This window comes from Haemaphysalis longicornis, unplaced genomic scaffold (assembly GCF_048455015.1).
Source record: "Haemaphysalis longicornis isolate Haplotype H1 unplaced genomic scaffold, Haemaphysalis longicornis Haplotype H1 scaffold_2, whole genome shotgun sequence".
Lineage (NCBI taxonomy): Eukaryota > Metazoa > Arthropoda > Arachnida > Ixodida > Ixodidae > Haemaphysalis > Haemaphysalis longicornis.
Genome location: NW_027526295.1, coordinates 294195136 through 294483493, shown reverse-complemented (window position 1 = coordinate 294483493; position 288358 = coordinate 294195136). Strand labels below are relative to the sequence as shown.

The following is a 288358-nucleotide window of genomic DNA, read 5'->3' as shown; positions in this document are numbered from 1 at the left end:
CCAGTACTATTTTTAATTTCTTTAACTTTGACATTCAGAGCACTGGGCAGAAATCACATTGCGTCAGCACCGACCAGAGGCGGTCGCAATACTTTGTTTTAATTAGACAGTCGGATTCCCCCTGTCCGTGCCAGTTCTGAGTCGGCTGTTTTGTGCCGGCTGAAGCAAGAACCTCCGGGCGCGAAGCCCATGGAAACAAGCACAGCTGTGGCTTTCAACAGGAAGGTCCCGACGCTGGTCCAGGCTCGGCCGCACCGCCTCTAGAGTTATGGATACGCCTGTCGTTTACCACCGCTTTTTTAATTTCTTTACGTTGACATTCAGAGCACTGGGAGAAATCATATTGTGTCAGCACCGACCTAACGTAACCTAACCTCACCTAACCTATCCCAACTTAACCTAACCTAACCTAACCTAACCTAACCTAACATAACCTAACCTAACCTAGCCTAACCTAACCTAACCTAACCTAACCTAACCCAACCCAACCTAACCTAACCTAACCTGACATAATGCACAATGTATAGAGTCATAGTTACTTCTGCCGTTTACCACATCTTTTTTTAATTTTTTAGGTTGACATTTAGAGCACTGGGCAGAAATACCATTGCGTCAGCACCGACCAGAGGCGGTCGCAATACTTTGTTTTAATTAGAGGGTCGGATTCCCCCTGTCCGTGCCAGTTCTGAGTCGGCTGTTTTGTGCCGGCTGAAGCAAGAACCTCCGGGCGAGAAGCCCATGGAAACAAGCACAGCTGTGGCTTTCCACAGGAAGGTCCCGACGCTGGTCCAGGCTCGGCCGCACCGCCTCTAGAGTTATGGTTACGCCTGTCGTTTACCACCGCTTATTTTAATTTCTTTACGTTGACATTCAGAGCACTAGGAGAAATCATATTGCGTCAGCACCGACCTAACCTAACCTAACCTATCCCAACTTAACCTAACCTAACCTAACCTAACCTAACCTAACATAACCTAACCTAACCTAACCTAACCTAACCTAACGCACTGCTTAAAGAGTCATAGTTACTTCTGCCGTTTACCACCACTTTTTTTAATTTCTTTACGTTGACATTTAGAGCACTGGGCAGAAATACATTGCGTCAGCACCGACCTAACCTCACCAATCCTAACCTAACCTAACCTAACCCAACCCAACCCAACCCAACCCAACCTAACCTAACCTAACCTAACATAACCTAACCTAACCTAACCCAACCCAACACAACCCAACCTAACCTAACCTAACCTAACATAACCTAACCTAACCTAACCCAACCCAACCCAACCTAACCTAACCTAACCTAACCTAACATATTGCACAGCATATAGAGTCATAGTTACTTCTGCCGTTTACCAGAACTTTTTTTAATTTCTTTAACTTTGACATTCAGAGCACTGGGAAGAAATCACATTGCGTCAGCACCGACCAGAGGCGGTCGCAATACTTTGTTTTAATTAGACAGTCGGAGCTGTGGCTTTCCACAGGAAGGTCCCGACGCTGGTCCAGGCTCGGCCGCACCGCCTCTAGAGTTATGGTTACGCCTGTCGTTTACCACCGCTTTTTTTAATTTCTTTACGTTGACATTTAGAGCGCTAGGAGAAATCATATTGCGTCAGCACCGACCTAACCTAACCTAACCTAACCTAACCTATCCCAACTTAACCTAACCTAACCTAACCTAACCTAACATAACCTAACCTAACCTAGCCTAACCTAACCTAACCTAACCTAACCTAACATAACCTAACCTAACCTAACCTAACCTAACGCACTGCTTATAGAGTCATAGTTACTTCTGCCGTTTACCACCCCTTTTTTTAATTTTTTACGTTGACATTTAGAGCACTGGGCAGAAATCACATTGCGTCAGCACCGACCAGAGGCGGTCGCAATACTTTGTTTTAATTAGACAGTCGGATTCCCCCTGTCCGTGCCAGTCCTGAGTCGGCTGTTTTGTGCCGGCTGAAGCTAGAACCTCCGGGCGCGAAGCCCATGGAAACAAGCACAGCTGTGGCTTTCCACAGGAAGGTCCCGAAGCTGCTCCAGGCTCGGCCGCACCGCCTCTAGAGGTATGGTTACGCCTGTCGTTTACCAACGCTTTTTTTTTCTTTACGTTGACATTCAGAGCACTGGGAGAAATCATATTGCGTCAGCACCGACCTAACCTAACCTATCCTAACCTAACCTAACCCAACTTAACGTAACCTAACCTAACCTAACCTAACCTAACATAACCTAACCTAACCTAGCCTAACCTAACCTAACCCAACCCAACCCAACCTAACCTAACCTAACCTAACATATTGCACAGCATATAGAGTCATAGTTACTTCTGCCGTTTACCAGTACTATTTTTAATTTCTTTAACTTTGACATTCAGAGCACTGGGCAGAAATCACATTGCGTCAGCACCGACCAGAGGCGGTCGCAATACTTTGTTTTAATTAGACAGTCGGATTCCCCCTGTCCGTGCCAGTTCTGAGTCGGCTGTTTTGTGCCGGCTGAAGCAAGAACCTCCGGGCGCGAAGCCCATGGAAACAAGCACAGCTGTGGCTTTCAACAGGAAGGTCCCGACGCTGGTCCAGGCTCGGCCGCACCGCCTCTAGAGTTATGGATACGCCTGTCGTTTACCACCGCTTTTTTAATTTCTTTACGTTGACATTCAGAGCACTGGGAGAAATCATATTGTGTCAGCACCGACCTAACGTAACCTAACCTCACCTAACCTATCCCAACTTAACCTAACCTAACCTAACCTAACCTAACCTAACATAACCTAACCTAACCTAGCCTAACCTAACCTAACCTAACCTAACCTAACCCAACCCAACCTAACCTAACCTAACCTGACATAATGCACAATGTATAGAGTCATAGTTACTTCTGCCGTTTACCACATCTTTTTTTAATTTTTTAGGTTGACATTTAGAGCACTGGGCAGAAATACCATTGCGTCAGCACCGACCAGAGGCGGTCGCAATACTTTGTTTTAATTAGAGGGTCGGATTCCCCCTGTCCGTGCCAGTTCTGAGTCGGCTGTTTTGTGCCGGCTGAAGCAAGAACCTCCGGGCGAGAAGCCCATGGAAACAAGCACAGCTGTGGCTTTCCACAGGAAGGTCCCGACGCTGGTCCAGGCTCGGCCGCACCGCCTCTAGAGTTATGGTTACGCCTGTCGTTTACCACCGCTTATTTTAATTTCTTTACGTTGACATTCAGAGCACTAGGAGAAATCATATTGCGTCAGCACCGACCTAACCTAACCTAACCTATCCCAACTTAACCTAACCTAACCTAACCTAACCTAACCTAACATAACCTAACCTAACCTAACCTAACCTAACCTAACGCACTGCTTAAAGAGTCATAGTTACTTCTGCCGTTTACCACCACTTTTTTTAATTTCTTTACGTTGACATTTAGAGCACTGGGCAGAAATACATTGCGTCAGCACCGACCTAACCTCACCAATCCTAACCTAACCTAACCTAACCCAACCCAACCCAACCCAACCCAACCTAACCTAACCTAACCTAACATAACCTAACCTAACCTAACCCAACCCAACACAACCCAACCTAACCTAACCTAACCTAACATAACCTAACCTAACCTAACCCAACCCAACCCAACCTAACCTAACCTAACCTAACCTAACATATTGCACAGCATATAGAGTCATAGTTACTTCTGCCGTTTACCAGAACTTTTTTAATTTCTTTAACTTTGACATTCAGAGCACTGGGAAGAAATCACATTGCGTCAGCACCGACCAGAGGCGGTCGCAATACTTTGTTTTAATTAGACAGTCGGATTCCCCCTGTCCGTGCCAGTTCTGAGACGGCTGTTTTGTGCCGGCTGAAGCAAGAACCTCCGGGCGCGAAGCCCATGGAAACAAGCACAGCTGTGGCTTTCCACAGGAAGGTCCCGACGCTGGTCCAGGCTCGGCCGCACCGCCTCTAGAGTTATGGTTACGCCTGTCGTTTACCACCGCTTTTTTTAATTTCTTTACGTTGACATTTAGAGCGCTAGGAGAAATCATATTGCGTCAGCACCGACCTAACCTAACCTAACCTAACCTAACCTATCCCAACTTAACCTAACCTAACCTAACCTAACCTAACATAACCTAACCTAACCTAACCTAACCTAACGCACTGCTTATAGAGTCATAGTTACTTCTGCCGTTTACCACCACTTTTTTTAATTTCTTTACGTTGACATTTAGAGCACTGGGCAGAAATCACATTGCGTCAGCACCGACCAGAGGCGGTCGCAATACTTTGTTTTAATTAGACAGTCGGATTCCCCCTGTCCGTGCCAGTTCTGAGTCGGCTGTTTTGTGCCGGCTGAAGCAAGAACCTCCGGGCGCGAAGCCCATGGAAACAAGCACAGCTGTGGCTTTCAACAGGAAGGTCCCGACGCTGGTCCAGGCTCGGCCGCACCGCCTCTAGAGTTATGGTTACGCCTGTCGTTTACCACCGCTTATTTTAATTTCTTTACGTTGACATTCAGAGCACTAGGAGAAATCATATTGCGTCAGCACCGACCTAACCTAACCTAACCTATCCCAACTTAACCTAACCTAACCTAACCTAACATAACCTAACCTAACCTAACCTAACCTAACGCACTGCTTAAAGAGTCATAGTTACTTCTGCCGTTTACCACCACTTTTTTTAATTTCTTTACGTTGACATTTAGAGCACTGGGCAGAAATACATTGCGTCAGCACCGACCTAACCTCACCAATCCTAACCTAACCTAACCTAACCCAACCCAACCCAACCCAACCCAACCTAACCTAACCTAACCTAACATAACCTAACCTAACCTAACCCAACCCAACACAACCCAACCTAACCTAACCTAACCTAACATAACCTAACCTAACCTAACCCAACCCAACCCAACCTAACCTAACCTAACCTAACCTAACATATTGCACAGCATATAGAGTCATAGTTACTTCTGCCGTTTACCAGAACTTTTTTTAATTTCTTTAACTTTGACATTCAGAGCACTGGGCAGAAATCACATTGCGTCAGCACCGACCAGAGGCGGTCGCAATACTTTGTTTTAATTAGACAGTCGGATTCCCCCTGTCCGTGCCAGTTCTGAGACGGCTGTTTTGTGCCGGCTGAAGCAAGAACCTCCGGGCGCGAAGCCCATGGAAACAAGCACGGCTGTGGCTTTCCACAGGAAGGTCCCGACGCTGGTCCAGGCTCGGCCGCACCGCCTCTAGAGTTATGGTTACGCCTGTCGTTTAACACCGCTTTTTTTAATTTCTTTACGTTGACATTCAGAGCACTGGGAGAAATCATATTGCGTCAGCACCGACCTAACCTAACCTAACCTAACCTAACATAACCTAACCTAACCTAGCCTAACCTAACCTAACCTAACCTAACCTAACATAACCTAACCTAACCTAACCTAACCTAACGCACTGCTTATAGAGTCATAGTTACTTCTGCCGTTTACCACCCCTTTTTTTAATTTTTTACGTTGACATTTAGAGCACTGGGCAGAAATCACATTGCGTCAGCACCGACCAGAGGCGGTCGCAATACTTTGTTTTAATTAGACAGTCGGATTCCCCCTGTCCGTGCCAGTCCTGAGTCGGCTGTTTTGTGCCGGCTGAAGCTAGAACCTCCGGGCGCGAAGCCCATGGAAACAAGCACAGCTGTGGCTTTCCACAGGAAGGTCCCGAAGCTGCTCCAGGCTCGGCCGCACCGCCTCTAGAGGTATGGTTACGCCTGTCGTTTACCATCGCTTTTTTTTTCTTTACGTTGACATTCAGAGCACTGGGAGAAATCATATTGCGTCAGCACCGACCTAACCTAATCTATCCTAACCTAACCTAACCCAACTTAACGTAACCTAACCTAACCTAACCTAACCTAACCTAACATAACCTAACCTAACCTAGCCTAACCTAACCTAACCCAACCCAACCCAACCTAACCTAACCTAACCTAACATATTGCACAGCATATAGAGTCATAGTTACTTCTGCCGTTTACCAGTACTATTTTTAATTTCTTTAACTTTGACATTCAGAGCACTGGGCAGAAATCACATTGCGTCAGCACCGACCAGAGGCGGTCGCAATACTTTGTTTTAATTAGACAGTCGGATTCCCCCTGTCCGTGCCAGTTCTGAGTCGGCTGTTTTGTGCCGGCTGAAGCAAGAACCTCCGCGCGCGAAGCCCATGGAAACAAGCACAGCCGTGGCTTTCCACAGGAAGGTCCCGACGCTGGTCCAGGCTCGGCCGCACCATCTCTAGAGTTATGGTTACGCCTGTCGTTTAAGCGGGATTCACACGACGGAGAAACCCTCTCTTTTTGGCCCGCGGGACCCGCTCACGTGACCGGTTTTAGGCTCCGCCCCTCGGTGGGGATAGCCCGCGGTGGCTCCGCGAAAGAAAATGCCTCCGCATGTTTTCGCTCGACGGCGGTGGCCCTCGGCGGGGAATGGAACCTGTTCCTCGGCCCTGTCGTCTGCTAGTCGCTCCGCTTAGCTCCGCACGTGTGGATGCGCCGCCAGGCCGGATAATCCGGTCACGTGCTGTTGACGTCACATATCCGTCCTCCTCCGTGAGAGGGTTTCTCCGTCGTGTGAATTCCGCTTTACCACCGCTTTTTTTTATTTCTTTACGTTGACATTCAGAGCCCTGGGAGAAATCATATTGCGTCAGCACCGACCTAACCTAACCTAACCTAACCTAACCTAACCCAACCCAACCCAACCCAACCTAACCTAACCTAACCTAACCTAACATATTGCACAGCATATAGAGTTATAGTTACTTCTGCCGTTTACCAGAACTTTTTTAATTTCTTTAATTTGGACATTCACAGCACTGGGCAGAAATCACATTGCGTCAGCACCGACCAGAGGCGGTCGCAATACTTTGTTTTAATTAGAGGGTCGGATTCCCCCTGTCCGTGCCAGTCCTGAGTCGGCTGTTTTGTGCCGGCTGAAGCTAGAACCTCCGGGCGCGAAGCCCATGGAAACAAGCACAGCTGTGGCTTTCCACAGGAAGGTCCCGACGCTGGTCCAGGCTCGGCCGCACCGCCTCTAGAGTTATGGTTACGCCTGTCGTTTACCACCGCTTTTTCTAATTTCTTTACGTTGACATTCAGAGCACTGGGAGAAATCATATTGCGTCAGCACCGACCTAACCTAACCTAACCTAACCTAACCTAACATAACCTAACCTAACCTAGCCTAACCTAACCTAACCTAACCTAACCTAACATAACCTAACCTAACCTAACCTAACCTAACGCACTGCTTATAGAGTCATAGTTACTTCTGCCGTTTACCACCCGTTTTTTTAATTTTTTACGTTGACATTTAGAGCACTGGGCAGAAATCACATTGCGTCAGCACCGACCAGAGGCGGTCGCAATACTTTGTTTTAATTAGACAGTCGGATTCCCCCTGTCCGTGCCAGTCCTGAGTCGGCTGTTTTGTGCCGGCTGAAGCTAGAACCTCCGGGCGCAAAGCCCATGGAAACAAGCACAGCTGTGGCTTTCCACAGGAAGGTCCCGAAGCTGCTCCAGGCTCGGCCGCACCGCCTCTAGAGGTATGGTTACGCCTGTCGTTTACCAATGCTTTTTTTTTCTTTACGTTGACATTCAGAGCACTGGGAGAAATCATATTGCGTCAGCACCGACCTAACCTAACCTAACCTAACCTAACCTAACATAACCTAACCTAACCTAGCCTAACCTAACCTAACCTAACCTAACCTAACATAACCTAACCTAACCCAACCTAACCTAACGCACTGCTTATAGAGTCATAGTTACTTCTGCCGTTTACCACCCCTTTTTTTAATTTTTTACGTTGACATTTAGAGCACTGGGCAGAAATCACATTGCGTCAGCACCGACCAGAGGCGGTCGCAATACTTTGTTTTAATTAGACAGTCGGATTCCCCCTGTCCGTGCCAGTCCTGAGTCGGCTGTTTTGTGCCGGCTGAAGCTAGAACCTCCGGGCGCGAAGCCCATGGAAACAAGCACAGCTGTGGCTTTCCACAGGAAGGTCCCGAAGCTGCTCCAGGCTCGGCCGCACCGCCTCTAGAGGTATGGTTACGCCTGTCGTTTACCAACGCTTTTTTTTTCTTTACGTTGACATTCAGAGCACTGGGAGAAATCATATTGCGTCAGCACCGACCTAACCTAACCTATCCTAACCTAACCTAACCCAACTTAACGTAACCTAACCTAACCTAACCTAACCTAACATAACCTAACCTAACCTAGCCTAACCTAACCTAACCCAACCCAACCCAACCTAACCTAACCTAACCTAACATATTGCACAGCATATAGAGTCATAGTTACTTCTGCCGTTTACCAGTACTATTTTTAATTTCTTTAACTTTGACATTCAGAGCACTGGGCAGAAATCACATTGCGTCAGCACCGACCAGAGGCGGTCGCAATACTTTGTTTTAATTAGACAGTCGGATTCCCCCTGTCCGTGCCAGTTCTGAGTCGGCTGTTTTGTGCCGGCTGAAGCAAGAACCTCCGGGCGCGAAGCCCATGGAAACAAGCACAGCTGTGGCTTTCAACAGGAAGGTCCCGACGCTGGTCCAGGCTCGGCCGCACCGCCTCTAGAGTTATGGATACGCCTGTCGTTTACCACCGCTTTTTTAATTTCTTTACGTTGACATTCAGAGCACTGGGAGAAATCATATTGTGTCAGCACCGACCTAACGTAACCTAACCTCACCTAACCTATCCCAACTTAACCTAACCTAACCTAACCTAACCTAACCTAACATAACCTAACCTAACCTAGCCTAACCTAACCTAACCTAACCTAACCCAACCCAACCTAACCTAACCTAACCTGACATAATGCACAATGTATAGAGTCATAGTTACTTCTGCCGTTTACCACATCTTTTTTTAATTTTTTAGGTTGACATTTAGAGCACTGGGCAGAAATACCATTGCGTCAGCACCGACCAGAGGCGGTCGCAATACTTTGTTTTAATTAGAGGGTCGGATTCCCCCTGTCCGTGCCAGTTCTGAGTCGGCTGTTTTGTGCCGGCTGAAGCAAGAACCTCCGGGCGAGAAGCCCATGGAAACAAGCACAGCTGTGGCTTTCCACAGGAAGGTCCCGACGCTGGTCCAGGCTCGGCCGCACCGCCTCTAGAGTTATGGTTACGCCTGTCGTTTACCACCGCTTATTTTAATTTCTTTACGTTGACATTCAGAGCACTAGGAGAAATCATATTGCGTCAGCACCGACCTAACCTAACCTAACCTATCCCAACTTAACCTAACCTAACCTAACCTAACCTAACCTAACATAACCTAACCTAACCTAACCTAACCTAACGCACTGCTTAAAGAGTCATAGTTACTTCTGCCGTTTACCACCACTTTTTTTAATTTCTTTACGTTGACATTTAGAGCACTGGGCAGAAATACATTGCGTCAGCACCGACCTAACCTCACCAATCCTAACCTAACCTAACCTAACCCAACCCAACCCAACCCAACCCAACCTAACCTAACCTAACCTAACATAACCTAACCTAACCTAACCCAACCCAACACAACCCAACCTAACCTAACCTAACCTAACATAACCTAACCTAACCTAACCCAACCCAACCCAACCTAACCTAACCTAACCTAACCTAACATATTGCACAGCATATAGAGTCATAGTTACTTCTGCCGTTTACCAGAACTTTTTTTAATTTCTTTAACTTTGACATTCAGAGCACTGGGAAGAAATCACATTGCGTCAGCACCGACCAGAGGCGGTCGCAATACTTTGTTTTAATTAGACAGTCGGATTCCCCCTGTCCGTGCCAGTTCTGAGACGGCTGTTTTGTGCCGGCTGAAGCAAGAACCTCCGGGCGCGAAGCCCATGGAAACAAGCACAGCTGTGGCTTTCCACAGGAAGGTCCCGACGCTGGTCCAGGCTCGGCCGCACCGCCTCTAGAGTTATGGTTACGCCTGTCGTTTACCACCGCTTTTTTTAATTTCTTTACGTTGACATTCAGAGCACTGGGAGAAATCATATTGCGTCAGCACCGACCTAACCTAACCTAACCTAACCTAACATAACCTAACCTAACCTAGCCTAACCTAACCTAACCTAACCTAACCTAACATAACCTAACCTAACCTAACCTAACCTAACGCACTGCTTATAGAGTCATAGTTACTTCTGCCGTTTACCACCCCTTTTTTTAATTTTTTACGTTGACATTTAGAGCACTGGGCAGAAATCACATTGCGTCAGCACCGACCAGAGGCGGTCGCAATACTTTGTTTTAATTAGACAGTCGGATTCCCCCTGTCCGTGCCAGTCCTGAGTCGGCTGTTTTGTGCCGGCTGAAGCTAGAACCTCCGGGCGCGAAGCCCATGGAAACAAGCACAGCTGTGGCTTTCCACAGGAAGGTCCCGAAGCTGCTCCAGGCTCGGCCGCACCGCCTCTAGAGGTATGGTTACGCCTGTCGTTTACCAACGCTTTTTTTTTCTTTACGTTGACATTCAGAGCACTGGGAGAAATCATATTGCGTCAGCACCGACCTAACCTAACCTATCCTAACCTAACCTAACCCAACTTAACGTAACCTAACCTAACCTAACCTAACCTAACCTAACATAACCTAACCTAGCCTAACCTAACCTAACCTAACCCAACCCAACCCAACCTAACCTAACCTAACCTAACATATTGCACAGCATATAGAGTCATAGTTACTTCTGCCGTTTACCAGTACTATTTTTAATTTCTTTAACTTTGACATTCAGAGCACTGGGCAGAAATCACATTGCGTCAGCACCGACCAGAGGCGGTCGCAATACTTTGTTTTAATTAGACAGTCGGATTCCCCCTGTCCGTGCCAGTTCTGAGTCGGCTGTTTTGTGCCGGCTGAAGCAAGAACCTCCGCGCGCGAAGCCCATGGAAACAAGCACAGCCGTGGCTTTCCACAGGAAGGTCCCGACGCTGGTCCAGGCTCGGCCGCACCATCTCTAGAGTTATGGTTACGCCTGTCGTTTAAGCGGGATTCACACGACGGAGAAACCCTCTCTTTTTGGCCCGCGGGACCCGCTCACGTGACCGGTTTTAGGCTCCGCCCCTCGGTGGGGATAGCCCGCGGTGGCTCCGCGAAAGAAAATGCCTCCGCATGTTTTCGCTCGACGGCGGTGGCCCTCGGCGGGGAATGGAACCTGTTCCTCGGCCCTGTCGTCTGCTAGTCGCTCCGCTTAGCTCCGCACGTGTGGATGCGCCGCCAGGCCGGATAATCCGGTCACGTGCTGTTGACGTCACATATCCGTCCTCCTCCGTGAGAGGGTTTCTCCGTCGTGTGAATTCCGCTTTACCACCGCTTTTTTTTATTTCTTTACGTTGACATTCAGAGCCCTGGGAGAAATCATATTGCGTCAGCACCGACCTAACCTAACCTAACCTAACCTAACCTAACCCAACCCAACCCAACCCAACCTAACCTAACCTAACCTAACCTAACATATTGCACAGCATATAGAGTTATAGTTACTTCTGCCGTTTACCAGAACTTTTTTAATTTCTTTAATTTGGACATTCACAGCACTGGGCAGAAATCACATTGCGTCAGCACCGACCAGAGGCGGTCGCAATACTTTGTTTTAATTAGAGGGTCGGATTCCCCCTGTCCGTGCCAGTCCTGAGTCGGCTGTTTTGTGCCGGCTGAAGCTAGAACCTCCGGGCGCGAAGCCCATGGAAACAAGCACAGCTGTGGCTTTCCACAGGAAGGTCCCGACGCTGGTCCAGGCTCGGCCGCACCGCCTCTAGAGTTATGGTTACGCCTGTCGTTTACCACCGCTTTTTCTAATTTCTTTACGTTGACATTCAGAGCACTGGGAGAAATCATATTGCGTCAGCACCGACCTAACCTAACCTAACCTAACCTAACCTAACATAACCTAACCTAACCTAGCCTAACCTAACCTAACCTAACCTAACCTAACATAACCTAACCTAACCTAACCTAACCTAACGCACTGCTTATAGAGTCATAGTTACTTCTGCCGTTTACCACCCGTTTTTTTAATTTTTTACGTTGACATTTAGAGCACTGGGCAGAAATCACATTGCGTCAGCACCGACCAGAGGCGGTCGCAATACTTTGTTTTAATTAGACAGTCGGATTCCCCCTGTCCGTGCCAGTCCTGAGTCGGCTGTTTTGTGCCGGCTGAAGCTAGAACCTCCGGGCGCAAAGCCCATGGAAACAAGCACAGCTGTGGCTTTCCACAGGAAGGTCCCGAAGCTGCTCCAGGCTCGGCCGCACCGCCTCTAGAGGTATGGTTACGCCTGTCGTTTACCAATGCTTTTTTTTTCTTTACGTTGACATTCAGAGCACTGGGAGAAATCATATTGCGTCAGCACCGACCTAACCTAACCTAACCTAACCTAACCTAACATAACCTAACCTAACCTAGCCTAACCTAACCTAACCTAACCTAACCTAACATAACCTAACCTAACCCAACCTAACCTAACGCACTGCTTATAGAGTCATAGTTACTTCTGCCGTTTACCACCCCTTTTTTTAATTTTTTACGTTGACATTTAGAGCACTGGGCAGAAATCACATTGCGTCAGCACCGACCAGAGGCGGTCGCAATACTTTGTTTTAATTAGACAGTCGGATTCCCCCTGTCCGTGCCAGTCCTGAGTCGGCTGTTTTGTGCCGGCTGAAGCTAGAACCTCCGGGCGCGAAGCCCATGGAAACAAGCACAGCTGTGGCTTTCCACAGGAAGGTCCCGAAGCTGCTCCAGGCTCGGCCGCACCGCCTCTAGAGGTATGGTTACGCCTGTCGTTTACCAACGCTTTTTTTTTCTTTACGTTGACATTCAGAGCACTGGGAGAAATCATATTGCGTCAGCACCGACCTAACCTAACCTATCCTAACCTAACCTAACCCAACTTAACGTAACCTAACCTAACCTAACCTAACCTAACATAACCTAACCTAACCTAGCCTAACCTAACCTAACCCAACCCAACCCAACCTAACCTAACCTAACCTAACATATTGCACAGCATATAGAGTCATAGTTACTTCTGCCGTTTACCAGTACTATTTTTAATTTCTTTAACTTTGACATTCAGAGCACTGGGCAGAAATCACATTGCGTCAGCACCGACCAGAGGCGGTCGCAATACTTTGTTTTAATTAGACAGTCGGATTCCCCCTGTCCGTGCCAGTTCTGAGTCGGCTGTTTTGTGCCGGCTGAAGCAAGAACCTCCGGGCGCGAAGCCCATGGAAACAAGCACAGCTGTGGCTTTCAACAGGAAGGTCCCGACGCTGGTCCAGGCTCGGCCGCACCGCCTCTAGAGTTATGGATACGCCTGTCGTTTACCACCGCTTTTTTAATTTCTTTACGTTGACATTCAGAGCACTGGGAGAAATCATATTGTGTCAGCACCGACCTAACGTAACCTAACCTCACCTAACCTATCCCAACTTAACCTAACCTAACCTAACCTAACCTAACCTAACATAACCTAACCTAACCTAGCCTAACCTAACCTAACCTAACCTAACCCAACCCAACCTAACCTAACCTAACCTGACATAATGCACAATGTATAGAGTCATAGTTACTTCTGCCGTTTACCACATCTTTTTTTAATTTTTTAGGTTGACATTTAGAGCACTGGGCAGAAATACCATTGCGTCAGCACCGACCAGAGGCGGTCGCAATACTTTGTTTTAATTAGAGGGTCGGATTCCCCCTGTCCGTGCCAGTTCTGAGTCGGCTGTTTTGTGCCGGCTGAAGCAAGAACCTCCGGGCGAGAAGCCCATGGAAACAAGCACAGCTGTGGCTTTCCACAGGAAGGTCCCGACGCTGGTCCAGGCTCGGCCGCACCGCCTCTAGAGTTATGGTTACGCCTGTCGTTTACCACCGCTTATTTTAATTTCTTTACGTTGACATTCAGAGCACTAGGAGAAATCATATTGCGTCAGCACCGACCTAACCTAACCTAACCTATCCCAACTTAACCTAACCTAACCTAACCTAACCTAACCTAACATAACCTAACCTAACCTAACCTAACCTAACGCACTGCTTAAAGAGTCATAGTTACTTCTGCCGTTTACCACCACTTTTTTTAATTTCTTTACGTTGACATTTAGAGCACTGGGCAGAAATACATTGCGTCAGCACCGACCTAACCTCACCAATCCTAACCTAACCTAACCTAACCCAACCCAACCCAACCCAACCCAACCTAACCTAACCTAACCTAACATAACCTAACCTAACCTAACCCAACCCAACACAACCCAACCTAACCTAACCTAACCTAACATAACCTAACCTAACCTAACCCAACCCAACCCAACCTAACCTAACCTAACCTAACCTAACATATTGCACAGCATATAGAGTCATAGTTACTTCTGCCGTTTACCAGAACTTTTTTTAATTTCTTTAACTTTGACATTCAGAGCACTGGGAAGAAATCACATTGCGTCAGCACCGACCAGAGGCGGTCGCAATACTTTGTTTTAATTAGACAGTCGGATTCCCCCTGTCCGTGCCAGTTCTGAGACGGCTGTTTTGTGCCGGCTGAAGCAAGAACCTCCGGGCGCGAAGCCCATGGAAACAAGCACAGCTGTGGCTTTCCACAGGAAGGTCCCGACGCTGGTCCAGGCTCGGCCGCACCGCCTCTAGAGTTATGGTTACGCCTGTCGTTTACCACCGCTTTTTTTAATTTCTTTACGTTGACATTCAGAGCACTGGGAGAAATCATATTGCGTCAGCACCGACCTAACCTAACCTAACCTAACCTAACATAACCTAACCTAACCTAGCCTAACCTAACCTAACCTAACCTAACCTAACATAACCTAACCTAACCTAACCTAACCTAACGCACTGCTTATAGAGTCATAGTTACTTCTGCCGTTTACCACCCCTTTTTTTAATTTTTTACGTTGACATTTAGAGCACTGGGCAGAAATCACATTGCGTCAGCACCGACCAGAGGCGGTCGCAATACTTTGTTTTAATTAGACAGTCGGATTCCCCCTGTCCGTGCCAGTCCTGAGTCGGCTGTTTTGTGCCGGCTGAAGCTAGAACCTCCGGGCGCGAAGCCCATGGAAACAAGCACAGCTGTGGCTTTCCACAGGAAGGTCCCGAAGCTGCTCCAGGCTCGGCCGCACCGCCTCTAGAGGTATGGTTACGCCTGTCGTTTACCAACGCTTTTTTTTTCTTTACGTTGACATTCAGAGCACTGGGAGAAATCATATTGCGTCAGCACCGACCTAACCTAACCTATCCTAACCTAACCTAACCCAACTTAACGTAACCTAACCTAACCTAACCTAACCTAACCTAACATAACCTAACCTAGCCTAACCTAACCTAACCTAACCCAACCCAACCCAACCTAACCTAACCTAACCTAACATATTGCACAGCATATAGAGTCATAGTTACTTCTGCCGTTTACCAGTACTATTTTTAATTTCTTTAACTTTGACATTCAGAGCACTCGGCAGAAATCACATTGCGTCAGCACCGACCAGAGGCGGTCGCAATACTTTGTTTTAATTAGACAGTCGGATTCCCCCTGTCCGTGCCAGTTCTGAGTCGGCTGTTTTGTGCCGGCTGAAGCAAGAACCTCCGCGCGCGAAGCCCATGGAAACAAGCACAGCCGTGGCTTTCCACAGGAAGGTCCCGACGCTGGTCCAGGCTCGGCCGCACCATCTCTAGAGTTATGGTTACGCCTGTCGTTTAAGCGGGATTCACACGACGGAGAAACCCTCTCTTTTTGGCCCGCGGGACCCGCTCACGTGACCGGTTTTAGGCTCCGCCCCTCGGTGGGGATAGCCCGCGGTGGCTCCGCGAAAGAAAATGCCTCCGCATGTTTTCGCTCGACGGCGGTGGCCCTCGGCGGGGAATGGAACCTGTTCCTCGGCCCTGTCGTCTGCTAGTCGCTCCGCTTAGCTCCGCACGTGTGGATGCGCCGCCAGGCCGGATAATCCGGTCACGTGCTGTTGACGTCACATATCCGTCCTCCTCCGTGAGAGGGTTTCTCCGTCGTGTGAATTCCGCTTTACCACCGCTTTTTTTTATTTCTTTACGTTGACATTCAGAGCCCTGGGAGAAATCATATTGCGTCAGCACCGACCTAACCTAACCTAACCTAACCTAACCTAACCCAACCCAACCCAACCCAACCTAACCTAACCTAACCTAACATATTGCACAGCATATAGAGTTATAGTTACTTCTGCCGTTTACCAGAACTTTTTTAATTTCTTTAATTTGGACATTCACAGCACTGGGCAGAAATCACATTGCGTCAGCACCGACCAGAGGCGGTCGCAATACTTTGTTTTAATTAGAGGGTCGGATTCCCCCTGTCCGTGCCAGTCCTGAGTCGGCTGTTTTGTGCCGGCTGAAGCTAGAACCTCCGGGCGCGAAGCCCATGGAAACAAGCACAGCTGTGGCTTTCCACAGGAAGGTCCCGACGCTGGTCCAGGCTCGGCCGCACCGCCTCTAGAGTTATGGTTACGCCTGTCGTTTACCACCGCTTTTTTTAATTTCTTTACGTTGACATTCAGAGCACTGGGAGAAATCATATTGCGTCAGCACCGACCTAACCTAACCTAACCTAACCTAACATAACTTAACCTAACCTAGCCTAACCTAACCTAACCTAACCTAACCTAACATAACCTAACCTAACCTAACCTAACCTAACGCACTGCTTATAGAGTCATAGTTACTTCTGCCGTTTACCACCCCTTTTTTTAATTTTTTACGTTGACATTTAGAGCACTGGGCAGAAATCACATTGCGTCAGCACCGACCAGAGGCGGTCGCAATACTTTGTTTTAATTAGACAGTCGGATTCCCCCTGTCCGTGCCAGTCCTGAGTCGGCTGTTTTGTGCCGGCTGAAGCTAGAACCTCCGGGCGCGAAGCCCATGGAAACAAGCACAGCTGTGGCTTTCCACAGGAAGGTCCCGAAGCTGCTCCAGGCTCGGCCGCACCGCCTCTAGAGGTATGGTTACGCCTGTCGTTTACCAACGCTTTTTTTTTCTTTATGTTGACATTCAGAGCACTGGGAGAAATCATATTGCGTCAGCACCGACCTAACCTAACCTATCCTAACCTAACCTAACCCAACTTAACGTAACCTAACCTAACCTAACCTAACCTAACCTAACATAACCTAACCTAACCTAGCCTAACCTAACCTAACCCAACCCAACCCAACCTAACCTAACCTAACCTAACATATTGCACAGCATATAGAGTCATAGTTACTTCTGCCGTTTACCAGTACTATTTTTAATTTCTTTAACTTTGACATTCAGAGCACCCGGCAGAAATCACATTGCGTCAGCACCGACCAGAGGCGGTCGCAATACTTTGTTTTAATTAGACAGTCGGATTCCCCCTGTCCGTGCCAGTTCTGAGTCGGCTGTTTTGTGCCGGCTGAAGCAAGAACCTCCGCGCGCGAAGCCCATGGAAACAAGCACAGCCGTGGCTTTCCACAGGAAGGTCCCGACGCTGGTCCAGGCTCGGCCGCACCATCTCTAGAGTTATGGTTACGCCTGTCGTTTAAGCGGGATTCACACGATGGAGAAACCCTCTCTTTTTGGCCCGCGGGACCCGCTCACGTGACCGGTTTTAGGCTCCGCCCCTCGGTGGGGATAGCCCGCGGTGGCTCCGCGAAAGAAAATGCCTCCGCATGTTTTCGCTCGACGGCGGTGGCCCTCGCCGGGGAATGGAACCTGTTCCTCGGCCCTGTCGTCTGCTAGTCGCTCCGCTTAGCTCCGCACGTGTGGATGCGCCGCCAGGCCGGATAATCCGGTCACGTGCTGTTGACGTCACATATCCGTCCTCCTCCGTGAGAGGGTTTCTCCGTCGTGTGAATTCCGCTTTACCACCGCTTTTTTTTATTTCTTTACGTTGACATTCAGAGCCCTGGGAGAAATCATATTGCGTCAGCACCGACCTAACCTAACCTAACCTAACCTAACCTAACCCAACCCAACCCAACCCAACCTAACCTAACCTAACCTAACATATTGCACAGCATATAGAGTTATAGTTACTTCTGCCGTTTACCAGAACTTTTTTAATTTCTTTAATTTGGACATTCACAGCACTGGGCAGAAATCACATTGCGTCAGCACCGACCAGAGGCGGTCGCAATACTTTGTTTTAATTAGAGGGTCGGATTCCCCCTGTCCGTGCCAGTCCTGAGTCGGCTGTTTTGTGCCGGCTGAAGCTAGAACCTCCGGGCGCGAAGCCCATGGAAACAAGCACAGCTGTGGCTTTCCACAGGAAGGTCCCGACGCTGGTCCAGGCTCGGCCGCACCGCCTCTAGAGTTATGGTTACGCCTGTCGTTTACCACCGCTTTTTTTAATTTCTTTACGTTGACATTCAGAGCACTGGGAGAAATCATATTGCGTCAGCACCGACCTAACCTAACCTAACCTAACCTAACCTAACATAACCTAACCTAACCTAGCCTAACCTAACCTAACCTAACCTAACCTAACATAACCTAACCTAACCTAACCTAACCTAACGCACTGCTTATAGAGTCATAGTTACTTCTGCCGTTTACCACCCGTTTTTTTAATTTTTTACGTTGACATTTAGAGCACTGGGCAGAAATCACATTGCGTCAGCACCGACCAGAGGCGGTCGCAATACTTTGTTTTAATTAGACAGTCGGATTCCCCCTGTCCGTGCCAGTCCTGAGTCGGCTGTTTTGTGCCGGCTGAAGCTAGAACCTCCGGGCGCAAAGCCCATGGAAACAAGCACAGCTGTGGCTTTCCACAGGAAGGTCCCGAAGCTGCTCCAGGCTCGGCCGCACCGCCTCTAGAGGTATGGTTACGCCTGTCGTTTACCAATGCTTTTTTTTTCTTTACGTTGACATTCAGAGCACTGGGAGAAATCATATTGCGTCAGCACCGACCTAACCTAACCTAACCTAACCTAACCTAACATAACCTAACCTAACCTAGCCTAACCTAACCTAACCTAACCTAACCTAACATAACCTAACCTAACCCAACCTAACCTAACGCACTGCTTATAGAGTCATAGTTACTTCTGCCGTTTACCACCCCTTTTTTTAATTTTTTACGTTGACATTTAGAGCACTGGGCAGAAATCACATTGCGTCAGCACCGACCAGAGGCGGTCGCAATACTTTGTTTTAATTAGACAGTCGGATTCCCCCTGTCCGTGCCAGTCCTGAGTCGGCTGTTTTGTGCCGGCTGAAGCTAGAACCTCCGGGCGCGAAGCCCATGGAAACAAGCACAGCTGTGGCTTTCCACAGGAAGGTCCCGAAGCTGCTCCAGGCTCGGCCGCACCGCCTCTAGAGGTATGGTTACGCCTGTCGTTTACCAACGCTTTTTTTTTCTTTACGTTGACATTCAGAGCACTGGGAGAAATCATATTGCGTCAGCACCGACCTAACCTAACCTATCCTAACCTAACCTAACCCAACTTAACGTAACCTAACATAACCTAACCTAACCTAACCCAACCCAACCCAACCTAACCTAACCTAACCTAACCTAACATATTGCACAGCATATAGAGTCATAGTTACTTCTGCCGTTTACCAGAACTTTTTTTAATTTCTTTAACTTTGACATTCAGAGCACTGGGAAGAAATCACATTGCGTCAGCACCGACCAGAGGCGGTCGCAATACTTTGTTTTAATTAGACAGTCGGATTCCCCCTGTCCGTGCCAGTTCTGAGACGGCTGTTTTGTGCCGGCTGAAGCAAGAACCTCCGGGCGCGAAGCCCATGGAAACAAGCACAGCTGTGGCTTTCCACAGGAAGGTCCCGACGCTGGTCCAGGCTCGGCCGCACCGCCTCTAGAGTTATGGTTACGCCTGTCGTTTACCACCGCTTTTTTTAATTTCTTTACGTTGACATTCAGAGCACTGGGAGAAATCATATTGCGTCAGCACCGACCTAACCTAACCTAACCTAACCTAACATAACCTAACCTAACCTAGCCTAACCTAACCTAACCTAACCTAACCTAACATAACCTAACCTAACCTAACCTAACCTAACGCACTGCTTATAGAGTCATAGTTACTTCTGCCGTTTACCACCCCTTTTTTTAATTTTTTACGTTGACATTTAGAGCACTGGGCAGAAATCACATTGCGTCAGCACCGACCAGAGGCGGTCGCAATACTTTGTTTTAATTAGACAGTCGGATTCCCCCTGTCCGTGCCAGTCCTGAGTCGGCTGTTTTGTGCCGGCTGAAGCTAGAACCTCCGGGCGCGAAGCCCATGGAAACAAGCACAGCTGTGGCTTTCCACAGGAAGGTCCCGAAGCTGCTCCAGGCTCGGCCGCACCGCCTCTAGAGGTATGGTTACGCCTGTCGTTTACCAACGCTTTTTTTTTCTTTACGTTGACATTCAGAGCACTGGGAGAAATCATATTGCGTCAGCACCGACCTAACCTAACCTATCCTAACCTAACCTAACCCAACTTAACGTAACCTAACCTAACCTAACCTAACCTAACCTAACATAACCTAACCTAACCTAGCCTAACCTAACCTAACCCAACCCAACCCAACCTAACCTAACCTAACCTAACATATTGCACAGCATATAGAGTCATAGTTACTTCTGCCGTTTACCAGTACTATTTTTAATTTCTTTAACTTTGACATTCAGAGCACTCGGCAGAAATCACATTGCGTCAGCACCGACCAGAGGCGGTCGCAATACTTTGTTTTAATTAGACAGTCGGATTCCCCCTGTCCGTGCCAGTTCTGAGTCGGCTGTTTTGTGCCGGCTGAAGCAAGAACCTCCGCGCGCGAAGCCCATGGAAACAAGCACAGCCGTGGCTTTCCACAGGAAGGTCCCGACGCTGGTCCAGGCTCGGCCGCACCATCTCTAGAGTTATGGTTACGCCTGTCGTTTAAGCGGGATTCACACGACGGAGAAACCCTCTCTTTTTGGCCCGCGGGACCCGCTCACGTGACCGGTTTTAGGCTCCGCCCCTCGGTGGGGATAGCCCGCGGTGGCTCCGCGAAAGAAAATGCCTCCGCATGTTTTCGCTCGACGGCGGTGGCCCTCGGCGGGGAATGGAACCTGTTCCTCGGCCCTGTCGTCTGCTAGTCGCTCCGCTTAGCTCCGCACGTGTGGATGCGCCGCCAGGCCGGATAATCCGGTCACGTGCTGTTGACGTCACATATCCGTCCTCCTCCGTGAGAGGGTTTCTCCGTCGTGTGAATTCCGCTTTACCACCGCTTTTTTTTATTTCTTTACGTTGACATTCAGAGCCCTGGGAGAAATCATATTGCGTCAGCACCGACCTAACCTAACCTAACCTAACCTAACCTAACCCAACCCAACCCAACCCAACCTAACCTAACCTAACCTAACCTAACATATTGCACAGCATATAGAGTCATAGTTACTTCTGCCGTTTACCAGAACTTTTTTTAATTTCTTTAACTTTGACATTCAGAGCACTGGGCAGAAATCACATTGCGTCAGCACCGACCAGAGGCGGTCGCAATACTTTGTTTTAATTAGACAGTCGGATTCCCCCTGTCCGTGCCAGTTCTGAGACGGCTGTTTTGTGCCGGCTGAAGCAAGAACCTCCGGGCGCGAAGCCCATGGAAACAAGCACAGCTGTGGCTTTCCACAGGAAGGTCCCGACGCTGGTCCAGGCTCGGCCGCACCGCCTCTAGAGTTATGGTTACGCCTGTCGTTTACCACCGCCTTTTTTAATTTCTTTACGTTGACATTTAGAGCGCTAGGAGAAATCATATTGCGTCAGCACCGACCTAACCTAACCTAACCTAACCTAACCTATCCCAACTTAACCTAACCTAACCTAACCTAACCTAACCTAACATAACCTAACCTAACCTAACCTAACCTAACGCACTGCTTATAGAGTCATAGTTACTTCTGCCGTTTACCACCACTTTTTTTAATTTCTTTACGTTGACATTTAGAGCACTGGGCAGAAATCACATTGCGTCAGCACCGACCAGAGGCGGTCGCAATACTTTGTTTTAATTAGACAGTCGGATTCCCCCTGTCCGTGCCAGTTCTGAGTCGGCTGTTTTGTGCCGGCTGAAGCAAGAACCTCCGGGCGCGAAGCCCATGGAAACAAGCACAGCTGTGGCTTTCAACAGGAAGGTCCCGACGCTGGTCCAGGCTCGGCCGCACCGCCTCTAGAGTTATGGATACGCCTGTCGTTTACCACCGATTTTTTTAATTTCTTTACGTTGACATTCAGAGCACTGGGAGAAATCATATTGCGTCAGCACCGACCTAACGTAACCTAACCTAACCTAACCTATCCCAACTTAACCTAACCTAACCTAACCTAACATAAACTAACCTAACCTAGCCTAACCTAACCTAACCTAACCTAACCCAACCCAACCTAACCTAACCTAACCTAACCTGACATAATGCACAATGTATAGAGTCATAGTTACTTCTGCCGTTTACCACATCTTTTATTAATTTTTTAGGTTGACATTTAGAGCACTGGGCAGAAATACCATTGCGTCAGCACCGACCAGAGGCGGTCGCAATACTTTGTTTTAATTAGAGGGTCGGATTCCCCTTGTCCGTGCCAGTTCTGAGTCGGCTGTTTTGTGCCAGCTGAAGCAAGAACCTCCGGGCGCGAAGCCCATGGAAACAAGCACAGCCGTGGCTTTCCACAGGAAGGTCCCGACGCTGGTCCAGGCTCGGCCGCACCATCTCTAGAGTTATGGTTACGCCTGTCGTTTACCACCGCTTTTTTTAATTTCTTTACATTGACATTCAGAGCACTGGGAGAAATCATATTGCGTCAGCACCGACCTAACCTCACCAATCCTAACCTAACCTAACCTAACCTAACCCAACCCAACCCAACCCAACCCAACCTAACCTAACCTAACATAACCTAACCTAACCTAACCCAACCCAACCCAACCTAACCTAACCTAACCTAACCTAACATATTGCACAGCATATAGAGTCATAGTTACTTCTGCCGTTTACCAGTACTTTTTTTAATTTCTTTAACTTTGACATTCAGAGCACTGGGCAGAAATCACATTGCGTCAGCACCGACCAGAGGCGGTCGCAATACTTTGTTTTAATTAGACAGTCGGATTCCCCCTGTCCGTGCCAGTTCTGAGTCGGCTGTTTTGTGCCGGCTGAAGCAAGAACCTCCGCGCGCGAAGCCCATGGAAACAAGCACAGCCGTGGCTTTCCACAGGAAGGTCCCTACGCTGGTCCAGGCTCGGCCGCACCATCTCTAGAGTTATGGTTACGCCTGTCGTTTAAGCGGGATTCACACGACGGAGAAACCCTCTCTTTTTGGCCCGCGGGACCCGCTCACGTGACCGGTTTTAGGCTCCGCCCCTCGGTGGGGATAGCCCGCGGTGGCTCCGCGAAAGAAAATGCCTCCGCATGTTTTCGCTCGACGGCGGTGGCCCTCGGCGGGGAATGGAACCTGTTCCTCGGCCCTGTCGTCTGCTAGTCGCTCCGCTTAGCTCCGCACGTGTGGATGCGCCGCCAGGCCGGATAATCCGGTCACGTGCTGTTGACGTCACATATCCGTCCACCTCCGTGAGAGGGTTTCTCCGTCGTGTGAATTCCGCTTTACCACCGCTTTTTTTAATTTCTTTACGTTGACATTCAGAGCACTGGGAGAAATCATATTGCGTCAGCACCGACCTAACCTAACCTAACCTAACCCAACCCAACCTAACCTAACCTAACCTAACCTAACATATTGCACAGCATATAGAGTTATAGTTACTTCTGCCGTTTACCAGAACTTTTTTAATTTCTTTAATTTGGACATTCACAGCACTGGGCAGAAATCACATTGCGTCAGCACCGACCAGAGGCAGTCGCAATGCTTTCTTTTAATTAGACAGTCGGATTCCCCCTGTCCGTGCCTGTTCTGAGTCGGCTGTTTTGTGCCGGCTGAAGCAAGAACCTCCGGGCGCGAAGCCCATGGAAACAAGCACAGCTGTGGCTTTCCACAGGAAGGTCCCGACGCTGGTCCAGGCTCGGCCACACCGCCTCTAGAGTTATGGTTACGCCTGTCGTTTACCACCGCTTTTTTTAATTTCTTTACGTTGACATTCAGAGCACTGGGAGAAATCATATTGCGTCAGCACCGACCTAACCTAACCTAACCTAACCTAACCTAACCTAACCTAACCTAACATAACCTAACCTAGCCTAACCTAACCTAACCTAACCCAACCCAACCCAACCTAACCTAACCTAACCTGACATAATGCACAATGTATAGAGTCATAGTTACTTCTGCCGTTTACCACCACTTTTTTTAATTTCTTTACGTTGACATTTAGAGCACTGGGCAGAAATCACATTGCGTCAGCACCGACCAGAGGCGGTCGCAATACTTTGTTTTAATTAGACAGTCGGATTCCCCCTGTCCGTGCCAGTTCTGAGTCGGCTGTTTTGTGCCAGCTGAAGCAAGAACCTCCGGGCGCGAAGCCCATGGAAACAAGCACAGCCGTGGCTTTCCACAGGAAGGTCCCGACGCTGGTCCAGGCTCGGCCGCACCATCTCTAGAGTTATGGTTACGCCTGTCGTTTACCACCGCTTTTTTTAATTTCTTTACGTTGACATTCAGAGCACTGGGAGAAATCATATTGCGTCAGCACCGACCTAACCTCACCAATCCTAACCTAACCTAACCTAACCTAACCCAACCCAACCCAACCCAACCCAACCTAACCTAACCTAACATAACCTAACCTAACCTAACCCAACCCAACCCAACCCAACCTAACCTAACCTAACCTAACCTAACATATTGCACAGCATATAGAGTCATAGTTACTTCTGCCGTTTACCAGTACTTTTTTTAATTTCTTTAACTTTGACATTCAGAGCACTGGGCAGAAATCACATTGCGTCAGCACCGACCAGAGGCGGTCGCAATACTTTGTTTTAATTAGACAGTCGGATTCCCCCTGTCCGTGCCAGTTCTGAGTCGGCTGTTTTGTGCCGGCTGAAGCAAGAACCTCCGCGCGCGAAGCCCATGGAAACAAGCACAGCCGTGGCTTTCCACAGGAAGGTCCCTACGCTGGTCCAGGCTCGGCCGCACCATCTCTAGAGTTATGGTTACGCCTGTCGTTTAAGCGGGATTCACACGACGGAGAAACCCTCTCTTTTTGGCCCGCGGGACCCGCTCACGTGACCGGTTTTAGGCTCCGCCCCTCGGTGGGGATAGCCCGCGGTGGCTCCGCGAAAGAAAATGCCTCCGCATGTTTTCGCTCGACGGCGGTGGCCCTCGGCGGGGAATGGAACCTGTTCCTCGGCCCTGTCGTCTGCTAGTCGCTCCGCTTAGCTCCGCACGTGTGGATGCGCCGCCAGGCCGGATAATCCGGTCACGTGCTGTTGACGTCACATATCCGTCCACCTCCGTGAGAGGGTTTCTCCGTCGTGTGAATTCCGCTTTACCACCGCTTTTTTTAATTTCTTTACGTTGACATTCAGAGCACTGGGAGAAATCATATTGCGTCAGCACCGACCTAACCTAACCTAACCTAACCCAACCCAACCTAACCTAACCTAACCTAACCTAACATATTGCACAGCATATAGAGTTATAGTTACTTCTGCCGTTTACCAGAACTTTTTTAAGTTCTTTAATTTGGACATTCACAGCACTGGGCAGAAATCACATTGCGTCAGCACCGACCAGAGGCAGTCGCAATGCTTTCTTTTAATTAGACAGTCGGATTCCCCCTGTCCGTGCCTGTTCTGAGTCGGCTGTTTTGTGCCGGCTGAAGCAAGAACCTCCGGGCGCGAAGCCCATGGAAACAAGCACAGCTGTGGCTTTCCACAGGAAGGTCCCGACGCTGGTCCAGGCTCGGCCACACCGCCTCTAGAGTTATGGTTACGCCTGTCGTTTACGACCGCTTTTTTTAATTTCTTTACGTTGACATTCAGAGCACTAGGAGAAATCATATTGCGTCAGCACCGACCTAACCTAACCTAACCTAACCTAACCTAACCTAACATAACCTAACCTAACCTAGCCTAACCTAACCTAACCTAACCTAACCCAACCCAACCCAACCCAACCTAACCTAACCTAACCTGACATAATGCACAATGTATAGAGTCATAGTTACTTCTGCCGTTTACCACCTCTTTTTTTAATTTTTTACGTTGACATTTAGAGCACTGGGCAGAAATCACATTGCGTCAGCACCGACCAGAGGCGGTCGCAATACTTTGTTTTAATTAGACAGTCGGATTCCCCCTGTCCGTGCCAGTCCTGAGTCGGCTGTTTTGTGCCGGCTGAAGCTAGAACCTCCGGGCGCGAAGCCCATGGAAACAAGCACAGCTGTGGCTTTCCACAGGAAGGTCCCGACGCTGGTCCAGGCTCGGCCGCATCGCCTCTAGAGGTATGGTTACGCCTGTCGTTTACCAACGCTTTTTTTCTTTACGTTGACATTCAGAGCACTGGGAGAAATCATATTGCGTCAGCACCGACCTAACCTAACCTATCCTAACCTAACCTAACCCAACTTAACCTAACCTAACCTAACCTAACATAACCTAACCTAACCTAGCCTAACCTAACCTAACCCAACCCAACCTAACCTAACCTAACCCAACCCAACCTAACCTAACCTAACCCAACCCAACCCAACCTAACCTAACCTAACCTAGCCTAACCCAACCCAACCCAACCCAACCCAACCTAACCTAACCTAACCTAACCTAACCCTAACCTAACCAAACCTAACCTAACCTAACCTAACCTAACCCAACCCAACCCAACCCAACCCAACCCTAACCTAACCTAACCCAACCCAACCCAACCCAACCTAACCTAACCTAGCATCTTCCTGTCCAGTGCTTTACTGCGCTGATTGAGCTAGTGTACACGTGTGTTCCTGCGTTGAGCATTTTTGACAGCACAATGCACAGTTGAGAGTTCAAAGGCAATTGGAGTGACAATAGCATGAGTGCAGGTGACTATTGACATCTCGATGGGGAAGGCTCGCATAAATGACTCGTCCTTCTCTCAGTGGAATGGCTGCTTCTATGGGCAACCCAAAGTGGGTCTCAGAAATAGTATTCATGGGTGTAAAACGCCATGGGAAAAGGTATTTTGGTCAGGGAAGGCTTGCCATAAAAATAAGAGTACAGCGCTATGACCACTCACAGCTGGATGAACTTCGCTTTGATCTCATTTATAAAGTTTGTGACGATGCCGAGCTGGGTGTGTTCCTGCACTAAGGAAACAGAGAGACAATAAAATTCCACGACACAACGCAAGGTACTAACCGCTAACCTAACCTAACCTAACCCAACCCAACCTAACCCAACCTAACCTAACCTAACCTAACCTAAGCTAACCTAACCTAACCTAACCTAACCCAACCTAACCTAACCTAACCTAACCTAACCTACCGACACCTAACAACACCTGATGCTGAGTGTATTAGGGTGGCAAGACCGTTTCTGGTGTTGTTTTGTGGTTGGGGATCGGGTTTAGGATCCGTTAATGATAGGGTGGTCCATGGTTCTGATGTGTTGGCTATGCTTGGCAGCTGCGAGGTATTGTGGCCAGTGGCTTCAAGTCCTCTAGGACTGCCGTGATCGTATAGCGGTTAGTACCTTGCGTTGTGTCGTGGAATTTTATTGTCTCTCTGTTTCCTTAGTGCAGGAACACACCCAGCTCGGCATCGTCACAAACTTTATAAATGAGATCAAAGCGAAGTTCATCCAGCTGTGAGTGGTCATAGCGCTGTACTCTTATTTTTATGGCAAGCCTTCCCTGACCAAAATACCTTTTCCCATGGCGTTTTACACCCATGAATACTATTTCTGAGACCCACTTTGGGTTGCCCATAGAAGCAGCCATTCCACTGAGAGAAGGACGAGTCATTTATGCGAGCCTTCCCCATCGAGATGTCAATAGTCACCTGCACTCATGCTATTGTCACTCCAATTGCCTTTGAACTCTCAACTGTGCATTGTGCTGTCAAAAATGCTCAACGCAGGAACACACGTGTACACTAGTTCAATCAGCGCAGTAAAGCACTGGACAGGAAGATGCTTTGAGTCTTCCAGCGTATTCATGGTCACTATTCAATATTTCCATCCGGTGATTGCAAAGACACAGCCTGAATGTTTCTAACCACTTTGCCAACCACATTTTCCCCTCGCCATACCAGACTCTTAGCCAAATTACTGCATTCAGGTCCTTCTGCTTTCTTAAGACTAAAAAATCTCTACCCCCAAAGTTGCCGATGCATCTGCTCCCTTCTTTGCACTGTTTCCGAGAGGGAGTTTCTCTCCAAAGACATCTAGATGGAGTGGCCCTCACACTTTTTCGATCTGGACACATGTAATACTCTGTCCACTGAAATCCACATACATGAGTCACTAAGTCATAAATTTTCATAATGTCTTTGCACATTGATAGCAGGTATAGGTTCTAAAGACTCTGGTGGTATGTTTTGGGACAACACGTTACGTAAAATGGACTCGGCAAGCCTAAAAAGGCATTTTTAGGGCAACAAAAAGCCAATATAGGCACGAATCTAAAAATAAGCCCTTATAGGCACAATCAACAGTTGATTAAATTTCAATTCCTGTAGTTTGTGCTTATTTGTTGAATAAACTTTACAGGGACTCCAGGAAAAAAAATGGGCATTGTGCCTAACGTTTCGATCTCGTTATATTTTGTATATCAGGGCATGAGCTGTGTCACAAATATTATGTGCCTGCGCATGACTGTTTTCTGTGCTGGAACTTGCTTTTTTTACTGATGTGCACATGGTTTTTCTATATACAGGATTGTACTTTAGCAGTAGTACTTTGTTGCACTTGTTCCTGTCATCCTCCTCTGCCTCGTGTCAAAATTTTGCCTGTATATTAGAGCACTGCACGGGCCTGATTTTAAGGCCCGAGCCCGCTTTGTGAAGCCCAGGACCGTAACGCCGAGCCCGGGCCCGGGCCTGGGCATTCATAAGTGAGGCTAACCCGGGCCCCGTTTCAAGCCCAGGGCCGGCCCGGGCCCGTCGTCTCAATCCCAGGCCTGGCCCCGTCATCTCAAGCCCTTGCCCAGCCCGGGCACGGTCTTTTGTGTGTGTGTGTGTGTGTGTGTGTGTGTGTGTGTGTGTGTGTGTGTGTGTGTGTGTGTGTGTGTGTGTGTGTGTGTGTGTGTGTGTGTGTGTGTGTGTGTGTGTGTGTGTGTGTGTGTGTGTGTGTGTGTGTGTGTGTGTGTGTGTGTGTGTGTGTGTGTGTGTGTGTGTGTGTGTGTGTGTGTGTGTGTGTGTGTGTGTGTGTGTGTGTGTGTGTGTGTGTGTGTGTGTGTGTGTGTGTGTGTGTGTGTGTGTGTGTGTGTGTGTGTGTGTGTGTGTGTGTGTGTGTGTGTGTGTGTGTGTGTGTGTGTGTGTGTGTGTGTGTGTGTGTGTGTGTGTGTGTGTGTGTGTGTGTGTGTGTGTGTGTGTGTGTGTGTGTGTGTGTGTGTGTGTGTGTGTGTGTGTGTGTGTGTGTGTGTGTGTGTGTGTGTGTGTGTGTGTGTGTGTGTGTGTGTGTGTGTGTGTGTGTGTGTGTGTGTGTGTGTGTGTGTGTGTGTGTGTGTGTGTGTGTGTGTGTGTGTGTGTGTGTGTGTGTGTGTGTGTGTGTGTGTGTGTGTGTGTGTGTGTGTGTGCGCGCCTAGGGAGGGCCCGCGTGTGTGTGGCCAGGCCTGGTCTTAAGACGTTGAAGAAAATTTGTTTATTATATTTGGTCGAGTGTCTGCGTAGCGGCAAATCAGACAGAGCATCTAGTCTGTACAAGCACGCCCTGAATTGTAACGCAAAAAATAAGATTTTAAAAGTACACGTAGTTTATCTCACACCGTGTGCAGTTCACGCCACATGGGCTTAATAATAGCTCGTATTCTTACACGAGAGACACCATCACCTTTGATGACCAGACTCTTGGCAACTCATGTGGTTGTTTCGGTCACAAGTTGGTATTAATGAAATTTCTTGCTCTCCATTTGAATCCACGAGTATGTGCGTGCGTTGAAATAGTTTCCCTGGAGTGGTTGTTAAGCGGTGGCGCTTCTCTAGCACGCGAGTTGGATTTCCAGCCACGGCAGCCGCATTTAGAATTGGTTCGACATCTAAAACACACGTACATAGACATAGGTGCACAGCTACAGGGTGGCTTAATTAATTCCTTCCCCGCTAGGGCATTTCTTGTAACCGTATCTTTGATATGTTATACACCAAAATATAAAATCTTGATGCAGTACATGAAATGTCATTAAAGCTAGAGTATAGTGACTATCAGCCCTAGCAAAACACGTTTTTAGAACAATGTGTACAACTAACATCAAGAAGCGCGTAAAAGTATATTCAGAATATTCAATTTTATGCTCTTTTCTACACTTCATGTCGGAACTATTAACGGCCGGGCCTATGAATTCAAGCCCGAGCCTGGCCCGTGGCGTCGAGCCCGAGCCCGGCCCGTGCAGTGCTCTACTGTATATATGCGAATGTATCTTACCAATAAATCCTAGTTGGAAATAGCACTTGTTCATGTCATCCTTCTTTGACTCTCATCCAAATTTTGCACTTTACACGTGTGAAGTCGCCCAAAAGTTCACATCGGTCAGTTACATGAGAGATCCAGAACACCACGCAATAAAAGTCTGCATGGCTTCACCTAATAATTAGGCTGTAAGCTTCAAGTGATACCAACTAGCCATCCAGAGTTAACATCCATGGAGAAAATGCACAAAAGAAATTGGAAAAGATGCGAGGCTGTTTGGGCACAACTTTTTATTGCAATCGAATATTCTGAGAAAAAAAAGAGTCAGTATTGGGTGAAACAGGGCCTCGGAACACATTGGCTTTAATGTTTGTTTCAGTGAAGTTTTTTCTGAGCCGACATCACAAGCACAGAGTTAGGTAACAGCACTGTATCTATATCAAAACTATCATGCATAGAGGTGTGGCTTCTATACTCAATAAAGTGCAAAGGATTTATTAGAAGAGAAACAAAAACTGCATGCAGTGCCCTTAAAGCAAGTAAATATCTTCATTCAGTGACTTTTGCTTCACCTAATGGGAATGCACTGTTCCCTTATAACTGGTGAAGGTGGTTCAAAAACAATTCAGCTATTATCAACACACCCACTGAAAGGAAAGTGCTGGTGATCCCTTTTACATTCCTGTGTTTGAGGTGTTTGCAGCATATTGTGGCAAATTTTAATTTTTGTTCCCAGTGCAAATTACGAAAGGCACAAATTGCGGCTCGTTGAATGTTATGTGGTGCTTTTGAATGGACTGCGTATTAAGGGTGGGCGATTGATCGACACACTTTCCGATATATGCTTTAGTTGCGATTAATTTTTTAATCGGTTGAAGTCATGTGAGCAAACCGAAACAGGAGTGCCGCATTGGAATTGTGTGCATGTTGAGGACCATATTTGTGTTCACATAACCCTCCTGACGTTACAACAGAAAACAATGCAAGTATGCTTAGAGATGATAGCGATTAAAACTATTAGGTCGGAGAAGCATTTTATTATCATTGTATGGATATCATTAAAATATTATTTTTGGACATTTTTATTTTAAAACCAATGCTACCAATTAATTGATTAATTAGGATTAAAGCTAGCCAGTTAATCGGATTAAAACTTTTAACCAAAGCCCAGCCCTACTATGTATGCAACTACCTACACCTTGGCTTTATTCAAAAGGTCAGACAGTGCACATCATTACTACAATATTGTTGTGTGAGGAACAACACTACCACCACACAGGAATTAGAATATGCATGGATAAATTCCACAAACAGGTAGCCAGAATGCAAAGGAAGCCAAGTAAACCAGGGGAGGGCATCCACTTATTAAACAGCCATCGGTTCAGTTCTTGTGCAAGATGGATGAAGCCTGCCACTTCTGTGGTATCAAAACAGCTTGTCCGAGTTGGTGCTGCTGCTTCCTTTTTTTTCTGCCATGCTATAGGCACTCGGTATGAAATGAAATCATATTTGCTACCACTAAACAAATGCGGTCTTAAGTAGGAACAAAATGCCTGAACTAAAAGCCTGCAACCCTCCTAGTTTTATTTCTTATAGGAGTTTTTGTAGAGACCAGCCACACCAGCGGTGCGAGAATATGGAATTCTGCTTTTGAATCTGTTTTATTGGAATAGCTTTTAATAGAAAAATATTTTCAAGTTAAAGTGCCCTCCTAAGCACCATTCTCTTCAAAACGCGTTTTTGGTTGAGTTGGTCTTTGATATTGACAAAATAAATAAAAAATATGAGCGCTACACGAACAGCGCATGAAAAGAACGGACGACAAATACACCAGCTGCTTGCCTTTCTCGTCGGTTGTTCTTGTAGAGCTCATATTTTTACAGCTCCTTCCTCCTGTTTGTTCAAACCTCCTCTTAAGAGGTTTGAACAATCGTAAAGCAATTTCAATCTTTGCGAAAGGCGAGAACGGCCTCAGGCATAAGCTTCGTCCAATGCCACACCATGCTCAAGAAAAGTGCAAGTTCTGGTGCAATTCGCAGCTACATCCTCTTTGGAAAGAACTTGATGGCTATGATATAATTCCCCCTTTTCAGGAATGAGTATGCGCACAAGTGGCGTAGATGAAATTCGCACCCGCCGCGGTGGCTCAGTGGCTAAGGAGTTACGCTGCTCAGCACGAGGTTGCGGATTCGATTCCCGACCGCGGGGGCCGCTTTTCTGATGGAGGCGAAAAGCAAAAACGTCCGTGGGTACGAGATTTCGGCCCACGTTACAGATCCCCAGGTGGTCAAAATAATCCGGAGCCCTCCACTACAGCGCGCCTCATCGCCTGCGTTGCGTCGGCGCGTTAAACCCTACAATCGATCAATCAGATGAAATTCGCAAGGCACCAGGTGAACTTTCAAGTTCAAGTTCAAGTTCAAGTTTATTTTTCCAACATTACAGTGTTGGGGGTCCACCAGGCGAAAAAGCGGTCAGTGACCACTTGAAGGGTGCCTGGCAGCCCGTAAACACAGCAGCTGTCTGACAAAAGTAAAAAGCATACACATGCTAATATATACGTGAAATTAACAGATATATACAGATGCATAAGTGTACATGCAATAACAATGCATAAGTGAACATACTCGTAGATAATATTAATCATGACATACATTAAGTAACAATAGAAAAAATGCATAGACACAATAAACACAATTCTGAAATATAACAGAACCAGCTATACCTTATCCAAGGCATGTGACACTTCACTGTGCGAAAGAAAAAGAAACCAGTACAAATAATAAAAGCCTATACAAGTGCACAAAGTTAGACCAATAACTATCTGGCCACAAAATATTTTCGCAGATTCATCTTCGTACACTTTCTGTAGTCGATACCATCTTTTTGAAATTTGTTAAGGATCGAGGGCAATGGATATTGCAAGGACTGTAGAAAATACCCGGTGCGCCGAAGGGGAACGAGCCACCTGTCACCGCTGCGTGTGCGAGAGTCGCTTGCTTGAGGAGTAATGCTTGAAATTGTAATGAAGTTTCTGAACTTGTCATTAGAAAAAAGATACGAATTAAGTAGACGGAAATCATAGTAATTCTTCGCGCTAACTATTTCATGTCGCGAAAACAGCGGTGCACTAGGATCTCTGAAAGGGACATTTGAAATAAATCGAAGTGCTCTCTTTTGCAGGCATAATATTAAGTCTAGGTTATGCATCGTAGTTGTTCCCCACACTAGGTGGCAGTAGTTAATGTGGGTAGCAAATAGGGCGTGGTAAATTTTTAGCTTAATGTGTTCTGGGAGAAAATGGCGACATCGCGATATCGCACCAGCGGCGGATGACAGGGATCTAGCTAGCATTTCAACGTGCGACGTCCATGTGAGATCTGCAGAAAAGATGATACCTAGTATTTTATGTTTGTCAACTATTTCAACAGGCGTTCCCCCTAATGTTAATATACTTTCCACCTTTGCTGCTTTGTTCTTAGATTTAAATAAAACCGCCTTAGTTTTACCCGCGTTAATTTTAAGTCCATTGGTGTTTGACCATTCAAAAACTTCAGTAAGTGCTTTTTGAGCTTTTAACATGATTTCCTCTATATTACTGCCCGAAACAAAAAGACTGGTGTCGTCTGCATACAACAGGAAGGTAGCATCACAAGGAATGTTAACGATGTCATTGACATATGCATCGAAAAGTAAGCATTGACATATGCATTGAAAATTGAACTTTCTAACAGTTTGCTCTGCTTTTGGGCAGTTCCGCCACCGTAGAGTGTGCATTTAACGGAAGAATTTTATGACATACGATGCATGAATGGAGGAATGTTTTGTAGGATGCAGACGCCAAACACAATCCATATACTGGCTATTTGGGTGCATTGGTTGGACACAACAGAAAAAAACTACATAGCTGCAATGACAGATATGTAAGACGTGCCCCACCCAGCACTCGCGTATGTGGTAAATTGCTTGCTCATGCCCTCTCCTTCTCGCCAATGCAGACATTCAGTTCAAGTGCTAGGCATGAATGCTAGTACAGCAATCTTCACGGAAGACAGTGATTTAAAATGAAGCACTCATAATCCCCAACCAAGTACTGAAAAGCATGAAGTCAACATTAAAACATTTTTCGTTCGTCCGCAGTGTCCACAATGTCTTTGGCACCTCACTGCACCTAGCCTGGCTAGGACTTCGTGCTGTGGAAAGAAAAGATTGGCTCGCTTCCGCACGTGCCTGTTCGTTTAGACCAATAAAAATTAAAGCACGCAGTTGCAAGCAAGCATCAGCAAAGACCAGGGCCGTAGCCATAATTTTTATTCAGAAGGGGTTATGGGCTATCGGAAGGCAGGAGTTTTGCCCAAAGGAACACGAATTCTCGCTTAAGCGCTGCCCGGAAAACTTTCGGAGGAGGTTCGAACCCACAACCCCCCCCCCCCTCTCGCAACGTTACTGGCAAAGACTGTACCCAAGGTCTGATGAATCTATCACACACGAATGCTCGAGTTGACCGCCCTGCCGCGACACTTTTTTTTGTTGTTTTGGTGCAGTACGATATCGGTCATCCAAACTTTTTATGGGCCTGGTACAGGTACTACAACGGAGTTATGGTGGAGTCAGTGACTGCCGAACAGGCAACATGAGCAACATGCTTACAGCAGATACGCGACGCGTTCATCAACCAACAGCTCGACGCAACACTTGACAATCGTGTAAGCACTGTCCACAGCGGCTACGTTGACAGAAACTCGGGCATCAAAGCACAGAACAGGGAGATCAAACAAAACGCCAAAGCGAACCCAACGCTGCAGAAGGGCGCACTTGCGCAATAGTGATAAAAAAACACCTTACCGCAGTGCATAGCTTCTCGGTGCTATGCGCAGTAACGTTGATGCGCAGTGCCTTCGTGACAAAAGTAAAAACAACAAAAAAAAAGGTCCACGGCCCAGGAAGTGACGAAAATGTCTTTATCACATGACTTTTGGCTTTGGCGTCACGACCTCGATCTGTTGATGGCCGGAGAGAGCGTCCCCGCCGGCGTCGTCCGCGATGCATCTCGGGATTGCGCCCCGGCGCACCGTCGCGGCGGTGCAACCAAAAGTCCCCCGCATTTCCCCGAGGGGGAGAATGTGAAAGTGCGAATGCACGGTTGTCGGCCCGCTTGCGGTGCTTGCGCTCGGCACCCGCAGCCCACCGCCTCGCCGCCTTCTCTTCCATCGGGTTTGTAGTATCACGTGTACACCACGCAGTTATCAAGCCGCTATAACGCCGCTGAGTCGCCAACGCAACGCCGCTGACGATGTAGTTTGAATGCGTTAAAGATATAAGGAGCGTTCCTAACTCGGAAGTCAGCGTGGCTTTCGTGGCTTAGTCGGTAGAGCGTCGCGCTGCGGCCGCAACGTCCTCGGATCGAAACCGGGCGCCGGATGCTGTTATTTTTTAAGTGCGCACTTTATAAGCGACCCCAAACCACCCACCGCCGGCGGCGGCGGCGGCGTCCGCAGTGCTCCTCTATATTTAAAGAAGAAACAGCATCCGGCGCCAGGTTTCGATCCGAGGACTTTGCGGGCCGCAGCCCGACGCTCTACCGAATAAGCCACGGACGCGACGCTGACATTGTCAGTAACGCGCCTTATATCCTTAACGCATTCAAACTACGTCGTCAGCGGCGTGCGTTGGCGACTCAGCGGCGTTATAGCGGCTTGATAACTGCGTGATGTACACGTGATACTACAAACCCGATGGAAGAGATGGAAGAGAAGGCGGCGAGGCGGTGGGCTGCGGGGGCCGAGCGCAAGCGCCGCAAGCGGGCCGACAACCGTGCATTCGCACTTTCACATTCTCCCCCTCGGGGAAATGCGGGGGAATTTTTATATAGTGTAGTGGCCTGGCTGGCGCGCCGAGAGAGGGCGTTGCGAGCTGGAGAGTAGGCGAGGGGGGAGAGGAGGCGCTACGCGAGCGCCCTCACGCGTCGGAAATCCGGCGCCGTTGCTAGGCACGCTAGCTAGCTCCGTTGCTAGGCTGCGGACGGACGGTGGACGCGTGATTCAGGGTCGCTTAAGAAGTGCATTCGCACTTAAAAATTGCCCCGCGACGGTGCGCCCCGGTTTATCGAGGACGGACGGTGCACACCGGTGCGGTTTATCGAGGATGAAAAGGCGCACCGGTGTGCCCCGGTGTGCACCGGTGCGGTTAATCGAGGATGCTATGATCAGGTACTTACAGGGAATTCCCTAGGAGGCGACGCGCGAAGCCACATCAAGCCTGCTCGCTGCAACAACAAATTCCCTAAATGTCCCTAACTTTTGTCCCCAACTGACAGTGGTTTCAGGAGCCAATAAAAACGTGGAATAATTTGCTCCTTTTAGCCGCATGCCCACGCACACACCCTTCGCGCGGCGCAACGAAGGGAGCCCCGAAGGGACGGCCGCCACCCCGCGCCGAATCCCGGGCAAACCCCCCTTTACCGCCCATGCCGGCAGTAGCCCCCGTCTACAATACCGGTACGGCGTTCAGCAGCGAAGAGTTCCTTAACGGTGAGCAGAACTATCCGTTTTGTAAATAGCCTGTATATTATATGGATATATTGTTTTTTGTGGTTGTTGTTGTTGGGCTCAGGGAAGAGCCGTGCTCCGAGATGGAGCGAGGTGGCGCGGCCACCGGGTGTCCGGTAACAGCTGGTATTGCTGTCGGCGCCAAGTTGTAAATATTTGTGAACCCGAATCATTGACAGGCCAGGAAGAGCCGAAAGTCCTGAGGAGGGAGGCGGCGCGGCCGCCGAGGCGTCCGCTAGCTGTCGGCGCCGAGCGCAAAGCAGTTCGTATTGGCCATAGAGGTATTGGCCCCGAGGACATACCGTGGCGCCACCTACGAATGACGTCACTTGTTGGACGCCGGGTCGGGTTGTCGTCTGCTACAAGCCATTTCCTCTGCATATGCGACCGCGTGTTTGTGTGTGTGTGTGTCTGTGGCCACCGTACCACCCCCCCCCGCTCCTTGTGGATTTGATGCAAATTACCCAAAAAAGTTGTCTGCAAACTGAATAATCCGGGCGAGCAATCAGCGACTCGCTTTTTCCCGGCGACACCGCCGCGCCCCACAGCTCGTACGCAGCCAGCTAACGCCAAGGACGATGCAACTGATGCCGAGAAAAGTACACGGTAAATTCATTATGAAATACTTGCGACGTGACATGTACGAGACTGTGTGTGCAAGGAAACACCTTGTAACAGCGACGGAAGCGCGTCGCTCACTTGTGATCTCACCGCGCCTACTGCTCGCCTTGCCTGGTAAATGAATGACTACGTGAGAACGGTGATCGGATTGCTTCGTCGCGCATGCTTAAAAGTACTGCTATGATGCGCAGTTTGGCAGTGCCTATTACCCCTACAATGTTTTTCATAGTTATTCCCGGATTTGATTAACGATCACTGCCGTAGCCTGCACTCTGCATGGCTGATATGTTTACTTTTCGCGACAACTTGTCCGCAATGTATAAATGGTATACGAACGCGAGTTTTCAACGCCTGCGAGCGGGTTTGAGCATGGCTATATTTAGTTTTCATTAGGACTTCGGCGTGGGAATGTATAATTGTAACGTGGGCTCTTTTATCATTACAGGAGCCTGCCTTCCTCTAGCATCAATGAAACTAACGATTGCTCACAGAAGGCGAGGCTGTGTACGAGGGGAAACACGTCGTTACTGAATTAAGGTAATTGGGAGTTTTAAAATAGGAGAACCGAGCGTTGGGCCCCCCCCAAAGTGATGGGGGAACCTAAACGCAACACGCGCGCGCGCGCGACGAAAGGGTCTTCTCGGACCGCTCGCGCCAGCTTCGGATGCACGTAATCGAATGTTGGAACTTTAGGCTTAACGTCGCGGCAGATATTTCTTCGCCGCTATCGTTACAGTTCCGAATGAGAGTCCCTAATACAACTTTTCACTTCGCTGTCACGCTCTTTCTTGTATGTGTAACTTTTAAGCGATCGATGATCAAGAACCTGCCACGGCCCCGGCCGATGCTTGCGCGCAGGCACATATCCTTCGGCCGCTCGCCGCACCGCGCGTGAACGGGCCGGCGGTGCCGGGACCGACCTTCGGGGACAGTCGGCGTAGATCGCGGCAGATATTTGAGCATCGCTTTGAAAACCACAGCTGATGACACTATCTAGCACAATTTTTCCCCATTCTAACATCCACATTCACCGCTGTCGAATTACTTGTCCACAACTAGCGTGATTTTAAAAAGCGGCGACAAGTTGTTGCTGCCGCGACCTGCGCCGGTTCGAGCTGCTCCGTCGGCCGTGCGGGCAGGCACAGCGGTGTGTGCGCGGAGCGTTTCTGCGAGCAGTAAACGCTTCATGATTTCTTGCTTTACACATTTGTTGCAAACAAGGGAAATCTAGAAACTTAGCTTGGCAATCATCGTAGTCTACATTGTTGATCGGGGAAACGAGCCGTAGCTTACGCTTCGGTCGCACACGTACGCCACCACGCTCAAGTTGTTTGTGGAGAAAGTACCACAGTTGATACGGTTATAAAATCCCTTGACGTCAAACTGCGCTTGACGCACTGAGAATTAACTTCAAACGACGGAAATTAACACGAAAATACTTTTAGAATGCGCGTCTTAAGCGAAGTGTCACGCGCTGCAAGCCAACTGTGCAGCAAGGTAGGAACGGTGATCCTACAAGTGACGTCAAAACGATCGCAGCGCCAGCCTCTCCAGTGGTGGGGCACCGGACACTGCAGTTTGCGCGCGACTCCAGCGCCGCCTCTCGCCACGCTTAGCAACTCTGGGTCGGTGGATGTCGCGATCGGCCGTTCAGCGCACGTAAAAACACACGCGCTGCGTGCGGTTCGACGTTGTGTTGCGGAAGTTTTTTAAGAAACAGTTATAATTGCAAGTTGCATAGTCCGGAAGAATCAAAAAGCTGCAGGAAAGAATTAGTGGCAGCGCCGCTACTGCTGCGCGAAGGACAGCGACAATCGCGAAAGGCGGCCTGCCATCGTTCTGTGCAGGTTTCTCGGTCGGACAGCCGTGGGAGAATAAGCGTCGCAAGAAATCATTTCAGCAGTAAGAAAAGTCAAGGAAGTAAGAAAGTGATGATGTTTTTTGTCAGTGGAAGGAGTAAACTTATGAGTACGATTACCGTTTATGCGCAGCGCAGACACGAAGGGCCGTAAAACTAAAACATTTGCTCAGTGTTCATACACATCACGCGCTGCGATGAATCGCATGCCGTCGTAGTAGTTGCATAACACAAGGTATTCCCGCTTCCGCCACTATTGTTTTATCAGCGGCAACCTTTTTTTAGCGCCGAACCTTTTAGCGCCGAACCTTAGCGCCCAACCTTTTTTAGCACCGAATGCATGGATACCAACAGGCGGCACAAGAATATGCATTCACAGCACTTCGCGGGTGAAGCAATGTCAAGACGGTCAATACGCATCCCGCTTACTGCCCTACTTTGTTCCCCGAAGTGTACATAGTTCTGCCACGCATTCCAAGCGAGAGCATGAAAAGCTATCAAAGGCAAGGTTGCATTCACTCGCGCTGACTTCTTTAATGCGTTTTGCGTACTCTGAAAGTTGAGGTTATTATTGTTTAGTAGAGGATGAGGAATTCGCGTTTTGCGTACTCTGAAAGTTGAGGTTATTATTGTTTAAGCAGAGGATGGGGAGGAGAATTCTTTAATGCGTTTTGCGTACTCTGAAAGGTGAGGTTATTATTATTTAAGCAGAGGATGAGGAGGAAGAGGAAATACTTTTTTGGAGAATTCCGAACGGCCTGAAAAACTGTATCACAATTAGCCGCTAAGACGACTCGAACATTACTAAACGGAGCCGAAACCAAACGGAATCTTCGTAAAGACAAGCGCCGCTCCGCAGTATATTTCGAACTGTGTGGAACTGCGTTTACTTTGTGAACAGCTAATAACGTTTGGAATGCGTTGTTAATTAGTGACAACACCAACCGAGCTGAAGAAGGGCAACCGAAAGAGTAACTGTAGTGTGGTTGCGCGAACAGAGGAAACAATAACACAAACACGCTTGTGTCGTGGAGCGCCGTTGTATACGCTGGCTGCTGACCTGAATTGGCGCTGTAAATAACCTTCCCTTGCTGAGAATGGGACTTCGCAACGGTGTCTGTCCCGTCAATTTATTTCACGGCGCACACGCGCGCGGGCACGTACAATCTCTGTAACTTCTCGCGCACCGGAGGCCGGCAGTAGTATTTCAGCCCCGTAATAGTCCGGAAATCGCACAGAAGCATTTGAGACACGGGGAAACAATTTGCCATAAAAGTTTTCAAGCACGAGACACCTTTTAAAACAATCGCCGAATCGCAAAAACAAACAACCGAGAGGTGTCGAATATATGAACGCGCGCCCGCCGTCTGGCTCTCACCGACCCAAAGTTAGCTCAAGCTTCGGCGGGGCGGCGCTGGGTGTACTTTTTCGTCGCGCCCTCTGAGCAGTGACCGGTGCCACTGCCTATTGCTGCAGGCGCGTTTGTTTGTTTGTTTGATTGTTTTGCTTTGTTTGTTTGCTGGTTGTTCTTTTTCTGGTAGGTCACGTTTCTGTTCAACCTAAGGGGAACTTCTGCTGATATACATCTCATCGAAGGAGGCCTCTGACCCCTTCAAGATGGTTATCCCGCGCAGTCTGCGAAGAGCGATTTTTGAGCTCTTTATGCGACTCGCGGGCGGCCGATCACGCGTGGGGCCTAAGGCTTACGTTTTAAGTTCTGCCACTCCGTGATTTGGCTTGATAACCTCGAATGTAGTGTGTGATACCGGTGGCGGCCTTCTGCCCTGAGCACACGAAATTCCGGATTATCGAACCGCTGCACCAGTGTTAGGGCTCCTTTTTTTGGCCCTAGCCTGGCCCGAGCACACTGTTTCGCTTTCCCACTCGGAAAGCAGCAGCAGGGAAGTTGGGTGTTGTTTTGCTGTTACTCCCAGTTAAATTTCGCCTCTCCATCTTCTTGGCGAACTGATGGAGACGAAATAGTGATGTTCTTTTGATGCGCGAGCCGAGAGGACGATCTCGACTCGCGCCGATGACCGACGACCGATGCTTGGAGCGGGTGAGGGATGAGGACTGCCTTCCTTGCTGGATATTAGGTTTATTTACACTATTTACATTACTCCAACTTTACATCAGGTCAGAGTGACGGTTACATTGTCACTCTGACCGCAGCAGCCTGTTCGGCCGAGACCTATACTGAACTAGATCTCCTCTCGACCGACCCCCGACAAAACCCAACACTCCGGTTTTGATAGCGAAAACCCCGCCTCCAAAAAGGGGGCGTTCAAGAAAGAGAGAAAAACCTTTCAAAACAATTATTACAAACCATTGATTGGCCACAGGAACCAGCCAATCACACACATGTCCCCACCTCCGGTCACGTGACCTAACACTCTCTTACACACTCATAGTGCGTTTCCCACGAACGCCATAGCACCCGACAAGCAAACACAGGACATCTGTGGCCTAAGTGGACACACATTACGTTCAGCGGGCGGCATCTGCACAAAAGCCAAGCCGAGGGCCCGGAGCAGTCCCCGCGCGGCTGACCTCCCTCCGCGCGGCGCCTCCCGCGACGCGACGCTGTGCGTCTGCGTGCGCGGCGGGACAATGAGGGTTGCTAATTCCCTCCCAGACTAAAGGGGCGCCGCCGCCCACCTGAACAGACCACGGGGAGAGACGCTGCCAGCTGAGGCGACCATCGTCGAGGCGAACGACCCGTCGACGAAGAGCGCCCGCCGCCGGAGTCGAAGATTTTCCAAACTTACACCGCGCGCGCTTCCAACACTAAGAGATACGATAATCTGGCCTCCCGTCAGCTTGTTATGCCGAATGACCCAGCCACCTCCGGCGCGACAGAGGTACTCAGGCTAAGCACCCCCGTCCTTTGGCACACAAAAGGACGGGCACAACACACGCTCTCCGCGGCTCCGAACTTGGCGTCCGTGCGGCTACATGAAAGAGACACAGGATCGTAGCTACCAGCGGAGGCGACGCCAATACATGGGCCACCGGTGGCCTTCATTAATTACATGCGGAGCCCGAACTTAACACCTCCGCACTAAGAATGTTGTCCGTACACTAGCTGTACGTACAACATTAACTCTCCCGCACGTTATGTCTTACTGCAGAGCCAGAACTAAAAAAAACACACTCAAACCGTTACGCAAGTACAATACAACGCGAGTACAATACAGTACAACAATAAAAAAATTACCCCGGCACACACCAACCCAACCAGCACAACGCACCGGCCAACTGCACCAAAAACAGATACTACACGACACACTTAGTGCCTTGGCCTAGCCGTTGCTGGTGCAACATCAAACGATAAAAGAAAGCACTCAACTACAGGGCCCGTGAGAACAAACTCATGGCACCCTCTACCATTAAAGGCAACCAACCCCACGGAGGGTATAAATGTTCAAACTTGACAACTGAATGAATGACACCATCCACTCTTAAACGTTACGTGCATGCAGGAGCATTCTTTCTCTCCAACGAAAGGAACAGACACCCGAACAAACCCAAACGCACAAAATGAGGCTAGTCCTGTACAAATAAAAAAAAAGGTCTAAGGAAGTTCAGCGTCTCTTCACGCACTCGCGGACGCCTGTTCTTTCAGATTGCGACACAGATTGTTCGTCCCGGTTGCAGTTCACTTGCTGTCCACATGCGACGTACTGAAAGTTCACTTTTCAGTACTTCAGACAATAGTTCGCACACAAGCACCACAAGGGGGCCCTACTTGATCATTCCATGGCCCACCATGACCACATGCCAACGAGCGCAAATAAAGAAAGGCACTCGCCATTGTACCCAAAGGTATACACTCCCTACCGTGCTGTAACCGCGGCTCTGCTTCACAAGAAGACAGCTTTAAAACCGCCAAACTGCGCTACTCGCAAATTACACGCCTTACGACAGCTGAACGCAACCAAAACATGCACACCCAAAAAGAAAACTAACTACAAGGGGGAGGACGACAGTAGAGGTAAAACTAACAATAATTCTCATCTGAGCGAACCCTACACATCTAAAAAAAACAACAAAAAAACGCAAAACGCTAACAATTAAGTGTGCGGCAAACAACACTGAACCGTCCCTGTCTCGCACTGCATACTATTCAGCGCGTACACCTCCTTCCACGGTGGCACACACCGACCGTCGCACGGAAGCTGATTCCGTTTCGTATGCCACCAGCTGATTCTACACGAACCCTGGTTTGGCTCGCGGTGTCCTCTGCTCCCGGGAGAAAAGGAACACCCTACTCGGCGGTAGCGCGTACGACGATGTCGCACCTGCGCCGCCACACCTGCCCCCGCGTTCTTGGGCCCGTCTGAATCGCCCTACGCGCAAGACGCCGCGGGCCGCCTGCACCTTCATGCTTTGCGCACGGAAGCTCAATAATTAGGCATGCCGTTCCGCTTCCCTTGCATGCCCCTTGTGCTGCCTCGGCGACAGACGGCTGTACATTGCGCGCCTCCACAAAGAGAATTTTTGGAGCTGGGACAGCTGTCTCGCGCAGTCCCGTAATCTCATCTCTCGCAGTGGTAACGCTAAGGGGTTTCTCTACAACTGGAGTGGTTTCAGCCCCCTCAACTGCATCCCCACTCTCCTCATCCTGTGGCGTTCGAAGCGCCCACGAGGGAACAAGCACCGTGAAAACATTGGTGTCCTCTTCGAGTTTACCAATCCCACGGAGCTTCGCTTTTTCGTAAGCGATCTCCGCTCTTCCTTGGGCTAATTGAGCACTGAGCTCCTCAGCCGTCCACACGGACGGCCTACCCACGCCCCTGCAACCCGCTAGCCTTGCTTTTTCCAAAGCGTGTTGGGCATTTTTGAGAGCTAATTCAGCTCTCAACTCCTCAATTTCGAGCACAATGGCACTAACCTTTCGGTCGGTGCCGCGACATCCCGTTAGCATAGTGGCCATGGTGAACCCGGAGAAAACAAATCAGGGCCCACCTGTGCTCGCTCCGGGCTCGGCCGGGTCGCAGTGTCGCTGGATCAGCTGCTCGTGGACCCGATGCGCCGCTCTCGCCGCTGGGATGGGGCCATGCTCCCTGGGCCGGAGCCCACGAGGCCTCCCGCTGAGGTGTCGCCCCGTTGAACCACGGCTTTCGCCGCCCTGGGCCAGAGCCCACGAGGCCTCCCGCTGAGGTGTCGCCCTGTTGAACCGCGGCTTACGCCGCCCTGGGCCAGAGCCCACGAGGCCTCCCGCTGAGGTGTCGCCCCGTTGAACTGCGGCTTACGCCACCCTGGGCCGGAGCCCACGAGGCTTCCCGCTGAGGTGGCGCCCCGTTGAACTGCGGCTTACGCCGCCCTGGGCCAGAGCCCACGAGGCCTCCCGCTGAGGTGTCGCCCCGTTGAACTGCGGCTTACGCCGCCCTGGGCCGGAGCCCACGAGGCCTCCCGCTGAGGTGTCGCCCCGTTGAACCGCAGCTTACGCCGCCCTGGGCCGTAGCCCACGAGGCCTCCCGCTGAGGTGTCGCCCCGTTGCCGTTGACTCGCGGCTGCTGCCGCACTGAGCCGAAGCTCACGAGGCCTCCCACTGAGGTGTCGCCCCGTCGATGCTTGGAGTCTGGCTCGTCGTTGGTCGGAGCCGAACCTTGCGTTGAAGGAGTCTCTCCGCAATGCCCCACCAGCTCCAGCCCATGGTCGTGGTCATCCTGTCGACTGCGCCAGTTAGATTTCGCCTCTCCATCTTCTTGGCGAACTGATGGAGACGAAATAGTGATGTTCTTTTGATGCGCGAGCCGAGAGGACGATCTCGACTCGCGCCGATGACCGACGACCGATGCTTGGAGCAGGTGAGGGATGAGAACTGCCTTCCTTACTGGATATTAGGTTTATTTACACTATTTACATTACTCCAACTTTACATCAGGTCAGAGTGACGGTTACATTGTCACTCTGACCGCAGCAGCCTGTTCGGCCGAGATCTATACTGAACTAGATCCCCTCTCGACCGACCCCCGACAAAACCCAACACTCCAGTTTTGATAGCGAAAACCCCGCCTCCAGAAAGGGGGCGTTCAAGAAAGAGAGAAAAACCTTTCAAAACAATTATTACAAACCATTGATTGGCCACAGGAACCAGCCAATCACACACATGTCCCCACCTGCGGTCACGTGACCTAACACTCTCTCTTACACACTCATAGTGCGTTTCCCACGAACGCCATAGCACCCGACAAGCAAACACAGGACATCTGTGGCCTAAGTGGACACACATTACGTTCAGCGGGCGGCATCTGCACAAAAGCCAAGCCGAGGGCCCGGAGCGGTCCCCGCGCGGCTGACCTCCCTCCGCGCGGCGCCTCCCGCGACGCGACGCCGTGCGTCTGCGTGCGCGGCGGGACAATGAGGGTTGCTAATTCCCTCCCAGACTGAAGGGGCGCCGCCGCCCACCTGAACAGACCACGGGGAGAGACGCTGCCAGCCGAGGCGACCATCGTCAAGGCGAACGACCCGTCGACGAAGAGCGCCCGCCGCCGGAGTCGAAGATTTTCCAAACTTACACCGCGCGCTTCCAACACTAAGAGATACGATAATCTGGCCTCCCGTCAGCTTTTATGCCGAATGACCCAGCCACCTCCGGCGCGACAGAGGTACTCAGGCTAAGCACCCCCGTCCTTTGACACACAAAAGGACGGGCACAACACACGCTCTCCGCGGCTCCGAACTTGGCGTCCGTGCGGCTACATGAAAGAGACACAGGATCGTAGCTACCAGCGGAGGCGACGCCAATACCCAGTAAACGCAAAACGTCCTGAGGACGTCCTCAAATGGTCTAAACGTCCTGGATCCTTTACTGGGCGTCCAGGGGACATCCACAGGGTTAGATATGGTAAATGATCCCTCAGTGGTCCATCCTAGAGCTTATTTTGGACCACAATGGATTGCGAACGATCCCTAAATGATCCGTTGTATTACTTCTTTTGGATCACAATCCGTATGGACGTCTGACGCTGCCGTTACCATGGAGGAAAGGCTATTACACTCGTATCCCTAGCAAAAATTCTGATAGAAACTTGTATTAGTCCTATACATTTTTGTATTGGGTGTATAAGACGTGTATTAGTCTTCTTGTATCAGTTTTATAAGTTTCGCGTATAAGATGTATTAGTCTAATACAAATTAACCTATAAGGTTGTATTAGTTTACATTGCAAATACAAATAGATCTGACAGTCCGCTCTATTAGTTTGTATGAGTCTAATATGTAGAGACGTATTGGTTTAAATAAAATTAGACCCACAAAGTGCGATTTCGTGAATTTTATTTTTGATGAAAGGTTGATGAAAGCAAATTTATTTGGTATGACATTATGATATGAAGCGTATTGTTCAGTTTTAAATCTCCGTAAATCTCTAACCAAATTATTACGTAAAATAGGTCAACATTTTTTTTTTCACTTTCGCTCCTAAAAATTGCGCTGCTAGCAGAAAGAGAGTTGATGGGAGCTAAGAGCGCTTTTGTGCTGCGCGTGTGAGGCCACAAGAAGAGCAAGAAATCTAACCCGGAAAGACTGCAACGAAGTCAATCCAAGCCATGCCATGGCCTTCGTTGGGTAGCCAATATGGCGACAAACATCAGCGTGCGGTTGGCGTGTGAACGTTCAGGAAGAAGACGGCTAGAAGCAAACAGCTTGTAGCATTATTTCACATCAGACGCGTGTGCATCGCGTCATTGAGAAGTGTTGGAAATGTGTCTAACGCTCGCATAACTTTGGCAAGTATGAACCAGGCCGCCGCGCAAGCCATCTTGGACCCGTCACCTCGCCGCTTCGAACATCTTTGCTCCTTCTGCTATGCTGTGTAACGAACGCCTGACATGGAAGAAAGCGTGCGCATCACGTCATCGAGAAGTGTTGGAGATGTGTAGCGCCCGCCTAACATTTACAAATACAATCCGGGCCGCCGCCCGACCCATCTTTCACCCATCACCTCGCCGCTGCGGACATTTTTGTTGATCCTCAAGGGAATGCCTCACGACGAAGAGATTCCATTCTAATCGCGTGTTGCGGAAGGGTGAATGCCATTTTGAAGTTGCATCACAATGGGAACGGTGTTCAATCGGCCATTAATGCGCTGGATGTGTGCCTATGACTGGACCGTGCAGGTTTGACTTGAGCTTTTTGATTGCATGCTGCAGCTATTTTGTGGATTCGCATTGCGATTTATTCTTTCGTTCTTAATCAGGTTACGAAAGTATGCATCGTTAAATTATTCAGCCAGATTTCTGTCAGCCAGAGGAATTTGCCTGTGTACAGGAGGGATTAAAAGAAATACGAACGGAGCGCACAGCCTTTGACTCATGCCACACCGTCTGGCTGCGCTGTCAGTAAACGGCGCGCATGCGTAACTCTTTCAGAGTGTTTGAGAGTGTAGCCTACTGTTAGTGGAAATGCTTGATAAAGAAGGGACGTCGGCCATTTATTTTGAGGCGTCTTCTTATGCTCTGTCGCCACTGAGCATATTGTTATATACTACATTCGGGAGCCAAGCTCGCAGCAGGCTGATTGCAGCTAGCATGATGCCCTTGAACGATCACCCTACTCAGTGGCGACGCAGCGTGAAAAGACGCCTCTCAATAAACGATCGTGGTCGCGTCTTAATCAAGCATTTCCCATAAATATAGGCTACACTCTCAAACGCTCTCAAAGAAATGCGCATGCGCGCAGTTTACTGACTTAGCAGCCAGACGGTGCAGCATGCGTCGGAAGCTGTGTGCTCCGCTGTTCGCATTTCTTTTAATCCCCCCTGTACCCTGATAATAAAATGTGTTGCCATGTTTCATTGCGTTGTTTGAACTTTCCACGGGTTCTGATAGAACTAGTACACTCTGGTAGACCTATCAGACTAATACACACTGATAGATCTAATAGACGAATACAGACTGATGGACCTAATAGACTAATACAGACTGATAGGTCTATTAGCGGCAATAAGTATGTACGTGTATTAGAATTTGTATCAGAATTTCGCCAATAAAAGAAAAACAGTTGATAAGTTTATCAGAAGTTTTTTTTTTTTTTTTTTTCAAAATTAGCCAAGTCCACTTTGGGTGGAATCGAGAAAAACATCGTTTTTTGCTCCCAAAATAACGGTGGCAACTGCTGAAATAATTTTTGCTATGGTGTAGAAGCAAAAAAGGATGAAGTTGAACAGCGCAGGGACGGGACTAAGGGCAGAGGCGACAAACACGGGCGCCTCTGCTCTTAGTCCCGTCCCTGCGCTGTTCAACTTCATGCAATGAAGCAACTAGCCCAGTTACAAACCCTCCTAAAGTAAAGGATTTTATTTGAGCACTGAAATTGAAATGTGGCTGCATTACTTCCCTCAATGGTAAGTACTTGTAAAGTTCGGATCTGGCACACATTGATGTGACATGCAGGATTTGACCCATTTTGCATGAAAAGTTAATTGCACAGGTCTTTGCGAGTGAATAACGGCTGGAAACATATCACTTAAGGGCTTTTTAAAGTAACCTGCACAAAAGTAGTAATATTACTGTCATTTTTCAGCGGCAATGCCTTGCTTCACTGGAACTGAGGTCATTGGGTGTCGAGAGCACGATTGATGCGGACAGAAGTGTCTTCTTGGCAACATCCGCACTCTTCCTGTTCAACAGCTGCCATTTCTTTGTCTTGGAATATCCTCAAAAAGTTGGAAAAGTACTTCAACTCTTCATGCAGCTGCCATGATTCTCCAAAGCATTTAGAGAAGTCCCGTGACACCTTTCACCTTCAGGGGGCTTAAGTTGTGCTCGTACAAGCCACGCCTCTCTGGGGCACCTGAAAGATTCTTCCCTTTGCCTGAAACTGAAATAAAATTTGACACCGAGAACTGGTAATGCGGTTCTGCTTGAACTTCCAGGGTTCGTCTGTTGGGGTTCAGCTAGCCTATATACTCCGCTTTAGTTTTCTTGGGTTACCCGTGCTGTCTTTTCGGATGCAGTGTTTTTGCCCCCCTGCCAGGCACGGCTTCCCCAGGTTCTACTGTAATCATTTAGGACGTGCCCGATTTCTGTAGTGAGGCCTGTTGCATTAGCTTGTGGAAAAAGACCGAGAAAAAAGAACATTAGTTTGTGTCCTGGAAGTGTACGAAAATTGTCCAGCGGCATCATTTTGACGACGTTCTGAGGATGTACGCTGGACGGACAAACGGACCCCGATTTGACTGGCTGAGGATAAAATATGGACAACCTGAGGATGCTGAAATGTCCAGAGCCGGACATCCTGAGGATTTACCCAGGTTTGTTTTGCGTTATCTGGGTACATGGGCCACCGGCGGCCTTCATTAATTACATGCGGAGCCCGAACTTAACACTCCCGACTTGTTTCTGCAGCACATCCCCCCTGGCGTTTGCCCCCGGTCTGGTCATGTCGCCCGCAGCCACACCACGCGCGACCGGTTCCAGCAGCCGCTGGTGCCTACCATCGCTGGCAGCCCAGGCCCCGTCCGTGGGTCGCAGCCCGCTTGATGCAGTTCAGCGACGATCGAAATGCGGCCTCCTGAGCAGGCGCACCTGGCGCCTCTCCGAGCCACCTGCCACGGGCGCTTCACTGGCAGCACACGAGCACCCCAAAAGCTGCTCTTCCGTGTCGACTGGCTCTTCTTGTGCCCTCACGACCATGGCGGCCGTCTCTGCGGCGGACGCTGGGGGCCTTGCCAGACGAACGACAGGCTTAAGAGGCCCCTCTTGTCTGAGGAGACGTCGGCCCGCCTGCTGCCTCGGGCTGCGGTTTACACCTGCCGCTCTCGCATGCTGTTTACTTCTGCTGCCTTGGCCTGCTATTCCTGGGCTGCCCTACCTCCGGTGACTACAAGACGCGCTGGACTGAAGGTGTGTCGTGGACTGTGCGTGTGGTGTGGTGCTGCTTCGAGATGGGAGAACTGTTACGGACTTTGCGGACCTTTGTTGACCGGGGGCGAGTGTTGTTAACTTTGGGGATGTGTTGTACTTTTGCTCGGCAGCGGTTGCCCAAGCGGTGCAGGCTCGGTCTTGAGAAGGGGGGGATTGTGGGGGGGGGGGTAAGTCTCGTGCCCCGCGCGGGGTACGAGATCTAGCCCCCTCGCGGTGGCTCCTGCCCGCAGAAGTGACGTCAAACTAAACTAGTCAGACTTCCTGTGACGTCACTTTTTTTTGCACATTCAAAGGCGTTGTTTGACGGCGTGTGTGCGCCATGTGGGATTCCGACCTTGGCTCCAACCGCAAGCCTGCGTAACGTTACGTCCTTATCGCTTTGCACAGCGGCTGCCTCGCGGCGCTTTTTTCTTGTTGGGAGAATTGTTTGCAATTATTTATTGAGTATTTTTCGTGAACTTGCTGCTGCTAGTCTTGTTAAGCCTACGCATCCTTGGCAAGCTGCTTCGCCCCGTTTTTTTCTGTGCTCCTTTTGTTGCAGTTAAATATGTTGCTAGCTTCATATTGTCTTGCAGTTTGCGTGCCATAGGCTTTATGCTCCTGCATTTGTTGTCTATTTGTTCCGATCGCTACTTGCATTCCAAGCCTTGTATTTGGTTCTGGCGTAAAACGTGCGGATCACTTTCCCAGCGCTTTGCGCCGTGGATAACGAGGTAGCTGACTTTGATGACGTGATAACGCGAGCGACGCAGTGTCAGCGGCGTCAGTGTGCACGAATCAAGTATCGTCAGGTAGCGCAGGTCATCGTCGAACGCAATCCGTCCTCGCATGTAGCCTGTTCTGCAATTTTTCTCGCGAGGCACTGCAAGAAACCTTAATACCCCGCGGAAACGATCCGCGCACGCTGCATTCAGTGAACGCAGCTCCACTTTCGTGGGTGGCCTGGTGAATGGGAGAGCCCAGCAGCCGCCCGACCATGGGCAGCATAGGTACTCAGCTATCGCTGAAACCAGCCGCTCACTGGCTGGCTTCCTGTGCAAGGAGGCTCAAGCTCCAGATGTGCAAGTTCGGGAGAAGTCAAGTCGATAAGGTCGCCGTTTGTGCCAAGCTTGACACTTGTGTTAAATAGTGCTTTCAAGTTTGGTGTGCTCAAGGTAAACAAGTGACTCTTGTTGTTCATCTATGTTTTTCGAATTTGTTGCTTCGAATAATACTATTGTACTTTCATGATATGCAAGACTTCAAATGAGCTGCGAATTCTAAGCAATCTGTAGGCAGCCATTATTGAATGCACAGGAAACAACGTTTTGTCTACCTTGAAATTTTCTACATAGGGTACGTGGAACTGCCAACTAGCAAGTTTAATGAAAGGTTGTTATCTGCTCAATTATAGTAAAGAGGTAGCAAGGGATAGACAGGATAGCTCTCCCTCCTCACCAGCTGATCGTCTGGCAGTGTCTCATAACTTTCACAATTACCGCATGGATTTTATTTCCCTAACCTTTGCCCCAGTGCCTTCTGCTTTCTTCAACCCGGTTAGCGTCTCATAACTTTCACATTTACCGCATGGATTTTATTTCCCTAACCTTTGCCCCAGTGCCTTCTGCCTTCTTCAACCCGGTTAGCCAACAAAAATTCATCCTGCATCTGTTCTGAATATGCATTTTGGTACACTAGTTTTTCGTTTACTCGTGTTTGGCTTGGAAGTCAACATAACCAACAATACTTTTGTACCCACTCAGTTGGATGGCCAGTAATGGTGAGACCTTCTCTCGAAGGCTTACAGTGGATTCACGAATTCTGATTGACTGTGACATCAATGTACCCATCCAGAGCACCCTGTGGAATTCAACTTGACGTTAATACTTGTGTTCACAGCTGGTAATTGTCTGCTCTGTGTTTGGGGGAGGGGGGTGAACAGTAAAAGTTTCTAATTGCAAGGAGATATTTCATGTTCTTTTGCTTTTTAACTCTGTGCTGTGTAAAAAACTGTTTCGGCTAACTGCTTAAGTGACTATGCTTAGTCGTAAGGGCCGTAATACAGTGTCCCATATTTTGTTTGCAACAATGAATACCCAGCAGAGCCCAACTGCTAGAAAGCACATTCTCTGGTGGTGGTAATTAGCTTGAAAAAAAAGGCACTGAAACTATTTTTTAAGCTAACAAGCCTAAAAACAGTTTATGGAGCAAATCTACGAGGGAATGGTTCTTGTACAGCTTTACATTACCCTCTCCCAATAGTACTTAATACCTTGTGCAATAACTGGAGCCAAGGACACCTATGTGGACGTGAATGTCTTTATTCGTGTTTGTGAATATTGCAGTACAGCTGAAAGCTGTATGTATCCTGGAAGGCTTCAACAATAAAATGACTCCAATGAACGTACAGTCGGGGACTTAATTTTGCAGACCACGTGAGCGCGTGGCAAAAGCCACCGATGCGCGCTCTGGAGGCCCGGCGCCTGTTGTCGAGACCGCCGCGGCGCGCATGCGCGTTCTGTTTTACTCGCAGGCACGCCGATTTTCTCGCTTCCTGCAGCGGTGCTGCAACGGTCACTCAAGCACCGCATAGCGACGCCTTTGTAGCATTCCTTTCTTCCAGATGGCACATTTGGGGCCTGACGTGACGATTGCGAGGGCTTTGGCGCAAGTGCGGCTCGCGTCCTGATAAACACTTGCGCGTGATGTTTTATTTGTTTGTTTTGTGCTTTATCGTTTATAGACGATGAGACTAGCGGCTTGCGAACGGCGTCCCCGAATGAAGCTCGTACGAAGCACAGTCTCACGGTACCGCGCTACCGACGACGAAATGCCAGCTATATGAATAGCGAACATTTATTCACCTTGTTTATTGTGTAATTTGGCCACTGAACATATATTCCAGCTCGATCTCCGCTGCCCATAAAGTAGGCGATTTGCAAGTTTGATAAAAGAAATCGTTCGGCACGTGGGCATTATTCAAAACGGCACCTCGGGTTCCCGTCGAAGAACGCCATAACCTTATTCGCTACTTTTTGCCGTAATATTAATTGCTACTTAGGGCCTTTCGAATGTTTTGTCACCAATGAACGGGTGTTTAACCACTGGAAAACAATCAGCTTGTCCTCCTGTTTTCTTGCTGACCTTGTCCTTCCGCTGCGCTGGGCGTCTGCAAGGTGGCCCTTTTCTGATGGAGGCGAAAAGCGTAAATGCTCAAGTGTGTTCGGGATTTCGGCGCATGTAACACATTCCAGGTAATCAAAGTTAATCCGGAGCTTTCAACTACGATGCGCCTTATCGGCTTTGTAGCATCGGCGCGTTAAAACCTCATAATCATGCAATCCGACCTTGAAGAATTGCTCCAGCCTTGAAGCAATGCATCCCCGTAGGAATGAATTCCTCGGCTAACAGCATCTCTTGGCCTATTAGTAAGCCGGCAAATGTCCCTTTGAAAAACAGCTTCTCAAAAGTAGCGAATAATTTTACGGCATTCAATGGGAGCCCGAGGTGCCATTTTTACAGATGCGACGGGCAGAGCGAACAGACAATTTATGTGAGTACGTATTTCTATCATTTTTAAGTAATGAAGTAGGCAGCAAAAACATCGAAATAATTTCTTTTATCAAACTTGCAAATCGCCTACTTTATGGGCAGCGAAGAGCGAGCTGGAATATATGTTCAGTGGCCAAATTACACAATAAACAAGGTGAACAAAGGTTCGCTATTCATATAGCTGGCATTTCGTCGTCGGTAGCGCGGTACCGTGAGACTGTGCTTCGTACGAGCTTCATTCATGGACGCCGTTCGCAAGCCGCTAGTCTCATCGTCTGTAAATAATAAAGCACAAAACAAACAAATAAAACATGACGCGCAAGTGTTTATCAGGACGCGAGCAGCACTTGCGCCAAAGCCCTCGCAATCGCCACGTTAGGCCCCAAATGTGCCATCGGAAAGAAAGGAATGCTACAAAGGCGTCGCTATGCGGTGCTTGAGTGACCATTGCAGCACCGCTGCAGGAAGCGAGAAAATCGGCGTGCCTGCAAGTAAAACAGGGGCCGAATTCTCTAAAAAACAGGCGTCGCTTTGAAACGACGTGGCAGCGCCATGCAAATGCATGTGTTCTGGGGTTGGGGCCGTCGCTTTGGGGCGGCGGGCTGGGGCAATCAGCGCAGAAAAGCGCCGTGGCAAGGGCGCCAAGCGACAAGTGAAGCGACGGGGGGGCAGTGGGTGTCACTTCGCGCCCTTGCCACAGCGCTTTTCTGCAGGTGATTGCCCCAGCCCGCCGCCCCAAAGCGATGGCCCCAACCCCAGAACACATGCATTTGCATGGCGCTGCCACGTCGTTTCAAAGCGACGCCCCGTCGTTTTAGAGAATTCGGCCCCAGGACGCGCATGCGCGCCGCGCCGGTCTCGACAACAGGCGCCGGGCCTCCAGAGCGCGCATCGGTGGCTTTTGCCACGCGCTCACGTGGTCTGCAAAATTAAGTCCCCGACTGTACTTCTGCTTTGGTGTCAATGGGCAGCATGTGAGCATTGATAAGTGCTTCGCTGTTGACATTTTTGTTACACAAAAACAGGCTTGATCAGGCACTGTAGCAAGTCTTCACGAAAAAACACTGGAAAGAAACTGAACAAAAAAGCTGCGAACACATGGACACTGTTCATCACAGCACCTTTCCTTGTACTTCAGTACTGTTATTGTCGCTGTATTTTTCCACAAAATATAAACCAACTCTCCCAAATTTACACCTTCAGACAGAAAGCAAGCATGGTGTTTTGCAATGACAAGTGATTCTACCAAACTTCTGTGGCTGTGAAAAAAGTCAGTGAGTAGCCCTACTTTCTCTTCACAGTCTGTGGTGTGAAGTTCCTTTTCCAAACAAAACACAAGGGTTTCTTGGCACAATACACAGAAAAAATGCCAAATAAGCAAGTGATGCCTTCTAGCACTACACTACAGTCCTGCAGGAAAGCCAAACAACCAAGTGATCTTTTTGCTTGAGTGGAAAGCTCTGCAGAGAAGCCAAGAAAGATTCCTTTTTTGTTGACACCAAACCTCTGCTGGAAAGCCAAAACGTGTGGCTTCTGTCACTACTGATTTGCTGTAAGACGGGCATGTGAATGTATTGCAGTAAGGCATTTGTTGTGTAGATGTCCTTCATACCTAGATAAATATGAACCAGGCTGGCTGTGTAACAAAAACGTCAAGTGAGGTAACAACCAAATGTTTTTGTAAAATGTTAGAATACTGTTTGTTATAAATAGCAATTAATGTTTTAATGAGGTTTTGACAGTAGTTAAGTGGCCTGTTGGAAATCATAGGCTAAAACGAAACAAAAGCAATGTTTCATACAGCTGCAATCGTGTGAAATAGCAAAAGAATGGTTTGGGCCCTAAATTCAGCAGGCATGTTCCAGCTGGGAATGTTTTTGTAGAGCACAATAATAAAGGCATGGCAAAAAAGGGTGAGCCTAGTTGAGTCTACCAAAGTATTGGTAGACAGTTCGAATGCTAACAAAAATTTATAAATAGTTTGGATACCCTGAAACAATAGGGGGAACTTCACTTGCCCTAGTTTTCAGTTTATTAGTACTGAGCTTAATGTTCCCCACACAACACCATTGAAGAATGTTATGCCTACATGGACACAGCAGCAGCTAAGGTATAACACAGTTTTATTTGAGCAGAGGTAAATAAGAGAATATTCCATAATCAATCCATTTATACGTAAATTAGAAAAGGCAGGGTTTTTAAAGTGAAGCTCGGAAGCATGCTAAATGAAAGGGACGAATGGGGAGTTGATGTAGTTACTAATCACAAATTTCAACTCAACCATCTTGCCGGAAACAAACCCTTTCCATGGAGGGAGTGTGTGTAATCGCAAGATTTTTTAGAGAAAAGTTTGTGAATGCACTGTACACGTAGGCCAGAAGGTATTTTGACACCCCAGCCGAGGACTCGGAGTCGTCATCGTTCTTTTCTGCTGTTTTGATGATCAAGGGCTGTTTGTTCAGAAACCACCCTCTCTTCTCCCTTTGGCCACCATCTTTCTCAGTCACTGCATTCATGTGCTTGCTGTGGGAGCTAGCAAACATGAGGACCACCTATAGGCAGGGTTACCTCAGGCTCACACAATTGCTGGAGAGGCTAAACAATGTTTTCAAGATCCCCAACTGTGAGCTTGCACTTTTTTTTGCGAAAAAAACAAAGACATCTAGATAGGCCTTCGAGAGCTGTCTGAAATCACAAAAGTGAGTATTTTGTGCCCAAACTGGCCAGCTAGACCTCACTAGTCAACCCACACGTTGAATGCCTCGCATAAAAATAAAGAGACTCACTGCATTGGATTATTGCATGGCATTGTGTGGGTGGGCTTCTGGTTTCCACCTATGAAGCCTGTTGGTTGTGTTAGTGTCCAGTCCTGCTGTCAAACTTCTTTTGAGACTTGCACTGCCCTGGAGTGTACCTCCGCGGATTCCTTGGAATTTATGTTGGCCATGAAAAATCCTAGTAAATCGTTACAAGCCCCTGAAGCTGGCTGGCAAGTGGGCATTTGTTTAGCGACCACTGTTTAGGGGCACAGTAGGCAGGCTGTTACAGAGGCTACGAAGAAAAAATACAAGGTTCATTCATTAAAGGGACACTGAAGTTATTTGTAAACAATGCGGGATTACGAGCGCAAACTGTAGTCCGGAGTCCCTGGGCCCTGTTTCGACCACTCTGTGCGCGTTTACGCGAATTTATTTAGTAGAAAAATCAATTCGAAAATGCTGTCCTCCTCTCTTTACGCTCGCCCATTTTCTGTGGCGTTTTCGTGTGACGTCAGCAGGAGAGGAGCTGACAATTGGCTGCGCTACTGCACGGCTCGCCGACCTTCCGCGACCGAGTCAGTCGGCCCACCATTTAGTCCGCCGGCCGCCGACGGGTCGTCGCAATTCGTTCGATCAGTTGAAACTAAGCCACAACACGTTTGGGAATGGAAGAATGCGCCTTTCTTTACTTCGTTAGTTTGTACACTGTATCTAGCTCCAAGTGAAGGTCGCTTCACACAAGCGCTGCACAAGCGCACATGCGACGCTTCGCTGACTGGTACGCCAGTAGGAAAATGTAAGGCCTCTTGAAGGGGGAGAAGAGTGAGCGAAGTCAATATAGGTACTAAGGAAATAAAATCAACTGATATTTTTACCGTACAGCGTAAAACGAGGGTGCGGGAAGCACTTTTTTGCGCTGGGCGAACAAGCAGAGCGGTCAGGAGCACGACTACGCATCTGCGAACGCTTTCCCGTCTACGAAATGCAATTGCTAGACGTGAGCTATTGTGGAAACTCGGGGGACGCTTACTGTACGAGCGCAATACAACAAATAGTCACCTAAGCTGCTTGAAATACTAAAACTAAATAAAAGTGTAAACTGGTTATACATTATATACCTGATATTTTCCCTTATCGCCAGCGACCCTCTGTGGCCTAGGGGAACAAAAAAAACCCTCTGTGGCCTAGTCGTCTGGTGCGCGCAGATATGTCACCACAAGTGTTTTGCCAGTCACAAGTTCGAATCGCCGCGGGTACATACTTTTTTTTATGAGTTAACTTTTTCGTTTTTCGCCGATGTTGTCTATACTGAGTTCACCTTTTTTTGGGTCGCAACGTTCATTGCTCCACGAACTAGTCCACAGAAATCGCGCAGGCTGGCACTGCCGCGCTAGCGAGTTCTCGTTGGCGTGCTGTTGCCATAAGCACCGACTGCTTGCGGGCAGTGGGCACAGGCCAGAATCAACAGACCCTTGGCCTGGTGCGAACACGCTTTTTACGATACAGGCATGAGCGAGGCAAGCTCCAAATATGGGGGAAAAGCGCATGCATTTGAGCGTCTGCGGGGACGCGGAAGGCGTTCATGCACTGCGTAGGCCTCAGATAGTGAATGCTACGATTCCAAGCCGTCCTGGGAGGCTTATCTTATGCATTTTACAGTCGACAACATGGCAGAAGCGCGGTACTACGATAACTGGGATATTGAGAATGCCCATCCAACGACGCCATCGAATGTCAAACATGTTGTTTTACAGACCGAAACCGAAACTTGTTTGATTGCTAACCTTGGGCATCGTCCAATCACGGCGCCCCCTCCTCCCAACGTCACAGCTTAGTTTGTGCGGCCGCCGCAAACCACGCATGGTAGTTTTGCTTCTTTCGCGCTTTGTAAAATAATTACCGATTTGTCAACCGGATAAACGATGAAAAGTGTGCTAATTTGAGCCAGTCTACACAGTGCAAGCAAAAACGGGAGCTTGACAAATTCACTTCAGTGTCCCTTTAAAAAGACTTCTTTGCCCGAAAAACAAATGACATCAATTTTATTGTAAACTTCAAACAAATAAGATAGTACAGAAAATGTGTATAGTAGTGGAAGTTCCATACACACTTTCCAGACATTACAGGATCTTGTTTGTGCAATTGACAGCCACCGACCTAACCCACCGCAAAAAGAAGGATAACTGGGCAATTGCAGCGGGCCCTCCATTCCCTTTGATCGTATCACTTGAGTGCTAATGTACAGTTAACACACAGATAACTGCATTTGCAGTGCACGTCCATTTAACGTCACTCGTGCCCATATTACATCAATGCAGTTTGAAATTGGGATGTTTTTCACCATTTCTTTTGGTTAAACTAGCACCATTACAGCCTTGACCTTTGCCTATCAATTACATTTGCAGTGTGCTCGCTGCTTATACCCATGGACACAAACAACCCACTGAGGCTTTCACGTTTCAGGCACATCTTAAGATTCTCTTTGACGTTGACAATTGAGCCTGCGTAGAACCCATGGGTTTTCATATGCTGGAGTGCATGTATGTGTATTAGACACGATGGTCGGCCAAGTGTATACCCTTCCTGTTACCGTCTGTACAGCTTCTTCTCTGACCCTATCGGCTGGGTGTTCTGAATTGAGTCCCTTTGAATGAGGGGACTCGGTAAAATCTGGCCAACATAGCATATACAGAGAGACGTGAAGCTTATGCCAATGCAGCAGCTATGGCATGAAGCGCCTAGCTAGTGTACCTTTTGGAGGACCCAGGTCCTAATTTGTCGTAGCATCATGTGTGTGCCAATGTGAGGAGCTGAATGCATGACGGAAACTACCCAGCCACTATCTGGGCCACGGGATACGAGACTGCCAATGTTCTCACTCTTTCACATCCTTTGTATCGCAGATGTATTTCTGCCACATTTTACTGCAGTGAAATGGCTCACCACTACAGCTGCAATAATTTCTCCTGAAAAAACTTTTCAAGCGCTGAATACCAAGCATTTATGATGCAAGAAGCGCATGCTCACCAAACTTTTCCGCGCACAAAACGTATTTCGGGTAAACAATTCTAAGGCACAATTCAGTCCACTCGAAAATATATACAAAAAGCGCGACAAACTGCCGATTTTCGGGTCTTCTTTGCTAATCTCCTTAAAGGGGAAACTACTGTGCTGGGTTGTACGCGGTACATGTGTGGGGACACCAATGATTACCTTTTCCAGCTATCCGTGGTTTGCACTTGTAATGCGCACATGCGACCAGTAAAAGATCAGTGGCCGCGTCTACCCTACGTCCTGAGCACTGTACGTTCCGCGCTGCTGTCATTTTGAAAACACACCGCGATTTGGTTCATTCAAAAGATTGTCTCGTTAGAATCATACTGACACCACTTTTAACGTAAACTTCGCTCAAATAAGCTACATAATTAGGAAAAACGGGAATGGTCATGCGACCCACCAGCTCATTTCCCGCAACAGAACCTGTGATGTCACATGGGCTAAGCTCTGCGATTGGCGGAGGCTGGCAGAAGCAGACGCAAATTAGGTAGAGCTTACAAACTAGACGAACGAGCGATTTGCGCTTAAATTTAGGGCACATTCTTTACAAAGCAATAAGAATGATGGGACAAACAGTGGAAGTTACGAAAGCACATGTAAACATAGAAGTACTGATGCGTTCTGCTGTTCGTACTGCGCACAGCATGCTCTGGTTTAGCTGCACAGCACTACGGGGCTTGGGGTTGTCGCAGACGACACTGGCCGATTTACGCAAGCAACGGTGTCTTACGTGACCCCATTTGTCGAGCGAGCACTGTTTCAGGGAACGAATATTTTCTCCCAGAACAAAAACAAGCCAGGTTTAAATGCAGGCAAAAACAAACCAAACGCTTGCCACGGTATGGTGGCGCCATCTAGGTTACGGAACGTAAAGAAACGCGGGAACAAACCAACACCGCTGTACAGGGTGGAGACAATTTTTGAACGGTCCCGTGCCGCCGCAATTGGGCCAACGGGCTCAACGCGTTATTCATTTCGTTTCCCACGAGACCTAGCAACGCGAAACAGACAATATGATTCAAACTTCTTCAGTAAACCGCGTTGCGGCGATAATTTTAGCGCGGTTTTGACACAATGACTTGCTTCGGCGGCGAGCGAGCAACCGAACATGGCGGCGCCAGCGTTACGTGTCTCTACCCTGTACGGCGGATGCGTGAATGAAGGTACTCTAGGCTGCAGAGCGGTCGGTTCCATAGAGATAATATACTGAGCGGTCGGTTCCTGTGATGTCACTTGGGACCACGAAAACGCACGATTGAGCGGGAAAATCAAAATTTTAACCTAAATTGTTTAATTTCTCAGTGAATAAAGCACCGTTCGTATCCGGACAAGCACTGGGGGCACTATAAAACACGAAATCTTTCGAATAAAACCAACTTGCATTTTCTCTTCATGGCTCCTTTAAGCATTCTGAACTTGCCGTGCTGCAAACTGTTGATAGCAGATGCCGCCGCGCGGACATGCCGCAGCAGGCTCACATAATCACGCTCGGACGGTGTCTTTTCTTGCGTGGGGCGTGGGTTGTTCGAACGGGGCCACTCGGCTGCGCGATGTCGCAGGTACCATCGGCATACAGCAGGCGGTCACAGGTCAGCATTACTCGAGGGCGGATTTCGCTACAGCGTGGAAAGGCTGGCTTGGTACCCGCATACAGCAACGTTCTCGCACTTTCTGATAGTACAGTGCAACTCTGTCAACTCTGCTTTATCTACGTTGTCGGCCCAAGAAATTCAGGGCTTTCGGATCCGCCATACCGCCAGCAGTGGCAGCCCCAGCGGTTTCCGCAAGAACGAACAAAAAATTCTTTTATAAAACTTGTAGCAAATAAGTGGCTTTCGAATTTTTTATTAAAATGTAAAAAAAATGTGCTTTTTGTATTCTACTACGCGATATAATAACAATTGCTGTTAATATGACGTCACTATGACGTATGTATGACGTCACACGGGGCAGGAGCCGTTGCGAGGGGGCTCAATCTCGTGCCCCGCGCGGGGTTCCAGACGCTGCCTTGTGGGGGCCCGTGTTCCCCTACGCCTCGCCTGCACATGTTTCCGCGAGCTGGGAGCCGCCATTTTGGGTAGCCGGCGCGTCACATAAGGCCCATAAACGGTACCTCCGGCAGGGTCGTTCCGTCCCGGCCAAAATCATTCCGGCGGCCGGAACGCGGTGCCTTCCGGCCGAAAATCGCTCTCCGCCACAAGTTGGCCAACTTCAACTTTTCGCCGGACCGCGATGATGACGCGTTTCGCCAGCCATCATCCAACGCCCTGATTGGTTCCTACCGACCTCCTACTGGCCAATCAGGGCTATCAGAAGGTTTCAGGCTAAACAACATGGCGGCGTTGCTCAAGCGAAGGGATGCGGAGGAAAATAGTCGCACGGGCTTATATAACGTCGCGACTATTTTGTGACTGCTTGAATCGAGGTATAAATCCACGAAGCATTTGTTTGTGCCGGCGGAAGCATACCTGCACTGCGCTTAGTTTGAGATCCGCAGTGCCGCGATATTATGGCCGCAAGCATACCCCGATGTGTATGTTGGTGACGCCTGGCCTGTCCTTGTTTTTGGGTGTGCGTGAGTGTGCTTGAAGAAGTTGACAGCGTCATTTGTACTCGCCATCGTCCAAAATGGACCAAGGAGTGACAAACCAGCAAGCTGTCAGTTCTGTGTGCGTCCGTGGGAGTTCGCGGTGCGGCAACGACTACGGCCAGGGTCTCGCGCCGATGCTCTGTGTACGGGCGACTGTTGTGTGCCACTGCTTTCTAAAAGTTCCGACCGTGGCCCGTGGGAGTTCGCGGTGCGGCAACGACTACGGCCAGGGTCTCGCGCCGATGCGCTGTGTACGGGCGACTGTTGTGTGCCACTGGTTGTATGTGATGTGCTGCCGTGATGCTGTTCACCGCAATGACCGCGACAATTCGTGTAAGCGCGCGCACGATTTTAAATTTTATTGCAGTAAGCTAGACATCCACGAGGATTGTTGCAGACAGCAGCCGGCAGCATTTATTTACGCCGACAGCGTCATGTACACTGCGCAACAGTGCTCAACAGCACGCTCGTTGGGGTAAAGCAGATATACTGTTCTGTGTTGCTTTTGGGGTACACCCACTGTATACAATAGGCTCGTCACCTGCTGAGTATACTGGTGTTTGTGTGAAACTGACTCATTCTTTGAAATCAATCGATAACCATTCCACATGGCCGAATGTGTACTGTCGGGAGCTAAAGTCTGGATTCCACGCAAGCACCAACCAAAACACACTGCAGTGCCACCTTGGGGAAGGACGACTGCTGCCGAGATAAAGGCTGTGTCGTTTATTTTAACTGCACGCATCATAGTTTGCACCTATGCGTTGATGCAGTGTTGGTAAGCAGAGTGACTGAACAGTGTTGCTTCAGCTGCACATGTTGTGCCTCTTTTCAAAGGTGGCCCCAGTGAGTGGCTGAATTTGCAGTTGCTATATGTGTGCGCATTAATTGTCATCTGTGTTTCTGTTCTTTATTGTTACTCCGTCTTCTTCAGTCATCGTTGCACTTCCTATACAATCTGGGACTCAAGAGTAAAATAATGCATACTCTGGCCTTGTTTGAATGAAGCATGTCGTGTGCTTGAGTTCATGATAAGGAGTAAACAAGAGCGGCCCACTGGTTCAGCATATCATTCTACGCTAATTACATCGTTCATCATTGCTCAGCGAGAACACTTAGGGAAGGTGTGACACATGGGCAACCGAAGCGAAACAGCTCAGTCCTTTTTCGTAATAAAAGCGTATCAACTCAGGCGAGCCAACGAAGGTGCATGCGGTTAAAATGGGACGCACAACCAGTGTGTCGACAGCAGAAGCTCTTTCGCATGATGGCCCTGCAATACATTTTGGCCGCCACTTGTGTGGACTCCATACTTTTGCTCCCGACATTAATGAAATGGAAAAAGTTGGCTTGTTGCCATTTAGGAATCGTCATAGCACAGCTGCAACCTCGTGTAGTCTTCAGTGTTCCAGCTTTGTGTCTGCCTTGGAATTGCTGTGCTTAATTGAAGGAGTGGGCACTTTGGCTTCTTTCTGTGACTTCAAATTAAGGGAACGGCCGTTGTATACACAAAGGAGCCATGAAGACCGAATACAAGTTTGTTTTATTTGAAAGATTTCGCGTTTTATAGTGCCCCCAGCGCTTGTCCGGCATCAAATGATGCCGTATTCACTGAAAAATTGATCACTTTAGATTAAATTTTGAATCTCCATCCAAATCGTAGGTTTTCGTAATTTCAGCAATGATGTCATGAGCGCGTGTATTCAAGCAAAATTCCACTGCGACATTCGGGTTTGCGGCCTTGCTGTCCATCAGCCCTCCCAGGTGGTACTACAGCTGAACCTCGTTATAAGAGACACTGATGTAAGAGACAAATGGGTATAAGAGACACTATTCACCCACATGGTTGGCTGCCCTATCTTTCCCATTAAATCGACCTCTTTTATAACAGACATTGGATGTAGAAGATTGGTTATAAGGGACAGGTCATCCTTGAAGTTTAATCAATAATCTCGCTTGTAACAGACATTTTAACTTCAGATGCAGTGCCACCAGTCACTAATTGCAGTTGCTTCCATTGTGGAAACACAGGTGGACGACAGACAGGTGCAGTCGCTATTTATTATAACTTCAGCAAACACAAAGTGGTTCAGTCAGCTATGAAATGACAATGAAAAGCCCTGCCAACGGAAATGCAACTGACAGAAGTAGTTGAAGCTTACTGCCATTCATTGGATGGAGCGCGATCACACATGCGGGCTCTCCTACTCGCGTAGCTCCCAATCAAGAAGCACTGCAGACGTTGAGTCCTGCAAGCGTAATGAATAGCCTGAGCACACAGCGGAAGAAGCTGTGCGCTATGGCTATTCATCAGGCTTGTGAACTCAACATCTACGATTCATCTTCCACAAACAGAGAAAGGAAAAAAAGCTTGTAGAATCGGTTGTAAAAAACAGTGCAAATAGTCATGAAGCACACAAAGATTCAGAACTGTTTCACAAATTCTGGGGGCCAAACATAAATTAGAATGAATGTTCTGAAACATGCTGTAGCATTTTTTTGAGCTTATTTTAGTTATACGGTGCCCACATTGAACTAGGGTCTGATTAGTAAGTGAAAACATGGTACCCTGCTTATAAGAGACATCTCGTATAAGAGACAGAAACTGCTCCCCGGTACGTGTCTCTTATAAAGGGGTTCAACTGTACTATAGTCATCCACGAACTGTTGTCCGCCGTTGCTTTGTTTTTGAGCGTATTTGCACCTGGCTTGTTTTCGTTACTGTAATAAGTGATCGTCTCGTGAAACCTGGGGTATCCTTGACAAACAGGGTCACATAAGACAACGCCACTTACGCCAATCGGCCAGTGTCCTGTAAGACAACTTCAAAGCGGCGGAGTGCTGTGCACATAAAACAAGCATAGTGCGCCCAGTATCAACACCTGCGCATCGGTACTTCTATGCTTACGTCTGTTTTCGTAACTTCCATTGTTTACTGCACCATTCTTACTGCTGTAAAATGAATATGCATTACACTTAAGCGCAAATAGTTTGTTTGGAAAGCCTATAAGCCGTGCCTAATTTGTGTTTGCTTTTTCCGTCCTCGGCCAATCGCGCAGCCGGGCTGATATGACATCATAGGTTCTGTTGCGGGAAATGAGCTAGTGAGTCGCATGGCCATTCCGTTTTTTCCTAATTATGTAGCTTATTTAAGCGAAGTGTGCGTTAACAGTGGTGGCATTATGATTCTAATGAGGCAATCTTTCGAATGAATCGAATTTGTGTTTTGTCCTCATGACTCCTTTAACTAGGATCATGATTGCTTGGCTGCCTTCTGGCCGTCATGTCTTAACACACTCCTACTGAGAAACATTTTTCGGCAAAAGTGGTTTCCTCCTCGGTTGCCACCTGGACATTAATGAGCGTTACAAGTGTGTAAGCAGTGCCTACAACCTGATAAAAGCAGACTTGAATTTCGAGTTGTCAACTTTCCATGTGATGTGAGTGGTGGTGGCACAATGCACTTCTGACAGATGTAACAGCAGTAGCTATGCTGATGTAACAGCAATAGCTATACTGTCGCTCATGAATATAAAGCTCTGGTTTGGTTTGTGAATCAAACACTGCTGATTGCACTTGGCAGTTGCATGGTCAATTGCGATAATGCAGCTTTATGCTGTATTTATTGTTTAAACTCAGTGAGTGATATGTTGAGGATGGCCCTCACACCCACTGTTGTACCCAGCTGTTCAAGGTGAAACAACTATCGTTTTCAGCATAACTGTTAAGAGTGGAATGCTGTCTCGGCTAGTGCTTGGTGCGAAGCTGGATCATTCTTGCTTGCCCAAGACCACTTGTCAAAGCTTGCTTCAGCCACCACGATGTCATTACAGTGAAAAACTCATTTATTTACAAAGGGGTGGCGAGCCAATATGGCGGACTGGGCTACCAGCCAGCTTCATCGTCTTCCTCCTCAGTATTGTAACGTGACATCTTTCTCGCTGGTGTCAAAATTTAAGGCGGCCAATATCGCAAGGCCCTGGAGGCCATAACATTTCCCCCATCAAAGATGCAGCCATCTCTGCAAGTCAGTGAGTGTCACGGGGTTCAAAGCATTTCAAGCAAGGTACGCGAGCCACTTCAGTTCTGCGACTACGCCGTCCTCAAGCAGTAAGCTGAACATGACATAGTTCAGACAACTAAGTCAGTCAAGGTTCACAAATGGGCTGTCTTAATGTGACAGCAGTGTCTTGCACAGTCCATGCTGTCGCTGAGGTGTCCAGAGCAAAACCAGGTCTCCCCACGAGTACGAATTTCCTGATGTCAGCTGTTGTAGCGGAGTTTCGAGCGGTCTTGTGACGGCAGTATGTGGAGACTAGTGAGTTTCTGAGCTTCATCAGCAACGCAGAGGGTGCTTGATAGGCTGGCCTCGTCTTGAAAGAAGGGGAAGATGGTGTTGAGGTAGTTGGGGGAACACGTGCGTCAACTGGGTAGAATTGTCTCATGCTTGGCAGTGTGGTAAGCATGGGTAATAAACGGCAAGATGTCGTCCCAGTTGTGGTCAGAAGCAACAGGCATGGCATTCATGTTAGTGAGTGTCCGGATGGTCCGCTCAGTGAGGCCGTTTGTTTGTTTATGATATGGCACTGAATGGCGGAATTGAGAATCGGACAGATGAAGTAGCTCCTTAACGACGTCAGCAGTGAACTGGCGCCCACGGTCACTGATGAGGACACGACGTGGGCCATGTTGAAGTATACGGCAACTGAGAATGAAGTTCGTCACTTTGGCAGCGGTTGCAGATGGCAATGCAGCTGTATCACTATGGCGTGAAAGGTAGTCGATGCACACAATCATCCAATGGTTCCCATTCTTTGACCGAGGTTAAGGGACCATCAAATCTATGCCCACTTTTTAAACTGGTAAAGGGGGGGGGGGGGGGGGATTCGCAGGGTGGAGTCTTCCCGGCTGAGCAGGCGTGGCGCATTTGTTGCTAAAATGGTTGCAGCGCAAAAACGACGACGGACGAGTGAGGAACAAACGGGACGAGCGCTAAGTTTCAACTACTTTATCTGAGAAAACACACATGAAATATACACCGGTCAGGAATGAAAAACCCATAGGCAAGTAATCGCTAAAAGTGCACACACGCAAGTACACAATACACACGTGGCACTTGGTAATCATCGCCGACATGAAAAGTCACGCATGAAGGCCAATTCTTTATGCGTCAGAGCCACTGAAGGCGCACTTACACAGTGTTCCCTCAGCCTGGCTATCTCGGCGGCTTCGATAATCTCCCGAACCGTCTTGTCTTTATGCCTGGCCAAAATGCGGGTGCGTGTAAAATCGGGAAGGCAGCCACAATCATGGCAGTGGATACCGAGATGGCCACTCACAGCACGAGTCACATTGTAATCATGCTCGCGGAGCCTGTCGTTAGTGCAGCAGCCCGTCTGGCCCACATACTCCTTATCGCAGACCACAGACCCCTTATCGCGGACCAAGGGTATCGAGTAGACGACGCCCTGGTTGCATTCGACAAACCTATTCTTGTGATTAACAGAGCATGATTAGCGATTTTGATTAGAGCACTTTTAGCGATTACTTGCCTATGGGTTTTTCATTCCTGACCGGTGTATATTTCATGTGTGTTTTCTCAGATAAAGTAGTTGAAAGTTAGCGCTCGTCCCGTTTGTTCCTTACTCGTCCGTCGTCGTTTTTGCGCTGCAACCATTTTAACTATGTACCAACAAGCCCAACTGGTTCTCAATGCATTTGTTGCGTTGACACTGGGGGCAACTCACCACGTACAGCTCGGTCGACTGTCACATTTTCAGGCAAAAATTAATGCTGTTGTGTGCGGTGAAGAGTGCATGCACAGTACCGATGCCCAGCTGTGGCGTAGTCGTGCATAGCATAAATTACAGAAGAACAATTTTTCTCCCATTACTAGGAGGTGCCAGGATCCCGTCGGCGAGTAGCTCTTCTTGAGTTGCAGACCATTGTGAACACAGGAGGATTAGGTCTGACCGTACAGCAGTAAACAGTGCTTTCACTGAACCCGAACTGGAACTAAACCAAAAAAAGAGAATAGCATTTACTGGCTCACGACAAAGGAGTTAGAACATTTGTTGTTGGTAATCCGCAGTCAATGTCATTTGGTGCCGTCAATATGGTAATCACCAATGCACTTTTCCCCCGCAGACCAATCACAACACTACAAGCCCGCTATCTATGGTCGCTAATTGTCACATTTGTGGTCTTAATTCTTGTGTGTCACTTAAACATGAAGGCGAATGAAGTCTTGAATAGCCATACATACATTTGCTTCTCCTAAACAAGTGCAGTATATTTTTTCCCCATTGCTTAAATTTTTGTTGTTGATCTGTGGTAAAGAATGTAACAGGTTATCTGCTGTTCCTTTTATTCATTTTGTTCCTTTTGCTGTTATCTGCTGTTACTTTTTTAGCTTGCCTGGATCAGTCCTGAGAATTGGTTACATCTTGTGAGAAAAATAAGGCATGCAAAGAAGGTAGCACTAGCAGGAAAATATCCCCGGTTTGCCTGCAGTGTGTACTGCACGTCCCATTCCGACTTTCCTGTTGGCAAAACATCATGTAGAAAGCTTCTACTGTTGACATCACTGTGCGACAGATATAAACACGAAGCTGCCTCCCCATATTGAATTCAGATGTCATTTAAATAGCTTCAACTTCCACAACTGAACTAATTATCAAGTGTTTTCATCATAAGAGATTCTGTCAGAGAAGTACCTATTTGAAAAGAGCTACAGTTATGTCCAGTAATAAGCTAAAACAGTTTCTGCATTGAAATTATTTGCCACAAAAGTGATAAAACATAGGCCATCAGTTTGAATGGTTTGATTGTGAGCTGTACACCACAACATATAGGTCTGTGATTTTCCCCAAAAATAGTACCCCGGGGTAAATTTGTATGTGCACATAGCACTGTTACTAGTAGTGATGCCACAGGTTACCTACACTTTGCCCTGTAAGTGTATGTCAGTGAACAAAAATTTTGTTTCGCTTAAATGTGTTAAAGTGTGCACACCTATATGTTGTGTAAGTGACAGGAGAAGAAGTTCGAGGACACCGAAGCATTTCTTATGGGTTTGGAATGCAAAACCACTAGTGTCCCATTGCACGCATGGTTTTCTCCACAAGCAGCTGTTGGAATTTCTTGCCGAGACTGGCCTATACACTATTCTGTAGGTCATGAAGCCGCTTGCATCCCCTCACTTTCCTTTTTTTACCCCTCTGTTACTTTGATGCCCTGTGTCAAAATTGTGCAATAAATAAATAAAAAGAATGCCACAGAGTGTTCCTTCAAGTGGGTATGTTCACATCACAGCCTATAGGAACTGGTGAATTCACCGTGAATTTTGAAAGCACCTTTCATTATCAGTCGCCAGTCCCACTCTGTCGGTATGTGAGAATTTAGTTTGTTATGAGAGTAAGGGAATTGGCCATGAGCTTCTAACAGCGGTCATTGTCATTGTCACCTTTTGAGAGAGTAAATGTTTATTGAAAGGGAGAAGAGGCCGGCCTAAGAAACTACTTGGGCCTGCTATTTCTCATTGGGGGAATGGAACTGGGGACAAAAAGAGAACGGAATGAATATGGAAGGTATGAGGAATGACAGTGAAATCGGCAAATGAACTATGTACAAGCAGTACAACCAATAAGCGCCTCATGTACAATGGGTCGCTGAATCAGATTATTACAGGGCGAGTGTCCAAGTGTAGTATTAATGCTGCCTCAAGGATCTTTCGCTCACTAGAGTACTTTGGACAAGCGCTAAGCAAATGTTCGATAGTTTCAGGACAACCACACAGAAGGCAGTCCGGGCAGTCCTCGCGTCCGATTGTGTGGAGACTTTTAGGTCAATGCTACTCCAAGACGCAGCCAGTGTAGCAATGTCTCTTCACTTCTGCGAAGCCGAGGAGCGTGAGCGAGCTAGAACTTCTGCTCTGCATCGAGCCAGTGAAGCCGGTGAGAATTATGGGTGGGTATGTGAAGTTGCAGCCAAATGCGATTTGGTGGAACAGCCAATTGGTTCTGATGGCAGCTGTAGTCGTTGCTGGCTAATCCACCTGAGTTGGTATGTCGTCATGCCAATATTCATTTTACCCTGTCATTACTACCGTAATGTCGACCCTCTTTACGTGCCAAGCAATGTCGAAATCACTGTACATTGAGCTGAATGTACCAGTTGTCCGTGTTTTCTAAGTAGAAAGCCACAACACATTCGCAAGACCCACTTTCACTTGGAACAATAAAACACTGGCGACGGGGATGCGTACTGGGATCACATTTTAGACGTGTATTATTCCCATCCAATCCCGAATTTTAATAAAAAAAATCTGAGAGCTGACACTATAGCTGATTAGCGATCGCAGCGACATATAGTTTGCCTCGGGTGATAGATAGAAGTCGATCTGGCATAAAGCATGTACAGACCTACAGATGTGCATTTAATGTTGAGTTTAAGTGCAAGGAAAATCAACCTTTGTCAGCCTGCAACCTTCAGTTGTTAAAATTTTGGGAAATATGAAAGCCTAAAATTGTTAAGTTGAATGAAAAGCAGTAGAACTTACACTGATTGTTGTCTTGAAAAGTGTTTTTGCTCCTCCTGCTAGTTTCTACCTTTAATTTTATGTGTGGTGAACAAAACTTCATGTAAAGTACATTTCAATAGCCAACACGCCCCTCCACCATGTGTATAATCATTTCCTTAGCCGGTGCAGTATTGCATTCTGGGTCAATTTTCCTGCTTGGAACTTCTGATTATGCTAGGTGGCAAGTTGAAGGTGAACTTGAATGAGTTTGTGTTGTGGCTGCCCAAGAGTTTTTGTGAGGGTGTAAAGGTGGGCAGGTGAAGGGCCGTTTTGTAGGCTTTCCATGGAAACACTGGTTCCAGAAACTTTTTTTTTTTCTTTCCAACCAATTCTGATGAAACTTCATGGGCTTGTTCAGTTTTTTTAGCTGATTTCAAATATCTAATTAGTTTTGATGTGAGGCAACTAGTTTCTGTGTTAATTAAAAGAATTCCTTGATTGTTTTTGAGAACAGTAGAAAAAAAAAACTATTCAACAAAAGATTGCCAGCAAGACATGAATAGATACCAGAAGTGGTGGAGAATGAAACGTGAAGCAGTTTTTTTGTTTTGCAATCACATACAAGTTTACACCAACTCTAACTTCTAGGTTTGAACTACTACTGCTAACCAATTAAAAATAATGCTAATTAAGCAACTACTGAAACACAAAATGCAAAATCTGCTTCCCATATCGCATGGCTTACACATTCAGCTTCACAGTGCGAAAGAAACGATCATTTCTAGCTGCACTACATGCTGGGATGTACTATTGGCGTCAAATGAAACGCGAACATCAAAATATGAACCAGAACGTGCAAAATTGAAAAGTACTGTTCGTAGAGTTCATATTATGGCTTGCTATTGTTATGTTTGGAAATCCCCTGTTTCGAACTTTGTTTTTGTAACTAAGCGACGCGTCATTTAACTTGCATGGAAAGAAATCGTGCTATTTGTGTGTTCAGGTTCATATTTTCGTGTTAGCGTTTCATTTGACGCTGATAGTACCTCTCACGAGTTTTGTATCACTGCGACACCACTCGAGGCGAAAAAGTGTGGAATTATGGGAAAATAATTATTTGTTTATTAAAATTGAACTTCTATGGCTTTTATAAGGTTGGTGGCACTGTTCCACATATGGAATTCTGGGAGGAAAAACTGCAAATCACGAGAAAAGTGATACCTGAAAAAATGCTTTTTTGGGCAATTTTTTGGTCCCAAAGATCCATGTTCCCCCTTAACATATCAAATTTTCTTAATTCAGGGGGGTTCGACTGGAGTATAAGTCATCCTGTAGGTGATGCGACTAAGCAGCAGGGCCTGTTTGAGCTTGCTTGCAAGATTCATCTTCTCTGAGTACTGCGTGTTGGTGTCTTAGACGTTGAGTGAGGCATGTAAGTTGCGAACATGCTTTAGTGAGTTGGAGTCTAAGGGCAGCACTCGGGCCATCACGATGCAAAGGAACGCCAAGATTACACAGAGCAGAAACTTGGGGGATAGGAGTGTTTTTAATCGCCAGAGTAGAATTTGATGGGGTTTCGGCAGGTCTTTCTCGCGTGCGTAAGCGAAGCATTAGTAGTGCAGACTTCTCGGATTGGCAGCGTAGCCCTTTTGGTATGAGATACATGTTGATTGTATCTATAGCTTGCTGTAGGGTGTCGTGTCGGCTCCAACTGACCTTGAATTGTCCACAGTATGATGTTGTCGGCATAGAGAGTGTAATGAAGGTCTGAGATTTGGTGAAGGTCTGAGATTTGGTGAAGTCTTATGGGTGAGTGGAGTAATTAGCATTGAAAAAGAGAGGTGATATAACGGAGCCTCCAGAATTTTTTCTTCGCCTTTTTTGGCTGTAACAGCGCGTGTTGAGCCAACAGTCCGGTACAAAAGCCAAACATGGCATAAGGATACTGTCCGCTTGTTCAAGGTGCGTGGTGATTTTTGTATGTACCAAGTGTTCAAATGTTTTGCCAACAGAAGAGGTACAGGCATAGTTGGAGGTTTGTGGATCTTCGGTATGAGGGTGATATCTGCTCGTCCACTGTGCAGGCAATTCAAACAGTGCTTGTGCGGGCTGTTGAGTTAGATAACAAAGCTGTTTTTCTTTGTAATGAATTCCTTGCTCTGGCTTGTATTTTTTTTGTGTGCACTTTCATCCTTTCATGCTCTTTTATTACCTTTTTTGGCCCCAATCCTCCCCCGAAATGAAATCCTGGATACGTAACTGGTGGGTGGATGATGTTGCACCAAGAGATGTTTTTTTGCACCCCCCCGCTCACGTGTCTTTCCCTTTGTGCTCCCATGCCACTATAAACTTGTAGTCCCTGTTTCGCAAACAATGCTGCGTGCATTTGCAGAATTCCAACCTTCAAAGGTTGTCATCAGTGGTACAACTGACAGCTGAGCATTTGGGCACATGTGGACATTAAATTTGGGTTTTGTTGAATTTATTTTGAGTGTTCTATTATCCTTCTCTGTCACTGAAGTTTTCTGAAATATGCCCAATTAGCAATTAGCTCGTGATATTTTGCAGCACTAACTTCACTTCAAGTAAATCCTATGGCTAGTTTAGAAAATGTTGAACTCCGATCAATCCGGAGGAGGAGGAAATAACTTTATGCGGTCGAAAGGGGAAGGCCTATTTAGGCCTGTGGCATTCTAGACGACAGCCAAGATGCCTTAACACCTGGCGATGTCTTCCTTTGGATGGTCCACTGTTGGATTTCAGGCTTTTCGCTGTGCGGCACTGTTTCCCATTGCTCCTTACTAGTGATAATAAATGTTCCTTTTGAATTTTCGAACCCATGTCTCTGTATACTGGGGCGTTCCCATAGCATGCGAGCCAAGGTCGCAAGCTTTGGGCAGTGTTTACATCCATCGTTGTCTTATTTCCAAATGGAAGGGCCAGTACAGCCTTGGGTTTGGATAAGTGATCATCTTGAGACGTCTACACGCCACTTCTTGTTTCTTGGTGAGCGAGGGGCCAGCAGCCGGGTGGCTTCGTCTTTCCCCTTTGTAGTGAACAAGCACGTCTCGGCAAGAACAGACGCGATCTTTGGAGTTGTCTGTGGAATGTGTGCTGGGGCTCTTGGTGGGTGAGATCTCGGGCAGCCTCGTTGGCCCGTTCGTTGCCTTGTAGTGCCACATGTGCGGGGGTCTGGTGTTTTGGTTCGTCTCATGGCGGGTAAAGATCCTGCGCCTTCCACTGGAAATTCTTCCTTTTGCAGATCGCTTGATGGGAATCGCTAATCGTTTTCCGCACTTGGGTAGCTGCTATATAGGGCTAGGGCAAAGGCCAGTCCTTCGTCCTCCTTTAGTTGTTTGGGTGGAGCAGGGTTCAAGAACTTTTCTCGAGCAGTCGGTAGCGGCTGAAACCATAGCTCCAAGTGGCTGTGTCAATACAAACAACGTGCCGATTTCCTCAAGTTCCTGGACTCACAGCTCTCTCCGCAGGGGTGGAGATGTTGTCGCCGACGGTATTCTCGTATAAAATGCGCAGGCTGTCTAATAGGTGTCTGCTCGCGGCTGTCTTGGTGAGGTGCTCTAGGTGCGCCTTGTGTTGCACGGCTTGCGCCTTGATTTGTTCTTCGAAAGTGTTGCGCACACCCAACGCGTCATATTTTTCGTTTGGAGCGTACATGGGTATTCCTAGGGCTTAGTCATGCTCATTTCTTGATGAGGCTGCTTGGTTTGCAGTCATTTTAAAATATTTACGGAATTGTGGAGTTGTTAGGGGTTTGTGTGAGGGAGAGGCTGGAAGATGGGTACTTGTTGTTAAGGGGGGGATATGGCGATCCACCCGGCCCAGTTGACTGAATATTGCTTCACTACAGTTCGCAAACTGGGGTCACTTCAAATCTAAGCTGAATAAACTTGCGCAAGCGCTGTTGGGTAATGAAATTGTAGGTTTAAAACTATATTATGACCCTTGATCTAAATTCCTGCGGAGGCTAAATAAATGATGGGAAGCGGCAGCGTCCCGCGGTGTCCTACGGCAACGGGTCGAATATGACAAGCGGAAGGTCGGCGGGGGAGCGCGGGCGATGCTACGATATGAACTAGACACTTCTAGCTTCACTGTACTATCAGATCCGTTCGCCCCTAACGAGATCCGCGGCTTGTTTGGTTTTAATAATCAGTATCCTGGAGTAGCTGCCTAGCGATGATAAATAAGGGTATCTAAACAAATGGCGTAAACATGCGCAGCAAACCGCGATATGTACGTGCGTTGCTTAAAATCAGCTGCCGACAGTTTTTACCTACGATTGCCTTTGTGCAGTCGCGCGGGCGCCGGCTGGCAGCTTGTTATGTAGCTTTGTGCTTTACACAAATATTGACGCCCAGGTGCAACACACAACGCGGGGCGCTGCGCGTTTCTCGCGCAAGCACTACCATTGCCCAGGTCAGGTTAGTTTTTCCAGACTGCTCTCACACTACTGAAGTTCGCGTAAATCCATATCGCGGCCTGCCAATGCCGAAAGTACACAACAAACGTCTTCGAATCGAGCACGCATTAATAAAAAAAAAAGTAAAAGCATTGCACGCACGTCATTGGACTCGCCGGCCAATAAGATGGCTCTAGCGGCGCCGGAGTGCGCGGTGTGACGGAGAGACCGTTTCAACCCCTTCCGCCATCCGCCGGGCGTTCCGGCCGCCGGAATGATTTTGGCCGGAACGGAACGACCTCGCCGGAGGTACCGTTTATAGGCCTATAAGGTCGTGTCCTCTTCACGACCCCGCGCGACGCGCCGAACCACCGGCTCGCCGCGAACGTGTGCGCGAGGGCGCGAGGGAAGGAGGACCAGTTTGTCACCTTCCTTTGCGCCACGCTCTCCCCGACCTGGGGAAGATCTCCTCTCCCCTCCGAGCTGACCTGCGGGACGAACGAGCGCTCCGCCGGGAGTGGACTGGGCGATTTGGTCGGAGTCGGTTAGCTCGGCTGTGCCTACGCCGAATGCCCTGATGACGGTGAACCCAGTTGGCTCCACGGACTCTGCCGAGAGATTCTGCCCTGATCGGTCGCCACGGGATGCCTCCCCTGCTCCCGCGGCCGTGATGACGGATATCTAGGTCTGAGCCCAGCGGCTTGAGCGAGCGACAGGAGCCACTGTCTCCCCGCGAGCGATAGTCGTGTTGTCTGGTGTATGCCCTGTACCTGCCAGGCAATAAAGCCTCACTTTGGAGCGCCGGAGCCTGTCTACCGCATGTGAGTACCCGAACCCGTGCGTGAGTCTTCGGATTCCGCAGGGCTAGTGTACGGCGCGTAGCGTTCTCTAGCAAAGCTAGCCGGGGTCCTCTGCTATCCCGTACGTTAGCCCACACACATTGAAGCTGAGAGTTTATTGACCTGCGCCACTGCCGTTACGTCTGTTCGTTACGAGGCAGCAACAAAGCAAAAACATGCAATAGCAATAACTTTTGCTTAAAAAAACCTTATGGAGACGAAGCTGATGGTGCCTCAGTATCGAGATATGCCTCCTTTAGCAGCGATCATGTTGGATTCTGGATGGAAGCGATGCGTAAAGAGCCTCCACGTAGCCTCTGTCCACCTTGACGACGTTCCATGCAGCTTCACCCACGTGCCACAGATCGTCTGCCGGTGCTCTATGCAGTCCTTTCTTCGACAGCGCTACCTTTATTCGTCCCCATACAGGCTCGATAATGCTCACGTCGGCACCTTTAGGAATCCATTCAAGTTAGAGCACACCGTGGTAAATTAACAATTTCTTGACACTTTTTGCGGTGTGCACAGGGGCCAGGTCTTGCTGGAAGAGGTAATCGCCATCAGGGAATGGGCCATCTAGGGCATATGGGATCATTACATACTCCAGGATTTCGGAATATTTCTCTGCTGGTAAGGAGCCTCCAATTCCGTGTAGTGCGCCAAGTCCATCTCTGGACATGACAGCCCACACGTTTACGGTGGTCCTTCCGCTTGAGGCCACTTGTATGTATTCCGGCTTGTAGCGAGTGTTCACAGGACGCCAGACGCAATGTTTCTGGTCCCATCTTGGGGCAAACAACACCACCTGCTTCCAGTCGTCAACGCTCCAGGTGCAGTGCTCAGATGCAAACCTGAGACGTGCTGCTTTGTTGTCGTCGGACAGAAGAGGCTTTTGCACAGTGACACGGCTCTTCAGTCCGGCTTCTGCCAACCTTCTATTCACAGTAGTCAGTGAAGCTGAAACACCTGCAAGTTGAGCATGCTGCTGCGCAGTGCCAAACGGATTAGCATAAGCTGCGGCGACCAAAAGTTCATCTTCAATGGTGCTGGTAACGTGAGGGCAACGATCATGAGGGGCGTCACAAATTCGCCCTTCATTTCTATAAGCCTGAATAATGCGGGTCACCGTGTTCATTGATCGGCCAGTCAATTCAGCGATTTCTCGCTGCGTATAAGACTTCAAGCATAATTCCACAATGCGTACACGTTCACTGTGAGGCACTCTTGACATGGTGCGGCCTGCTGTGGAAAGAACAATGCAGCCGAAAAGGGCATTGAAAGAGGTGTATAAAAACTGGCAGCAGTGCTTTGTGCTCTCCTCTCGTTTTTCAGCGTGAAAGTGACGCCGTGACCAATAGAAAGCAGTAGGCGATAACGGTTCCTTGGAAGATGGCGTCATGCATATTTTCTTTTATTCTTAGCACATTGTTTTTTACAGCACCTATAGGTTTTCATTCTGGTAGGGCAAGCATAGTGGCGGAGTGGCCATCAGTGACGTAGCTGAAGGTATAATAGTGCATTTCGTACCGTGAGGCATTGCCAGAATTAGAGGCAGAAGCAGTAAATAAAATATGCGGTCAGCCAGTGTTTCAGATTACTTTATTTGTGTGGAAGATTGAACGTTATCGATATTTCGCGATACCACCCTATTATTGCCAAACTGGAAGGCTTGCACAAATGCGCATAAGAGCATCGCAGCTAATGATAAAACTTATCGCTGGCGATGTGGTAAGCCACCCCGAAAACTTTTGAGGTAACAATTTATACCAGCCGCAAAGGAAAGAAGCCAACAATGGTGCACAACGGGGATGCCGATGGGTAACAGATCAGCTGACCCCTCTCCCTTTACTTCTCGAATGCTTCGCTGCAAGGCCCCACCGCATCCCGGGGAGCAGCTGCGGCGGCCGCTCGCCTGTTGCGAATCAAATTGGGCGTGATAGTACATCCCGACATATACGCTCGTTGCTAACAGTGCTAAAGTTTGTCCGGAAGAAAAAACACCATTGACACAAACGCAGGTGCACATGCATGAGCTAACATTTTGGATATCGTCCAATCACACCACAAGAAAGGTTTTGCACCCTTGCACTGTAGTTGTTGCGATCCCCGCAGACGTTTCTTTGCTTTGTTGATGACAAGGGTGTTTATTTGAGCCGTCCATGCAGTGCAAACAAAAATAGAAGTGTGACAAATTCACGTGTGTCGTTTTAAAAAAGCAGAAGAATAACTACTGCTCCCAGATCTTTTTATTTCTGCCAGAACAAAACAAAAAAACAGAACAGTGAATTTCCTGTGCAAATATGAGCTTTATGAAAACAGCCAATGTGCCGCTATATACCAGAGGTGACGACTGCAGCAGAATGTGGAAGGACCCACCACGGTGGTTCAGTAAATGAGGTGTTGTGCAGCTGCGCCCAAGGATCCGCGTTCAATCCTGGCCACAACGGCTGCATTTCAAGTGGAGGCAAAAAGCGAATACACCCGTGTGTAGAGATCTAAGCGCGTGTGAAATACCCCCACCCAGGTGGTCGAAATTACTCCGGAGCCCTCCCCTACGGTGTGCCCAAATAGACCGGGTGTAGCTTCAGCACGTTAGAAGTTGAAAGGGATGCAGCTGTGTTGCTAACATTCACTGCTGTCACACTGTAGTGTGTGCATTCCAGTTTCACTAAAATATGCAACAGCTAGCAGGGCGCTGCAGGCAGAGATGGCCTACAGTGGCATTTTGTGAACTCATACACTTTCGACACCCAGCCCCAGTGTCTGCTGTTGACAAGGCCAGCTGCACCCTGTTCTCTTCAAAAAGCAAACATTCGCATAAAAAAAAGTAAATGAAAAAAAAAGGGAAATATAAATTATGAACTGAGATTTAATTATGCTCCAACAAATACATAGACCAAACCCGACGTTTCGAACCCGGCTTGGCTTCGAACCTTAATCGCTCGCTTGGCACTCTCCCTTCGGTGTACACACACGGATTGCATGCTGCAGAGAAGGGCTTTGTGCGAGGCCAGAAAAAGTGAAAGACTATAAGACGCAGCTGCAGCGTGGCCCCAGTCACCCCTGAAGAAGAAGCCGAGCCGGCTTCAAAACGTCGGGTTTTATCTATGTATTGGTTGGAGCATAATTAACCCTCAGTTCAGTAACTTCCCAACCAGACAGAAGTCTGTCAAAATGTTCACCTTCGAAGTACAAATTATGCATGTCGGCAACTAACTCTTGGCATGGAAGCAACATAGAAAATGCACTAGCTACACTTGGCATAACTGAAAAACCACACTTGTGAAAACTTGCTTTCACAACAGTGAAATGAACTTTATTTTTGCTTTTTTGGTGAAATTGCCAGTTTGCCCTAAATGCCACTGCTGGACACAAGGATTTCCTGGAAAACGTTGTGGCAAGCAAGCCTGATAGCTTGATTTCCCTGAAAATTAGCATACGTCTAATGATACATGCTAACATCTGAGCTGGCCGCTGAGGCACAATTCCCTTGTCAAGCTCAGCCTGTTGCGCAGCTTCACCTCTGCCAATAAGCAACAAAGTGAGCTTTAATTTTATTAACCAGTACACTTGCAGAGCTATGCACAAAGGCAGAGAGGGTGTGCCTTGCACTGGGAGAACAAAAAAAGAACATAAAAAATTTTGAAAAAATTTTACAACTCCAACTTATATAAACACGTCACAATTACAGATAATGCAACTTCCCAAAGCAAATTAGTCAGACATAAATGTTCGAGAATGACTGTGTAGAAGATGAAAATTGTGGCAGTACAAAATGCCATGGTAATGATGCGATAACTTGCACACAAATGAAAGTGTACTATACAACTTTACAACGAACTTGCAAAGCTCTTGACCTGCTTCCCAGCAACACAATACAATGTCCCAGTCACCGAAACAAAGTCAAACGGTGTACTGCATTCAAGTCCTTCACTAGTCCTTTGAGGGACAACTTCAGCCGCAGCATGTCTTCCTCTTCCGTTATGCTTGAATCCGTGCCGTTGACAGAGCCGTCACCCTCGAGCACTGTCGCCAAATGAGAAGTTGCCCAGTCAGAAAGCACACAACTTTGGCTACAGTACCTCGTTACAAGCGACACTTGGTCACAAAAGACATCTGAATGGAAACCGTTTGGTTGGTCTGATAATGTTCACCCCGTAAGAAACATTGCATACAAGGAGCCTTGGTTACAAGGGACATGTTTCCTGGGTCCTTCGAGTGTCTCTTGTAATGAGTAAAATGCTAATGTTCCCTTCCTTGCGCGCCCTCGCATTGTTGCCATGGCAATTATAACGCCTTCAAGGCCAACATGGCGGTGGCGTTGCTAGGGCAATAACAACGCAGTAATGTTTCCCCAGGCTCACCAGGGGAGAATATGGCGCATGAGTCACAATTAGCCCGGACGCTGGGTTGAAGGCTAAGAGACCGCCTCCTGCGAGAACCACTCCCAAGGCGACCCCATCCAACCTGACCCATCGCAGTCAGCTCATCCATCGACCTTGCAATCTTCCGTGCAACCACTGTGACAGTGGTGCCGACTCACGATACGAGCTGAAGATCGAGTAACTTGCACCGACCGGGTGAGTAGACCCCGCTCTCAACTTGTGCTACGACCGCTAATCAGATTCAGTGTCAACGACATTCCTAAGCATACTTTCGCATGTTCCCTTCCTTGCCAAGGGAACTGTCACACAAGAGCATCTGAACAATTGCAGATACAAAGAACATTATCCACGCACCCACTTCTCAAAGTGCGCTGAGCCAGAGTTCTTCCCAACCATTGCAGTTGTGCGCTCAAAAAGTCTAAAATTTTTTGAAATCGTAGTCATGGTGCGCAGTGGCCCCCTCGACACCTGCCCCTTGCCTTGTGGACAGCCTTGAGCCAATTTTGCACCCGGTCAAGCAACAGGGGCTGCCAAGAAAAGACAGCTATGTGCATGTCATTCAATTCGTCCTTTGTGAAGCTACAGCTCGCATCTGATAATACCTATGCGTGGCCTTTAATCTGCACAGCCTTGTTCACAATATTAGGCTTTCATTCTATATCCATGCTCTATTTCACTAACTCCTTGCAGTGCTAGACAAGCTCCGGGGTGTGGAGAAGCACTGGCTGCATATGCAGGAGAACAAAATAGTCCTAAAAACGAGTCAAGTTGTCTACTTCCTCCTGGTAGAAGCACCCACTGTGGATGCGAAAGAACATTGTTAGACATATCTGTACAAAGAACCAAGGCGAACTTAGAATCTGGTGCTGATAATATCCCCAATTAGTCTAAAAGCTGTGCTGTCTCTGTACCACCTAGAAATATAGTTTGAAAAATTTATTGCAACTGCCATTTCTTCAAATGGAGGTAAAATGCAAACAGAAAGTTAGACCTACCCTGCTTACCTGTGTTACATGCACCCATGCTACCCCCCTTCAAGACAACTTGTCTGGCCCAAACAAAACATGCCTTCAAAAGAGGGTTTTCTTGCAGCACAACTGAGTCATGAAATAGCAGCTTCTGTTCACAAGCGAAGCTCTAACATGCCCGTAAACAACATGAATTAGTTCAACACCTGCATCATGAGCACACCCCCTATTTTCATCACAAGTGTGCAAGCAAAAGTAGTGTTAAGCCTTAACCCCATGGACGCAAAATCATGCGTCACACGAGCGTCGGTGTTCATTCGGCGGCACCGCGCAGACACACAGGAGAGGGCGGGTGAGACCGGCAAAGTTGCGCATCAGCTGCTGCATCGATGTGCATTGGTGGACACACGTTTGTATGAACTCTGCCATCCTTTTAAAGTTATTTTTGACCACTTATGAGCAGTTACTTTTCATTCCTTAAATGCAGTAATCAGGACCCCAGATTTGGCATACAAAATACGCTCGCCTTACTTTATTCATTGCTATGAATGCTTGCGGGCCAATTTTGAAATCCAGCAAAATGGAGTTCAAGTTATCACCATCAAATCTGAACAAAATAAGGGTGCCCTACTTTGATGTTATGTATAAACTGCTTTATAAGCATAAGCAAACCAAATTTGAGCCCTGCCTTGCTACTGAGGTTAGAGTCGAACGTCACATACAGACAAGGTACTCGGCACCCTTTGTTTACTTTTTTTAAAAAAGCTACTGAAACCCTCACCGAAAAAAAAAGGAGAGAAGGGAAAAAGGAAAAAAGGATCTGAACCATGGACTATCAAAACAAAAGCTCCACTACCTCTTGACCATGCCAAGAGGCATGGCGGTGGCCCAGATTTCGGTGCACTAAGCTAGGCTCTGTTGCATACGGGAAGGCGTACCCGAGCCGGGCTCCGTCGCCTCCGACATGCGTGTAGTAGCGTGGTGAAGTGAGCGGCCTGCCAACGTTGCTGCCTCGAAGAAGAATAGAAGCCGAAGGCAAACTTAACTTGTTTACTGCATGGTGAGAGATGAGCCGAAGCCAGACAAGAACAGTGCCCCAACGGGCGAGGTTACAGTACAGGACTCGAGCAGAGTGGCAGCATTGATTCACTGCTCAAACAGGAATGAACTACAGCGCTTGGGGGGGTGTTATTTATAACCAAAGCGCCAACGGTCAAAACAAGCGTTCCCTCTAGATTGTGCACCCGACACAAACGGCACAGACACACACAACACGCTTTCCAGAGTTCGTGAGCGGTCGGTAGTAGCGGCGCCTGCTGAGTCCTAGAGGGGGGAGAGAGGAGGTTTCTGCAATGGCTTCCGCGTCCTTCGGACAAGTCTCTGCATGGCTCGTCTGCCACCGCTAAAGTTTGAATCACGCAGAGAGTGATGCAACAGTGATCTGGACTTTCCCAGGCATGTAGCGGCGTGTTTGGATCCGTCGCCTGCAAGCGTGAGTCACCGACAGGGAGGCCTGCTCGAAAGGCGCACGTAGTGGAAGCTTCGCCACACAGTCAAGGAGTGCGGCACAAAGCCCGAAGCACTGCGGCGGGCTGATTCGTAACAGCTGCCAACGGATATTGTCGGGTATGTATTGTTTTGGCTGTATTTAAGAAATTTGGGCAATGATAACGCTTGTTTCTTGTGAACGAATCTCGGATGTGGGACTAGTTATGCTAAGTACTACAAGCCATGCAGCCAAAGCTTCCTTATTTGGGTCAAGAAAAGCTATCGCACATCCCCAGTCCCCCCTATGCAATCCACGGTAGCTGCTAATGGAATGGAATGTGCCGCTAGAATCCTAGCGTCGATAACGTTTGCTGATGACGCACTGATCTTGCAGAAAAGCCCCTTCATGCAAACAGGGGTGAGACAGCCCAAACAGATTTAGGAGCAGTTTTTGGAGCAGCAAAATTTCGATTTTGGAGCAGAAGAATCTTGATTTGGAGCAGTTAGGGACATTTAATATACATCGTCTTGTGAGCTTAAAAAATCATTATTTCAGAAATTTGCAGGGTCATGTGCACATTTCAATCAGTTTTGAATACACAAAATACTCAAACAGCCTTACCTGAAAGAGTTTTTAAGAGTATCGCAAAGTACTAACTGCACTACTTTTTTCCTAACTGGTGATATTGTGTTGCGCCTGCACGCAACACTGACAAAACTGCCGTTCACATTAGAGAGTTTTAGCAGTCTGTCTGTTCTGTTGGTTACTTTGTTACCGGGTTGGCGGACCGGTATGCGCCTGTGCGCGCGGAAGGGCGAGGAGGCGCGGACAAGGCGAAGGCAGGTCCGCGGGACTAATCCCCCTACGGCTACGAATGCCCAAGTGCCCAGACGAGTCCCGGTGAGCACGGTAACTACGTACACGACGGAACAGACGGACTGCTAAAACTCTTATCAAATTTAAGGGCTGCGCGATTGTGGCGTTTTTTTGCTGTTTTAATGCTAAAGTTATTATTTTTGTAATCCCAGGCTGCGTTGTATAAACGACTGTAGTAACGGCAACAGTTGAACAGCTTCGAGCTAACGGTCGCATAGCCCCACCAGCCTACCCGTTTCAGTCCCCGGGGCACAGGTTAACCCTATGGTCATTTGAGTAGCGTTATTGTTTAGCTACCTAGATTTTGGCATAAAATTTCACTTTGCATACATAAAGTGTTATAGTCGCGTGCTATGGCAACCGTGTAGTCCTGCAGCTATTGGGCGCTGCCTGAACAGGTCGCAGCGCCGCAGCAAAGCCCGCAACTTTCGTGTCGACCGTTCCATCCCCGAGGCTCGCAATCGTGCTTCGAAGCAAAGCAACACCTCAGCATTTTACAACAGCACAACCAGCCAAAAAATTCACTTCACGAACCCGATTATAGACGCACGCACCGCGTTTCACACTCAAGGACAAACCACGCCGACGTCGTAGGCCCCACATTTCAATGAACTTTTTTTCGAGCCGCCCAACTTCCCGTAATCTGGCACCAACCTCAAACCACATCCCCGCGTCAACGTTACTGTCCAGAGCCACAACAGATAGAATGAATAGACTAGAACCCAGCTGATAGCGTAAAATAAACCAGGGAAAATATCGGCGATACGCACTGAGCGCGTTGGTAGCAGCCAGATCAGGCGGCGGCCATGTTTGTTGCCGCAGCGATGCCTAATCGAGAAGGCCGTTTCCGCGAACCCGGACGGAAAGCGAATCGAGTTTTAGAAGCTATCGCTTGCTTCGTTTCAGTCTTTCTATTTGTGCCATTTCTGTGTTTGCGATTGACCGACGATAAAAGCGGTGACCGGGATGCGGGAGGCTTTCGTCCCCGCCGAAACTGACATGAGCATCAAAATCCGTGCTGTTGAGGCTCTTCTGGAGCAGTTTGGCGCAATTTTCGCCATTTCCGTGCTTTTGGAGCAGCTTGGCGCAGGAAAATGGAATTGTATCAGAAAGGCGCAATATGCGCAGCCGTCTCACCCCTGTGCAAATACTCCAAGCGCTGCAACCAGAGATCCCTTATTTAACCCTTTGAGGGTCGAATTTTTTTGAAAAACTTTTCCTGGTGGTCAAATTAGTTTATTGCGGATTTGGAATGTACAAAATGTCTAAAGAGTAGATTAAATGGTAAAAAATGATCAGGAACAGTATTTTCGGGTCAGCATCACTTAGAACTGAAAAATGTTCAATAGTATTTGAGAGTGTGGTATTCCTTGAAACACGGGTCTACGCACAGTGCCTTATCGCAGTCTGCAAGCGTAAAGCGCGTGTCCGAAAATGAGATGTCTTCTTCCAATGAAAGGCTGTCTTCTGATTCAGACTCGGTGATAGGAGCAAGCTCAGAGTCGGAAGAGTCATCGCGGTTGGTGTCACCAGAACGGGCAGTTCGTTGGGCCATATCGCCGCTTTGCCGTGCATCTGAAGAACTCGAAGGCAACTCAGTAAACAAGGAGAGTGAGAATAACTCGTGCGCGCCGGTGATAAACAAGCTAATAGCAGCGCCAATATAGATAGAAATCAACTTCCGCCGCCCCCGCAACAGAGTCTCCGAGTAGGTTACTTCAGTTCCAAGCAAGGAGGGCAAGAATACCTAGTGAGCGTGGGTAATAAACAAGATAAGAGCAGCGCCAATATAGATCGAAATCAACTTCCGCCGCCCCTTATAGCGAGCGCCGATTAAGTTTCGCGCACCTCCGATGCGATCACGTGGCGAAACTGAAACCACGAAACGCGTTGACACGTACAGACGCCGTAGCGTGCCGAAGCCAGAGAGTTCTGTTTTTCACTGCAAGAAGGTAGCACAATCAAATTTCAAACACTTCTTGTAAGTCCCAGGAGGTGGCAGCACCTCCCAGGGAGCATGCATCGTTAATATGGCGCGAAATTTCAAACGGATGCTTGAAATCGTACCCGTACGGCAAAGACATTGCAGGACGGAAAACCGCCGCAGTACATGTACGGCAAAAACCCTTAAAGGGTTAACTCACAAAAAGCTATCACAAATTCCTGATCTCCCTGATGAAAGTCCGGATGCTCCTGACCGCTTTCCGATGCTTTCTTGTGCTGCCATGGCTCCGATATCTCATGAGCATAGACATCAGTGTTGCTCGCGTGTCAGCATGTGTCGCCATGCATATTTGACGTAGACGCGTGAACATGCGGAAAGCACGCTGCATGTGGTTGGGCCTTTAACCTTTGAACAATGATCCTGCAGCATGCTTCCAATGGGCACAAATTGGTATGCACACCTTCTCCTGATATAATTACTTTTGTCTTGCTTATAATGCATCTAATGGAAGGTAATGCATGGTAAAACTCCTAATATATAAATGCTCATGTTTTCAGCATGCGTTCTTTAAGTAGCTGTAGCCATGACTTTTAAGCCAAGCACTGAGCCGCTTTTCCAACAGAGCTGACGAGCGCTGCAAAGATACTCTCCCTGGGTCTTTTTCTGGTCCTTGGCCCGATTGTGGGGCCACACTAGGAAAGCAAGCGAGCCCCGTACAGGGGAAACCAAGGACCACTTGGCGAGTGAAGACTTCTGGAAAGCAACACCCTTGGCTGCCATTATTGCCAAAAACATACATGGCCATAACGCTGCACTTTTAAACAATGACGAGGCAGGTCTGACCGAGCAAAGGTGTGGGTCAGACATGGGGCCCCCATAGATGGTTAGGGGAGGCTGCCGCACTCCCTGTACACTTGCCTATGCGTGAAAGCCTGTCGCCACAAGCAGAAAATGCCAATGCACGCTTGTGGCAGTCGATCGCAAGCCCTTAAAGGATGATACACCTGGTGCCCATCTACTCCTGACTTGGTGCTAAGAGTATATGCTGAACGTTAGTTGTGTTCAACAAGGCGCAATTTCACATATACGAGTTCGTTGGCACAACTAACTCTGTGTTTTCGAACTTTGAGATACTTGGACAATAGTATTTAAAGTTTTCACATAGTGCTAATCAATTCAAATTCAAATTGGATATTGTGTTGTTAAACTTGACACCCGAAAGTTCCGATTATCTGCATGCCCCCACGTGTGCCCCATGATAACGAAATCTCACAAGTATGGAATTCCCGCGGCAATGAAATATTTTCGGACCTACAGCAAACGTCCATAAAAGCCCATCTATTTCATATTTCTCGGAAACGAAATGCTTTGCACAGCGATCCCGCATTAACGAAATTCGCTGGAAGTTCGCTTGTTATCTGCCCATTTGAGGCTAACAGTGTCCAAAAAGTGCTTTAAATGCATTTTCTGCAGACTGAAATTGAACAAACTTCTGCCACAGCGCGGTTGCATAGTCCTCACCATATTTGTTTACTAAAAAGACCATGCAGCGACACCACCAGGAGGCGACACAATTTTGGTAAGTGTGGTGACTACCGGCCCGGATTTGGCTCGGGCTACGCTAGGCAGTGACCACTGAAATGAGCACATGCGTTTGTTGTGTGTGTGGAGATCGGCACGCTTGCTCTTGATAAGATGCCTTTGGCAGCCCAAAAGCGGAAGTTTTAATCCCTGCAAGATACGGCAGCCATCACAGTCAGTGGCCCAAGTGGAGGAAGGGAGAATAGCGCCGACGAAGGTGAAACCGCGTGCAGCTCGTGTGCGGCCATTCCAGACGTCAACAAGGTGTGCTCACTTGGTTTTGTGGAGAGAATTGGAGCAACGAGGTGCAACTGTCCGGCAAAGTTCGCCAACAGAATAAGCTGTACTTTACTGCATTCTTGGGCATGCTCGGGGCCGAGGACCAAGGATAAAAATGACGTTCAGAGAAGGCGAACCTGCGGGATGCTTTGGATGCGTTGCGTTTGACACGATTCAGTCATTCTTAGGCACGCCCGACGACTAGCAATAAACAACCACTTGTAGTCTGAAAGCTGTGCAGTGAATCTGCTCCAAGGAAGGCTGGCAAAGTAATACAGTCGAACATGGATACATCAAATTGTTGTCTATATCGAACAGTGTGAACATCCCCTTGAAAATCCCATGCAAAAGTATAGCGCTGTTGTACGCGTGTATCGAACGCCCAATCGCGGCCACGTTCGATATATACGTTGCCCCTCTAGTGCCTCTGCAAGTGCGCTTCTCCTGACCGCATAGATGTGATGATGATGATGACTTGCGGGCGCTGCCGCGTACGGTGAGGAGGAGGCGGTGTCGTGTCGCTTCAATGGTTTTCAACATCTGCTGCTCACACGCTAGCATGGAGGGCAGCCACGCGGCGTGGCAGTAAGAACACGGAGAGTGATTGGATGCAAAAGGCAATAAAGGAGGAGGCAAAGCCGACTACAGCTGAACCTCGTTATAAGAGACACTGATGTAAGAGACAAATGGGTATAAGAGACACTATTCACCCACATGGTTGGCTGCCCTATCTTTCCCATTAAATCGACCTCTTTTATAACAGACATTGGATGTAGAATATTGGTTATAAGAGACAAGTCATCCTTGAAGTTTAATCAATAATCCCACTTGTAACAGACATTTTAATTTCAGATGCAGTGCCACCAGTCACTAATTGCAGTTGCTTCCATTGTGGAAACACAGGTGGACGACAGACAGCTGCAGTCGCTATTTATTATAACTTCAGCAAACACAAAGTGGTTCAGTCAGCTATGAAATGACAATGAGAAGCCCTGCCAATGGAAATGCAACTGACAGAAGTGGTTGAAGCTTACTGCCATTCATTGGATGGAGCGCGATCACACATGCGGGCTCTCCTACTCGTGTAGCTCCCAATCAAGAAGCACTGCAGACGTCGAGTCCTACAAGCGTAATGAATAGCCTGAGCACACAGCGGAAGAAGCTGTGCGCTCTGGCTATTCATCAGGCTTGTGAACTCAACATCTACGATTCATCTTCCACAAACAAGGAAAGGAAAAAAAGCTTGTAGAATCGGTTGTAAAAAACAGTGTAAATACAGTCATGAAGCAAACAGTTTCATAAATTCTGGGACCAAACAATAATTAGAATGAATCTTTTGAAACATGCTGTGGCGTTCTTTTGAGCTTATTTTAGTCATACGGTGCCCCCATTGAACTAGGGTCTGATTAGTAAGTGAAAACATGGTACCCTGCTTATAAGAGACATCTCGTATAAGAGACAGAAACTGCTCCCCGGTACGTGTCTCTTATAAAGGGGTTCAACTGTAGAAGCGCCCGATTTCTGGCATTTTTCCGCACGTGCTTCAGCGGTTACCAGTGGTGGCTCGCACAGGGGAGCTGATACAGCATGGTGCATGCTTTTGTACGTGGCATGCATTTTGGAGCCATGGCCACGAAAAAAAATGAAAAAAATAAAAATTGAGATTTAGCGACGACATTATTTGATGGGTACAGGCCGGTAAAAAGACGTCGGCTACAGAGGTATTCGAAATTTCAGGCAGAATTTTTGAGTGTGATACCGTCCATCAACCCTGACGTAAAGGCAAAGGCAGCATGACCATGGCCCGGCCAATCTGGAGTGCATCGTGTGCAAAGTTGCTTTGTTGTGTGGCTCCAGATGAGAGGTGTTTCAATACCAAAGACGACGACGACGCTGAGGGCCTCGATAGTGAATTCAGATAGCTGACAGCACTCCCATGTGCCATTACACAACGGCACACGACGTGAATGCCGACAACTATGTGTACGCTGTGCGGACATCACTGGTGCTGAAGAAGCGGAAGCTACTAGCGGCACTGACAACATTCCAAACCACCTACTGCAGCCAAGCTTGCGTCAGTGTTCAGATTCGCCACTACCGTTGCGAAGTATACAACGGCAGATTTTCTCATTTGGACAGCGATCATGAGCTTGAAGACAATGTGGTGGATTTTATTACGCAGAAGAAGAAGCAAGCAAATTTCACAGAATCTTTTCATGTTAAATAAAGTGCGGTGGCTGTCACGCTGTTGTTCAAATTTTCCGTGCTGCGAAGAACGAATCGGTAAGCTACTACTTGTCACAATCTCGGAAAGCTCCCTGTTACGTGCAGAGTTATCAGATAATTTTCAGAAAGGCATACTTTATATTTCAAATTATCGATATATCGAACTACTTCGCGATTCCTTTGGAGTTCGATATATCCGTGTTCGACTGTATAACCGGCTTTCGGAAATAAATACTGCGATCACGAAAATTTTTCCGTCACTTACTGTGTTTCCTTCTTGCGGCAACAAAACTGTCGCAAAAGTGAAAGTTTTGGCTTTCCCCAGCGGTTTCGTTATTGCGGGGTTCGACTGCAATGGGTTATGCCAAGGACTGATGGAAGAGGGCGACACAGACCACCCCCGTTCGCTCACCTGCGAGCTGCTCCTCCATGGCATTCATGGCCTCCTCCAGTTGGTCCTCCATGCTGAGCACGTGGAGCAGCAGGTTGACCTTGCCAGCCTCCACATCTTCCGGATTCTCTGCTCCACTGGACTGCCTGGCCCCCCTGGCCTCACTGTCTCCGTCCCCTTCACCGCCAACCTCTTCCTCGCCGCCGATCTCGTCCACGGTGGGCAGGTCCCTGCTGTTCACCACCTCCTCCACTTCCTCCACACAGCCCACCTCAAGCGCCCCCACAGCCATGTCCTGCACAAGGGTGGAGGGGCCGACATTGCACTGCACCCTGCTACGCCATGGCCGCTTCGGGGGGGAAACATCAGCTTTCGTGTTTCGGACGTGGAGAAGTAAAATTTGACAGGAATGTGGTGGAAAGCTGTTCCTTGGGGTAACAAAACCCAACGATATCATACTTAATCACTAGCAACTGTCCTAACGATATCATCCTGGTCATAATCACCCTATCAAAATGTTTTTAATCGCCTCATTATATGAAGCTTCATACACGCTGCTCATGAACAACCATTTGGAGCAATTTTTGGAGCAGGAAAAAAGTTATTTTGGAGAAGTGTGGAGCTACTCATGGAAGTGTTTGAGGTTGTTGAAGTACCAAAAGAAACTTATGTCCGCACGGTAAGTGACAAGCTGACGCACGGGCACACTTGAAAATAGGGTTTATTCACTCAAGAACACGGCTTTTTGCGACTGCTCTGCAGCAAGGTCCCAGAGCGTCTCTCCGTGCATTGTCCATCGCACCGCAGAGTCGGGGGCGGCGAGGGAAAGGGCCCCCTGCGGGGGACACTAATTGGCGCGCGGTCGAGAGGCGCCGAAACAGAATGCACTTCCGTTGGGCACGAACACAACAGAAACACAGACTGCAACACTTCCCCATACTACATTCTGAGGGACACTGTTTGGATATTATTTTGGTACTTTCATCATGCGGCCTGGGAGTAAAATGTAAAAAGACAAGGGGTGCTCACCCAGCTTCAGGGCTCTTCTCAGACCTGTCTAATATTGTGAACGTACAACATGCATTTTATTTGTACGGTGTTGCAGGCCGGGGGGTGGGGGGTGCTAAAGGGAACTACCGTGGTGAACAGAAACATAACAATGTCTGGGAAGTTATATATCAGTAATAAATTACAGGAACAGACTGTCTAACAGGTAGAAAGAACAGAGAAAACTAGGGGTGTGCGAATATTCGAAAATTCGAATATTCGATTCGAATTTTTTGGTATTCGATTCGATTCATACGACACTTTTATTGTTCGAAATATTCAAACCACCTAAAACTAAAAAAAAAAAAAAAAAAATTCAGAGCGTGTCTCAGCAGCAAAGTCGCGAAGCATATACACGGCGAACGGTACATGCTTTCGCAGACTGTATCGGTGTTTATTCATAGTTACAGTGGACTCTCGATGATATGATTCTGGGGGTGCGAATTTCGGGATGATACGAATTTCCGAAAAGTCCCGGCGAAATTGCATTGTTTGCAATGGGAAAAATTTCGGCTGTTACGAACGGACCTGCGCGGCCCGGCAGATGATACGAACGAGCCGGCGAGGCACCAGACTGCCGAACGAGCAAGAGACGGCTCTCGCTACCCTGTTTGTCACTCTTTCTCCAGAAACGGCCGGACTGCAGTTTTCTGCTCGCGAAAACGCCCTGCGCACGCCCAATGCGCGCTGACACCGCCGCAAAACCATCCCCACGCTGCGCGCGGCGCGGCCGGCGGCGTCAACATGGCGTCGGCTCCAGGCCCGAAGTGGCGCGGGCGCTCGAGTGACCGCTTCTAACCGCTCTTTAAAATGCGGCTCAAGGGAGAACGAAGTTGCTTGTGCGGTAAAGAAGCTGATAATGCATGCGAAAACGGTACTATAAAACATCATCTGCGCCGCTAGAAAGTGCCCATAAAATATTTGCCGGGGTGCTAAGCCTAACCCTTTCCGGTGGAGCCAAGCCGGCTGTCTCGATCTCATCGCAAGTAGTCAGGCTCCTCCATTCTGCCGCGCGCGTCGTGAGTCATTTTCTGACCGAGGTAGGCGCTCCCGCGGGCGCGAAATTGTCGATGCGGGCGTGAAAATACAGTGCTCGCAGAGCCGAGGCGAGCGAATCGCGTGCAAAAACGCACCATGCGGTTCACGCTTGACTTTTGCGGCGTGTAGCGAGCTTGGACACAGCGAGTGAGGAGATGAGCGCGAAGCTTTACGTGCTCCAGAAAGGACTGCTTTGCGACATGGGGGTTAAAAGAAGCAGAAAAAATCACGAATTTCTTCACGCGAAAGTAAGAAAAGAAGTAAACGAAAACTTTTTATAGCGTTAAATTTTTTGGTCTGTGTTGTTGGTTCATACGAATTTCGGATGATACGAATATTTGTCGCGGTCCCGCGAGATTAGTATCATCGAGATTTTACTGTATCAGCGCGCAGCAATGCGCCCGGGCTCGAGCATGCCAGCCACTAGTGTCTCAAGTGAGCAGCTGTTTTCGGTATCTGGTGGAGTCGTGACGAGCAGGAGGTTGTCACTGCTCCCCGAACATGAGCAGTTAACCTTTCTCCATGTTCACATTTAAGTGAGAGCAGACCTTAAGCTGTTGAGTGCAATGGTATTGTGTAATTCCTAATTTTACTTTGTGTGATTTGTTGTGCAATAAAGTTGCAGTTTTTGTGTCTCTAGATGGTGAAAACTTAAATTTTACAAAAAACAATAAGTATTCGTATTCGAAAAATATTCGATTCGATTCGAACTTTGTTTTTATTATTCGAATTCGCTTCGAAATTAAAAAATTGATATTCGCACACCCCTAGAGAAAACCATTATACAGATATGGCAAATTAGAAAGCAAAGGAATGGAACAGACCAATGCCATTATACAAAACAAATATTCCAATTGAGCAGCTTTTTAAAAGACAAAGTTCTGTTCTTTAAGTAAAGGCTTCCCAACAGAGTGCAATTGAATCTATCATTTAAAATAACTAGTTTCCAACTGTGAAATACGAACCACTAAGAAGTCTCCCATGCACCACGCTGCCACATACTACGCCACATTCAGGAAAATCAAAATCCAATGCAGTCAGCACGGCCAATACAAGAATTTTCTCGGCAGGCACCCGGGAAGCTGAATACCGTATTTACTCGCGTAACGAACCCTCCCTCCACTTTTCTTCTTGAGAATTTACTTTTTTTGTCACGTTGAATAGAAAATGCAACGGAATATGTTTTTATCTCAGCTTGGTTGCTGATGCAGTAGACCACAGTAACTTGATATCACCCTTCAGTACACACAGAAATGCTAAAAATGCATTCCAACAAAAAAAAAATCTCAACAGTAGCCGCACACGTGAGCGCGAATGCCGTGGCTCACAATTTAAAAAAAGTGTGCATGCACAGCGCCACCTGCCAAACGCAAAACAAACCTAGCACCATAAAAACGTTGCGGCGTACGAACACAGCACAAAATGTACTCCGCACTCCTTCCCAGCTCTTTGCTGTTCCGGCTGGTTCCGTTGGCGCGCGAAAAAATCACTAAGCGTACTCCGCACTCTTCTGCTCTTGCTGTTCCGTGACTTCGCCAATACACTCCGTGGTTTTGTTGTTCAGCTGTGTTCCGACCTTTTTTCAAGCTCCTGGTGCTCGCCATATGATGGGCCAGTACAATGAGCTACACAGCTGGTTTTAAACTGAAGGTGGTGGAGCATGCGCTGATGCACATGGAAACCGCGCGGCTGGGCGGCACTGCAGTGTTGGCCTAGTGCATGCAGGGTACGGGCGAAAACAAGGTTTTTGGGCAGTGAACAGGGATTGCCGTGTGTTCCGTAGGCCCAAAGAAGGGTGTCGGAAAAGAAATTTCGGAGTGCCTTGACGACACGAAAAACGGTGTGCTGTGGGCCGGCAAAAACGTGAAGCCACAAGCGACTTCAGTTAGGAGGACAACTCCATGGTGAATAGGAGGCCACTAGCATGTGGGGAATAAAAAAGAAATTTCATTACATATTTACCTATGTGTTTTAATAGAAATAGTAAGAATTTGACAGTGCTTCTCTTAGCAACTTTATTGTATTAAATTTCAACTTTTAAAAATCTGTTGCAATTTTTCCCGCATAATGAACCCTCCCCGCATATTCATGCCGAATTTTCTGGAAAAAAAGTGGGGGTTCATTATACGAGTAAATACGGCAATTCGGGTAGAGCGGTGGTCGCCTCCCCTCTCTGTTTCTCATGTGCGATAATCATTGTCGCCCCTACTCCCCACCCTCCAGCACACATGATGGTATCTGCTACATGATGGTATCTGCTACATTGTAACCTACGTAGAGCCAGCCAATGTCCAACAGTACCCCGCTAGCCCCAACCAATCTGCATGTGAGCTCTCTATCACGGCATGGAGCCGAAGGTGCAACAAAATCGGAGGTAGCTGCCTTGTGTGCGCTGAGTTGACGGCATCACAAACACTTTGTGCATGTGCTTTCTGCGTCCGTGCCGCGATAATGCATGACAAAAACCATGGTCTTGCACGTACATCAAAACAAGACATTAATTCATTCTCAATGTGCGGAATAGGCTGCTTAACTCTTTTCATTACCACGCCTATTCAAATCGATCATGGGTGATCGATGCCTTCTATTGCTGATTTCGACATTTTGTAGTCATTACTCGTACACCGAATGCTCCCCAGTGGTTAGTCTAGGCACTGCCCTCTTAGAATCAGTTTAAATTTTCCCGCTCCAGCGACACTGAGATTTTTTATGGTGTTTTTTGCCAGCTTAGGTGCGCGTGTTTTCGCGAAAGGGGGCGTGGCTACTGAACTTGACAAAAAAGCATGCCACTTGTTTTTATGCAGCATTACCCTCAATATTTTTCTATCAAAGGGCTCCTAGCAAGTAAAATACCAAATTATGTTGTCAGCTTTGTAATCCGACAGTGTTGAGATGTGATAATTACCTGAAATGACACCAGCTTTTCACTAGTGATCTTTGGTTCAGAGAAAATGTAGCTTTATTGATTGATTGTGGGGTTTAACGCGCCGACACAACGCAGGCAATGAGGCGCGCCGTAGTGGAGGGCTCCGGATTAATTTTGACCACCTGGGGATCTTTAACATGCGCCGAAATCTCGTACACACGGGCATTTTTGCTTTTCGCCTCCATCAGAAAAGCGGCCGCCGCGGCCGGGAATCGAACCGGCGACCTCGTGCTCAGCAGCGCAACACCTTAGCCACTGAGCCACCGCGGCGGGTAAAATGTAGCTTTATTCTGCCACAGCTCATTTCTGAAGGTCCCTCGCGCGTCTAACAAGTGAACCTAGCATTTTCAGCCAGTTTCCAGCAGTTTTGGCTTCGTTTTTGCATTGCAAAATTCGTATTTGGCGCTACTATGCAGTTACACAACTTCAAGCTCGTTTGCCATGGTGCCTCCGTCGCCTGCTACTGTTCCTCAAAAATGCATGCTGCTCGGGATTCCACTTCCCCCACGCCTTACTTCTGCAGTAACACCTTCAGCAGAAAGTCAAAAGATAACATCAAGTCATTGGATATCAGTTCAGACGAGAAGGGCGCTTCCAATCGGCCTTGAACACTGCCAGCTGTTCACCGGCCAGTTTCATTTCCATACGAGGGTATTTCCGGGGGTCTAGTTTTGTTGCTTAGTAGAACTGCCTATTTTCACAAAGTCTCCAAGGTTGATATTGTTTCTTTCCGAAAATGTTAGGTGGCACTGCAATCAGGAGGGTCATAGTGCTGAACTCTCCTCAGAATGAAACAGCTGTTTGGTAGAAGCTTGCTGGGCACGATTCTAGCGCATCGCACCTTATTCCTGCAAGCAGGGCTACCATTGTAAGTCAGTAGATGAAATTAAACTGCAAATGAAAGTTCTGACAGATAAGTGACGATCACAACGTCAACAAGCATCTGCCACCGGGTTTCATTTTCAACTCCAAGAGGATTTTTTCACATCGCTTGCTTGCCTTGAATCTTGTGCTGGTGGTAATCATTGACAAGGAATTTTTACATCATGTGGGGACTAATTGGTGTCTTTAATAATGCCAAAACACCAGATTCTTTCCAGAAACACATCCGAAATTGCGAAATTTGAAATAGTGGTTAGGCTTCACCACAAGGCACAGGCACCACACATGCTAGCATTTTTTTTTATCTGGCAAATTGTACAGAGCAAATTAATATTTTTCTAGGATGGGTTTTTGATATGTTTACCTACAAAATGCACATTCTAAATTTTTCTTACTACTGGTGTTTGATATATAGAACTTTCGTTTGTCTATTTTCTTCGACGGCTGGACAAAAATTTTGAATTTGATCATTTTTTTCGCAATCATTATTTATGAAAACATTATTAAAACTTGTAGTTAGAAAGGACATCGAATCATCTGCGTTTCATGCCACTGCAATATGTGCCTAACCAATATGTTTAGCGCAGAAAAAACATTCAAAGTTGGCTTCGCGGGACTCTGCTCAGATTCATTCAGGGTTGGTTGTCAATTGCCGATTCTCCCCGCGGCTATGATATCCAAGTCTGGGCTCCTCCAGTTTTAGCAAGTGAGCAGAGCCGCGTCTTCGCCGTGAGCAACGGTCCTGTGCTCTGGTATACTGTCTGTATTTTACCAGGCAATGCCTTAAGTTTGCTGCCGGAGCAAGAGTCTGCCTCTTATGTGCAAGTATCCTAATGCGTGCATGAGTCTTCAGATTCCACTGGGCTAGTAGTACGGCTCGCTAGTGCTTACTCCAGCAGAGCTCGTCGTGGTCTCATTATCATATTTGGTAGTCCATGCAGATGCGTTTGCCCTGACGGCGGCTGCTGTTTTAGCACTGCCTCAAGGCAGTAGGCTTGAAATAGCGACATGCGTGTGCCAGGATGAGCTGCGTTCCATTCTGGCATAGTTGCCAGCGACACGCTGATGCTGCTGGCCACACCGCGGCCTCCCCGGCCACATCAGGGCCCATCGTATGTGTGCCTATTTCCGTGTGCTTGGCACTCATTATACGGCCCATGCTCATTAGACGCAAACTTCACTCTATGTGGTGAAATTTCGAAACGCAAGTTCTACTGCGGTGAACTTTGGAGGAAGGTGCATATAGCCTGCTCATTCCACATAGCACACTCTTTAATCTCAACAGGGTGAAATTAGTTAAGCCAAAAGCAAGCATCGGTGGACTCAGCATAGAGGGAATCAGTAGTTTTACTTCAGACTAATTGAATTTCCTTTGACTGGTTTATTGCCAAAGCGCAAAGGACAGGGATGGAAGTGGGCTTGAGCCTTTTGGAGCAGCTTTGGAGCAATAAAAGAGGAGTTTTGGAGAAGTTTCGGAGCATCAGGAGAGTTTTGGAGCAGTGCAAGTCTGTTTGGGAGCAGATTTTTAGGGTCAAACATCATTTATAGGCATTTCTTAAAATTTTGGTAAACACACACACGCACAAACAGAAATTCATATGGCTCTTGCTCAGTCTCACTGAACCGACTACATTTTCGGCAATTTAGAAATATGCCCCAATAATTAAAACATCACAGCTGATGCGAGCATCAACTAAAATAACTAAATGCTTTGGATAGCGGCACCTAGCTACGTACTTCAGATGAATAAAAAAAAAAGAAACTGACGATTACTATCCTCCCTAATGAGAAATTTGCGCACAGCACGAGTTGCAGTCTTCTTGGTCATGGCGAATATCTGCTGCGTCTCAGGGAGTGACCGCATGATCAGCGAATGCACCGCGGCGTGCGCTACTCTGCTGTTGTCGCCACCGCTGGCGAGCATGTTGTTGCGAATTGTGTTTGAACCTCCCAGGCAAATGTCAGGTGGTTTGGATTAGCCACGCACGGAGGAGCAACGTCTGGCAAAAGTGTGAGGGGGAGGCAGTGAGAGAGATGACGCCATAGCAGCACGTGCTGCCCTCCTCCGCCCACTTTCGCCAGACACTCCGACGAGCGACTCATGTGGGCTCGGAAAACTGCCCTCCCCCTTACGCTTTCGTATGCTGTTTTCTTTCTGTCTTCGCTCGCTCAAATACAATGCCGCCGCCACTAAACCACAGTAGCGGCTGCCAGAGTACTTGCACACTAAAACAAACATTCGTGTTATTGCAACACCACTGCTGACATGAGAAAGAATGAAGAGAAAACTAGAGATAAGAAAAATGTCTTTTTTTCCACCTGCATTCTACACCTAACAAGACCAAAGACAAATAAAAAAACCTATGCTCCCATCAATACAGTGTCACCAGCATGAGAAACGAAGAGAAATCTAAAGATAAATAACACATTGCATACTATGCCTGAAAATACTTCAGAAAAATTAAAAATAAATGTTCATGTTTACAGAACACAGCAAGATAAAAAATACTTTAGCGTACTACCTTGACTCGACCACGAGAAAAAAAGTCCAATAACATTCGAATTTATTGAGGTAATGAACATACCACTGTTTATCGACCCTTTTGTTTATTCGTGCATAAATAGCGGAGTGGGGGGAAGGGGTGCACAGAAAAAAAGAAAGAACTGCTGTACGGCAAGCATGATCTCCCAAGCTGAAATAGCTGCTAGGCAGTGCTAGGAGCTCCCCTCTCACTTGTTCGCAGAAGGAGCCTTTAAAGTCATCCCGTTCCAAACAGTACGGCATGGCGGCATCTCACCTTCCGAGATGAATGATGTGCGGGTTCAGCTCAACAGTAACACTATTTTACTTTTTGCTTTTGAAAATAAGTGCAAGGATTGGAGACGACCGGTGACGACTCCCTCACCACAACACAGTGTGCATTGGGGCAAAACCCGCATATTACCCATAACCAAATTTACTCCTAAGCCTCGTGGGGAGAGAGAGAGAGATTCTTTGGAATGATAGAGCGGGCCTTAGCTCACCCGAGCTTGCCACATCACAAATGACAGCTCAACAAAAGCGTATGTGCTGCCCCCTGTGCAAAATGGGTGACATTGAATTGCCTCACGTTCCAGCGCACATCGAGGCAGCGCTCGGGAGCAGTTTCGGCTCAATGATGCACTTTGGAGCAGGATGGCACAGGAAAAGCGGATTGGAGCAGCAAGGCACAAAAGAGAGCAGCACTTTTCAGCCTGGTTGAGTAATGTTTCTTCAACTAATCTGTTCGGTAGGCCTGAACGACCCACTGAACTTTGGTTCTAAGCAACATTCTTTGAGCGATCGAGGTTTTGGTACCTGCACCAGAAGGTCTCCAACGCTGCCGTCTCCCCCAGAGCTAACAATGACCTCGGGAGCGTCGTGCGTCAGCTCCTCGGCAGGGTCCTTCTCTGGTGCAAAGTAGGCGTGGTCATACGTGGACAGCTGCATGTTTCCGGCCGGCCTTGGGAAGCTACGCTCGGAGTCGCTCAATGTGCTGTCTTGCTTGCACGGAGACGACAGCAGGGCTTCTTCAGCAAGGTCCGCCGTCACCCATGGTGTGGCAAAGTACTTCAGGTCAGGGTGGGCCTTTTCACTAAAAGGTAACACAGCAGGAGACAAGTGTTTTTTAGAAATGAGTGCGTGCGCAAATTTGCCGCTCCATCCCAGCCAACACACTTCCTCTTGGATCACCTTTTGTATAGTGCAGGAATCCTGAACACTACTTCACAATGACGTAACTTTCGTTCAAAACTGTTACACCTGCTTTTCCACAGACCACGAAGAGGTTTCAGAAACCAAGTTTCTCGCAATATTTAGCCTTGTTCAATGTGCACTAAGGAGACTTGGCACAATAGAGAAAAATACAACAATGCACGCCTTTGGCTGCCATTTTCTCTTCCCTTGTTCCAAGTACCTCCATTGGGCAGCAGACTCTTCCCAACAAATTCAAACCAGCTAGCCAAGTTTTTCGTTCTTTTAAGTAGCACCACCATTTTTAAAACTTTTTAAATGCAGAGCATTTCAGTAACTCACGATGTCACCCGCGTTGACGTCCGTAGTCCGCACCGCACCCCTCCCTACTATATAAAAAAAAAAATACTATCCGGCGCCCGGTTTTGATCCCTCGACCCTGCAGGCAGAACGCAATGTACATGGTGCTCTACCCACTGCGCCACAAAGCCGACACAGAATGGGACGCTACTAACGCGCCTTATATCGTTGACTCATTCAAATTACTGCTGACGAGCGCTCTCTCGTCAGCAGTTGCCACAAGTGCAACAACATTAACGTAACGCAAACTACTTAACGTCGTGCGCCCCCGGAAATGCTCTGCATTTGATCGTGCCCTCGCGAGGGGGATGTTTCACTGCGTCTTCTCTCGGTCGCGGGACCCGTGGCACTATCTGGCGGAGGCGCGGCACAACTCGTAGCACTTTCTTTGAAAAAGCGCGTCGAAAGCGCGGCAAATGAAATAGGGATGACGCGCTTTCGAGGCAATCCGCCGACGTGGCTGCTTTGTGTACAGACTCGGCGGCGAGCGTCCCAGGATTCTGGTGTTTCTAGACCCACCTCTTGGTTTACGTCCATAGCTCACTATATGGCTGTTACGTCGGTAGTATGAACATAGCCTAAACAATCAGTGACGTGTTGCACGTATAGGGACCGGACGGACGTTGTATGGCACCACCGTCACTTCAGCGAACAGCGCCGCCAGTGGAGAACCGCTCGTCAATGGAATGCCGGTGCGGTCACCACAGCGGAGTTGTGCATGGCCTTCTGTCGTTCTGGTGCGGTGCGGCTTGCAAAGCGTAGATAATCACAAGGACGTTTTTCAGATTGGTAAATCTTGAAAGTAGAGGCGACCTTTACGAGGCATGCAATGCGTGGGATTTACACCCATACTCAGTAATTACAAATAGCAGACGACACTCAATGCTCCAAGCTGGAAGTCAAGCTGAAAGTGCAAGTCCGTTCCTTCGTGCAGATTTTTTTGTACTCCAGCCTTGGCATCAAAAACAGCCAAATCCTAGCGATGTTACGTTTGCAGACGGAACCCCGTTCCTGCCGTTCCTTCAAAAACCTAACAAGAGACCGTTACAGTTCCTCCTACCCTTATAGGAATGGAGGCGTTCCTCCGTTCCTCCAAAAAAGAACTAGTTCCAGGAACGCCGTTCCTTGGAACGCCGTTCTGTACAACACTGGAATTGGCCATGATTTGACAAAAAAAAATCTTCTGGAGAAATTCAAAGAATTATATACTAATACGTAGCATTCTTATGCCGCTTGTCTTGAGTGTGAATTTTTACAGCCAATTTTTTTCTTCGTCCTCTCCGGCAAAAGCGAGAAAATGGCGCGTGCACCCCATTTAAAAAGGAAAGCGGGGGGAGTGAGATAGAAGAACGTGCTTAAAGTCTTTATTCGCGTCCGAGATGCGCGCGTGCGCACGAAAGCTTATCTCCGGCTCTCCTAGGGCGAGCTTGCGAACGGCCAAAGCCAGGGGATTTGGGCGCTGCCTCTCTCGGGAACGGCTCAGCTGGCACGGTTAGTCCGTCCATTTGGAATTTGCTTCTCCCCGCGATTTAACAGAAGTGTAAATGAGAGAAAAAATAGTAAAACTTATCTCGGCCTCGTAGAAAACAACCCATCAGTGCTAAAAGCTGTGCCCCGCACGGCCGGGCCGAAAAGGGGAAAAGGCATTGGCTGCTCTTATCATTTGTTTTTCTCGCTGACCTGGCTTTGTTATCTCTGTGCTCGTATTTCTGCGCCGTACACAGAAGGAGAGAGAGAGAGAGAGAGAGAGAGAGAGAGAGAGAGAGAGAGAGAGAGAGAGAGAGAGAGAGAGAGAGAGAGAGAGAGAGAGAGAGAGAGAGAGAGAGAGAGAGAGAGAGAGAGAGAGAGAGAGAGAGAGAGAGAGAGAGAGATACACGGGGCGAGGCGGAGAAGGCTAGATCGTCATTAGTCGTTGCTGACACAACAGCGTATCTTCTTTTTTCAGTTTCATTTTTCAGAGCGCCTTCTGGCGGGGGCTATTGCTGCCTCATTTAAACTGCCCAAGCTTTGTTGTTCGATGCCTACTGAGCCGAAAAGAAACAAGCGATCAAGGTTTGTTCTTATCGCCTCAGTGACAACATGTACCTCTGCCCACTTTCACGATGATAGGCGAAAATATAAGAGGGGGGGGGGCTTGGGGTCGGGAAAAGAAATCAAGCGGGAGCGCAGACAAGAATGCGGATAAGTGAAGCCAGCTGTTTTTCGCCGGGCATATCGGCGCAACTGGAACACTGTCAGGTGCAACCAGCGTGAAAATCGCCTGTTTGTATTGATGTCAAACTGACATATTCCGCTCTTGACGAGGAGGTCAGTGTTTTTTTTTTTTTAAACTCATCAATTTTGGTACCTTCAGTTACAAGCACGCAGGGCCCCATGCAGAATTCAAATCTCAGTGAAGCTACTGATGAAGAACCATTTGGAGCAATTTTTGGAGCACGAAAAAGGTTACTTTGGAGCAGTGTGGAGTGCTAAAAAGTCACTTTTGGAGCAGTTTGGAGCAGCTAATGTGAGTTTTTGAGGCTGTTGAACTACCACAAGAGATGCACACCAAAAAACCTCCCCATAATAAGTCTTGCTTGGTATTTTCATCAAATGGCCCACAAGTAAACCTTGCAAAAGAAACCCAAGACTACCTTTAAAGCCGTTTTTAAACCCCTCCATAATGTGAACGTAAGGTGTTTATTTGGTTTGTATGGTACTGCAAGCCAGGAGGGGGGGGGGGGGGGAAGGGGAGGGATAACCAGGAGTGGGAGGAATGTGAACAGACACATAACATTACTTGAAAAAGTTATATATGGGTGGAAAATTATACACATTGTTTGAAAGGCAGATGCAGGAGGAAAAAGCATTATACACATATAGCAAATCAAAAAATTAAAATTTAAGCTAAGGGAACAAAACTAAAAACTGTCATACAAAATGAAACGGAGATTGAGCTGCTGCTTGGTAAAAAAAGTTTTATTAGGTTTCTCGGCAGGGTGCATTTGAATATATTTAAAATGACGGCCCTGTCTACAACGACTGTTTATAAAAAATGTTTCAGATGCCCAAAACTACCACATACTACTTGATATGCAGAAAATTCGGAATCCAATGTTGTAAGAAGAGCTAATGACCACTACCTCGGCAGACACCCGGGATGCTGAACAGTTTGGGTAGATTGTTGATCGCCTCCCCTCTCTATTTCCTATGCGCAACAAACACTGCTGCCCCTACTCCGCGCACTCTGGCACATGTTGTGGTATCTGCTGCATCACAGCCTGTGTAATGCCAGCCAACATCCAACAGTACCCTGCAAGCCCCGACCAACCTGCATGCGAGCTCTCTATCCCGGCACGGAGCCGGGTAGAGAGAGCACGGTGCATGGAAAAGCAACGTGCATGCAAAGCTGATGGCATCGCAAACACTTTGTGTGCGCACTTTCTGCGCTTGCGCTGCAAGAAGGCATGACTACAAACACGGCCTCGCAAGTACAGTTAAATCTCAAACCCTTGACGTAACGAACCACAGAATTTTTTGTAACTTCAAGTGTATGCACACCATGTATTTTCACCCTCTGTGTAACAAAGTCCCGTTTGCCAGAATTTCAATGTAACGAAGTTTCGTGGAGAACTAGACACGAAATTTAAGTTGTAGAAGGAGATTTTGGCAGGCGCAAGTGCCGAAAGGGGGTCTCAATAAAACGCGAACGGCAACACGGGCCGCCCAATGCTGCGGATGCAGCGAGCCACGGGTCTGTGAGCGAGCCCCTTGCCTACAAACTGTGTGGCGTGCATACACGGCTGGCGCACTGTTTCTGTTTCTGTCGGAGCTTAATCGTCTACGCGGGCATCAGCGTGAACCACATGGAGCGTTTTGTCCCCGCAAAAACTCAAAACGCGCCCCACAAGCCACAGGCGCGCTGACGCAGCCACGGAGACCACCCGCGCTATGTGGGTAGCTCCAGCCACCGCTTCCAACCGCTCGCTGAAACGCAATTCGAGGGGCAAATGAGACGGGCACGCGAGAAGAAAAAAAAAAAGGATAACGTTGACGAAATTTTCACAGTAGTAAAACGTCATGCGTGCTGCTTACGAAAGCGCCCATCAAACATCCTCCGCGGTGGTAAGCCTAATCGCCTCTTGCGGGGCCGCCGCCGCCGCATGCCCCCGTTTTGCCCTTCGTTCGAGTTCGCTCATGCTTGTTGGGTTTCATCGTTCCAGCAAGCATTTGTGAATCTTATGAGCCTTGTGCGCGCGTTTTTTTCACACCCGCGTCCGCGATTGCGCGCCGGCCAGGGTTGCCACTGAGTTTGGAGTCAATTTCGCCAAACGACGAGCAAAAAGTCGCCAAACTAGCCATTTTTTCTTAAGATTTCGCCAAAAATGTCGCCGCACTCGATATCTGCTGTAGCACCTAAAAATAAAAGCTTCTAATTTTGTATAATTCCTTAAAAATCAGCACTGTAGAAAACACTTACATTATATTGACGTTTTTCAACGCCAGTCGCATCGTGCGCTTCAAAATTCCTGGTTATTCGACAAGTCGCAAGGCTAGTCCAGGTGAGGGAAGCGCAAAGTAAAATGCGTTTTACGAGAAGAACTGGGCAGCCAGAGTGCACAGGTACCTGTACCCTAAAGGAGCCATGAAGAGAAAATACAACTTCGTTTAATTTGAAAGAACTAGGATTCAGTATCTCACTCAGCTCCATTACAGCCACAAAATGTTTTTTTAACGAAAAAAAAGCAAGTATTTAAAAACTTTCAAATTTTGCGCCACAGTGACGTGTTGTGAGCAAGAATGATGTCATACAGGACAGCAATAAAACACAATTTTCAGTGCTTTAACTGCACGTTAGCATTCAAGTGATGCGGTCAAATGGAACTAGAGGCCCCATTACAGACGTCCAGTCACGTGTCCTCGCGACAGGTCAGTTAGGCGGCCGCCAATCACACAAACAAGCTTCCGTGACGTCATAGAAAAGTTGCGGGAAATTGGCTAGGGGGTCGCGACTGCTTCACACGTTTTCTTTAATATCTCCGTTATTTGTTCGAAGATTGCGATGATATTGGTGTCATTGTTATTGGGACTAAGCAGTCTTTCTAATAAACCCAACTTTTATTTTGTCTTCATGACTCCTTTTAAAGTGTGGACACCCAATGGCGGAAGAGGACGCCAAAGCTGGTGACTAAATATAACTTGACCGCGACGAATAAACAATGGGGGGCAGTTAAAAAGCAAGTGAAGGAAACAAAGACGCTCATGTGAACAGAGAGGATTGAAAAGAAGGGATCACTGGGAATCCATAAAGCAAGCAAACCTTGCAAGATCCGGAAAGAGAACTTTTATGACAACAATAAAGGTAGTGCGTTGCTCTTCGAGGCGCGGGCTGGCTGCTTCAAAACTCGAACTCACATGAGCAAGTATTCGTCCCAGGATGAGACATGTGAGAGATGTGGCAGGGATAAAGAAACAATCGACAGATAGTAATAGAATGCCAAAAGATTCGGCCGGCTAGAATTGGGGGGAAAGTCCTACTTCCTGAGGCACTGGGCTTCGCAGTTGATGGGGAGCATTAACTGGTCAGCAGTAGGTATTACTACGCAGCGGCTAGAGTATTGGTGGAAAAAAGCAGGGAAGTCGATAAAGTGTCATCCCAGCCAGGGGTAGCAGCAGGGCAGAATTAAAAGAAAATCCGAGTGTAGTGTTAACTAAATGTAAATTTAAATCACCAAGATAAGCTAGATGGCGCATGCCATCACTCCAATTCAAAGGGGAGGCCTTTTAACATCATCATCATCATCAGTTATCATCAACTAAAGTTTCTTTTATTGCTTTTAGCCAAAGCCTCTCCTAATTTTTTTTATTTTGTGTCTGGGAAAGCTAGTACCGCGGGGTGTGGGGTAACGTAGCAACAGTCGCAGGAATGGCTTAATTAATAATAATTATAAACATTAAAACAACCACGCTGAAGCGCCACCTTTACCTTCAGCCATAGCATTATACGGGAGGCTATGGCTTAGCCGACGAAGGGACTTTTCCACCGACAAAGGCATGTGATCGTTATCTTGCGAACACAGACAAATACTACTGCCTACCCTTGTGCCCCGGCTAGACTAGCGCACGCCACGGGTGAAATGAGACAAACTGCCCTTCGAACGCCGCTTTTTCGGTCCGGCCCGACGCCAAAGCTTTGCACTGCCGCCGAGACAGATGGAGAAAGGGGAAGCGGATGAGTGGGAGAGTCCTCAGCTGAAATTCGCCAGAAATTCGCCATGTCGCCATTCATGATTTTAAGTCGTCACGGGCCTCTCAAAGTCGCCAATGTGGCGAAAAGTAGCCACCAATGGCAACCCTGGCGCCGGCTTCTGCGCCAGGAAGTTACTCGCGCTGCACACGGCAGTGGGAGGAGCCTGACCAGTTTCGCCAATGGGGAGGCGCGCACCCTTTGGCGGGAGCTTCGAAGCGCTTGAGCATGCCGTAAGCCGTGCGTATGACGCTTTACAGTGAAAATTTCGCCCACGTTGTCCGCTTTTTTTCTCGCATGCCCCTCTCGTTTGCCCCTCGAGTTGCGTTTCAGCGAGCAGAAGCGGTCGCTGGAGCTACTCACATCGCATGGGTTGTCTCCGCGGCTGCGTCAGCATGCCTGTGGCTTGCGGGGCGCGCTTTTGTGGGGAGAAAGCGCTCCATGCGGTTCACTCTGATGCCCGCATAGACGATTAAGATCCGACAGAAACAGAAAGAGTGCGCCAGCCATGTATGCGCGCCACGTTTTCTTTTGCAGGAAATGCTTCACGGGATGAACACTTCATTAAAACCGCGAATTTCAATGTAGCGAGATTTCAATGTAACGAACTAAATTACGAATTTTACCGACTTCGTTACATCGAGGTTTAACTGTACGTCAAAATGAAGCATTCCGTGATCTATACGTATAAAATGAAATGCCCGACTGACGGACTGATGGACTGATTGAACCTAGAGACTCACTAAGGCGGGATTGCCGGAAATTATGCCCCTAGCAGAGAAAAGGGGAGAAGACGTGTTGTAGCCTATTCATGATCATCTCACTCACCCATGCAGATATCGAAGTGCTTTTTGCATATACGTAACCTGTAAGAATCTCTAAAAAGTAGTTCTAAAAAGTTTTAAAAACCCATCGCGGCCGACAGCGTTGCCACTGCCATCTTCGGTTCCGGAATGCCCATGGAAAGGGCCCCCGGCAGCAATGTCCTCAACGGCGTCACCTATAAAATCGCCCGTGGTATGCCAGCTCAGTGGGCTCAGTGGCTGTACGTCAGCGCAGACCCCTCATCCACTGCCTCTTGCCATGCAGGTTAGTGGAACGTATCATTATTGCTGAAGAAAATCCAGCAACTATTTCCCAATACAGCTACTGAGCCCACGGTGCTGCAGTGCAATTGTTGTTGAATGTGTGACGTCATACCGTCGTTGTTGCTTCCGTCAGGTGATATCGAATCTGACCCTGGACCCGACATTGGGGACGTAATGAATGGCCGGTATTCAATGGCATGGAATGCATGCAGGCAACCATGCGAGCACGCCGCCATATCTGTGGCCAAGCGTCTGTTGCTAGGCGACGTTGTGCGCACGGCCCCCAGATCAGGCACCCCTCTTCTCCTCCATGCAACCATGTGAGTGTGCCGTCACTCGTTACGTCGGGCTCCGCGGGATGGCGGCACTTGCCCATGTCCGTGGCGCATCGGCCATGTCTGTGGCCGTTTCCAGTGTTGCCAAGCGAAGAAATTGACCGCTAGACTTTTCAACGAATACCATCTATAAGTCGGGAAAAATGGCCGCTGGCCAATCAAAACTGATTACCAAAGTGCAAGAACTTAGAGCTGCTGACGACAGAGAAAACCTTATCGGACCTAAACACTAAACGCATGACTCATTTAGAGGGACACTGTAAAGGAATTTTTTAGAGGGACACTGTAAAGGAATTTCAACCCTACGAGCCGACCAAGACACTTCAAGATCAGACACCACTGACATGGCTGGCCAGATCGTCCGCCTGGCTACCCGGATGGATGATACCGAGGACAGATATTGTCGTCGCAACCAAATATTTTATAACATCCCTGATTCTTAAAGTTATCAGGAACAAAGAGCACTGGTGTAACAAAATGAAGCAGCACAAGAATAACGCTTATTACAAAGAGCAGCACAGGATTGCGCGCAACTTATCACTTGCGCTCATGCGCAAGCGTAAAAAACAATACTATAGTAACCTCATTCTGAAAGCAAACGGCAACTCGAAAGAGATCTGGCAAATAATTAACTATATCACGAAAAAGCAACAACCTTGTATTAAATTGCCCGATTCAGACATTTTAGGCTGTGACACTTCACATCTACTTGAGATGTTTAACGAATTTTTCATCAATGTCGGGAACCAGTTTTCATCGAATAATAATGACGGAGAGCATAGCCCAATTTTGCCCGCTCCAATTCGAAATAGTTCTGCTTTCGAAGAAATTACAGCGGAGGAAATTATACAAATAACAAAACAGATGCCACGAAATAAAGCAGTCGGCCCTGATGAAATTACAGTGCATGTACTAAAAGAAAATATTGATATATTATGCCATCCTTTAAAAAGAATTTTTAACCAATCCTTTATAACAGGAACTTACCCGGAAGCACTTAAAACTGGGAGGGTAACACCAATATTTAAAGCAGATGACCCGAATAACATCACAAATTACCGTCCCATAACAATATTGTCATGCATAAACATCCTGTTTGAAAAATTAATAGCTAAGAGAATGATAAGTTATATTCAAAAATATACTATTTTGAGCCAAAATCAACACGGGTTTCGCAAAAATTATTCTACAGCAACGGCCGTGCACTCAGTCATAGAAGCAATTTACAATGCCCTCAACAACAATAAATTCGCTTTAGGCATATTTTTAGATATAAAAAAAGCCTTTGACTCTGTAAATCATGAAATTTTCCTCACTAAGTTAGAACGCTATGGGTTTCGAGGGCTAGCCATAAAATTTTTCAGAAGCTACTTAACTAATCGCCAACAATTTGTGCAGATAGCTCTAAACAAATCGTCAGTGAAACAAGTAACCAATGGAGTACCACAGGGCTCTGTTTTAGGACCAATACTCTTTTCCCTCTTCATTAATGATTACCCTAGCTCCCTGTATAAAGCGCAAGCCGTCTTATATGCAGACGACACCGCTCTCATTATTACACATCCGTCACTTACTGAAATTCAGTCACTCGGAAATAACAAACTACAGAATACACTTAATTGGTTCAATGCGAACAAGCTCTTGTTAAATATTAAAAAAACAAAATTATTTTGTTCTCCTCGAACCGTAAAAAAGGGCCGAAAGTGTGTTCCTTAAAAATTGGACGGATAAAAATCGACCAGGTTGACCAGTACAAATATTTGGGAATAACTCTAGACTCTTCACTTCATTGGGCACCACATATAGAAGAATTAAGCCGGAAACTAGCTTACGGATGTTACGCGCTAATTAATGCAAGAAAACATTTTAATAAAGAAACCTTACGTATAATCTATTTTAGTGTTTTTCATTGTCACTTAACCTATTGTATAGAGTCATGGGGATTCACCTATGCATCATATCTAGCACACATAAACATTCTTCAAAAAAAGAGCCTTAAGAATCATGGCATCAGCTTCAAGGACTTCACCCTCCGCACCAATTTTTGACGAACTTAGCATAATGCTTTTTAACCTATTTCGTGACTATAAAACGGCCCTTCTTGTTAACAGAGTTCTGACTCTGAATACACCTTACCTAGAGCCCCTAGCTTTCCGCGATTCCGCAATTCCACGAAAAATCACGGAATTAAAGTGTTTTCGCGGAATTCAAAAAAAAAAAAAAAAAACGTTAAAAGTGTGGCGCTACGTCCCCAAAACGATATATTCGGTGAAATGGGGCGGAAAAGTGGTATTTTCTATTAGCAATACCAAAATGGTTTCTATTAATTGTCTGCAACATTTTTACTGTTGAAAATTTAAATTTGCATCTGCGTATTCCTACCTTATCAAATAATAAAAGTGGCTAGGTGGCGCAGCCTCCACCCGAATCAAGGGGCTTAGCCATAGCCACAGAAAGAGAACATTGCACACGACAGGGCCCGTCAGATTGCAAACAAATGAAGGGTGCAATGAGAAAAGTGGCTAGCAAGGCGCTAGTATACTTGGAGAACTCTGACACTTGGAAGTTCTTCAAGAGTGTGAGGTGCTTGGATCCCCAGCAAGTTGGGTGTCTCTCAGAGAAGAGATCAGAGTTTGGGGCCGTTCCTGGATTTATAGCCCTAGCTGCTGAATGGCAAGTCTTGAGGTCTTGGGCAGACTTCAGGTACTGAAGTCTGCCCAAGACCTCAAGTCTAGTGACTGGGACTTGGCACAATTTCTTTCTAAACAAGAAAAGCCAGGTGAAGATTTTGATGTCCTGGCTTTCTGGGCTGGGATGGAACACCTGGCTCCAACACTTTCTTCCATTGCCCTTAAATACCTGTTGGTGCCAATCAACTCTGTTGATGCAGAAAAGTCATTCAGTCGTTATGGTGGCATCGTGCCTCACAAGCGCCATTCTCTTGGTGAAGAAAGCACAAAGCATCACCAGAGGCTCAGCCACAACAACTTCCTTCAGTTGTAAATAAAATCTAGCATGTTAGGAGTCTGAAGTGTCTAATAAATGAACTGTTACATGTACCTTATGCCGTTTCAATGTTGTCGCGGAATTTTGCAGATTCCCCTATCTAGAATCGCAGAATTTGAAATGTTCCACCGCAAAAAGTAAGGGGCCCTAACCTTACCCGTCATCAGTTTTTTTATTGCCTCTGCGGGATACGCGACATGCGTGCCATAATAACCTCAATTTACCAAAAGTGTATAATGTATATGGTCGTCGTCTAATATCTTTTATTGGGTCCAAAGTATGGAACCAGTTACCTTTGGATATTAAGTCTGTGCCAAATTTTGCACTATCATTAAAGAAATATCTTTTGTCCAAGTGTTATACTTCTCCTAACCCACAGAGTATTATTTGTTTGTAATTCTAAGATATCCTGTTTTTATTATTGTTTGTTATCTGAGCTATCCTGAAGGGATTATGTACCAACACCATTTTGTAATGGGTCCGCACTAGCCTTGTCGGCTAAGGACCCAGATGCGTCATTCAAAGTTTTGTTATGTATCTTTTCTTGGAATAAAGCATATTCTATTCTATTCTATTCTATACTAACCCGAAAGAAACATTTGCGGAATCTGAAGAAATTGTCATCCGCTATTGTTAGGAGCACTTGAAATTTGCCCTTGATCCTAACTGCACTGACCGTGCACATCGCCCTGGACGTCATATGGAAGGCCGAAATCGGCCACTCAGAGTAAAATTTAATCCATGTAAAACCAAAACATCTATCCTTTCTAATAGCCCCATTTAAGGGAAGGAATTTCAGTGTCGATGAAGATTTTTCTCAGCCTACTCGAACTGCTCGCAAACAGCGTATCACTTTTGCCAAATCAAAATCCACGTCTTATTCTCTGCACTTCAAAACCATGCATTATGGTACGAAACGGTACGTGTTTGATCATTCCTCAGATTCTGTTAAGGAAATATCATAGCAATTGCCCCGTCGTCAACATGTGCCTTCCCGCTCTCAACCCGCCTCTCAATCAAGCTTGTTGCTCTCCGCTATTTTTACTAACATACACAGCTTTATCCCAAAATGCGACATTATTTTTAATCCAGTTTCGTCATCTGGCAACAACCTTCTAATATTTAATATTAACGGAAACATGGCTTACAGCTGACGTAACAGACAACCAAGTACTAGCTCACCTACCAAATTACAATCTCAGAAAGCCCTTGGTAATGTACAGAGTTTTCAGATAAGCTTCAGGTAGGCACATTTTATATTTCAAATTATCGATACATTGAACTATTTTGCGATTCCCTTGGAGTTCAATACATCCGGGATCGACGGTATGTGAACACTGAAGCGGAACTGATGAGGAAATGTGGATACAGTAGAACCTTGCTGATATGTTCCCGGTTGTGAACACTAAATTGTGAACACTAAAAATACCCTGTGCCGTAACGGTGTTTCTTCCCCCGTCACTATGTTCCTGGATAACACGATTTCACAGTAAGTACGTTTGAAATTTTGTCCAGCTACAACTGGACCGTATGTTTTACCACAAACAAAAAAATGGCTGCGGCATAGCTTGGCCCGGTTATGCAAGTGAAAGGCTACCGGAGCACAGTTTGCCAACAAAACAATATGGCTAGCCGAACGTTCTGTACTGCGAGCACTCACTACCGTCGTTTTATCAGTTTCCAACGCCGTCATCAGAGTCGAAGGCAAGGCGTCCCTTGGCGATCCTAAAGCTCGTCACTGGCGCTTTTCTGCATCCTTCTCCCGACGCTCAGCTCGCCGAAGTTCCCGTTCTTCACTCAATTCAGCCTGCCTCTTCGTGTGCTCAAACTCCCGTTTCCGCTTTAACAGCAGCATGGTCCGACGCAGCAGGCAGTGCCGCAGCGGAAAACTGGATTTATCAGCAATGGTCGCAGATTGCACAATCAGCCCTCGGTGAACGCGCCTTCCTGCCTTGAACATTTGCCGTCACGTGACGCGTCTCTTTCCGCCTTGCGAGCCAGTCGCTCTTCCTACTTCTCCAACTTGCCAACAGGTGCTGCTAGTCGGCTGTGCCACGGCTCTGGAGAGTCACGTGGTATCCCTTCAAAATGAAGTTCTGACACACGGCGAACCTCACTGGACTAGGCCAATATCGCTTTCGACGCGTGAGCGGACGGAGAAACAAGCAGGTGCCGAGCGGCAGTCGGGCCGCCTGGGTCACCGTGGCGGCTCTTCCACAGTGCTCGGCTTGCCGGAGGCACGTGGTGACACGGCTGCCTTTGGCCAACTTCGCCTGGATAACATTGCCTGTCAGGTTACTCACTTTACCATGGGAGCAGCAGGAACGCCTAGTTCGGCCATACGGCCGCTCAACCGCAGTTTGGGGAGCGTTGACGGCCTCCCACCTCATGTCAGGTGGAAAGCAAGTCTTTGCTTCCAGAAGTGAACAGGAAAGCGACTGTTGCCATTTTCGTTGTTGTACTGCCGACATTGCTTCAGCAGTCATGGAGTTTAGGAAACGTAAGCCTTTGTCGCCGAAGAAAACGTTGGCGATCATCGAGAAGGACCCAAAAAGGAAGCAGATTGAACTAGGTCTGTCCGCATCAACAGTCAACACAATCTTGTCCAAGCACAAGGAGATAGAACCCAACACATGAGTGTTCGGCGCAAGGACAAAACAGGCCCGCGGAGCGAGGTATGGGGAACTGGAGGAAGCAATTTTGAGTGGTTTAAACAGGCAAGAGCATCTGCGATCAACTTCGATAGAAGCATCCTGGGCAAAAGGGCCATGGAGATGAATGAAATGCTCAGCACCAAGAACTTCACTGCCTCCAACGAGTGGACTGGCCGCTTCCGAGCTAGGCATGGCATATCCTACAGGCAAGTGGACAGGGAAGCGGCAAGTGTCCATCCAGCTGATATCGAGAACTGGGTCATTCTGCTTCCTGCCATTATAAATGCCTACGACCCAAAGATTATGAATGCCTACGACCCAACAGCATATCAACAGCCTACAAAAAGTGGTAGAAGACACCACGAAAAAATACGCTCTGAAACGAAAAGCACGCAAGGAGCGTGTGAAAATGCTCAGTGCTAACATCGCTGGCACAAAATAAAGCAGGCACGAGTTGCCAGAGCAGAGTGTGGGACAACGGCCTTCTCCCGGCAGGAAGGATAAGTAACCAGGGCTACACAACTTCCACACGGTCCTCAGACTCAACACAACAGCAGCACAGCGAACTGCCCGACCAAAGCCCAACAGCACAGCATCCCCCTGACCCCCAAAGTCCACTAGCATGGCAGAGCACCACCCAGGAGCCAATGTGGCTGAAAATCCTTTCAGGACCAGCTACTACAACAGCACATTCAACGGTAGCATTTCGGCTGGCGTACCCGCAACTTTTCCCGCCATTTTTTCGCGGGGCTACCATGGTTGCCAGACCAGGACTGCCCTCTGTTGATTAGCTCGCATCATCCGTAAGAGCCGCGGATCTGTCAGCCCGCTTTGGTTACAAACCCCTGATCGCTCACGCCGTGGGCTCGGGCTCGAGCCTGGTTTTTTGTTTTCGTTTCGTCCCCACAAGAGGTACTACAAACGTATGGGGCCCGTAAAGGCAGTCCGTAAAGGGGAGGGCAGTCCTGGTCTGGCAGCCATGGGGACGAAGCGAAAAAAAACCCGGGCTAGATCCCGAGCCCGCGGGGCGAGCGCGCAGGGGTTTGTATACCCAGAGCAGGCTGACAGATCCGCGGCCTTTACGGATGATGCGAGCTAATCAACAGAGGGCAGTCCTGGTCTGGCAACCATGGTAGCCCCGCGAAAAAATGGCGGGAAAATTTGCGGGTACGCCAGCCGAAATGCTACCCATTCAACTGCAACAAGCAGCCTAGCACAGAGAGACCTCCTAGTCACGGTGAATATGGCCCGGCACAGCAGCACACTGCCCTTTCCGCCTGAGCGGCCCCCTGACGTCTCGCAGTGGAACTGCTGCGCGCTACGACACAGCGCGACTGCGCTCAACGAGCTCTTCCGCCTGATGGAGCAGCCAGCTGCACTTCTGCAGGAGACCAGGGGCACTGAGCTGGGCGTGACCGGCTACAATGGGTACTTTCAGCCTACCATTGAGCACGCTAGGAATAACAGGGGGCAGCAAAACAAGGTTATCGAAGTTTTCATATGGCGCGACATCCCAAAGGCACAGGCCTACTGCAGCTCAGTGCAGGAAGTTGTGGCTGTCCGCTGCACTCTTGGCAGACGCATGGTCTCGTACTTTGGACGCCCTGAGCCCAGCTTTTCCAGGCATGGCATGCGTGGCAGAGTGAATTCTCAATGGATGGCAGACCTCTGGCAGCACTACCCAAAGGACGACATTGTCACAGCAGGCGACTTTAATGCGCAACACCAGGAGTGGGGTTACCAGAAAATAGAAGCCAGGGGCCTGCAGCTCAAGCAAGCAACTGAGACGGCACGCTTAATGACACAGCCCGACACACTGCAGCCCCCGAGCGAACCAGCGGGACACCACCCCAGACCTCACCTGGGCTGACAAGGGCCTGGTGACGGAATGGAGACGCAGGGCGGACCCAGTGGGGTCAGACCGCTACCCACTCTGGCTAGAGCCATCTGTGGGTTGCTGCACAGGACGCCCTCGCTGGTCCAAAGCAATAGATTGGGATGCGTTCCGGAAAGCAGTGGCAGAACATGACAAGGGGGTCCCGGTAGCCTGACGGCTCCTTAGATCAGCACAGGAGGCCACACGACATCTGATGGTAAACGAGTCAGCTCCTACCCAGGATAAGCACTTACTGATCCTATGGACCACACGGGAGAGCCTACACCAGGTCTACCTGACCAATGGCCAGCAATGCTGGGATCTCCTCCGAGTGCGCAACAAAACTGCTCAGGCTCGCAGGTATGCCAAGAAGCTTGCCCGTTCGAGGTGGTTCGAACACTGCGAAACCTTTGACAAGCTCACCAACACTCGCAAGTTATGGCAAACCCACCGAACCATGTCCGGCAAGCATAAGACACAAGACTCTCCATTCAACATGAAAATGGCCTTAGACCTGACGCCAGAAGAATTCGAGGTGGCCGCCGCTGACGCATTCTTCCCACAACCAGCCATCCCAGCAGACCCACACACCTACGAACCAAGAAAACCAGCCAGTGACCTGGGAGCTGAGGCACCATTCACTGTGCAAGAGCTGACCCCGGCCCTGGATGCTGCCAACGTGCGCAGTGCTCCAGGCAGGGATGGTATCACTTGACAAATGCTGCTCAACCTTGACGAACCAGAGATGCTCCTGTTGCTGGACGAGCTGAACGACATTGCAGAACTGGGAGCATTCCGGCAGAACGGAAACATTCGATTATCTACCGCATCCCAAAGCCAGGGAAAAAAAACAACAGCCTTAAGAATCTCCGACCTACAGCTTTAACATCAACGCTATGCAAGCTTCTTGAGTGCATGGTGTTGACTCGGCTCACATACCACCTCGAGGAAGAGAACCCCGGTTTTTTCAATACAGCCCAGGCTGGCTTCCGGCCAGGGCTGTGCACTCAGGACAGCCTTCTGCTACTGCGCCAGTTGGTGGGAGGGGGGCGCTAGGGTCCTCCTGGCAGTAGACTTGCAGAAAGCCTTTGACAGGGTGGCACACACAGTGATACTGACGGCTCTCGATGGGGCTGGAGTTGGAACACGGATTATGAACTCTGTGCGATCCTTCCTGGTAGCCCGAACGTTTGAGATCAAATCCGGCTCTGGCCATCCAAGGACTTTCTCAAATGTCAGGGGAGTGCCGCAGTGTTCCATCATGTCTCCAGTTCTCTTTAACATCGTGATGCGAGGACTGGCTGTAGAGCTACGAAAAATTCTGCAGCTGGGCTTGACATTCTACGCGGATGACATCACGCTGTGGGTGGACCCAAAGGGCACGAACTTGGACACCATCGATAACTACCTCCCTTCCACTGGCATGTAGCCGTCACTGAAAAAGACTAACCTCCTTCTGGTAGGTGGCTACGACTCGGAGCGAACGAAGATAAGCCTTACACTGGCCGGCAAGACCATCACTTGACCAGCGGAGCAGTGGGTGAGGATCCTTGGGGTTCCCCTCAGTGAGGCTGGTGGACCGAAGGAATGGATCCATCAGCTTAAGCCAACGTGGCACTGACACCTCCACCTCATCCGCCGCAAGCGCACCATGAGGACATTATGCCTGGCAACCCTCACTTCGAAGGGACGCTACGGAGCAGCTTGCTTCACATGGAACCAAACACACTACACACAACTGGAGGTCCTCCATCTTGAATGTCTTCGCTCAATAAATGGCCTGCCGCATCACGCGAGGACTGAAGAGCTCTAAAGGTACTCTGGCCTCCCTTCCCTCAAAGCCTTTATCGAGGCACACAATGAGGGCCATGAACTACGACAGCAAAACACAAAGCGGGCAGAGGACTCCTCACCCTCACAAAAAAGCTACCCCCCGATGCACCCAAACTGCCATGCCTGCTGGAACCTTGGCTCAATGTGCTCCTCAAGCTTCCAAAACCACTCTCCAAAAAGTGCCATCAGTAGGATCATGAAGCTGAGTGTAGAGCAGCAGCTGCCCGTACTGACAGAAGCTGAACTCTGTGTTCACGGCAGCCACCTGGGACCCCATCACACACAGAGCCAGGCTGGCTGCGATCTTCCCAATCGGCACATGCAGACAGATCCACGTGTATGAGCACCAACCCAGCCCAGGCCAGATTTCACTGTCCGCCATCCTGTGTGTAGTAGACGAGGTTTGTGGGGAGACCCGTCGAGGATTGAGGCAGACAGGGGAGAGGGTGGTGATCTACACGGACAGTAGAGAGGCCATAAAAATTCTTGGCTGCACCCCCAGGACTGGCATGCTTGCTCACGGGATTAAAATGGCAAGCACAGTGCTGTACAGGCACTATGGAGTGGAGGTGAGGGTGGACTGGGTACCAGGTCACGCCGGTGGCATTGCTGATGGAGCTGCACAGGCGTTGGCGAGCGAGCAAATGGACGACCGCTCCACCCTGGTGACCCAGACTATGCCCACAGCAGACGAGCCCGACCCAACAGCCAAAATTCTGGCAGCCAAGAAGGTGCGAAGGCGTGCCCTTCGGCGGCAAATCCCCACCAACCACTGCCCCGAGGACTGCCACGGGGCTCAGGCCCTCATCCACAAGGCCCGTGCGGGGGCCGCACTGACCGAAGACGTGCTTGCCAAATGGCAGGCCCACCACCGATGCAGGCCCGAAGCTACCGACGACAACAGTGACGACGGCGACCAGGAACAGGGCCCCATAGTGAGCTGTTCCACATGCACCACGGAAGTGTGCCCAACAGTGACCCACTTGCTGTAGGAGTGCCCTGGCCACCAGGACCTCCGTGCCCAGTACCTGCCACCGCACATCAGCACCCTGCACCAATGGACCACCCCCAACAACAACAGCCGCGACACACTGCTCTCCCTCTGGGCATTCGCTCACGAGGCAGGCATTGATCGCCGCATGCGATTGTGAATGTGCACCACATACACGCATGTGTGTATGCACTTCTTCCTTTTCTTTCTGCCTTCTCTCCTACACCACTCTTCCCCCTATTAGGCCAAACAGCCATCGTACCACAAATAAAGACATTGCATTCATTCATTCATTGCCAACAAACTTGCCCTTTTCTGTAAAGTTCAGCCAACAAGGTCAGTAAGACTGAAGGGAGAGCCTTGCCATGGCGGAAAAGTTAGCAAAGAAAGGATTATTGTTCCTCTGCTGCAACGACGACGGCAGCAACGCGATTAGATTATGGACAATTGGCAAGGCAAAGAATCCGCTGTGCTCCTGGAACATCCCCACATGCCTTGCATCTGCAAAAACAACACAAAGGCATAAACAAACTCTTTCTGCACAACCTCGATGGAAAACAGGGCTTGTTACGATTCGGCGCGCCGCTATTTTGTTCGTGTGCACTGCAAGCTTCATGCCGTGCTCCTGCACTTTGTGGCAGAGCCCATCCTCCTTGTGCGCCTGCGATGCGGGGCCTGTTGGCGGTGACTCAATCCGCCGCAGTGACAAAACACGAAGCTAATGGAGCATCTTCATGCAGAGAAGTCCTGGTGACGCTGCAGCCGCGATCTCCTCTCAGACTGCCAGCCCCTCGTGAACTCGGGAAAGAGCGCTGTGTGTCTGTGCTCTTTTCGGGCCATGTGCACAGAAGCACTGGGAAAGCCACGCAGCCATTACGGCTACTGTGTTTTATAAAGCCCGGCCTCTCGGTGGACAGTTCATTTCGTTTTGCCGCAGCGAAGTCATGCTGTCACCCTGTCGAGTTCTGCTGCAATCTTACCCGTAAGCAGTCATGGGCACGTTACCGAAGAAAGTAACAGTGTTACAGTTACAGTTATCTAACCCAAAAAAGTAACTCTGTTACAGTATGAAGTTTCCAAAAGTAACTAGTTACAGCTACAGTTACTCTAAAAAAAAGTAACGTCGTTACTTTCCGTTACTGTATGAAACTAATTAATAATAACAAGATTTAGTTTATTAAATAGGAACGAACGAATGCATGGGGGCCCAGGCAGTGGTTGCACTTGCTCTGTGTTGACAGAAATGGCTGCCAAATGTTTAGAAAGAGTAACGCGGAGGCCGAACTTATACTATACCGAGCTTGAGGATAAAGCCGACGAAACAATCATTGTCAGCTAAATTTATTTTCACCTACAGTGTTGTCACTTGACCACCTTGCATAGTGAGGGAGAAGGAGAAAAAGGGGACGGATCGCCGGAAGGCCCTTTGGAGGAAAAAGGGAAACGGATGGGAATACCTCGGTTGTCGAGGTGTTCTTGAAAGATACTAAAAAAAGCGCTGCGTTAGCATTTTATTTCGTACTTGTCGTCGGAGACGGAGGCCAATTAGAGCTATTGCCGCAGCGACCTTTGTTCGTAGGCCCTCGGAGTCGTCCTCCCGCCCCAACCCCCAGCCACCCCACCACCGGAATGAACCAAGATTATTTCCAAATGGAATAGAAACTGAACTGAACGCTTCACTGTTTTTTCCTGCACCCCCTGTCCTCACAAAGACGACTTTTGTCGCCTCGACCGGGAAACACTGTTCTCCCAATCCCTGCCTTTCACAGCAACCACGTTCCCGATCCCAGAGCCCACTCCCTTCGTTTGCTTTGAGGCATAGGCCGAATGATGCTCGCCCAAGTGTTCTTTGCGCCGAACATTCAGAAACAGATGTAGCTACAGTACAGTCTACGCTCGTTACAACGGACCCTCTGAATATGGAAAAAAACGTCCGCTGTAGCCGAAGTATACAGTATCCGACGGGAAGGGGGGGGGGAGGGGTAGCGGGAGGAATATGAGCCCTAAAATGGTATGGTGGGTACTTTGACCGATATTGCATATGCATAGTACATACACTTTGTTCTTTCTGCACGCCTGCAGTACCTCTGCACAGTGTTCACGCGAGGGCAAAGAATCGCGTAAACACCGTTCCCAAAGCTTAGCACCGGCACTTGGAAAAGGCCTAGCGCATGCGGTCAAGCATGTAAAGACGCATGGTAAGCTGAGCAAATAAAGCAAGAATATAACTAGGCGCAATTATTAACCAGCTATAAAACATCATTCATGGCCATCAGCATTAGCTAGGCTCTTTTAAATCCCCTCACGACGAGGCAGGTTTTCCCGAAACGGTTCGTCAAACAAATCGGATCGCTGCCTGACGTTCCCCCAAGGCAGCTTCCACATTTTTAGCGATTTTAGTCTGGTCATTGAAACAGCTGTAACGAAATAATCTGATGACGGACAGCTGTGAAATCGAAAGTTGGACCAGTTGGACTGTGCACGGTTACCGGCAGATTGCACGCAATGGATAAAGAACAACCCCCCTGCTTGAGGCATTTCTTACATTTTTCACAGAACGGAATGGGAACGATGCATGCGTGGCAATAATAAAAGCCGAACTTCACTGAACCCGAGTTTTTTATTCCATAAAAAACCTGACGAGGGCAGACTCGCCCCCGAGTGCACCACTTCGAGTATTCGATAGCCCTGTTTTCAATCTCACCGGAGTCACGTTTATCGGCAGTGGCCTTGTTCTTGACGGTACAGCGGACCGTCTGCTTAGACAGGCCTGTACTTCTGGCGATGTTGGCTGCTTAATTTTTCCGACAGTGAAATCAGCTACCCTGCCGCTCATGCCGCTGGTCGCACAAAAAAAAAGCCACTGGCACTGGCGTGGGTTGGCTGCGCCAACGATCCGGCTGCCAGCAATGTTGCCAGACATAACAGTTTTCTTGCAAAAATAAACAAAGAAAAAGCACATCGGGTGCCGGCCCCGCGGAAGTCCGCTATAAACATTCAGTCGAAACAATTTTCGCCTACAATTTAGTCTGTTGTAGCCGATAGTCTGCTCTAGCCGGGTCCATGAGCGGAGTGTACTCCATTTACCGTATTTACTCGCGTAATGAATGCAATTTTTTCCCCGTAAAACAGACGCAGAGGGGGGGGTGCGTTTATTATGTGGGGCAATTTTTCGGAAACTTTTCAGGGGGGTCGAAAGAAGGCCGCCATGAAACAAAATAATGCATTAGGTTACCTACCTTTCGCAGTAAATATACGCGTACACAAGCGGCAAAGACAAAGCGTATTTATTGAACTACATTCGTCGTCGTTTCTCAAGGCTTCCCTTCGTCAATTCCGGTATGTCTACCGGCAGCACGGTTCCCATGCTCAACCGCGTCCTCCACAACCTTTAACCTAATACCTGTGACACACGGCAACGCTAGATCTCCTTTAAACTAAACCCCTTTCGCCACGTCAAAAGACATTCTGTGGAAAGGAGTGGCACTCCTGACACACAGCAACCCCCGATCTCCTTTATGTAGTTGCTGTAACTGACACAAATAAAGTGGCGCTAGCAGTTCTGTGGAAAAAGCATGCACAATAACAAAAATAAAGTGCGGCTAATAGACCTTCTTTATTATTTTAGATAGGAACGGTGCGGTTTGTGGTTGTTTAGAAAGAATAAATGGGTAATTTCACATATTTGTATTACACAGCAACGATGGAGTGCTTTTTTAAGCCTATGTTTCGTGCCTAATCTGGCAACAGTGGGGAGATGTTTACAAAAATACATTACGATTGGGCTTGTCTGGTGCAATTTATTTCATTGCAGTTTTAACAATTTATGAAATTATTATGAAATCGCATTTAGTCTCATTAAGTTCTGGGAAGCTTATGATTTGCAAGCGCCTGCTTACGAGGCTGCGCCGCTAGCTGCTCCTTTTCGTGCGGGAAAGGAGATAGGCAAACACCCCTTACGGGAATTGCCCCTTTCGGTAAAGGAGATTCTCCTTTGTCGTGTGTCACCGAGGCGAACGCCGTTTCGGTAGCAGTCCTTCTCTGCAAAGGCCTTTTAGGCGCCCGTGTGTCAGGGGTATAAAACTGGCCGTGTAATTGACATTTTGGTCCATCGCCGACTGAAAAGTGGAAGACGAGCAGAAAAGCAAGCAACCGCGCTATCATGAAAAAACGTAGGGCTGAGACGCTCACCGGACTGAGCCGACTGAGCGTCGTTGGGATTGGCTGTCCCACGACGCCGCGCTGGAGTGTTTGTTCGTTTTTACTCCGAGAGATGGCTCTAGGTTGCATGCGGTGTCATCATCAGCGGAAGCGAGTGAAGCGGGAAAGCTACAGTACGGCCATTTGTGGGACTGCGCGGTTGGAAAGTTGGCGGTGCGTTTATTATGCGGGGGAAGAAAGAAACCCAATTTTGACGAGTAAAGAGGGAGGTGCGTTCATTTTGCGAGTGCGTTCATTACGCGAGTAAATATGTTAAAATGCATGGGGACCACACAAACCAACAGAAATGGTCTGTTGTAACCGAAAGTCCGTTGTTGCCGGATCCGCTGTAACGAGCGTAGACTGTATTCGTTTCTGCCCCAGCTCTGGAAATGAAGTCGCGAGGCTTTCCAAGAATATTTCCTTGTGCAGCGGCAGTGTGGTCAGGCATCTGCCGGCCAAGATGCTGGGTGGTGTTGCGACCGGGCGGGGGCACCCGATCCGAGCTCCGTGGCCTCCGACATACGAGTGGTAGCGTGTATGATGCGAGCGGCCAGCCGCTGCTGCAGCCGTGAAGAAGTCCAGAAGCCGTAGGCTAACGTAACTGTTTACTTCATAGCGAGAGGTGAGCCGAAGCCAAAGAACAATGCCTCGACGGGCGAGGTTACAATACAGGACTCGAGCAGAGCGACAGCATCGATTCACTGCTCTAACAGGAATGGTTTACAACGCTTGGGCAGCTCTATTTATACCCAAAAGCGATAACGGTCAAACGCAACAAGTGGGAACACGCACAACACTCTTTCCAGAGTTCGTAAGCCGTTCATAGCCTCGGGCACGTTGAGTCCGAGAGAGGGGAGAGAGGACTCCGTTGCGATCGACGGGGCCTTTGTGTCCTTGAAGAGCGTGGAGACGAGCCACGCCGCCAACCGCCGAAGTTTTGAAATGCGCTGAGAGCAAAGCGTCTGACGCGGCTTTGTCGCAACTTGTTGCAGACATGATTGCGCGAGTTTTCAAAGGCGCACGAGTGGCTTCGCTGCACAGCCGAGGAGTGATGCGGGGAAGTACTGCGGCGCTGGCCCATTCGTAACAGCTTCTCCGCCGGGGGTCCGAGATCCCGATGAATAAGGGTCTTTAACCGTTGTCCGGAGGGATGCTGTCGAAGTGAAGTGCTCGGCAGACGCTCGACTCCAGGCCTTGTCTGTACGACACCGTGCTGGAGCTTCACCGGGCGGGTCACTGGACGAGTAGTGGCTCCCCAAGAACGTCTCTGGCTTGGTCAGGCAAGCAACAGAACAACACAGGAAGACACAACCGCATCGCCGGCAAGTGCGAAGACAAATCAACACTGAAGATCTACCAGGCTTTTAGATGCGATAAAATACGCTAATAACTAACTACTCTAGTTATATTTTTGCCCAGCAGTACTTTAGACAAGTGACAAACCTGAAAGGTGACATTTCGCTTGATTGGAAATGTCCCACACACACAAAAAAATGTAATCGTAAAGGGCGAAACCTGCTCCAGGAAAAACAATGAAATTGAGAAAGTCAGGCGTCTACAGGCCATTTCTTGCCTTAAGGACTCCGACTTAAGCCATCAGCATTGCCATTTAGTTTCCCCTTTTTGTACCGCACTTTAGGTGCACCTGCTTCCTGAAAGCGACTGCTGCGACCGCGTGAAAGGACACCGGCCGTTGTTTTCGACAAAGGCCGAGCGCGCGGAGGAGCGAGAAGGATTTTCCATCGCTCAAACGAGAGGCGCCCACTCCTTTTTGGAGGCGGCGTTCCCTTGGCGCGATGCGAGCTCACGGCTTTGCCCCTTCGCGTGCCCGCACTGAAACGCGCGCCACAAGAACGCGCGGAAGTTTTCCCTCTATCCTTCTTGCTCGCCTTTTCGCGAACGCGTTCGGCAAGCAAACGCTGGAACGCGTTTGCGTTCTCTCCTTTAGGCTGGTCGGTTCCCGACTTCGGCTCAACCGCAGTCGACACCGCAACCTCAACTAGCTCAGCCGTAGTTGGCCTATCATCGGGAGCATCAGCTGGGAGTGACAAGGCCACGAGGAGCTCTTTAGACACCTCGTAACTTCCAACAGACCCTATCTCGTCATCCCTCGCGTTTTCGGCGACAGCCTCAGCACGCGAAGGCCGAAGTGTGTTCCCGTTCTCCTTCCTCACTGCTAGAACTACACTACAACCAGGCTGCTCTGTCTCAAAAGACGGCTCAGCCGCCCCAGACACCTGAATCTCTACGAGCTCGGCTGGCCGTTGCTCGAGGTCAGTTACCTGAGCTGGTGGCAAAACGTAATCGGCTTGCTCAGTGGCGAGATCGTCATGACTCCCAACTGAGCTGTGCAAACCGCTCGCTGCCTCGGCAGCAGGCTTTGCCACCACGTCGCTCGTTTCTGCACTACCGTACGAAAGAACCTCTGTTTCAGCGGACTCGTGCGGTCTCTCGGTAACCTCATCGGTTACGCATTCCTCCTGAGCTGGTGGCAGGACGGAATCGGCTTGCTCAGTGGCGAGATCGTCATTTCTCCCAACTGAACCGTGCAAACCGTTCGCTGCCTCGGATGCAGGCTTTGCCACCACATCACTCGTTTCTGCACTACCGTCCGAAGGAACAACCTCCGTTTCAGCGGAGTCATGTTGCCTTTCGGTAGCCTCATGGTTTACGCACTCCAGCGAAACCTCGCTATCTCGCGAAATGTTCATGTTCAGACCGGTAGCCGCTTCCAAGGCCTCCCGCGAATTGGAACCGTCCGAACACTCCGCCGAGATCTCCAAAACAAACGCCGGCACATTATCGCACTCAGTGGACATGCACTGCCCCCTGCCGCCTCTGCCGACAGTCTGAGCTAATGCGCCTTCGTTATCTCTGTCAGCCACCTCGCCGCGCTGATGGGCCGCAACCGTCGCCTCCGACTCGCGCTCCCGAGCGTCTGCTACTGACACCGCTGGCACGGTGCTTTCCTCGACAACGAGGTCTTTTTCGAGCAACAATTCCAACTCAGGCTTCGCTTCTTCCTGCTCGAGTTAAATTTTGGGCTCTAGGTTCTTGTTCTCCCGTTGGAGTCTCTCTCTCTCGAGCTCCTTTCTTCCCCTTCGGATTTGCTCGATATCGAGGTCATACTCTCTCATCTTTTCCTCGTGTTTGAGTTTCTGCTCTCGCATTCTTTCCTCGTGTTCCCGTAGGAATTTCTCATGTTCTCGCTTTTTCTCCTCGCGTTCCTCACGCTGGCGCTCAGCCTCTGCCTCGGCGGCCTGACGTTTCGCGGTCTCCCTGCCATTGATCAGCTCAATGCATTCCGACAGCTCCTCATCGTCAGCCCCGACGGCGAGTATAGCCTGTATCAGCTCTGGCTTTCTCAGCGCGTCCGCAACATCCAAGCGCAACTCTTTTGCAAGCTCCAACAACTGCGGTTTTTTCAACGCTTTCAAATTCATGGTGGGTCTAGAGTACTGCTTTCCCACTGCTCAAAAAATGTTTTGCGCGAATAATCCACGCGACAAAAACACACGCCCTACCAGCTATCCTCAGAAGCCTGGTAAAACTCAGTGAAGACAAGTCCCGCACTCACCATTGACCGCCGTGAATTCTGCGAAGTCCGAAGCCGCCTTGACGTCCGTGGTGTTGGGTCTCGCACCGCTGGCTTCAGGTGTTACGAAGTTGCCATCGACCGCTGCCAACCAGTTGTTGCGACCGTGAAGGCCGACTGCAGCCGAGAAGAGGTCCAGAGCTGTTGGCCAACGTAAACTGTTTACTTCATAGCGAGAGGTGAGCCGAAGCCAAAGAACAATGCCCCGACGGGCGAGGTTACAATACAGGACTCGAGCAGAGCGACAGCATCGATTCGCTGCTCTAACAGGAATGGTTTACAACGCTTGGGCAGCTCTATTTATACCCAAAAGCGATAACGGTCAAACGCAACAAGTGGGAACACGCACAACACTCTTTCCAGAGTTCTTAAGCCGTTCATAGCCTCGGGCACGTTGAGTCCGAGAGAGGGGACAGAGGAGGACTCCGTTGCGATCGACGGGGCCTCTGTGTCCTTGAAGAGCGTGGAGACGAGCCACGCCGCCAACCGCCGAAGTTTTGAAATGCGCTGAGAGCAAGGCGTCTGACGCGGCTTTGTCGCAACTTGTTGCCGACATGATTGCGCGTGTTTTCAAAGGCGCACGAGTGGCTTCGCTGCACAGCCGAGGAGTGATGCGGGGAAGTACTGCGGCGCTGGCCCATTCGTAACAGTGGTGTGCTGGGGTTGTCGTATGTGGGAAGGGGTGTGGAATTCCTTTTTCCTCGACCTCGTTCGGGCACTGTTGACAGCTCGACGAAGCCTCTAGACCAGGGATTTCAAACACGTGGTCCCAAACACTGCCAGGGGTCTCAAAAGCGCACAATCATCATCATCATCATCATCATCATCATCAGCCTATCTACGCCCACTGCAGGGCAAAGGCCCCTCCCATTATTCTCCAATTACCTCGGTCCTGTGCCAACTGTGACCAATTTATCCCCGCAAACTTCTTGATCTCATCTGCCCATCTAACTTTCTGCCGCCCCCTACAATGCTTGCCTTCTCTAGGGATCCACTCTGTTACCCTTAATGACCAGCGGTTATCTTGCCTTCGCATTACATGCCCTGCCCACGTCCATTTCTTTTTCTTAATCTCTACTAATATGTCCTTAACACGTGCTTGTTCCCTGACCCACTCCGCTCTCTTCTTGTCCCTTAATGTTACACCTATCATTTTCCGCTCCATTGCACGCTAAGTCGTTCTCAATTTAAGTTGAACCCTCTTAGCGAGCCTCCAGGATTCTGCCCCGTAGGTAAGTACCGGTAAGATGCAGCTGTCATACACTTTCTTCTTCAGCGACAATGGTAGGCTGCTATTCATTATCTGAGAATGTCTGCCATATGCACCCCACCCCATTCTTATCCTTCTAATTATCTCTGCCTCATGGTTGGGATCTGGGTTCACAACTTGGCCTAAGTAGATATATTCGCTTACCACTTCCGCTACCTCGCCACCTATCTCAAACCGCTGTGCTGTCCCGAGGTTATTGATCATTACTTTAGTTTTCTGCATATTAATTTTCAGGCCCACGGTTCTACTCTGTTCGTCCAGTGCGGAAAGCATGCTTTGCAATTCGTCCCCGGAGTTACTTAGCAAGGCAACGTCATCAGCAAATCTGAGGTTACTGGGGTATTCTCCATTAACCCTTACTCCCACCTGTTCCCAATCCAACGTTCTGAATACTTCTTGTAAACATGCTGTGAATAACATTGGAGAGATTGTGTCTCCTTGTCTGACACCCTTCCTTATAGGTATTTTACTGCTCTCTTTATGGAGGATGATGGTAGCTCTGGACCCATTGTAGATATCCTCTAGTATTCTTACATAATGCTCATCTACCCCCTGGTTCCGTAATGCCTGAATGACTGCTAGAGTTTCGACCGAGTCAAATGCTTTCTCATAATCTATGAAGGCTATGAAAAGCGCACAATGGTCGCAAGCAACTGCGACTTCTGAATCGAACACTCTACAGTGCCCACAGGGCTGGACGAGCGCGGGGACGCCGAAAGACTCCCCACGGCGTTTTATGACCCCACAAATGGGGCTGCACGTCACTAATGAGAAGGCGGCGCATTGACCGGAGTTTTCCAGGCTTTTGCGAAAGTGCAAAGGATTCAGTACGTTGGGCGGTGTTTGTGCTTGTTTTTTTTCTGTTCGCCATTGTGTCAAACACTTTTACTGCGCTCCAGATGCGGCGAAAATGGTGCAGCCGCGCATCGTACTCTGAGTTCTGTTGTCAACATGCATCCACGTGCGCTTAGGGATGTGTCGCAGCGTTAATTATGGTCTGGGTGAGAGCGACACCACCCTGTTGAGGGAAATACTGCAGCTCATACTTAAAAATTTTGAGCCCTTAGCTGACCGTGTGGGACACCAGGCACACGTGCACGCCTAAAAGATTTCTAGTCCAGCTGTTTTTCACCCACGCGAAGGGAGTGAGCTGGCATACATGAAGTAGGTGAAGGCTCTGCAGAAGAAAGTCCGAAAAAATGGGAAGCGCGAACTGTACATCGGCCGTTAACTAGAGTTGCTGTTGGATAATTTTTTATAGAAATGAAGTAACTGTAACGGTATTTCTTGTTACAGTTACTTCATAAAAAAGTAACTAGTTACAGTTACAAGTTACTGAAAAAAAGCAACTAGTTACCGGTAACGCGTTACTAGCAACTAGTTACCGCCCAAGACTGCCCGTAAGAGTATTACTGTTCCTGTATTGCTTTGGCTTATGCTTCATCACGGAGCAAACCAGTTAACTCTTTCACAACCGCGCCACAGGCCATCGTTCAAGGGTGAACAATGATTTTCAAACCTCCCGCAAAAACTAAAAATGGCACTTTTCGGACAACTGACACCATCTGGCATGTTTATTGGAAACCCCTTTTTCAGCTTCTTTGCCGTTTTGTTCACATTTCATGTGGGTAGACGGCGTTGTGAGTGAAATTTGAACTCAAGGTAGCAGCAAGTTTCAGGGTGGACAGCGGTTTCAGGGATTTCGGCCACTGCTCCTGCTGATGTTTCTTACATAAGCATCAGTGATGACTCCAACAACGATGTGAACTCTTCAGATTTTAGTTCTGATGAAGACACTCTTGTTCAACAGCCTCAGACTTCGGCAGGTGCTGCCAGGGAAGGCTCGTTTTTGACTTTGCATATTATCAACAAAACGTGCCTAACATCTGACGACTGCTGTATTACTTTCATGCGTAGGGTCTGGACAACGTACGGCGGGATTTTGCCAAATGACTGCGCCGCATCGCGTTATCACCTTCAGACAGCCTGGCTCTCGTGTAAAACTAGCGCTGTGGAGTGACGGGCACTGCTTCTCAAAAGTGGCAATTTTTGTATTCTTGTCTTTTACAGCTGCAGTTATCAGGATTTTGAGTGAGAACACAAACAAGCATGCTTAGGTGCATATTTTAGAAAGAGTGACTGACTCTCGCGTGGCTTTGCAGAGTGGCACAGCCGTCGGGGCTGCAGGATGGTCTTGCGTGCACCCCTCAACTGACCACTTGGGCACTCCAGCAGTAATTACTTGTCGCATGTCCCTCCCAAATCCTCCCACACGGAATCACGCGAGGCAGCCAGTGCTCCTGACAGGGCAGTTGGCTCATGGATCCTTCAAAGCGGGCCATACTAACGCCACGGAAAGGAGGACGATGGGCGCAATGACTGCCGATGGGAAACGAGCATCGTCCATTTGCGGGCAAGCTCGTGTACAGACGTCCCAACTGTGGTTATGGGAAAGAAGTGCAGCTTGGGCTGGCCATGCGATGTAAAGGGTGGGCCACCCCAGTAACAGATCGGCTACCAAGGGACCGGAGGAGAAGTAAAAAGAAGATATTTGGTGGAGAGGTGGGATAAGGAAACTCGGCGGGAAGAATGTACTCGGATGAGGCAGGATAAAAGTAGTAAGCACAGGGCAGCCCTGTATGGGGTATGGGAGAGGCATTCCTCCTGCACAAGGCACCAGTTACTGTATTTACTCGAATCTAACCAGCTCTCCATTGTATCGTGCACCCATTTCTCGCGTACAAGAAAAAACACTATGTCCTCGACTGTAATGCGCACCAAACTTTGATTATTTAATACAGAAATTCAACTTTTTCTCACTTGGAACAAGGAAGGTTTACCGCAATGGTGGCACGAAAAGAAATGTGCCCGTTATCGCCGGCAAGACAGACACCACAACGACAGTGTGGGGCAGCGCCGCTGGGCAGCACCGGCGACACGTTATCACTCGTCGTCGCTGTCGGACAACTCCTTCTCGCTCTCGACAGCCCAAAGCATGTCGCCTTCGGTGCCGTCCATAGCATTCGAAATGCCACACTTGTCAAACGCCCTGCTCACCATAGTAGGCAGGACCGTGCACCACGCACTTTTAGCCCATCCGGCAAAGTCTTGCAGGGAGCACGCTTGATTTAATTGCTAGGTGTCAGTTCATGGCCGTCACCAACAAGCCACTCGGCGTAGAGCACTCGAATCTGGTCTTTGACCTGCTCATTTAGCGAAACGTCCAGTGGCTGAGTTCTGAGGTCATGCCACCGGGAATCACAACAAGGTCAGTGTCGCAAGCCGTGAGCTTGCCCTTGATGCGCTCGTCGAGGTGACACCTGAACGCGTCCAGAACAAGTATCGCATGCAGACCCACGCTTGCACCAGGTCGCCTCCACCACACGTGGGCGATCCAATCGGCCACCAAGTTTGCCGTAATCTACCCCTTCTCGTTTGTGCGCACAATCACTCCACTGGGGAACACGATTCCTTTCGGGAGCGTCATGCGTTTAAATATGAGATATGGGGGAAGTTTGTGCCTGTCCGCAGTGCAGCAAAGCACTGCCATCACTCTCGTTTTTTCGTGGCCAGAGGACAGCACACGAACTTCCTTGGCGCCCTTCTTCTCCATCATTGTGGTAGCAGGCATATTGCAGTATAGCGGCGTTTGATCCGCATTGCTGATTCACCTGAGCACGTAGTTGTCCTTGCGGTGCAAATTCAAGACGTACCACTGAAATGTGTCTAAATTTTCTCAAACTCAGCCGGCAACTTATGGCATGTGCCTGTTCACCAACGCAGTGACAAGCCTTTTTTCATCATAAAATTTGTTATCCAGCACCTCCTGGCCCTCCACGTTACTCCTTGCTGCAATGCCAACTGCATCACTTGAATCTTCAGCAGCTTTGTCGTTACGGGTCTTTGAGCCGCTTGGTGCTGCTGCACGTACTCCACCAGTGGGTCTCCTGTTTGGAGATATTTCCCCTCTTTATTTGTTTGGTCTGCTGAACCCTTTCTGTGTTGCCTTGCTTGCAAAAATTTTCTCTTTCTGCTTGCGCCAGTCCCGAACGCAAGTCTCTGGAACACTGAACGCACGTGACGTGGCTCGATTTCCATTGCTTTCCATGCACAAGATTACTGTCTTCTTGAAGACAGCATCATGGTGAACCCGCCGTGTCTTCGCAATGGGAAATTCCATGGCGGAAAGAATAGAGGAACGCAAAAAAGTACTACGCAGAAACCAAAATGCGCCAATTATGAAGCACTGGCTACGCGTTCAGTAGTCAAGCAGCCATCTTAACACGCCAATGGCGATATGACCATACTACGCCGCAGTTTTGAGTCGTACTGGATTGTGACGCGCATGCGATTTCGGGACCTATTTTTCCGGAAAAAAAGTGCGCATTAGATTCGACTAAATACAGTACTACATGTAGAAAAATGAGAAGACTGCTCAGTGTCTAGAGGCTTTGATGCCAGGGCCGCAATCCCCCCCCCCCCCCCCCCCCCCCCCCCCCCAAGTGGATGTGTGCCCTATTTTTGTGAGACTATATCAGCACTGGTCAGCCGTCGAAGAAGGTAAAGGTGTTCAGGAGGACTAGCGAGTGCCCGACACAAACAACCTGGCTGCCTCTGCCAGCAACTGCCTATTAACACATTCTCTGCCTGCTGCGCAGCAATGCAGTCGGGGCAACATCCCACTCACCCAGCCACGTTGATCTTGTGCGTGATGCTCCGGAGCACTGCCTGGACATTGTGCATGGAGCACATGAGGTCGTGTGTGGCTTTGACAGGCTCGGGATTCGGGAGGTTGGCAGGCCTCTCCCTGAGGAAGCCGAAAGAGGCCATTTTGCCCTCCCGCAGCCACTCCTGGTCTTGCCTGAAGCGGGAGCCCCCTCGCCCGCCCACTTGGAGTTCGGGGGGGGAGAGAGAGAAGGCGCAGGTCAGCGGGAGGGGCAAGCAAGGGCTCTTCGAGCACGCCACCACTCTCTGTCACTACACAATTCCAGGCCTGGCAGTGTCAAACGTGCGCATGAGTGAAACATGCAGATACACCTACAGACCGGTTATGCCACAACAGTGGTACTGTGGTCACCACGCTTCCCTAGAATGCAGCCATCAACACCCGCAGCAGGGGAGGACAACTGCTGCCTAACTGAAACCACTTCAGTCCCCAACATTTGTTGGAAGAATTGGGGACAGCACTTTTCACATGCGGGGACAGCACTTTTCAAAGCCCAACTTGACACTGTAGGCAAATGTGGTGACCACGGCACGTCAATCAATTCCAGTCTACAATTCCAAGTGAGAAAGGCTTGTAATACCGTATTCACCCACATAATTGGTGCCCTCATGTAATTTGCGAACCCCTACGCTTCATCCAGGTTCACAGCACACAAAAATTTCGCTCGCATATTTTGCGCTCCCTGTCTCACTCAAGGGAGTGCACCAACAAGCACGCTTTGGACGGCAGTGCGGCGCCATGGCGCATGGAGCGCAGTGACACAAGATTGTGCGTGCATAGTCCCCTTGTTCTTTCCTCCTCCGCACCTAGATGTTCCTCACCGCCCCCCACCCGACAACACTGCCCCTTCTCCACCCTTCCCGACACATGCACACCCCTTCTCTCGTCCTTTCTGCGAGGAACTGCTCAAGCATGTGCTTCCCGCCTCCTTTTCTTTCTCTTCCATCGTGAGAACTCACACACAACACATACGAAGTCAAAAGCCCCAACTTCTGCATCAGCCTCGCCGCGCTGTTGGTGGTGTCGCACCAACCTCGCCTCTCCTTTCCTGCATTCACGCTGTGACGGAATCCCCCCTTTGTGCTCACGTTTCGCCATCAATTGGTCCCCTTTTGCTCCAGTAGCGATGGGCTACAATAACCGCACAGCCAAATTCAAACTCAGTGTCGTTGAGTCTGCGGATACAAAAAGAAGCCATGCCACCGCTCGAACTTTGGGAGGGCAGTGACGGCAGCCGTGGCGACGACTCCGAGCTGGACTTTTTGCCCAGCGATTCAGACAGGCCCACAATCGTATTGCGGGACTGGTCAAAAGCGTGTGCTGTGTAAATAGACAAGTATCGTTCGCTTGTGCTAGCATACTTGATTTTCTCTTAAATGTATATTCCGCGTTAGGACCATTCACACATTATTTCAAACTTTTTCGAGAAAGCCCCGTAGTTTGTGCGTCCCCTTTATGGAGCCTTAAATTTGCGAGAAAAAAAGTTTGCAAACCATTCAAGTAAATACGGTAAGTGTGTGAGCTATAAGATAACCAAGAACCCCAAAGTTCCCAAGCACCATTGCAGACAACAAATGCATCTCCTAAAGTGAATGTTTGTGTGCTCACAAGGGAGCTAAAACTTCCCCTCTCGAAGTATGCCACAAAGCACGTCTAAAAACAGTATGTGACATACACAACAAAGTTCTTTTTATATGACTGTGCTAGTACCATATTGGTATCAAGATACTGACTTCACAATAAAGGACATTACACAAGACGTTCTCTCTGAAGGCACTGCATAACAACCACACAAAGGTTGCCATTAACATGAGCAACACGTACACAGGAAAAAAAGATAATCAGGCAACAAATGCCAGCAAACGAGCATCGGCTGCAAAGTTTCTAGAGTGCCGTGGCGTTTTAAGTATTCTGCAAGCACAGGCGCCTTTAAAACAAGGAGAAACCAAAAGTCAGCAGTGCTAGAGAACAATTGATTGTGGGGTTTAACGCGCCGACGCAACGCAGGCGATGAGGCGCGCCGTAGTGGAGGGCTCCGGATTAATTTTGACCACCTGGGGATCTTTATCGTGCGCCGAAATCTCGTACACACGGGCGTTTTTGCTTTTCGCCTCCATCAGAAAAGCGGCCGCCGCGGCCGGGAATCGAACCCGCGACCTCGTGCTCAGCAGCGCAACGTGCTACGTGCTAGAGAACAAGCAGAAGAAGAAAGAGGGATGCAGTAGCAAAGGAGTTAAAGGAATTACACACCTGAGCAAGGTTCTTGGTCGCCCTCCGTCACGTCCAGCAGTTCCACTTTCTCTAAAAATGGGGAACCAACAAAGGTTTCAAGCAATTTAGGCAAGGCCACCGAAGCAGAACTACCTCAAGTCGTTGTACACTGAACAACGGCTACACGCAAAGTGATGCCAATGATCAGGGGCCACTTTTAAATGCCTCAGTTTAAAGCAGTGTGTCAAACCAAAGAAAGTACTGGTTCAGTTACGGTTCGGGTTTAGGTGAATTCATTTCATTCTTGTTCAGTTCTGGTTCAACTAAATCACGCACCAAGCCAGTTCGGAAGCTTGAACCGGTTCGTGGTCCAAGCAAATATAAGTGAAGACACAAAAATCTTCAGTAGCTTAAGACCATAAAAACAAAATACAAACAAAACTTCAAAATACTACATTTTCCCAATAACAGTGGTGTAGTTTCAAATAGAACTTCTAACATCTGGGACAGATATTAGGGAAAGCAGATGACGTAGTGACGATTCACCAGGCACTTTCTCGCCCAGTCCTTATGACCTCCTGGGGACTAGTTAGCGATGTTTTCACGAGATGGGACAGGCATGGCCAGTTGAGATTTTTAATTTGCATGAAAAATTTCTACATAGCTTCTTGTGCACAGGTAACATGATACCTAAATTACTTTGGAAAAAAAAAAACTATTTCCCTTTTCAAAAGAAGCAAAACCAAGCCTGCTTGGGTCACAAGCCATTGAACGAATGGTGCGAATTGGAAACTTTCACCTCTGCAAGACAATACATCGCAGGTATTGCCAAACATTTTATTTAATGTCCACACATATTTTCCAATGGGTTCCCGTGTTTATTTTTGTTTTGCAGAAGAATCTTTTTCTGATAAATTATTACAAACCCGACAAATTCTCAAACATTTCCAAAATGTGGGGTCCTGTTTTTCTGTATTTAAACGAGGTAGGGAATACAATTTGTGAGGACCCTTGTTTCCCTACGCCTCGCCTGCACATGTTTTCGCGAGCTGGGAGCCGCCATTTTGGGCAGCCGGCGTGTCACGCGAGTCGTGACCTCTTCGTGACCCCATGTGACGCGCCGAACTGGCTTGCCGTGAACGTTTGCACGAGGGTGCGGGGGAAGGAGGACCAGCTTGCCGCCTTCTCTTCCTTCGCGCCACCCTCTCCCCGACCAGGGGACGACCTGCGGTGGACGAATGAGCCTTCCGCCGGGAGTGAACTGGGCGATGTGGTCGGAATCGGTTGGCTCGGCAGTGCCTGCTCCGAATGCCCCGACGACGGTGAACCCAGTTGGCTCCATTCTGCCCTGATCTGTCGCAAGGGATGCCTCCCCTGCTCCCGTGGCCGTGAGGACCGATATCGAGGTCTGAGTCCCGCGGCTTGAGCGAGTGAACGGAGCCACTGTCTCTCCGCAAGCGATATTGTCTGGTATATGCCCTGTATCTACTTTGGATTGCCGGAGTCTGTTAGCGCATGTGAGTACCTGAACCCGTGTGCGAGTCTTCGGATTCAGCACAGGCTTGTGTATGGCACGTAGTCCTTTCTCTAGTGAAGCTAGCCGGGGTCCTCTGCTATCCCATACGTCAGCCCGCAAATTTTTTAATATTACATATTCATTTATCTTTTTTATTCTTCATGCCAAACTTAGTTTACACAGAAAAAGGGTTCAATTTCAAAAATGCACTGCATTGCAGGTGCATCGGGAATTTTGCTGTAATTTGAAAACTTATGTAGGAAAAGGCCATCTTGGATTTTTTTTTTTCAAACCTTTGCAAAACAAAAACAAGGTTGTTTGTTAGCACAGTTTCAAAAACATGTAGCGTTATTCGTGTAGTTTTGTGGCCACAAAGCACAAAATATATGACGTTGTAAGCTGTATGGCGGTGCACGGCCGGGCTGGAGGAGCGGCGGGCGCGCACTTTCATACGGCCTGCGCTTCGGGTATAGTTCCCACCTTTCACCGCCGCTAGTTCGTGGCGCTGCGGACCAACCCTCACTAGAGTTCCTGTATATAGCTTCCTGCGGGAGCTATATAAAGGAACTCTAACCCTCGCTAAGGCCACCTACAGCACGGGCGGGGTAGAGCGGGGGCGCGCGCGCGCATTTGCCACTGCCCTAGCCCTGCTGTGGCTACACGTGATACCTGTCCGTGTAAATTTACATGTGCGTCATTAAAATAAGCGACTCCTTCCCCCCTTCTGAATTTTCGGTCTAATAGGGTCAAACAGCTTAACATTATCACTCATAAGCGCCTAATCAAAAAATTTAAAGAAACATTTTAACTCGGGGGCACATGAAGAAAAATATGCGAGGCCTTCATATCTTATCAGCGACTGTATTATATGAAAATGGTGAGGCAGGCAATAAACGCGGCATTTTCTGTGACTGAAATATCAGTTCTTATTTTTCCTTTCGGATGATGCCTTGGTTTGCACGCGCACAGGGCACGACAGTGACGCGAATGATTTCCCGCCGAGGGAGATACGGTTATCGCTTAGCTAAACGTGTTTCTGCTGCTCACGCTCCGATCGGGCTGAGCGGACCGCTGGCAGCGAGCGCACTGTCAAAAACATACAGCTAAAACTCTTAATCATGCAACTGAAGTGTACAACGAGTCTTCTCTTCTTTTTGGTGAGATATAGCAGCGAAGGCATTCATTGGTACCGGTGATATTCAGCGGCAGATCCAAAACACGTGCGGCAAGCGTTGTCGGCTCGCTCGGCCAGAGGCGATGCGTCGACTAAGAAAAAAGAGGGTTGGGAGGGTAGAGGGTTGGTTCGAACCGCCCTCACCCTGTCAAGATTCTGCTGTATCGTTTCCTTGTTGGGTGCGCAGACCGTATGAAAGTGCGCGCTCGCCGCTCCTCCAGTCCGGCCGTGGGCGGTGACATACTAGAGTGACTTGTAACAAACTTCTGACGTCAACGTACAACGAGAAATGGCCGGTACAAACTTGTCTGCTCTACGCTTCCTGAGAAACTTACAATTATACCAGGCACCGTGGCGCCCGCTGCCCTCGCAGTGACAGGTTCGGTTATGGGATGGGTCGGCCAAACATCCAGAGAAAAATCTACCTCTTGGTTTTGTGCTTATTTGATGGCTAGAGGTACCAAAAATGAGCAGAAATTAATCGCGTATGAACTCTGGGTGAAATAACTTAATACCAAGTGATGGGCCTTCTGCCTTTGTTTTTCCGCAAACACACCCAATGAAACACAAAAGGGGCTATGGGAAATCTAAAAGTCATCTGCACAACGAGCCAATGCAAACTTCTCGGAGACACCTTAGCTGAAATGTTACTTATGCAAGCCGCCCTGAAGTGGTCTCGCAGCTGTGCTAACGACACTTATAGCCGGCTAATTAAGTGCTAGCAAGACATCTACACAACTCAACTAAACTTCTTGACACTGCTCGTACTATAAGTTTACAAGACTTCTTCATGTGGAAGTAACTGTTTCAAGATGTTCCAAGCTGTCTCAAGACATCTTCAAGACGACTTGCGTTTCATGGGACACGTGTCAAAAATATAGGCGCATTTGATGCTCTGAAGCTATGCTTGCATGAAGGCGCACTGTATATTGCAGGGCAGTGGAAAATTTTGACCACCTGGTAATCTTCACAAGTGTCGAAATATCGACAAATTGACATGTTTGTTTTCTGTATACACAACTAAAACAGCTGCATGGGGGCGGTGATCGAACATGCATCCTGCCCAGCGTCTTAACTGCATCCTGCCCAGCGATAGCACTAGTCTTTCCAGCCTTTCCAGGTATGCAACATTTTTAAATTAAGCAAAATATGAAATGCAACACGGAAACACATTCAGGGAGTGGGCCTTTGCCGTTGCGAAATCTTGCGGCCTAACTGCTCCTGTTCAGTCACAGCGACAGAGGGGAAAAGTCGGTGTTTCATATCGACTGCAGGATGCCGATAGTTTCTTATTTCTTTTGCTCAGCCTTGCACTCTGCCCACGCGACCAGTTACAACATTGCATTCCTACATTTGGGAGCATATATTTCGCCGTGTTGCGGCCACGTACAGAGCATTGATATTGTTGCACTTGCCTGCTCCCAAGGGGGGAAAGAGCATGAGAGGTTGCTCTTTCAGGAAAGAGATGTTGACTGTGCATTATCAACAATGGATGGTCAAACCATTTTGTCATGAACCGGTAACCGTTATTTTATGGGGATCAGTTCCAGTTTAACACCCTGGTTTAAAGAATAAAAGCAGTGCAAGAAGAGAAGCTGTGGTGGTTTAGGAACCAACCTTGATGACGCTACCAAAAAGAGTGCTCAGAAATTCACCTCGGGCCTCACCTTGGGCAGTTTGGTATGACATTTCGTGAGGACACCGGCCCAGACCAGCTCAGGGAGTAATGAGGCTGCCCACACAGCAGCTCGAGATCTTACTGCCTGAACAGGCCTTTCTATTACATACCCTACAGCCCCTCCATACTGCTCTCGTCTGCCGCAAATGTTAAGTAGCACCAACTGGCCCTCCCCCTTTCATTTTCTTCTCCGAGCTATGGAAGTGGGTGCGCCGCCGTGTTTTGTTACCACCGTTTTCGCCAGCGTAGGTACACGCACTGGATGGAGCTGCATTGGCACTTTGCTTCCCAAGCTCTGTCCAAGCCACACACATAGTGCTTTCGTCAATCGCATAGTCGCAAATGATCCAGGGGCTTCGTCCTTTTCCTTCTTTCCTTTGAGCTACCGACTCGGAAGTGCCGCCATGATATTTATGACGGTGAATGATCAGCCGCCACCACTTGCTAACGCAACCACATCATTGTGGCGCGCAGATGCGCGCATTGTTATTTTGCCGTGCACAAAGTCAGCTTGGACAGCCAAAGAGTGTTCAGAAAGCGCGCATGAGTGTGCACGTATTTACCAGCCGTGACTGTTCTCGCCGGCTGCCGCACGCCAGAGAAGGACGGGAACAGGTTTCCCGAATCCGGCGAAAGTGGAACTACGCAGCGGCACTCTTCAAAGATGGCGCTAGTTAAACAAGCGGCCGTGGACGTGATGGAGGGGCTTGAGTTACCCCTGACCATGGAGCGCAACCCACTCAAGATAGCCTTATTAGGTACATGGTTATCACCACGTACAGTTGAACCTCTTTATAAGAGACACGTATTGGGGAGCAGTTTCTGTCTCTTATACGAGTACATAACATGACACAAAGTTATACAGAAACATAGTCGATGGCAGGTAATAGAAACAAAAGACAACAATCAAAGCAAGTGCGACTCGAATAAAGATAATGAACTTAGTGAAACAACATCATTCGCCAGGTCATTCCAATCTACAATGGTACGTGTGAAAAAAGAATATTTAAAACAGTTATTTCGCGGAACAAGTGGTGTAATCATAAGGGAGTGTCGTTTTCTGGTAGCATAACCTGAAGAAAAGGATAAAAGATGCGACGTATCTACACGGTAGTGCCCTTTGACTAACTGAAAAAGAAATTTTAAGCGACAGATGCGATTTCTCTCGGAAACTGATTGGAACCCACTTCTGTTTAGGAGCTCAGTAATGGAGGAGCGACCATATGAGTTATATATAAATCGAACTGCTTTCTTTTGTATTCTTTCTAATTTTTCTATATTATTCCTAGTGAAAGGGTCCCAAATGACGACTGCGTACTCCATTATCGCGCGAATTATTGAATTGTAGGCAAGAAGGCGTAGATCGGGTGTGGCAGACTTTAACGAATGCCTTAAGAAAAAAAGTTTCCGAAGACATTTTGCGGTTACATCATCAATATGCTTCGTCCAAGACAGGTCATTTGAAATCCAAACACCGAGATATTTGTACTCCTGTACTTCTGAAAGTAAAACGTTGTTTGCTGTGTAAGAAAACAAAAGCGGTCACTTTTTATGTGTTATTCTCATAAATACCGTTTTTTTTCAAAGTTTATTGACATTTGCCACTTATCACACCAAGAAATTACTTTTGCAAAGTTTTCGTTTAGCCTGGCCTGATCTTCAATGGAACTAATTCTCTCATATAATACACAATCATCAGCGTATAGTTTAACTGGAACTGACAGGTCTGTGACAATGTCATTTATAAACAACAAAAATAAGAGCGGGCCTAGAACCGATCGGGCCTAGAACCGATCAGACACTTACTAATCAGACCTTAGTTTAATGTGGGCATTGTATGACTAAAACAAGCTCAAAAAAACGTTACAGCATGTTGCAAGAGATTCATTCTAATTTATGTTTGGCCCCCAGAATTTATGAAACAGTTCTGAATCTTTGTTTGCTTCATGACTGTATTTACACTGTTTTTTACAACCTATTCTACAAGCTTTTTTTCCTTTCACTGTTTGTGGAAGATGAATCGTAGATGTTGAGTTCACAAGCCTGATGAATAGCCAGAGCGCACAGCTTCTTCCGCTGTGTGCTCAGGCTATTCATTACGCTTGCAGGACTCAACATCTGCGATGCTTCTTGATTGGGAGCTACGCGAGTGGGAGAGCCCGCATGTGCAGTCGCACTCCAATGGATGGCAGTAAGCTTCAACCACTTCTGTAATTTGCATTTCCATTGGCAGGGCTTCTCATCATCATTTCATAGCTGACTGAACCAATGTGTGTGTGCTGAAGTTATAATAAATAGCAACTGCAGGCGTCTGTCATTCACCTGTGTTCCCACAAAGGAAGCAACTGCAATTAGTGACTGGTGGCACTGCATCTGAAGTTGAAATGTCTGTTACAAGTGAGATTATTGATTAAAGTTCAAGGATGACTTGTCTCTTATAACCAACTGTCTTCTACATCTGATGTCTGTTATAAAAGAGGTCAATTTAATGGGAAAGATAGGGCAGCCAACCATGTGGGTGAATAGTGTCTCTTACACCCATTTGTCTCTTACATCCATGTCTCTTATAACGAGGTTCAACTGTACTACCACCTCCTCCGCCACAAATGCCCCCCAGCCCACCCCTTACTTTCTACAATGGAAGAACGATTGTGGTGGCTCCTTCAAACTAATACCCTCTCGTGTCGCACACACCTTCATCGCATATACCCTGATCAGTACCCATCACCCATATGCCCCCTTTGCGGAGATGTCGCCGCCATCTGCCACAGAATACCCCTTACCCCCCCCCCCCCCGTTGATCAATGGAAGGCGGCGTTGGGAGGCTCTAACACTCGGGTCCAAAAAGCCCTCGTGGGACGCTCTGCCAAAGTCACCACCGGGCTGTGCCTTGTGGTCACCACCCACCCCTAAATTGCATACTGCAATAAAGTTTATTCCTCCTCCTCCAAGACCAAATGAAGACTTGTGGGGATCTATTTGACCAAAAAAAAGAAAAGGTGTGCACGCAGGGCTGTGTGCCAACAAAACAGGTCTCTCCAGTCTCCGGTGCCAACGACCGATAGAGCCTACCATGGAATAGGAGCGCACTGCACGGGGCTCGCCCGCGCAGTGTCGCATTGTTGTTGAATAGCAAAAACAGGCCTGCATTTCATCTAGTTTTCCATTGCCGGCCAAGAGTTACGCGAACTTCAGAACTGGTTTCAGTAAATGTCACGAAACGTCAAAATGACGAAAACACACACAACCGCTTTGTCAACCGGAAGCACGTGACCAACAGTGAAAGCCAATCAGACAAAGCTTCCGCCGAATGCACAGTTCATGGTAAATTTAAGGCGTCGAGAACAGGGCCCCTGCCCTTGCTCTGGCACACCTCGGAAGGTAGTGAGCACCCTCTCCCCCATTGCCCCCCTCCCTTGGGCGCAGTAAGTTGTTGCGAGTAGAACCTTGTGCAGAAGCAACCACCCTTTTCCTTCTCAAACATCTGGAGATAGCGAGCCGAGCCGCAACGCAGAACGTTTCCACTACCTTTACGTTGTGCTGATAAGCAATCGCCTGCGGAATCGTGAACGCAAGGGGCAAATGGGAAAAGAAAAAAAAAATCCACCCTGCGCTCTTATTGCGTTGTCTCGCCGCCACTTCCCTCTTTGAGGCATCCATTCTTCTAAACGCAAACGAATGCAGATCACTCAAAACTTAAAGCCTAACTTAAAGCTGCGCTCATAGTTAGTAAGACCATGCAGCAGTGGCGTCAGATGCGAGGAAAAAAGACGAAATAAGGACCGTACCTCCGTTTTTATAAAGTGGCATTCGTTTGAGTGATGATAAACGAATGATTGAAAGGTAGCTTGCGATACGGTTGGATTCTAGCATGTTTTGTTTACAGTGCGGCGCCGCTTTTAGTGTGGATCTTCGTGGCTCCTGCGACATACGTCTACACCATCTCCAGGTTGCTTGACAATGCTGTTCACTGAGAAGTAAACCTTTGCGGATTACCTCCTTTTAGCAGTTGACAGCTAATCGGAGATCCTTTTTTGCAGCTTAAATTTCATTGAAGCAGGCTTATCTGTAGTGGCATGTCTCATGTATCACACTTTTGTGCAAGCTAGTTTACTTTTGCCGAGTGAGAGCTCTTAAGCGACTAGCAAAGCGAAATGCTGGTGAATGAGCATAAAAAAAGAAAAGAAAAAGGAGAAAAACACAGGAAGAGGAATTGTGCATTACCTTGCGGGAGCACACACAAGTAACAGATGTACTTGTCCGGAACGTCTTTTTCCTCTTCAATTTTGAAGCATGCTCCATGCTGCCAGGTGAGGCACACTTCGCACTGTTTCAGAGGACAACAAAAAACCACACTCAATCTCGACATGACCACCACCTGTACTTTCACGGAGGGGAAGCGGAAAGGACATGGACACAGAAATTGTAAACACGGCTCGCAAAGGCAACATACTGAAACCGATCGCTTTCGAAACTCGTTGCCTGCACGCTGCTCTCTGGCAATGTTCAATTTATCGACAAGCTGACTCTCGCTACATACTCCATCGCATTAGCTAATTTTGGGACATAGTTACACATAAGCGTGCTAAGGAACAGAAACATTTCACTTCTCTAATTTTCTTTCACAACATGTATCAGAGCAGCAGTTTAGTTTGCCTCGTGTTCCAACGTGATGTTACCACCATTAAATTTCTAATTTAATTCTTTTAACATTGCCCTGCCATGTCTCATTCAACCTCAAAAACAAGCAGATGCCGGAACTTAGCGGTCTATATTTTCCTTATCTGCACAAGGTATTTTCTCCTTTCATAATACAATTACACCAATTACTGCCGCGCACAACATGTGTTTGCTTTCATCCAAGCATTGCGGTTACCACAGGACGGCAGGCGACTCAGCTCAGCATGTGCACTTCAACCTCTTGCCAATATCTTCCAGGAAGTCGTCATATTACTCTGCTTGGTCACGTTTCAGAGCTCCAGTTCGAAATATGGGCACACATAAGGAATAGGAAATTTAGCTGTGCATGTCAAACATTGCATTGCTGTAAGCTTTGGCTTTAGCAGAAATGGGGGCTCACTTTAAAGACATTTATTCTAAACGAAGTGGGGTGGCAATGAAGGCACAGTATGCCACTGCATGCCTCCATGTTTGAAAGCCTTGCTTCTTCCGCCCAAACCTTCCCAGGCATCACCTACGAAGCTGGGGCCTCTCGCCCAAAGCTCCCAGGAGAGGAAGTGCACAGAACGCCCGCTCATCACCTGCATCATGAGGCCGCTCTCCTCTTCGCAGTTGCAGACACACTGCACCACTTCGTCGCTCTTCCCTTCCAGGGACACGTCAGCCTCGCTCACGGCCGCGCTGTCCGGCCCCGGCCCTGGTGGGTCCTTGGCTGCACAGGCAAGCACCACCACTCGCTCGGACACTCTTTCCAATCAGCACCACGTTTGGCACGTTCAAAATCCCCCCGTTTCCCAGGTCTTCCCAGAGCGCTTTTGCTAAACTCGGCTTCAGGCCATGTCGCTGGACGCTGCCACTCTCTCGTAAGCATGCCACAAAATAAAACACAATACGCTTTGAATAGTAAGGAGTAATAAAAAGAAGAATGTACATCTTTCAAACAATGGTAAAACCCTTCTCAAATTGAGTGAAACATTTTCAAATACAAATAACAAACAGAAGGTGCATACATACCATTGCAAATATTTTTAGATGCGAGATACTGATAGAAACGTCCCTGTTTTGTGGAGCCCTAACTCGTTGGTTTCGGGCCCAAACTGGGGACCCTGTTGCTGGCATAGAGCGCAGAGCGATAACGGCCCAAGCTCTGGCATCGGCGGAAAGGCCAGTTCGAGAAGAACTAGTTCAGTGTGCCCAACTGGTGAAAATAAAAAGCCGGGAAAGTGACAACCCAAAACTGGAGTCAGCAGGACTCGTTCGACCTCAGTTAAATGGGCAGATTTCGATCCAAAGGGACACTAAAAGGTGGAAACAAGTCGGCCTGTACCGCTAGACTACGGTGCTGATAATCTAATTACGAGGATGTTTGGACTGTTTGATGTATGCAACAATTTGATATACCTCAAGTCAAGTCACGTCAAGTTTATTCGACATCGAAATACAGATATCACTAGGCACCATAATACAGATGTCAGGAGCGCGGACAAAAAGCCAACAGAAGCCAAAAAGCAAACAGAACATAATGATAGCGAGCCATTGCACAAACAACCACCGCACCAAGTATGCAGCATGTGTGCAGGGGGTTGTGCACAAGCTACCGTTATCGTGCAGAAAAAGCGACATTGGCCAGACCGGCCGTTGTATCAACGACCGAGTTCGGGAGCACAAGGCCTCAACAAAGAACGTTCCGTCAGGACATTGGGCCATGCACCTCCGAGATTTCCCCAAGTGTGAAGTGGACTGCCATGGCGTCATTACCATGCATAAAAACAACGATAGGCTTGCGCGCAAAATCATTGAAGCTATGGAAATTGAAGAGGGCGTCGACGATTGTGTCAGTACTGTGTCGGTTGCGCTAACTGATAAAGAAAAACTACTGCGCACTATTGCTCCTGGACCACGTGGCTAGAGGAGGGTATAAATGTACAAGGCGAGGCGTAATAAAAATTCAGTTGGTAGTGTCAGCGCTTGTGCTTCGTCTTTCGTCTTTGTCTGCATCCTCAGTTAAATTTAGGCTGACCAGTATTTAATCAATCACAAGAACGTGGAAAAAAAAATTAAGGCTGTCACTCCCCGATGATGCAGCGCTTCCAACATTCACGAAAATCCTTCATTCACAGAAGACGCTTCACCACAAGGCCGTACTGCTTCTCTTTGCACTTCAAAAGCGTTAAAGGCGCCGTCCCGCACTTGCTGCATGTTGCAGACGCGAAAAGCTTGCTGAGAACTTTTATGTCCAGGCTGATGAACTCGGCACCACAATCGCCGCCGTCGCTTGCAAGACGGATGTTGAGCAAATCACACTTTTGCAAAGCTCCTGACTTCTCAGCGAAGGAAGCTTTCATGTTACCTGCAACGGGTTCACGCGCCACCAACCCTTCTTCAGTGTAAAACAAAGTGTCAATGCAGTTTGTGCACGAACTAGGGCTAGCCCCGTGCAGCGGCGAACTCCCTTGCGTTGGCGCAGACGTTGACGCTATTGGACAGCTTGGCCCATCCGAGCCAACGGGAGATGTGCTGTGCTGACGCATTTGCCATTTTCGATGATGCAGCTTCCTTGTTCCATGTGTGTCTTCGTTTTCCACTCACTTTACGTTTGCTCTCTTTCAAGTGACGTCCTGTGCCAGTGAAACACACAAAATGTACAGCTAAAATACATGGGAGTGAGTACAAATAAAATCCTATACACAAGAGCAATGCGAAATATAAATAAGGGGAATGAGGAACACTAGAAATACGAAGGGCAGAAAAATTTCAATCCACGAGAAGAATGGTGGAGGGAGCAGACGCTGCGGGCAAGGCTATGCAGTCTTGCTGGAAGGTGGGGGAGATGGTGCGCGCCGCAGCCAGTCGGAGGGCTGCGGAACGAAGGAGCGCACGCTTTGCCTAATCACATACCTGCCGACCTCGAAAATCGGGAAACAGAAGGCTTGGAACTTATGTGATTTTTCTAGCTTACGATATCAGCCTTGATTTCAAAGCCACAACAATTCCGCAAACCAAACAAATTCAAAATTACATTTATTTACAATTGGGAGAAGCAGGGTACACTGCGACTGCCCAGCTATATAGTCCACCTGCTGATCATTTTGCAGACTTCACCTGTGGTGGACTTTGCTTTCTTGAAAAAATTGTTCGAGTACGATATCGGTGCGAACGAAGTTCTGGTGCTCAATCGTTGCCAAATGCAGTATTCCCGCTGCGCGCTCACGTCGCATGCACAAGTAGTGCAAAATCCGGAGTACCGTATTTATTCGAATATAGGTCGACCTTTTTTTTCCGAAAATGTGCTTAAAAATTGAGGGTCAACCTATAATCGTGACCGAAGAACCTCGACCTATAGTTGTGATCAAAAATGGCGAGCGCACCGAGCGATCCGTTTCTCCGTCGCATCCGGCGCTCCTCAATTTGAGGCGGCAGCGCGGAGCATCTAGAACAAAGACAGGCAAGAAAATAAGGGAAAAAATAACAAAACAATCAGCGTAAGAAAACCACCCACAGTCACTGCCGGCTATCGCGCATTACCTGCGGCCGAACTATAGTGCCTAGTATATTCTAGGCACTATAAGCGAGCTGACGTATTGGCTAGAGAGCCAGATTGGCTTGGCTTGGTGTCTTCGGAGCCGCGGTAGCGGCTAGCGCGAGGTGGGGGTAAAGGTGACTTTCGCCACCTAGCGTAGCCACCTCGTGAACGGAACGGCGTTGCCTGCTTCGCTCGCTGTCTCTACTATCTCCCGTTCTCCGTTTCATGCGCTTTCTTTGTGTTTGCTTCGTTGTGATTTCCGCACATAACGTTTTTCTCGTGCGCATTTCGCGATGTCACGTCGGACTTTAAGCGGCGGGTGATCCTGTTTGCTGAGAACTTGAACAACTGCGCCGCTCAGCGAGAGTTAGACGTTAATGAAAAGCTGATCAGGGGATGGCGGAAACAGCGGGACGAACTTTTTGCTTGTAGGGGACTGCGTCGTGCGTTTCGTGGCCCTACAATTGGAAGGCACGATGCTCTCGAGAAAAAACTCCGGCTGCCCGTGGAAGAGGAGCGTGCGATATTCAGACCAAAGCTCAACAGTTAGCGCTGCGAGGCAGGATTGGCCGTTCAGCCTTCAAAGCCAGTCGGGGGCGGGGGTGGGTAATGAACTGCGGCGCATGCGGCGCAAGTTCCGACGACGACGCAGTGTGTGGCTCCAACCAGTGAGGTGACCGCGTTGTAAATAAATGGGAGTTTTAAAAAGTTTCCTCAAGTTTTTTCTTAAAAGTATGGGTCGACCTATAATCGAATATATTATTTTTTTTTTCGGCGACTTCAATTTTTAGGGGGTCGACCTATAGTCGTGCTCGACCTATTTTCGAATAAATACGGTACTCACCTTTCGGAGACGGCACAAAACATATAAAAACTGCAAATACTTCTTTGGCTTTGACAAAGCCATGTTGTCAACGGAGCTATGTAAAACACGGCCTACAGGCCACACCATCGCCTCTTGTATTTCTTTCTATGCCAACCGCATCGCCCGCTTTACAATGGGAGTGACGGGGACGCCTGTTTCGACACGTGTTGTGTACGGTGGGGCCCCATTCTTAATCCGGATCCCCGGTCGTGTCCCCGACCGTATCCGAATGCGAGAGCGGCTTGTGCCTGGTTTCCAAGGCAACCGATGCTCAAGACCGCTGAAGTAGCGACTCTCTGGCCAGCGATAAAAAACTTGGCGCCAAGGCTGAGCACTTTTTTGCCAACGTTGCCCCTTTCCGGTCACGCGACTGTGGGAAGGCTAGCAATTAGGGCAGAGTAGCAGGATACTTGTCTTGTCTGTGGCTGATGTCTGTACTTGCCTGTAGCTGACGCAGCGTGGCACGATACTTATCACCCGCGAAAGATATGCACTGACCTCTTTCACGGCAGCTTATATCCCATCAATCCGGACTTCCTGCCCCATGGAGCAGCTGTTCGTAAAGCATGCTGCATGTGTTCTCTTGGTCACCGATGGGGGGGGAGTTGAAAAGCTGGCCAGTGATGACCGGGTCTTTCTTCTTCTTCTTTTTTTTTCATTTTCGCATTACACTGCCACTAGATTCAAATGATACTGATGACATGTTGTACCATACTCTGCAGACCTAGGAAGTGTTTTCCATATCAAGGTCATATGGGGGGGGGGGAATCCCAGGCCATCTCCACTAACGTGAAACCTGGGGAGGGGCGAAGCATGCAGCGTATAAGAGTATTCTGTGGAGAGGGACAATCGCGGAAGCCCGGTCCCCCTCACTCAGCAGCCAGGGCACATCACGGGTCTTGCGGAAACCCGGCCGTACAATGGGCGGGATGGCAGGGTGGCTGACATGACGTCAGTCGAGAGGTGACAAGAGGCGCGCAGGGAGCGAACAGGGAGACTCGACAAGGCGACCACAAGAGGAACAGGGGCCGAAGAAACCGGCTTGTCTCGGCTAGCACCGACCAACATCATTCCCCAGTAGCGCCCGAGTCAACCGACTTGGCCGCTCAAGCAGTGCGGGACCCGTCGACGACGCAGAAGACGTAAGCGCAAGGGTGGTTTGGATAATAAGCCGCCCCAGAGGATTAATGTCTGTTGCTCCGCCATTGGCCCGGCTGCCTTGTGCAGAGGATTCTCTGAGTGTTATCCATCGCATGCTTGCTGAGGCAGTGGTGCCCTCTCTTGCGTTGAACGGGATTCAAGCAATTAAATGCGACACAGATTGGCCATAAGTAGCCTTCGTGACACAAGCCGCAGCAAGCTGAGAATTATGCTTTACAGAAGAATACCTGGACTCTGAAACCAATTTAGAGATGGAATTTACTCTATTAACACAATTATATCTTGATTATTTCTGTATTTTAAAAGAGTCTAATCATGTGAGCTTATTTTGAACTGGTTCTTTCTATTATACACTTGTTTTTTGACCTCCGCTTGACAACTTGATTTACCGTAACAATAGAAGACGACGACGACAGAAGACGCCGACAGCCCAAGCCCCTAAGGTGCTTGGCCCCTAAAAGCTGTGAAATTTGTTGCTATGGTTGCTATCTGCGGCAGTTTGGGTGATGGGTTCGTATGAGGATCATCGCAACCCCATTTTCCTCAAACGATACCCGATTTAGAACCTGTTTGGTTGTATAAGGGCCGCACTTTTTTCCACGATTTTGATGGGGTGCGGCCCTTCCACGGAAGTGTGAAACTGTTCAATTTTCGATCCGCACATGGGAAAACCTATTTAACTGTGCCAGATATACGTAATGATGAGATATCTGGCACCTAGCTGCGGACAACCTCGCTAGATGTCTTCATCGGTATCGCTGGTCGGGTCATCCACACGTTCCTGTATCTAATCGTCCTCAGTGCCGTCCATGGTGTTGGAAATCCCGGTGACCTTAAAACTCTCTACAATAACGTCCGTGGACACCGCATGCCACGCGTTTAAAATCCAAGGGCAGACCAGCTGAAGTGACGCCCTCCTTAGTCGTCTGGTCGGCATTTTCTCATGGTGGCCCGCTGCCATCCATTCAGTGTACAGGCGTCTGAATTTTGCCTTAAACGGCCTATTAATAGACACATCCAGTGGTTGCAGCATGCTTGTTAAACTGCCAGGGATGACCACCAAATGCGTACGAGCCTCTGCAAGACGAGCCTTCCCGCGCTCTGCCCGGTGGCTCTTCAATGCGAGCAGTTCCCTGCATCGCAGCAGGCCGACTCCCAGCCGGTTAGTCCCCACCGTCCTCACTCAGTCCACCACTAGTTCATCGGACATCCAACTGTTTTTCTGCACTCTGACGATGATTCCATTCGGGAAGCTCTCCTTGGGTAAAGTCTTTTGCTTGAACACTACGTACGAGGAGAGATTCCTTTCGTCCGCTGTGACAGATAGCAGTACAGTGCAACGCGCACAAGGACGCTCTTCGCTCCGGTTTGGTTGAGCGCCGTGTTATCAGGAGAATTGAACCCCACAGGCATTTGGTCTGTGTTTCCTATCTGGGATAGGTGGTACCGTAAAAACCCGAATCCAAGACGACCCCGAATGCAAGACGAACCCTTAAGTGACAACAAGCAATTTTGGAAAAAAAGAAAAGAAAGCTTACATGCATTTATTCCGAATCACTATCGCTGCTGACTTCCTTGTCACTGACTTCTTGCCAGAGAAGGTCATCTTCCGACCCGTCTAGCGCATTTGAAATGCCACATTTCTGGAACGAGCGAACGACCATGGTGTCCGGAATCCCGTGCCACGCATCCAAAATCCACCCCACAAGCTGAGACAGCGACGCGCGCTTCAGACGGCCCGTTGGAGTGAGCGCGTGGTCACCTTCTTGCATCCACTCGTTGTACAGGCACCTGACCCTGTCCTTAAAAGGCTTATTAATGCAAACATCCAGAGGCTGTAACTGGGAAGTCATCCCTCCTGGGATGACCACCATGTCGCACTTGTTGTTCGCCAGCAACGCTTTGCTGGTATCGCACGTGTGGCCTCTAAAGGAGTCCACGACCAACATGGACCGCGGACTCAGGAGTGCTCCGGGACGACGAAGCCAGACGAGCCGAATCCACTCGTCAAACAGTTCGGCCGTCATCCACCCTTTGTCATTGCACCGGATAATGGCTCCACGAGGAAACACTTCCGTCTTCGGAAGAGTCTTCCTGCTGAAGATGATGTAGGGCGGCAGTCTCCTCCCATCGGCAGTGCAGGCCAGCATGACAGTAACTCGTTGCTTCTCGTTGCCCGTCGTTCTCACTTTCACTTGCTTGGCTCCAACTGCCTCTACAGTTCGGGTCAGGGGCATGTCGAAGTAGATCGGAGTTTGGTCCGCGTTCCCTATTTGACCCAGGCAATAGCCGTGGCGGCGCCGCAGTCCGATCACGTAGCCTTGAAAGCTGGTTAGCTTCTCTTCAAAGTCGACTGGTAAGCGTTGACAAATTGAAGTCCGCCGTCGAAGAGAGAGTCCAGAGCGCTTCATGAACCGCTGCACCCAATGTTTGCTGGCCTTGAACACGGCTGCGGAAAGGCCACGCTGCCGAGCGATTTCCCTCGCTTTTGTTTGCAGCATCTCGGTTGTGACGGCGATGCAGCCATTTCTTGCATTCCGAACGAATGTCAGCAACTCCTCTTCAAGTTCTGGGTGCCGTCCTTTTCTCGGCCCGCTAAATGCCTTCCGAGTGCCGGAGCAGCTTTGCAGGCGATCAGCGTCCTTCATCCACCATCGAACATTTGCCTCGGAAACGCCGTACCTCCTTGCTGTAGCGAGATTGTTCCCTGTCTCCTTCGCGACTACAATGACTTTTCGCTTGAACGACGCTGTGTAGTAGCTTCGGGATGACATCGCATCCGCTGCTTCGAAAGTGGAGTTACAACTGAAAGCGCGATGGGCGCGATGTAACACGATCAGCGAAAGCAAGACGTCAAAGGCCGATCCACACGACGGACCGAGTCCGCGGTCCAAACGGTCACGTGATGCTACGTCACGGTCCGCCGCGGTCCGATGCAGCGGCGAGAGCATCCACACGGCGGACCGCCGTAGCAGACGACAGAGCGGACCAACCAGCTAGGTACACTCTCTACCGCAGTGCTCCCAACCAGACGTACTTGCGAACCCATATGAACTGCTCGCGCCCGCGCCGCGCATGGTTTACGGTATGTATATTTTGCGCTGGGTTTCGCGGTTCACGCACGCATCGAGCCTCGACGGCCTCACGCACGCATCGAGCCTCGACGGCCTCGATGCGTGCATGCTCCCTGTCTCCCACGGAGGGACATGCGCGCGCGCTCATTCAGGCACCCAAGACCGCGCTTGTTTTTTAGACAAATCGTTGGGCGACTGATCACATTATTTTGTTCCGATGGAGAATAAATTCGTGAGTTTAGGTATACTCGCGGCGGCCGCTGCCCCCCCCCCCCCCCTCTTTTTTATTTTTAGGATTTTTGTTCGCACCCGAATCCAAGACGAACCTGCGATTTGGCGTTTCCATTTTTGGAAAAAAAGGTCGTCTTGGATTCGGGTTTTTACGGTACTCGTGCTCCGCTCGCAGCGCGTAAGCACAGCGGTGAAACTTGATCACTTTGTCATCGTACTCGTGTGGAAGTCTTTGGCAGAGTGTTGTACGGCGGCGGATGCTGAGTTGCTGTCGCTTCATAAATCTCCAAAGCCATCCCTCGTTTGCCTTGAAATCCGTAGGTGAAATGTTCATGTGGCGTGCGACTGCAAGGGCCTTGACGTGGAGCATCTCGGTTAACAACGTGTAGCCATTTTTCCTGACGTCCGTGACGTATTTCATGAGCTTCTTCTCGAGTGTTGGAAATTTGCAAGGCTTGCCACAGAATGCTTTCCTAGTCTTGTTTGTTGTGGCCAGCTCTTCCCCTTGGTTGCACCGCCGACGCACGCACTTGTCGTCAACATGGAAATTGCGGCCGCCTGCACGTTTTCCATTCTGTTCAGCGCACACGACAACTTGAAGTGTGAACGCAGCATCAAACGTGGTTAAGCGGTTTTTCTTTTCCATCGCAAGCGGTTGTGCTAGGCAGTCGCCAAAATGAATGGTGGTACAAAGGATCAGTGGCGCCGGCAAGAGAAGCGACAAGATCTCCTAGATAGTGCCGCACGCCTGAAGCTCACAGATAGCGCCGCACGATGAAGTCGCAGGACAGCTATTGCCATCCGGTGGCTCCTGCGAAATGCGCCGCGCGCCATACGCGAGATGCGACGATGCTGCCGTTTGCTGGTGAGATTTTTTTTTTTTTTTTAATTTGGACTGCCAAGTTGGGGGGAGCAACCTTTACATGAGCGCAGCCATTAGTCGAGCGTATACGGTACTTCAGCCCACAAGTACTGCCACTGAACTGGAGCCAGCTCTTTATTGGTGTTCAAACTAAGAAACCCAAAAAGGAGGAAAATGTGTGTTAACTGCAAAGGCCTGGATTCTGACTGCCACATCCTCGAAAGGGCTTGCAGCAAGTTTATGCTACCAGTGAAAAAAACGGGGGCAGAGAACCGTCCTTTCTGGCTGCTCACCTGCTGCCTCCGAGGTGGTTCTCCCCTTGCGGCCCTCGTCCCTGGGCAGGCCCTGGCTGCGCCTGCCGCTGGCAGACCCCTCGTCCGACTTGTCGCTGCGCGTGCTCGAGGTGCGCTTGCGCTTGCCGCCGCCAAAGGAGGGCCCCCCTCCCGCGGACGACGAGGGGCCCCTGCGGGCAGCGGCCGCCTCCATGTCCGCAATGAGCGCCTTCTCCGTCCGGGCGATCTTGCGCTTCTCCCGGCCGGCCACCAGGGTGGGGAAGTGGGGCACGAAGCGCAGGCGCCGCGGCTTGGGGGCTGCCACGGCAGGGGCGGCTGCTGGCGGGGGGGGCAGGGCTGCTCCCAAGCTCGGCTCCCCGGGGGCAGGGGGCGACGCCAGGGGGGCCTCGTCCAGGGACCCCTCCGGCTGCCCGGGCCCCGCGCCAGGGTGAGGAGCTGCAACACACCCGCAGAGGCGCCTTCAAGTGCCCAGGAGTCGCTAATCGTGCACTGATCAAGCGTGACACAACCAGCGACTGCGGTAGCTGCTTGCGTCACAATAAACCAGGAGCAAGCAAGGCAGAGGTTATGCGTGGCAGCATAGAAGCAACCAAATACAAAGCTACCATGTACCAAGCGGTTTGTTCAGTTTCAGTTAAATCAGCCGTGCTTTCCCAGCTCCCACGTCCTTCGCAACTTGGACCGCAAAGCAAGATGTTCCTTCGTAGGACCGTGATCCGTATTGGCGCTTTGTTGAAGAAAAACATATTGCCGCGAACCATGCATTGGGTTTGTTTGTAGATAACTGCCCGGCTGCGCCCGGCTGTGTTATCTGTGTCCCAAGCAAAGCGCGTCTTTATTTTGACACCGCATGAGTTCTTTCATTCTGATAAGGAGAGCGTTTTGCCCTAACGTCACTAGCCTATAATAATCTCAATGTAAATCAACCGTTCCAAAAACACTCGTGCCAAAAGATAAAAGCCTGCAGAGCACACGCCGCGGTATCCAATTCGCCCACACTCGCCTACGCATGTCACTTTGTTGACTGCTGCTTTGCCGCCTGTGCATCTTTTCAGTTGTTGGAGGAGCAAAAGTTTCCTCCAATGAACTTGTTTTTGCTTCAAGACAGCTGCGTCGTCTTTGGCTTTATGGCAATACCATCTTTCCGAGGCCTCGCGAATGTTGGCATCGAACCAAATGCTCATGCGTTGCTGGCATGCTTCCTCGAAAAGTGGTACCACCGCAGACACAAAAAAATTCTGCTAGTTCTATAGTTCTATATTAATGAAAGCGGGGGGAAAGAGAAAAAGTATACGTATTCTTTTCCCATTCAATTAAAAAATGATTTGCTCCATATTTTCGAAAATGTCCTTGCAATCAAGACGCAGCCAGCAGCAAATGAGTAGTAGCAGTAGGTAGTAGTAGTAGTATCTGAGACCAAGAAGCGCCAAAACTGTTAGGTGCTCCTTGAATGTGCTGGTAGCTAGAATACGTGCGAGGTGCTACTGCTTAGAAATGCTGTACATGCAGCTACAGAGGGTCCTCACAGTACTTGTAGTATACATAGCGTAGTGGTAATGGCCGATGAAGGTGATTATGGTGAAGGCGTGATGGCACCTGGAGCAACGTTACTAGGACAACTTCAGTTGCCACCCTGTCTTGCACACCGCTCCCTCCAGCTCCGCCGCAGCCTACATCCCGTGCAGGTGAACTGCCTACAGGCGTTCCAAGTACAGTTTCACGTGTGCTGGCGCTCTCTGTTGAAGAATTCGTAACATCACACATCCACATACAATGGGGTGGTACATTTACTTGTGTATTTTACTTCCAAGACTGGGTCTCCACCGCTGTTTCAGGAATCTAGTATAAAAACACACGCCCGTCTTTAAATAAAATTTGATGAAGCCTGCATCACGTTCACGTTTGTGAAGAATTTAAGCTCTCTAGAATTGATGCTTCATGCTCTGCAGACTGGTATCGCGTGCCCGTGCCAAAGAAGCAGATATGTCCCCTGCGTCCATCGTCCTGTTTCCGCACTACCAATCAGGGCTAATATACACCTGACAAGTCGCGGAAGAATTTCTCCCTTGTGTTTTTTTAAAACAGAGCTTATATGGCTAGGATTCCATGTAAGCGAACATCCCGGTGTATTTGATACATTCACGCAGTCATTACCAAAGCCGCACGCAGTTCAACGCATGATTTCGAATGCAAAGATATACGTCTCACCAATTCAATATGCACCACTTTCAAGAACATGAATTAAACCCTGAACCTGCACGTATCATTACTTTGATGTGCACATTGAGCAGACTAGTTGATAGCCACTATTTTCTGCATCAATGGTCCAAATAAAACTATGTGCGTGTATGTCTTTGTTAGAAAGTACTGCTGTCCACGCTGGGGAGGAAATTAAATTTGCTCATACCATTCCCACACACTCCGTATCAATCTCATGTCCTGTGTAAAAAAACTTTGGGGCAGTTATCAACTAGCTCGTGAGAGCACATTTATGATTCACGAAAAGAACAGCCCAACTGTTGTGAATTAAAATTAACAAGTGTATAGCCCACACACACAGCCAGACCACAAGCCCGAGCCCCACAAGTGTGCCCAGACCGGGCCAGTCTGTCGTCTCAGGCCCAGGCCAGGGCAGGTCTGGTAATTTTAAATTTAACGTAAAGTAGTGCGGTACTTTAGATTTCACCGTCTTCAGTTCACATCCCATCGGTGCAATAATAGCGTGTGTTCTTAATTGGAACCGCCGTTGCCTTGTTGACCACGCCACAATTCAATCCACGAGTACTGTAGGTGCACTGAAATGGTTGCTGCAGTGGTTGCTCACCGGTGCTGTTCCTCTAGCTCACGACTTCGATTCCCAACCGCAGCAGCCACATTTTAGTGGGTGCGACATGTAAAACGCACGTGTACGTGGACATAGGTGCAGAGCCCCAGGTCGTCTGAATTAATCCATTTGCCACTTCCGTGTTCCTTGTAATCGTATCATTGGTAAGTTATAAAATCATCATGCAGTGTGTGAAATTACATTAAAATAAGAGCACAGTCACTATCAGTCCTGGCAAAAAAAAATGCGTTTGAAAAAATACGTACAACTGACATCAAGTAGTGCGTGGGAGTACTAGACTCCGAGCATTCTTTGTGATGCTATTGTCTGCACTTCCCGTGGGAAGCGTTAACGTCCCAGATCCCGATCCCGCCTTGAAACGCTTCAGGCCCCTTGGCCCGGCCCGCAAGCTGGGGTTCGGGTCATCCCGGGCCTGTGCAGTGCTATAAATTCTGGTTGATGTGATCTGGCGTCAACCGACAGCCGCATGACCTGCCAAAGTCGCCCCGTGCATCTTGACCCTGCGGCCGCCCAGGGGGGGAAGTGCAGCTCGGGGCAACTGCAGCGCCACAAGGCGCACGGGCAGGCGGCGGTTCCACACAGTGCCACCGAGTTTTACAACTGAAGCTACAGTAGAATCTCGATGATACGAATCTCTCGGGACCTCGCACTTTTGCGTGAAGAAATCCGGGATGTTTTTCTGCTTTTTTTTTTTAGCCTCCATGTCGCCGAGCAGTCCTTTCTGGAGCGTGTGAAACTTCACCCCCGTCTCCTCACTCGCAGTGCCCAAGCTCGCGACACGCCGCAACAGTCACGGTGTGAACCGCATGGAGCGTTTTTGCACACAATTCATGCACGTCGGCATTGCGTGCGTTATATTTTCACACCCGAGTCGATGATTTCGCACCCGCAGCAGCTTCTACCTTGAACGTGCGCAGCAGTGGTATGAGCCTGACGACTTGCGCCAATGGAGAGGTGCGCGCCTCATGGCGGCAGTTCCGAAGCGCTCGGGACAGGCGGCTGGCTTGGCCGGAGATGTTTAGGGTTGCCACCCAAGGACATATTTCATGGACGCTTTCACTAGCGGCGTGGATGATATTTTACAGTACCGTTTTCACCCACATTATCAGCTCCTTTACCCCACAACCAACTTGATGTGTGCCTTAGCGGCATTTTAAAGAGCAGTTAGAAGTGCTCGCCTGAGCACCCCACACCACTTCGTGGCCGACGCCATTGCCATGTTGCCACTGCCGGCCGCGCCGCGCACAGCGTGCTTTTGCGGCGGCGTCAGAGCGCCTGTGGTGTGCACGGCACGTTTTCGCGAGCAGAAAACAACAGCCCAGCCATTCCTGGAGAAAGAGTGACAAAGGGGGAGGGGGGAGAGCCCGTGCGTCACCGCCACTTGAGTCGGGTGCCTCGCTGGCTCATTCGTACCATCCGCTGGGCCACGCACGTCTGTTCGTAACCGCCGAAATTTTGCCCACTGCAAACAATGCAATTTCACCAGTGCTTCTCAGAAATTCGTATCACTCAGAATCCCATCATCGAGATTCCACTGTATTCCAGTAACGTTGGCCTGGAGCTTCCAGAGCACGCTACGCGAGCCGGGCCACCTGAGCACACAAAGAAATCGTGAGGCTGAAAGGATCCGCGATCACGCACCGTACGAGATCGGTTTTAAAAATCCCACATCTGCAGGATAAGTTAATAAAGGACGCCTGTCTGTGAACCTGTAATTTCAGAGGAGTGCAGTTGTCTGGCTTCACCGCATGATGTGCACTCGAGTTGCATGTGGAGCGCAGGAAATTGTTCCCCACATTAGTTGCAAACTAGTGGTCGCGTACCATTCAAGAGGAATGGATGAGCTGCGGGGGTGTCGCTTATGTGAAGTCTACATACAGACATTTCCGTGAATTCCTTTTGTTTGTAATGTATCTACCTACTTGTGGCTTCACAATATGCACTTCACTTGCGTCCCAGATTTTTTTCCCACGGCTTTTGGTGTACCCCCCGCACCAGTGGCTTCATGTGTGGAATGGGGACTTGCGAGATATCTATACCACTGCAGAATGCGACCACAGCAACATTCTGGCCTGCGATTTCTTTGCTTAAAGTGCCACTGTGTCCAGGAACCCAGCACACCGGTACTGTTATTGGCACCATGGAGGAAAGAAAAGCTCAGTTACGACAGGCCCTGACGGCACGTTTTGGTGAAGCCACTCCGCCACTTTCGGAGGTCGCCTTTGTTCACTCGTACTTTGTGCACATGCGCCACCTTTGCTACCAACACGATGCCTGCGCCAGCCTAAAAGCAGAAGTTTTCATCGCTACAAGATAAGACAGCCATCATTTCCCAAGTCAGTGGCCCAAGTAGAGGAAGGGAGGATAGCGCCGACGAGTTTGGAACCGCCTGCAGCTCACTCTACCATTGTGAGAAACAAACAAAAAGGACGCCACTATTATGTATGATGCAAGTGTGCAAAACAAAACAGTGGCAGCTGTGCCCTTGACTTCAACAAAGCAGTGCTCACTTGGTTTCGTGTTCTGAGCGGCAATGGAACGAGGTGCCACTCGCTGGCAAAGTTTGTCAACAGAAGAAGCAGGACTTCGCTTACATGCTTGGACATACTCAGTGCCGAGGACCAAGGAGGGAAACGTGCAGAGAAGGCGAATCCGCGGGGCGTTTTGGATGCATCTGGCACAAATCAGTCCTTAGGCGCGCACGACGACTAGCAATGAACCACTTCTTGCAGTGCGAGAGCTGAGCTGTGAAGTTGCCGCAATAAGGATCGCAAAGTGTTATAACCGACTTTCGGAAATAAATTTTGAGTTCACGTGCGATTTTCCTGTCGTTTACGTTCATTCTCACGGGAATGAAATTCCCACAAAAACGAATTTTTCGGCTTTCCCTGGCAGTTTCGTTTTTCCAAGGTTCGACTGCAAAAAAAAGGGTTCTGAAAGCTCATGCACTCAGGACTCAAATGCTGACCCAGATGGACGGTAATCGGGAGGGATGTATAACCAGCAGACTGCCATTAATCTGCTAAAGAATGACTGCCCTGACAGCCACAGTTCCGAGGGCAGTGAGTAACTGAGGAGGTTGACACAGGACAGAATTCCGAAGAACAATCACTCCAGAGGAGTGAGAGCAGCTGTCTCGGTCGCTTCTATATATCGAGTATCCATTGAGAAAGTTGGTTTGTGTACAGTTCAAGTGCATTCCCTGTATGCATAGGATACTTGATTGGTGTTTGTGTAGGATTTTGTACACATAACCTAGGTTTTTCTTTAGGCGCCTACAGTTCCATTGCGTCATGCGTTGGACTACCATGAAGACCAATAGAAGAACTCAGGTGCGGTAGGCGAACTTTAAAGGGACACTGAAGTGATATGTAAACATTGCGGGATTACTTGCGCGAATTGTAGTCCGGAGTCCCCAGGCCATGTTTCGACCACCCTGGGCGCGTTTACGCGATTTTATTTAGTAGAAAAATTAATTCGAAAATGCTGTCCTCCTCTCTTTACGCTCGCCCATTTTCTGCGGCGTTTTCGTGTGACGTCAGGAGGGGATAAGCTGGCAATTGGCTGCGCTACTGCACGGCTCCCCGGCCTTCAGACAGAGTCAGTCGGCCCAGCATTTCGTCCGCCGGCCGCCGACGGGTCGTCGCAATTCGTTCACTCAGTTGAAACGAAGCCAGGACACGTTTGTGAATGGTAGAATTTGCCTTTCTTTACTTGGTTAGTTTGTACACTGTATCTAGCTCCAAGTCAAGGTCGCTTCACACAAGCGCTGCACAAGCGCACATGCGACGCTTCGCTGACTGGTATGCCAGTAGGAAAATATAAGGCCTCTTGAAGGCGGGAGAAGAGTCAGCGAAGTCAATATAGGTACTAAGGAAATAAAATCAACTGATATTTTTACCGTACAGCGTAAAACTAGGGTGCGGGAAGCACTTTTTTGCGCTGGGCGAACAAGCACAGCGGTCAGCAGCACGACTACGCATCTGCGAATGCTTTTCCGTCTACGAAATGCAATTGCTAGACGTGAGCTATTGTGGAAACTCGGGCGACGCTTACTGCACGAGCGCAATACAACAAATAGTCACCTAAGCTGCTTGAAATGCCAAAACTAAAGAAAAGTGTAAACTGGTTGTACAATATATACCCTATATTACCAATGCCAGCGGACCCCGCTCCGTGGCCGAGCGGTCTGGGTTGCTAGGTATGCCACCGCAAGTATTTTGCAAGTCACGAGTTCGAATCCCCGCGGGTACGTGCTTTTTTTTGTTTTTTTGTAAGTTAACTTTTTCGTTTTCCGCTGATGTTTTCTATATTGAGTTCACCGTTTTTTGGGCCGCAACGTTCATGGCTCCACGAACTAGTTCACAAAACGCGCGCAGGCTGGCACTGGTGTGCTAGCAAGTTCTCGTTGGCGTGCTGTTGCCATAAGCACCGACTGCTTGCAGGCAGTGGGCACAGGCCAGAATGAACAGACCCTTGGCCTGGTGCGAACACGCTTTTTACGACACAGGCATGAGGGAGGCAAGCTCCAAATATGGGGGAAAAGCGCATGACATTTGGGCGTCTGCGGGTACGCGGAGGGCGTTCATGCACTGCGTAGGTTTCGGCTAGTGAATGCTACGATTCCAATCCGTCCTAGGAGGCTTATCTTTATGCATTTTTACAGCTGACAACATGGCAGAAGCGCGGTACGATGATTACTGAGTTATTGAGAATGCCCATCCAACAACGCCAACGGTTGTGTTTTACAGAACCGAAACCGAAACCGAAACTTGTTTGGTTGCACACCTTGGGCATCGTCCAATCACGGTGCCCGCTCCTCCTAACGTCGCAGCTTTAGTTGGTGCGGCCGCCGCAAACCGCACATGGTAGTTTTTCTTCTTTCGCGCTTTGTAAAATAATTACTGATTTGTCAACCGAATAAACGATGAAAAGTGTGCTAATTTGAGCCAGTCTACGCAGTGCAAGCAAAAACGGGAGCTTGACAAATTCACTTCAGTGTCCCTTTAAAGGGGCCCTAAATAGGCTTCCGAAGGTCGCAATTTCTAGCGTGCAATCCTATACCACCTACACCAAATATTACACCTCTGCATAAAGCAGGGGCCGCACAAACATGCAAGAAAGATCTTCCTTTCTTTCACTGTTTACCTGTCAATCCTAGTCACCATTCTGACCCACTGCGACATAAATTCGTGACCTGGCGCTGAAGACTACAGTGCCTCTACTGGCGGGTTCCCTTAAATGCTGCAGCCAATCGGCATTCCCGGCTCGGGAGGACACACGGGTTTGGGCGGCACGGCGCATCTTCGTAGGGACGAACGTTGATGGTCGCCAGCTTGGCCGAGTTTGCAGATAGGAAGGGAGGTATTAAGAAAGAGCGGCCCCAAGCCGCAAGGGGAAGGGAGGATGCCCAGCCATGGAGGCCACACAGACAAGGGTCCAGAGCGCTGTCAACAAATACCTTGCGCGGCAAGTGGGGGCAAATCCACTGCTGGTAGGAGTGAACCCTCACCGGGCAGTGTTGGGCGCAAAGTACGGCAAGGCCCAGGCAAGACGAGACAAGGTGCGGAAGGCCTTGGGCATAGTCTGTTTTTTTTTTTTAGCTTTTATTCGCAAGCACTAGAAACGATACCCACTGGTTCTTGGAGGCCGCACCCTACAATATGTGCGAACCCAGAGATTCCTCGGAATCTTTCCTGGGCTCCTGAAGTGAAGAAACTCCGTACAAAAATCTCAAAAATCCTCGGGTATCTCGCCGGCAGTCGCTCGGGGAGTGGCTGTCGCTCTATGGTACTGCTCTGCAAAGCCTCTCTCGCCGGTCTACTGCGTCACAGCCTCCCTGCCCTCCAGAAGCCCCCGCCCACAAGCAGAAAGCAGCTAGGTGCGGCCACTGCCTCCACATCTGCCTCGGCCTCCCGAAAGGGTCGTCGTGCTTAGGTACGATCACTGAAGCTGGCTGTCTGCCTTTGGACGTGATTCGACTCCAGGAGACTGTGCGAGTACATCTGCGACATCGGCTGTGCGCCAAAAGCCATATACTAACACGCATGGTCGAAAATTCAAGTTTCGGGCAAACACTCGGGACATTAAATTTTTCTGTTCCCTCCCAGGCACCAAAAGCAATGCCATCTAATTTTTCACCCTGGACCCTTTCGCCCCTAAATATCAGACACAGCATCCCCGCAACTGACTCCAAAAAAAGCATGCCTCAAAGTAGACTCCTACAATTAACACTTCACCATATCAGCCGGCTGTACTCTGACGCAACCACAACTTCACAGGTGGCTCCTGCACACCTCAGCACAGTTCCTCAGAATATTTATTTCCTCTACTGGCCAGATGTTCTCCTACCTATGCAACATCTATGATCTATGAGCGTGCGACATCTATGATCGCCGAGCTTCACGCCATCAAAGAAAGAAGCTATACGCTACATTTTATGCCAGAAGCCAAAGCAATGGACTGTTTTCACAGACTCGAAGGCGGCTCTCCAAAGCCAGCAAGCAACGCAGCGACTGCTTCACCATTCATAAACATTCCTCTCGGGACATCACATACCCGCCCCACCTTGCCAACGATGCTGGAAACCGTATAACATTCCAGTGGCTTCCGGGTCACTGTGGTGTTTTAGGAAATGAGAAGGCGGATGAAGCTGCTCACAGGGGGCTGGAAATGCGCAGCGTGAGGAAGATTTTTTTTCACTAAGCGTGACGCCACAACTATGGTGAAGGTGCTCATTTTAATGGAACGGAACCGCCTCTGGTCCCTTCCAGATCACTACCATGCCTTCCTACGCTACATAGACCCTGAGCTCAGGTTGAGGCTGCCAGAGGTACTTCCGTGCCGATTAGAGACGTTATACGACCGACTTCGTCTCAACGTAGAGCTTACGAAGTCATACCTTTTTCGACCCTTACTGCAACAACTGCGGGTCAGAGGAAACCGTGAAGCATTTGCTGCTGGAATGCTCCGCGTACATACACGCAAGGGGCAGTCTGGTGCAGAAACTAGAGTGCCTCAGCCCAGGACCAATGACTTTGAAAGTACTTGATCCATGGCCATCTCCACCAACTCAATGCAAAGTACTGGAGGCGTTGCTCGACTATCTGGACGAGATTGGCGCCATTACAGTGATTTAGAGTTTAGAAGACAGACTTTTTAATCCCACTGCTCACAAATTGAGCGTCATTTTTTGTTGTTATTTTTCTGTCTTCTCTTTCTTCTGCCCTGTAATCTATCGGGCCTTTTCTTTCCCTCTTCCCCTGCCGAGAAGCAGGTCAGCGAAGAAATTACGGCAAACATCTCGGCTTTCTGTTCTAGTAAAGAGCCTTCTCTCTCTCTCTGGTTTAGATGTGCCATGGAATGTGCAGCAGAACACAGGGGGTCCAAGAGCAAAGGGAAGGAACTCGGTGCAGATACGGTCTGTTGAATTTCTGTGGGGTACAGAAGGGGGGTTTCCCTCAGAGGTTGCCGTCAGAGAAACTGCAGGCGATAGGGTGCTGCCTTGGCAGGAGTCGTTGCTTAGGGTCCCAAAGTGAACGCGGCATCCTTGCAACCCCGCCACATCGTTGGTGGCAATGGCAAAGCTGGAGGAGGCCCGGTTCAGAAACACCTGCACTCCGCGGGGTAAACCAGAAAACAGAAAATCACGATGGAGGGGAAAGTGCCGAGCATGTCTGCGACGCTCCCTGTCAGAACCAAAGTGGGCTGCTCTGGCAATACTCTCCCCCGGCTGACGGCGATACGACGAACATGCCTCGCTCGCCAGCCTGTGGGCACTTTTGTTACCGGCAAGCCCTACATGGCCAGGGATCCACCGTACTGCAACAGCTGTGTGGGAGACCTGGTGCAGGGAGCAGCAGTAATGTTTAATGCAGTGTGCGGCGGAGTGTCTACATGGAATGCCAATAAGGAAACATAGGGCCTCGGCACAGTCCGTGAACGCGTACACACGGTGGTAAGTGCGCTGAGTGCATGCCTGGGGGACGCAACATGCAAGGCATGGGCCTTGCTGAATAGCACGCAGCCCAAGGTTCGCGCCGTCTGGAACAGAGTCGATGATGCAGGCTCCAATGCTGTATTCACTGCTGCTGGCTGCCACAGCTGCAAGTGCCACAGCACTCGTGCGAGGTTGCCAGGAGGTATCCATGTACACACGTAATGCCTGAAAGTCGGTAACTTGCACCAGTGTGGCACGCTGCGCTGCACGAGTGGCACGAGCCTGTTTGCGGGGTGCTGGTCAGCACCCTGTAATCAGCGTGTCCTCTCAAGGGTGAACGTGCGGATGGATGAGTGGCTCGTGTGTCCAGTGGCGACGGTCGTTGGTGCCTGCCATGCGCGCACATATGTATCCGCAAGCGTGGGCGAGCCAGCATAGCAACAGAGCTCTTCCACACGAGTGTGACAGGGAAGGCCAGTAATAGCCCTCAGAGCCTCCCGATACAAGACATCTAGTTGGTAAAGTTGGTGCTTCGTGAGATCGCAACACATGGCCCCGCAGGCCGCTCTGGAAACCAGTTCTGCCTGCCCCAGGCGTTGAGAGATATCCTGCGAAGCACTGCCGAAGGTGCCAGAGATGCATTATGTTTCAGCTGTCTCAGCCACCCTTGAGCTCAGCCGTTTTCATGAAACGGTACACCCAGTATGCGAATTCAGCCGTCAGGAGCTGGCTGGAGGGCATGCCATGAATACGTTCTCAGTTAGTGGCATTGCCGCGTACAGCTAAGTAATTCGTTTTCGTTACTGACACCTCCATGCCAGTGGGAATCAGGAGGGCCGTAAATGTGTCCAACGCATGTTGCAAGCCCTGTACGGCAGTGTCAGTCGTGGGGTGATGTTGGCCTCCATCCAGATTGTCACGTCGTCAGCATAAGCTGTGACGTGAACCCCTGTGATGGCAGCAGCGCCTTTGATTAGCTTGGCCATTACGATGTTGAATAGGATTGGGGACGTTAAGGCACCCTGGGGTGCTCCACAAGTGTTCTTGAAATGCGGCCTATTCACACGTACTTCAAATGTTCGGTCTGCCAGGAAGGCTCGTACAAAGTTCCCCACTCTTTTACCTGGGTAAGCCTCACAAAGGGATTCTAGTATCGCCTGGTGGGAGACAGTGTCGAAGGCCTTGCGAAGATCTACAGCCGCCAAGATGTGGGGTCCATGATGCCGTGTGCACCAGAGTACCCGCCGCGACATTGGTTCTGTATCCAGTCTCTTCTTCCGAGTAATGGGTAAGTCATGTACCTAGTCCCCATCGTTCAAGTAATTTGCACAATGTCGACATCAAGGGATGGGTTGTAGATTAGACGGCTCGGTTGGGACTTTCCCAGGCTTGGGAATGGGTGTAACGACAGCAAGCTTGAAAGATTCTGGCAGCTGTCCACAGGCCCAAATTGAATTCAATGTTTCCAGTAGGTCATAGTCTCTAGTTTGGTTATCTAAATTCCGCAGCATAGAACAAGTCACGCCATCTTTGCCAGGGACACTGCACACGTTTACTTGTTCTAGTGCAGTCAGTAGGAACGAAGGACACCTCAAGGGGGTCTTTTTCCAGTGGTGCCACTGGTGAACGGTGATTTGGAGCAATTTTTTCATCAGAAAATTATTAATTTTGGAGCAATTTGGAGCACCTAAATGACAGTTTTGGAGCCCCTTGGAGCAACTAAACATCAACGGTGGCTGTGTCCAAAGCATCTCTCAACACCAGTATTGTCCAGTAATTGGCGTGGAGGTCGCCTAACAGTGTCAGAGCAGATGGAAGGCGCTTCAAAGTGTTTGCACACATGCCATTAGAAATGAACTGCACTGCTGCAGAATAATGGTCTTCTTGTCCTTGCTAGGGGAGACTTTTCCAAGGAGCCACTGAAATTGCTTCCCAGTTGGCAGGCTCGAACATGCATTAAAATAGCTTTCACAATCGGCTCTCCCAATAGCCCAGAAATAGCAAAATACCCAATGAAAAAAAAAATTCCCGCCAACCACAAGAGCAATTAGCCCAATTTGGCTATTTATAGTCCAGCCTGCATCCCTGGAATAAAGCATTGGGATTTCTTTTTTTACATATTTCGAAACAGCCGCTAGATGTCGCCACAAGTTTGATGCAAATAAATCCCGAGTATACTCCACCCAATTGCAAAACAGAAGCAAAACATCATTTGCAAGGTATTCAGTTCCTTTCTGGTGCGGATAAAAGCCACCATGCAAGATAATAGAGTTTTAGCATAGCGGGTACCGTCCGCTGACGCTATGGCGGCGGGTGGCGGGGCCCCACTGGGCAAGTGCAAATTTGTTCCTGTAGGGTGGATTAGTTCCGCGGGCCGGCCTTCGCCATGCCCGCGCATTGGCTCTGCTGAATCAGTAGTATTAACTCTATGCCACAGAGGGACAACCTCCTCACCCTCCCGCATGCTCCTACGCAATTGGGTCCCGGCAACCCACCGCCATAGCGTGAGCCTCCGGTGCCGCTTTGCTAAACTAAAACTCTCTAACGATTACTGAAACCCAAGCCGTCCTTGGGGTTTTGGGTTTGCATTTAGCGCGCACGCTATTTTGCTGAAATAGCGGGCGCCCCAAAGCTGGAGTTTGCGTTCTTGCGTCGCTCTCGCAGCCAGCGAGACTGCGCGTGACCATGGCTGAAGCGAAACCTGCGGCTCGTCACCCGATCAACTACGACGATCGCTAGGAATGGATAAAGCAGGTAATCGTGAAGCGTTTTCTGCCTTCAGAACAGTCCGCGCACACGCCGACCGCGCCTGCCAGCTCAGCACGCTCAGCGGCTCGAACCGGCGCAGACCACGGTAGCAACCGCTTGTCGCTGCTCTTCCGAATCAATCTGATCGCTAAAAAGAAGTTCCACGTGCGAAAAAGTAGCTGTTAGTGTGATGAAAAATTGTGCTAGGGCTTGTTGTCAGGGCTTATTTTAAAAGCGGCGATCAGATATCTGCCGTGATGCTAAGCCTACGCTGACCAGCCGCGGACGTTCAGCGAACTTCAGCGATCCGACCGATCGCCGCGGCGCGCGGTGCGCGGAGCGGCCGAGAGATGGCGCTACCTGCGCGGAAGCATCGAAACAGGCAATGCAGATGTCTTGGTCACCGATCGCTCAAACGGCAGTTATAGCTGAAATACACTTCCACATGCGAGAAAGGGGATGACAGTGTGGTGAAAAGTTGTGTTACGGATTGTCATTCGCAGTTGCACAGATAGCGGCGATCAAATTTCCGCCACGACGCTAAGCCTAAAGTTCCCATCACCCGAGCCGAGCTGAGCAACGCAAGCCGGTTGCGGGCTGTCGGGGACTGCACTCGAAAAGCACGGACTCCGTAAAGGGGCCTGCGCCTATTAGGGTAGCGAAGAAGATGCGACGACCGGCCACGTCGGGACGAGGGTCATAACAAACCCCCGCCCACTGCAGGATCGATGTGAATAAAGTCCTTTCCAGTCCAGTCCAGTCCAGGGCGCCCCTCTTCTAAAACTCTCCGCGCGCGAGCGCCTTGCGTTTGGGTTCCCCTAACTTCTTGGGGGCCCCCAACGCCGCCTTCCCCTATTCTAAAACTCTCTAATAGTGTGAGTAGCATGTTAGGGAGTAGCTATGCAGGTTGTTAGGGCGCCTGGATGGCCTTGGATACACAGCGCTCTCCGCCGAACGGAGAGGCGGCAGGGGAGGGCGCGCGTTGGAGAGCGCGTGCGCCATGCGGGTTTCGCGAGCAGGCAACTTTCGCCGCTGCAAAGTTGGGGGTGCGAGGATTATGCGAGGAACCAAAAAATTCAAGTTTTGGTGGCTCACATTAGGGGTGCGAGGATTACGCGAGTGCGAGGATTACGCGAGTAAATACGGTATTCATTGCCTTTATACATTTTATTTTGAGTAGCTTTATATGTGGAATAAATGACAGCTTTTCATCTAGCACACTCTCTAAAAATTTGTGTTCTTTCTTCACAGGCACAGCCACTCCACTGAGCTGGACGGTGGGCTCAGGGTGAATACCACGCCTCTTGGAAAATAAGACACACGTGCTCTTTTGAGGATTTAGCTTAAAGCCATTTTCGTCAGCCCATTTTACAAGCCTGTTTGTGGCAAGTTGTAACTGCCGTTCACAGATAGACAGGTTACGGGACCGGAAACTGATATGAACATCATCCACGTAAATGGAGTAAAAAATGGTGCGGGGCAGAGCTTTTCCAAGTGTGTTCATCTTAGCTATAAAAAGTGTGAAACTAAGTACTCCACCCTGAGGAACGCCATTTTCTTGCATATACAGCGCAGATACTGCAGCCCTGACCCTCACTCTGAATGTTCGTTCAGACAAGTAGCTTTCAAGGGCATTAAGCATATTCCCACAAATACCAAAAGGTCCCACAGGATGCCGTAGCGCCAGGCAGTGTCATATGCTTTTTCTAGATAAAAAAAATATGAACATACAAAACTGTTAACAAAGGCATTTTTCACATAGGATTCAAAAACGACAAGTTGGTCTGTTGTTGACCTGCCCGACCGAAAACCTGCCTGGCAGCTGTCAAGAATACCATTGTATTCCAGGAAGTATAGTAACCTTCTGTTGATCATTTTTTCGAACAGCTTGCACAAGCAGCTGGTCAGGGCGATTGGATGATAACTTGAAACACAGGATGCATCCTTTCCCTCTTTCAGCAGTGGCACAACAATAGCCTGTTTCCATGCCTCAGGAAAGTGCCCAGCACGCCATATTCTGTTAAATAAAAACAGGAGAGTATTGATTGTGTCTGTATGAAGGTGTCTGATCATGCCATACGTAATGTTATCTGCACCTGGTGCCGAAGACTTGCAACCAGCCAACGCAGTCATGAGCTCGTGAAGGGAGAATGGAGAGTTATAGGAGTCATTTGATTGCTTGTGGTCACGTATGGACTTCCGCTCAGCTGACTTTTTGTAGTGTATAAATGTGCTTGTGTAATGTGAAGAGCTTGAGACGTGTTCGAAGTGTTGTGCCAACGCGTTTGCCTGGTCCTCTAGGGTGCCACCAGTGGTGTTAACAAGGGGTAAATTATATGTCCTTTGTCCGTTAAGTTTTCTTATCCTGTTCCAAACCTTTCTTGTATCGGTGAAAGAATTTATTAAAGTTAAGAAGGACCTCCAGCTATTGTTTTTGGCCTGACGGCGAATGCGCCTTCCCATGGCTTTGGTGCGCTTGAACGCTACAAGGTTGTCCGCAGTGGGGTACCTGCGAAGAATGCCCCACGCCTTGTTCTGTGCCTGGCGTGCTTGTCAACACTCTTCATTCCACCAGGGCCGCCTTAGGTTACTTGTGTTACCAGAAGTCTGGGGAAGGAAGTTCTCTGCAGCGTCAAGGATATGTGCCGTGACAAGGCTACAAGCTTCATCAATACCCAAGGGTTCTATGGAACTGTGTGCGAGTTGAGATTTCTGCTTAAATTTCTTTGGCTCAACCACCAGGATGCCCTTTTCCTAGGACACGGCAAAGCCACGCACAGCCGAGGGCGTGGGTGGGTCCAACCCACATGGGCTCGGGGTCCGCGGTGTCGCCACTACCGTCACCTTGAAACGCAAGGTGCCCCTGCGAGGGTTACATTGAAATAACGTTTTGGTTACGTTCAATTAACGTTTTGGTTACGTTTTTGTTCTGGCCAAAAATATCGTTTTTCTTTTCGTTTTTAGTTTCCCGTCTTCGTTCTGTTCTGACACACTGTGGCTATGGAAGTTGCTTTGTTGGCTAACTGCACCTTCAGAAGCAAGAAAAGTTGTGCAGACTGGTGAAGAAAAGGTTCAAAAAAGAAAAAGGTTGGCACGAAGTGGCAATGCGGTGTAAAAGATTGGAATTTATCTCCGTCAGGGTCTGTCGTATGAAGTGGGCCACGTGCACCCGAGCGTCGCATCATCCGGGTTTTTCATGCACTGTTTCTACTAGGAGTTTGCCGGGACCGCAGTGATTCATCGCAAGATGCGGGTCGTCGTAAGTCCGGGGGACGTATCAGCGGGGTTCACCGCATAACTTTTTCAACACAATGCAAAAGTTGTCTGTTGCCCAACACCCAAGTACAGCACCAGGTACTCTGTAAAGGAGCTACTGCCCGCTGTCTTCATGTTGTTACGGCTTTTGAGCACCGACTCTCCCATTCACCAAGAGTCAAACGTTTTCCCGCCCTTCGCGCTCGTTGGGTCTGGGGGAACCCTGTCTTTGCACGGGACCTTTCTCAGCCACGGCCGCTGAAAAGTGCACTTCCCAGGATTGACGGACTTCAACTATGTCCACAACCACCACTTGGACGTAAAATCAGACGAGATGCAGCAAACAAGCAAGGAGCAGAATGAACAGGCTACGGTGGAAGAAAGATGCTGGATGTCAGAACCCAGATTTCACTGCATTGTATCACGACACTGATTGCACTCAGAGGTTCTTGCACCTAATGCTGCCTCATGCTTATTAAAGAAAGTCCACTCAATGTATGGTAATTTTTCATACTACACTAAAACTTGATTGCTACATTTTTGTTTACATAAATAAAACCTAAATTCAATGACAACAAACGCTTTAAATTCTTGTGAAAAGACAGAGCCACTGATTACGGCCATGAACAAATCAAGGGTTTTCAAGGACCACCAAAATTCCAGTACTTTCAAGGCCTTGAAAATGACACTCGTAAATTTGAGGGTCTTCAAGGTTTTCAAGGACCTGTGTGAACCCTGTTTAAAAGAGGGGTTTTGAGTATACCATGCACCCCAGTGTAAATGCAGGGAATCAGGGTGCACTGTCCACTGGAGCTACCCCGGCACACAGCAAGGTCGCAGAGCTCCCTGCCTGGTAGACAGACTAGGAGCCCACCCTCCCCCCCAGCAACTCGCTGCCACGGCAGGTCACAGCGTGGGGGCTCGGAGTGGCGGGGCAGCATCAGACTCACTCGTTTCCGGCGGTTGTCCGGCCCCCGTGACGGGCGGCTCCTCGTGTTTCCCGCATGCAGCCAGGGGGGTCTCTTGGGCGCCCGCCGCCTGCTCCCCGCCCTCGTGGCCCTCCTGAGGTCCCCGTGGGCTGTCTCGCAGCGCTGCCAGCAGCAGCGGGTTCTCCGGGGGCTCCTCCAGCCCCGGCGGGGGCTCCTTCATCGCGTCCCCGCCAGCACTGGGCGGTGCGCCGGGCAAGGCGGCCTGCGGCGCGGCCAGCTTACCACTGTGGTAGTGCTTGAGGTGCGAAGCCAGCAGGGGCCCCTTGCGGAAGCTCTTGTGGCACCCGTCGAAGTGGCACTTGAAGTGGTTGTGGTCCTCCTCGATGATGAACTCCTTGGGGGCAACTGGAGGAGGGCGACAGCGAGAGAGGGCACTGCCCGCCTGCACTGCAGCAGCCGCCATGCACACATGCACAGCACTCGGGTGAAACCCCGCAGGGGAACGAGAGGTTGCAGCCCACAGAAAATGGAAACCTTTGCAGGAGACGCAAGGGGATGGGTGTACCCCCTTCAGCTTGCACAGACTGTCTGTCAAACTTGCACACAAGCCGGGCAGCAAGTGCCTGCGCATACAGCTAGTTGGCCCCTTCTCAAAGCTGGGTCACCGGTAAAGCAAGCGTTCTCTGTCCTCCCAGTGCGGACAAAAGCTTAGCCCAAGACAGAAAAGCACAGCAGAAGCTGAGAGGCTCTTCTGTTTTGTGGCCCCCATCTTTGGCACACAGAGGGCAGGGTGGAAAGTGCCCGCCAGCAGCCTCCCCAATTTCTAGAGGTTTAAAACTAAACCTTTTGGCAGAATTCCTAGCCCCACAGGCAGGTCATTTATTGTACGGTTCAGGCTGAGGTGAGACACACCGTTCAGAGTTTTTTACAAGCCGATGCCATTTGTGTGCACCTAATAGATGCGCCTTCCGTGGAAGTACCAGCGTGTCCTGCAATTTCAAGACCACACAATTTCACAACTGTGTGCATGGCCAAATCCTGCCTTCTATGCCGAACACAACAAGAGCCTCAAAACCTGTTTGCTCAATTCAGCATTTTATGCCAGGTGACAGGAAAGCTTGCAGTGCCACCTTACAAACCAGTGAAGGCATGTGCACACGCGTCACGCATGCACCTGCACATGTACAGCCACCCAAAATTTTTTCAGAAGTTTAGTTCAACAGAATTTCCGGCTGGCTTGCGCAGACACTGCTCAAGCCCTGGCTGGCTAAGCAAAACTCTCTCTATTCTGAAGTGTGCTGCTCCTGTGGGCTTGTAGACTACTAGGTGGTACAGAGGACAGTGCAAAGAAAAAAAAAAAGGCTTACTTCGTCTGCCATCTGGCGTATACTGCGCAGACGCTGACGCCTCTATGCCTTGGTGGGTTAAAAAAGAAAAAAGGGGAAAAAAAAAATCAGTTAGGGAGCACTTAAGTGGATAAAACATAACACCCACACATACACAACTCCAAACCAGCTGTCCATGCTTCTCATTATCACCTTCTTATGTGCATACAGTGAAAATTTCGTGCCTTTTGATCCCAGGAGGAATGAAAACTTTTTCTTACTGAGAAAAGCCACTTTTCCTAGATGGCGTAAAAAAGAAGCCCCTCTTCAAAACTGTGCCCCCCCCCCATATCATGCATAGAATCTACTTTGTTTCAGTAAAACTTCACATGAGATTTTTAATTGAAAGAAATCGATTTAACATGTAATAAGGCCAGTTGTGCATTTTGTACAACATTTAGCATGAACACAAGCCTCCATAATTTGGCTAGAATGGACCTCTCCCGGGGTATGTCGCACGGAAGCTGTGACGTCATGGCAAACGCGCGTGATCACTGCGGCCAGATGCATGGTTGGCCAAACATTCAGACCGACACGCGGCGCAGGTGCAGTGCGGCAGCCTAGGACGTGCGCAGTGGTTTCTCGCTGTGTGTTGGCTTCCCGATGCCGGTGGGCTGTTGTGCCCTTGGTTGCAGAAATTGTGCCAGGAGAAGCAGCGGCACCACGCTCTTTCGCAAACCCCAAAAGTGAAATTCGGGGGGTATTGCGGACGTGTGCCATGCATCGTAGAAACTGGCAGCCTGTTCTTGCTCATAGTGACTTCTGCTGTTTTTTGAAATGCAGGCACACACTGGCCGTCCACGCCGATTAGGTGCCATCAAGAGATGTTTACCCATCAAGCACAAGCAGAAATTTTTGCCCGCTGAAAGATATGGTGGTATTAAGGGGGAACACTGCTCTTTAAAAAACTTTAATTTTTAAGCAAGCTCTGTGAAACCTGTCAGCCTTGCTGCTTTTCCCCCACTGATTTCAAATATGGCGTTATTTTTTGAGCAAGTCAATTAGTTCCCGAGATATATTTTAGAGATAATAAGTCATTTTTGGAGGAACAATAGACAAAATAGTGTTAGTCATACCACTGTAATCTTTACATTTTCCAACTCTATGAACCCTGGTGAGTGCAATAAGAGAATCGGTTTCTTGATGCACCACTTGGAACTAATTTTACAGCTCATTAATTGGGCACATGTGTCTTTGGGACCGAAAAATTGCCCCAAAAAGCATCTTCTTAGGTATCAATTTTTTATTGATTTGCGCAGTTTTTCCTCTCAAAATTCCATACGTGGAGCAGTACCAGGTACTTATAAAAGCCATAGAGGCAAGATTTCATAAAAAAAAAAGGGCCCATCTCCCCGCGAGGGGGACTCGAGTAAATGCGTCGCATAGGGGGTGGGTGTATTGCGTTAGCGTTTAGTGTTTGGGGAGTTGGTGGTAGTGAATGCGTTGTATCAGCAGCTTGTTGACGTAGTTTGAATGAGTCAAGGATATAAGGCGCGTTCATAGGCTTTGATTCTGTGTTGGCTTTGTGGGGCAGTGGGAAGAGCACCATGTACCTTGCGTTCCGCCCGCAGGGTCGTGGGATCGAAACCAGGCGCCGGTAAGTATTATTTTTTTATATAGTGTAGGGGGAGGGGTGCGGACCTGTTGTTGAGAGCGAGGAGGGTAGCATGATGCGGGAGAGGAGGAGTGTGGGAGAGGGCGCACCTGGAACGGCTGTTGCGGACGCCGAGGCACGCCGACAACGCCGGGTGACATCGTGAGTTAAAGAAATGCTCTACATTTAAAAAAATAACTTTTTTCATAATGCCCCACTTTTTCACCACGAGCGGTATCGCAGTGATACGAAATTCTCAAGAGGTATATCCCAACATGTAGTGCAGCTAGGAAGATAATTTCTTTTGCACTGTGAAGCTGAATGTTTAAACCATGCGATGTGGGAAGCAGATTTTGCGTTTTCTATTTCAGTAGTTGTTTAATTAGCATTTTTTTAGCAGGAGTGGTTCAAACCTAGAAGTTAGAATTGATGTAAACGTGTATGTGATTGCAAAACAAAAAATCTGCTTCCCACATTTCGGTCTCCACAACTTGTGGTATCTATTCAGGCCTCACTGGTAATTTTTTGGGTAGTTTTTTTCCTATCATTCTCAAGAACAATCAGGGAAAATTTTAAACTCTGAAACTAGTTACCTCACATCAAAACTAATTAGATATTTGAAATCAGCTAGAAAAACTGAACAAGACCATGAAGTTTCGTAAAAATTGGTTGGAAAGCAAACAAAAAGTTTCTAAGACCAGTGCGCCCCTTTAAACTTTGGTGGTACCAGTGGCAAGGAACCATTTTGAATTCCAATTTCAAATACCACAGTTTAATGAGCTGTAAAATTAGTTTCAAGCGGCGCATCAAGAAACCGATTCTCTTACTGCACTCACCAGGGTTCAGAGTGTTGGAAAATATAAAGATTACAGTACTATGACAAACACTATTTTGTCTTTTGCAGGGGTGAGACAGCAGAATCAAATTTTGGAGCAGTTTTTGGAGCAGGAAAATCTCGATTTGGGAGCAGAAGACCCTTGATTTGGAGCAGAACATTTATTATGCCCCATTAGGAGCCTAAAAAATCGACATTTGGCAACTCGGGAAGAAAAAGTGCACTTTTTAATCGGTTTCGAACGTGCATAACACTGAAACAGCCTTTCAATAAAGTTTTTTTCTACCAGAGTATCACAAGGTACGAACTGCACTACACTTTGCAAACCACTTTTAGATCTTGGCCTCTATGCAGTTAGCGTGGAGATCATTTGAAAATATCGAATTGAAAAACTAAGCAATCGTACGGCATTTATTTACTGCAGAGCGACGGCAAAAAGTTGCGCAAAAGGAGGTGCCAGTCGTCGCACCCCTCTAGCACTCCCTTTTCAATCCCCAAGGTGCACGTTCACTAAGATTGCAATTTGAGCAACGTTGGTGTGTTTAGCCACCTCCCTTTTGGCATTAAATTTCACTTCAGATAGATGGACCATTATTACTAGCGTGCAATAATAGCCCGCCCCGCCATCCGACACTGCTGGAAAATTTTGCGGTGAGGTAGCCTGCGTCGCCACTTCTGCAGCGTCGATCGTCCCCTTCCCACCGCTCGCACCGCAATGAGTCCGAAATTTCACTTCAAGCGCGCACCGTGCCTCATACTCAAGGCCGAAACACGACAAATTCGCTGGCACCACATTGTTTTTGATGAACTCCAGTCTTTCTAGTCGCGCAACTTCCCACAACAGATCAAACGACTAAATGTAAACCCAGCCACCCGCATATCCAAAACCACGGTAGAAGTCGGCAAAGAGCACTATGCCTGAACCACGAGCAACTGCTTCGCCCCATGGCCATGTTTTCCAATCTTCACCACACTGAGATGGCTGCGCCCAGTAATGTCGTCACGGAGATACGGTGCTCCGAAAATTGCAATTTTTTCATCAACTTGCACAAGTCGTTTGCCGCCTCAGTACACATAAGTATTGTTTCTAGAGGACTTTGCAATGGTTTTCGATGGGAAAACTTTAAAAACATAGAATACAACATGTGCAACCCGACATTGCGACTTTCGAAAAACTACCTCGGGGACAATTTTATGCGGTTTTTTTATTGAATGATCAACCAATTAAAGCTTTACAAACAGCATCACATTGGGGATGCTGGAAAAGTATGCCGTCAGTAGGCATTTTTCCCCACTGAAAATAACGGGTGCATTAAAATCCTTGGCTGTCATACCGTTATGGAGCAGTCTGGCGCAATTTTCGAAATTTTCAAGCCTTTGGAGCAGCCTGGCACAGGAAAACAAATTTTCATCAAAAGTGCGCAATATGCGCAGCTGTCTCACCTCTGCTATTGTTCCTCCAAAAATGACTATCTCTAATTAGCTCGGGAACTAATTGACTTACTCAAAAAATAATGCCATATTTGAAATCAGTAAAGAAAAAGCAGCAATACTGACAAGTTTCACAGAGTTTACTTAAAAATTTAAAGGAATAGTTTTAAGAGCCATGACCCCCATTAAAGGGACACTGAAGTGATATGTAAAAATTGCGGGATTACTAGCGCAAATTGTAGTCCGGAGTCCCCAGGCCATGTTTCGACCAGTCTAGGCGCGTTTACGCGATTTTATTTAGTAGAAAAACTAATTCGAAAATGCTGTCCTCCTCTCTTTACGCTCGCCCATTTTCTGTGGCGTTTTCGTGTGACGTCAGGAGGGGATGAGCTGGCAATTGGCTGCGCTACTGCACGGCTCCCCGGCCTTCAGACAGAGTCAGTCAGTCGGCCCAGCGTTTCGTCCGCCGGCCGCCGGCGGGTCGTCGCAATCAAGGAGGTTAAAAAAAATTGCTTGGTCGCAATTCGTTCGCTTAGTTGAAACGAAGCCAGGATACGTTTGTGAATGGAAGAATGTGCCTTTCTTTACTTGGTTTGTTTGTACACTGTATCTAGCTCCAAGTCAAGGTCGCTTCACACAAGCGCTCCACAAGCGCACATGCGACGCTTCGCTGACTGGTACGCCAGTAGGAAAATATAAGGCCTCTTGAAGGCGGGAGAAGAGTCAGCGAAGTCAATATAGGTACTAAGGAAATAAAATCAACTGATATTTTTACCGTACAGCATAAAATTAGGGCGCCGGAAGCACTTTTTTGCGCTGGGCGAACAAGCACAGCGGTCAGCAGCACGACTACGCATCTGCGAACGCTTTTACGTCTACGAAATGCAATTGCTAGACTTGAGCTACTGTGGAAACTCGGGCGACGCTTACTGCACGAGCGTAGTACAACAAATAGTCACCTAAGCTGCTTGAAATGCCAAAACTAAATAAAAGTGTAAACCGGTTGTACAATATATACCCTATATTAGCAAGGCCTTCGCATCCCGCTCCGTGGCTCAGTGGTCTGGGGTGCTAGGTATGTCACCGCAAGTGTTTTGCAAGTCACGAGTTCGAATCCCCGCGGGTACGTGCTTTTTTTTTTGTAAGTTAACTTTTTTGTTTTCCGCCGATGTTTTCTATATTGAGTTCACCTTTTTTTGGGCCGCAACGTTCATGGCTACACGAACTAGTTCACAAAACGCGCGCAGGCTGGCACTGGCGCGCTAGCGAGTTCTGGTTGGTGTGCTGTTGCCATAAGCACCGACTGCTTGCAGGCAGTGGGCACAGGCCAGAATGAACAGACCCTTGGCCTGGTGCGAACACGCTTTTTACGATACAGGCATGAGGGAGGCAAGCTCCAAATATGGGGGAAAAGCGCATGACATTTGGGCGTCTGCGGGTACGCGGAGGGCGTTCATGCACTGCGTAGATCTCGGCTAGTGAATGCTACGACTACAAGCCGTCCTGGGAGGCTTATCTTGTGCATTTTACAGCCGACAACATGGCAGAAGTGCAGTACGATGATTACTGAGATATTGAGAATGCCCATCCAACAACGCCATTGGTTATGTTTTACAGAACCGAAACCGAAACTTGTTTGATTGCTAACCTTGGGCATCGTCCAATCACGGCGCCCCTCCTCCCAACGTCACAGCCTTAGTTGGTGCGGCCGCCGCAAACCGCACATGGTAGTTTTTCTTCTTTTGCGCTTTGTAAAATAATTACCGATTTGTCAACCGGATAAACGATGAAAAGTGTGCTAATTTGAGCCAGTCTACGCAGTGCAAGCAAAAACGGGAGCTTGACAAATTCACTTCAGTGTCCCTTTAAACATTCAATGCACATAGTAGACGGGAGATTTTTGTCGTGCGAAATATTTTAATATTTTGACAAAGTAGAAGACAGTATTATAAAAACGCCAATGACTAACCTGCACAGGTGAGGCGAACAAATGTTTCAACAAGCAATCCGCAATTTCCACCCATCGCCAGATTGGCCGACTAGTTGTTGCATAGGGGGAAGTAGAAACCTGCCTTGTCAGTGCAATAAATTTATTGGCGGTTACTGGTCAATTATTATGTTGCGAGAACAAGGTGAAAGAGATTCTTGCTAAGCCCGCACTGAGCATTGTGCCTATTCGCCGTGAGATGGGCCACTCACGCGTCCGTGTTGCTACTTGAAAATAAAAGTTTCCAGCAAGAGTGAATGCATGCTCCGCCACAGTTGCACATCAGTGGGGGGGCCATGGCCCACTCCCCTCCTCGCCTCCGAATTTTTCAATCCTTGGGGGAAGGGGGGAACGAAGGACAGACTTGGACTATTATGAAATGATGACTACCTGCAATTCATTTTGTGTCGCGACCTAAACAGCGACCATAGCGGTTGTTACGTGCGGTCTCACCACGATCAACACTTTCGAAATTTCCCTTGGGGAAAAATGAACACAGCAATCGGTAACTTATGCACGACACGAGACCGTGTCAATATTTTTTATTCACAAATATTCTGGCTTTGGTTTTTATCATTTTTGTTTTGTTGCTGTTCTTTTTTTAACTTTTTCCTGCCTTCATCCTTTCCTTGTTCTCCATCGATACAAAATTGTGGGCACGCCACTGTCTGTGGGCCATGCAAGAAGACCAAGAGCAGGCGGAACACACAGCGCTCGGCGTAAGCGAACCTCGAAAGCAAACAAGAATGGGCTTCTTCCCCTGGTATGCAGCCGGCATCGAACACCTCAAAAACATTTTTGGAACATGTTGCAAGAGCTTTCAGAATGACCCTGTTTAGGCTGTTCCCTTCATGCGCTGATTCAGGGTGTCTAGCAAATCGTCTAATTCAATTTCCCTGACTTTTCCATGTTTTCCATATGACAATTTTAAACGAAATTCCCTGACCTATACAACAGGCGCCATTCTGTGGAAATGGTCCGTGAAGCATATAAAAAGCGTAGGAAAACACATTCAATCATTGGGAAAAACTCATTTGTTGCAAGTGCTTTAACTCTCACAATGCACTTTGATTAACTCTAGTTTGTTCAGTTTGAGGTTTGCTTGCCTTCAGTTACGGCTTCAGAGTTTATTTCATCTTGCGGGATAGAAGCTTCAAGTTGCGCTTCAGCGAGCACCTTTTGCTTTTTTTCTTGATTGTCCTGGCTCGACATGCAACGTGAACCACATAGTGCGTTTTTGCACGCGATTTGGGCGCGTCGGCGTTGCGCATGCGATTTTTTCACGCCCGTGTCGACGATTCGCGCAAGCGGCAGCGAATTCTGCCTTGCTCAGAAAATGACGTGCCTCGCGCGCGGCAGTGGGAGGAGCCTGACGACTCGCGCCAATGGAGAGCCGCGCGCCTCATGGCGGCAGTTTCGAAGCTCTCGAGACAGCCGGCTGGCTCTGCCAGAGATGTTTGTTTAGGTAGGCTTACCACCCCCGCAGGTATTGCATGCGCGCTTTCACTAGCGGCGCGGATGATGTTTTATAGTACCATTTTTCGCCCACATTATAAGCTCCTTTACCTCACAAGCAACTTCGTGCGTGTCTTGAGTAGCATTTTAGAGAGCGTTTAGAAGCGGCCGCTCGAACTCCCTTCACCACTTCGCGGTCGAAGCCGCCGCCATGTTGCCGCCGCCGGCAGCACCGCGCGTAGCGTGCGGGTGGTGCGAGTGGTTCTGTGCCAGCGTCAGCGCGCCTGTGACGTGCGCGGCGCGTTTTCGCGAGCAGAAAACGCCCCATGCGGTTCACGCTAAACCTTATCATGTTCCTTTTTGATTATGTAACTCTGGCTCCTGATGTCACAAGAAAGAAGTTCTTGGAAGATTAGCTCCCAAAAAGCGGTGCCTTTTAAAATTCGCTGAAAAGAAAAAAAGCGCGTTGTGCGTGCGATTTGGGCACCACTACATCGTCCCTCTGCGCAAGTGCACCAAGCAACCTAAGCCACCTGCGAGCTGCGTGAGCCGCACGGCGAGTTTCTGCACGCGATTCGTGCGCGGTATTTTCATGGCCGCGTCGACAATTTTGTGCCTGAGGTGGCTCCTTTCCTGCACAAGCAAGTGCGTTTGACCCTTAAGTAGCATTTTAAAAAGCGGTTAAAAGCGGTCGTTGGAGCTACCGAACTACTCCGCGGCCGGTGCTGCCGCCATGTTGCCGGCGCCTGCCGCCCGGGTGGTTTCCGCGGCGGCGTCAGCGCGCCTCAGGCGTGCGCGGCACGTTTTCGCTTGCAAAAAAACCAGAAAACGTTTCATGCGATGCACGCTTTCGTCGCGCGCGAACGTGTTGCGTTCGGTAACTTCTCGGGGGCCTCCAACACTGGTTTACCCTATTCTAAAACTGTGTGGGCAGGCCCCGAACTGGTTTTCCCTGACTGGTACTACTTGATTGAAAAATTCCCTGACAATTTCCTGACTTTTCCCGGTGGCTCAAAATTCCCCGACTTTTCCCTGTTTTCCCGGTTTTGCCGGTCGCTAGACACCCTGTGATTACTCAATAACATTATAAAGTGCCCTAGCCGTCGGTTGACCGTACGGTACACATCTGTGGTGCAGCAGCAGCAGCAGCCACATGGAAGTGCCACGGCCGCAGCCAGGCTAGCCAGACCTCCTGCGCCCCCTGCAATGTCCTTCCCTTCGGGTGCATTTGGCCAACCACGGCCGCCTGCCAGTAGGCGCTCCCCGTAGCCCACGTGCACTTCCTGACGTCACGCTATTTGCAGCAGGGAGAGGCCCATTGGTTAAGCCGATCTACATTCCCGCTCAATGCGAAGGTACTCCAGCCAAGGGTGTACCAAAATGCCAATCCAATTGTGAGCAAACTTCAGCTACACTGTGGTGTAGAGATTCTGTGAACAGTGTGGCAGCCTGAAATGATGGCTGTACAGATCTTGCAAGGGGGGCCCCAAAAAGGGTATTTAGAAAGTTAGTTTATGCTCTCGTTAACTAGTCACTCACTGCCATGCAGCCAAGCAAAAAACATGACCTGATCATCATCACCACCACCACCACCACCACCAGCCTATCTACGCCCACTGCAGGGCAAAGGCCTCTCCCATTAATCTCCAAATATCCACGTCCAGCGCTAACTGCGCCTAATTTATCCCCGCAAACTTCTTGATCTCATCCGCCCAACTAACTTTCTGCCACCCCTTGCCATGCTTGCCTTCTCTAGGGATCCACTCTGTTACCCTTAATGACCAGCGGTTGTCTTGCCTTCGCATTACATGCCCTGCCCACGTCCATTTCTTTTTCTTAATCTCTACTAATATGTCCTTAACACGTGTTTGTTCCCTGGCCCACTCCGCTCTCTTCTTGTCCCTTAATGTTACACCTATCATTTTCCGCTCCATTGCACGCTGAGTCGTCCTCAATTTAAGTTGAACGCTCTTAGTGAGCCTCCAAGTTTCTGCCCCGTAGGTGAGTGCTGGTAAGATGCAGCTGTCATACACTTTCTTCTACAGGGACAATGTAGGCTGCAATTCATTATCTGAGCATGCCTGCCAAATGCACTCCCCCCCATTCTTATCCTTCGAATTATCTCAGCCTCATGGTTGGGATATGGGGTCACAACTTGGCCTAAGTAAATATATTCACTTACCACTTCCACGGCCTCGCCACCTATCTCAAACTGCTGTGCTGTCCCTAGGTTATTGATCATTACTCTAGTTTTCTGCATATTAATTTTCAGGCCCATGGTTCTACTTTGTTTGTCCAATGTGGTAAGCATGCTTTGCAGTTCGTCCCTGGAGTCACTTAAAGGGACACTGAGGTGATACGTAAACATTGCAGGATTACTAGCGCAAATTGTAGTCCGGAGTACCCAGGCCATGTTTCGACCATTGTGGGCGCGTTTACGTGATTTTATTTAGTAGAAAAATTAATTCGAAAATGCTGTCCTCCTCTCTTTACGCTCGCCCATTTTCTGCGGCGTTTTCGTCTGACGTCGGGAGGAGCCGAGCTCGCAATTGGCTGCGCTACTGCACGGCTCCCCGCACTTCAGACAGAGTCAGTTGGCCCAGCGTTTCGTCCACCAGCCGCCAATGAGTCGTCACAATTCGTTCGCTCAGTTTAAACGAAGCCAGGGCACGTTTGTGAATGGAAGAATGTGCCTTTCTTTACTTGGTTAGTTTGTACACTGTATCTAGCTCCAAGTCAAGGTCGCTTCACACAAGCGCTGCACAAAGCGCACATGCGACGCTTCGCTGACTGGTACGCCAGTAGGAAAATATAAGGCCTCTTGAAGGCGGGAGAAGAGTCAGCGAAGTCAATATAGGTACTAAGGAAATAAAATCAACTGATATTTTTACCGTACAGCGTAAAACTAGGGTGCGGAAACCACTTTTTTGCGCTTTGCGAACAAGCACAGCGGCCAGCAGCACGACTACGCATCTGCGAACGCTTTTCCGTCTAAGAAATGCAATTGCTAGACGTGAGATATTGTGGAAACTTGGGGGATGCTTACTGCACGAGCGCAAAACAAATAGCCACCTAAGCTGCCTGGAATGCTAAAACTAAATAAAAGTGTAAACTGGTTATACATCATATACGTTATATTTCCAAGGGCGGCAGCGCTTGCCTGTGGCCAAGTCGTTTGGAGCGCTAGGTATGTCATCGGAAGTGTTTTGCAAGTCACAAGTTCAAATCCCCGCGGGTACATGGTTTTTTTTTTTTTTTTAAGTCAACTTTTTAGTTTTCCGCCGATGTTTTCTACACTGAGTTCACCTTTTTTTGGGCTGCAACATTCATTGCTCCGCGAACTAGTTCACAGAAAGCGCAGGCTGGCACTGGCGCGCTAGCGAGTTCTCGTTGGCGTGCTGTTGCCATAAGCACCGACTGCTTGCGGGCAGTGGGCACAGGCCAGAATCAACAGACCCTTGGCCTGGTGCGAACACGCTTTTTACGATACAGGCATGAGTGAGGCAAGCTCCAAATATGGGGGAAAAGCGCATGGAATTTGAGCGTCTGCGGGGACGCGGAGGGCGTTCATGCATTGCGTAGGCCTCGGATAGTGAATTCTACGATTCCAAGCCGTCCTGGGAGGCTTATCTTATGCATTTTACAGCCGACAACATGGCAGAAGCACGGTACGATGATTACTGAGATATTGAGAATGCCCATCCAACAACACCATCGGTTGTGTTTTACAGAACCGAAACCGAAACGTGTTCGATTGCTAACCTTGGGTGTCGTCCAATCACGGTGCCCCCTCCTCCCAACGTCACAGCCTTAGTTGGTGCGGCCGCCGCAAACCGCGCATGGTAGTTTTTCTTCTTTCGCGCTGTGTAAAATAATTACCGATTTGTCAACCGGATAAACGATGAAAAGTGTGCTAATTTGAGCCAGTCTACGCAGTGCAAGCAAAAACTGGAGCTTGACAAATTCACTTCAGTGTCCCTTTAACAAGGCAACGTCATCAGCAAATCTGAGGTGCTGATTTGCACCTGAACACCCTTGTTCAAAAATGCACCCTTGTTCAAAAATGGCACCTGTACCAACTGAAGCACTGAAATTTCCCCTTGGCCAGATTCACTTTCAACGAGCAGTATGTGCCACCTAACCACAGGACCAGCAGCAGCCCGTCCTGCAGCCCTGTCTAAAACAGCTCTGCAGCAGACGATGCTGCCAGCGGATCAGGCAGGCAGTCATGGAGGGGAAGTGACACTCTGGCTTGCCGGGTGCTGGCCAGTCTGCAGGCCAGCCAAGCTCTGCTGGGTGCGCCCCTCCCAGAAGTGGCTGTGCGCAGGTTTCACTAGCCCGCTGCAATGTCGCTTCAAAAGCCTGGCCGTAATGACCGCACCCTCCTCAATTTTGCTTGTCGTTTATGTCGTGCATGCAATATTTTGTATCTCGCAATCTTTTTAGGCATGCTACACAGGCTTTAATGAGGTTGAAATTTCAGTGCAGTTGGCCTCCAGGTTTCAGAACGACCTATTACATTATATTGTGCGCACCAAAGCTCAGCTCTCCAATATTAAGGCAAATGCTACAAAAAGAGCAGAGCCACATTTGGCCGACATCACACTCGTATACACTTTGATACAACAAAGAGCAGGCTGGCCTGACTGAGAACAAAGAGGGAAAAGCAGTACACTACCGAGGGCTTCGGGGAAGTCTTGGGACATGCCAGCATGCGCAGGATCAAGCGAAGTAGGGAGGCTACCATCTGCCACATCTGTCAAGTAGAGGAACACTTCTGTGGAAAGGCCAGAAAACCCAGCGACACAAGGAAAGCAATGCTCATGCATGAACACACCTGGCACACTGTTAGCTTAAAAGGTGACCACGTTGCACACGGGCTCCCACCAGTGTGCCGTGTATTCACAATAACGTTTGCTGCTGCACCCAATAAGGTGGCCACCTGCCCGGCTTTTGACTGGCCCCACCGGTCTTTTTTCAGACACGAGGCTGGTTGCCAGTACGCATTTAACACTGGCCGTCCCTGGCCCATTTGTCGGCCATTGTGCTGCGCATTATAAGCGTCGATTCAGCAACTACAACGATAAATATGCGTCGACAAGCTGCGCACAGACACGCGAGCGGCCACACTCCTTAAGATGGAGGGGCACCGAGGGGGGAAACACAGAACAAAATGCCGCCACTGAGATGGGGAGAGAAAACGAGCAACTCATCCGACCCGCTAAGTCTAATTCTAAATATGCATTCAAGTTCCGCAAATAGGAGAAGGCGAGCGTATGGAATTGTACTTTTTGTAGTTCTCCGTTGCTGGTGTATTGCATAGTATTGCACATGTATGTATATATAAATGTCAAATACATTTTGTCATATGCATTGCATACTTTTTAACGTTCATTTGTTAGATTATGGGGACCCTTGTTTCCCTATGCCTGCACATGTTCTCGTGAGCTGGGAGCCGCCATTTTGGGCAGCCGGCGCGTCACGTCAGTCGTGACCTCTTCATGACCCCAAGCGCGCGCCGAACCGGCTCGCCGCGAACGTGTGCACGAGGGCGTGGGGGAAGGAGGACCAGTTTGCCACCTTCCTTCGCGCCACCCTCTCCCCGACCTGGGGAAGATCTCCTCTCCCCTCCGAGCTGACCTGCGGGACGAACGAGCGCTCCGGCCGGGAGTCGACTGGGCGATTTGGTCGGAGTCGGTTGGCTCGGCTGTGCCTACGCCGAATGCCCCGATGACGGTGAACCCAGTTGGCTCCACGGACTCTGCCGAGAGATTCTGCCCTGATCGGTTGCCACGGGATGCCTCCCCTGCTCCCGCGGCCGTGATGACGGATATCGAGGTCTGAGCCCAGCGGCTTGAGCGAGCGACAGGAGCCACTGTCTCCCCGCGAGCAAAAGTCGTGTTGTCTGGTATATGCCCTGTATCTGCCAGGCAATAAAGCCTCATTTTGGATTGCCGGAGCCTGTCTACCGCATGTGAGTACCCGAACCCGTGCGTGAGTCTTCGGATTCCACAGGGCTAGTGTACGGCGCGTAGCGTTCTCTAGCGAAGCTAGCCGGGGTCCTCTGCTATCCCGTACGTTAGCCCACAAGATTCAGACGCAAAGAACAGCTTTTAATGGAGAAAGATGTGCGGTTATTTTCACTGCACCACATTCAGAGCAACAACCAAAACCTCAGCCACTTTCAGTACAATTGTTATGTTGATTTCTCTCTGTGAAACACTAGAATAAATGACATTGTGTGTCAAAAAAAAAAAATGAAAGAAACATGGATTTTTTCTTTCCCCACGAATTCAACCTTTATATACCACAGACACTTGTAACAACTGAAATTTTTAATTAAAAAAACAGACTTCCTGTACCCCACTGTGCTGCACACAACAATGCAAGAAACCATTTGACAGCGCACACATCAAAACCCGTTCATTCTCAGGAATTTCATACACATGAGGACAGCAATGATATCTCCTTATCTGACAATGGGTGGCTTACACAATCTTCCCTGTGATGGAAAATGTGCAAAGCCTCTACCGTCTCCCTTGATGTTTCAGTGGGATGCTTGAACAGGACGACAGTGTTATCAAAGGAGGGCGTGAGTCCACACTCTTTGCCAGCTGAGGCCAAACGTGTGCACTCGTCAGAAGCGCCTGTCCGTGTCTCCTTTCCCGTACCCGACTGTGTGCGCCATGTGCCTAGATGCGCCCGTTCCCCCTGGGCCGGCTCGCATGTCCGCCATCCCCTGCGGAAGGGGACACGTGGCCCAGTACCACACTCCGTTTCATACGCAGCGTGCAATGCAGTGGAAGCTACGAAGCACAGTCGAAACCCCATTTAACGAAGTCGTGCGGAGTCTCAAATTATTCTGTTAAATCGAGAACTTCGGTAAAAATCAAGTTAGACGTTTCTTGGTCACCTAATTCAGTACATTCGGTTATACAGTGTAAACTATTTATAACGTAACCGCTTATAGTGCGGGACCGGATATAACGCTGGTTTTTCTGGCCACCGGTAGGCCTCCCAAAAAACTCAACACACACGAGTATCGATTATAATGCGGTTGCACGAAGCACAATACAGTCTAATCCCGCTACAACGAAGTCCGCTTCAACGAAATTTCCGCTTCAACGAAATATTTCCAATTCCCCGTCAGCTAGCCATAGAAGTCAATGCAACAAAGTCCTCGCCACAACGAACCATTTGTCTGGCTTGCTTTCGCTTCAACGAAATTTTGGACGATTTTCTCGGGGTTTGAACAATTATTTTACAATAAAATAAGCATAGCGCTAGCTATCTGTAACTTTTTATACATTCATGACGCTTAGTTTCACCGAAAACATGTGCGGTGCGCCCACACTGCCACCCAAAACGAAAACCATGGAGGAAGAAAAATGTTAGGAGGGAGCATGACGTCAGGCGTCCCAGCTTCGGCAAGCCAACCTCCCGCTGAAGCCGCTTTCTCCTCTCCTCGGGCTCCTCCCGCGCAATGCATTATGGAAAATCCACCACGCTCAGGCCCGCGGTAGCATTTAGTGGCTCCGGCTGGCCTCCCTGTTCTGTGGGCTGGCTGCCGGTGGAGATGGAGGCGAGCGCTGTCGCCGAAGGCGCCGTACAAGATTGTTCGCCAGCGTTGCGCTCCAAGCTTCGTATCGTGGAAGTACTGCCGCTGTCGCTGTTCAAAGCAAGGCGAGACTTCGATCGCATTCTTACGAAGCACCCTCACGAGCTGCAAGCCGAATTTCACTTCTGACGTTGGATCGCTCGAACGCGCCGCCGTAAACATTCACAAGCATGGAGCGGCCTAGAGCTGCGCGGTGTTTGCCAGGTGTGCTGTGACGTTTGCGTTTGGCATTCTGCTGAGTTATCGCGCGTAACGAGTGTCGTGTTGGCGGGGAGGTGGTGAAACTAGCTTTGGTTTCGCTCGCGCGCGTTTTTGCATACGTTCGCCTTTTCGGTGCTCCGGCGTTTTTATCTACTTCAGTGCACTGGAAAACAAAGGGTCCAGAACCCTTATGTTGGGTGTGACCACCTCGCGTCGCAAGCAGTACGCCGGCTGTTTGTCCGCTGAGGGAGCTCGATCGGTGCGATACGTATATGACAAAAAAAAAAAAAAAAAACGAATGCTAGATTACGCCTGGGAGGGACCTTGCTGAATTGTGGACTGACTGCGCCTTGCTAATAAATGGTTAAAGAAATGGTTGAAATGGTTGATCTTTTCAACTTTGCCTGAGCGGCAAAGTTGAAAAGATCATTTCCACTTCTGCACGCGGCGGCGGCACACAACTCTCCGACTGCGGCGTGAACTTCGACGGTTCGGAAAGCTCAGTAAACAAAGATGTTTTCTGCCTCTCCCGTCCGACCACTTTGCCCGCACGATCAGGCCGCTGCGCGTTTCGGGTTGCAGGCAGAGCTGCGCGCAACGACTCGTCGCCGAAACTCGAATACGCGGACGGCCCGGCAACCAAACGGATGTCAGACGCACGCACGCAGCGTCGGCGAAGGGCCACATGAGGCGCAAAGAACTACCGCTTGCCTGTCACGTGAATAGAACACCTCCCATCAGTCTTTCCTTTTTTATTTTTTATGACTAGGCTTCACGATTGTCACGTGACGCTCCCTCCTAAACTTTTTTTTCCTCCATGACGAAAACAAACTCATATGTGGACGCCATTGTTTGATGGTGATGACGATGCGGCGGGCCGTTTTTGCATGAGGGGCAAGCTAAGTTCGCCAAGCCACCAAGCCTGAGGTATAGCCAATCCGTATCCAGTTGAAATCGCGCGAATGTGCTCTGCTGCTGGCGCAGCGCCGTCATGTATGTGTTGTGAACAGCTGTCCTTGCTGTTTTCCATCTACAATTCTTCATAGTCAAAAGCAAAAATAATGTTATCGTGTTTAGTCTTGAACCCGTGTCATCCTGCCTTAGTCACGAGCGCGCGGTCGCGATAAATGCGAGCGCGCGGCTTGCCTGCCAAGGTCAGTTGCTGCCGTGCCTAGTCAGAAGATAAGATAACGACGCCGTTCCCGCCACAAACGAGATAGGGGCTTCCAACCGCCTAGCAACTATCTGCAAGTAATCAGCTCGGTGCAAACGCCTTGTTGTACAGCAGTACGTTTGAAAGCCTGCATTTCTTCATTTCTTCACCTCTTCCCTCCTCCTCAGTATCGCGCTCTTAGCGTGCTGGCAAAAAAAGCAGATAGCCACTGGTATGTTTGTTATCTGAATAAACACAACGTTACTGCACGCCACTCCTTTTTCTAAACATTGTATTATGCTGCCAATGATGTGGAAATATCCAGGGCTATTTTTCTTGCCCCTCCGTGGTGTGTTGGGGCAGATTTCGCCTCAACGAATTTTCGCTTCAACGAAATTTTTTGCACGACCCGTCAATTTCGTTGTAGCGGGATTCGACTGTACCATTTATAGTGCGGTTTTTTGACGGGTCCGCTGATTGACCGGTGCAGCTGAAGCATCGTTTTAGGGCCGCAAATAAGAAAGAAGAAAGGTGGATTCAGCCATTCCACGCAGATAAGCAACCACCCTCTTCCTTGTCGAACGTCCAGAGATAGCGAGTCGATTCACGAGGCCGGAGGTTTCCACTACCTGTACATTGTGCTGATAGCAACCGCCTTTGGTATCGCGAATGCTAGGCGCGGGTGAAAAAAATCCAGCTTACGTACTTATCACGTTGTCTCACTGGCATAAGCCGGGCTGCTTCCCTCTCTGCGGCATCCATTCTGCTAAGCATTGATAAACGCAGATCCCTCAAAAACACGCACACAAAGTATAAGTTAAAGCCGCGATTGCGGTGCAGCAGCGCTGATGCGAAAAAGAAAAAAGAAAAACGAAACAAAGACCGCACCTCCATTTTTAAGTGGTGCTCGTTTGAGTGAGTATAAGAAAAGAATGTCTGAAAGGTAGCTTGTGGTATGGTTGGATTCGCGCATGTTTTATCTATACCAGTGCAGCACCGCTTATAGTGCAGATTTTCACGGCTCCCACCACATACGTTACAAGCGGTCTCCACTGCACACTGTAGCGGCCTCCAGCCAGCATATGCGGCCTCGTGATTGCGAAGCGTAATTGCTCCAAAAATAAAATTGCGGCCCGCGAGTGTGATGATGACAAGAGACCATGGAAATTGTCACCTGAACAAGAACGGCCCCCAAACAAATCAGAGAACTTCAATGGCGTGCACTTTGTAAGCAATGGTCGCACTGACTTCTCATAAGTTTGTAGTGCTAGCAAATGTTTGTAGAGTCCAGAGCATCTTCCGTTCCGGCAAACACCTGCAGCAAATCGAGGGCATCCTGTGACCCAGTGTCAGCACGGGTGGAGTTGAGAGCTCTGGGCACGGGAGCTGAGATATCCGCAACGTCTTCGTCAGCGTCTTCAGCCGCCGCTTCCTTTTTGTCTTTTCTTGGCGGCCGGCCACATGTCCAGCACACTGGTGTCACAAGGTTTAGTGGTGCGCTTGCTTGCACACACCCCTTCTGCACACCCAGTAGCAATGCTAGATGGACTGTAGGCTTAACTTCACTTCAACTTTAACTTCACAAAAAAAAAAAAAAACATGACTTCCAACACAGAACGATGTAAAAGAAGGGCGAAATCCCAGGAACTACCAGTTGAACAATGGTGAACAAACAACAAAAAGCATGCTCAGGAAAATCCGACCGCCACAGATCTAGCGGAACAGCGCCAGTGCTACCTACTACGTGCGAAAGACATTTTTTTACCGCTGGTGCCATCTGCTGAATTCAACTCAACATTATAACTCCCGTTTGTGCCGCGCAGTGATACTGGTTTTGTTATTTCTAGTTAGTCAAAGCGTTACGCTCTATGGCCGCCTGAGGGGGGATTGGAGTATCTTCGTTAAATGGGGACTGTCGTTAAATCGAGTTTTGACTGTAGTCTGCAGCAAAAAATAAACAAATTGTATCACTCTGCCTCATGGGGTGGCTTAGTAAGCATACAATGTAAGTGCCGGAGAAGAGAACACGTCCGAAGCACCAAGGCTCAAAACGCAGCCTGGGATCTTTCTTTGGAAAGAATTTTTTTAAAACAATAACAAAGATAAGAAAATACTAAAAGTACCGACAAATAAATGCTGTCTACACAGGGGTGGCAAAACCCTCTGTGTCGTCTGCTCAAAGTTCACGTGCTCTAGTCTCGCAGCATTCCGCTTGGACACGTCATGCCATCTCAGAGTTCCTCTTGTTACTATCAAATATGGCAGCAGTAAACATACCTAAACTTTGTCTGTTCAGATAACACTAGCAATACTGAGCTCACCGTATTTGAAAGCTCATTGCTCTGAGCAGCCTTTCGGCCGGCTTTTCTCGCCCTTGCAGGAAGTAATTACCGTATTTACTCGCGTAATGCACCCTCCCCCCACTTTGCTTGTTGAGAATTTACTTTTTTGTCACTCTGAATAAAAAATGTAGCGGAATTATTTTTTTATTTCAGCATGGTTGCTGATGCTGTAGGCGATCGCAGTAACTTGATATCGCGCTACAGTACGCGCAGAAATGCTAAAAATGCATCGCAAGAAAAAGAAATCTCAAGCGCAGCCGGAGACATGAGAGCGAATGCCGTGGCTTACAATTTAAAAATTGCGCGCTTGCGGTGCGCCACGTGTTGAACGCGAAACAAACCTTCTTGCGCCATAAAAACGTAGCGTGCGAACAAAGCACAAAACGTACTCCGCACTCCTTCTCTGCTCTTTGCTGTTTGGCCTGGTTCCTTCCGACGTGCGAACAAATCACTAAACGTACTCCGCACTCTTCTGCTTTTGCTGTTACGCGACTCGCCATTACGCTCCGTGGTTTTGTTGTTCAGTTGTGTTCCAACCTTTTTTTGTGCTCCTGGTGCACGGCGCTTTAAACTACGGTGGTGGAGCATGCGTTGCACATGGAAATGGCGCAGCTGTGTGGCACTTCAGTGTTGACCGAGTGCGTGTAGGCTACGGGCGAAAACAAGGTTTTCGGGCGGTGAACAGTGGTCGGGTCGCCGTGTGTTTCGTAGGCCCAAAGAAGGGAAGTTTGCCGGTGTCGGAAAACAAATTTTGGAGTGCCTTGATGGCACGGAAGACGATACCGACAACAAAAGTGTGGCCGCAAGCGACTTCAGTGAGGAGGGAAGCTCCATGGTGAAGAGGGACGATGGCGAGTTGCGAATAAAATATAAATTTTATTACATAATTACCAACGTGTTTTTACGAAAATGGTAAGGCTCTGACAGCGCTTCTCTTGGCAACTTTATTGTATGAAGTTTCAACTTTTAAAAATCTGTTGCATTTTTTTTCCCGCACAATGAAGCCAATGCAAGTAAATACGGTACTCTTCACGCCTTGTCAGCATTGCACATAATGTATGAAACTACCTCTTTTGTCAGGGTAAAAAACAGAAATGCAGGGGCTTGCTACCCAAAAGAGACCTAGTGGTTCTCTTCAATTTTTCTCGGCACCAGGAGCACTCACAAGCCTATCACACTGGCTGCACGCAACCTTTGGAGTCCCCCGTGGAAGGGGGGGCACCTCCTCCTGACTCGTCGGGCCAAAGAGAAGAAAGCCGGGCAAGCCATCTGGCACTCGCTATGCTAGGCACACGAAGCACTCGCGAGGCCCTCGCACGAGCTGCACACATCCTGGGCGCCTTGAAGACAACACGCCAGCACTCACCCCCCCTGCCTGGACATCCCTTGCGAGTGCATCGCTGTAGTGTTTAGTACCGCGCATGCAGCATGTGCCTTCGTTCTGTCGTGCGGCTGGGCGTAGCGCAAACATACGATTATAGGCACAGCTTGCACTGACGTCTCTGCAGCGGCCATCTGGGAGCTCCGCTTGCATGGCGGAGTCCCGAGAGGCGCTGTGACAGCTGAGAACAGTGCCCCACAAAGAGCTGTGGTGACGTCATACGCATGCTAGGCATGTATAGCTTCCCTGCGATGTCCAAAATGATAAGCAACGGCCACAGGTTTTTCGGCTGGTGCTCGAATCTAGAGCCCATGTGATTTTGGGACCTATTTTCCAGGGAAAGAGGCGCGCCTTAGAATCGACTAAATATACAGTACAACACATGCACAATGCTGCCACCTTGCAAGGACAATCACTATTAGCCGTTACTAGTGCCGTTTGCAGTTCTTACTTCTAACAACGAGAGCACGTGTGTGGGTGTGTGTGTGTGTGTGTGCATTAAATGTGTGTAATGCTGCAACCATGACAGTTCGCCAAGCTTATAAAACAACACTGCGCGTACATTAGAGATCAGCTTAACTCTTTCCTTACGGCACCATAGGCCATCGGACACGGAGTTCTGATGATTTCAAACGTCCCGCGAAAGCTAAAAACGGCGCCTGGCGGACAACTACAGTTGAACCTCGATATAACGAACCTCGATTTAACGAAATTCGCGATATAACGAATTTTTTCAAGTTTTCTAACAAAATTTTGCTAAATGCATGTATTTTTGTCTCGATTTTACGAAGTAATTTTGTGCGGCGCTTTCGATTTAACGAAGTCACGGCAAGAAAGGAAGAACGAAATTCCGGTCGAGGCACGTTTTATTTTGCCTCTCAGGCCCTACATTGAAAAAATTCAGTGCTCAAATTGATTCTTGAAGGCTCAAATGAAAGAAAAGCGGTGAAATCTACGGTTAACAACAATTAAAAGCGAAGAACGAAGCTGCACAAACCGCTAGCGGTCATAGACGGTTCAATAGTGCGGCCACTATTTTGACGTCTCCATCGTTGCCTACGCCAGCGCCCCCTATGCTTAGGCTACCGAAGCCTATTTCAAGCTTTTTTTTTTCAACGCGTCATTGCTCACGGTGCTGCTGCTCTAGGTTGTGCTCGCTGATAACCAAATTAATATTTTGTTCGTGCATCGTTAGGTGAGTTTTGTAAGCAGCATGAGCACTCCAAGAGAAAGAAAAGTGTTCCGAACAAGAGCCTGAGGAAGTTCGGTGAAACTGACAGCCACCGAAGTGTGATAGATGCCATCGATGTTCTGCGGAGGCACGCAGGTGCACACGAATGTTAAGACCTTGTTAGCGCTGTCAGCATACGACCGTCACGTAAAGCCCGCCCTGGTCAAGAAACGCCAAGCACTGCTTACGGACTTCTTCACTACGGCTTGAACATCGAGTGCTGGTGGCAATAAATTGCTCTCTTTGAACGTGGTCATCTTCGTTTCACCAGCGTTCATTAGACAGCTGCGGTGCGGAGAAATCAGTTTCGTAAGGGCTCAGTGGGCAAAAAAGTAATTGCTTAATCGAATTTGGCCGGAAGAATTTTATTTAATGTAAGCTTTCCGCTTTCCGGAGCACGTAAGCGCTGCTCCACACAGTGAAGCGGTCCGCGTGTACTCCGCTGAACTCGCAATCATGGCTTTATCTCGAGTGTTGTGGTTGCATCACGCGCCTATACTGCAGAGCCTTTGTACATGAAAAAAGTCTTTCGAAAGTTTCATAGCAGCCTTCCGCTGTTGGCCCGCCGCGCCTAGGCCCCTAAGCCTACCACTGAATAGACGAAAAGAGGCGTAACTTCGAACGAGCACCTCGGCGGGGTGAAGTTCACGGGACATGGACGCGGGCGCGGGTTCAATTGACTATAACAGCGGCATTTAGTAGTGACCGAAATGAAAAAACAAAAAGTGGAAACCTAGTCTGCTATCATATTTAATGAGGCGTTGCGGAAAAAGCACCGGTTTTACGATGACACATGAACTACCGTCGGCTATCCGAATTCCATTGCCCAAGTGTTGAAACTCTTAATTCACACAATTTTCGCGGCCAGTTTTAGTACAAATTTCGCTTTAATTGGAGAGGTAACTACATAGCAGTTGTTGCCTGGCGAGGGCCAAAGTGTTAAAACCCCAATAACTGGTTAAATGAACTGTAAAATCGAAACCTTGATTTTACGAAATTCTCGATTTAACGAAATTTGCGGCCCCAAGTACGACTTCGTTATATCGAGGTTTAACTGTAACGCCATCTGGCGTATTTATTGAAACTAATTTTTCAATTTTATTATGTTTTGTTGATCTTTCGCGTGCAGAGACCGCGCCAAGAGTGAAATTTGAACCCGCGATAGTGGCGAGTTACGTGAAAACGGCGTCCGCTGTATTTGGGCTGTATTTATAAACGAAACGGGCTTCCTTTCTGATGACTGCGGCTTTACACATTGATGTGTAGGGTCTGGATAACGTACGGCGGGGATATTTTGCCAAATGCACTGCATCATATCGCATTATCACCTTTACGATAGCCTGGCACTCGTGTCAGATTACCGCTACGGAGCGATGCGCGACACTTCTAAAGAGTGCTGGATTTTTTTTTTTTTTTACCACTAAAATGAAAAGGATTTTGTGTTAGAACACAAAAAAGTGTGCTTGGATGCATGACCGACTTGCAGTCGAGTGGCTTCGAAGAGGGGCACAGCCGTCAGTTCCGCTAGGTTGACGGGCCCAAAAAAATAGAAAACTTGGTGTACAGCGTTGATACAGTGGAATCTCGGTGATACGAATTCGGTTGATACGAATTTCGTTGTGATACGAATTTTCGAAATTCCCCGGCCAAAATGCATTGTGTGCAATGTAAAAAAATTCGGATGATCCGTACGCATTTATCACTCCGGTGCGGGTGATACGAACGCGCGAGCAGACGACTGCGGCGTGGACGGGAGGCGGGAGTGTTGGAGCGGCCGTGCGGCCTTGGTTGTGCGAGCACAAAAGCATTAGTCCTCCCCCGTTGACGGTAATCCTCCTCGTGGGGAGGTGCTGTTCCGAACGAACCGAACGTTTCGCCCTCTCGACGCCCGTGTTTTCTCCCTCCCTTCTTTTATCTCCCGCTGCAATCTCTTCTCTCTGTACCTTTCGTTTCCGCTGGCTGAATAAATACTTCTTGAATAAACCGCGGCAAGCAATCGCGGTTCCCTCATTTCTGACCGCGAATACCCTCGCCATTTTGCCTTCTCCGCATTCCTCGCTTCCGTCTATGCCCCGCGCTCTACCTATCCTGTTATCGCCTTGCCGTGTTGCCTGCGCCACTTGCACGTCGATTATGTTGAAGCGTGAACCGTATGGAGCGTTTTCTGCTCACGAAAACACGCCGCAGGCGCGCTGACGCCGCTGCGAATACCACCCACCACCCGCATGCTGCGCGCGGCGGCAACATGGCGGCGTCACCGGTCGCAAAGTGGTGCGAGTAGCTCGACCGACCGCTACTGATCGCTCTTTAAGATGCCACTTAAGAAACAAATGAAGTCGCTTGTACAGTAAAGGAGCTGATAATGTGGGCGAAAACGACACTACAAAGCATCGTCCGCACGGTTAGGGGAAGCGCCGATCAAATATCCGCCACCGTGGTAAGCCTAACCATCTCCGGCGGGGCCAGCGGGCTGTCCGGAGCGCGTTCGAACTGCCGCCGTGAAAAGCGCGCCTCCCCAATGGAGCAAGTCGGCAGGCTACCCCCACTACCGCGTGAGTAGCGCATCATTATGGTCCCTAGACCATAGCATCATTTTCCGAGCGAGGTACAATCTGACACAGGGGCGAAATCGTCGACACGGGCGTCAAAAGAACGCGCGCGCAACGCCGACGCGCACGAATTGCATGCGGTTCATGCTTGAGTTCGTGTGCGAGCGCCGCGTCGGCGATGAGCGCGCGTTCTTTTGACGCCCGTGTCGACGATTTCGCCCCTGTGTCAGATTCTACCTCGCTCGGAAAATGATGCGCGGCAGTGGGAAGAGCCTGCCGACTTGCGCCAATGGGGAGGCGCGCTCTTCAGGGCGGCAGTTTGAAAGCGCGCGCAGCAGCTGGCTGGGCCACCTCCGCGGCGGATATTTGGCGCGGATATTTTATAGTGCAGTTTTCTCCAACACTGTCAGCTCCTTTTTACCGCATGAGCAATTTAGTTTACATCTTGAGCTGCGTTTTAACAAAAGGTTAGAAGCGGTCGCTGAAGCTACCGCATACACGGCACATTTCCACTTTTTCTCGTTTTCTTATGATACGAATTTTCGGGTGATACGAATATTTTTGCCGCCACTTGAGATTCGTATGACCGAGATTCCACTGTATATATATTGAATCATAGCCAAGAAATGTGGGAACAATTTGTATGTCTTAGAATTCCTAAAATAATTTTTAGGCTCATTACAATCGCCTATATACGTTGCGTGTATACTTTTTTGTGCATTTTTTTTCTGATTATTTGACTAATAAACTGGAAGTAATTGTACCTTTCACAAAACTGCTGTAATGTGTTTGTAAGAGCAATCTATAAGCTACAATTCCATGCATAGCAATGCTAAATGTGTCCACTAGCTCAAGAGAAAGAAATACAGTTAAACCTCAATATAACGAAGTCGTACTTGCGGGCCAAAATTTCGTTAAATTGAGAATTTCGTAAAATCGAGGTTTCGATATTACAGTTAATTTAACCAGTTATTGAAATTTCAAAACCTTGGCCATCGCTCAGAAACAACTGATATGTAGTTACCTCTTCACTTAAAGCGAAATTTGTACTAAAACTGGCCGCGAAAATTGTGTGAATTAGAGCTTCAACACTTAGGCAATGGAATTCGGATACCCGACAGCAGTTCGGGTCGTCTTAAAACCGGTGCTTTTTCCGCATCGCCTCATTAAATGATAACAGACTAGGTTTACACTTTTTCTTTTTTTCATTTCCGTCACTACTAAACGGCACTGTTAGTCAATTGAACCCGCGTCCATGCCCCGTGAACTTCACCCAGGCGAGGTGCTGGTTCGAAGTTACACCTCTTTTCGTCCGTTCAGTGGTAGGCTTAGGCGCGGTGTTGAGGGGTGCGGCAGGCCAACAGCGGACGGGTGCTATAAAGCTTTCGAAAGACTTTTTTCATTCACAAAGGCTCTGCAGTATGGGCGCGTGATGCAACCACGACACTCGAGATAAAGCCACGATTGAGAGTTGAGCGGAGTACACACGGACCGCTTCACTCTGTGGAGAAGCGCTTCCGTGCTTTCGCTAAAGCGGAAAGCTTACATTAAACATCTTCTGGCCAAATTTGATTAAGCAATTACTTTTATGCCCGCTGAGCCCTAAAGAAACCGATTTCTCTGCATCGCAGCTGTCTAATGAACACGCTTTGACCACGTTCGGAGAGCAATTTATTGCCACCAGCACTTGATATTCGAGACGTAGTGAAGAAGTCCGCAAGGAATGCTTGGCGTTTCTTGACCAGGGTGGGCCTTACGTGACGCTCGCATGCTGACAGCGCTAACAGGGCTTGCTCTTAAACATTCGCGTGCACCTACGTGCCTCCGCAGAACGTCGATGGCATCCATCACTTCGGTGGCCTTCGGTTTCACCGACACTTCCTCAGGCTCTTGTTCGGAACACTTTTCTTTCCCTTGGAGTGCTCATGCTGCTTATAAGACTCATCTAATGATGGATGAACAAAATATTAATGTGATTATCAGCAAGCACAGCCTGGAGCAGCAGCACCGTGAGCAAGTACACGTAGAAAAAAACAATTGACAATTGAAGTAGGCTTCGGCAGCCTAAGCATAGAGGGCGCTGGCGTAGGCAACCATGGAGATGACAAAATAGTGGCCGCACTATTAAACCGTCCATGACCGCTAACGGTTTTTGAGCAGCTTCTTTCATCGCTTTTAATTGTTGTCAACCGCATAATTCACCACTCTTCTTTCATTTTAGCCTTTAAAGTTAATGTGAGTACTGAATGTTTTCAATGTAGGCTGTGAGAGGCAAAATAAAACGTGCCTCAACCGGAATTTCGTTCTTCCTTTCTCGCCATGACTTCTTTAAATCGAAAGCGCCGCAAGAAATTACTTCGTAAAATCGAGATAAAAATACATGGATTTAGCAAAATTTTGATAGAAAACTTGAAAAAATTCGTTATATCGCGAATTTCGTTAAATCGAGGTTCGTTATATCGAGGTTCAACTGTAGTTCATTTTTCCGCCGTAACGAAAGAATTAACCATCACTGTAAGCAGTACGGAGGAAAGGCGACAACGGTACCTTTTGCAACTGCCGACGACTTTCTCTCCCGCTTTGGTGAGGACCCATCTCCAGTAAAGCTGGCTTTACGCTTGCTCTGAAAAGAAAATTGGAGGTCACAGAGCACAGGAAAGCTGAAGCAGGGGTTTTTGGAGCAGGAAGGCCTTGGTTACAGTTAGTGGCACTGTGTAGCGAATACATTTCACTAGGAGCTGGGAAAAAATGGCGGCAGCGGCCAGTGGTGTAGCCAGGTTGGGGACCCCCCAAAATTTTTACTGATAAATGTTCCCTTCCCCTCCTTTTGAGAAAATGTGTATAAAATGTACGGTTGACTTCCCAAAAGAAGCGTGTGTGCATATATATAATCACGCTTGGGCGGAGGCATAACCCCAGAAAAAAATTTCTGGCTACGCCCCTGGCAGTGGCTCAGGAACACGGACACGTTTCAAGGCACTCGGGGGGGGGATATCCAACAGAGGACAGCAATCTAAATAAAGCGAAAGTTTTCCTCAGAGGTCTGGAATGAAATCAACCTGTGAACCTATAAACTGAACAACAACATACGGAATTGTTAGACAAAGTTGTCGCATGCAAGGTATCGCAAAGCTGTTTGTGAGTAGCCAGCCCTCTGGCTGCACTTAGGGAACCAACTGCACCTGACAAATGGCCAGTCACAAACTGCTCTTGGCAATATTTTCAAGGGCCACTGGAGTGAATTTGTGGAAATTCTATTTGTGGCTACATTGTGTAATTCAACCCATGTAGTCAACAACACATGGCATCACGACGATAAACGAGCATCTTTAAAATTTTTTCCTGAGTAAACTGCTTCTCGTCTGCTTGGCGCCTGTATTTCTTTGGGTCTACTTCGTCTTCGTCTCTTGAACCCCATTTTATTCTTTCCAGTATGCTTCTCCATTTGTGCTTGAATTTTGCATGAAGGTCGCATTTTGCGTTGTTTTTTTTTCATCTAACACAAAGAATGGCGACAGCACTCATTTTAAAACCCACAAAAAGCTGTTTTCTCCCCATGTTGGGCTGGCCCCACCAAACAAAACACACTACGACGGTCCGTGGGGCATTTCGTGCTGCCTCTCCAGGTGGCGCCACCGTTTCAAACTGGTCGCCCGGCCAAACACGGCCATGTGGCGCGTAGCATCTGGCGCAACTGACAGAGCTGCACCGCAGAATAAAAACGGGGGAAAAAATTGGACCACGCATAAGCTAACTTGCATTCAGGCTATGGTAACTGGTCTTTGACCTGCCTGAAACAAGGCTGACTTACAGTAAGCATGTTTGGAGTAACAGCAGATGGTTCCTCATCTTGCAGAGGAGGCTGTTGCCGGCTGATTCAATATCTTTTAAGGGAGGACGCAGCTTTTGAAGACCACAAAATCGCATATGAATCGATTTTAGAAAAACCACACATGGTATAACCCCGTTGATACGTTCCCAGTTACTACACTCGCAATTGCGAACACTAAAAGTGCCCGATAGCTTTACGGTTAGGGGCGTGCGAATACTCGAATATTCAAATACGAGTCTAATAGTACCTCCATGAATAATTCAATCTGAAAATCGAACATCTACTATTTGATTTTTCGAATAGTTGAGTGGATTTTCCTATTGGGTCCGGCTCTGTGAAAGCGAAAGATACCAGCCCATGCAAACGCACTGCTGGTGCACCGTCTGCTTGGCAAGTTTCATCCAAATCGCACTTTGCAGAGGCCGTAAATTTTATCCTGCTGTGCGGAGTAATTTGCAATTGCTTCGATAAGATCTTTTCTTTGTGCCGCCGCCATCAACTCTGGCCGCCATTTTGGATTATGCCACCGGATGTTCACGTTACGGCAGCTTCTGGTAAAACACTTGCCGCCACATTTGTTTTTACAGCGCCTCTGTGTTCTGGTTTTTCTTAATGTAGTTGGTGCATGCCTGTTGCATTTTTTAGTTTTTTCAGACCACAGGGGATACCGCAGGCTCATGCACGGCGACTGTAGTGCGAGCTTTCCTTCCCCAAAGTATCATTCCCGCTTTCGATGTGCTAGCTTCCAAAGCAGTGCCTCATTATGGTCAGTGATTGCGGCTGTACCCTGTTTTCGCGTCATATTTTTCCTGCCTGCAAAGCGCTCACTTCCGAGTTACAAGGTGCTATCAAGTCGTTGCCTATGATTGCAGTGCAGCAACTCCACACAAGTCGTCCCCCCCCCCCCCCCCCTAAATGCGCATCGTGCCCGCTCCGGACTCCTGAAGGACCACCTGGAGCGACTGGATGGCTGTGAATAAGTTTAAAAGTGCGTTCTTTGGGTTGAAAAAGAACGTCGCGGCTCCCAAACATGCAAAGTAGCTTCTGCTTTTGCGCAAAAACCTATGAAAAATCGAGGCTCTAAAAAAGCGTCCATATACGATTCGATATTTGGCTTTTTTTTTTCATTTGATTTGACAGTGAGAGAGAGAGAAAACTTTTATATTGCCCCAAGGGCTAACTCGGGGGAGGGCTGGTGACCAAGGGAGGAAGGTCTGAGATGACTTTTGCAGCCCTAGCGACGATGGCTCCTTGCACCGCCGAATCCGAGCCGCCCAACGCCCTTCATCAGTTTCACTTCCGAGTTTCTTTTCTCCACCACGGGGGAAATTTTCAAATGTCCTTCAGTGGCGGGGAGGCGAGCTCACGTGCTTTCGATTAGGGCGTCGTCGGCGCTCATCGATGCTTCACCCGAACGGCGGATTTCGACGAATTCTGATGAATCTGAGTTGGAATCTTTGGATGATGCTAGCAGAAGACACACGAAAGATGACTTGGATTTGTCAGACTGGTACAGACGGCGAAAGTGTGTCAAAGCGCCCCGGAACATCAAAAGGTATCCGCCGTTGAGTTTCGCCTACGCTCCAGGCGTTTTATCGCGGGTGCGCATTGATGTAAACAGATCCTGTCTGCTCTAAAAATCACAGCTCTTATCTGCGGGGGGTCAACTTCGTTCGGGCAAGACCACTTGGTGCCAGCTGCACAAAGAGTCTCTCGGCGACGATGGCCACCTTGGCGCAGTGCCCCTGGGTAGCATCCAGAAGTTCCAGAGCTGCCACAGAGCTTGCGCTTCCATCAGTTCCCTTTCAGACTTGAGCTCACTGAACAGATGCTGGGCTGCGATGAGCAACATCTGGCGGGCCCCACCGTCCCTCCTGTTGTGTACGCAAACACTGCATCTGAGGGTCCCCAGCACTGACCACATAAAATTGAAAAATACTGGAACTGCAAACTGCACTATGAAGATAGGGAGGTTGAGCAGAAAACAAACATCTTCGAAACATGCGCAGCCACTCTGTGTTTCCCTACATCGAGAAACTGCTTTGTGCAGTGGCATGATAAGCACTAATGCTTATATTTTCGTATGTATGTGAATAACTTTTGCACTTACACAGCTTATATTTGCAGTATTATTCTATAAGGGCCTTGTGTTCAAAGTGCATATTCCAAATTGTTTTTATGTGTACCTGTGCAAAGTAGCATTGATGTTTTCATCAATGTTGTTTTCTACTTGTCACAATTTTTTTTATAATTTTCGATAAAATTCAAATAAATCTGTCATTTGAAATTATTACTGTTTGAAATCTAACATTTGAAATTATCTATCATTTCATACCTTACACTTTAGTATCAATCATTTTCTGTGGCGATAAAAAAAATATCTTCTGGGCTACTCAAACAGAACCGATTCTTCTACGGTCCCGAAAGTGTTAATACATACACCATCCAAATTCCTGATACAACATCAAAGTGATGTGTCTTTTTGATATGCATGCGAAATGTATTTACAGTAAAACTTTGGTGATACAATCATGACTGGTACAAATTTCAGTGTGATACAAATTCGTAACATTCCCTGGCCAAAATGCATTGCTTACAATACAGAAATCGCCAGCTTTTATAAATGCAAGCCGCGCCACTGCAGATCGTACAAATGCGTTGTCAGCAGCCGGGGGTCGTGGACTGAGCAAAGCATGTGAGCCGGTGGAGAGAGCGCGATTGTGGTGGGATCCACGCTTGCCAAGCCCAACCGGCTACGTCCCGTGGCTGCACGATCTCTAACCGGTCCCTCCATCGAGAGCACCAGACCCGGATCAACGCGTTGAGGGGAGGAAGGCACAAAGCGTCCTTCAGCCAAGCACCCACTCGAGCCAGCCTGACTTGTTTTCCGTAGGGTTAGGGCGGCACGCGCCCCCCACCCCCTATCGTGTGGACCCGACCCTCGGTTTTTATTTAAATGCAGGACGCTCGTCATTTCCTCTCTCTCTGCCTGTCTGTTGTGGACCTGTATTTGCTTGCGCTTTTTGCCTCGGGAGATTCACGCGATCGCACACTTGCACGCCGTCTGCTGCCGACATGATCAGCGATGATGAAGATGATGACCACGGCAGCAGGCACGATACGACGCCCACGACGGCTGAAATGCACCTGAAGTCGAGACAGTGACGGAATCCCGTCTGGCCGGGAGAATACATTTCAAAAAACACGAGATGCCGACCAGTCAAAAAATCGTTCTTGACGTTTCGGCTTCCAGCACGGAAGCCTTGTTCACAATGAATACATCACCAGAAATGGATCGTTTAAATGGGGGTTGAGTAATCGATGTAAGGAACGCACGTAGATTGGATTGCGTAGATTGCCGTCATTACGATTAACCGTGTTAGATGTGGTCTGAATGATTAGTGATTCCAAATGCAGGCGTGAAGTTGCAGATTTTTCTGTTGCGACAATTCTAGCCCCGTCCCAGTCAATCTTGTGGTCATTCGTGACGGCGCGCTCTGCTAAAGCGTTGTTGCGAATGCTCTTACTCTTTACGTCACGAGCGTGTTGCTGTAATCGTTTCTTGTAGTTTCCTGATTCCCCGATGTAAACACCGTCGCAGTCTGCGCACGGGATTTCATACACAACTCCGGGGAAGCGTTCCTTGGGCAAGCTGTCCTTCACTTTTACCAGCTGGTGACGCATCTTTCTTCCCGGAACGTGTGCCACCTGTACGTCATACTCCTGTAAGACACGTGCGAGACATTCGCTTGTTCCAGGAATATACAGCACAGAAGCCCGTTTCTTGAGGGGAGGAGGTGGGTCCGGTTGTCCCCTACGTGACAGCTGACGTTCCGTTGCATCGATAAAGCGTCTAGGGTATCCGCAGCTTGCGAAGTCATCCCGTACCTTTTTCTTGTCCACAGCCACATCCTCGGGCCTTGAGCACAGACGTTCGGCCCGCTGCAGTAACGTGCTAACAACGGCTTGCTTGTGGTCGGCCGGGTGCACAGAGCCGAAACTCAGGTATCGACCTGTGTGTGTATCTTTCCGGCACACGCTGAAGCTTGGCCTCTGGCCCTGCCGAGAAACGAGGACGTCGAGGAAAGGAAGTTTTCCATCCACCTCCTCTTCCAAAGTGAACTGAATGGCTCTTTCCAAGCTGTTCAGGTGATCCAGGAACTTGCTCACCTCATCTTTTTGGATGATGCAGAAACAATCATCAATGTAGCGGAGGAACACTTTAGGGGACGGGGCGAAGGAGGATAACGCCCGCTGTTCGAGCGCTTCCATGGTGAGGTTCGCCGCCGTAACCGAAACAGACGCGCCCATGGGAGTCCCCTGGCTTTGCTTGTAGAACTTGCCGATAAAGCGAAGTAAGTGTTCTTAAGGCAGAAATCTAGGAGCCTGCGCAGGTCCGGTACATCTATCGGGCGGGGCAGCGTTGCATCAGACTCGAGAGCAGCGGTGCACACGTTGACAGCGAGGTCTATTGGCACGCTCGTGAAAAGGGACTTCACGTCGAAGGACACCATCAAATCGTCTTCCTCGATCGTGATGCTCCCGGTCTTCTGGACAAAATTGGAGGAATTCTGAACATGACTTGCACCCTGACCGACCAACAGAGCCAGGACTTGTTGCAAGAATTTGGACAGTTTCTGCAGGGGGGAGAGTGTGTAGTCAACGATGGGGCGCATTGGAACGTCTGGCTTGTGAATTTTCGGCAAACCATAGAAGGCAGGCGCGGATCCGCTGTGGCTGAGCAGTCTGTAGTAGAGCGCTTTATGGTTTGGAGGAACGGACAGAAACACGTCCGCCAGCAGCTTCTGGAACTCTCTTTCGACCTTGAGCGTTGGGTCCTTCTTGAGGCGGACATACGTTTCGCTGTCTTCGAGAAGCAGCAGCATCTTCTTTTCATAGTCGGCCTTATCCAGGACAACCGTCGCATTGCCTTTATCAGCTGGCAAAATCACAATATGCTCGTTTTCACGGAGACTCCTGATTGCTTCACGTTCGACACGTGACAACGCAGAGCGGGAAGGTCCGCGATGGACAGCGTTGAGCACGCCAACCACTCGGGTGCGGGCTTCTTCGCGGCGAGTGTTTTCGGCAAGGCTGACAGCATTTTCTACTGCACATACTACTTTCTTCTTGTCCGGTGCTGGTCCTAAGTTGAAATTCAACCCCAGGTTCAGGACACTTTCTTCATCTCGACTTGGCCTGTATGACGAGAAATTATGCACCACGGTTCTCGAAGGCGCCCTTATTTTGGACGATTGCACTGCGAGAAGGCTAGTCAGCTTGTCGTCATGGGCACACACACCTCTCTGGCGTTGAAGCTCCGTCTTTTGGTTCGAGTGCAGCTGGATGCTGGCGAACTCGATGGGGCAGCGGTGCTCCAGGCGACGACGGGCGAAGAAGGCATCGTTCTCTAAGGCACGAATTTTCGCTTTGCAGTCCAGGATTCTAGCTTGCAGCAGCAGCCGTTCCGCTTTTCCTACCCCACTGTGACCGAAGAGCGTAGACACGGGCCTGTTCAGACGCAAGGAGCGTGGAACCAGGTTACGAACTTTACATGTTAGGTTGAACTTAAGGTGGTTTTTAAACGCGATGCGGCAGTTGAGGTCAACATATTGGCGAATCTGGGTGATGAATTCTTGGCCATACGCCTGGCGAAGGGCAATGAAGTCGAGACAGTGACGGAATCCCGTCTCGCCGGGAGATTCCCGTCTCGTTCTTGACGTTTCGGCTTCCAGCACGGAAGCCTTGTTCACAATGAATACATCACCTTGTTCACAATGAATACAAATGCACCTAGCACTTGATGTGCTGAGGCAAGCGAAAACATTCATAAAATCCCTTGCACACAATTTTACGCCTTCCACAAGTCAATCGTTGAAGATCTTAGCAAAAAGAAAAGGCAAATGGATATAAGGATTTTTTTCTCCCGCAAACAAATATATTTATCTTTTTTTGTGTGTGTACGTTTTGATGATACAAATATTTCATGCAACCGCGTAAAATTCATATCACCGAGATTTCACCGCATTTGTAGGCAACAAATAAGTCTTCAAAAGCCCTTTCATCAACCAGTTCCTGTCCAAACCAATATTGCCCCGAAAGTGATCTGCACAATGAAGCGCTGCATCTTATTATGTTCCCAACACAACCAGAAACTCGTAAGCTCTGCCAGTATTTGTGCAGGTGGAGGCGACCTGACAAATCACACAAACAGGAGCTCAGTGCAGGGCACTCGTGGGGACCCCTCAGGCCCTGCCCAGGACACGGTAGCATTTCTTGTCACTCACCTCACTCCGGCCCTTGGAGCCTGTGGGCGTGTCTGGCAGGCTGGCCTTCTTGGCCATGAACTTCCCTCCCACAAGCAGTATTTTCTTCTTGGACTGCGACGAGGTGCTCGAGCTGCTGGTGGCAGGCGAGGCGCTGGCTTCTGTGGAGAAACAGAGCCCCACAGTGTCAGCTCGCAACAGGTGTCACTGGCTGCCCACGATTTTCCCCGACAGAGCGGCTTTGGCCCGCCGCAGCCTGCAGTTGGGCCCCTACACCCCCGCTCACCCCCCTTCCGAAAAGATGCACCACACCACGGAGGAAGGCAGCAGCGCACGAGCGCTGCGGTTCTCCCCACCCACTGCCGGCTGCAAAGCATGGCCACCGCGTTATCGCTACGTGCTTTCTGCGGTGCAAACTGCCAAGATTTCCATGACAGTGAAGACGACTTCAGTGAACCATGGGCCCCCCCACTGGATGGTGACGACAATTCGACAGAATCAAGAGGTGGCCAGCAGGATGACTGCTCCGGAGACTGTGACCCCACGGACATGGCACAATATGGTGAGCCTGCACACACAATCTCCCAGACTTGACGGCGTTCCTGTTCCCCGTCTCAAAGCCAGGATCCCAGGCAGGCAGGCGCCCTCTAAACTGCAAGTGTGAATGCTTTCAGCTGCTCTTTGCAGGCAAGGTGATTGAAGTGATAAAACAGCATGTGTCTATGCCCGTCTGGAGCGCTCAAATGTGGAAGACTGGGAAGATGAATCCACAGCCTGTTTAGGGGTAATCACCGTGATCTTGAATCCCAAGCCAGACCTCAATGAGTACTTCAGCCGGGACCTCCTCTAGAAGATGCTTTTTTCTCCACAAGAAGTTTCTTCAATTTTTCTGTAGGCTGCATGCGCAGATGCCTCGTCATGCCAACCAGCTGGTGGAAAGTGCCGAGAGCAGCTCAACCGCGGGCCAGAAATTTGCACGCCATCAGCTCCAAACGCCAAGTTGCGTTCAAATGCTACAATCCACAAAAAGCAAGCAAGATGGGCGTGTGCGTTTATAAGCATTCGCTTGATGGCCAAGCAGGCTACATCTCTGTGTTCCAGCCCCCTCGTGGCAGCTCAGAGATTGACCTTCCCTGCTGTCCTCCTCCAGAGCTGAGGAAACAGCAACAAGCTACCATTACCTTTATACCCTTGCCCACTTCTTGCTGAAGAATTGCTGCTGCAGAGCATACCTGGTACTGTCACAGCAAACAGGCAGCAACCGCTGAAGAAGGGCCAACATGGCTCCTTACCAGCCACGGAGCCTGTACATGGTGCTTGCCTAGTGGGACAACTGCCCAGCCGCAATGCTGCTGCCCACCGTGCATCAACAGACAGAGGGACTCAGAAGCAAGAGGAAACAAAAGGGATGTTACTGCAGAAGGCTGCGGTACACACAAAATGTGGCTGGAATTGACGGAGGGGGATCTGACCACCCAGAATAGTAAATGGTGCAGCGAGCTGGTTTTTTTTTTTTTTTCCAGCCTCTGGAAGCTTCCATCGTAAATGGCTTCACCTCGATGAGAATGTAGCACGGTGACTAAAGGAGCAACGACACATTCAGTTCACCAAAATGTCATCGAGCAGCTGGTTGGCAATGCGAGTGCCAGGGCTTTTATAAAAAGCAGGCCCCGAACTGCACGTATAGGTGGTGAGAAGAGGCTGGATGGATGGACTCCTTGGCCGAAGCAGCAGACTGTGCCGCTTCCAGCGAAAGTAAGAACCCAAGGAAACTGTTTTCATGCCAAACGTGCTGTGAAAATCTGAGGCTGCCCCTAAGGGAATGCCTCAAGTGGTTCCACATGCAGCCAAGATATTGCTGACAGACCTTAGTGCGAGCCAGAACCTCCAAAATAGGCCCTCCATGGCCCGTTCTGCACAGCTGCAGTGTTCTCTCGGGGAGCCGAAAACGGGACCAATGGTTCTGGGCCGCAACATCTGTGAAGCAGGCCGTTTTGGACTGCAACGGGTCCAGAGGCCGTATCTGTCACGAGGTGGACGATGGTTTCAAACGTAGCCCTCCGTGACATAGCTAGCTCAGTTGTGCTCTCAGTCCACTCGTTGACAGGGCCTCAAAGTGGCACACCTCAGCAAATTTCGTTGAACACTGCACACTGGACCAGCTCAAGGAAGAGCACCGGCACAAATATGCACAAGGAAGAGCACCGGCCTCTGGCCCATTTCACCAAAACAGCATGGGTTATAGAAACGTAGCTAACTTACAATTGCAATCACAAGACATAACAGGCCGGCAGCAATTGCCATACAGAATCGTCCCCTTAAAATGAGCCCAACTATAATAAGAAAAGGCTTATAGCAAACATGACAAATACACCACAAAATAAACAGTAAACAAAATGCAGCTGCTGATCAAGCAACTTTGCCTGCTCTTCAGCAGTACACATCACAAAGTTTATGTCAGAAAACAGGGGGCTTCACAGCGAAACACCATTTTTACCGTGGGAATGCACCGGTGCCTAAAAGTATGAAATATTCCTTACCAAAGTTTCTAAGGCCTGAAATACATACAAAAGCAAATCAATGGCTTCTGTTTTAAAGAGACCCCAAGAGTAGAAGCAAGCAAGGTGGCCTCTATCTGTTGAAAACAGTGCCATGAATGCATGGCAACAGCAGCTGCTTAATGATGAAGAAAATGCCAAAAGCGTGAAGATGAGCATCGCCACCCCATATGCTTTCCTGCACTACAATTTGCGAGGCTGCACATCCAGAATGGTGAAATGGGATTGGTGGAATTCTTGCTGAGCCCAAGTGGTTCAAAAAGGCACTAACGTTACCCCTTAAACATTACTACGCAGGTTCTTTTGGCAAAACTGCGGGCAAGACTTGCTCCAGTTTCCATTTCGGTCCAATGTTTTGCATAGTCCTGAGTACTGCCAGAAGATTACACGTGTGCATAAGTGGTTTACTGCCCTTTTCCATTCATTGTGTTTGCTTCCACACAACGAACCAGCAGCAAAACTCCAAAAAGACTGGCACAGCTGGCTAAACAATGTGTCCGGCCATCGGGCCCTGTGCCAGGAAATCGCACGAGTAGTTTCTACTGCTTGTCTTTGGCAGCACCATCTTCCCTGTTGAAATGCCTCAAATGACTTGGCAGGCAGTTTCTCTTCCCAATGCGCGACGTGATCTTATGCGTCTCGCAAAAACTGAAGGGAGGCAAGAAAGAAAAAGGGCAGCTTTAATTGTCTACCAAAAAGCCAAGAGTTAAAACAAAACTCCCACCTCCCCTCGCGGGAACCCCTGTGTAGATGCGACGCATAGGCGGAGCGGCGAAGGGACCGCGTTTTATAGCGCGCATAACGTTGAGGGGACTGCGTAAGCCGGTCCCAGTCGATGACGACGTTGGCGTAATTGTAAAGCGGCGTGGACTCTAGGTGTTTGAGCCAAGCGTGGATCTTGCTTCGCCGGTGAACGGCACACCGGTTATATGCGCAGCGCGCCCGAAGGAGAGAAAACCGCGGAAGACAGAGTACTGCACATGCGCCAGCCCCAGCGCATCTGCCGCGGCTATGACGCAACACAATCCAACACAATCCACTTTAATCCAATCCAAATCCAATCCAAGCCAATCCAATCCGATTCAATCCAATCCCATGCCCCTCGCGAGAGAGTGTTCGCTATCAGAGAGGAGAGGGGGTGAGCGGCGGAGAGCGCAGCTGGCGCGGCGAGGAGAATGGGGGAGGGGTGGACAACGCCGACGACAACGACGACGACGCCGGAGGGACAAGGCGAGTGAATCAGATGCTCTGCATCTAAAAGAGCGTCATTGAGTGTTTAGTGGCTAACAAAAGGGACAATGCACGCCAGCAGCGAGACCTCCCAATCGAGGCCCCACGAGACGGCAGGCAACGCACCCCTGCTGCGGTCAGCCCTCTTGGGGAGCCTGGAGCGGGGTGCCCTGTCACCGGACGACCTCCTGGCCTCCGGGGACGCCTTGCCGGCAGCCTCTGGCTGTGCGCGCGGCCTTCCTCCCCCGGACTCCTGGGACGGCCGGCGGGCCTTGGGAGAGCCGCCCGAGGAGTCGCGCGCACCAGGCCCCCGCTTGGCCTCGGCCTGGCTGCTGCCGCCGCTGGGGTGGGGGGCCCGGGGGAACGCCTGCGCCAGGGAAGGGCCGGCTCAGGCGGGAGGGACCCTGCTGCTGCTGCTGCCCTCCGGGGCTTTCCGCAAGACCTTGTTTTTAAGCCGGGGGCAAGAATCATCACTGCCAACAGTCAGGCACACAAAAGGGACCAGGGGGCACCTCCTGAACTATCAGCCAGTGTGCATTTAACAAGCCGAGGCCAACAGTAGGACAATCTGACAATTCAACCCCCTAGCAGGCAAACAAGCGATACAGGCAGGTCGCAGCCCCATCCTTCAAAATTAGCACCAGCATTTCCTCCCTCGCAAGACCGACTCTGACAACTGTAGCTTCCAGAAGTTACATCTAAACAGAAGTGGTTTGCATTACAACGTATCAATTCTTTGCCGAGTAGCAACCCACTGAGGACCATGCAACGGCCTGCATTTCCACAAAAATGCAGATTCCGCAGAAGTTCCACCTGTAATCATTATAATAGCGTAAGTGGAATTAATTGGTCCAACAGAATTTCGAAAAACCAAAAATAAGAAAAATAGAAGAAATTAATGAAAAATACCACGCAGTACAACGCCCTTCATTTACAGAAAAATGCATATTTGGCGGAAGTAACACTTGTAATCGTTATATGGAGACAATTCGTAGGACAGAACTTAGAAAAATAAAAAATTTTGGTAGTAAAGAATTCACGCTCTAGACAAGCGGCACACTGATGCTATGCATTAGTAGACAATTCTCTGAATTTCTGCAGATTTTTGTCTATTAAAGATGACAACACTTGTTGTCCAGGCAAAGCTCTGACAAAGCAAGAATGCCTTACCACGCTGCCTTTCTGGTCGGAGGGCATCTTTTCAACCTTAATTGCCTTCAACGTCTTCACAATTCCATCATAAAAGAGCACAGAGTATATACCTGCAACAGGAAAACATGGCTGCACCATACCACCTTTCTCATCATGAACACAAGGGCTCCTGCAATCAATCTTAGCAACTGATACGATGATCTTAAACAGAACAATAAATCGGCCCTGTTTAGCATTTTTTGCCACACGTCAAGTGATCACCACAAAAATGCATTCACATTTTACCCTCATAAAATAATCGCTACTGAAATCAGGTATTGGTCCCATGGTAAATTACAAGAATCCCTGATCGCATGTTTTTTGTCTGGCACAAAACCACCCCTAATCAGTCGGCTCCAGCTGCAAACTCGCACAATGAGTTTGCTGAACAAATCCAGGAACCTTCAGGCTGCTGACTGTCCGATACTTGAGACAAACCTCCTCTAATGAAGCTGACTGAGGACGGCAGCAAGCACCCGTAAGCCTAAACCCTTGGGGCACCATGCATCGAAATGTACAGCGGGCGAGGCATTTGCACATACAGTACCTTCTTCTTTTACCTCTAGTATTTTGGCAGGGTACTTTTTGCGATCTCCCCAGCGGGCCAGCACTTCCTCCCCTTTCTTGTACTCCTGTCGAGAGACACACGAATCGTTATGCAAAACACGTCAGCTTCCAGACACAAGCACACCATGAACAAAGAAACAAGTACGCAGTTGAGGCTTGCAGTGCAAGAAGCCCTTCTTTCCCCTATCTGCTCCTTTGCCCTCTGCTCCACCCCTAAGAGTGGCGCCCCCCAGAGAAGGCCGACAAGCCAGCAAGATGGTGCACACACAACGTCAACTGAACTTCACAAATGTAAATACAGCTGGCAGCGCATCGCTCGTCCCGAGTGCGTATTCCTCTGTCCTGCCTGCCTGCCTCATCCACAGTGGCCCACTAGCACCTATTCTGCTTTGCTGCCCTTGTTCATTCCACTTGCAGACCACACAAACAGTGCTTTAGCCGCTCATTCTCATGTTCAAACGACTGCAGTCAAAACACACTGAACAGCGACAAGCAAGCCGCAATGCAATGCGCAGCTGGTCAGCATTTTCAGTAACAGCGACTTCTGATGCACGGGTACAGTGATATTGTCCACGAATCCCTTTAGGCTGGATGGCCCACACGGACGCTGTTACGCAGTGCGCCCCTTCATGGTTCATTTCCCCTCACGGACGCACTGGGCTCACTGTTGCGTCTGCCAGGGGAAGCGCCCCGCTCAAAATCTCAAAATGGGTTCCCGCACTGCGACCAGGGCCAGACCAAGACCTGTGCGAGGTCGGAGGAGGAGGACAAGCTGGGCTCTGGCACTGGGGGCACTTGCGCGCACCTTGCACAGGGGAGACCGAGCCACAGACCGCAACAACGCACCGCTGCCCTGCTGTGCCAGCTCTCGATACCTCGCACCCACGCTACTGTTTGGCCTCCGATCAGTCCACATGCGGTAATCCCAGACGCACGCGCAGCAAGCGCTGCCTGTGACGATCGCCTCCCGCCTCTGTGAACGACGAGCCCACCCCAGTCGGCACACGCGCTTGGCCCTGGTGGCCGCTGACTGTGCGCTGGGAATAACTAGCGCCCCACAGACGTAGCCCGACACACTGAGATGCCCCATCCCACACTAAAGAAAGCAAAGTGCTACAGCTCACACTGACCGGGCCATTGGATAGCGTCTGTAATCAGGCCCACACAGAACCGCTACCATTCCCACCATAGGGCAAAGGTCACACGAGCTCATTCTAAATACTACACCAACATTAACCACAGGGCCAATCACAATTTGAACACTTTTCGGTGGTCCTTCCTCCCGAGAAATCTAGACTTCAGTGGGCGGCACTGCTCAGCAACACTTCACCCACGTCGCTTACCGCAGGGAGCAATTGATTTTCTCGAAGAAAAAAAATAAGATGCTTCAGTGGCCCTTGAAGCTCCCTGTGCAGTGCGGCTACTCAGCCCCCCAGCTGGGCGGTGACATTTGCAGTGGTGTGCTTGTCCGGCAAATCGCGCGGAAGAAGAGAACGAGCACCGACCGACTTCCGGGAGCGATGCTTCTTCACCTCCTTGCGAGTGTGCAGGTGAGCCGCCAGCCGCAACCGGGGGCTGTCCGCCGGAAGCCACTCGTCATAGCGAGAGCTCCAGCCCTCAAAGTGGATCAGCACATCCCCGTCCTCTTCGTCAACGCTCACAACCTTGGCAGGGTACCTGGGCAATGAGAACGGCTCCTGCTGAGCTCCCCACCTCCCATGCACACTGCACTCTCTGCCCAGGCCTCCTCGCAAACGTTACCTGGAAGGGCGCCAAGTGGCTGCCTGCAATGAACTATACTGCCCCCCTTCAGTGGCTCAACAACTCGAACCAATTCCAGCCGGAAGACTACAAGCTACGAAACACAGTTTAAACAAGTGCAAAATGGCGATATCAAGCAAAAGCGGTCAAGGTAACGCTAACAATTTCCAAGGGCCTTATATAAGGTCACAGTTGGGGTATGTATAGCCACTTTATAATAGAGCCGCCAGTGAAGGGGAAACAAGCTTGAGCCCAATTGTCCAAACCTGTTACCAGCCTTGAGTGATGAAAGCTGCCTCCTGAATTTCCTGCACGCTTACTCTGTAGGCCAAACACACAGGCCCTTGCATACAATTAGAAGGTGAAGTTCAGGAAGACTGGATGTCAACACAAACAAGTTCGAGTGCATAAGCTCAGTGGTCTTCACTTAGCATCGTGAGCTGAGAAAAAAAAAAATTATAAAACGACCTGTTTTATAATTACCAAGAAAAAAAAAACACTGCAGATGCCTTTGCGTTGTGCAGAAAGAGTGCCCCTTTCTCAGTACCGAAAAATCACACTAGCAAGTCGAGCAGAAAACGCACAAAGGCAAAGCTCTCTGGTTGCCTTGAACAGTACTCAACGCGATAAAGAAAAAAAGAGGTTGCAACTTATTTTTTTTTTTCAAAGGGCAACCACGGTTCGCCTAAGCGCGCTTTCCTACCTCACGCTATAACATGGATGCAATCAGCGCCATCAGCATTTAAGCGCTCGTAAGTGAAGGCCACCAGGAAATATATTAGGCTGACTTCAACGCCACTCGCTTGCCTGTGTGAACCGACTGCGTGCTAGGCGTCGACACACACAGGTTCGCAGAAAAGGAGAGGTGCTTCTCTGGCTTTTCGATCACCGCCACTCTAGTTCACCGTACCCAAAACTACATTCCTCTACACCACAACCATGTAAAACATCGACATGATTGCGGGCAGACACGGTCCTAGGTGAAACTTTCAGCCATAAAACCACGGATATCGCTTGCAATGCATAAGCTCTAATCGGCGCCAAGGCCCCAAACAACGAAGCTCGTCGTCTTGTCGGAGTGACGTTTAGTGCTAGCAGCAGTCACAGACGACGCTGCATGCCCACATTTCGGAACTGCTGTCTCGTGCAGTTTCAAGCTACCTCGGAGTTGGCGTACCACTCACCACTTGTCCTGAAAATCCCTCGCCTCGACTCGAGTTCCCGGAGTGTACACGGGCCGAGAGCGCCTCCGCTTGTGGCTGCTGCTGCTTCCCGCGCCGCTCTCGGCATCCGGCTCCGACTTGTCGTTCGAAGTCTCGCTGCACCAGCGCCTGCTCAATTCCACTTCGATTCGACCCTCTCGCAAGTGCTCATCGCCGGAGCTTGGTTCACCACGCAGCTTGGCAGACGCGTCCTCCAATGCCGGACCTGACGGCGGAGCGAGCGGCGCTGCGCTCGGACTTTCTGGCGCAACGTTTTTTGTGTCAGCCTTGGTGCCGCCGACGCATGTTTCTTCGCCACTTAGCTCGCTGCGCCGCGTCAAGTTGTCGTTGCTGTCCCGCAAATTCCCGCCGACGGCTTCCGTCACGGTGTCGTCCGTGCAGAACTGGCTCGATGTATCTGAGCGGCTTTCGTCCACGTTCTCTGTACCACTGCCAGAGCTGGACTCCCCCACGAGCTCCAGCCGGCCCAGAATCTCGTGTTGACTGTTTTCGGCAAACCCGTGATTGGCATCGCATGATGATTCTTCCATCATCTTGAGACATTAGATGGACAAGCGTCTGACGGTCACACTCAGTTACACGAAAACCTCGGAAGAATTCTTAGGTGTTATGTATCCGGCAAAAAGTGCTTCTTCGACCCGCTTTCTGGGGAAGGCGCGTGTTTGAGACGGATATTACGAGTCGACATTAGTTCACCCAGCAAAAAAACGTGGAGCGCAACCGCAGCCGTCGGTCATGTCCAATCGGGGATACCTTCCTTCGTGGAAAGTGGGCGATAATCACTCAAGCCACAGAAAAGAGCTCACAGCAAGAAATATGAATCACACATACAACTTGACACAAAAAATCACCCTTTCACGTCGGCGAAAACACGCACGGATAATGAGAAACCGCCGCGACGGAGCTGGGCCCGTTTCACCAATGGCCAATGGTCCACCACGGGGATTGCACCCAACGTTACTAGTTTCACGCAACGTTCGTTTCACGACATCGCCTTTCAGGATCACATCATCACGGACGAAGCGAACCAGCCGAACGAGCCGAACTACTGTTGCTACTGTAGCCAACGTTTTTAGATACTTTTTCAGTTCCGCATCTCCCCGCCGCGGCCATGGAGAGAAGGCGGTCGGCCGCGACTCTCGCCACCGCGGCGCTGCGGTTGCGAGTTGCGCTAGGAGAGCGAGCGTCGTCTGCTAGCGGGGAGCGTCCCGCTCGGCGCCTACGGTCCTCGCCGCTTCTGGCTGCGTACTGCAAAATAAATAACTGTTCTCGGACGTTGCTCATCATTTTGCTGCGGCCGTTGCAGTTCGAGATCTATTTGAAACTGACGGTATTATGCAAGGAGTCGTACGTACGCCCAGGGATTTGAAGCGGCGGCTAAAATATCAAGAACGACAGCGTTTTACATGAACGTTCGCGTAGCAGTGGCTGTCAAGCGTGCGCACAAATTCTCTTGCCATGCCAATGCGCAAATTTATTGCATCCCGAATGATATTTTTTCACACGACTGTTGGAGCAGCTCTTCCCGTTTCGTAGACAACATAGGTGATATCATGTCGCGCAACAACGCTCTTCAGGATTGTATAGGCCCCGCTTTCTTTCGGGCCCAGTAAAAAATTTTGCCGACGCTGCCCCGGTTCTTCTTCAAGTGCTGCCTTTTTCCAGTTGGCTGGGAGCCGTATTGCCGCACTATTATCGACTATCTGTGCAAAATCGGTGCATTGCTGGGGAACAGGCGCCTTGGAGAGCTCCTCTTGTCGCTCCTTGGGAAAGTGCTCCCCTTTTGTAATAACCTAGCTCGTGCGCAGACCCTACTTTTCTCTTTTTCGGAGACCGCCGTCGAGTCTGCTTGCTCAACAAGTTGCTGGGAAGGTTGGGAAAGTTAACGGAAACTGCACTTTCCTCCAGTGCCCAGTAAGCCCGGCCGATCTCGACGACTTTACGTTAATGATCGCAATATCCTTTTCGAGAAAATGAAGTCCACATACCTTGCGCGTTTTGCTTATCTCTTTGTCCGCGCGGGGAATCGCTCTTTTCTATTGGATGAGAAGCTATGGATCCGATGACGGCGCTAAAAAGGGACACTTCTGAGTGTTGCTTCTGTATCTGCTCGTACAGCCAGGCGCGGAGCACGTTGGCATTGCGGTAAGCCAGGCTCATCAAAGAAAACACAGCGTCTTGACGGAGTCACGAAATCCTCGATGAAATCGGCACTGTTCAATAGCGTCACAAACTGAACGCACTGAAGGGCAAGGTTCGCGCAAGGGGGTCAAAAACAAACGCAGACGAAAGGAATAAACTTGTAGAGACACGAAACTACGCCGAAACTTTGAGGAAGAAAATTGTAGAGACACGCACCTACGCCAAAACTTTGAGCATGCATATACGCATGCGCGTATATTCATGCTCTTTTGCAAGAGTGAACTCGGAAGAACCACACAAGTGGCAAACAATTTCGTTGTCTTCTGTTTATTGTAGCTGTTTGCTTTCAAGAATGTACGCAATTACCGGATGCGTGCGCCCACCCACGCACGCACACCAAACACGTGGAGCGCTTAACTAAGTGGTTTTCGCCTTCCTGCTCCAGTCGGAAGGAAAGCATAACGTAAACCGCATGCGAGCGCTGGGATGTCAGCGCGCAAGAAAAGCTCTGTGCGCTTGAACCTAGAACAGGCACAGAGAAGAATAATCGGCACCACATGAGAACGTCGACTTGCCGGAGAGCGCGTGCAACGCCGTGAAAACGTAGCGCGCGGACGAGAAAAAAAAAGAATGGCAGAAAAATATAACATACCCCGCAGTAAAAAAAAAAAAAAAAAAAACTACGTGGTGTAACACGTTACGTAGGGTTGCTGGTCACGTGATTTTTATCGCTCTTGGATTCCTTCGCCCTCGTGCAAATGCCGGCCCATCCGTAGCGTTCCGCTTCGGCATCTCGGGTTGTGATCTGGCTGCGTACTCGAAAAGAAATAACTGTTCTCGGAAGTTGCTCAACATTTTCTTGCCGCGCGCGCGCTATTCCAGTTCGCGATTTATTTGAAACGGGTCGATTATGCAAGGAGATTTAAGTACGCCCAGTGATTTTTAGCGGGGGCTAAACAACCAAGAACGAAAGCATTTTAAATGAATTTTCGCGTAGCAGTAGCTGTCAAGTGCGCACACAATTTCGCTTGGCATGCCAATCGCGCAAGTTCGTTGCAGCACGAATGATATTTCCTGATAACCATGCGCAGCAACTGCATGCTTTCTTTATGAAAGACATCCGCGTATCCTTCGTAGTTTCAAAGAAATCAAATTGCGCGGGTAAAGCTAACCCAAAACCCTTGAGATTTAGATTGTATGTTTTCTAGTTATATTGTGTTAGCATTAAGAATTTTTTTTGTTCATTTGTCTGTTTTGTTTCACTATTTGTTTAGCATGACGGTATACATTCTGTCCTCCTCTTGTACATTTTGTAAAGGGCATAAGCATGTGCCCAATGCACGACGCATGTGCCCAGTCTCCTCACAAGCATCACTGCTAAAGTGGGCTGGAAAATCCCGTACAGCCGACTGCGAGTTAAGCCAGTCGGCATTGCACCAAGCCCAGCACAAGAAGGAAAACACAGCACGTTGACGGAGTCACGAAATGCTTTCACCCGCGGCCGCACTGTTCAATAGCATCCAAAACCCCGACTACACTGAAAACGGCAAGTTTCTCGCACAAGGGCAAAGTCAAACGCAAGCGAAAAGAAGAAACTCGTAGAGCAGACACGCAACTAACCGCGGCCGCAACTTTGAGCTCAGCGGACGGGCCACGCACGCCGTCAACGCTGCCGCCGGAGCCGCCGCCGCAGCCGCCGACACAGCGCAACTCGCGACCGGAGCGCCCTCTCAGCGCCTAGGGTAAAGTCGCGTCCGCTTTGGAAGGCGCAGTTCCGAAACTGAAAAAGTATCTATAAACCAGAGTTACTCAATATAGACAGTTGCGAAACTCCGCTTCAGAATCCGGGCGGCGCTAGCCCCCCCACTCCGTGGAGTAGCGTATAAGGGGAGGAACGGCTGGAAACGCTGATTGGTTAACAGAAATCAACGCTCAAGAAGGCGATCCGTCTCCCTAGGCGACCCAGGGTGCCTAGGGAACCAAAAAAGGTCCCCAGAAACCCTGTTCTGTGCCAGAAAGGGTTCTGTGCCAGAAAGGTCCCTGGCCGTACGGCGGCGCCACCGCGCTGCGGCCGCGGCCGACCGGCCGAGCCTGCCGGTTCATTCATTCGGCTCCGATGCTTGCGGCGGGCGGTTGCACGACGTGCTGCTCGCCGGTGCCCACTTTTTTGGCGCGAAAATTGCTTTGTCATCGCCCGTCGGAACGAAATCGTGGTTCTGCAGGAAATCTCAAGGTAGCAGTACATATTCCCGGCAAAAGTTTTGCCCCCTTTCTTATTTTATTTTTTTTTTCCAGCTGCAGCAGGTGCACGACGTGCTGCTCGCCAGTGCCCCTTTTTTGGCGCGAAAGCCCATCGGAACGAAATTATGGTTCTGCACAACAATCTCAAGGTAAGCAGTACATATTCCCGTCGAAAGGGTTTTGCTTTCATGTGTTTTGCCTTTTTTTTTTTTTTTTCAGCTGCAGCAAAACGTGCCACCCCATGGCACGCCGTGATGGTTTTCGCGCGCTGAGCCTGAGCCGCAAGGACGGAGGTAAAGTAAAGCCTGCGCAGCAGCGATCTGCTAAAAAATGGACGTTGCGTGTGAAGCTGGTGGCCGTTATCTTTTCTTCTTTTCAAGGTGCAGTACGTGGCGATCCATCGGCGGCCGCAGGGGACCGCAAGAATCCAAAAACCTAGGACGGAGGTAAAGTAAAGCCTGCGCAGCAACGATCTGCTTAAAAATGGACGTTGTGCGTGGACCTGGTGGCGGTGATCTCTTCTTTGCAAGGTGTAGCACGTGGCGTTCCATCGGCGGCCGCAGGGGACCGCAAGAATCTAAAAACCTAGTACGGAGGTAAAGTAAAGCCTGCGCAGCAACGATCTGCTTAAAAATGGACGTTGTGCGTGGACCTGGTGGCGGTGATCTTTTGTTCTTTTCCAGGTGTAGCACGTGGCGTTCCATCGGCGGCCTCAGGGAACCGCAAAAATCTAAAAACGAAGGTAAGGCACGCTCTGCTGCTGCAAACTGACCATGGCATTGTGAACGAATTTTTTTTTTTTTTTTTCGCGTGGAGTTGGTGGCGGTGATAATTCTTCTTTTCAAGATATAGCACGTGGCGTTCCCTGAGCAGCCCCAGCAAAGGACCTCAAAAATCCGAAAACCAAGTTAAGCCACACAGCAGCCCGCGCTGCTGGAAACTGTCCTGTGTGTACACAATATTGTTTTTGTTTTATTGCTTTCCTTCCCTTTCAAGGTGCCACCTGGAGTACGGCTATCACCGCAGCAACTGGTATTACGCGCAGCAAAATTCTGGAAAGCAGGCTGAAAACTGGCGATTTAGGCAAAGTGGCACTTTTGCTTGGCGTGACCACAGAAAATTCTGCCGTGTCGTCGTCCAGCGTGGCAAAATTTGGACCTGAAGAAAATCTGCAACAATTTCGAGCTAGGTAGCAGGCAGCTAAAAGCCGGTGATTTACGTAAAGTGGCATCTCCTTTTGACGCGTTCACAGAGCAAAAATCTGCTTTGTTTTTGTCCGTGAAGTAAAAATAATTGCGTATCACGAGAATTAGCATAATAAGAGTCGGAATGAATTTTTGTGTTTGCTTGTTCGGTGTACTTGAGAACAATAAATCTGTCAAGTGCTTATCTGTGGTCTTTCCTTCGTGGTATGATGAGCCCCACTGGGCGTTTATATGTTCCACATATAATTATGACCGTCAAGAGGCAGTTTACCCCCGCAAGGACTTGTGGGCTGCTGCAATGCTTTTTTTTTTTTTTTTTTACTAATTTAATTTTATCAACAAACGAGCTATTGCGCTTCCGTTTCTATCCCATGGCCCCCGGCCAGCTCTATATGGGATAAACATGTCGGAAAAATAATACCAGCTGCACTTTATTCTGGCACAGAAGGATGGTGGCAGGCATGCTGTTATTGTGTGAACTTCATGCTAGCATTATGGCAGAGCTATCAAATGAAACCAGATGACCCACTGCAATAATGCAATCAGTTGTTGGTGGCTTGCAACTTCACCTAGTCCCTGTGGTGTCCCGAACAGAGCACGAAAACATAGCTGGCAAGCCCCCCCCCTTTATTTAAATTCTTTTCTTGTTTAATAAGAGGTTTTCATTGAACATGTCGAACCTAAAACATCATCTTGGTGCACAGCCTAGCGGTACTTCAGTCGCAACACGTACCTGATCGTGCAAAGTGCATGCCACACAAGCTCGTAGCATGTGGTTGTTGCATTGACGACTTAAACACAAATCGTTTATTTAGCCATCTGTGATGAATGCAGAATTGGCAATGTTTCATAGCACTGTTTGACATAGAATTTGCAAGCTTCGTGTTATAACGAGTCTTTGGGAAGCTTGCCATTAAATGACCTGCCATCAGATACAAAGATGCATGACTGAGTATGCTAATAACTGCAGAGGAGCATTTCTAGCCAAAATGCTTGCATCTGCCCCTATAACCTCACACCTCTCTTTTGTTATTAGTTTTTAACACTGAGTAGTCGACACCCTCCTTCATGTGTTGTGTTTTCATTCCTGCTGGCACATCGCCAGGCACCGTGCCCCAACAAGGGCAGATTAATGTTGTCTTGCACACTCCAAAAAGGCCAACCTGGCACATTTACTGGCTCCACTGTCCAAATGCGATAAGAAGTGAATGCTAAGCATCAATGGAAATTTACCCGCCGCAGTGGCTAAGGCGTTGCGCAGCTGAGCACGAGGTCATGGGTTCGATTCCCGGCCGCTGCGGCCGCTTTTCTGATGGAGGCAAAAAGCAAAAATGCCCGTGTGCACGAGATTTCGGCGCACGTTCAAAATCCCCAGGTGGTCAAAATTAATCCGGAGCCCTTCACTACGGCATGCCTCATCGCCTGTGTTGCGCCGGCGCATTAAACCCTTCAATCAATCAAATCAATGTAAATTTTTTGCGGTATCACAAATTGGCTCTCTTGAACATTCACAGTTGAGCACTGCCTGCTGTTGGATGGTACTTTTAACAAAGATAATGTTGATGCATACTGAAACACAATGCTCCAGTTCTGCTGTAATTATTGAACAAGTAAAAGGAGTTTTGGGTGATACAGAACGCCCAGGCTGACATATCTTGTCACTGACAGTACAGTAGGCTCTCAATAACTTGAAGTCACTTAATTGGAAGTAATGTGCTGGTTCCGGCAATTTTACATGCAATTCAACGGAAGAAATTGCTTAATAATTTGAAGCTAGAACCCATTATATTAGTTAATTGGAAGTTATATTGAATAGAAACATCAAGGTGACTGTCATTTCTCGATAAAAAACCATTTTCAAGTGTCGAAACAGCGCCCTAATTGTTCTCTACTGATGTCGGTGCCATCACAACTAAGGTAGTGCACTGTTGATAAAGCAGCAGGCTAGTTCAGACTCGCGCCAATGTTCACATCTCTTGTGAGGCCCTCAACCTTCTTTGTTTCTCACAGCACTGTGTGAGCAGTTAGGTGAACATTTGAGGCTTTGATTTTAGCGATAAGTCTGCACTATCACGACAACCCATGACATATAAGCTCGACTTCACAACAAAAGTCAAGATTCTGAACGAAATGAAAAAGAGAACGAGTTGCGGACTAATGACAATGCTGTTCAGGTGCATTTTGTTCAATTGAATTGTGGTCCCTGTGGACTTCGTATTATTGGGAGTCAACTGTGCCTTCAAGCATGAAAGCAGTACTGAAGCTGGATGTTTGCTTCTAGGTGTGCTCAGACAATAAAACATACAACATATGCGTTGTAAAACACCTATATACGCTCTTTGACTAGAGCTTCTTGAGTTCAATTATCAAATCAAAACTTTATTTTATAGGAGTGAAAGTGAGGGAACAGGAATTACGAGAAGGCACATTGACTTCTAATTTTTGTTCATGTCACAAGTATGTGATGCTTTCTTCCTCAAGTCATTGAACATGCATTTTATGTGCATTTCTTTTCTTTCTGAATCTTGAACTGTGAGGAGACTTTGTCCATGACTGCTGTCTATGAGAAGGGTCACGCACCCCTTAAGCCATCAATGAATGGCTTTCTTGCTTGGCTCCCTTTCACCGTATAGGGATGAACAAGTACAGAAGTGAAGGGAAATCCAGTTTTGGCCACGTAGACGGGAATCTTCCCATCTGTTTTTCACATCCTTTCAAGTCAATACAGCTGATTCTGGAACTTCCCCCGTGGAATCGTTTGCCGGTTAAAAAAACAACGTCTTCTCACACAGCTATCGACAGCTGAAACAGTCGAAGAGGCTGAAATGCCTAGTCTCAATGCAGCATGCACAACTTTAGGCTGTTTTTTTCTTTTCTCTTGTGATGCTGAAGCATTTCTGGGTATCGTACTTATCAAAAGGTTAAATTTATGCCTCTGCATCCGCATGTATCTCTTGGTACCAAATCAGAAGGGGGATCATCCCATTCTTTACATGAGTATTGCACTCCACACCGAATGATCTCTGTGCCTCATAAGAGAAGGGTCATGATCTCTCTGCTCATTCTGTTCATCACACTACCGATGAGCAATATCAAGAGAATTCCACTCTTCACATAAGTGAGGAACAAGACGAAGCACCATTGTCTACCACAAAAAGCAAGATCCTGCTCCTCAATTCCTTCCTTGATCATACTAGCAAGGAGTTGGGTAAAATGCAAAGTCCATCATGAGGAGCAGTTCAACTCTTCAATGGTCAGCCTCGAATAACAAGCACAAGGCAAGGAAATGAAGGGATGATATGCACCATGCAACACTGTGCACGGCTCTGTTTTTTCTCCTTTTGTCTGAGTCTTCAGGCTGACTGTCGTAGAATTCAACATGTAACAACTGGCTCAGATTCTTCCTATTTGATGCTGAGAAGGGAATCCCACTCATCACACGATAAATCATTGTTAAACACCACTGTTCACCAAATGAGGGTAGCATCATGATCCTGCTCTTCAATTATGATCCCCAAGTTAATGAGTAGTAGTAGTATACCTCAGACCGACTAAAGATGTTTCTTAACTTCCTGCCTTTTTTTATCCTTTGTATATTACAATTTCTTATCTTTACTACCTAGTTCATCATACAATTGTTATGGCCCAAGACATGGTCCTTCACAAGTGGTTGCAGCTGTGGAACCGCATCATTCACAATAAAAAAAAAAACTCTGACGAAAGTGGAGCAAGTTTAACAGCTGAAGGTGCGCATATGCTGTTTAATTGCCTATTGTGTAAATGCTGCAACGGTGCCTTCTGTTTGAACTCAAACTGGCTGGAACTTAATTGTAACATCAGTGTTTGGAATTACTTCTAATGAATATGGGAAATAAAAAATGTAAATATGCTAACAATGCTGGTAAAAAAGTTAGGCTGCTTTGTCTGAGCATGACAATTCCTAAAGCTAATATGTGTAAAATTAATGGGCCAGGTGTTATCCCCCAGCAAAATCTATCTGCTGGGACCATTTAAAACAAAACTAGTTCCAATTTGGACCCACGTCGTTCAGATGCTTGTTTGACCTGGTGCCTGGACTCCCAGACGGAGCCATTTTTAGATGAAAGGAGAGCCGGTGACTCCTAAATAGTTTGGACATCGAATGAACCGAGAACAGGGACAGTTGGTAGCATACAACAACCACCGCTCCCACCGATTTCCAGAAAGTCGGCTTCGCTTCGTGCACGAATGCATCGATCGGAAGCTATCGCTCGCTCATCGCTCGCGACGCTTATAATGTATTAATAATGACACTGTAACTCACCAACCTAGCCTCCCCCCGTACTCCCTCGTCTTAGCGGTGTGCAATGCAAGCTTTTTATAAATTCAAAAGCGTCTGGACAGGATGATCGAGTTTGCTTTGTTCAGTTTAAACTTCCTTGACTCATTTTGAAGCTGATGACCTTCATTGGTCGCCGTGCATCGTAATTTCGATAGGTATAACCAGTGTACAGAATACCGCCTTCATTCCTAGCTATTAGGTGAAGAAATAAACTATCGCCTCTGGTACTGGGGGCGCTGAGTAAACACACGTGTGTTAAGCCTAACGCAAAAAAATGAATAATAACATTTCCGTTTCTGCATACATCCCACCCCAAAGGAGCGTCAAGCGTGCTCTGCACATCGCTTTCCAAGTTTTGAGGTTCCTATGAGCTGACACGACACTTTTCATCAGCATTTCCGACTTTTCGTTAACAAGCACGGAGCGCGCACGTGTTTGCTTTGTATTTTATTCGATTGCCTCAGCAAAATAAGCCCCAGTTCTGCATAATTCTTCTATTTTTGGGGCGAAAGATGAGCCGTACTACCGGCCGCTATTAAAACGTGATAAAAGGGCCAGATGGCAAAACATCAGCATTTCAAAACATACCTCAGTTACCAACGTACATGCATGGTTGCGCATATATTCCTTAAAATCATGATACGAGAGTTTGTCCCATGATGCACATCGTGGGGCTCAAGTGCACCAAATACAATTGCAGCAAAAAGAAAGCTCCAAAATCTTCTACTCAGATAAAAATAAAGTGTAAATGCTAAACGGTAAGAGCTAGCTTAAAGATGCATAACTTGCATTCGGCGTTATGTTTGAACATGAGTGGATTAATTAGGAAGTTTCAACTTAAAAAGTGTGCTATACATGCTTCTCGCTAGCTATTTTATAAGCTAATTCAGTTTAAGGCACAATCTGTGTGCTTTGTGGATGTGTACTTGATTGTTACCTCATCCTGTTTATCCCACGTACTGATGTCAGCAAAATGCGATTCTCTATACATACGAAAAACTATGCAAACAATTTATAGCAAGGAGGACTATATTATAATCCTTGTAAGATAAGTTTGATTAAAAGCACCACGATTCAATTTGCTAATTTACAGACAAGGGCAGCTATGTGCAAATGCTGCTGCTCTATGGAGGGTCTCTATGGAGGACCTGGGTCTCTCACCACAGCAAATCGATCACTGTCACCTATGGATGTGAGTAAAAAAAGTGTAGAGGGGGGAGGCAAACCGAGAGGCACCAAACCCCCTGTGTTACAAAAAAAAAAAAAGACATGTAATAACATAAATTGCTTCCCTCTTCACAGGGAACTGATACAGGTGCTCTGTGCCACGAAAGCTACCAGATTACATTTAAACAATGCTACAGTTATTGCAATATTTTGCTTTTATTTAGAGGTTTACTTATTTAGACACCATTTATTTGAGGTACGTAATACATGAATACATGTTCAGGTATGATGACATGCACTATCAGGTAACGCGTATGAAAATGTGACCGCAGTCTTGGGATCAAACTAAGGGAGTTTTATGCGATGAAGCCAGGTACAGGCTATGAGGCATGTCACAGTAAAGTGCTAGAGATATCGCAGTATTGGATGACAACTGTACTGTTGACCATGATGCATTATGCTTTTGCTGAAATAGGTTCGCACTTTTTTGCTGAGTTACTTTCAGTTTCTTTCAGTTAGTCCATTAACTGATCAATCAACCGAACATAAACTCAGGGGTTTACTGCCTTGAACATATAAGTAAACTGTAGAGTTGATTTTAAGTGAGTTACTCTAACTGAGTTAGAATTGATTTTAAGTGTGTTACTTCACACAGTATTTTTGATCAGTGCACTACGTTCCTTTTGCACAGATGTAAAATATACATTGAGATCATGATCTATGAAGCCAGTCATGGTGAATGTGCTATGAAACTGCAGTCATAAAATATGCCTTATATTTTATTTGCATACATTTCCCAGTACGGCTACTCAGCATCTGTACATATTCCGAGTACGCATTTGCTTGATATAGAAGGCATAATTTATAATTTGCCTTGTAAAGTCCCTAAGAAAATGGTACGCCGCAGAGTTTCCTTTAAAAATTCTTACAATCTTTTAGGATGGCCATAACCACCATCATGGGGGTATTCTCAATGACAGTAAGACGTTTCTGCAGGGAAGTGTTATTTCTGAAGAATGCAGCAGCATAGCGAAAATAGGAAAACACTAGTGCGACTCTAGACGATACGAAGCTCATAATATTTGTGTAAGTTTCCCTGAAAGATGGCCCTCAGTCAGCAGTGATGAGCTTCCAATTTTTCTCGACAACCTAAACTCTCCTGTGACGCTGCAGTAAAACTATAATTGTGTGACAATTCAGCTTCCACTCATCAGGATATTTCAGACTAAAGCCCCTACTTTGAAATGAAGCAAATTGCACTTTTCTTCTGGTCAGGCATGAAGAGAACAGTATATATACTCACTCATTTCATATGCAAGTATGAACTGCACTGATCTTCCATTGTTTGCAAAAATGTGATTGCCGTCTTCGGATAAAAAAGCCAAGGTAGTTTTACACGCTGAAACTAGAAATGGCTACAGGGAATGCCATAGTGGATGCTGGGAAATTGCACTCTTCGGTGAACTCTACTTCTGACCATGTGTAGATAATCTTTCCTAAAATAGGTTCGTATTTTTGCTGCCAAGGTTTTAAGTTACTTTCACTTAATCCATTTGTCAATAATGCTATATAGTGTTCAAAAGCAAAAAATTCTGTTTGAAGTTTCCCATTTGTGGCACACCATTCTTCAGTTGGATACGTCCAAGGACACCGCAGGTTTTTGCTAACCAATCAGTTGGTTTGTATTTTTTTTTCCACTCAGGCCGACAGGAAATTGTAAATTGAATAAAAGAATTCTATTTGTTCCCAGGACTTCGCTTAAACACATGTATCACCAGCCATTTATAGCATGGTGCAAACTGAAATGATTAACAGAAGTCAGCACGTTTAGAAGTGGTAGTGCACTGAAAATTGCACTTGATGGGAACAGGATGCGTCTTTCAGTCACAGTCATTTTCAGTGTAGTTTTCTTTTTTGCTTGCAGCATGGCTACATATTCAGTGGCTGCAGGTTTGCATGAAAAGTAAACAGACACAGCTGTCAAAAGATGTGGACACTTTATTATTGAGGGTACATGGGTATTGGGTTCAGACCTTGAAATTTATTTATACTCTAACAAAGAATAACTTTAGGCAGTGCCATCCTCTTGCAGTCTTGCAGGCAGTTCATTGTACCCTTGTTTGCACAACGCCAGCAATCGCAGCATAGGCGTCTCTGCACTCCTTCCCGTCATGCTGCAAACCTGTAATGTTGAAAGGAAACAAAATACAGGGTACCCACAAGTGTTCTGTAATGACAAGCTTATCATTCACTGACAAGGAAACAGCATGGGTTGCTAAGGCATTTTGCTACAAAAGGCACTGAAACAGGGCAGGTTTCATGCAGTACTATTGTGGACCCATAGAGCACCTTCTGTAAGAGCTCGGTAGTCGTGTATACGATGCACACCAACGGTGGGATCCAATTGTGTACTTCTTTCCAGACGTGCCAGGCAGACAGGCCGAGAGATAATCGAAGCGTGTAACATTTGAAAACTGGGAGGCGATTGTGTTACATCGCCAGTACTTTGTGACAGAGTTCGCCTTCTTAACCAGTACATGCCGCCAAACACAAGTGCGGCATTGAACTTGATGTTCCTCCTTTATGAAACTCTGTTATCAGTTCGGCAGTGGTCCATAGCTGAAGTATCATGTGTGTCAAGTAAAAGGCTTTACCAGTGTTTGTCATATGAGGGGGGCGGGGGGAGAAGGGCAAGGAAGTACGTTCAAGTGGAATGTGTTCCATCTCTTTTCTTCTGCTGATGCCAACGTTTATGTTTAGTGCACATTCCACAAAAAACTAGTTGCGAATCATCACTCGACTTGTCTGCTTCGTTCGTCCCAGTCTTTTTCGTGCTGTTGTTAAGATGACACATACCAACTCGCCCAGCTCACCCCTCTGGATATGTTACGGTTGGCTATGCTACAGCTAGTAAAATATGAGCAACCACACGTAAAGACATACGATAAAAAAGCTTTCAAGGTGGGATTTACTGCAATAACTTCTTGTGCAAGAAGTTACTCCGGTAAGCACTCAGAATGATAAAAACCAACTTGATGTGGATAAGCAGAGTCCAATCATAGTGCTGTTGCAAGGGCAAAAGTTTTTGGCAGCAGGCACACGAAATTGCAGAACCAAGGAGGAGTACATGTACATCTCAGAGCAGCTCACAGGCTTCCGGCAGCACCAGGCTGCGATGAACTCCATTGCCAACGTAATGACAGAGCTAGAGCACACCCAGACTACCAGGCAGGTGACAGCCCTCGTGCTACTTGATGCAGTGGCGTAGCCAAGGGGGGGGGGGCTGACCGGGCTTCAGCCCCCCCCCCCCCCCCCCCCCCCCCCCCCCCCCAAATTTTTCCGGCCATCGCCATGCTGCCTGTATCCTGTATGCCTGGTATGTCGCCTGTGAACAAAGCGGCATATTTTTTGAAAGTGCCACTAATGGCACTTTCCACGAAATGCTACGAAAATGCCACGAAAGTGCATGTCTACCCTTCGCATAGAAGGGAGCCAAGTCCGGCCGTGACAAAACGAAGCGCCTGAGGGGTGCGAACCGCTGAGGGATGATTTCGGAGGGGTGCAGCCCCAAAAGCGACGGCGCCTTCGGGTAAGCTCAGCGCACAAGACGCCAAAGGCATGCGTTGTATCCCTTTGTGCGAGACATGCGGCAAGACTGAGTTGTTCTCAGCAGAGGAGATTGACTCGTCCGGGGAAGCATGGAGTGGTCTGCACCACGGTCCGCACTAACTCGCGGCGGAAAAAAAGAGGGACCGCCAGCCATTGATGGTTGAAGACTGGTACAATGCAGGCCCGAAAGGGAACAGACGATCTTTGTATGTTAAGCAGAACAATGTGCAAGCGGCAGTGGCTGATCACGGCCGCTCCCTCTCCTAGAAAGGGGGAGATCAAGTGGCCGTGGGCACACATTCAAGACTCGTGCAAGGTAACTGAAGAATGCGATGGGCTACGTAATGGGTGAAACGTGCAGTTTAGCTGAATGAATGTCGTGCGCGGGCAGAGGGCCTTTGCGATTGAGACACACCGCAAGGTACGCCCCTCTTCCTCGCGTCAGCCCTTCATTCTTCCTTTTTCACGTTTCTGTCGAGGCCCGGAGGGTTTTGTTGGAGTGGGCTCAGATTGCGCGCACTGAGTGTTGTCCCCTTCCGATGGCAATGTTGCGACAGTCAATTTCACCCCCGCGATTAGGCAGATTTGTTCGGCGGTATTCTCCCCTAACCTAGGAAACTGCAAAACAGCGGGTCGACAAAAAGGGCTGCTGCGGCTCCCCGAGCCAGTTCCAGACTTTATCCTAAATGTGAAGGCACGACGGTCACCAGCCCTGCCACAGGCAGACGGCGTCGCGACAGTAACAACGATCAGATGGCCATATTCGACCTCTATCACAACTAAAGCACCTCCGTTGCGTCCACGATCGCTTTTTCCCAGGACGGCGGCTGCCCAGAGCAGTGTATATTCAGGGGCCGGAGTCACAACAGCGATATCGAATAGTAAGTCATTTTCTTCCAGTGACTAATCCTTACATGATCACTGATGTCTTTTGACGATGGAGGTTGCATTGTACGTTAAGTTGTGCGGTGCAGATCAAGTATGCATTCTTTGATATTTAAATATTCACTTCGTAATATTTACACGATGCCACAGTACCTTGTGTCTCCGAGCTAAAAAATGTCTATCTTGTTTTATTCCGAATGCAGTATTTGCGTTTGAATTGGTAATTGAAAGCACCCACGGTGGAGCGGATAGGCGACTTTTAATGAGGGAAAATGTAAATTCAACTCCTGTAAAGGCCCAAATATTTTATTATGCACGAAGTTGGAGAGGATTACTCAGAGTGTATCGGGACAGTGTAGCATCAGTACATGAAGAATGAAATATATATTTGTTCTGGCTGCAATCCACTGCTACACCCAATTTTAAAACCATAGCAGTGTGCGCAGCGCAAGTGAAGGACTTTCGTACTGGTGGCAAAGAAGAGAGAGAGAGAGAGAGAGAAACAACTTTTGCTGAGCCCATTTCAGGTGACGCTCGCAGGCGTCAGACGGGGTGGAACCCTATTCACGAGTCCCATATGAGTCCAATAGCTCCTGGCCCCTGGACGCGAGCTCTTGCTGCGTCGACAGGTCGGGGCTGGACATCAAGATCTCCCATCGCTCGGGTAGGGGGGATGCCTTTCTGGTAGAATTTTCCTTTAACACTTCCTGGCCTTCTTTGAAGTTCTGTGGGCGCAGGACTATCGTTCTTTCAAGGCTCAATCGGTCGTGCATGACAACAGAATTTCCTAATTAAATAAACGGCCACATACAACAGGCCCTCTCAAGAGCACCAGCACACCAGCACCAGCACCAGCAAGAGCACCCCCCCCCCCACACACACATGGGTGCGCGCCAATGTGATTCTTCCCGGATCCACAACTGATACATTCTAAAATGTTGCATGAAGCACATTTTGAGCAATCGTCAGCATTTCTTAAGTAACCGAAATAACCAAGGAATTATCACAGTAAACAACTTTGCAATTTTTAGCCAATCTATCCTGTTGTAGCCTGAAACCATGCTTTAGTTTGAACATCACGGTCGCTGTCAACCAAGGAAATAGTTTAACTGCGTCATTACTGTCCGTTTCATGCTAAAGCATGGTAGTCTTTGGTCTTTCTGTATGCGGGGCCATGCCAATACGCATGTTTTCTTGGTGCACTCCGGGAAACAAAATGCTGACTTTTTCGGGCATCGCACCATGCCCGAAGGTCATGCTGGCTCTGCACAGCTGCCCAATCCTCCGTTTTCTGGTGGACCAAGCAGATTTCAAACATCATTTCCATTTCCCGCGTCTGCAACGAAAACTACAAAACTTCTGTGCGCCCTATACATTCCAGAGCCGCCCATGCTCATGAACTGCAAATACTTTTTTTTATCGTTTAGCTTTAAAACCGGCAGTGTGTACTCGGCTGAAAAATGACAGCGCACGCGTCAGCTAAAAAGTATGTCCTTTCATTAAAGTTTGAAACCAAAATGGTAGGACCGCATTATAACTCTTTCATCAGATCTCACGACAAAATTCAAAACGTAGCAATATTTTGCTCAGCTTGCACAGAACATGCCTACCCGCAAGAGTATGGTCAGACATCGCCGTATTTGCGTTATTATTTTTTCTTGCTAAATATAAAGTTCGATACAGCATTGAATGGCGAACTTTGCAGTGACTTGCTCTACCTCATCTGGGAGTGGTAACTAAAGGGGGTGGCTGCTCCAGAAAAGGTATAACTTGATAGTACACGCCTTCAGGCAGATTATAGGGCATTTATGCACGAAGCATTGAAAACGTGACCGCTAGGAATGCAACTATTTGAGAACACCAAGCTCATTACAGCAGACTCTACATTTGGGTTGTGCAGAAATGTCAACCAGATTCATTATGTTACAAAAGCACAAGCTTCTCCGCCCCGATGAGACTCAAAACAGAAGCGCAAATTTAAACTGGCATGACTTAACAAATACCGATGGCTGAATTATTCCACTTTGTGTGTGGACTAATATTGCCAGGTTCATGTAATTTTCGCCCTTAACAGCGCTGTTCTTGCGCGTGATAAGATCAAATGATAAGATCAATGAAGGCCCCTCTAAAATCGCGCAATCATGTTCCTTGGCGATGACTTAGGTCGTTGGGCACCAATCATCCAACAAGATCCTGTGCTGTCATAGTGAAATCGCCGCCGGAAAGTGGGCGGGGATTCGCCATTGCTTCAAATGTTTAATTTAATATATCGATAATTCCTTTGAAGTTTGCTGTACGACTGATATCATTGTTATCGAGACAAGGCAGTCTTTTTAATGAACCAAACATGTATTTTATCTTCATAGCCTTTAACCCTTTGAGGGTTTTTGCCGTACGTGTACTGCGGCGGTTTTCCGTCCCGCAAGGTCTTTGCCGTACGGGTACGATTTCGAGCATCCGTTTGAAATTTCGCGCCATATTAACGATGCATGCTCCCTGGGAGGTGCTGCCACCTCCTGGGACTTACAAGAAGTGTTTGAAATTTGATTGTGCTACCTTCTTGCGGTGAAAAACAGAACTCTCTGGCTTCGGCACGTTACGGCGTCTGTACGTGTTAATGCGTTTCGTGGTTTCAGTTTCGCCACGTGATCGCATCGGAGGCGCGCGAAACTTGATTGACGCTCGCTATCAGGGGTGGCGGAAGTTGATTTCGATCTATATTGGCGCTGCTCTTATCTTGTTTATTACCCACGCTCACTAGGTATTCTTGCTCTCCTTGCTTGGAACTGAAGTAACCTAATCGGAGACTCCATTGTGGGGGCGGCGGAAGTTGATTTCTATCTATATTGGCGCTGCTATTAGCTTGTTTATCACCGGCGTGCATGAGTTATTCTCGCTCTCCTCGTTTACTGGGTTGCCTTCGAGTTCTTCAGATGCACGGCAAAGCGGCGATATGGCCCAACGAACTGCCCGCTCTGATGACACCGACCGCGATGACTGTTCTGACTCTGAGTTTACTCCTTTCACCGAGTCTGAATCGGAAGACAGCCTTTCTTCGGAAGAAGACAGCTCATTTTCGGACATGCGCTGTATGTGTGCAGACTTCGATAAGGCACTGTGCATAGACCCGTGTTTCAAGGAATACCACACTCTGAAATACTATTGAACATTTTTCAGTTCTAAGTGATGCTGACCCCAAAATACTGTTCCTGATAATTTTTTACCATTTAATCATGACTTTAGACATTTTGTACATTCCAAATCCGCAATAAACTAATTTACCACCAGGGAAAGTTCTTTTCAAAAAAATTCGACCCTCAAAGGGTTAAGGGTGCTTGCAAACTTCCGCGCTTTTTTTTTCTATCAGGGGGGGGGGGGGGGGGGAGGGGGGGGGAATAAAGGGTGCCTTCAACAACCTCCAGCACCCTGTCATCTCCCTGGCCATAAAGGAGGCCGGCATTGCGGACAAGCTGCGGGGCTCCGTCGAGGCGTTCATGACGGGCCTCATGGCACAAAGGCAGGTAGGCAACGCCCTGTCGGTGCCTCAACCAGTGGATGTGGGCACCCTGTAGGGCACAGTCGTCAGCCCCTTACTCTTCAACATGGTCACAGTGGCACTATCAGACGGCCTGCCCAGTAGAAGGGCGCACAGGGTGTACCTGTCTGTGTACGCCGCCGCCGCGGCCCTGTAGGCACTAGGCCCCATGGCGGGCTGCCGAGGCGTCGTTCTGCAGCTGCAGGCACCCCCGGATGCAGTGCGGGCCAAGCTCGCCAATGTCAGCCTGCAGCTGTCGGGCACCGAGATGGAGGCGATGCTTGTTCACTGGGACACCCAGGCCTGCTGCAGGGTCACATGCCTGCAAATTGACAGCGAGCAGCTCAGGTGGAAGACCAGGGTGTGCTACCTGGGGCTCATGCTGGACCACCGAGATGGCTTCTACCAGGCCGCCAAGCAGCTCCGTGCCAGGACCGGATGGCCACCTCGGCTGTGAGTAAGGTGGCCGCCCAAGACTGTGGCTGCTCCCAACAGACAGCCTTTGGCTGTAGGGCTGCTGATGTGTGCGCTGCCGCTGGTCACCTTGCCGAAACCAAATTGGTGGCAGTTGGAGGGTGACTACCGCAAAGGCGCCTGTGCTTGGTTTGGAGCTCACAGTGCCACAAGTCGCTGGCCAAGGCGGGGGTGTGGACAATCAGGATGGCGGTAGATCAGCAGGCCCTGGGCCACATTGACTGGCTGCAGCGCGCCAAAGGGGGAGGCCTCCTCTGCAGTAGCTGCGCATCCACCAGCACTCGTTCATTGCTCCACCACACCACCTCAATTAAGGACTGATGCCACAACCAACGTGCTCCATCGCAAGGAATGAAGGAAACTGGCCTCGAGGTACTTTCCATTGGTTGCCACATTTGATGAGCTCATGGCAAAAATGTGTGCATACCGCGCTGCAAACCACGTGCAGCTTTGGAAGAGAGACACTAGAACTATCACAGGAGTGAAAAAGCGTGATGTAAAGATTGACAGCAAGATGCCCAAGACCCTGAAGTATTACCAGATACTGAGATTTAATTAGGCTCCAACCAATACAATGCAAAAAGGCAAAAAAAGGCAAAAAACCCAACGTTTCGAAGCCGGCTCGGCTTCTTCAGGGGTGACAGTGGCCACGCTGCAGCTGCGTCTTATAGTCTCACATTTGCTGGCCTCGCACAAAGCCCCTCGCTGCGGCACGTAATCCGTGTGTGTACACCGAGGGGAGAGTGCCAAGCGAGCGATTAACATTCCCAGGTGTGCGTTGAATATGCCACGATTCGAGGAAAAGCCGCTTCCTCCAGTTCGTTTCCCTTTCGAGGATGGCCGTTCCGGAGAAGTCAATTTTGTGGTCGGCCACTTCGCAGTGTTCGGCGACAGCGCTGCGGACTCTATTTTGTTTCCGGACGTCGTTCTTGTGTTGTCTAATCCTCTCCGGCAGGTTTTTGGTCTCACCGATGTACGAGGCGTTGCACCCCGCGCACGGAATGCGGTAGACGACCCCAGGTGCCTTCTCTATTGTCAGCCGGTCTTTGGGGCGGGGGATTAAGCGGCCTATAGTTGTCGAAGGCTTGTGGGCTATGTGTACTCCTACCCCTTTGAAAATGCGGGCCAAGGCCTCGCTTGTTCCTGGGATATACGGCACCGGCACGCGTTTCAGGGGTCCGGCGGTTGAAGTTCTTGGAGAGTTTGTCACCCTCTTCTGCTCTTTGCAGCGGGTCACGGAGTGAATGAACTTTTTCGGGTAGCCGTTTTTCTTGAGGTCCGCAAATACAAGGCTTACTTCGTTTTTACGTTCTGATTCGGACGAACAAATTGCATCAGCTCTGTTAATTAAAGACGACACAACTGAGGCTTTGTGGTTAGCGGGGTGGGGCCGAATTAAAATGAAGGTAGCGGCCGGTGTGCGTAGGCTTCCTGTGAACGGAGAACACCAGAACCCTGCCTCCTCTTGTCACTTGGGCGTCAAGAAAGGGAATGGAGCCGTCTCGTTCACATTCAACCGTGAACTGGATGGCGGGATGAACTGAATTTAGGCGTTTTTTCAGGCTGTCAACTGCGGAGGTCTTCACTATGCAGAAGCAGTCGTCTACATACCGAAGAAAAAGTTTTGGTTTCGGCCGGAAGGAGCTCAAAGCCTTCCCTTCCACGTGTTCCATCGTCAAGTTCGCCATTGTTACAGAGATGGCGGCCCCCATTGTGGTTCCAGTTTGTTGTTTGAAAATTTGCCCATTATGGGAAAAATATGTGCTGGCCAAGCAGAACTCGAGTAGGCGGCATATCTCGTCGGCAGTGAGCGGCGTCCTTCCTTTCTTTTAGGGTTGCGTCATTTTCGAGGGCAGTTCGGGCCGCGGATACAGCCAGCGGTACAGGAACACTAGTGAACAATGACACGACGTCGAACGAGACCAGGATCTCGTCTTCGTCAATGCACACCTGTGACGCAAGTTGCACGAAGTGTCTGGAGTTGCGTACATGAGTCGCGGTCTTCCCGGCGAGGGGGGCGAGGATGCGGTGCAGGAAATTTGAAAGGGCTCGGCACGGGGATGATGTGAAGTCTACGATCGGGCGAAGGGGGGCGCCAGGTTTGTGGATCTTCGGTAATCCGTAGAAACTAGGTGCGGAGCCGTTTCGACAGATCAAGCGAAGGTATAGAATTTTTTGTTCCGGGTGGTTCTTGAAAATCGCCGCGAGTAACTTGTTCAGCTGCGTCTGCGTTTGGTTTGTAGGATCCCTCTTTAACTTCGTATACGCGTCTCCGTCCAAGAGAGCCGAAACCTTCCGGTCGTAGTCCTGACGGTCTAACACCACCGTCGAGTTGCCCTTGTCGGAAGGTAGGATGACAATGCTTTCGTCTTTTCGAAGTTCCTGGAGTGCTCGGTTTTCCTCTGCGGTCAAAAAAAAAAAAAACGGCTACCCGAAAAAGTTCATTCACTCCGTGACCCGCCGCAAAGAGCAGAAGAGGGTGACAAACTCTCCAAGAACTTCAACCGCCGGACCCCTGAAACGCGTGCCGGTGCCGTATGTCCCAGGAACAAGCGAGGCCTTGGCCCGCATTTTCAAAGGGGTAGGAGTACACATAGCCCACAAGCCTTCGACAACTATAGGCCGCTTAATCCCCCGCCCCAAAGACCGGCTGACAATAGAGAAGGCACCCGGGGTCGTCTACCGCATTCCGTGCGCGGGGTGCAACGCCTCGTACATCGGTGAGACCAAAAACCTGCCGGAGAGGATTAGACAACACAAGAACGACGTCCGGAAACAAAATAGAGTCCGCAGCGCTGTCGCCGAACACTGCGAAGTGGCCGACCACAAAATTGACTTCTCCGGAACGGCCATCCTTGAAAGGGAAACGAACTGGAGGAAGCGGCTTTTCCTCGAATCGTGGCATATTCAACGCACACCTGGGAATGTTAATCGCTCGCTTGGCACTCTCCCCTCGGTGTACACACACGGATTACGTGCCGCAGCGAGGGGCTTTGTGCGAGGCCAGCAAATGTGAGACTATAAGACGCAGCTGCAGCGTGGCCACTGTCACCCCTGAAGAAGAAGCCGAGCCGGCTTCGAAACGTCGGGTTTTTTGCCTTTTTGCATTGTATTGGTTGGAGCCTAATTAAATCTCAGTTCAGTAACTTCCCAACCAGACAGAAGTTTGTCGAAATGTTCACTTTCAAGATTACCAGATACGTTAGTGCTGCATCCATGGGGGCATGAAGTTCGTGAGCAGCAATAATGGCCGCGTGCACATAAATTATTGCAAGTCCCTCCTTGAAAACGTTTTTGTTACATTTACCCGCGGTTGCTCATTTCTTGCTAGCCATAACATAGCTAATCTCCAGGCTCAAGCCTTACTAGTTTCACTATGCACATTGCTGTTCGGCTTGCCTGAGCACATTATCACAAAATGCGATGTATGCCTGGCTCTATTGAAACATATAGTTTTATCGCTTGTGCATAAAGCAGCGCAGATCTATCTGTCTTGCTGGTGGAAAAAACATCTCTGTAGACAGCAAACGGGAGCCGACTGAAATTTTAAAAAGGAATTTTCACGGATTCCGGAAGAGTGGGTTCAAAAGAAATTTACTGGCAGGTTGTCATGCGGTCCCAGTCGGCTAACGAGAAACAACTGCCGCGAAAAATTTATACATGGGATTATCACGGATGCAATGAGAATAGCCACAGCCATATCAAGTTTTGTGCTATGCCAGGCAATTAGGCAAGGCTTGCGAGTTGATCTTGCCTTATTTTGTAGGAGCCTCGCACTTACCACCTGGCGGATGTACTGTCAGGCAGGCTCTGTGAGTAAAACAACAACAAAAAACATTCCGGCGAAGCCACGAGTAATTGTCTACTGCAACAGGGTTTTCCGAAGGCGCACAAAAATAGAAGCGTGTCATACATTCGCTGTAAGCCCCCGCCGATTAGGTTAAGCTTTTGGATACAGCTTATTTTATTAGGCATCAAACACAGAGTATTTCATGGGAAATACAGGACAATTACATGACCTACATATGTTTCTTTCCAGTCGCAAGTGGTTCACACTTGCGACTGGAGCGGAGAAGCGACGAGATTTCTGCCGCTTTCCTTGTTCGTTTGGTCTCGACCAATTTTTGTCGCCGCGGACAGCAATCGCGTCGCTTCTATCGCTCCAGTCGCAAGTGCGAACGGGCCTTCACACTTGCGCTGCGTAGCCACACCACATCGCAATCTAAACCCATTTTTCGTGATTCACGCCGCCGTTAAAGCATGCACTGCCCATGTCAACACAACATTTCAATCTGCTATCAGGAATTTCACGACAGGCAAGCGCTTAAGCTTATTATATGTGGAATGTTGGAAGCGGTCTCGAAATGTTATTAGAAAGTACGCCTTGCTGCTAAGGTTGAGGCTCTGAACAGGGTGGACAAAGGGGGTGATCGTCATTTCCACAGGGACGGTCGTCATTTCAGTGCACAGGCGCAACAATACCTGCACACGCCACGCAGGAAAAATATGGAATACAATGCGATCGCTCCACGAACAAATCTGTCGTCAAAACTTGTCTTATCTCCCTTTTTTTTCCCCCTGAACACTGAGTTCATGGAAATACGCACGTGGAGCGTGCACCTTCTGCAAAAGAAAAACAACCGGACCCAAAAAGTTCACGTAAAAGGAATGTTTAAAGTAAACAAGAAGGCCAAAATAAAAATAACCGAGCACTAATAACAGAGCACATGGATGCCTCACCTTTTTTACTGCGGGCAGTGGCATCTGCAGTGTGCTGAAACTCAACACACCACACCATGATGAATAACCAGATTCTTCTTGCGTGAAAGCGACGATTGCATCGGTCGAATTTTAAGGTATATGCATGTCTTTAACACATTTTCCCTTCAGTAGCTAACTTCTGCAATCTCAACACAAAGAAGCCCGCTTGAAGATCAAGAGCTTTCCGCCATTTTGGCCAAGCGCGGGGACTAGGCAGACTAGGGAGGCATTCTAGCGCTTTAACGAAGACTAGGGAAAAATTTCTGGGGAGAAACAACAACTAAACAAACAAATCTAGCGCCAAAAAAATAATGACGTCATGCATATTTTAATGACGTCACACACATTGACCAATCAGCGTTTCCAGCCATTTCTCCCCCTATACGGATGTCTCCGTGGAAGCTGAGGGGCAAGTCGACGCGCGCGGCACCTAGGAAATGAAAACGGAACTTCGCTAAACTATTATTATTCAAAATTCTTCTGTAAAATAAAGATTGCTTTTTAAATTAAAACACAATAATTGCGTAAAATTTACTTGTGTTTTTGCGGCTTTTCTTTTCATGACTTACGGCAGCAGCCGCAAGCACTTGAGTACTGCTTCAACGTCCTGCCGACAGACGACAGGCTAGTCAACTTGCCCCGTGCTTGCCCCGGCGCAGGGGGGCAACCGAAGACCGGCTTTCGATACATGGGGCCTATGGGGAGTTTCGCAACTGTCTATATCCAGTAACTCTGCTATAAACGTTGCTGTAGCCAAACGTGCTCAACTACGCAGTAATTAAAAACGCAAAAACTGAACCATGCTAACATAATTTTACAAAACAATATTTAATATAAAGTATTTTGTTGCAGGAATTTAGTGTGCTGTTGAGTTTAAGGATGAATGTTTGTGTAATAAAAGCGAAAGTGAGCCTTTTGATTTCATAGCATCCTCGATTAACCGCACCGGTGCACACCGGGGCACACCGGTGCGCCTTTTCATCCTCGATAAACCGCACCGGTGTGCACCGTCCGTCCTCGATAAACCGGGGTGCACCGTCGCGGGGCAATTTTTGGTTGCACCGCCGCGCACCGAGAGAGTCGACGGTGCGCCGGCGTGCAGTCCCGAGATGCATCGCGGACGATGCCGGCGAAGGAGCTTCCTCCGCCGTCTGCTGCAGCGACGGCGCATCGCCGCACTCGTGTCAAGGCGGACGGAGTTGTGGGAGTTGTGTATTGTTGCTGACAAGGATGGCGTGCTTGTGAATTCATCGGGCAACGATGCGACAGTCTCCTAACGGGCGGTAACAACGGCCAGTGATTGTAAATGAGGACGCGAACTTTGTGTACTTCAAAGACGGCTGCATGCATTGCCAGAAAGTTGGGGATTGACATTCGTTTCGTTCGATCGAATTATCATGAACTGTTACCGGAGTGCCTAGACGATGAAGACCTACTTGTTTTGCTGTAACGGAAGGGCGGAACAAAACAGGCACTCGCATTATGGCTCAAACGAAGATTAGAAGCAGCTTGTATGTAGCTGTTTAGTGGAAGCGGTGGCGGTACGTTGTTCCGCATGTGTGACGGATTTAAGTTGTGCGTACATATAATCATTGGCCTTCAATAAATACCACTTTCAAATAGCGCTGTGTCTCATTACAGTGCTGTATTGTTACTTGTGAACGTTTTTATGAGTTGATTTCTTAGATTAAGAGATGGCGCCTGGGTAGAACCGCCCCGTTTGTCCTCGATCAACGCTCCGTGCCGGTACGCACCGTCGTGGGGCACTGTGCACCGCACCGGTTTTGGGGGCAACACCGGTGCGTGTTTATCGAGGACGCTATCAGGCTAGTTCCGCAGTACATTATCACGTGGTTATTCGGTACGCGATTTTTTTTTCGTGCGGTGTGTGTACTTGGCGTGTTACAATTTGTCATTTTTAGCGTTTTCTTTGTTCGATAACGACTGTATATGGAATTACGTCAACTGAAGCTCGAATGTGGCTAGTCAAGTAAAGCGCAACAGCCAGGTAAGCACACTATATTTACCTATCTCTTTATTTAAGCCTAATTTCCGAGATGGCCTTGGGGACTTGCGACCTGGCAGGCGTCAACAAATAGCGTCATGCTGACTGCATTCTCCGTGCTTGTGTATTTACATCGCTAGTGGCTGCTTTGTAGGCCTGTTCTCCTGTATCATTGTCGTGCCTGACTAGGTTGACGTGCAGTGTAGTGCTCGATCGACGCTTAAGAAAACCGTCACATTTGCAACCTTCGATGTTCTTGGGCCATTCGTGCGTCCCCAAGGTACAATGACTGACTGCTATGCATGATTCGTTTGGTGTGTGTGCATCCATGCGTGAATTACCTCAGTCGGAAAATTTAATTACTGAATGATTGCTCTTGTATCGAGCTGTAACGAGACGTGTCAGCTTCGTTGAGGTCCGAGTTGCGACACCATTGCACGCGCCTCGTACACGGAAGCGCGGTGAAAAAAAAAGGAAGGAACCCACGGGACGCAAGCAAACCCGCTTGCGCTACGCAGCCGAAGCCCGCCGCTTAGCTTTACGGCGTCCTTTTGCGCAGCAGAAGCAGCACACGCTTACTGCACCGTGTATCCCGTTTAATCTCGTTTGCACCGTATTTAGGACAGCAGCTTGTAAGCCTACAAAGGCGTGAGCCGCGTTCGCACCGACTTAGTCGGGGTAAGCAACTGCGGATTCTTTCGCCTATCTCCAGTGCTGTAAAGCGCGCTTTTACTCTGGGCCCGATAACACGGCGTTTCTAGGTGTAGCAGATTGTAGGATCGCACAAAGTAGTATGTCATGCATGTGTTGTTCTCGTGTAAACCCGTTCCAGGCTGGTTTCTCAGGTGTTTAGGGGTGTCGAGAAATACTACGGCAGTTATATACTTCCGTACCATTTTCTTGACATATTTGCTGGGTAAAAGCTACAGTCGGTAAACGTTTGGGTTGGAAGGAGGCGAGCTTGCCAATAAATATGCTACGCAACAAGTTAAGCCACAATGCTTATTTTTGACTTGGCCTGCTTTTCGTTTGATTATGCCACTTAAAGGGGCCTTGTGGACAAAATGCAAGTTTGCTTGATTCGAGAGATTGCCTCGTTAGAATAACACTGACGCGACTTTTAACGCAAACTTTACTCTAATAAGCTATATAATTGAGAAAGACGTGAGTAACCATGCGATCCAATAGCTCATTTCCTGCACTAAAGCCTATGGCATATTATGGGCAGCTGTGCTGAGGCTGGCAAAGGCAAACGCAAGTTAGGCAGGGCTTATAAGCTTGTAGAGCAGGCTACTTTCGCTTAAATGTTGTGAATATTCATGTTCTAGGAGTAAGAATGGTGGGGTAAACAGTGGACGTTACAAAAGCACACGAAGCACCAATGCACGTTGAAGATCCCCCAGGTGGGCAAAATTAATGCAGAGCTTGCGACTAAGGCGTGCATTGTCGCCTGTGTAATGTCGGTGCATTAAACCTCATAATAAATCAATCAGTGGAAGCACGAGTGCTACTGCTGTTGGTGCTGCATGCACTGTACTTGTGATAGCTGCACAGTAGCCCGGCGCTTTGGGGCTGTCTCACACAACACTGGCCAATTGGCGTGACCCTATTTGTCGAGCACACCCAATATGTCATGAAACGATGACTTCCAACCATAGCAAAAACAAGACAAGTGCAAGTATGGTGACATCATCTAGGTACTGACGGTGGTAAACAAGGCGTTCCACAGTCTGCTGCACACTGAATGGCGTACTAACGTGCGCTTGAAGCCCTGTCCTGGTTATGTCATCGCAGGCGGGAGGATCAAAATTTTAGCTTAAACTGATCAATTTCTCAGTGAATACAGTATCGTCTGCTGCCGGACAAGTGCTGGGGGAACTATAAAACACCAAATCTTTGGAATAAAACAAACTTGTATTTTGTCTGCATGGCCCCTTTAAAGGATGGTCACTATTTAACAGAAAAAGACGAGTGCGTTCAACAATTGGGAAATCTGGATCTTTGTGCAAGGGCTGAATGCACTGGTAGCTCTTCTGGGTCCCTTTCCACCATATTGAAGTAACCTTAAAGAGGCTTGCTTCTGGCAGTTGTCGTATCAGACCATTGTAGAAGTGAAAATGCAGTAATTAAAAATGCTTGTTGTAAGAGTGAAGTACCTCTTAAGGGGGCCATGCAGACAAAACACAAGTTTGGTTCATTCGAAAGATTGACTCGTTACAATCATACGACACCACTTGTAACCTAAACTTCGCTCAAATAAGCTACATAATTATGAAGAAAGGGAATGGCCATGCGACCCACTAGCTCATTTCCCGCAACAGAACCTATGATGTCATATGTGACAGCTGTGCGATTGGCTGAGGCCGGCAAACGCAAATTAGGCACGGCTTATAAGCTTGCCGTGCGAGCTATTTGAGCCTAAATGTAATGCATATTCATTTCACAGCAGTAAGCATAGTGCGGCAAACAATGAAAGCTACGAAAGTACACGTAAGCATATAAGTACCGATGCGCACTGCTGTTGGTCCTGGGCACACTGTGTGTGTCTTAGCTGCACAGCAGTCCGCCACTTTTGAGTTGTCTTACGCGACCCTGTTTTTCGAGGATACCCCATGTTCCATGAAGTGATTACTTTCTACAGTAACAAAAACAAGCCAGGTGCAAATACAATCAAAAACAAAGCAACGGCAGACAACTGTCCGTTGGCGCTCTCTGGGAGAACTGACGGCAAGCAAGGCTGCAGAGCCGAATGACTCGGTGGACGTTCGTTTGAATACGCGCACTGACGACGACTTCATTGCTGACGTCCTGAAAACGTGCGATTTGGTGGGCAAATCAAAATTTTAACCCAATTTCTCAGTGGATACGGCATCAAGTGGTAGAAGCACTATAAGACATGAAAGATTTCGAATAGAACCAACGTATCTTGTCCACACGGCCCCTTTCAGGCCAGACGCTTCTACCCAGTCCAGAGCCATCGCATTCGGCGTCTTGACTAGTGACCCCCAGCGGCAGCTAAGCATGGCCAGCATCCATGTACTGAACAAGGGAGAGTGAAGCTGGCCACCACCGCCGCTCAGGCAGTGACCTTCACTGCCTACACCAGTGCAGGCTGATGCCAGAATAAAGTGCAGCTGGGAGCCGCAGTGTGAGGATGTGGTGGCAGTGCCACCTTATTCAACATTGGCTTAGGGGTAGCGAGTGGCACAGGCCCCAGTGGCCCCGTGATGCCCAGGGCTCCGACCGTCACTTCACAGGACATGCCTGCAGGCCTTTCCGCTTCAGTGGCCCTGTGCAAAGGAGCTTCCACAGGTCAGGTTGCAGCCTCCCACCGTGTCGCCAATTGACTCTGGTACGAGCTACATTCTCGTGGTCAAATGCAAGCAGAACATCCTGTGCCAGTGGGATTGCACTGGATAGGAATTGTAGAATAGGAACACTGAAGTGAATTTGTCAAGCTCCTGTTTTTGCTTGCACTGCATAGACTGGCTCAAATAAACACACTTTTTATTTTTTGTCCGCTCAATAAGGCAATGTTTATTTTATAAAGCCCGAAAGAAGAAAAATTACCTTGGACGATGACCAATATTAGAATTCAAACCAGTTCCGGTTTTGGTTCTGCTAAACAACATGCTTGGCGTCAGACGTTAGGGCATTCTCGATATCTCAGTAATCAGCATACAACGCTTCGGCCATTTTGTCGGCTGTAGAATGCGTCAGATAAGCCTACCGGCATGGCTTAGAATTGTAACTATCACAAGCTGAGGCGTACGCAGTGGATACACACCCTCTGCATCACCGGAGACGCTCAAATGCAGTGCGCTTTTCTCGCAACTTTAAAACTTGCCTGGCTCGTGCCTGTATCATAAGAGGCATGTTCACGCCAGTCCTTGGGTCAGCTGATTCGGGACTGGGCCCGCAACATTGCCCAAAACAAATAAATCAACTTTCCGCTATCAGGGATTCGACCTTGCGATTTGCAAAACTGTATCTAGTGCTCCAGACCACTCGGCCACAAGCCAGCGCTGCCAGAAATGGAAATATAGAGTATATATTGTATCGCCTGTTGGCGTTTCCTGTCACCGTAATCGTCGTCTCATGTAGTCACGGTACCGAAACACGGGGTTACTCGTTTACGTCTTGCGCTAGAGAGCTTCGTGCTTAAAAGACAAGCTTTTTACATCAAAGCTGTATACCTCTACCCTCCAACAGTTTCATCTCCGTCGGCAAAAACGCCCAAGCACCAAGAGTACACTTGTACACTGCATGCTTCGCCCCTCCCCAGGTTTCACGTTAGGGGAGATGCCAGGGATTTTTAAGGGGCGAAGCACCTTAGGACCTCGCGTTGTCCATTGCTTGTCCCTTGGTGTCCGTGTACACAGCAGGGCTTATAAGCTTGCCGAACAAGCTATTTGCGCTTGCATTTGCAGCACACTCTATTTATAGCAGCAAGAATGGTGGGGTAAACAGCGGAAGTTACGAAGGTGCACGTAAACATAGATGTGCCGATTGGTACGGCGCGCACTATGCTGTTTTAGCTGCGCAACACTGCGGGGCTTTGGGATTGCCTCGGGCGACATTGGCCAATTGGCGTAAGCGACGGTGTCTTACGTGGCCATATTTGTCAAGCAAACACCATGTTTCACAAAACGAATATTTTCTACTTTAGCAAAAACAGCAGGTGCAAATTCGCTCAAAAACAAAGGTAAAAAACAGGCCGCTGTGGTATGGTAGCGCCACCTAGGTTGACTAGCGGTAAGCAAGGCTCCCCTAGTATGGCCTCCGAGATTCCCCCGCACGCGTTTTGCTCCGGCCGTCCCAATCGCCGCGCGCCCCAGCCAAATTTTGTAAGCGGGCTGATTCCCCCGCGCTCCGCCAGGCAGCAGTGCGCACCTATGCATCGAATGCATGTCAACGCGTAAATGTGGGCTAGTTGGTTCGAACTGTGAAACTTAATCATGTGAACTGTAAAACTGCGCTACTTAATCATGTTTCACAGATCAAATGCATCGCTCAGCCCGTTGGGCCGCTGTTTATGCGGCATTTCGCGGCATGTCAACGCTGCAGTTATTCTGGTCTTGGCACGAGTGTACTTGCGAGTTTATTGGCCGCATTTCTGCTTAGCGCCTGCCAAAGATTCTTACACAGAACACCCGTAATGGATGTGTCCTTCATTGGAACAAGCGAGGACTCAACACCTTCGAAGCACAGGCCCTTGCAGGTCGAGCCCCCCGATGTTCATTGATTCATAAAGGGACGCCACCACTGCTCCCTCGCACTCTTCCGCGGAGCGAAAGCCAGCATATAACTGTAATATACGTTTTATGCCATGGGGCATACAATTGCATTTAGAAAAAGTGCAGCCTGTCGTTGGTAGCTAATTCTAGAGCGAACCTATGCACAACCGTCGAGTACCGCACATACGACACCAAATGTGCAGCCCTGCATTTCCACAGAAATGTAAATTGGTGGAGTTAATATGGGGGCTCTTCGATTTACAGTCTCTGACTCACCGCGGACTCCCCGAGAAGCAGTCCGGCATTCGATTTTTCCATGTATCCCTATGGCTTCGGGGAATCGTCGGACTACCCGCGGACTATCCGCGGTGAGCCCGAGACTGTAAATAGAAGAGCCCTATCATTGATCGCTAGAGAGCGTGGACAAAGATAATTAGTCGAACGTAGTTTAGAAAAAAAAAAAATACAGAGAGAAAAATAAGAAATATAGTAACAAATTCAAAAATAGGAATTTTGTACAGCTCCTCCACGAACCAGGCAAAAATAAAGAGCAGGCAGGATAATACAAAAACACGAATAAAAAATCACGCGAACAGACGAACCTTGCAATGTCTGCATTTGCACAGAAATGCATAATAGCGCAAATAGAGATAATTGATCGAACGGAATCTTAAAAACAAAAACTACAAAACTTAGACAGCAATTATAAAAGTGACCTTACGAATTCAAAAATACGAGTTCTATACATCTCTCACGCAAGCGAAGAAAATAATAAAAAGCTCTGACAAAAACTAACGACGAAAACAAGAATAAAAAAATTATGAAAACTGACCAAAGTGTAACACCCTGCATTTGTGCAAAAATGTATAATGGGCAAAGTTAAAATGTGTAATTAATTGTTATAATAGTGGGAACGGAGACGATTGGTCGTACGTAATCTTAAAAGAACCAAAAGCAGAAACTAAATTAAAAACGCTAGCTTACAAAATAATAAAAATGCACATTCATACACCTCCGAAAAAGGAAGACAAAAATAAAAAAGCACTGAAAAGAACTACAAAGCACGTACAAAAATATCGTGGAAACGGGTCACCGTGTAAACCACTGCCTTTGCGTAGAAGTGCATAATTGGCACGATAAGATGTTTAATATCCTCAAAGTATCAAAAATGGAGCGAATTAACTGAATGGAACTTGAAAACAAAAGACAACAAAAATAAAATACTAAATTTTAAAAGGGATCTTACAAAATAAAAAAATACGGATTAGCACATTTAATCATTGAATTTATATGGAACCAACAGTCTAGATGAGCCATCTGCACGCACAGGTATACAAGCAAAAAGCAATCTCAATTGCTAACACAGACAAATAATACGTCACATGTATCGCGTAGTTTTTACAGACCACGATTAGCTTTTCTTAACTGCCGCGCAAATGTGCTATATTAGTTCACTCGCTTACTAAAAACCTCGCAAATACTCACTGGCATTGAATTGCAATGGACGGTGGTGTCTGAATGTATCACGGTTGGTTTGTGTCGGACTTGCATGCTTACGATTTTCTAAACCTGCCTTAAAAAGCCGCGGCAACAAATCTGTTGTGACATGCATACTAATCGGAAACAATCTTAATATTGCATTTATGCGACAGATGCTTATGCAAGTCCACTGTTGTAAATAATGTTGGGTGAGGACGTGAGGGGTTTTTCTAGGGCACTGCGTGTAAATACACATCGACAAATCTAAAAATAAAAATAAAATAAGGTCGCGAGATCGCAGCAGAGTGTGCCAGAACCGACTGCACTTCGCTTGTATGATTGCTGCTTAAACTTTGTTCTTGTGCGCCTTATGTTATTAAGTTAACCATAATAAATTTGTTGGTTATCGTCTTGTACCTGTCATTTTAAAGCTGGTTGCTCGACTCAATTTGACTGCCAGCTGCGAAAACGCGCGTTTCCTCACTTGCACCAAGCTGCCGCGGAATACTAGCTGATGCATAGGTGGCGAGCGCCGCGGTGTGGCGGAAGATGCGGCCACGCCCCCTTTTCAACTTGCACTCTCTCCGGCCGATTGGAACGGCTGGAGCAAAACGCGCGCAGGGTGATCGCGGAGGCCATGCCCCTAGCACATATGTCATCATTGCAGATGCCACAGAAACACACTATTTGGTGGGAGGATCAAAATTTTGACTTCAGTTGATTAATTTGTCAGTTAATGCAGCATCGTTTGCTTCCGGACAAGTGCTGGGGGCACCACAAAACACGAAATCTTTCGAATAAAACAAACTTGTGTTTTGTCTTCATGGCCCCCTTATCGTATTTCCTTCCCATGGTTTGGACAAGCAGTGACAACTTGTCCGAGTTGGTTATATTCATCCGCCTTTTCCAGCATTCCAGGCTGCCTTCTTGTCTTTCGAACATTACCCCCTGAAGAATTATTGCAGGTGTTGAACAAGGCAGCGTCTCGAGAATATTTCAAGGGCCAAGCCTGGAGACTCTGCAGCAAAATTTTTCCCTGGCCACAGTAACTTTGAGCATGCTGTAGGTATACCTCGAGCAACAGAGACTCGCGGGGTAGCTCTGGGAAATCCCTGGTTGATCGGTCATAGTGACATAGTCCTGTAGCACCTGCGGGTAGGTCCCAGCCGGTCGGGTCAGCCGCTTTCATCTGAGCAGCGCTTCTTGCTTGCACAGGCCGTAATGGCATTGCTCTTCTCCATCTCAGTGTCAAAACCGTCGATTTTTGCTGGTTCCTTGGGGCGTGCTTGCGCACATCTTGTATCTTCCAGTCGTTTGAGTCAGTCTGTACGAAAGTATGGCTCTCGAGGGGTTCAAATCTTTGCTGCAGTCGACCTTTGACTGGAAATAGGATACCTCTTTGTGGTTTTGTCTCTATCTTTAAGCAAGGACATTGGTACACGTGCAGTCAATTAAGATCATTATCACACAACTGAACTGGCCTCGATTTTCCGCCTGCCGCGTGAGGCAGTCTTTAGTCTCAGTTTGTGCGGCCTAGCCTTCAGTAGTTTCTCATGGCTACTCCTAGTTGGCAGCCCTTCATTGAAAACAGTGTACTGTGGCAACGTTAATAGTTTGGGCAAATAAAACAAGATCATGAAACTAATTAAAAAGAAATCGATCATTTCCTTTCTGTGGTTACTCAATGGAAGTTGCTTGCATGCTGGAGAATGACCTACCTGAGAGGATAGGTATACTGTCAAGGCCGAGTGCACTGAAATTTCTGCTCATGCAGCACGTGCCACCAAACCAACTGGGGCATGACTCGTAGCCCCATGAAATGCCTTGTTAACCAGATAAAAAGGTTTAAAACAGCCCTGAAGCGGAAGTGACATATGCCATCTGGCCGAGCACTTGGTCCTCAGGCTAGCCAGGAGAACCGGTCGGGCGTCGCTGGGTGTGCATCTCCAAGGGGGGTCACGCATGCAAAGCCGTTGCACGCAGGTTTGCGCCTGCCGCTGACTCGCCCGATGCAACATCACTTCAGCGCGCCCGTAATGGCTGCCCTGCCCTCAAACTTGGTTTCAAAATCTTCTCTTTTTTTTTTTTTTTTTTTTTTCCTGGTCTTGTGCGCCGTGCACGCCTGTATTTCAGCTGTCATATTTTGCAGGTTGCAGTCTTTTTAGGCAGACTGTACGGAAATGCGGTCTTCAAGGTGTCAAAGTTTCGAGTGCAGTTGGCCAGTAGTTTAACCCTTTGCGATCCGGAACTGTTACCCACTTTCCAGTCCACAACTGTTTTGCCAGTTTCTGGTGCCACGAAGAACAACGCAAACTGTGCTAGAAAAAATCGCAGGATGTTTATTTTTTATCTGGCATTCTGCTTACAACTCCTTTGCCAATGTTTGAGCAGCGTGTGAAACCGCTCGAAGCATCCTCTTGGGTGCAGGGCAGGGTTGTTACTGCAGGTTTTGCAGAAAAACACAGTTTCCCTCCTGCTTTCTTTTTTCTTTCGCTTAAGCAGCTGCTGCTTCGGCCTGGGAGCGTGTAGATGAAATGGCTCGTCCCACATAGCCTTTCCTCGCACTCTTCTTTTTGGCTCAAGCCCTCGGATCTCCCACCAGCTGTTGGATGAGGTTGCGACGGTACTGCCGGTTTTGCTGCTCTTTCTCGCCATGATTCTGCAACTGTGCGCCTCCAAATAAAATTATTGGCAATGAAAACCTCTAGATGCCAGGGAAAAAGCTTTCGCCACCATTTCATTGCCTTTCGACAGAATGTGCAGCTTACAGAGTAATGATCCGCCTTGTGCTGTGTCCACCGCCGCTGTGGTCTTTGCCACTCGAATCACCGTCATCACTAACTGATGGAGGCATGCAATTCTCTTCCTCACTGAAGTCATCATCGCTCTCGCTGAGTGCACCGCCACAGAACGCCCGTGGTAAGAATGTGGCCATGCTTCTCAGCGAACAGCGCGCACATAAAAATGCTCCGGAAGCCACAAGGCCCGTGCTAAACATTATGCCGCACCCTAGTGCAAAAAACTCCCCCCACCTCCCCGAAGGGGATCGTGCGGAAATGCGAATGCATTGGGTGCACCGATGAGTGCGCTGCAGCAAGCAGTAACGGAGAGAGGCGTGCGCTCCACTGCATTTATATACATTTTCCGAGCGCAGTGAGCGGAGAGGAGAGAGAGACCCGCGCAACACGCCCGCCCCGCGCGCGAGCTCTCTTTCCCGCCGAGCTCCGCGATGCGAGCGCCCTCACACGCCCGAGCGCGCTCCTCCTCTCCACTCACTCTCCGCTACTCCGCCCGAGCTCCGCGATGCGAGCGCCCTCACACGCCCGAGCGCGCTCCTCCTCTCCCCTTGCCCTCCGCTACTCCCGCCAGAGCTACCACCTGCTCCGGTTGCTAGGCGCGCCACAGCTGTTGCTAGGGGCGGGGAGGAGCGCGGAGAGATAACACCTGCGGGCGCAGGCCGACGGAGCATGACAACCCCCGACTAAGAAATGCATTCGCATTTAAAAAGACTGTGCCGCGCCGAGACGACGAAGGCAGAACTACGAGGCGCGCGCTCACGTGCACTCGCGCTGGAGGAATGCAGGCGCACGCCGACGGAGCACAACAACCCCCGACTAAGAAATGCATTCGCAAATGCATTCGCAGTTCACTTATCTCTCAAGGGATTGCGCATCATGTACACAAAGAATGCAGGTGCATAGCAGTGAGAAGAACCGCGAATTTTAACCCTGGACACCCAAGTCGAGCGTACCCTGACAGCGGACCGCAGAGGGTCAAGGGGGCCACGAACGTCTGGTTCATTGAAAAGAATTTTTATTGCAAACTTGGAACATGTAATCGAGGTATTAAAGAAAACAAGAAGCGGTGGCGTCTTTTCGGCGGTTTCTCTGGCGTCCTGGTTAGTGTGATTGGCGGCCGCTTACCTGAGGCACCACCAAGAAACCTGGCTGGGCCTGTAGTTCTACTTGATCATATCACTTGAACGCTAACACGCAGTTAACACTCTGGTAGTCGAACCCAATGATAACGATCTATCGGTTATACGGACCGTATTTCGGTGCACTTAATGGCTTTCCTGTGCTACCCATTGAAACTGCGTCCAGATGTACCAAACGTTTTTCAAAGCGTCCTACTTTTACTACGAACACTTCTGACGTCGCGGTAAAAATATTGTGCATACGAAGTAAAAAAAAATCAAAATAGTCTTTAAAGCATGAAAGAGGCGGTGTGCTGGTGCGTTCACTGCTTCAATTTAATCACGACGGAGATATCCCAGATTGGCGAGCACCGCCCGCAGATTTCGGAAGCCGCGACCAAGGTCACTCACTTTCCAAACATTTCTCTGGAGGCAGAATGGCAGTGATAAACTAAAAAAAAGGGGAGGGAGCATGAAGCCTGCCGGCCAGCTAGCGGTCAACCAACGAAGCCTGGGGATCAACTCTGTATCAACTGCTGCTCAAGCGTTGCAATAACCGGTGTCGATCTTTACGCCGCCCGAATCGATACGGATGCAGCACCGTGCTCTGCAAGAAGCGCCAATGGTTAGTTGGGTGCCATCTAGAGGTCGCCGACACTTGGTTTGCACAGTTGCTGATAACGAATGGGGATGACATTCAAACCTTGGAGCTTGGCTCTTGTAAGGCCGAAGCAGCGCAGCTCCCGGTACGCTCAGACTGGCGCGGCAGATGGCTATCGAAGCCGTTTTGGTGAGCGGAGCTTTTTAAGACGTCCGAAAAAATTCCTTAGTGGGCATTGTGCTGGTTTCGATGCATTGTGCAGGTTCGATGCAAACGCAGTTTAGTTCATTCGTAAGCAAGCAGCGGGCGCCCCTTCATAAAGTGAAAATGCATAGCTGGTCACCAAAGGGGCTGTCCGACATGTTCGCTAAATTGCACGCACTTTAATTTAAAGGATGACACCATATACAATGAACTACTGATATAATGACCACTTTTGAGTTCGTTATAAGCGGGTTTGACTGTAACTATATTTTCAATCTGGCACATTATACGTTACCTCTGCCATATCATGTCACTGTAGCACGAAATTTGAGTTTCTCCATTATTTCTTGCACGTTTTTTTTTCCCTAGAAGGCATCTATATTGTGGCTGGATTGAAGCTGAGTGACTTACATAAGTAGTGTACTTTTCTAAAGTAGTGTGCTTCACTAAAGGTGCACTTTTCCAGCCTTAGTGATAGTACCTGATACAATGGTGTCAGGCCTATATAAAAGAAGTACAGTAAGGCGCATAAAAACCTTAAAAACAAGTATGGTAAGGTGCATAAATAAAAAGCACATGTCGTGGAATGAACATGTGAAATTCTGCCCGAAAGCACATAAAGCAACCTTGATACCAGGCACTGCTTCATTCACGTCTCTATTACTGTGCACAAGTCAAAACCTATCTAAAATAACAGTACTGCAAAGGAAAGCATGTTCGTTGTTTATCACGTACTAAGGAACCATTGTTAAAACACCTAATATTAAATAAATGCAGAATATATATCGATATAGGCTCCGGACAGCGAAGTTTGCCGCGCGAGCGCAGCGCCACCCGCGACAGACACGCGCAACTCTGGGTCGGTGCCGCCGCGCCGACCGCCTTCAGTGCCGGTGAACGCAACTTTGCAAAAAACGTGTGCTGTAACGTTATTTGCGCGTATATGTACTACATAGTGCAACAAAGTCATGCAAAATGTTATATAGTAGGCGGAAGCCTCCAAATAAAATGAAGCGCTGATAAAATGCTGTCGCCTCACTAACGAGCCGTAGGCTAACACAACTGGGAAGCATGTGTTCAAGGCTTGGCATTCTCCCACAGATTCTTCTTGTTTTTTTTTTGTTTTTTTTCCTTTTTTTTTTAACCTTGAAATGCCCACATTAAGCGAGCAGATTACATGCTGCCGTGGTGTACGATCAGCCTGTTAGTAGGCTGGTTAGCAGGCGGTCAGTACCCATAAGTGCGCTTTAAATTTGGTGACAAAGAGGGCCCACAAGCACAGTTATAGCATTGTAGTTTTATCACCCAGCGGTTCTACTCTGCTTCATCTAATATTCCACGTGCTTATACCGCCATATTAAATACATATAACCACATATGGGGCACGGACAATTATAGGCGTTAACGTTCCCAAATGTTTCGCGAGCTTTTGAATAGCATAAAATCACCGCCTCTCCTTGCAAAAGAAACAGTGAAACTGTTGTCTAAATTACTGAAAAGCAGAGAGAAATAGAGCTGAGACGTGCCGCAATAAAAGCTGGAACACAGGAAGAAAATTTTCGCTATCGCGGAGGTGGAGAAGGAGGAGGACAAACTTTATTTATCCCATCCATTGTGATTGCGATCACTCTGGACCAGTGAGGGGTGTACTCAGGGAACTGAATGTTTCTCCCGTGACTTTTGTTGCAAAGGTGTTGACGTTAATAAAAGTGCTACTATTCCTTCCTAACGGAGGTGTCCTGCCGAACCCGTTGGCGTGGAGAGAAAAAAAAACCCGAATATGAATGTTCCGTAATTTATTCCAGTACGCCTATTAGATGTTCTGCTTACCCCTCCCCCCATCCCACCCCTGCCCAAAGGAATTTCTTCTGATAGCCTTCTCGTGAGGAGTTTGTATGCAACTAGTGTACTGGGCTACAACTGGAAGCCCAAAAGTTTCTCAGCGAAGCGGGCACTTATTAACGTCTGCACTGTCGCTATACCCCAGCAAACGTGAATTTCCTACTGTTACATGTATGGAGCATCACATTCGGATCAAAGACCTATATGTAACTCCCATGTGGTCTAGTCAGTAGTTCTGTAGTCGCATGCAAGTGCACTCACATGGATGGAATACCCCGTGCGGAAACATCGCGCAACGTCTGATATATTTGCAGACAAAGCCTCCGCTTTTGTGGATTGAATAATATAAATCACGTGTTCTTTTGAAGCGAAACATGCTGATCTTGAGAAAGGTTTGCCCTGCAGGCAGGCTGTACAAGCGTTTCTCTTCTGGGCATCACTCCTATGCGGCCTTTATATGCCTTCCTATACGCCTCGAGCTTCGCGATCGCTGCGCCGCCTGCTGCCGCTTCTCCGCGGCGCATACGGGATGGCCGCTGTGCAACTGATAGCAGCTCATGCAGCATTTCAGGTCTTATTTGCTTGTTTTTGCCTTTTTGCGCCATAAACAACTTGTTATGGTGATGTCTGTAAAGAATAGTACGTTTGTGGCACTTCGAAAAACAGCTTTGTCTTGATAGAGTGCTCGAACGCCAACAAGAGCTAACCAGGAACGCAGTACTGCTTGCTTCTTCGCCGCTCTTAGGAGCGTCGGTGACAGCAGCAGCATATCACCGCTGTTACCTCTGAATACGTCAGCCCAAGGGAATTCTATTGTCGCCTCGTTTAGACCTGACACTGGCACAGTGAGAGGTTGGTTTCGCTTTGCAGCGTGGACAACGAATGCGGTTATGTTGTGAATATATACTTGGTAAAAAAATGTGATTCGGGGATGTGATTACCTATTAACTGACAATACATTGCGCCATTTATAGGAATAGAGGCCACGCAAACATGTAAAGCATATTCCAAGTCTGTGGATCGTTAAATATGTGCCCACTCCCACCAAAGAGCAAGGACCAAGGAAAGGTAATGAAACCACAGAAAAATAAATGGTCTGCCAGTCTGGAAGCAACATAATAGCTCCTACGGGAATTCAAAAAATCCAGTGTAGCTCCAGATATGCTAGAGACGTTCGTCTAACTAGACCAACTGGACGCGAAATGCACTGATATTTTCCAAGACGGGGGGGGGGGGGGGGCGTTAACTATCGTTCCGTACAAATGCGGATCGAAATCAAGGAATGACCGTTTTAGGAATCACACAGACACAAGCTGCGCGTTCACTTTTGTTTTTCGACTTTAGCAATTACTCAGCGGACACATTTTTTTGCAGTATGCAGTAAGTTCACAAGCGATAAAAGGTGTCGTTGGAAGAGTGTGGTATCGATAAGGCCTTCAGATTTCACTTTTTTGCGAGATTCTGCAGGCTCACTGTGCCATGTGACGATGTTTCGAAGAAGCGTTTAGTCGTGGACGCGGATATAAGCGGAGGTTATATGTAGCAGATGACAAATGTTTGCAAGGGCTCACCTCGCAACAAGACGACCTAGCAGTCAATTCTTTGTTGTGTGCTGACTGTCGCATGTAATTTTGCATTATCCATCGTACTTATTGCATAGAATGTCCGTGAAATTTATGCCACATTGGCTTGTTCAGGGTAGTGATCAATATCTGAGATGAAGTGTAACTGGCGTGCTGTCAGGTATGAGTGCTCCGCTAAATTATATAAGCACATGAAACCGATTTATATTGTAGTTACGTGTAGCCGTAGGATGAGCATCTGAACGACCGCTGCTTGTGTAGGCACTGTTGGTAAATTTCACGGCAGCTCCACGCATATGCCGGTTTCGCGACGCCGGCCTGTGACACACACCTGGCGCTTATGCGGGCCAAATGTACCACACTAAGAGCACGTCAGAAGCATTTACACTGTCGTAAATACACCACATTTGCGAACAGAGTGACTGCTCCACATGAATATGTATTTTCAACGCATACAAACGAAAAATATCAGTCACGAACGTGCCGCAAAAGCAACGGCGACAGTGGAGAGCGGGCCGCTAACTGCCTTCGAAACGAGCCGCTAGGTGGATTTCAGTGGCGCCCCTACAGGCAGTGCTCGAGTCGTATACGCAAGTTCAACCGAATAAAGCCATATTCATTCACATGCACTTTGTGGCAGGATTACTTTACAATCTCTTACTTCGTTTTAAGCCCAAAAGGGGCTACTAATATGCTTCATCCACGCTGCAAAAAGAAGAGCGCCCCGAGCCAGCAGTGTACCGGCTTGCGGGGACAGACCCAGTGTTGCGCATATCTGCCGAAGGGGGCGCTGGGTGTCGCAGGCTCCGTGTCACCCTTTGGGCGCGGTCCGGCGCCTATAAACCCATCCGTAGCTACAGGTCTCCCAAACGGGGCAAAATAGATACTTCTCTGGACCTAGCACATTTACGGAAAACCTTAAATGTATACGCACAAGGGTATAATCTTCCTTGGAAGACCCCATCATCACAATGTCACCATGGACAGCAGTTGCAGAGGCGTGCACTTGCCAATACACTCAGTTACTTCCACGAACAGGATAGAGAGATAGGGAGAGACGTTTATTTGGGCTTTCTGAAGTGGGAGTGGTTCCCAAGTCTGGGAATCCATGAGGTGAGCAGAAAGCCTTCGCTCTGGATGTCAGGAGTTGCTGTACGTCCAGATGGTCGCTGGTCACCAGGTTCTCCCACAGCTCAGGAATGGGAAGAGGGAATAGGAGAGGTGCAAGTTTGGGATTGCGCTCACGCTGTGTTATAACATGAGCTAGAGTTCCGGGTTGGGAACAGAACTGGCATTCAGGAGAGTATTGACTTGAAACCATGCGATGCAGGCGAACTGGGTGAGGAAAGGTATTGGTTTGTGGTCTGCGGAGTAGCGATTCTTCTTCCTTGGAGAGTGCAGGGTGAGGGGGAAGAAAGGGTTGTCTGTCGGACCGGTAACATTGTGTTATGTCTTGATAGGTGGCTGTGGCTGACGACCGCATATTATTGGACGGGTTTGTGCAGGTGCTGTATTTGCCATTTTTTCTCTTATCTACTGCGTCAGGGAGAGAAAGACTGGACACCTCTTGTCCCGTCTTTTTCCCCTCCCTCACAGCCCTTGCAATCCGCCTCTTTCATTGCGATGTGCTGCCACCTAGCGTGCCTAGCGGAAGTTGAAGCCGTAGGGTTTGCCGGCGTTTCCTCCGGCTGCGTTCTCGTTGTATGCACGGCAATCCCACATTACGGCGAGGAGCAGCCGAAGTTTTTCTTCTGTGTTGGTGTTTTAACGCCTTAAGACGACAGCCCCTGGTCATCACATAATACCAGGCGGCTTCTTATCACTGAATGAGGGCTGGCAGAGAAATCTCGGACAGATCCGTGTGCCGTCCGAGTGGCAGCTCGAGCAGTACTTGGAGTCGTCTGGCATGAAGTGCGATCGCCAGTTCAACAAAGGCCGGCAGTTCGCAAAATGCCTTTAAGCGCTGAACACATGTACGATTGGTACACGCGATTCGCATGCGACTGATCGTTACGACTGTCGCCACTAGTCGTACGCGTGAATTTGAGACGGCCCGATGCGCGCATGAGATGCGTCGTCGGCGTCGCTCCGTCCACAGTTTTTGCACCATGGTCAACTACGACGATCGCTGAGCTGAATTTGTAGATTCTGCGCGTTTGTTCGCAAGAAATGGATAAAGCAAGCAATTGTGAAGCGTTTTCTGCCTTCGGAAACAGTCCGTGCACACGCCGGCCGCGCCTGCCAGCTCGGCACACTCAGCGGCTCGAACCGGCACAGACCACGGTAGCAACCGCGCTTGTCGCTGCTCTTCTGAATCAATCTGATCGCTAAAAAGTTCCACATGCGAGAAAGTAGGTGTTAGTGTGGTGAAAAATTGTGCTAGGGATTGTTGTCAGGGCTTATTTTAAAAGCGGCGATCAGATATATCTGCCGCGATGCAAGCCTACGCTGACCGCTCGCCGCGGCGCGCGGTGCGCCGAGCAGCCGAGAGATGGCGATACCTGCGCGGAAGCATCGAAACAGGCTATGCAGATGTCTTGGTCACCGATCGCTCAAACGGCAGTTATAACTTCAATAGAGTTCCACATGCGAGAAAGGGTATGATAGAGTAGTGAAAAGTTGTGTTGCGGATTGTCATTCGCAGTTGCACAGATAGCAGCGATCAAATATCCGCCAGGATGCTAAGCCTACAGTTCCCATCACCTGAGCCAACGCGAGCGACGCAAGCCGCCGTAGCAGATCGCGTGCGGCCGCCGGGAAGCGATAGAAGCCGGCACCGTTCCCTTTTCGGCACTCCGAGTTACAGCGGAACGCATCACAAGTTGTGGGCATTGTTCCGCGCACAACGAGCGCACGCAAAAAATCAAACGATGTAAATACAACCACGACCCCTTCCCGCTTGTGCGGGAGCTGTGGGGAATGTCGTCTGCTGCCCCTACTGGACTGCTTAGGGACTTGGCCGCTAGGGGATTGCGCATGCGCAGTGGGGTTGTGAAAGAGGCGGATTCTGTCTAACCATCCCAAGTTTCCAACCTGCCATTAACGGTGCCCGCTCAAGCTCCTTGGTTGCTGCTTCTTCTCCGTCCGCCTTTTTCCCCTGTTTGAGAGCATTGGTGGAAATAAACTCTTTTGATGGTTGAAGTATTCAGCTATGCAATTATGAAAGCTTCTTGGTGTGCGTGTGCTGCTTTCAGCTGTGAGCCACACTTGTTCTCAAGCCATCTGAAATTAGATGCAAGTGGTGCAGGACTGAGAGCTGTGTGAAAAGTACTGCAGGTTGTTGGCCTGCTCTGGTCCTAGCTTGGCCGGCAAGAAGTGGCAGCGGTTGAGCTGTGCGCCTTGCTCTGTCCCCCAGGACCCTCCGATGCGGGCCGATCCATCCGTGCTGAGGGAGTGATGTTCCCCCACCGCAGAATGCCGTGCCACATCACCGTTCTCTATGTCTACAGCATCGTCAGTCTCACGGCACTCTTCCACGCAACCCTGGTTGCGGCGGAAATTGTCGTCGTAAGTTTTTCTTGTTCGTCTCAATTGCTGGGCCCTTGAGTGGGCCGCATCTGTCGTTTAGAAGCCCAACACATTTTGCAAGGGGCCGCAAAACTCCGTAGTGGCTGATTTTTCCGCTTGGATGATTATAGCCATAATAACGAAATAACATACCTTAAAATTCCAAACAAGTGCCCCCACCCATGTAAGCCCCCCTAAATCCAGTGCTAATTTGACACTTCTGCGCCATGCTGGGAAAGTTCCCGCATCACTCCGCGCCCCAAGGTCCACTGCGCCCAGGCAGCACTGGTGGGCCACAGCCAGTCTATAGTCCCAAATCCAATCCTAGTTAGCAGATCGATAGCCCGATCTCTGCATGCCATTTCTCGTTTTTCTTTTGGCGGTGTCGGCTAGACTGTGCGTTCCTACACATACCTTCCTACCGTAAAATACCAATCAAGCACCCCCACCCACGCCTCCTCTCATAAACCTGAATATTTCGAGTTTTTGCATCGTACCGAACAAACGCTCCCCCTCCCCTAACCACCCGTTGATGGCCCAGACCAGTGAAACCGAAACCACCCAAGGACACTTTTGACTGCACTCTTGTCTAAACCAGAATCCATTCCAAGAACACAGGGTAGTCATTAATTCCGCACACATTGTCACCTGGCATAGCCGAATGTGCTTGTGAATTTGTGACAAGGGTGGTTTGTGACACGCATCCGTAACGAAAGCCACAATGCACTGGAAGATTTCTGAGAGGTGCCATAGCCGTTTTGCTCCGCCGTGAACGCCCTCCGAAAACGTTGCAAGTACACCTTGTTCAACACGCTAAAAATGCACCAGACGATGGCAAGAATGGGTTCCCTGGCGAACAGGACCAGCAACGCACTTGGCAGGAACACCGTAGGAATTGCTAACAGGGCTTGCACCAAGAGGGGCTTCACAGTCTTATTAACCTTTACTTAAAATGTGTTGCTCTCCCACGAACTGCAGTAATCTTTTCTTAGGGGGGGGGGCATTTACATTCCACCATGTTGAATCATGGGGCAAATCCAGACAATGGCCCTCTCCCCAAAATTCCCCGAGCTAACTGCATTTTGAGGGGGGCGCTTGCTCAGTATTTGCTCGGTATATATAACTTTTCTTTGGGACTGACTTGAAGGAGTAACATTCTTTGGCAAAAGGTTAGGTCCATGTCACGTGTGTTTCTCTCTCTCTCTCTCTCTCTCTCTCTCTCTCTCTCTCTCTCTCTCTCTCTCTCTCTCTCTCTCTCTCTCTCTCTCTCTCTCTCTCTCTCCCCCCTCCCTCCCTCCCTCCCTCCCGGCGGGGGGATGTTTGTCCACCACCAGCCTGATTTTCGGTGCCATTCCGGGATAGTGGGACCTCTCCCTACTTTGCCGGCAATCTCGACTTGCCTACAGAGGGGCGCTTGCTGGGGAAATTACAGTACATTGATTTGTTTTCATGATTACACCTTTCAGTTACTTCATATCTAGCGAGGAGAGTGATGTGTTGTAAGTTTGGGACGGTGCTCTGCTTACGTGTTTTTTTTTCTTTTTCTTTTTTCAGATACCACATAGCAACTCCACACCAGGCCTGAAGCACATTTTTGATCAGGAGCTAAGCTTCTCTGCAATGATACCCGACGAAGGAGTCCCTGTGAGGAGCTATTTTTTGGCTCTGTTTTAATTGATAGCTTCGTTACTAAAGAATACCCATTCTCAATTTTTATTGTTTTGTAAAATGGTTTTGGGGCTGCTGCTGCTACAACCATTGCTACAACGCGCGGCAGGGGCTCAGTTGCTGCGGCACTCTCCTGCTTAGTTTAGGTTGTGCGTTGAATGGACCGTTCTTCAGTAGCAGTGTGCGCGTGCACTACCGATCTGCCATTTCACAGGCGCCTCGGGCAATGTAAGCCAACAGGTGCACTCTGTCTCAGCTTGCTGCTTTTTAGTGCTCTGCCTTTTTATCCTCCGTTTTTCAGCGGTGAGTTCGTACCTAAGCTTACAAAGGAAAGGGGAAAAACACCTTTGAGGCTGGCCGTGCTGAGAGCATGTAATAAAGGCGAGAAATGGAAGAGCACCCACTGCAGGTGCGAATGTGCACCTGCTTCCGTGGCCTCCATATAAAAGGGAAGGTGACGAGTGAATGGGGAGAGACGAAGCCTTTTCGGCTGCAAGATCTTCAGGGACATGCCTTTCCATGGTTTCTAGTTGGCAATGGCTGCCCCTAGACACTGCCAGCACTGGAAAAAGGTCCTTTCCTGGACACTGTTGTAGGGACACTGAAGTGATTTGTAAACATTGCGAGATTACTAGCGCAAATTGTAGTTTAGAGTCCACAGGCCATGTTTCGACCACTCTGAGTGCATTAACGTGAATTTATTTAGTAGAAAAATCAATCCGAAAATGCCGTCCTCCTCTCTGCATCCTCGCCCATTTTCTGTGGCGTTTTCGTGTGACGTGAAGAGGAGATGACTTGGCTTGACTGCGCTACTGCATGGCTCGCCGACCTTCCGACAGAGTCTGTCGGCCCAGCGTTTATGGTAGAGCGTATAGTCCGCCGGCCGCCAACGGGTTGTCGCAATTCCTTCTCTCAGTTGAAACTAAGCCACGACACGTTTGTGAATGGAAGAATGTGTGTTCCTTTAGTTCGTTAGTTTGTACATTGTATCAAGTTCAGGTCGCTCCACACAAGCGGTGCACAAGCGCACATGCGACGCTTCGCTGACTTGTACGTCAGTAGGGAAAGCTAAGGCCACTTGAAGGTGGGAGAAGTCGGCGAAGCCAATATAGGTACGAAGGAAATAAAATCAACTGAAACTTTTACCGTACAGCGTAAAACTAGGGAGCAGGAAGCCCTTTTTTCCGCTGGGTGAACAAGCACAGCGGTCAGCAACACGACCACACATCTGCGAATGCTTTTCCGTCTAAGAAATGCAATTGCTAGACGTGAGCTATTGTGGAAACTTGGGGGATGCTTACTGCACGAGCGCAATACAACAAATAGTCACCTAAGCTACTTAAATCGCTAAAACTAAATAAAAGGGTAAACTGGTTATACATTATATACCTTATATTTCCGCCATCAACAGGGCTGGCCCGTGGCCAAGTGGTCTCCAGTGCTAGGTATGTTATTTTGCAAGTCACAAGTTCAAACCCCGGAGGGTACTTTTTTTTTTTTTTTTGTAAGCTGGTTTTTTCCGATTTTGGCGGATGTTTTTTATACTGAGTTCACCATTTTTGGGCTGTAACGTTCACTGCGCCTCGAGCGAGTTCGCAGAACGCGCGCAGGCTGGCACTGGCGCGCTAGCGAGTTCTCGTTGGCGTGCTGTTGCCATAAGCACCGACTGCTTGCGGGCAGTGGGCACAGGCCAGAATCAACAGACCCTTGGCCTGGTGCGAACACGCTTTTTACGATACAGGCATGAGTGAGGCAAGCTCCAAATATGGGGGAAAAGCGCATGGAATTTGAGCATCTGCGGGGACGCGGAGGGCGTTCATCCACTGCGTAGGCCTCGGCTAGTGATTGCTACGATTCCATGCCGTCCTGGGAGGCTTATCTTAGGCATTTTACAGCCGACAACATGGCAGAAGCGCTGTATGACGATTATTAAGATATCGACAATGCCCGATAACGTCGGATGTCAAGCATGTTGTTTTACAGAACCAAAACCGAAACTTGTTTGAGTGCTAATCGTGGGCATCGTCCAATCATGGTGCACCTCCGCCCGTCGTCACAGCGTTTAGTTGGTGCGGCCACCGCAGACCGTGTATGGTAGTTTTTCTTCTTTCGAGCTTTATAAAATAATTACCGAGTTGTCAACCGGATGAACGATGAAAAGTGTGTTAATTTGAGCCAGTCTACGCAGTGCAAGCAAAAACGGGAGCTTGTCAAATTCACTTCAGTGTCCCTTTTAAATCTTTGCAGAGTAACACATCATGTATGCAAGGTGTATTTGAATTTTTTCCTCAGCTTGCCCTGTTATTAATCTTGCTGTCTGTGCATTATGCTACGCATTGCATTCAGGCATACACAACAACTTGCCTAACAATCTGTTTTATTAAGTGCTAGCTCAGCCAGTATTTTTTTCTCAGCCAAGCTCAGCCAAGTTTTTCTTGTTTGCTGAGTGAAATTCTGCTTGTTTTTCAAGTAGAAAAGAAAATTTGGGTGTGCACGTTTAGGATACACATTTCTGTAATGTGCATTGCTCTCTGGGCACACTTCGGCCTTTGATGTCTCTCTCTTACATGCACGCACACACGCGTATACAGTCTGGAAACAAAACTCAAAGAAAAGTGGTTAAACATTGGATGAGGGAAGTCAGACACATGTAAAAAAAAATAATGATGAAGGGTAGTTATTAGTTACGTTTCGGAACTAACTAGTAACGGAACTAATTAGTTATTAGTTTTGGTAAAGTGGACTTTCCTTCATCAGAGTAAAATGCAGACTGACTTTTTCACAGGGCGATAATGAATGCGGGAGACAGTGAGAGAGGTGTTGGACAGTGAGAGAGGTGTTGGGGGAAGAGGGGCTATGTATTCAATTGAGGTTTGCTTGTGGTTTGGCAAGAAAGTGATAGAAAAGTACACGAAAGAATGACTCGGAAATGCGGTCGTCTCATTGCTTGCCACGATGAGGCAACAATGGGGAGAAAAGGGCCGCTGAATGGACCCATCTACACATTTGTGTTGTGCACGGAGGAGGAAAGAACGCTTGGGAGAGCACGTCTGCTGAAGCTGGAAAGGTGGCCCCGTTTTCCGCATCTATGTTTCACACACACACCGCCTTGCTGCATTGTCATCTGCTGCATCTGTGCCTGTCGGCCAATGGATATCGGCTGGGCCGCACCGTGATGTAGGGCCTCGGTGGCCACTCCGTCATGCTGAAAGTAGCAAAGAAGGGAAAGGTGCACCTTCCTTTTGTGCATTTTTTTTTCTCTCCCTCGTTGCTCGTGGATGTAGTGTGTGCACTTGGACAAAATCTGCCTTTCTGCCTGCCACCAACCCAGTAGGTGGATTGACCCCTTCCCTGTCCGCTCGTTGCAAGCAGTGAGTGCATTTCCGAGTCGCTCTCTCTCCCTCCCTCCCCACTGCAGTAGTATACATATGCCCTCTTTCCCCGCACCTCCTTCACTGTCTGCCGCGTTCTCATATAGCAGCGTGGTGAAGAAGTCGGTCTGAAGTGCTCTTGCTGAAACATGGGCATTCCCTGACCCGAGCTTTATCACGGTTGGTTGTCTGTTGCAGGGTCTTCTCACCGTAGCCTCACCCTTGGCCGCATGCCAGCCAATCGCACCTCCTCCATTCCCATCCAATGACAGCTTTGCCTGGTTTGTCCTCATCGCCAGATTTGAGTGCGGGCTCGCCGATAAGGTGGGTGGTGGAATGTCCCCTTTGGGCAAGGCTCTGCATTCTCATCGCAAACTCTCAGTGGTTGCCGTCAAAGGTGGCGTTTTAGTTATACTTCAGTGCCACCTTTGTGTACACTTAAATTGAATAAGGACCAACATGTATGCAGTCATGGGGTCATTATTATATGATGTGATAAGGAAGCCTTCTATAGACCAGAATTTTGTCGGGTCGGCCTTTTTCCAGCGGCCGGTGCGTCATCGTGCGGGCATTTCTTGGGGACTGTGGGGCGATCCTGTGCTGTTGCTCCGTGCCGTGCGTGGACGTCAGACGTCCAAGTGGCATCGAAAATTGGTAAATGTCGTTTATTCGGTATGTCGGCAGCGACAAGTTTAACAGCACTTTAAGTAAAACATTCAAAATGCCCGGGAGCTGTCAAGTTTGCCTGTAAATTCCCTTCCCAACCCGCTAAGGCGGCATGCCTCCCCACACGCGCTTTGTCCTGACGGGGGTTGCCAATTTTGGGCAGGTCACTTGGCGACGCACAAACGCTACTTGTCCTGGCGTCATTGCGCCGCGTTGTTGGCTACACCAACAATCAGCGTAAGCGCAAAGTGCTCATGCAAGAAACGTGTGAGGTGCACCCCAACGCATGAAGTGTGTGCATGTGCGGAGTCTATTCACCGCACAAATTTCCTGAGTCCCTTGAGTGCCGCCGCGAAATGGGTCGTCGCGCTGAATCGGAAAGAGTATCGAACCTAGAAAAATTTGCGCGAGTAAGTACGGTCGTCCGCTGCTTTTGGAAGCGCTGTTTATTCGCCCTCATGCTCAGTCCGTATCGCACGTTTCTGTTCTCTGGGGGTATTTTCTGTTCATTTCATTGGCTGGAAGCCGGTAAAAATCGACCAGACACATATGCTGCAGCTCAGGTACGCAAAAAAGTTGAGCCGAACGCCCGGTCGTGTCAGCAAATAGCTTTTCGCGGTGCCCACCCACCGCGGAAACGAAAAAGTTCTTTCAAGCAAGGAAACGGCCGTGAAATCTTGGTGTATCTAATAAGTTGACTTTGTTTAGCCAGCACAAAATAGTGTTATGTGGCGGCAAATATTCTGAAACATGTTTTACTTTTATGAGCCTGTAACTCTACGACCTGCACAGCTAAAACAAATATTTCAGGGCCAGGTTTAACAACCAACTCAGTATGAGGTGTGAGAGCGCGTATTATTGCGCACCCACAGCAGCTAGCCAAGCTTAGAAATTTGCACTACAGTGTGCGAGAACCCACAGACTTATGAGCGTACGTAGGAGGCATACCTATTTGCCGACACGACCGGGCGTGCGCACTGCTCTGCCACCACAACGCTCCTATTTCACTTTCGGCTCAACTTTTTCGCGTACTCGAGCTGCAGCATAGTTGTCGGGTTTGTTTTTGTCGGCTTCCCGTCAATAAAATGTACAGAACATACCTCCAGAGAAGAGAAACATACGATAAGGGTTGAGCATGAGTGGCAATAAACAGCGCTTCCAAAAGCAGCGTACGATTCTAGGTTCGATGCTCTCTCCGATTCAGTCTGAAGACCCATTCGCGACGGCACTCAAGGAACACAGGAAATACGTGCAACGAACAGACTCTGCACACGCAGGCACTTCTTTTGTCGTGGTGCACTTAACCCGTTTCTTGTGCTTACGCTGATTGTTGGTGCCGCCAACAGTGGTGTAATCACACCCAGACGAGTAGCTTCTGTACATTGCCAAGTAAAGGCAATGACAACAGCCTGTCCGGAATTAAGAAAATAAACATCAATTGGTAATAAAAAGTGGGGGGGTGCACGCCAACTTGGCAGGTTGCGAACGGAATTTTTGGGCAAACCTGACGGCCCCCGGACGCTTACTTGCTGCTGCCGACATACCGAATAAATGACGCTTACCGATTTTCGATGCCGCTTGGACGTTTGATATCCCCGCACGGCACAGAGCAACAGCATGCGACTGCGGCGTCGTCTGCTCGTTCCGCAGTCCTCAAGAAACGCACGCATGGTGGGGCATCGACGGAAATTCTTGTCGTCTATACAAGCCTTTGAGTTCTGCCAGTAGCCGGCCATAGCTGTCTGCAGCCATTTTTCAATGCTAGCACACAGTTATTGTGGAAAATGGGGCACCTATGCAGATATGAAGTGCAAACTACGCAGTACAATTATATGGGGCCGTCTGCCGGAAAAACAGGAGGACGCTTTACCATGCAGCACAAATTATGTCCGTGGCAAATATTGTTTCCTTTTGCATTTTTTTTTTCTGTTATTTTTCAGACGTTCTCTTCTTCAAATGAACACCTAACTGAGGCCTGTCTCAATATATATGGTGTAGTCTCTTCTTTGGAGCAGTGTATAAATCCTTTGTGTTTATATCTGAGTCAAGGCTGGGTGAGATACTTCAAAATTACACTCAGCGGCATTGAACATTTGTTTTGGGTACTCACACAGGCAATGTCTAATTACTAGACACTGGAACTTTGGGCAAAATGCTTATTTTTTTTTTTTTTTGTAATCCGTATTAAACCTATTTTTTTGCAAGTAAACCTGCGCAGTGTTTCGATTCACTGCCAGGAATACCCGAGCCAGATATTACACGTGCACGTGAAGCAGTGAGCGCGCAAATCGCTGTGAAAGACTCGGAAAACCAACCGTGCTCTCTTCAGTTTTCCTCATTGTGCACCCCTGGCATGGCCGAAGTGACGTCACTGTGGCCATGGCTGTCCCATTAGCTACTGCTGGTCAACTTCGCAGTTTATTTCTCGCATTTTCTGTGACGATGCACCGTCGTCGGCACTTTCTGCCAACCTCTTCTATGCCTGAACCTGTATGCAGAGTTTTGGCGTTTTTTGTGCTTTAAGTGCATGCGCAGTTTGAGTGACGAACTCAATCCTGAGCGCACGCATGCGAGGAGGCAGCCATGCCGGCTTTTTTGTGGCCCCAGACCGAAGTAGACCTCTCCACGTTGCGTAGAAAAGGAGAAGACTCCCCGGCCTGTGATAAATCAAAGGCCGCCGAAGAGAATGCCGCGAGCCGCCCCTCTCCGGGAGCGAGAGCACAGCTTTCTTCGCGTTGTCCGCGGTTAAGTTGAGAGGGAACAATTATGCGCGATTTCTCATCACGTAGTTTTGGTGATAGGGAATGGATTTTCATAATTCTTGCAGGAGGAGATTGCTGGGACAATAGACTTTACCCCAAAATACATTCCAAGTAGTCGATGGCAAAGGCTGCAGGGTCCCTTTGAGCAATCCTTTATTGGGCCTACAAGTGCCAATTTTGACATCCATGCCTATGTAGGCTTTTTGGCGTCCTTGTTCTGCTAATGCTGCTCTCGCTTCGGAAGCCCACAACCTCAGCACTTGTCAAACGCCGCTTGCAAACAGAATCTTCTGCCGAGTGAGACACACTAAGGTGCAGCAATCCATGCTCGAGCCGTTGCTACCGCGCCCTGAGGTCACCCTGGGAGACGAAACTGGGCCGGGTAGTGTCCACGGGGGCTCGATTCGATGGTGGTTTATTTAACACAAAGAAACAACATACAATGGGTATATACAGGAGGAGGTCCCGAAGTCAATGACTGCAGGGGGACCTCCTTTGTTCTGTTATTCTGTCGCGCTGTGTTTGCGAATCAACAATGAAAACTTGTGCCGACATGCCCTGTCTATTGCTGACGCAGAGAAGAGAATGAACGCAATGCAACTGTGCGTGTGCTGCTCAGAGTCAAAGACGCCTCCCAGGGGAACGCCACGTGAGCTTCAAGAGGACGCCACAGGCCACCGAGAGGCAGAGGTTATGGAAGGAGCACATCGCCACTTGTTAAGTAGCCTGGTCGCAAAGCCATCATCAGCTGTGCCAGATAGCTTCCAAGGGCATTCGCAACCTAGCTCTGACGGTTGGTTTCAAAGAATTTTGCGTGCTGTCTGATGTTGTTGGTCGGTATATAGAGCATAGCTACTGAATTGGGTTATTCTTAACAGGTTCGCTGGTCATCCACTTCTGTAAGACAAGCAGGTTATCCAGAATTGTTGCACTTTGCTGTGCTACTCATGGGATTCATCGGTGCTGTGGACGGTAGTTCTGTTCTGTCAACAAATAAATAGATGCAGTCAAGAAAGCGCTCCGTCTCGGAGCAGCTACTGATTGTGCCTTTCCTACCAGAGCCCGTGTTTCCGCCCCGTTGGAAACGTGGCTAAGGGGGCAAGACTAGTGCAGTGTAGTCCACTTGTAACACTATCCAAGTGCCAAAGAAAAGCCATCGTTATAACCGATAATTCTTGGAAGTGGGTTGCGCAAAAGACAAAACACAGCTTAAACCGTTTTATTCGCGTACAAGCAAGGTCGCACTACTACTTATTTGCAGAAACGGTACCATAGTCGGTGGGCTTTGCTTCACGCCAAGCTGGCACACGTCTCCTTCAAGAGCATCTATAGGTGCTTCACCTGGCTGAGCAAAAGATCCTTGGCGGGAAATGGAGTCCCAGAAGGGCTGCATCATGCGTTGGGCCTCCTGCGAAGACCGTACCTGAGTAGGCTGCTCAACCGCTTCGCCAGAGTATCACTGTCACCACTCCGTGCAACCATCACCTCTTCAGTGAGGCAAGACGGAGGCCAAATTCAAAGCGGTGCGCACTGGGCGCAACAGGCGCCGGGAGGGGGGGGCTTAGAAGGAAAACAGCTCTCCTCCTCCTCCTCGCTTCCTCATAAGCAGCGCAGTCGAGTCGTTTTCTGAGGCGTGGAAGGGATGCGAGGCGCATGCTGGCTGCACGGAGAGCCGGCGGCGTGCGCGCTGTAACCGGATTCAATCGTTGGATATCCGATATCGCGGCACTGGGGCATTGTAATAAGCGGTTTATTTTACCGTAGAACGCATACGAAAGTGGACGGGGCCATGATTGTTCATCGTTATAGCCGATGTGTTGTTATACGCGGTATCGTTATAAGTGGACTCAACAGTGCAACTAACTAACAGACAGGTGGCACTACAGTGGAACCCGATGATACGACTTTCAAGGGACCATGCAAAAGTGTCGTAGGACCTGGGGTGCGGGTAAATGCCAGCCTAGTAGTCAGTCTCACGCTACAGGTGGGCTAAGCATGCATTTAAGCTACTATATTTAGCACGTCCTCACCTAATTTGAGAACCTTTGGCTAAAATCCCAAGTTTCTGAAAAGGAATTGCCTATTTCGTGCTGCCCCCCTCTCCTCCAAGGTGTCTGCACTAGCCCGCCAGTAATGCGCCTTGTGCCACGCGACCCCCGTGCCATCCGGCGCTAGCCTGCCAGCCTTGCGCATCGCGCACGCGAGATAAGCTGGCAAGGCTGGTGCAGCTGAGCAAAGTGAGAGGGGAATGGGCAAAGGCCAGGCGAAGCGAACGACAGTACGAGGGACCATGCGGCTTTGAAAGACGCTGATAAGCGGAGAGCGGGAGGGAGGGAGCGTTGCGAAAGGAAGAAACTTGGATCGAGCGGGCAAGCCAGCGGGCATTTAGTCATTGCCATGGGATTGCGTCGAATTTGTTTGTGCCCGTTCATCGGCTGGATGGGAGCTTCAAATTGGTGGTCCGTCGGCCACCTGGGCTTTGACTTCTCGCGGTTGGCACGTTGGCGTTCCGCTGCCTCTTGGAACCGCCACAGGCTAACTCCCGCTCGCCGGTACCCACCTGCTTGCTTGTGTCTTTTCAGCAAGCGGTCTGGCCCACCTGCGGACCTTTGCGGAACGAGGCAGTAGAGCGGGGCAAAAGATGGGAGCTTTTATTGCCGCCAGGGTCTGTCGTGTAAAGCAGACCGCGTGCACCCGAGCATTGTATAATCGGGGTTTTTAATGCACTGTTTCTATGAACAATTTCCTGGGGCCGCGGTGATTCGTCGTAAGAAGCGCATCGTTGTAAGACCGAGGGACGTAACATCGGAGTGTGGTGCTAACAGCTCCGCAGCCGACAAGGGTGTCGCAGCCCGGACATGCAACTCTGATTGTACAGACATTGCAGTAACTTTATTTATTTATTTATTTATTTATTTAGTACCCACAGCGCCTTGCGGCATTACAGTGGGGGGGGGGGGGGGGGTGTACAAAAAGGCAGTCACAAGAAGTACTTATCAGCAAGCAAGAAAGCAAGTTATAAGAGAACGCATATATACATTTCAAATAGCTGAAGACATGCCATGAAGAAATACTGCATTATTACAATAATTCAGAAAAAGGCACTCACAAGTACTTTACACAAGCGGGAATGGAAGATTCAAAAAACGACAAAGCAATGGAAAGGGCATATAACATTTTCGATAGCCCTCAGACACACCACGTGAAAAGACGGCATTGGTACGATAATTGAAAAAAAAAAACAGTGCGTTCGGCGAGGCTGAAAAAATGCAATTCATGTATTAAAAGAAGCAATTACAGAATAGTGAGCGGACAGGTGATTTGAGGAAACAGCAAAACCTGCGCTGTAGCAAACACATGACAATGTTAGTTTAGGCCTTCGAGTGACGTAACTGTGGACAGGAACGTGTTACTAGAATGGTGTACAAACACGGAAGAAGGTAATCTGTTCCACTGACGAATGGTTTTAGGAAAAAAATGAGTGAAAGAACGCACTAGATTTGCAATCTATCTTACGAACTTTATAAATATGGTCTATGCGGGCGGATATGTGATGAGGCGGGAAAATATACGATTCTCGCGGCATACCATTCTGTGAAAAATAAACTTCATAAAATAATTTTAAGCGAAATACAGTTCTGCGATGCTCAAGTGATTCCCAATTCAGTACGTTCAAGCGGGTATTTCTACTAAAACTTCTCTCTTTTGCCAATTTTCCTAACACATACCTGGTGGCTCCCGCTCGGGTTGTTGGAACCATGCCATGGCACATTTGCATCCTTCTTAACAGAAGGGTTTCATCAACGGAAACCTGGGAGGTAGTCCGGGACAGTATGCCACCATCCCTGAAGGACTGGTTGGTGACAGCCATCCCAAAGCTTAAATCTCTCTGGGACCAACATTCCCGGATACTAAAGGAATTGGCAAAAGTTCCGAGCAGCAAACATTCTGACGTTGCAGCTGTAATTGAGGCATTGAGTGTTCCTGAGTACAGGCACGCTCCGCCAACTCAAGTGGACATGGAGCGTTTTTTTTTTTTTCATAAACAGGTATCTTCTAAAAGGCGACAAAACTTCAACAGTACAACATTGAAGTGGTGCTGGCTTGTCATGTCTTTTATTATAAGCCTTTCTCCCGGTGTCTGATCACTCCGCTTTCTGTGTAAATCTGTTTAAATTGTGGTACTTCTCGGATCTATTTTCATGAAGGAAGTAAAATTTCTTTCCCACAGCACAAGATTTTGCGCTGTTTTCATTGCAAGTAAAAAAGTTTGCCCGGAAATACGCTGCAGGAGTATGTATATGAATCGTGCCTGTACATATCTAAACGGTGGTGTTTGATGTTATGCATTCCTAAACAGCGCTTTTAATACATATTACAGGCGCCTAAACCCTTGATTTTTCGTGCCTATAGCTCCGGTCTCTGCTAATTAAACACCCAACCTATTTGGTGTAGTACATTAGGTACAGTGGCGAGCAGAAGTTTAGACCGTGGCAGTGTCAGGGAATTTCACCCATGCATAGCATCCCTGCAGCTAATGCGTTTGTAATTAAAATTGTTTGGCAAGTTTAGGATTTTAATGTTCAGAACAACTTAGCTGCCATAGGAGGAGAAATTACTAGAGGTGTATGAATATTCAAATACTTCGAGAACAGCAATTTCTATTAGACTTGGAGCACAAATTTATCTGTTCGCGAGTACTGATAAATTTTGTGTCCCCATAAAAGACCAGAAGTGGGCTTTGCTGCAAGATGCCGGCATTTCTGTATTAGATATATTGGCTTCACCGCAAAATGCTGCAGCTGTGAAAAAGAAGCCTAATGTGTGCAAACCTTGTAAATAACAAGTGCTTGTTAACTGTTCCATTACCGAACCTGTTGAAAATCATTCAATTTGAACGATACCCTTTTCATAGCATTCCAGGTCTTTCTGAAACAAGTAAAGCTATTTAGCTCAGAAAATGACCTCTCAAAATCAGTTTTGTTTCCATTTTTGCGACAAACACATAATTTTTTGACACGCATTGGCATCACCTGGGTATGGAAAAGGGGAGTGGTCATCGTGCGTCACTGCTATCAAAGCAGGCAGTGTGCCGCTTGTGATTACTCGGCATATCAGTGTTTTGTGTTTTTGTTATCAGGACACAAATTGTGAAATCAGAAGATGATTTTCAGTCGTTCGGTTTGCACTCTGACAGTAATAATCTGCGAAACCGGCTGAACATATCAAGCAGTGCCTGTTTGCAATGTTATTTAATGATTTTAGGCAGTTTTGTTGCCTTTGCATACATTGTTTTCAGTCGTGTTGTAGTTCTGCTTACCATAGGACCATTCACAAACAGTTAACAACAGTTCTGGTTTCGTTTTTGCATCACAAAATTCATATTTGGCGCTACTGTGCAGTTGCCCAACTTCAGCGTCGGCTTCTGATCCTCGGGATTTCATCCCACCCTAACCCAATTTCTGCTGTACGGACTTCCGATGCAAGTCTGAAGGTAACACCGTGTCGCCAGATATCGGAGCGCTTCATACCGGCCTTGCACACCGCCAGCTGTGCACCGGCCAGTTTCATTTCCAAACGAGGCTATCTCCGGAGGTCCAGTGTTGCTCCTTAGTAGAGCGGTCTATACGGACGAAGGTTTGGTATTGTTTCTTTTAGAAAACGTTAGGCGGCGCCAGAGTCCTTCAATGCTTTACTGGTCACGAAACTGCTCCGTAACTCAATGGGAGAGCTTCATATGCTGCATTTGGCCGCCGCACGGTGGCGCCACCCTCTCACTGAGGTCACTCCTCGGGCGGCGTTGCGCTGGCTCGAACGGCGGAGCCGCGGCGAGTTGTGTTTGTTTTGTGCGGGAAAAAAATGTAACCTGCATATCGCGCTTTGTGATGCGTCTTAAGTAGTGCAACGACGATGCCGAACATGTGTTGCGTCCCGGGGTGTCGTTCCTTGTACAACGATACCACAGAAAATGTTTCCTTGTTCTGTTGACCCAGCGACGGGCAGCTGTGTGAGAAATGGAGGGGTGCCATTCCAAGGCAAGCAACGGGAGATTTCAGCTTCGATTATAAGTGTGCGACAATGTGTGGAAATGCACTGTGTGTGAGCATGGAAAAAGCAATGTACCCTTTTGAGAGCATCGTGGGCGTAGAATTGTACAAGGCTACCTTAAAGCCGGATTTTTGTCATATCAGTCAGGTTGTAGCGGTGCTTCATTACCTGTTTGCAAACTTGTATTAGCTTGCGCTCAGGCTCGCGTGTAAAAAAGCTTTGGGACATCCTTGTGCTTTTACTTTTCATATTTCCACGAATTATCCCTTAGGGTTCATTTTGTTTGTTTTGTAGCCGCGCGTGGCCGATTCCGGTTTCTTATCTGGCGTTTCAACCGAAGCGCCCGTTTGCTCTTTTTGTCGTACGTCCCGTCGGGCAATATTGTTTGATATGGAAAGGGTGACACCTTGTCGCTAACTTGATTTTTTGTTTCTTCGACAATGTTCTTGATCCTATTTCCATGGATCTGAAATTAATAACGTTCCAAGAGTAATGCATGCGTAGCAAACGCCGCGCAACTCGCTTTATCGACGTTCATCTGTTCACGTCACACTGCGGACTGCTTCTTAGACGTTTGTGTTTCATTCTAGTCTTTTGTAGTGCAGGAGATCGCTAGCTCGCTGCGTTCAGAAAAGCTTTGCGTCGTTCTTGGCTACGTGGCAATATTCTGTTTCCCCGTTAATAACGTTCCAAGAGTAATGCATGCGTAGCAAACGCCGCGCAACTCGCTTTATCGACGTTCATCTGTTCACGTCACACTGCGGACTGCTTCTTAGACGTTTGTGTTTCATTCTAGTCTTTTGTAGTGCAGGAGATCGCTAGCTCGCTGCGTTCAGAAAAGCTTTGCGTCGTTCTTGGCTACGTGGCAATATTCTGTTTCCCCGTTAATAACGTTCCAAGAGTAATGCATGCGTAGCAAACGCCGCGCAACTCGCTTTATCGACGTTCATCTGTTCACGTCACACTGCGGACTGCTTCTTAGACGTTTGTGTTTCATTCTAGTCTTTTGTAGTGCAGGAGATCGCTAGCTCGCTGCGTTCAGAAAAGCTTTGCGTCGTTCTTGGCTACGTGGCAATATTCTGTTTCCTCCGTGTGCTGCACATCGCAGCGCGAAAAAATAAATTTTTGTACGCTGGACCACGCTCTTTTGTCTCCCTTTGTAACATCGCAATTTTTTGTTGCGTGTGATAAAATCAGTTTCATTGTTCTTTTTTCGCTTCCTGTTTTTGCAAGGATTGCAAAGCGTGGAAGCAGAAAGGCACATGAAGTAACATATATCTCTTCGTGTTTTGATCCTTCGCGTTTCTGCAGCGTTTTTATGTTCTCAAGTATGTATCCACTCATCGAAACGACAATACTATTGGGCTATCTCTTTTAGCGTTCTGTGCATTACAGAGCAATCAACGGATTCATTAAGCGTAGTCTGAACGACGCGTACTTGGTTTCTTTCAGTTTTTTATTGTATTATCGATAGGCCCGCAGCAGTCCGTCACTACACAGCTACCGTATGTGTGGTATTTACAACTTTGCTTTAACTCTTTCGGGACCGCTCCTATAGGCCATCGGTCACATATGATCGATGGTTTCGCGAGCATGCAGAATAAAAATTTTCGCTCGATGGAACACCTAACGACATCTAGGAGATAGTTTGAAAACTAGAGTTTTCTCTTTTGTGAAGTTTCTTTTTTTATCGCCAGGCGGCAACGCATCAGATATTTTATTCTGACGGGCGGTGGTTCGGAATGTAAACATACTCACGCGCGAGCGCGATAAGAGATCCGCGTCGTCTCGTCTCGCATATCTTCGCCTTCTACTGTGGATTTTTACGATGAGAGTGGCAGTGAAGAGTCGAAATGCGACTTTAGAGATCGCATTTCAGCTCAAGTGAGGATTCGGGTGTCGATCAGCCTGGAACATGAATCGCGCTCAAAGGTGGGTGTTGGTTTCGGTTTCAATTGGCTCTGGAATAGGTATGTGCGCTCGAAATATGTTCTGGCTAGTTTATATCTGTTCGCTAGGGTGTTAACTACCTATTGTGGTGATCTCCTGCCACCAGCGCAGAAACGGATCAAGTTTTCGCTGAGCCGAGAGCCCGGCGTGTACCTGGGCGACGACGTAGCCATGGCCCTAGTGCCAAAGAAATCACACACAAAACAAAAAACCAGTTACACCTAGCCGCATCAAACTTTCGTGATGAATAAACAAAGCATTGTGTTAGATTTTGTATATCCTGAAATAATTTTATTCTTTTTAATTATTCTTAGATTTACGCTTTTTTCTATCTTTTTCAGTAGTTTTTTGGCGAAGTTCTTACTTTCTGATTTTTTCATGGTGCTATCGTCAGTGTTGAAGTAAAACACGGTATTGTATGTCAAAGAACATATAATTAGCTGCATTTTGGTATATGCTAAAGCAGGATGGTATCTTTGCTTCATGTAATAAAAAATTTTCACCGAGACCTCCCTTTTTCATCACTTTTTCCGGCGGTCCCGAAAGAGTTAAGAAAAGAAGCAATATAGATTTAACAATCCGTAAACACGACGGCGCAGCGCTTGTGCCAGAGCACACAGAAGCCGTTGCCGTTCGCGGCCGAAGTCTACGGTAACTTACTTCGAAAAATAAAACCCCATTGAAGGCAGGTGATAAACACAATTACTGGACTATTCATCGCTAACTACTACGAAAAACAGCACACTTAATCAGCGCGCAGGCACCAAAAGCAGCGAGCGTTTGCACGCCAAGAGCTGGCAAATACGCCGCACGCGCGGCGGCTGGATGACCTCCGTGCGGCGGTGGCGCCTGTAGTGGCGCGCGCGGTCCCTATATGAAGCGAGCGCCGAAGTTTCGTGACCAGTAAAGCATTGAAGGACTCTGGTGGCGCTCAAAGCGGGAGGCTTGTCGTGCTGAAAACTTACATCGCGCAACAGCTACTCGGTGAGAGCTCGAAGGGCACTATTCTAGCACATCGCACCTCATTCCTGCAAGCAGGGCTGCAATAGCAAGTCAGAAGCTGATAATAAACCACCAGTTTATGTTTTGGGATATAACTTACAGTGAACGTCAAAAAGTATCAACCACCAAGTTTCGTTTTCAGCTCCCTGCAGATTTTTCCACATGGCATGCCTGTCCTGAATACTGTTATCACGGGAACCGATGGTAAGGTTGTCTTTACCAGATCAGAGAGATGGACGCAGGAAAGCCATTGACGTGTTTGACAAAACGCACATTTAATGCACACCTGCAAAACCCCTAAAGCACACTACCAAAGAAATCCACTAAACACAAACAGTACACTCAAACCCCTAACTTAACATCTCAATATACAATTCAAATCAAAACCCAAAAATCTCTACAATAACGTCCTACACCGTTAGTTCAGATACACTTCTTAAATCAAGTTCTAGTTAATTTCTGTCGTAGCACAACTCCCTAGTTGTGTCCTTTACGACTGCGTCCCTATTGGACTGGCCTGCCCCGGTCGTCGGCGCTGACGTGTCGCACCCTTGCGTGGCCGCGACTCGGTGGTAGCTGTCCTTGTCTGGCTTCGGTGCTGGCGTTCGATGCGCGCAGTCACTCCTTGGACGGCGTGGGCTCCGTGCATCCTGACGTTTCCTCTGCAGTAGCCGCTCCCGCTGGAAGTCCTTGATGCCGGCGTCGACGCGCGCGGTCATTCCTTGGGCGGCGTACTTCCTCGATGGCTACCCCCTGGGAGCCGCTGCCGCTGGAGGTCCCAGGTAGGCTCGGCACGAGCGTAGCCCTTCGGGGCCGTCGAGACGAAGGTCGACGGAGCGTGGACGTTGGCCGCGGGTGCCCGACCGCCACCGTTGGGGCCACGAAGACACAGGCTCGTGTGTATGCGCCGAGGATGCTGCAGCCGATGCGAAGTCGGCCCGCTCCCGCCCAGGCTAGGCAGGCATACTCGTTGGCCTGGCCACGTGCTCCTGCCACCTCCTCGTTCCTTGCCTCTCCCTTCTCTTTGTGCGCCTCGCTTTTATCCCCTCTGGGCTCTCTCATCGGCTTCTTGCCTTTTCCATCACGCCACTGGTCTCCTGCGCAGCGTTCTCTGACTGGATGACCAGTGCACTGCCATATTTTACCATGATGCCTCGGGGTTTAGGCGCTGGCATTCGGTGATTGGTGCATTCATGGCGTGCCGTTCAAATTGGCGTTTCTTTGTTCTTTTCTTCTATTTTTTCGGGGGGTTTTGATGCATCCCTCTCAGGGAGTGCCCTTAATACATGACAACTGTGCTGGCCGTATTGAAGGGGAACACTGCTCTTGAAGCAACTTGGTTTAATTTTTAACCCTTGCAGGGTCACGGACGTACATATACGTCATCTGCAAACACCTTCAAAATGGTCAATAACGTATACGTACGTCATTGCTTGTATGCTTAAAAAGCGCGCCTTTTTCGCCAACTTCTCTTGCTTGGCATGTGCTGCCATACTGCCGAAATACGTCAAATTATTTTCTTTCGCCGATGGGTCTTCCTTTTATGTTTTTATGATTTACTTCGGCGCGCCGGCTATCGCTTGCTCATTAAAGTTTGTGCGAGATCCAACGATGAATGCAGCTAGCGACACAGCCAAGAAGAAGCGAAAGCAGTCATTCGGCCGATGCCATCTATGGGTCACAGAACACACATGATGAGATAGTGTCGAAAATTGATGCTTTAGTGCATATGAACAAATTCCACACTTTCTTCGCTTGGCACAATGTTGCGCCCGATGAGGTATTGTGCAGAGTGGAATCCGTCGTGCGTGCTGCACTCGCCAGAAGAAAATGGCTGATTTTTTCAAATAAAGCTACCGTGTTTACTTTGGCAATGAACCCTTTTTTTTTCCAGAAAATTCGGCATGAATTTGGGGGGAGGGTTCATTATGCGGGAAAAAAATTGCAACATATTTTTAGAAATTGATATTTCATACCTTAAAGTTGCTAAGAGAAGTGCTGTCAGAGCCTTATTGTTCTCGTAAAAACACGTAGATATTTAGATGGTTTAGATTTGTGCAATAAACAAGTTTCGCAGTTTGTTTAAGAATTGTTTTATTAGAAATATGTACCAATAAAACATTATATGGGTTCCTTGAAAATGTATTTGCTGCTCATTGAAAACTGGAATTTTTGCCTTTGTTGAATGTATGAACCCTGTAATATAACTACAGCGAAAATCGGCACTTTAAAAACTATTAAGCGTGCTGTCAGTGCATAATTCCTGCTCGCACAGGCCTGCGACATATACAAAAAATGGGCGCTTATCTAAACCTCATCTCTCTGTTTACCAGATTTGGATGAGGTACATCTGCCATGCCACAGGGTTTTTTTTTTTTCTGTCCAGAGCTTGAGCGGGTTTTCCTTATTCCTGTGGTCATAAGCCCCATTTACATTCACCCGACGAGGCCGCGTTGAGTTGAAATAAACAGGTTTTTGGGCTCGACGCACTCATGTATAAGCGGACGCGGTGAGTCGAAAAGCTGTCTGGGCGAGTCCGTTCGACTCGCAGGCAGGGGGTGGGTTGACGCGTTCGTCGGGCTGAGTCGGCGGGCCGTGGGGAGCTGAATACCATATTTGCACGATTATAACGCGCCACCGATTGTACCGTGCGGGTACGTGCGTGCAGGAAAATCCGAAAAAATAACTGGACGTCGGCTTTACCGCGCAGGTGTAAAATACATGACACTACTTACCTAGAAGAAGGAGATTTTATTTTGCATGTGCAACTGTGGCAGCCAAAAATAAATTGTGCTTCGTAAACTTGCTTATCCAGCTCCTGCAGGGAATAAAACTATAGTGGGAAACATTGCAGCTGTTTACGGTTTCAAGTGTTTTGACCTTCATAATTCTACGTGTGACGGGCTAATTGCAATAGTGGAAAAAATGTGTAACTGCTGACCAAAGTATGTCCTTCAGGAATGAGTTCGCCGAAATTCACTCACGTGGTGTTGACGGATTTTTTTATTGGATTGAGTTGGAGTTTGGGAGGACCTCGTGCCTATAGCAATGTTGCTGGCCGATTTAAAACCTGTTTCGGTTTTGAGCCCAATTTCAACGCGCACACAAATTTTAAGGCTAGCATTTAGCAAAAGAAGGTGCGCGCTAGAATCATACAAATACGGTAGCTCCTTCTCTGCCAATTCCCCGGCCCCCTCGCCTAGAGTCTTTCTATGGAGCTCATATATACGCGTGAGGGGTCGAGGTAGCTGAACCCGCCAGTCGATTCGACCCTCCCTCGTCGGGTCCATGTATCCGGGGCTATAGACAAGTGAATCGTGCAGCCACTCTGCAGCACTGCTGTCCCACTTAGTTGACCAATAGTGGGAGTCAACCAGGAGCTCAGCTTTCAGACGGCCTTTAGCTCTCCTTTTTTTCTTTCCCTCTTTTGTGCATACATTTGGGTGTACTACGGGTCGTCTTAGAATTCACTCCACTGGCTGACCACCATCTGCTGTTCAAGCCAGCCCATGTACGCACTTTCCAAGAATGGAACTGCCCAAGCCACCGTATAAGACTGGCCTATCCGTCTCCCAATTCTCCCTTTCCCGCTTGCCTGCAGCTTCACTTTTCTCTTGCATTCGTGGCATCGAAGGAGTGCATAGCTTCATAGCTCTTTTAGCCAAAGTATGCATTGGCCGTGGGTAGTGACGTGATGTGCCCCCCGCAAGCTCATTCCCCTGCTGCCCGCCCTTCCCCCGTATGAATGACGGGTGATGCCAGGCTCTCTGGGCAGGTGATGGGCTTGTTTTTTGCTATGCAAGCCACGGTTGTTGGTTGGCAGACTGATCTTGCTCTGGCGGAAGGGTGCATTGAAGAACTGCGCAAGCAGGTGTCTGAAGATAGGCGCCACCAGGATTCATATTCCGCTCCTGATGGCGTGGCGCCACCTCAGGCCAGCCAGCCAACGTTTGTGCAAATACTACAGTGCCCTAACCACGCCACAGAGGCTACCTCTGCCCACTTCACAGCTCCGCAGTCCGCTCCCACCGCACCTCAACGTTCTGGTTCTTATGGTTCACAGCCATACATGTCCTATGCAAACAACCCCAACCATGTCCTTTTCGTGACCCCGATTCATCTGTCAGCAAATCCAGGTCCTGACACCATAACATTGCTGAAATCAACATTCGGTAACGACCCCTCGGGGACAGGGGTTAAACAGGTGAAGCTCATTCCATCTCGCTCGGGTCTCACTGTTGTCTCTGCCGACCGCGAGTCGATCGACAATCTTGAAGAGGCGATTTCTTCAAATGCACAAATTAAAACTGCACTCACGGTTACCCGGCCTCCACGTCGCCTTCCGCAATTCAAGATTTCTGGCGTCGACCCCAGCATTGTTCCTGGAATCTTGCGGGCTAACATAAACGCGCGCAACAACCTGGACATTCCTGAGGAGGGCTTCCATCATCGGACCTACTTCAGGGATCGTGCTGGCAACAATGTGCACATAATTGAGGTCTCCATCGGTATACAAAGTACTCAAAGACCAGGACCGACTCTTGATAGGCTGGACATCCTGCACCATTAAGGAGAATTTCTATGTTGCGGCCTGCCAGAAATGCTGCTCTTACGGCCATGTGGCAACCCGATGCCCAAGTGAACGTGTAAGCTGTCCGTATTGCACAGAGGCGCACACGGCAGATGCTTGCAACCTAGAAAATAAGAACAACGTGGTGTGCCGGGAGTGTCGTGCCCCGGGGAAAGAGTGTTTCAACCACACCTTTAATGCGCCGTGCTGCCAGGTCTTGACAGCTCGCATTGCAAGACTTCGCGCCAAAACCATTTACGAGGACACTCTGACACTCTGCACGCTTCCCAAATTACCGGCTCAACTTAGTTTCACCTCACAACTGGCATCATTACGTTTTCTTCAAGCAAACCTTGACCACACTCGCGCTGAAACTGAACATTTCGTCTCTTATATGGAAGCCACAAACATTGACTTCTTGGTGGTTTGCAACCCGTATGTTAGGGGTGGGACTGTGCCAGGCATTCCGCCTCGGTGGTTTAAATTTCACCATGCCCAAACGCCGCGTTGCCTGGTTGTTTCCCGAAATGTATCTTTGGACCTGTTTCCCATTCACGTGTCACCTTTTGTGATCGCCCTCACTTTAAACGCGCCTAACCTGTCAATACTCTTTATAGGAGTGTACGCTGCGCCATCTGTGGCTCTAGACCATATTCTTCCGTTGGTTCCCTCTTGGACAGCAACAACGCTGACAATGTGGTCATTGCTGGTGATTTTAATGCTAGAAACCCACTTGGGGGGGGGGGGGGGGGTGATGTATTGAATGCGAGAGGACAGCAGTCGTCGCAGTTTGTTCATTCCCGTCAACTTAAAATTTTGAATGACCCGGACTCCCTTCCGACTTTTGCCACCGAATATTCGCAAACGTGGATCGACGTCACTTTGGCGAGTGGAACGGCTTGGTCTTCCAGAGTTTTCTGGGAAGTTAGGCACACTCCGATGCTTTGGGACCACCGTTACGTTGTCTTTGGCATGGAAGAGGCCCCCGTTGCACGAAGGAAGTGGCTGACGAAGGCTTCTGAGTCATGTCTGGTCGAGGATCTTGTCCAGGATCCTTGGTTTGAAACAGTGCCTTTCAACAGCATCGAATCTCCACAGAAGTTGGAAGACACCGTTAACACGTTTTGTGAAAAAATGGCCCGACTGCGGAAGAGATTCGAAAGTGTTCCTAAACCACACAAGGACAATGCATGGTGGTCGGGTGATCTGGCGAGGGAACGGTCGTTCGTGACATCTTTGCGGCGCAAGTATCAAGCGTGTCGTCATCCGCTACTTCGTGCAGACCTCAGATTCTGCTATTACAGATCGCTAGGTCAGTACAGGCGTCACATTGAGAAAGCCAAGAATGAAGTTGTTAGAAGAAAATTCACCAACACATCCCAGAAGAACTTATTTGGCGTCCCTTTCAAAATTGCGTTTCAAAAGTTCACTTCGCCTTCCGTGTTGCCCCCTCTCCGCTCTCCCGACGATTCAACTACCTCCTCCACCTCGGAATCTGCAGCCCTGCTATTTAGAACTCTTCTGCCGGCTGACGACCACCGACATGACACCCTCGCTCATCGAGCTTTGAGGACACTGATTGTACAAGTTCCGTACGTTCAGACATCTCAAGACTATGCTTTCACCTGGCATGAACTTCGATCAGCTGCTCGAAATATAAATCTCAAATCAGCTCCTGGACCCGACGGCATAACCGGTAATATGTTGACCCTCCTGGTCGGACGAACTTCTTCATTTCTGCTTACCTTATTCAATGCGTGCCTCAGTCTTGGTCATTTTCCGTCAGTGTGGAAGGAAGCGAGGGTGACGTTTCTGCTAAAGCCAAACCGGCCTCCAGATGATCCTTCATCATACAGGACCATCTGTATTTCGTCCTTGCTTGGCAAGCTTCTAGAGCGCATGCTCAATGGACGCCTTTACTTCTACACGAGTCGGGTCTGCTTCACGTGAGCCAGTACGGCTTTAAAGGAGCCATGAAGAGAAAACACAAGTTTGGTTCATTCAAAAGATTGTCTCGTTAGAATCATACTGACACCACTTTTAACGTAAACTTCGCTCACATAAGCTACATAATTAGGAAAAACGGGAATGGTCATGCGACCCACCAGCTCATTTCCCGCAACAGAACCTATGTCGTCACATGGGCTAAGCTCTGCGATTGGCGGAGGCTGGCAGAAGCAGACGCAAATTAGGTAGAACTTACAAACTAGACGAACGAGCGATTTGCGCTTAAATTTAGGGCACATTCTTTACAAAGCAATAAGAATGATGGGACAAACCGTGGAAGTTACGAAAGCACATGTAAACATAGAAGTACTGATGCTTTCTGCTGTTCGTACTGCGCACAGCATGCCTGGTTTCGCTGCACAGCACTACGGGGCTTGGGGTTGTCTCAGACGACACTGGCCGATTGACGCAAGCAACGGTGTCTTACGTGACCCCATTTGTCGAGCGAGCACTGTTTCAGGGAACGAATATTTTCTCCCAGAACAAAAACAAGCCAGGTTTAAATGCGGGCAAAAACAAACCAAACGCTTGCCACGGTATGGTGGCGCCATCTGGGCTACGGAACGTAAAGAAACGCGGGAACAAACCAACACCGCTGTACAGGGTGGAGACAACCTTCGAACGGTCCCGTGCCGCCGCAATTGGGCCAACGGGCTCAGCGCGTTATTCTTTTCGTTTCCCACGAGACCTAGCAACGCGAAACAGACAATATGATTCAAGCTTCTTCAGTAAACCGCGTTGCGGCGATAATTTTAGCGCGGTTTTGACACAATGACTTGCTTCGGCGGCGAGCGAGCAACCAAAAATGGCGGCGCGAGCGTATACGTGTCTCTACCCTGTACGGCGGATGCGTGAATGAAGGTACTCTAGGCTGCAGAGCGGTCGGTTTCAGTGATGTCACTTGGGACCACGAAAACGCACGATTGAGCGGGAAAATGAAAATTTTAACCTAAATTGTTTAAATTCTCAGTGAATAAAGCACCGTTTGTATCCGGACAAGCGCTGGGGGCACTATAAAACACGAAATCTTTCGAATAAAACCAACTTGCATTTTCTCTTCATGGCTCCTTTAAGCAAGGCGAAAATACCACCTCAACACTGCACTCTCTACGCTTGCGTTTTCAGGCTTGGCGTGACGAAGGATCATTGGTCCTCCTTATATCTTTGGATTTCAAGGGGGCATTTGATTCCATCTGGCACCCGTATTTGCTGCACTTTTTGCGAACACACGGGTGCCCTTCGAACATTTATAGCCTGCTCCAGTCATTTTTGCACCACAGGGTGGTTCATTACAATGGTTATGCTGGGTGCAAGCGGACGCAAACCGTGAGAGGCAGCCCGCAAGGCTCGCCGCTCAGTCCCCTACTCTGGAACATTGTGATCCACGACCTACCCTGCCTTCCTGTGTCGCCCGATGTGCACCTGCAAGCTTACGCTGACGACACGGTCGTTGTAGTCAAGGGTAAGACGCGGCGGGCCATTGAGCATCTTGCCAATGAGACCCTTGAGCAAGTGTCAAAATGGACACGCATGGCTAAGCTGCAACTCAGCCCCACCAAATGTACGTGCCTCCTGGTTTCTAGGGGAGAGCGGGGAGCACAGCGGAAGCCGGCAATCGAGCTGGGCGGAACAACATTGCAGCAGGTCACAGAATTAAAGCTACTGGGAGTTGTCTTTGACAGGCACTTGACATTCGTTGCCCACGTGAATCACCTGCGCGGCCGAGTTGAAAAGATGTGTAGTGCACTCATCGCATTTGCGAGGTTGCACTCGTTTTTAGACCGAAACCACCTCCGGCTCCTCTACCACCGTAATATTCTGCCAGCCATCACTTATGCAGCACCGGCATGGTGGGGTGACCGGCAGCATTATTCGCTTAAGGCAAAGATTCACTCCTTGATGCGCTCTCCGCTTTTTGTAGTGACTGGCGCTTACACGAGAACACCCGTACCGCAGCGCTAGAGGTGTTGGCCAATTCACTTCCTTTGTCCATCCCTTTGGACATTGAAACGCGGCTTTTCAATTTGTTTCACCTTAAACGGCCTGTTGATTTACCCAATACACGTGTTTCTCCAACGGATGTGGACCGCCCTCTAGACTGGACGTGCTGTCATCCTGCTCTTCATTTGGGAATCCCGCACAACAGAATTGACTCTCAAACGTCTTCACAACTCTTTACAAGTCCAGGGTTACACGCATATACGGACGGTTCCTTCACCACGACATCTGCTGGTGCCGCATTTGTCGTGTTCAGTGCTCCGGACGTTATAGTAACGACCCAACGCTTCCGGATTAGCCCTCCCACAAGCTCCTATGATGCGGAAACGGTTCCTCTACATCGTCTATTCCTTTACCTTCAAAATAACACGCCCTCGAGCACTGTTTTCGTCTATACTGACTGTTTATCCCTACTCCTTGCTCTCGAAAACTCCCTCAACACATCGGACACTATTCACCAAATTCAGAACAGCTATCGATTGTTTGTTTCCTCTGTTGCCGTTTCCTCTGTTGCCGTTTTCCTGTTTCACGTTCCTGGACACTCAGGGGGTGTGGGGAAACGAGCTTGCCGACTTCGTTGCCAAAGCTGCGGCGACCATCGGTGAAGAGGTGGGAGCGCGTACTTCAAAGCACATCGTGAGGGAGAGATTTTTGAGGGCTGGTCGGTTAGAGTGGCAGGAGCGATGGAACACCGACAACGCTGACACTGAGTTGTTTCGCTGGGTTCCCAGCGTGCTCGCTATACCGCGCTGCTTTCCTCCGCCCAGACGACTTGCCCACATAGTTACCGGACATGGCCGTTTCCCGCACTACTTCCACAGGATCGACTTGCCCCTGAAAACAGATGTTTTTGTGGACAGCTTGCCTCTTCAGTGAGCCACTACCTCCGGGACTGCACAAGGACAGCCTCGATTATAACCTGACTTAAACATGTCGTCCGCTTGCCCCTGGAACCTCCACATCTGCGACAAGCCCTGGACATTTCTCGGGCCGTGCAAATCCTCATCGAGCTTGTCGATTTTGTGAGCAAGAACATGCCGGACGTTTCGCGCTTATGAAATGGTCTCCGAAGCGATGTGTGTTGTTTGGGGGTGTAGTGCGAGCCTCTGTGATTGTCAGTTCTAGTCTGTGGCCTCTCCTAATGGAATTTAAGGTGCTGTGAGTGGTTGCTACCTGTGCTGAAGTGGACAGCTTGTGCTCATCCTCAGATCATCGCGTTGGTGCTGTTCTTCGGGGTGAGCTTCTCTGCAGCCGGACTCTGTGGTGGAGACAGACTGCCTGAATTCGGAAATGCGGATACTGCCTCTAGCAGTTGTATGTGTTAGAGTTTACGACCTCTTCAAACTGCAGTGTAGTGCTCCCGTGCTCTCTTCGTGTTGTGATTTTCATGTATTTTGGTGTTTTTCTTATTCAACTAGGTAATTGTTTTTTTTATTGTTTTTTTTAATTTGCATTTTGGGCGCTAGCCCCTGTTCATTTATATCTGATTGGCTGCAAACCTGCCATAGCTTTGCTGGTGCGGGTGTTGTTCCCCGCTTTTCTTTTTTTTTTTTTTTTTCTTGTTTTATTTTGAAAAGGGGAACACGGAAATAAATTGGAAATTTTGCAGGGACTGGCACTGCGAAACCTACACCTCCGCGCGACTCAGTTGGTCACGTCCCGAGGTGCCAGTCCATCTTGGCGAAGAGCTCGCCCCGCTCATGCGTCCTGTCGCGACCCAAGTGGCTCCTTCAAGTTCAGAGAATCCACTAGGGCCGGGGCAAAAGGAGCTCCTAGAAGCTCAGCGTTCGTGCACATCAGGCCGTGCACTAAACAGGCTGCTCCTCAGCTGAAAAGGCGATGTTTGCCTGCCAATCACCCTTGTGCTAATCATGCCATGAGAGTGGCATGTGTGAGCTATGGCGCGTACTTCATTGCTGCTCACCACCATCCATCAATCTCGCCCCCCGTCAATGTTAACCTCCTCTCACACGTCCCGCCCAGTCGGCGGCCAGTCCACCTTTTCTCGAGGCTTCACTGCCGGTACTTCACACTTCATGACCGCTAAATCTTCGGCAGCTAGCCTAAGAACACTTACCATTAAAAGGACTCCGAAAGGAATTTGTCTGTTCATGTCTATATTCCACTTTTCATCGTTTATTTGGGACCTAATGCAGTATTTAATTTCAAAGGCAGAAGAAGAAATAATGCCAACTGCCGTTTGCGGTGGCCGCAACTACCACAGCAGTGACATAAAACTATGCGAGCTTTTCGCGCTGTGTAATTTGGCGCGATGTCTTAGTTTTAATGTTTGACGTGTATCCATTTGCAATTGTGCCAATGTCTCTTTTCTTTTTCTTTTTTTTTAAGTTTAAACTGAAGTTATATCAGCAACAAGCAATTTAAGGGTAAACTGAAGTTATATCAGCAACAATGCAGTTTTTTGTGGTCTTCCATGTCAGTTTCGGTGTCCTGCTACGATATGCTTGGCTTCCGGTGTTGTCTGGTCCCACATTCTCAATACTCCAGGAATCGAAATACTGCGCTTCTGCAGTGGTGCCATCGGCAGAAGGAGTCGGACAAGCCTGCCAAGGGTGAACACACCTCACACCGTTCACTGGCCAAAATGCCAGCTGAGGCGTACGGGGGGGCCAAATGCCCTCCGTGTCGTCGGAGTCGCTAAACTGCGAGACGTTGCGCTAGCCCATTCCTGCTTGCCTAGCTCGTTTCGGTGTCGCGAGAGGCGTGCTCACACCAGTGCGAC

General features: G+C 48.7%; 4 protein-coding genes and 1 long non-coding RNA gene across 20 annotated transcripts in view; 3 read left to right on the top strand and 2 right to left on the bottom strand.

The window, feature by feature from the left end:
* Positions 1–78382: 78382 nt before the first annotated feature.
* LOC144170866 (PHD finger protein 20-like) lies at positions 78383–215933 on the bottom strand. 4 transcript variants are annotated; one of them, XM_077700895.1, is made up of 18 exons: positions 214821–215933; positions 213408–213552; positions 211856–211940; positions 211288–211379; positions 210244–210484; positions 206351–206490; positions 198779–198854; positions 184435–184512; positions 172437–172484; positions 171091–171474; positions 153354–153788; positions 143926–144056; positions 142889–142991; positions 134336–134386; positions 132047–132248; positions 99548–99824; positions 90339–90612; positions 78383–80203 (listed from the first exon to the last, which is right to left on the bottom strand). In XM_077700895.1, the coding sequence occupies exons 1-18, from the start codon at positions 215390–215392 to the stop codon at positions 80067–80069; spliced, it is 3471 nt and encodes a 1156-aa protein (XP_077557021.1). In that variant the 5' UTR covers positions 215393–215933; the 3' UTR covers positions 78383–80066. The 4 variants fall into 4 exon arrangements, with proteins under 4 accessions (XP_077557021.1, XP_077557020.1, XP_077557023.1 ...); XM_077700894.1 differs by having other exon boundaries at positions 213381–213552; positions 214821–215932; XM_077700897.1 differs by lacking the exon at positions 153354–153788 and having other exon boundaries at positions 213381–213552.
* Positions 119995–131813, bottom strand: LOC144170864 (uncharacterized). The gene is made up of 2 exons (XM_077700893.1): positions 122376–131813; positions 119995–121694 (listed from the first exon to the last, which is right to left on the bottom strand). The coding sequence occupies exon 1, from the start codon at positions 125311–125313 to the stop codon at positions 124069–124071; it is 1245 nt and encodes a 414-aa protein (XP_077557019.1). The 5' UTR covers positions 125314–131813; the 3' UTR covers positions 119995–121694; positions 122376–124068.
* A 3150-nt stretch (positions 215934–219083) lies between the features above and the next one.
* On the top strand, positions 219084–220631 carry LOC144170863 (uncharacterized). Of its 10 annotated transcripts, none has more exons than XR_013322698.1 (5): positions 219084–219234; positions 219297–219391; positions 219462–219688; positions 219926–219984; positions 220089–220631. XR_013322698.1 is itself a non-coding variant. In XM_077700892.1 (5 exons), the coding sequence occupies exons 1-4, from the start codon at positions 219118–219120 to the stop codon at positions 219679–219681; spliced, it is 345 nt and encodes a 114-aa protein (XP_077557018.1). In that variant the 5' UTR covers positions 219084–219117; the 3' UTR covers positions 219682–219688; positions 219926–220631. The 10 variants fall into 10 exon arrangements, 5 of the variants coding, with proteins under 5 accessions (XP_077557018.1, XP_077557017.1, XP_077557016.1 ...); XR_013322696.1 differs by adding an exon at positions 219773–219838 and having other exon boundaries at positions 219926–220631; XR_013322697.1 differs by having other exon boundaries at positions 219462–219838.
* A 19493-nt stretch (positions 220632–240124) lies between these two features.
* Positions 240125–240821, top strand: LOC144170861 (uncharacterized). The gene is made up of 2 exons (XR_013322693.1): positions 240125–240397; positions 240429–240821. It is a non-coding gene; the product is annotated as an uncharacterized LOC144170861 (long non-coding RNA).
* Positions 240822–241032: 211 nt separating this feature from the next.
* The window catches only part of Gzl (godzilla E3 ubiquitin protein ligase), a 76464-nt gene continuing 29138 nt past the window's right edge, over positions 241033–288358 (top strand). The window contains exons 1-4 of one of the 4 annotated variants that reach the window (XM_077700883.1): positions 241034–241207; positions 259422–259573; positions 261128–261217; positions 264811–264936. In XM_077700883.1, the coding sequence (XP_077557009.1) occupies positions 259463–259573; positions 261128–261217; positions 264811–264936 (327 nt within the window). In that variant the 5' untranslated portion in view covers positions 241034–241207; positions 259422–259462. Of the gene's footprint in view, positions 241208–241326; positions 241485–259421; positions 259574–261127; positions 261218–264810; positions 264937–288358 lie in introns of those variants that run through there. The other 3 variants (XM_077700885.1, XM_077700884.1, XM_077700886.1) reach the window with 3 other exon arrangements.

Bases quoted from the DNA above. Each gene is read 5' to 3' on its own strand.
- LOC144170864 (XM_077700893.1), bottom strand. From the start codon at position 125,313: ATGTCCACTGAGTGCGATAATGTGCCGGCGTTTGTTTTGGAGATCTCG.
- LOC144170866 (XM_077700894.1), bottom strand. From the start codon at position 215,392: ATGATGGAAGAATCATCATGCGATGCCAATCACGGGTTTGCCGAAAAC. The intron at 213,553-214,820 runs GTGAGTGGTACG...CTCATTGCCCAG, and splicing joins AGGGATTTTCAGGACAAGTG to GTACCCTGCCAAGGTTGTGA. The intron at 153,789-171,090 runs GTGAGTCTGATG...GGTGTGTTGCAG, and splicing joins CGGACAACCGCCGGAAACGA to CTCCTCACCCTGGCGCGGGG.
- LOC144170863 (XM_077700889.1), top strand. From the start codon at position 219,118: ATGCTTGCGGCGGGCGGTTGCACGACGTGCTGCTCGCCGGTGCCCACT. The intron at 219,235-219,296 runs GTAGCAGTACAT...TTTTTTTTCCAG, and splicing joins GTTCTGCAGGAAATCTCAAG to CTGCAGCAGGTGCACGACGT. The intron at 219,392-219,461 runs GTAAGCAGTACA...TTTTTTTTTCAG, and splicing joins TTCTGCACAACAATCTCAAG to CTGCAGCAAAACGTGCCACC.